Source organism: Schistocerca nitens, chromosome 11, assembly GCF_023898315.1.
Source record: "Schistocerca nitens isolate TAMUIC-IGC-003100 chromosome 11, iqSchNite1.1, whole genome shotgun sequence".
NCBI classification, from domain to species: Eukaryota; Metazoa; Arthropoda; class Insecta; order Orthoptera; family Acrididae; genus Schistocerca; species Schistocerca nitens.
In genome coordinates this window covers 179,469,608-179,757,965 of record NC_064624.1, presented here as the reverse complement: position 1 = coordinate 179,757,965, position 288,358 = coordinate 179,469,608, and the positions used below count along the sequence as shown (strand labels likewise).

General features: G+C 41.6%; 1 protein-coding gene and 1 pseudogene across 1 annotated transcript; both read right to left on the bottom strand.

Annotated features, from left to right (window-relative positions):
• Window positions 1-24,793: 24,793 nt before the first annotated feature.
• LOC126214087 (5S ribosomal RNA) lies at window positions 24,794-24,911 on the bottom strand (annotated as a pseudogene).
• A 66,340-nt stretch (window positions 24,912-91,251) lies between these two features.
• On the bottom strand, window positions 91,252-277,872 carry LOC126212757 (trypsin-4-like). Its single transcript, XM_049940164.1, has 7 exons — window positions 277,747-277,872; window positions 229,507-229,687; window positions 195,791-195,986; window positions 156,006-156,236; window positions 141,966-142,073; window positions 122,525-122,637; window positions 91,252-91,436 (listed from the first exon to the last, which is right to left on the bottom strand). The coding sequence occupies exons 1-7, from the start codon at window positions 277,819-277,821 to the stop codon at window positions 91,252-91,254; spliced, it is 1,089 nt and encodes a 362-aa protein (XP_049796121.1). The 5' UTR covers window positions 277,822-277,872.
• Window positions 277,873-288,358: the final 10,486 nt, after the last annotated feature.

Genomic DNA, 288,358 nt, shown 5'->3' with positions numbered 1-288,358 from the left:
ACACCCTTGAAAGCATTTCAGACTTCCTGACCCGCCTGTACAAATACACTGACGGAAAAAAAGATCGCAACACAAAGAAAGAGCTGCGCGACTTAAATGAAAGTTGGTAGGCGTGTTTCTACAACTGAAAGATAAAGTGGTCAAGGACAGCTTTCAAATTAAAGGTGGTTCTGCCTCGGTTCCAGTGAAAGTTTAGTTCACTTTCGTTTAGTTACGTCATGTTCCGTAGACCATTTCTACGACTATTTTTTCGACATGATGGTCGAAGTAGAGAGGATATAAAATGTAGACTGGCAATGGCAAGGAAAGCCTTTCTGAAGAAGAAAAATTTGTTAACATCGAGTGTTGATTTAAGTGTCAGGAAGTCGTTTCTCGCGGGTTCCCGGGTTCGATTCCTAGCGGGGTCAGGGATTTTCTCTGCCTCGTGATGCCTGGGTGTTGTGTGATGTCCTTAGGTTAGTTAGGTTTAAGTAGTTCTAAGTTCTAGGGGACTGATGACCATATATGTTAAGTCTCATAGTGCTCCGAGCCATTTGAACCAAGTCGTTTCTGAAAGTATCTGTATGGAGTGTAGCCATGTATGGAAGTGAAACATGGACGATAAATAGTTTAGACGAGAAGAGAATACAAGCTTTCGAAATGTCGTGCTACAGAAGAATGCTGAAGATTAGATAGGTAGATCACGTAACTAATGATGAGGTATTGAACAGAATTGGGGGAAAGAGGAGTTTGTGGCACAACTTGACTAGAAGAAGGGATCGGTTGGTAGGACATGTTCTGAGGCATCGAGGGATCACCAATTTAGTGCTGGAGGGCAGCGTGGAGGATAAAAATCGTAGAGGGAGACCAAAAGATGAATACACTAAGCAGATTCAGAAGGATGTAAGCTGCAGTAGCTACTGGGAGATGAAGAGGTTTGCACAGGATAGAGTAGCATGGAGAGCTGCATCAAACCAGTCTCAGGACTGAAGACCACAACAACAAAACAACATGATGTGGAACAAGTCAGATGATATACAGGGTGAGTCACCTAACATTACCGCTGGATATATTTCGTAAACCACATCAAATACTGACGAATCGATTCCACAGACCGAACGTGAGGAGAGGGGCTAGTGTAATTGGTTAATACAAACCATAAAAAAAATGCACGGAAGTATGTTTTTTAACACAAACCTACGTTCTTTTATATGGAACCCCGTTAGTTTTGTTAGCACATCTGAACATATAAACAAATACGTAATCAGTGCCGTTTGTTGCATTGTAAAATGTTAATTACGTCCGGAGATATTGTAACCTAAAGTTGACGCTTGAGTACCACTCCTCCGATGTTCGATCGTGTGTATCGCAGAGCACCGAATTACGTAGGGATCAAAAGGGAACGGTGATGGACCTTAGGCACAGAAGAGACTGGAACAGCACATTACGTCCACATGCTAACACCTTTTTATTGGTCTTTTTCACTGACGCACATGTACATTACCATGAGGGGTGAGGTACACGTGCACACGTGGTTTCCGTTTTCAATTACGGAGTGGAATAGACTGTGTCCCGACATGTCAGGTCAATAGATGTTCAATGTGGTGGCCATCATTTGCTGCACACAATTGCAATCTCTGGCGTAATGAATGTCGTACACGCCGCAGTACATCTGGTGTAATGTCGCCGCAGGCTGCCACAATACGTTGTTTCATATCCTCTGGGGTTGTAGGCACATCACGGTACACATTCTCCTTTAACGTGCCCCACAGAAAGAAGTCCAGAGGTGTAAGATCAGGAGAACGGGCTGGCCAATTTATGCGTCCTCCACGTCCTATGAAACGCCCGTCGAACATCCTGTCAAGGGTCAGCCTAGTGTTAATTGCGCAATGTGCAGGTGCACCATCATGCTGATACCACATACGTCGACGCGTTTCCAGTGGGACATTTTCGAGCAACGTTGGCAGATCATTCGGTAGAAACGCGATGTATGTTGCAGCTGTTTGGTCCCCTCCAATGAAGTGAGGACCAATGAGGTGGTCGCCAATGATTCCGCACCATACATTTACAGTCCCCGGTCGCTGCCGCTCTACCTGTCTGAGCCAGCGAGGATTGTCCACAGACCAGTAATGCATGTTCCGTAGATTGACTGCCCCGTGGTTTGTGAAACCCGCTTCATCGGTAAACAGGTAGAACTGCGACGCATTCTCTGATAATGCCCATTGACAGAATTGCACTCGATGATTAAAGTCATCACCATGTAATTGCTGATGTAGCGACACATGAAACGGGTGAAAGCGGTGACGATGCAGTATGCGTATGACGCTACTTTGACTCAGTCCACCGGCTCTCGCAATGTCCCGTGTACTCATGTGTGGGTTCATGGCAACAGCAGCTAACACACCAACTGCACCCGCTTCTCCTGTGACGGGCCTGTTACGGACCCGTTTGCGTGCTACGACCATACCTGTTGCATACAGTCGGCGGTAGATGTTTTGCAATGTGCGGCACGTTGGATGCTCTCTGTCCGGGTACCGTTCTGCATACACCCTGCAGGCTTCAGCTGCATTTCGTCGACACTCGCCATAGATGAGTATCATATCCGCCTTTTCAGAGTTCGAATACACCATGGTTACAGTTCCTACAACACTACACTATCACAGACGTCTGGTAACACGGTGTACTACAGTTGGTCTGCGTGCGGAGACGAATGCAGAATAACAATAGCAGCAAGCGCTACATGCGGACACTGCGACAGCTAGACCAAACCACAACAGTGCACTACAGCCACACGGTCGTCATCGTAAACATGTCCCTGCAGATGCTGCTCGCCGACCGTGGCCCGTGTTTGTTACAACACGCAACTGAACGTCGGAGGTTTCAAGCGTCAACTTTAGGTTACAATATCTCCGGATGTAATTAACATTTTACAGTGCAACAAACGGCACTGATTACGTATTTGTTTATATGTTCAGATGTGCTAACAAAACTAACGGAGTTCCATTTAAAAAAACGTAGGTTTGTGTTAAAAAACATACTTCCGTGCATTTTTTTATGGTTTGTATTAAACAATTACACTAGCCCCTCTCCTCACGTTCGGTCTGTGGAATCGGTTCGTCAGTGTTTGGTGTGGTTTACGAAATATATCCAGCGGTAACGTTAGGTGACTCACCCTGTATATACACACACATGAATAATGCTAATATTAATATTACTGAAATTTTCAGTTATACACAAGCAACTACATTTAGAGGTACAATTCTTTTTTACCAGTCCTGCAACAGAAACTCGTCCATGGAATAGAAGGAGTTGTCCAAAAGAAATGATTTTGAGCTAGATTTAAAACTTGATATGCTACCTGCCAGACACTTTGAGAGGTGGCATGAGCCCCCTCTCATATTTCTATCTTACGATTCTCCTCTCTAGTTGCATGCGGTGGAGGGTTGCTTTTCCTTAACACGCGTACTTCCCACGCAGCGTCTCTCGTCACCCGGGTGGGCCGGTGACAGGCGGGCCCTGTGGAACAGGAGAGAGTTAAGCCGACGTGTGTGAGGCAGTCGAGTGAATGCTTTTCAGACGCCGACATTGTCAAGAGACACGCCCGCTGGGGTGTGAAGTAGCGGCTGGGCTAGAGGTTCCGTTACTTCAGAGAAACTTTGCGAAAACACTTTCTGGCGGGCTACCAGCGAGGCGTGGGAATGACTTGTGTACCCACGCAGTTGTGGCGGGAAAATTCCCGCACTTTCTGCAAAATCAGCACAGAAATTGGCGCCAAGAATCTCCATTGGTGGAATGGTAGTGCTCCGGCAATGGAGTGGAATTTCCGCCGGTTTTCGAGTTGCTGATTGGAACGTAACCACGGCCACTGTCGTGGGGGCGGGAATGTTCGGTGTTCGGCCTGTGCGGGTGCTCTGGGTAGTCGGCAGTCGCCTTTCGGTCGAGGACGTCGGAGCAACCAGCCCTCGCCTGCGGTACGCCAGATCGTGTTCTGGGAGATAAGAAGACTGTTGGTAATGTACGTCCGCAGCACCGGCAGATAGGGATTTTCCTAGGTGATAATCAGAGCTCAGCAGAGCGCGCCTGTTCATCCGTTTCTAACTTTGTTCAGTTTCGAGTAGCAGCAATTACTATTGGGTTAGCTGTGTGTCTCTCTTGAGATTTGAGTGGAAAGGAATTGGCTCCACATACCACTTCGTCTTAAACCTCACGATCTAAGTTAGGGACAACTTCACCTTTACTGTGTTTGTATGAATCTCCAATTTTAGCCAATTTGATGTTTTATATTTCCTGTGTCTCTTTTACTATTCTGCGTTTAATCTTAATAAATCATATTGTTATTTTGGACAGAACTTTCTTTCTGTTAATCAATAGAGCAACCCTATCATTCCTCACTATGCTAATGTAACCTTTGTTTATTTAACTTATTTATCAAATTAAATTATTGCAGGTGCCAAACTCTCTTCTACTCCACTAGCAGGGTTGATTAGAGTCAGTTCGCGTATTTGTTTTATCCTTGTGCAACAGCAAAAGTCGGAGTTAGAATAGGGGGGGCTTAGAGCATGATTTACACATGTGGATTCTAGTAGAATTTAGTGATAAATACACTACTAGCCCCGGCACCTCGCATAATATGGCGACCCTTGGCCTCGGATCTTTCCTGTGAATCTCTGATAAACAAACAGGATTCTTAGTAGGAACATTCAATTTTTTTTTCTCTCTATTTTTTTAATGATTAATACCCAAGTTTTTTTTGGTAGTTCCGCGTTTAGTTTTAAGTAGCGGCGCATGACTACAGTTTTTGTTTTCAGTGTATATATTTTTTTGTTCATTGTTTTTTTTGTGTTTCGCTGATGTGGTGTCTGTACCGCATCGCACTTTGTCGGATTTGTGTGCGGTTTCTGTACCACATCAAATTGTGTTTGTGATTACAGCGTTGGAACAGCGTTGTTGAAATTTTATGTTTATGTGTAAAAAATATATGGAGTAGATTAATTTTATTGTGCATTTTAGATGAATTTGTTTTTATGAATGATAACGAGAAGTAAGGCACGACTATTATCGGGCGAAGCTAAAACAAAAGAGGATAGCATAATGGATAAGGGGCAGTTTACTGACGGGAATAGGTTCGGAGATGAGATGGGCACATTTTTAGCAGGACAGGACGCCAGGGGCATTGATGAGGAAGGTGATTTGGACGCGATCTCAGAGCAGCGTTGCGGCCGTGATTATGATAGTGAAGTAGAGGATGAAACAGAGACAGGCACACAGGTCGAGACGGTAGCAGAAGTTTATAGTCAAACGAACGAGTGCAGACAGAGGCCAGCTCGGTCACGTCAGAGCTCTAGCGCCCAGGTGTCCAGAGTTACATCGCCCATGTTTGAAGAGGATCAAGAAGATGACGTAAACCCAATACTGAGCTTCCTACGATCAATGAAAGAAGAAGCTGACGAACAGCGTAAGAAGCAGGAAGAAGCTGACGAACAGCGTAAGAGGGAGAAGGAAGAAGAGGAGAAACAACGTAAGAAGGAGAAGGAAGAAGCTGACGAACAGCGTAAGAGGGACACTGAGGCAATAATCTCGCATATAGGGGCAATTCGTGGGGAATTATTAACAATAAAGAAAGAATGTGGAGAAGCAAAACAAATGTCAATGGTAGCACAAAAAGTAGCAGGCCTAGCCAAAACTGCAGCAACAGGGGCAATGAAAATCGCAAGAGTAACTTCTAAACTCGCAGGGCGCTTGCGACGTGCGACACAAGTCCACTCGAAATCCCTAGCGGCCTTAAAGACTCAAGGTAATATTGCGGTTACGAACATCACGAAACGAATGAAAGAAGTAGAGAGTCGGATAGCAAAACTAGAGCGAAATGGGCACACGAGCACTGCGCGTTCGGATACCAATGATGGAGCACACAGGATTGTGTCTCCGAGGAAAAGCCCGCCGTGCTCTAGCCCAGTGACAGCGTGCGGAACAAACAATGCACACGCAGAAACAGCGAGTAATAGCTCCAATAATTGCAGCCCACTTAGAAGAGTGAATGCTGAATGCCACTTCCACTGTGATACAGACGTAGCACATCACAGTTATCAGCAAGATAGATCAGGACACTCCGCAGACGTGCAAGTATCGGAAACGTCTGACAACACCAGTGCGAGGATCGGACAGAATTTTGATCACAATCACTTCCTGTCGATACTCAAATTCCAGAAGTTCAAAGATAATGGAGGGTCGATGCATCCGAAGAGCTGGGTGATGCAATTCACTAATTCATTACCGTCGTCATGGCCAACCCAGGCCAAATTAGAATTCATGTGTGGACACATCGAAGGCCAAGCCGCGGAAAAGATGCGGGGCGTGGCAGCGACGTGTCGGACTTATCAGGAATTTGTTGGTGCATTCCTGCGGACCTACTGGTCAAAGGAAACGCAAGACAGGATTAAAGAGGAAATAATATTTTGTCCTGAACTGGAAGTGTCCGGGCATAAGAGCGCAACCAAATTTTTTGATGACTTACTCAAGAAGAATCAGTTTTTAGATAGTCCATACAGCAACGGAGAAATTATTAAATTTTGCTTTTCGAAATTGCCAGTTAGGTATCAACAGACACTTGTCGGGAAGTGTGGATCTGACATAGATGCATTCAAGAGTCTACTGCGCGAACTCGAAGTAGTCTTCGATAAACAAGACGCAAAGGACAGGAAGAAGGCGCAAAATAACAAATACCACGGGCCAGCAAGGGAAGACGACAACAGATCGCATAGTCGCACTGGTCAGTTAGGAAACCAGGGTTACCGAGATCAAGGTTACGCTATTCAAGGTTATGGAAACCAGAGACACGGAAACCAGAACGTCAGGGAACAGGGTCAATCCAGACAAGCAATCTGGGACAGGAGGAATGACGAACGGCAAAGCGACCGTAATTGGAGGGAGCGAAATCAAGGACAACAGGAGAACCAGGAGATTGAAATTAGACCTCCAAATCCTAATGCACGTCAGAGGAGGGGGAGTCTAAGAAGGGATTGACGCTAGTCCATAGGACTCCACCACTTCTCTCACATAAAGGAGTTCGTAGAATAGTAGTAGTGTAAGAAATGTACATAGTAGAATAGGCAAAGATATGAACCTTTTTTCGGGGAACAATAATCGTTACATTAATAGATTAAGATTGCTAAAGTATTAACACGCTGCGTTGTCTTGCATAAGAATTTACTGCTGCTATCCTCTTTTTGTTTATGTTTGCGATCTCCAATGTCGATGGAGTAGGAGACACTACCTTTTCATGAGCAATGTTTTTGTCCTTTCCTATCTGGTGTCCATGTTAAGGGATAAGGATGAGTGACGAGACGTCGCACAAACGGGCGCATACAAGAACGTGCTCTTAGAAGCGTTCTGAGAGGTCGTGATACGCTCCATAGCGGCCACAACCAGTTCGTGAGACGTTCATACCAATGCTTGCAGGCACGCGTCAGTGCACTGCACGATTGTGGTATATTGCGCGATTTCGAGGGTGAATATGGGCAGTATAGTTTTTGCAGAGCTGCGCCGGTATCGTTGTCTTGCAAGTCGGGGTGAACCTGTGAGCATTTGACTCTAATGGTGCCCTAGACGAGAGAAATGAGGGCATAAAAGCCTACCATGCTAATGTGCTGGTTGGGGATTTAGCGTGCTGCTCGTTTTTGTCACAGATGAATCACCAAGGAATTGTACTTGGATATTCGTGACATACTGTGTAGCTGGCGTGTGTTGGGTGTCTGAATCCTCAACAGGAACCAGTCCTGGCTTGGTCATATTACATTGCTTCTGGAAAGGTGTACTTCGATCGCGAAAACCGCTTCACATAGAGAAGGAAGTTGCAACTATAAATTTATTGTCGTGTATAGCCATGGCTAACCCAGTCTCTGGAGTTTCAGTGAGGCGTAATGAAAACTCGGAGGTCATGTCGTACGGCGCGCACATCACTGTCGTCAATAGCGGCGAGCAGCAAGACATCTCAGCGTAACAGGAACTATGTAAGGGTATTGTATAAGGTAAATAAAAAAAAATAAATAAATAAATAAATAAATAAATAAAATAAAATAAATAAATAAATAAATAAATAAAAGGGAAAGTACGATACTAGGATAAGTTAAACTGTAGGATTTAACAATAACTAGATTAATATTGTGGGGGTTTTCTACCACAAGTGTGGCGCGCGCCTGTTGAGTTGCTATTTTTCAGGTCACCAAACCACAGACCCGAGATGGAGGGACGACGGGCGAGCGAAAGTAGCGTAGTTGCATGTTCTTTATAGCACAGTAAAACTTAGACCTGCATAACAACATAATTTAATTAAAAGACGTAGAATGTAGATCGTTGGGATATGGTAGTTAATTCTTGAAGCATGTCTACTGTCGATCTATATAATTAATAGTAATATTAGTGCGGGCCCGCACATTTAGTTGTTCATCCATTACAAAGCATCAGTTATCACACACCATGTACATACTGAGATCGGTCTCTACACATATATCAAAATAAATTATTTCCATGTCTAGATTAGATGTTATAATGATTGCCATAGATTAATAACTATAAAAGTAAAATAAGAGTGTCTGAAATGACAGACCATCAATGTTTCATTAGGTAAATTTATTATAACATAGAAGGTCATGGGAAAAAGTTAGGCATAAGACTTTTGTAAGAATTGTACAGATGACGAGGAACGTGGCAATGCAGAGGCCAGCCAGCGCAAAAACAAGAGGTCTTCGGCTACCTGATAGAGGGCGAGCGTCCCGTCCTACACGCTGACAGTCACCCGGCTGCCTACCTGAGGGATTACACGGGACCCTTGCCCCGCCACAAGCGAAAGTGGGGCTGGCCGTTGACCCTGACACGCGACAGCCTGCTAGCTCTCCGGACGCGGCAGCCGCTTGGAGGGATTCCCTGCGGCAGACCACGTTGTCGTGAGTACACGAAGAAGATCACATATCGTGTCAGAACCTGCGCCTCATGTGCCTCAGGACAGAAAGGGACGCTCTATACTCACCTGTTTGGGTTTTTACAACTCACTAGCATTGGCCGATCTGCATACACAAAGCAGTATCGTGCCACACCAACAAATGTATGGTCTCATGTCTTACTTCTCCTCTCTATTAGAGAGCAGTTTTTAACAATAGTCGCTCCTAGTTCGATCCTGTATGGATGACCTCACACACTTGTGGAGTCACTCCACGTGCCATCATCCCTCGTCGAACTGCAATATTGGGAAACGTAAAGTTCTGTCCAGCGAGAGAAGAGACCTAGACTAGTGATGTATCCCAACAAGGAGATCTCAGAGACAATTAATCGACGTGAGGAGAACCTATCACTGTGTCTTCCTACCGTACTGCCGTGATCATATGCGTGGGTCTGACTACAATCTCAACAGCGTACTGCAGACACTCCAGAACTCCCTATTGCTGTTGCCACAACGTAGCTACTACAACCGACGTTTAGCCTTATGTGATGTCAGTACAGTGGAATCAGTGAAGTGCCACGGATATTTCTAACAATGTGATTTAGTGCCTCATTCTCAGCACAGTCGTGAACTTTGTGCAATGTGCACGCACAATTTGATGCCCCATGAACCTTGTTTTTTTTGTTTTTCTTAAATTTCTTTCTCTTATGTTGTTTCTGTAATGTATGTTATACCTTGTATGCGTTTGTGTTTTACACTGTAATTCTTATTACAGATTACTGTATTGTTCTCCACATCATGTTTTCTTTGTATTTTGTGTTTATTGTTGTGTGTATGCTAACAGTGTGCCTGAAGTCCCCAGAAACTGAAGCAGATACCACCACTGTCATTGTGAATGGACCATCAGTTCAGGGAACATTTTGTAAAGGTTATTCTTGCTGCAGGGAGACAGAATGAATCGGAGGTTGTAACTAGATTCTGAAAACTCACAAAGAGATTGTTAACTTAAATATTATCATGTGTGAATGAGGTCAGGTTAGTTTAATGATTAAAATTGTTGTAACATCTTGGGCATTTAATTGCGGAGCACTCCAACTCTGATTGTAAAGAATAAACTGCTCCATATTTGGCTCAGATGCCCGGGCCATGTTTAGAGCGTGAATGTCTGCGTGAATCGGTGTTTGGAAGGGGCTCCCTGGGTATGGATGTGTGATGTGAGTGTTAGTGTTCCATATTAAGAAGGTGAAGTTGGCTACATCATAAATAATCCTCCCTCTATGAGTTGCATTTTTCAGTTGCAATGATCTTTTTTATAGAGTGCGGTATGTGGAGTCACTTTGTAAGATTGTTCTTGGGCGATTGACTCACTACCTGGCTCCTAAGTGAGCCAACCGCTCACCAATTACAATCTAAAATGGCGTAGGGGCAATGAGAGGTGGCATGAGCCCCCTCTCATATTTCTATCTTACGATTCTCCTCTCTAGTTGCATGCGGTGGAGGGTTGCTTTTCCTTAACACGCGTACTTCCCACGCAGCGTCTCTCGTCACCCGGGTGGGCCGGTGACAGGCGGGCCCTGTGGAACAGGAGAGAGTTAAGCCGACGTGTGTGAGGCAGTCGAGTGAATGCTTTTCAGACGCCGACATTGTCAAGAGACACGCCCGCTGGGGTGTGAAGTAGCGGCTGGGCTAGAGGTTCCGTTACTTCAGAGAAACCTTGCGAAAACACTTTCTGGCGGGCTACCAGCGAGGCGTGGGAATGACTTGTGTACCCACGCAGTTGTGGCGGGAAAATTCCCGCACTTTCTGCAAAATCAGCACAGAAATTGGCGCCAAGAATCTCCATTGGTGGAATGGTAGTGCTCCGGCAATGGAGTGGAATTTCCGCCGGTTTTCGAGTTGCTGATTGGAACGTAACCACGGCCACTGTCGTGGGGGCGGGAATGTTCGGTGTTCGGCCTGTGCGGGTGCTCTGGGTAGTCGGCAGTCGCCTTTCGGTCGAGGACGTCTGAGCAACCAGCCCTCGCCTGCGGTACGCCAGATCGTGTTCTGGGAGATAAGAAGACTGTTGGTAATGTACGTCCGCAGCACCGGCAGATAGGGATTTTCCTAGGTGATAATCAGAGCTCAGCAGAGCGCGCCTGTTCATCCGTTTCTAACTTTGTTCAGTTTCGAGTAGCAGCAATTACTATTGGGTTAGCTGTGTGTCTCTCTTGAGATTTGAGTGGAAAGGAATTGGCTCCACATACCACTTCGTCTTAAACCTCACGATCTAAGTTAGGGACAACTTCACCTTTACTGTGTTTGTATGAATCTCCAATTTTAGCCAATTTGATGTTTTATATTTCCTGTGTCTCTTTTACTATTCTGCGTTTAATCTTAATAAATCATATTGTTATTTTGGACAGAACTTTCTTTCTGTTAATCAATAGAGCAACCCTATCATTCCTCACTATGCTAATGTAACCTTTGTTTATTTAACTTATTTATCAAATTAAATTATTGCAGGTGCCAAACTCTCTTCTACTCCACTAGCAGGGTTGATTAGAGTCAGTTCGCGTATTTGTTTTATCCTTGTGCAACAGCAAAAGTCGGAGTTAGAATAGGGGGGGCTTAGAGCATGATTTACACATGTGGATTCTAGTAGAATTTAGTGATAAATACACTACTAGCCCCGGCACCTCGCAACTTTATGTTGCCGAGCAATTGATCAAAGACTTTTGTTGCTGAGTAATGTACTCCTTTTTGAGCAACTGGCAGCTTCATTAACGGATAGCAAAAGTCACCTTTCCCTCCAGTGTTGTACGAATGAACATCACTGTTCTTCGCGAATTGAGATGGATTGTTCGTAACGAACTTCGTTAGCGAATATATGTACTCTGAAGGTGCAGTTAAAATACGTAACTCCTTGAATAGGTCCCTACATAAAGTCCTTGAGTAAACACCACTAATTATTCTCACTGCTCTCTTTTGTGCACTCAATACTTTATGTCTAAGTGGTCTATTCCATAAGACATTATTGAGTGGAAATATGCAAAGTACGTTAGGAGGCTGATCTGTTTATTACCAACACTAGAGATATACGAAGAGCAAAAGAAGCTCAATTAATTGTTGGAGAAGCTCGGTAATATCCTTCTTCCAGTTCAAGTTGTCATAAATGTGAGGACCCAAAAATTTCGAGAAATCTACCCTGTTAACTCAGCCCTGTTCATATGCTGCATCAATTGTCGGTGTACAGAACTGCATATAATGACTTTTTTCAGAATTAAGGGAGAGTCCATTTTCTGAGAATTCATTGAAAGACGTCATTAACAATATCTTCAGCTGATTTTTCTGGAATGGGATTTATTATAACACTCGTGTCATCCGCTAAAACTACTAGTTCCGTTAGCTGAACGTTAAGTGATAGGCTATACACATAAATAAGGAACAGTAGACGACCTAAAACTGAACCTTGTGGGACTCCCTTTGTGATAACTCCCCATTCAGTAGAATTTACCACTTTCCCAACATTATTTGTGCTATTCAGCACCACATTTTGCTTTCTGTTCGTTAAGTATGATTCAAACCAGCTGTGTGTATAGCCTTCAATTCCATAAAACCTGAGTTTTTCTAAGAGTGTGTTGTTTAGAAGGGGGCCACTTGCAGACCTGCAGGCCAGCTAGACGCACTCAACCTGCACCTGGAGATATTGTCTGGGGTGCGATTCCGTATAACAGAAGTAACACTCTCGCGGTTATTCTACGCATACTGACTGCAAATTTGTTCGTCAGTCTGATGATTCTGCTTGTTGTGTTGTTACTCCTGAACAGCAGTACAGGGGGTGTTTTCCAACAGGATAATGCAGGCCTACATACCGCTGTTGAAAGCATCATGCTCTATGGAATGTTTTGCTGCCTTTCATGAACAGCATTCCAGGGGGTGTTTTCCGACAAGATAACGCTCGCCTACATACAGTTGATGAAACCATCATGCTCTATAGAATGTGGCGCTGTCTTTCGTGAACAGCAGTCTAGGTTTTTTTTCCAACAGGATAACACTCGGCAGCATACAGCTGTAGTAACCAACTAGCTCTATAGAATGATGCGCTGCTTTTCATTAACAGCACTCCAGGGGGTGTTATCCAAAAGGATAACGCTCGCCAGCATACGACTGTTGTAACCGTCATGCTCTATGTAATGTTCCGGTGCCTTTCACGAACAGCACTCAGGGGGGTTTTCCAACAGGATAATGCTCACTTACATACCACTGTAGTAACCATCATGCTCTATAGAATGTTGTGCTGCCTTTTATGAATAGCATTCCAGGGGGTGTTTTCCAACAGGATAACGGTGGCCTACATACCGCTGTTGAAACCATCATGCTCTATAGAATGTTGTGGTGCCTTTCATGAACAGCACTCCAGGGGGTGTTTTCCAACAGGATAGTGCTCGACAGCATACCACTGTTGAAACCATCATGCTCTATAGATTGTTTCTCTGCCTTTCATGAACAGCACCCCAGGGGGGGTTTTCCAACAGGAAAACGCTCGGCAGCATACCACTGTTGAAACCATCACGTTCTATGGATTGTATCTCTGCCTTTCATGAAAAGCATTCCAGGGGGTGGTTTCCAACAGGATAACGCTCACCTACATAAAGCTGTTGAAACCATCATGTTCTATAGAATGTTGCGCTGCCTCTTGTGAACAGCACTCCAGGGGTTGGTTTCCAACAGGATAACGCTCGCCAACATACCACTGTTGTAACCGTCATGCTCTGTAGAATGTTCGCTACCTTTCATGAACAGTATTCCAGGGAGTGTTTTCCAACACAATAATGCTCACCTACATACCACTGTAGTAACCATCATCCTCTATAGAGTTTTGTGCTGCCTTTTATGAATAGCATTCCAGGGGGTAACAGGATAACGGTGGGCTACATACCGCTGTTGAAACCATCATGCTCAATAGAATGTTCCGCTGCCTTTCATGAACAGCACTCCAAGGGTATTTTCCAACAGGATAACGCTCGCCAGCAAACCGCTGTTGAAACCATCATGCTCTATGTAATGTTCCGGTGCCTTTCATGAACAGCACTCAGGGGGATTTTCCAAAAGGATAACGCTCCTCAGCAAACTGCTGTTGAAACCATCATGCTCTATAGAATGTTCGCTACCTTTCATCAACAGCATCCCAGGGAGTGTTTTTCAACAGGATAATGGTCACCTACATACCGCTGTAGTAACCATCATACTCGCAAAAAATGGTTCAAATGGCTCTGAGCACTATGGGACTTAACTTATAACGTCATCAGTCCCCTAGAACTTAGAACTAATTAAATCTAACTAACCTAAGGACATCACACACATCCATGCCCGAGGCAGGATTCGAACCTACCGTAGCGTTTGCGCGGTTACAGACTGTAGCGCCTAGAACCGCTCGGTCACCGCGGCCGGCCATCACGCTCTATAGAATGTAGTGCTGCCTTGAATAGCATTCCAGGGGTTTTTTTCCAACAGGATAACAGTGGCCTACATACCGCTGTTGAAACCATTATGCTTTATAGAGTGTTTCTCTGTCTTTCATGAAAAGCATTCCAGGGGGTGGTTTCCAACAGGATAATGCTCACCTACATAATGCTGTTGAAACTATCATGTTCTATAGAATGTTGCGCTGCCTTTTGTGAACAGCACTCCAGGGGTTGGTTTCCAACAGGATAACGCTCGCCAACATACCGCTGTTGAAACCATCATGCTCTATAGAATGTTGTGCTGCCTTTCATGAACAGTACTCGAGGAGGTGTTTTCCAACAGGATAACGCTCGCCAGCATCCCACTGTTGAAACCATCATGCTCTATAGAGTGTTTCTCTGCCTTTCATGAACGGCACTCAAGGGGGTGTTTTCTAACAGGATAACGCTAGCCTACATACCGCTGTTGAAACCATCATGCTCTATAGAATGTTGTGCTGCCTTTCATGAACAGCACTCCATGGGGTGTTTTCTAACACGGTAACACTCGCCTACATACCGCTGTTGAAACTATTATGCTCTATGTAATGTTCCGGTGCCTTTCATGAACAGCACTCAGGGGGTTTTTCCAACAGGATAACGCTCCCCAGCAAACTGCTGTTGAAACCATCATGCTCTATAGAGTGTTCGCTACCTTTCATCAACAGCATCCCAGGGAGTGTTTTCCAACGATAATACTCACCTACATACGGCTGTAGTAACCATCATACTCTCAAAAAATGGTTCAAATGGCTCTGAGCACTATGGGACTTAACTTTTAATGTCATCATTCCCTAGAACTTAGAACTAATTAAATCTAACTAACCTAAGGACATCACACACATCCCTGACCGAGGAGGATTCGAACCTGCGACCGTAGCGCTTGCGCGGTTACAGACTGTTGCGCCTAGAACTGCTCGGTCACCCGGCCAGCCATCACGCTCTATAGAATGTTGTGCTGCCTTGAATAGCATTCCAGGGTTTTTTTTTCCAACAGGATAACAGTGGCCTACATACCGCTGTTGAAACCATCATGCTTTATAGAATGTTGCGCTGTCGTTCATGAACAGCACTCCAGGGGTGTTTTCTAACAGGATAACGCTCGCCTACATACCGCTGTTGAAACCATCATGCTCTATAGAATGTTGTGGTGCCTTTCATGAACAGCACTCGAGCTGTTTTCCAACAGGATAACGCTCGCCAGCATACCAATGTTGAAACCATCATGCTCTATAGAGTGTTTCTCTGCCTTTCATGAACAGCACTCCAGGGGGTGTTTTCTAATAGGATAACGCTCACCTACATACCGCTGTTTAAACCATCATGCTCTATAGAATGTTGCGCTGCCGTTCATGGACAGCACTCCAGGGGGTGGCTTCCAACAGGATAACGCTCGCCTACATACCGCTGTTGAAACCATCATGCTCTATAGAATGTTGTGGTGCCTTTCATGAACAGCACTCGAGGTGTTTTCCAACAGGATAACGCTCGCCAGCATACCAATGTTGAAACCATCATGCTCTATAGAGTGTTTCTCTGCCTTTCATGAACAGCACTCCAGGGGGTGTTTTCTAACAGGATAACGCTCACCTACATACCGCTGTTTAAACCATCATGCTCTATAGAATGTTGCGCTGCCGTTCATGGCTTCCAACAGGATAACGCTCGCCTACATACCAATGTTGAGACTATCATGCTCTAAAGAGTGTTTCTCTGCCTTTCAGTAACAGCACTCCAGGGGGAATTTTCCAACAGGATAAAGCTCGCCAGCTTACCACTGTTGAAACCATCATGCTTTATAGTGTGTTTCTCTGCCTTTCATGAACATCACTCCAGGTGGCGTTTTCCAACAGGATAGCGCTCGCCTACATACCACTGTTGAAACTATCATGCTCTAAAGAGTGTTTCTCTGCCTTTCATGAACAGGGTTTTTTTGTAACAGGATAAATGTCACTGGCAGAATCACGTCAGACAAGTTGCAGAGTGTGTCGCAAGATATTGAATACTGTCTTGCTATTTTGCATATTACCAGTGGTCCACATGATGAAGTGATGTAAATGTTTGGCCGCGTGGTTCTAGGCGCTACAGTCTGGAGACGCGCGACCGCTACGGTCGCAGGTTCGAATGCTGCCTCGGGCATGGATGTGTGTGATGTCCTTAGGTTAGTTAGGTTTAAGTAGTTCTAAGTCTACGGGACATGATTTCAGATGTTAAGTCCCATAGTGCTTAGAGCCATTTGAACCATTTTTGATGTAAATGCTTAAGTGTATTACAGTACTTGTATTAAATATTTGTCTCAGGTTTCTTAACGAGCAGAGGCATGTGTGGTGTAACGCTTGTTTCATTAAATTAAACTGTTTTGTTGTAATGGAAAGATTTATGCATACCCTGTTCAAAAATGGTTCAAATGGTTCTTGAGCACTATAGGACTTAACATCTGAGGTCATCAGTCCCCTAGACCTAGAACTACTTAAACCTAATGACATCACCCACATCCATGCCAGAGACAGGATTCGAACCTGAGACCGTAGCAGCAGCGCGGTTCCGGACTGAATCGCCTAGAACCGCTCGGCCACTACGGCCGGCGAACACCCTGTACATTGTGTTTTGCACAAGGCGGAGATCGACAAGCCAAATTTAAAAACTGAACTGGTAGACATTTGGAGGATAGATGTCAAATGTCGCGAGGTAACCTGTTTCCAAATGTCGAGAATCAGCAATTATTGCTGATTCAACCAGTACACTTCCAGCCCCCTGAGTACCGATCTTAGGAGACAAATTATTTAAAGCGCGCACAGAGACATTTAAACACTCATTCCTCTCTCGCTCGATACGTGAGTGGAACGGTGAGAAGTCCTAATAAGTTGTGCAGTGGGAAGTACCTTTTGCCATGCACTTGCTTCTGGATTCCGGTGCTGAAGAAGAGTTGTACGCCTGCGAAGCATGCAGAATTGGTTCGCGGACAAGAGCGTCTATCTATTCGAGTGAGTGGGTACGTACCACGTGAAGAGCGCCTTTCCCGGGCCGACCTTCCCGCTGGATGGTGGCGACATAATTTCATTTCTTTTGCTCGGCAGTAAAGGCGGAAGCCTCGCGTCACAACTACGTTTCACAACAGCCGCTTCTGCGCAGGAATCGCGAAACAGGTCGCGGTGCGCAAGCGCCGTCCGACGGGCGCGCGCTCTGCCGGGGAAATACGGTAACTACTGTCGCTGCCCGTCAGCTGTGCGGCGTACAGTGTAGACAACATGCGGCTTAAATTCAAAGAAATAGTATCGGCAGCAATTGAGAGATTTATAGCAAATAAATTAACGAACGACGGAGCTGATCCTCGTTCGTACACAAAACGGGTTAGAACACAGTTGCAGAAACAACGAAACAAAAATGCCAAATTTAAACAGACGCAAAATCCCCAAGCTTGGCTATCTTTTACCGAAGCTTGAAATTTAGCGCAGACTTCAATGCGAGATGCTTATAACAGTTTCCACAACGAAACATGGCAGGAAATCCAGAGAGATTCTGGTCGTATGTGAAGTATGCTAGCGGCAAGAAACAATCAATGCCTTCTCTGCACGATAGCAATAGAGATACTACCGAAGACAGTGCTGCCAAAGCAGAGTTACTAAACACAGCCTTCCGAAATGTCTTTACAAAAGAAGACGAAGTAAATATTCCAGAATTCGAATCGAGAACAGCTGCCAACATTAGTAACGCAGAAGTAAATATCCTCGGAGTAGTGAAGTAACATAAATCACTTAATAAAAGCAAGTCTTTCGGTCCAGGTTGTATACCAATTAGGTTCCTTTCGGAGTATGCTGATGCATTAGCTCCATACTTAACAATCTCATACAACCGTTCGCTCGACGAAAGATCAGTACCCAAAAACTGGAAAGTTGCACAGGTCACACCAATATTTAAGTAAGTAGGAGTAATCCACTAAATTACAGGCCCATATCGTTAACGTCGATATGCAGCAGGATTTTAGAACATATTTTGTGTTCGAACATTGTGAATTACCTCGAAGAAAACGGTTTATTGGCACACAGTCAACATGGGTTTGGAAAACATCGTTCCTGTGAAACACAACTATATCTCTATTCACATGAAGTACTGTGTGCTATTGACAAGGGATTTCAGATCGATTCCGTATTTATGGATTTCCGGAAGGCTTTTGACACTGTCCCACACAAGCGGCTCGTAGTGAAATTGCGTGCTTATGGAATATCGTCTCAGCTTATGCGACTGGATTTATGATTTCCTCTCAGAGAGGTCACAGTTCGTAGTAATTGACGGAAAGTCATAGAGTAAAACAGAAGTGATTTCTGGCGTTCCCCAAGGTAGTGTTATAGGCGCTTTGCTGCTCCTTATCTATATAAACGATTTGGGAGACAATCTGAGCAGCCGTCTTCGGTTGTTTGCAGATGACGCTGTCGTTTATCGACTAATAAACTCATCAAAAGATCAAACTAAACTGCAAAACCATTTAGAAAAAAGTATCTGAATGGTGCGAAAAGTGGCAGTTGACCCTAAATAATGAAAAGTGTGAGGTCATCCACATGAGTGCTAAAAGGAACCCGTTAAACTTCTGTTACACGATAAATCAGTCTAAAAGCCGTAAATTCAACTAAATACCTAGGTATTACAATTACGAACAACTTAAATTGGAAGGAACACACAGAAAATGTTGTGTGGAAGGCTAACCAAAGACTGCGTTTTATTGGCAGGACGCTTGGAAAATGTAACAGACCTACTAAGGAGACTGCCTACACTACGCTTGTCCGTCCTCTTTTAGAATACTGCTGCGCTGTGTGGGATCCTTACCAGGTAGGACTGACGGAGTACATCGAAAAAGTTCAAAGAAGGGCAGCACGTTTTGTATTATCGCGAAATAAAGGAGAAAAGCAAAAGCAGACTAGCAATGGCAAAATGGGCATTCCTGGCGAAGAGAAGGGCTACTAGTATCAAACTTTGGGCTGAATTTGTGGAAGAAATTTCTGAGGATGTACGTTTGGATCGGAGCATTGTATGGTAGTCAAACATAGACCGTGGGAAAACCGGAACATCTACATCTACATTTATACTCCGCAAGCCACCCAACGGTGTGTGGCGGAGGGCACTTCACGTGCCACTGTCATTACCTCCCTTTCCTGTTCCAGTCGCGTACGGTTCGCGGGAAGAACGACTGTCTGAAACCCTCCGTGCGCGCTCGAATCTCTCTAATTTCACATTCGTGATCTCCTCGGGAAGTATAAGTAGGGGGAAGCAATATATTCGATACCTCATCCAGAAACGCACCCTCTCGAAACCTGGCGAGCAAGCTACACCGCGATGCAGAGCGCCTCTCTTGCAGAGTCTGCCACTTGAGTTTGTTAAACATCTCCGTAACGCTATCACGCTTACCAAATAGCCCTGTGACGAAAGGCGCCGCTTTTCTTTGGATCTTCTCTATCTCCTCAGTCAACCCGACCTGGTACGGAGCCCACACTGATGAGCAATACTCAAGTATAGGTCGAACGAGTGTTTTGTAAGCCACCTCGTTTGTTGATGGACTACATTCTCTAAGGACTCTCCCAATGAATCTCAACCTGGTACCCGCCTTACCAACAATTAATTTTATATGATCATTCCACTTCAAACTGCTCCGTACTCATACCCCCGGTTATTTTACAGAAGTAACTGCTACCAGTGTTTGTTCCGCTATCATATAATCATACAATAAAGGATCCTTCTTTCTATGTATTCGCAATACATTAAATTTGTCTATGTTAAGGGACAGTTGCCACTCCCTGCACCAAGTGCCTATCCGCTGCAGATCTTCCTGCATTTCGCTACAGTTTTCTAATGCTGCAACTTCTCTGTATACTACAGCATCATCCGCGAAAAGCCGCACGGAACTTCCGACACTATCTACTAGGTCATTTATATATATTGTGAAAAGCAATGGTCCCATAACACTCCCCTGTGGCACGGCAGAGGTTACTTTAACGTCTGTAGACGATTTAGAAAGAAATATCTGAATGGTGCGAAAAGTAGCTGTTGACCCTAAATAAAGGAAAGTGTGAGGTCATCCACATGAGTGCTAAAAGGAACCCGTTAAACTTCTGTTACACGATAAATCAGCCATCTGTAGACAGATGGGGATCGAAGCATTTGAGACGTGGTGCTACAGACGAATGTTGAAAATTAGGTGTACTGATCGAGTAATGAATGAGGAGGTTCAGTGGAGAATTGGAGAGGAAAGGAAGAGGTTGGCACAGGAGAGGATTTTGTGGCGGGCCGCATCAGACCAATCAGAACACTGATGACTCAAAAAATAAAAATAATAAACGTCCCCAATCTTTGTAACAATTAATGGAAAACCCTGTAGATTGGAGTTTGGTTCCTTAGAGAATCGGTGGGTGTGTTGTTGCTTTATACAAGGTGTACAACTTTGCTTCCGCCGTTTGCCGGTAGGTGGCGACAACGGTAAGTAGCGGTCGAAATAAACAGATCGCAGACGTCAGGCAGTTAGCTGGGACCTCGGTCGACATAACCTCACTCTAACATTAGTCGATTTGTGTCTGCATCGTGAAGTTGTTCTCGATTGAAAATTTCAGTTTACGAGCCTAATTCTCGTCATTTGCGAGAGGTGTTACTGTTTAGTTTCAATAGCAGCGGCTGAGTCTCATCGAATGCTCTCAAGTACGTACGGTAAGGACGCTGGTAGTGAAAGAACGTTATGAAACGTCCCCTTAGAAAAATTAATGAATTACTGTGCTGATAAACCTCTTACATTGTTTGATTTTCAAACAGCTGAGCAGAACTGAACGTACTCAGACATTTCGCATTTCGCTCTTTACCTTTTCTGATCAACACTAAACTGACACACAATATTTTTAGCGCAACGCAATCTGTCTTTCAATAATCCCTACAAAAGAATGGCTGTGACTAACATTAAACTATACCTTTCACAAATCACTTACCTCACAAAAATCATCGTTACTCGAACTACTGCAATACAGCGAGCGCCAATACTTCCAGCTAAATAAAAGATTCAAACTACTGAAGGCACTAACTACTGATAGGCATAGTTAGCAAATGAAAGATTTTGATAGAGAACAAACAATGTATTTACCTTAACAGTGTTCCAAAGTCATAATATACAGGGTGTTACAAAAAGGTGCGGCCAAACTTTCAGGAAACATTCCTCACACACAAAGAAAGAAAATGTTATGTGGACATGTGTCCGGAAACGCTTACTTTCCACGTTAGAGCTCATTTTATTACTTCTCTTCCAATCACATTAATCATGGAATGGAAACACACAGCAACAGAACGTACCAGCGTGACTTCAAACACTTTGTTACAGGAAATGTTCAAAATGTCCTCCGTTAGCGAGGATACGTGCATCCACCCTCCGTCGCACGGAATCCCTGATGCGCTGATGCAGCCCTGGAGAATGGCGTATTGTATCACAGCCGTCCACAATACGAGCACGAAGAGTCTCTACATTTGGTACCGGGGTTGCGTAGACGAGAGCTTTCAAATGCCCCCATAAATGAAAGTCAAGAGGGTTGAGGTCCGGAGAGCGTGGAGGCCACGGAATTGGTCCGCCTCTACCAATCCGTCGGTCACCGAATCTGTTGTTGAGAAGCGTACGAACACTTCGACTGAAGTGTGCAGGAGCTCCATCGTGCATGAACCACATGTTGTGTCGTACTTGTAAAGGCACATGTTCTAACAGCACAGGTAGAGTATCCCGTGTAAAATCACGATAACGTGCTCCATTGAGCGTAGGTGGAAGAACGTGGGGCCCAATCGAGACATCACCAACAATGCCTGCCCAAACGTTCACAGAAAATCTGTCGCATGTCAATACAAGCACCGAAGTCAACATTACCTTCCTTCAATTGGGCCAACTGGCGGTGAATCGAGGAAGTACAGTACATACTGACGAAACTAAAATGAGCTCTAACATGGAAATTAAGCGTTTCCGGGCACATGCCCACATAACACCTTTTCTTTATTTGTGTGTGAGGAATGTTTCCTGAAAGTGTGGCTGTACCTTTTTGTAACACCCTGTATATATCAGTTCATGACCTCCAGTCTTACAAATTTACTGTCTCTGAAGGACACACGTCCAGATCATCCGTTCTCAAAACTCCGCCATCTCTCTCCCCACATCCACCACTTCTGGCGGCTCACCTCCAACTGCGCAACGCTACGCGCTGTTAACATCCAGCTGCCCAACGCTACAATAGCGAATATTCCAACAATGCAAACCAGCCACAGACTGCACACAGCACAGCCAGTGATTTTCATACAGAGCGCTACGTGGCGTCACCAATAAAAAAACCTAAACAGCCTACTTACAACGGGTTGTGAGTGATTTCAACGCTTCAAGAACGATGATTTTAACGTCATTGACCCGCACAGTGGTGGAAGAGAGAATCGGAGACATTGCTGAGTGAAGACTCACGTCAAAATCTAGATGAATTGGCACGATTAGTGGGTGTGACACGGCAAGCCATTTCAAAACGTCTCAAGGCTATAGGCATGATTCAGAAAGAAGGAATTTGGTCCCGTGTGAGCTGAAACCAAGAGACGTTGAACGGCGTTTGTGTGTTTGTGAACAGTTGGTTCAAATGGCTCTGAGCACTATGGGACATAACTTCTGAGGTCATCAGTCCCGTAGATTTAGAACTACTTAAACCTAACTAACCTAAGGACATCACACACATCCATGCCCGAGGCAGGATTCGAACCTGCGACCGTAGCAGCCGCGTGGTTCTGGACTACAGCCACCGCGGCCGGCTTGTGAACAGTTGCTTCACAGCCAAAAACGGAAGGGATTTCTTCATCGGGGACGAAAAATGGGTTCATTACGATAACCCTAAACGCAAAAAATCATGGGGATATTCCGGCGACGCTACCACGTTGCCGGCCGCGGTGGTCTAGCGGTTCTAGGCGCTCGGTCCGGAACCGCGTGACTGCTACGGTCGCAGGTTCGAATCCTGCTTCGGGCATGGATGTGTGTGATGTCCTTAGGTTAGTTAGGTTTAAGTAGTTCTAAGTTCTAGGGGACTGATGACCTCAGAAGTTAAGTCCCATAGTACTCAGAGCCATTTTGAGAGCTACCACGTTGACGGCCAAACCGAATACTCACGGCTCCAAGAATACGCTCTGCATTTGGTGGGACCAGCTCGGCGTAGTGTACCATGAGGTGTTAAAACCGAGTGAAGCTATCACAGGTGCTCATTGGTTCAAATGGCTCTGAGCACTATGGGACTTAACTTCTGAGGTCATCAGTCCCCTAGAATTTAGAACTACTTAAACCTAACTAACCTAAGGACATCACACACATCCATGCGCGAGGCAGGCTTCGAACCTGCGACCGTAGCGGTCGCGCGGTTCCAGACTGTAGCGCCTAGAACCGCTCGGCCACCACGGCCGGCCACAGGTGGTCGTTATCGAACGCAATTAATGCGTTTCAGCAGAGCATTGAAAGACAAACGGCCGCAATACAGCGAGAGGCACGAGAAAGTGATTTTCCAGCACGACAACGCCAGGTTGCAAAAGAGGTCGAAACGTACTTGGAAACGTTAAAATGGGAAGTCCTACCCCACCCGCCGCATTCTCCAGACATTGCTCCCTCTGACTATCACCTGTTTAGATCAATGGCGCACGGCCTGTCTGACCAACACTTCCGATCTCATGAAGAAGTCACAACTTGGATCGATTCGTGGATCGCTTCAAAAGTTGAACAATTTTTTCGACGCAGGATTCGTACACTGCCAGAAAGATGGGAGAAAGTAGTGGCCAGCGACGGAAAATACTTTGAATGATACGTGTGTTACCAATTTGTTTCATTAAAGCCTCAGATGTTGCGGAAAAAACGGTGGAAGCAAAGTTGTACACCTTGTAGATAAAGCGCTTCTCAGGTACTGGCGATGTTGTTGCCGGCACATCAAAGACGCTTGCAGTGCCAACAGAGGAGATAAACAAGCTATGGCCTAATCCTTAGGCGCGGTCACTGCCCTCTATTGTCCGATAACCGGGACCCAAAACATACACAGTTCTTTCACAGCACCGCGAGGAGCGTTCGTCCACAGTTCAAACTTTTGTTCACGTCAGACTAGCACGTGCGCCGTACGCAGTGGAATACTAGCTCTACTTGCTGCGAAAGTCGAAACTCTCTATGTAAGAAGTTCGCACATTCTGTGTGGCTACTCCAAGTGGCCCATCGGAACCATCCGACCGCCGTGTCATCCTCAGTGGAGGATACGGGTAGGAGGGGCGTGGGGTCAGCACACCGCTCTTCCGGTCGTTACGATGGTTTTCTTTGACCGGAACCGCTACTATTCGGTCGAGTAGCTCCTCATATGGCATCACGAGGGTGAGTCACCCAGAAAAATGGCAACAGCACATGGCGGCCCGGATGGTCACCCATCCTAGTGCCGGCCACGCCCGACAGCGCTTAACTTCGGTCAGCTGACGGGAACCGGTGTATCCACTGCGGCAAGTCCGTTGCCGGCTAGTTCATAAAAGTAGCAAAAGGCTCATTAAAGAGTTATACACGGTGTTACAAAAAGGTACGGCCAAACTTACAGGAAACATTCCGTTGAGTAAACAGTGTGATTTACGAAGTAGAAACATCCCTCAACTGCCGCTGGAGTGCGTTGCGATTGCGTACACCACGTTGGGGCCCACGTACCGTGTGCACAAGTCGCATCGTTCCTGAGCGTTCAGCAGCACGTTCAACTCGGCACGCTCAACGTTGACGTTCGACAGCACGGTCCGTGTGCCGACGGCTTAAGGGGCTCCGGAACGCCCTATACTTGCAATGTTAAAATAACGCTTATAAATTACATCTTTCCTCACAAAGTATTTGAGGTAGGAAGTTGAACTTTTTACAGATTATTTATTGGAATATGGGCTACAACTTAACACAGGGATTTTACAAAATTTTAGTTCAGTTATTAAAACTGATTTTTTAAAAATTGTAATGAAAATTCACAACATTTTTTTGCAATTTTTTATTTATATATTGAAAAATATACAGTTTTTTGGAAAAGGGCTGTGTTAAATTATGAAGAAGGTACTGTGTAACATTTACTGAAAGTTTGAAACAAATATGTTTGGAAGATCCTTAGAAAACATGTAATTAGTATGAGAAAATAAAAGTTTTGGGAATCGAGCGACAAAGATTGGATTAACTTTTTAGTGCATTCCAGGTCCATAGGATGGATTATCTTCATCGTCTGCAAACTCCTCCTCCAGCTTCCTCTTGTTCCTCCTCCTGTTTACTCTTGCTTGTATTTCTAGACTCTTTACAGCCCTGTCTGCAGCCCGAAGGCGTTCCTTGTCTAAAGCAAGCATCGCTCGTTGTTGTGTTCGTAGATTTTGCTACCATTTTCTTCAGTTGCAGTTACTGCAACACTGTTCCAAAAGGTGGTCATGTATGAACACTTGTCACATTTCAGTTGTATTTCACTAGCAAGTCTTACGTGCTTTATTATGCAGAGTTCCAGACCAACTTCACTACAATGAATACATCTTACACAGTTTGAAAAAATTCCTTTGAGAACCGACTTATCAAATATTTCATTCACATCCGATTCGCTCATAAAACATTCATAGTTTTCACTCATTGAACCAAGCTTCTTCTGTGAAGTATTTTCTTTCCCACTTTGACTGCTATGGGCAGGTGTACTTGAGAGGTTAGGTTCACTCACTTGGTTATCGTCTTTATTGTTTATAGTAATAACACATACCTTTCGCTTTCCAACATTTCTCCTTTTCTTAAAAGCCTTCAGAGGATTTCTAATAACTTTACTTTTACTCATTATTATACTTCAACAAAACAGAGACTCAAGAAACAGAATTAATTACGAATATTTTCGGGATAACGACAGAGTAAATAAACATGAAACAATCGACAATCACACCAGCGATATATATTGAACCATCACAGGTTAGCCACAACACATACTTTATCTCACATCACTAAAATGTACCTGATGAACACGGACGTTAATAATAACACCATTTGACAGCAGTTTAACAGCGCCACAGTGGGTCACGCCCATGTAGAACACATTTCAAAAAAAATTTAAAAATAGTTGTAGTCTTCGGAATTGAATAAAAGGTAATAGTCTGCAGATTCAGAAAACGCAAAAAAGTAAAAATTGAACTTTTCATGCCGGCCGCGGTGGTCTCGCGGTTCTAGGCGCGCAGTCCGGAACCGTGCGACTGCTACGGTCGCAGGTTCGAATCCTGCCTCGGGCATGGATGTGTGTGATGTCCTTAGGTTAGTTAGGTTTAAGTAGTTCTAAGTTCTAGGGGACTGATAACCACAGCAGTTGAGTCCCATAGTGCTCAGAGCCATTTGAACTTTTCATGATTTTGAGCCTTGCCGGAGCCCCTTAAGGGTGGGCCAACGCCATATTGAATCCGAGGATTGCCGATGGAGGTCGCCACGAACTTGTAAGCCGTTTCCAGAGAGCTGTCCGGATACTTTTGGTCACGCAGTGTACGACCGCCAGCAGTAACGAGTGGGCCCGCGCCGACACCGCACCGTCACGGCGGTGGACCGAGGCGGAAATGCCGGCGGGTTTCGCAACGAGTGTGGGGGCGGCCTTGGAGGCGGTGCTGTGCTGTACACCTGGCTGCCCACTGTCCCACCCACACTGAGCAGCAGCGACGTGCACGTACAGCACAGGTGGGCAAACTCGTTCATACTCGGCAACTATAGTTCAATTCTTTTATCTTGGCGGTTCGCGCATGCCCGCCCAGACGCGGGAGATTGCTGCGTTGCCAGTTGTACGCGCCAAGAGAAGCAGCGCCATAGTATAGTATAGTTCGCAAACTTAGGTTTAGGGCGGAGCGCGCAGTTTATGAAGTAAAGCCACCACGGCCGCATTAACCCTTTCGCAGCTACAGAGACGTGCTCCCCGCATTTAGTCATCACTGCACTGCTCGCCTGTGCAGACACATGGTGTTTCGACCGCTTTGACACACTTTATCATTCGGTTTCACAAAAACTATTTGGCCCAAAAATTTGATTTTTACACATCTTCTTCACTGATACCTTCCCCCCATAAATGACTTAATTTTGTTTCGATGTTCAACGCAGTTATTGTGCAGCATTAGATGTAGTAAACCATTTGCACGAAATTTTGAAGAGTTTGCAGAGATAAAAGTCCATAGCGTATACTTTCCGTATGGTCGATTTTAGTTGCCACTAGAAATTTCAAAAAATTACATTCAAACGAATAAAATTCATGAAGTAAGACACTTCGATATCGTTTTCAAATAAAGAAAATATTAAGCACCAAACAAGTTTTGCACTCAGAACCTTTCGCTTAGCAGCCAAACACGTTAACCATTACACTACCGCAGCTCGTCATTCAATGCATCAACTGGAGGACTTGAGTCTCACGCAAATAACCGATAAACGCTGTTGGTATGACTATTAATTATTCACGTTTCGTCGAAGTACAATAGGAAATAAACAATTACCGCTGTTCTTTATTGCCAGAAAGCGGTTCGTGAGAATGATACAAACACCTTTCCTTGCTATCGCCTGAATTAGGAGGCTTATTGCTTGTTTCGTTTAATTAATTAATAGAATATGAAGCAATTGGTATAAACAATGCTTTTTTCCAAACTTTCTATAAAAGAAACTATGCTATCCAGGCATTGCTTTTCTTCAATTACTCTATTTATGACTGAACGTTTCTAAAACTGAAGACACTCGTCCGTGCTCTGCACTGCAGTCGAGCTCTGGCAACGTCGTTCTCTGTTCATTGGCTGACTGTGCTTTGTGACGTCAGATGCGCAGAACGAACCTAAACTCGGCCGCCGTCGTAAATGACGCGCACTTTAGTTCACTGCTGATCGTTCTTTTTTGGGAACCGTTCATTTTTACTCGTTCACCGTTCATTTGTGCTCGGTATATGGTTCTTATGAAAAACTGAGAACTAGTAGTGTAGGTGACTGAAGGCTGGAGGGCACCAAGAGGCTGGAGTATAGAGTTTTTATTCATTACAGAATTCTTACACACTTTTAGAAGTAATTTCTGTGATTTTGCAGAACCTCTCGTTTAGCCAACCGTAGCCTTGTGTGGCTGATCGCAGGGAAATCATATAGGGTGGCGCACGGAAAACCGGCCCCCAGTAGAAACTGCTCGCCAATTACGGACGATGTGTTGCCCGTTACGAGCAGATACAACAAACACGTAATAATTAGGCAGTGAAGAAATAACAAGCTAATGCAAGCAACAAAGGCGAAACAATCGATGACGATGTGTACAGAGCTGGAGAAGAGAACATGAAAATCTCACGCGACGCGCATGGGCTATAATAGCTCATGTAGTCTTGTAAACCTGTTGGTGGCTGTTTCCCAACTTAATAGACCACAAGTGTCTTGTATAAAATTCTTCATTTCGACTTCCCCTACATAGCTATGTTACGTTGTAAAAAATGATCGTTTGCACCCTATATATACTTCACGTTGTTTCTGAGTTCGTAGGCGAAGTAGAGTATGGAAGCATAAAATAAAAATGTGGTTTTCTCATACTTGCGTCACACGCTTAGTAAAAACTAGGTTTTTATGTTGCGTTATTAAAGTTAATGCAGCAACAGTAATAATAATAATTAAGTTCGCAGTAATAAAGTTTTTCGTTGCTAGTGCTGTCGGCATTTCGAATGAATGGGTACATAATATTTTGCATAAACATTTGGACACGAGAAAGCTATCCGAAGATGGCTTCTGCGATTGCTCGCGGTTGACCGAATACGGAATCGTTATGGAATACGCAAGGATGGTTTGCAGCTGTTCAGGAAGAATCCGCAGGTCTTTAAGCGTCGTGTCAGTCATTGTGGATGAAACATGGATACATTACTGTACTCCTGAGACCAAACAACAAGTAATGGGTTTGCAAGCGAGAATCTGCACCAAAAAAGGCGAAGACCATTCCTTCGGCCGAAAAGGTTTTGGCGACTGTGTTTTCAGATTCGCAAGGGATAATCCTCATCGACTATCTGAAAATGGGTAAAACTGTTACAGGTGCATATTATTTATCGTTATTGGACCGTTTGAAAACCGAGCTGGAAGAAAAACGATGGCGATTGGACCGCAAAAAAGTCCTTTTCCATCACGACAAAGCACCAGCACACACCTCAGTAGGTGTGGTCGCAAAATTAATGGAAATAGGATTCCAACTCGTTTCACATCCCACCTATTCTCCAGACTTGGCTCCCTCGGACTGCTATTTGTTCCCCAATTTGAAGAAATGGCTGGCGGTACAAAGATTTTATTCAAACGAGGAGGTGATTGCAGCAACTAATAGTTATTTTGCAGACTCGGACAATTCCTATTATTCGGAAGGGATCAACAAATTAGAACAGCGTTGGACGAAGTGTATAAGTCCAAAGAGGAGACTATGTCGAAAGAAAGGTTTACCCGAAACACGTAGGCCTAAGTAGTTTTTGTTTTTGCACGGACTTTTTTTTAAAACGCCCCTCGTGTTATCTTCAGGTTGCAGATCCGCTCTGTGCAGCATTGGTGTGGGCGAAAGCCTGCCTGATTTTCACCAATCGTATGCTCTGTCTGTTGTTCTAATCTGGTGAGACAAGCACGTGACAGCACTTTGTAATCGAGTGGTAGGAGTGAAATGTCTCGATAGTTGTTGGGATTGTCGCCCTTTTTGTGTAGAGGGCGAATCAAAGCAGTTTTCCAATCTGCCGGTATGGCTCGGTGACATGGCGCATTGTCACCCATAAAAACTCCATCTAGAGATGGGCAAACTCGTTCATCCGTGGGAACTAGTTCACTGCTGATCGTTCTTTTTTGGGAACCGTTCATTTTTACTCGTTCACCGTTCATTTGTGCCTGGTATATGGTTCTCATGAAAAACTGAAAACTGGTAGTGTAGGTGACTGAAGGATGGAGGGCACCAAGAGGGGGCACTTGCCTCCCCTTGGAGTATAGAGTTTTTATTCATTACAGAATTCTCACACACTTTTACAAGTAATTTCTGCGATTTTGCAGAACCTCTCGTTTAGCCAACGGTAGCCTTGTGTGGCTGATCGCAGGGAAATAATATAGGGTGGCGCACGGAAAACCGGCCCCCAGTACAGACTGCTCGCCAATTACGGACGATGTGTTGCCCGTTACGAGCAGATACAACAAACAGACAAACATGTAATAATTAGGCAGTGAAGAAATAACAAGCTAATGCAAGCAACAATTGCGAAACAATCGATGACGATGTGTACAGAGCTGGAGAAGAGAACATGAAAATCTCACGCGACGCGCATGGGCTAGAGCTCATGTAGTCTTGTAAACCTCTTGGTGACTGTTTCCCAACTTAATGGACCACAAGTGTCTTGTATAAAATTCTTCGTTTCGACTTCCACTGCATAGCTATACTACGTTGTAAACAATAATCGTTTACAACCTATATATACTTCACGTTGTCTCTGAGTTCGTAGGTGAAGTAGACTTTATGGAAGCATAAAATAAAATGTGGTTTCCTCATCATACTTGCGTCACACGCTTAGTAAAAACTAGGTTTTTATGTTGCATTATTAAAGTTAATGCAGCAATAATAATAATGATAATAAAGTTCGCAGTAATAAACTATTTGGTTTGAAAGCTCCTTCTGAACAAATGTTTTTGAGATAGTAAGTAAATACGATTTTGTGGCAATCTATGTCTTTTCAAATGGAGAGGCACCGCTTTTCCTACTGACCCAAAATGACCCACAACCCACTTCTTTTTTTTTCTTCAAAGAAACCAAACTAGCACGTAATGCAAATTGCAAGCTACCCTTGAATGACGTTTATTAAATTTCTTTCTTCATACTCAGAATCCATGTGCAAAGTAGTTTCATACAATAGCTGTGCCATGAGCGCATAATTATTCTTTGTCGTACTCTCTCTGGTGGTTGTTAGAAAAAAAGCTTCCGAGATTGTCTTCGTGCCGATTAGCCTAGCATTGTTTGAAGAATTGTAATCTGAATATTGAGATTTATGACAAAAGATAACTGATACGAAATTGTACGTTATATATATAGCTCCTTCATACAATTTACATTATTTGACATATGAGAATTAATGATATTCATCGATATATTGCGTATTTGATAATCAGAAGGGAACTTCCGAAAGACTGGATACGAACCTGCATTTAATAATCCAAGAGTTGCATTACTTCTTCGGAAGGTTAAACTTCATCAAAGCCAAATATCCGCTTGATCTGAGGTTTCCCGACTGATTATACAACGCTCCCAAAAATACGAGGCATTTTATTTGTACAGATTAGCAGACTGCCGCAAAGCACGAACCTGCAGAGAAGAAGGATCACCGCCTGATTTCATTCTGACAAGTACAATTTCTGAATAATTTTGAGTGACTGAGTTATGAATGTGTTTCCTATTATGAATGATTGATTGCTCGAACGAATTGAGAACTACATAATTACATAGATAGTAGGAAAAATTACAGTGTTCCAAGTAGTGGAACATACCTATCTCCATTCATCTACATCTACATCTACATTTATACTCCGCAAGCCACCCAACGGTGTGTGGCGGAGGGCACTTTACGTGCCACTGTCATTACCTCCCTTTCCTGTTCCAGTCGCGTATGGTTCGCGGGAAGAACGACTGTCTGAAAGTCTCCGTGCGCGCTCTAATCTCTCTAATTTTACATTCGTGATCTCCTCGGGAGGTATAAGTAGGGGGAAGCAATATATTCGATACCTCATCCAGAAACGCACCCTCTCGAAACCTGGCGAGCAAGCTACACCGCGATGCAGAGCGCCTCTCTTGCAGAGTCTGCCACTGGAGTTTATTAAACATCTCCGTAACGCTATCACGGTTACCAAATAACCCTGTGACGAAACGCGCCGCTCTTCTTTGGATCTTCTCTATCTCCTCCGTCAACCCGATCTGGTACGGATCCCACACTGATGAGCAATACTCGAGTATAGGTCGAACGAGTGTTTCGTAAGCCACCTCCTTTGTTGATGGACTACATTTTCTAAGGACTCTCCCAATGAATCTCAACGTGGCACCCGCCTTACCGACAATTAATTTTATATGATCATTCCACTTCAAATCGTTCCGCACGCATACTCCCAGATATTTTACTGAAGTAACTGCTACCAGTTCGGTCCAGTTCGATCCGAGGAGCCAGTCCGTTCCATGTAAACTCTGGCGCAAATCAAATGGACTGTGTCCTGGTTATGTTCCCCAACCTGGTGACCACTTTCAGCCATTCATGGACGTCACGTTCGCAAACAACGATGGATTTTTCTTTGATGACAACGCGCCATGTCACTGGCCCACAATTCTTCGCGCTTGGTTTGCTGAACATTCTGGACAATTGGAGCGAACGATTTGGCCATCCAGATCGCACGACACGAATCCTATCGAATATTTACGGGTCATAATCCGAGAGGTCGGTCCGCGCACAAAATGCCCCACCGGCAGAACTTCTGCAATTGTGGACAGCTATGGTGGGAGCGGGGCTCGGCTTTTCTACTGGGGACTTCTAACGACTTGTTGGGTTCACGCCCCGTCGAGTTACTGCACTACGTAGCGAAAAAGGATATTAGGAGGTATGCCATGACTTTGTCACCACAGTATCATCATAATGTGACACGCCTTTTGCGGGGTGTTCTACACTCCTGGAAATGGAAAAAAGAACACATTGACACCGGTGTGTCAGACCCACCACACTTGCTCCGGACACTGCGAGAGGGCTGACAAGCAATGATTACACGCACGGCACAGCGGACACACCAGGAACCGCGGTGTTCGCCGTCGAATGGCGCTAGCTGCGCAGCATTTGTGCACCGCCGCCGTCAGTGTCAGCCAGTTTGCCGTGGCATACGGAGCTCCATCGCAGTCTTTAACACTGGTAGCATGCCGCGACAGCGTGGACGTGAACCGTATGTGCAGTTGACGGACTTTGAGCGAGGGCGTATAGTGGGCATGCGGGAGGACGGGTGGACGTACCGCCGAATTGCTCAACACGTGGGGCGTGAGGTCTCCACAGTACATCGATGTTGTCGCCAGTGGTCGGCGGAAGGTGCACGTGCCCGTCGACCTGGGACCGGACCGCAGCGACGCACGGATGCACGCCAAGACCGTAGGATCCTACGCAGCAAATTAGGGACACTGTTGCTCCTGGGGTATCGGCGAGGACCATTCGCAACCGTCTCCATGAAGCTGGGCTACGGTCCCGCACACCGTTAGGCCGTCTTCCGCTCACGCCCCAACATCGTGCAGCCCGCCTCCAGTGGTGTCGCGACAGGCGTGAATGGAGGGACGAATGGAGACGTGTCGTCTTCAGCGATGAGAGTCGCTTCTGCCTCGGTGCCAATGATGGTCTCATGCGTGTTTGGCGCCGTGCAGGTGAGCGCCACAATCAGGACTGCATACGACCGAGGCACACAGGGCCAACACCCGGCATCATGGTGTGGGGAGCGATCTCCTACACTGGCCGTACACCACTGGTGATCGTCGAGGGGACACTGAATAGACCGGCAAGGGAACGTGCTGTTCCAACAGGACAATGCACGTCCGCATGTATCCCGTGCCACCCAACGTGCTCTAGAAGGTGTAAGTCAACTACCCTGGCCAGCAAGATCTCCGGATCTGTCCCCCATTTAGCATGTTTGGGACTGGATGAAGCGTCGTCTCACGCGGTCTGCACGTCCAGCACGAACGCTGGTCCAACTGAGGCGCCAGGTGGAAATGGCATGGCAAGCCGTTCCACAGGACTACATCCAGCATCTCTACGATCGTCTCCATGGGAGAATAGTAGCCTGCATTGCTGCGAAAGGTGGATATACACTGTACTAGTGCCGACATTGTGCATGCTCTGTTGCCTGTGTGTATGTGCCTGTGGTTCTGTCAGTGTGATCATGTGATGTATCTGACCCCAGGAATGTGTCAATAAAGTTTCCCCTTCCTGGGACAATGATTTCACGGTGTTCTTATTTCAATTTCCAGGAGTGTAGACGTCTCTCTGCAGTGCCGTATGACTGTTAGCCGCTCGTGCCGTATGATTGTCCGCCTGCCTGGGTTGCTTCCCTTCAAGTGGACTCTCCCAACATTCCACTGTTTCGTTCATCTCAGCCAGCGTCAGTAGCATCGTTGGTGTGTGTGTCGATGTGTGTTGACGTCAACGTTTAACTTTAGTTCCTTCGTTCGTTTCTTTCGTTTTTCTCCCTGTTAAAATGTTAACCATTGAAGAACGTGTGTTTTTAGTCGAACAACAGAGCTGGCGGTAAATACACAGTTTCAGTTCGTCAAACACTTAATTCAGTTTTCCTGGAGACAACACTCCCACATCGCGATACTGTGCGAGATTTGATTAACAAATTTCGAAGTACGGGTTCAGTGACAGATGCACCGAGAAGCGGTCGTCCCAGCGTTTTGTCTGAGGATAAACTACTCGATATTTCCGATAAAATGTCGACGAGTCCGAACAAGTCAGTAAGAAAACTCGCCCAGGAAATCGATATAAGTGTCGGAACGGCCCACACAGCTTTCAGGAAAAAATTATAGCTTTTCCCATACTAGGTGACAGTCGCGCAAGAACTGAAAAATACTGATCGTGGCAAGAGACTGCATTATTGTCAATGGTTCAAAAATTTCGTTTAACAAAATGGGAGGGATATTCTTAATGAAACGTTTTTCGCTGATGAGGCGTGGTTTCATTTATCCGGGTACATGAACTCGAAAAATTCTCGTATGTGGAGTACTGCAAATCCATTGTGTATTCATGTGGAACCACTTCATCCTATGTAATTGTAGTTTGGATTGCAATTTCTAGACTTCGCATTGTGGGTCCCGTATTTTTCAACGAAACAATAAACGCTCAACGCTACTGCAGTGATATTCTGTACCCATTCATAGGAGAACTTGTGTTTAATTGAAATACTGAACGGTTATTTTCAACAAGATGGCGCAACCGCGAGTACAGCTCGCGTTTCAATGCCACTGCTTGCTGATGTTTCTGGTGATCGCACAATTTCACACCGACTTTGGCCTCCACGATCGCCTGACCTAACACCACCTGACTTTTTCTTCTGGGTTGCAGCGAAAGCAACTGTCTATAAAAACCGTCCAAAATCCATCGATGAATTGAAAACTGCAATATCCATTTTCACCGCTTCCGTTACAGAAGAAATGTTACAGCTTGTGTTTGGAAACATGATTAGACAAATTGAATTGTGTCTTCAACAGCAGGCGGGACAATTTCAACATTTAATGTGAAAATTTGTAAGTAAAAATGAATATTCAGTAAATTAATAACTTATATTTCACTGAGTTTCATTTCGGTACATTCAATGCGGCACACGGTACGCGTGGCTAACAATCACACGGCACTGCGGAGAGACTTTTTGAACACCCTGTACATAACTTTTCTTGGGGTATGCCAATGAAAACATTTGTTAATAATCGTGTAATAATAAGTTCTAATAAACTAGTGTGAACAAACACCTTACATCGAACAATTAATTATTAATATCACGTATTTACAACATGCATTATCTATTTAGGAAGTCATCATTCCAATAGAACGAATTGTCAAGCTGAGTATATTTTAGAACTTGCAATACCTGGTGGTGCAATTAATTAAAGAGGCACATGTAACCATTTCACAGAAAATGAGGCGAGGAAAATCAACCAGATTTATGTTTTTTTGGACAGAATGCACAGAAAGTCTACTAAAGAGACTGTGTCTACACTACGCTTGTGCGTCCTCTGATAAAAAGTATTGCTGTGCGTTGTGGGATCCTTAGCAGACGGGATAGGCGGACGACATCAAACAAGTTCAAAGTTTTTGCTTCATTTCCAAAGAGGGGAGAGCGAGTATCACAGATTGACTAGCGAGTTGCGGTGACAATCGTTAACACAAAGGCGCTTTCCGTTGCGTCAAGATGTTTTCACGACGTTTCAGCCAAGAACTTTCTTCTCCGAATGGGAAAATACACTCCTGGAAATTGAAATAAGAAATCCGTGAATTCATTGTCCCAGGAAGGGGAAAATTTATTGACACATTCCTGGGGTCAGATACATCACATGATCACACTGACAGAACCACAGGCACATACACACAGGCAACAGAGCATGCACAATGTCGGCACTAGTACAGTGTATATCCACCTTTCGCAGCAATGCAGGCTGCTATTCTCCCATGGAGACGATCGTAGAGATGCTGGATGTAGTCCTGTGGAACGGCTTGCCATGCCATTTCCACCTGGCGCCTCAGTTGGACCAGCGTTCGTGCTGGACGTGCAGACCGCGTGAGACGACGCTTCATCCAGTCCCAAACATGCTCAATGGGGGACAGATCCGGAGATCTTGCTGGCCAGGGTAGTTGACTTACACCTTCTAGAGCACGTTGGGTGGCACGGGATACATGCGGACGTGCATTGTCCTGTTGGAACAGCAAGTTCCCTTGCCGGTCTAGGAATGGTAGAACGATGGGTTCGATGACGGTTTGGATGTACCGTGCACTATTCAGTGTCCCCTCGACGATCACCAGTGGTGTACGGCCAGTGTAGGAGATCGCTCCCCACACCATGATGCCGGGTGTTGGCCCTGTGTGCCTCGGTCGTATGCAGTCCTGATTGTGGCGCTCACCTGCACGGCGCCAAACACGCATACGACCATCATTGGCACCGAGGCAGAAGCGACTCTCATCGCTGAAGACGACACGTCTCCATTCGTCCCTCCATTCACGCCTGTCGCGACACCACTGGAGGCGGGCTGCACGATGTTGGGGCGTGAGCGGAAGACGGCCTAACGGTGTGCGGGACCGTAGCCCAGCTTCGTGGAGACGGTTGCGAATGGTCCTCGCCGATACCCCAGGAGCAACAGTGTCCCTAATTTGCTGGGAAGTGGCGGTGCGGTCCCCTACGGCACTGCGTAGGATCCTACGGTCTTGGCGTGCATCCGTGCGTCGCTGCGGTCCGGTCCCAGGTCGACGGGCACGTGCACCTTCCGCCGACCACTGGCGACAACATCGATGTACTGTGGAGACCTCACGCCCCACGTGTTGAGCAATTCGGCGGTACGTCCACCCGGCCTCCCGCATGCCCACTATACGCCCTCGCTCAAAGTCCGTCAACTGCACATACGGTTCACGTCCACGCTGTCGCGGCATGCTACCAGTGTTAAAGACTGCGATGGAGCTCCGTATGCCACGGCAAACTGGCTGACACTGACGGCGGCGGTGCACAAATGCTGCGCAGCTAGCGCCATTCGACGGCCAACACCGCGGTTCCTGGTGTGTCCGCTGTGCCGTGCGTGTGATCATTGCTTGTACAGCCCTCTCGCAGTGTCCGGAGCAAGTATGGTGGGTCTGACACACCGGTGTCAATGTGTTCTTTTTTCCATTTCCAGGAGTGTATTTTATCGGCGCTCACCTGCACAGGTAGGAATGATCATGGTTATAAAAGAACAGAAATCGGGAGGTCGCACGGAAAGGTTTAGTGGTTCACTTTTTACATTCTATTTGAGAGAGGATTTTTTTTTTTTTTTTCATCCTATTCCAAGCACTTTAGTGCTCATTGCAGACTAATAATTACACCGGAGATGAGGTGGTCAAATATTTTTACCTCTGCATACCTTTCCAGTGCAATCCTTAAGCTGGTGAAGCTGTGAATATTCGAGGCTGTTCTTCTTTTTTTGGTTCCTATTTTCATGTTTATGAATGCCACTGCTCCTTTCAAATTGCTTGTGACTCTTGACAACGAACTTCATAAGAGAATAAACATATTGCGAAGTTGCTGGTAGTATACACAGCTGTTTCAACAATTACCTACAGTAAGTTCGTGGACCGAACATCAAAATATTATCGTTACATGCGCAATGAATACATCGTGTCTATGAGTGGATCGCTCCAGAAAAGTATGTTGTTGTTGTGGTCTTCAGTCCTGAGACTGGTTTGATGCAGCTCTCCATGCTACTCTATCCTGTGCAAGCTTCTTCATCTCCCAGTACCTACTGCAGCCTACATCCTTCTGAATCTGCTTAGTGTATTCATCTCTTGGTCTCCCTCTACGATTTTTACCCTCCACGCTGCCCTCCAATACTAAATTGGTGATCCCTCGATATCTCAGAACATGTCCTACCAACCGATCCCTTCTTCTAGTCAAGTTGTGCCACAAGATCCTCTTCTCCCCAATTCTATTCAATACCTCCTCATTAGTTATGTCATCTACCCATCTAATCTTCAGCATTCTTCTGTTGCACCACATTTCGAAAGCTTCTATTCTCTTCTTGTCTAAGCTATTTATCGTCTACGTTTCACTCCCATACATGGCTACACTCCATACAAATACTTTCAGAAACGACTTCCTGACACTTAAATCAATACTCGATGTTAACAAATATCTCTTCTTCAGATACGATTTCCTTGCCATTGCCAGTCTACATTTTATATCCTCTCTACTTCGACCATCATCAGTTATTTTGCTCCCCAAATAGCAAAACTCCTTTACTACTTTAAGCGTCTCATTTCCTAATCTAATTCCCTCAGCATCACCCGACTTAATTCGACTACATTCCATTATTTTCGTTTTGCTTTTGATGATGTTCATCTTATACCCTCCTTTCAAGGCACTGTCCATTCCGTTCAGCTGCTCTTCCAAGTCCTTTGCTGTCTCTGACAGAATTACAATGTCATCGGCAAACCTCAAAGTTTTTATTTCTTCTCCATGGATTTTAATACCTTCTCCAAACTTTTCTTTTGTTTCCTTTATTGTTTGCTCAATATACAGATTGAATAACATCGGGGATAGGCTACAACCCTGTCTCACTTCCTTCCCAACCACTGCTTCCCTTTGAAACCTCTCGACTCTTATAACTGCCATCTGCTTTCTGTACAAATTGTAAACAGCCTTTCGCTCCCTGTGTTTGAACCCTGCCACCTTCAGAGTTTGAAAGAGAGTATTCCAATCAACACTGTCAAAAGCTTTCTCTAAGTCTACAAATGCTAGAAACATAGGTTTGCCTTTTCTTAATCTTTCTTCTAAGATAAATCGTAGGGTCAGTATTGCCTCACGTGTTCCAACATTTCTACGGAATCCAAACTGATCTTCCCCGAGGTCGCCTTCTATCAGTTTTTCCATTCGTCTGTAAAGAATTCGCGTTAGTATTTTGCAGCTGTGACTTATTAAACTGATAGTTCGGTAATTTTCACATCTGTCAACACCTGATTTCTTTGGGATTGGAATTATTATATTCTTCTTGAAGTCTGAGGGTATTTCGCCTGTCTCATACACCTTGCTCACCAGATGGTAGAGTTTTGTCAGGACTGGCTCTCCCAAGGCTGTCAGTAGTTCTAATGGAATGTTGTCTACTCCCGGGGCCTTGTTTCTACTCAGGCCTTTCAGTGCTCTGTCAAACTCTTCACGCAGTATCGTATCTCCCATTTCATCTTCATCTTCATCCTCTTCCATTTCCATAATATTGTCCTCAAGTACATCGCCATTGTATAGACCCTCTATATACTCTTTACACCTTTCTGATTTCCCTTCTTTGCTTAGAACTGGGTTTCCATCAAAGCTCTTGATATTCATGCAAGTGGTTCTCCTTTCTCCAGAGGTCTCTTTAATTTTCCTGTAGGCAGTATCTATCTTACCCCTAGTGAGATAAGCCTCTACATCCTTACATTTGTCCTCTAGCCATCCCTGCTTAGCCATTTTGCACTTCCTGTCGAAGTATGCGAGATCAAAAAATTTTTTGTTATTTATTTACGATATATGTATATGATACAGATCAAAATAGTAGAGACTTCATTACCTAATATAACTTTTCCGAATACACAAGGTAGGAGACGAGGTACTGGCCGAAGTGAAGCTGTGAGGAGGGGGCGTGAGTCGTATTTTGGTACCAAAAGTCACCGTGGCGTAGTGGTTATGATACTAGACTGTTGCACGGAGGGTCGTGAGTTCAAAACTCACCTGAAATGTAAAATTTCGGTAGCTCAGCGTCTTCGGTCACAGAGGCGGTTGACCTCTGTAATAAAAAACTGAGTGGAAGGACTAACAAACGGATTTTACTGGATGTCATGTGACGTTCGCAACGACCAAACACAAAGAACAAAATGGAAAAAAAAAAGAGATGGTAGAGCACTTGCCCGCGAAAGGCAAAGGTCCTGAGTTTGAGTCTCGGTCCGGCACACAGTTTTAATCTATCTACATCTACGTGATTACTCTGCTATTCACAATAAAGTGCCTGGCAGAGGGTTCAATGAACCACCTTCAAGCTGTCTCTCTATCGCTCCACTCTCGAACGGCATGCGGGAAAAACGAGCACTTCAATTTTTCTGTGCGAGGCCTGATTTCTCCTATTTTATCGTGATGATCATTTCTCCCTACGTAGGTGGGTGGCAACAGAATGTTTTCGTAATCGGAGGAGAAAATTGGTGATTGAAGTTTCATGAGAAGATCCCGTCGCAACGAAAAACGCCTTTGTTTTAATGATTGCCACTCTAATTCACGTATCATGTCTGTGACACTATCTCCCCTATTTCGCGATAATACAAAACGAGCTGCCCTTGTTTGTACTTTTTCGATGTCATCCGTCAGTCCCACCTGATGCAGATCCCACACCACACAGCAATACTCCAGAATAGGGCGGACAAGCGTGGTGTAAGCAGTCTCTTTAGTACACCTGTTGCACCTTCCAAGTGTTCTGCCAATGAATCGCAGTCTTTGGTTTGCTCTACCCACAACATTAGCTATGTGATAGTTCGAATTTAGGTTATTTCTAATTGTAGTCCCTAAGTAATTAGTCGAATTTACAGCCTTTAAATTTGTGTGACTTAACGCGTAATCGAAATTTAGCTGATTTCTTTTAGTACTCATGTGAATAACTTCGCACTTTTCTTTATTCAGGGTCAATTGCCACTTTTCACACCATACAGATATCTTGTCTAAATCATTCTGGAAGTCGTTTTGATCATCTGATGACTTTACAAGACGGTAAATGACAGCATCATCTGCAAACAATCTAAGACGGCTACTCAGTTTGTCTGCTATGTCGTTAATAGACATCAGGAACAATAGAGAGTCTATAACACTTCCTTGGGGAACGCCGGATATTACTTCTGTTTTACTCGATGAGTTTCCATCTGTTACTACGAACTGTGACCTTTCTGACAGGAAATCACGAATCCAGTCGCACAACTGAGGCGATACTCCGTAGGCACGCAGTTTGATTAGAAGACGCTTGTAAGGAACGATGCCGAAAGCCTTCTGGAAATCTAAAAATATGGAATCAATTTGGCATCCCCTGTCGATAGCACTTATTACTTCATGAGTATAAAGAGCTAGTTGCGTTTCACAATAACGATATTTTCTGAAACCATGTTGACTATGTGTCAATAAATCTGCAAGGAGGTTTCGTTTTTCTGAAAATACCTTGCAGTTTTAGTTAGTTAGTGAGTTACATATGGAACGAATATAAATATTAGCTTATCTAAAGTTAAATTCAGGGGAGAAATCTCTGAACCTTTTCTCATAAAAACTGGAGTACGTCAAGGTGACGGGCTATCTCCACTTTTGTTTAATATAGTCCTGGATAAAGTCATTAAGGAATGGGAAAAAGAATTAAAAAATCAATCCTACTGGAAACCAATCCATCTTGGTAGAACCAAATACAACGTGGAGATATCTTGTTTAGCATTCGCGGACGACTTGGCCATACTTGCAGATGATGAAGAAATCGCCACCAAACAAATAGAGATCCTCAAGGAATGCGCGGATAAAGTAGGTTTACAAATTTCGTTTCAAAAGACAGAATTTTTCTGTACGAAATTCCATATACACAGTTTGAACACAAAATATGGAAAAATAAATAGAGTAAAACATTTTAAATACCTAGGTGAAATTTTGCAGCCAACCGGAGGAGAGAAAGTTGCACAGAAGATCAGACAACAGAAAATGAAGAGAGCATATGGTATGACACATGAAATATACAATAAAAAATGCATCTCCTCGAACACAAAAATCAGACACTACTGCGCAGTAATTAAGCCAGCAGCACTATATGCTAGTGAAACGCTCACACTCCACACAAAATGTGATTTAGAAAAAATACTAAAAGAAGAACGAAAAATTATGAGAAAGATTTTAGGTCCAAAATTAACAGAAGAAGGATACCGGATACAATCAAGAAGAACCACAGAAACTATATCAAACCTGGCAGCAGACATTAAGAAGGCGAAGATTAAAATTTTATGGACATGTCACTAGACTTCCCCCCACACGACTCACCAACAGAATTCTCACTTACATAGAAAAAGTCAAATCAACAACACCATGGATTAGCCAAGTAAAATTAGATTTACAAAAAGCAAATATTGAACTTAAAGATGTCAAAGATAGAAAAACTTTTAGAAATAAGGTGGAAAAGTGGAATGTATTGTCGGAGAAGGAAGCACTAAAGAGACCAGGAACAAAATGGACAGAAGAAAGAAAAAGAAAACATGGAGAACGAATGAAAGAAGTATGGAAGAAACGACATCAGAAAACTTTGCGTGATCCTTCTGGGTCCATTCGCGATAAGTAAAGTAATATTAGCTTTTGCTAGAGGCCAATCTGTTACCATAATCTTTATTTGGCACTGACATTCCGTGGCTTCGCGAACTCACAACCAAATTATCACCTTCCGGCCTAGCCCGGACTTTGGGTTGCGCAACGGTTCAAACTGCCACCAGAACCAAGATTCCAGGCGAAGGGGTTCCAGCGTCGCACTCAGATTTTTAGGGTATTTGAAAGTGCGGGTGTACGACTGAATGAAGGAGACTCGACTTACCATTTTGTCGTAGCGCGGTCAGAGCCATCAGCGGCAGCGGGAAACCCGACACGAGCCTTGTCCCTTTGCGGAAGCAGCAGTCTCAGAAGCAGGAGCCGGCGCAAACTTATTCCCAGAGTTTCCGTCACTGGGCCACGATGACGCCGACGTCAGCTCACCAGTGCGCGGTGCCGGCTGCGTTGACGGCGACCCACACACAACACGCACTCACTTCACTCAAGCTGCCACAAGTTCCGACCGACACACGCGACGGCGAAATACTATATGTCGTGAACACGAAAAAAAAAAAAAAAAAAAAAAAAAAAAAAAAAAAAAAAGGACTCGGTAGCGGATCGAACTGATTCCCACGTATATCGGTGACCTGCTTCTTGTATTACCGGCAAGCTAAGCAGCAAAAGATACCAATTGTGCGACGACAGCGGGGGAAAAAAGTAATGCTACACCGACTCTTCGGAGAAACACGGCGCGGAGTGTTTGAGGAGAGGGCGGCAATATTTCAGCACTGTTTAGATACGCACCGGGGAAAGTACATGCAAACATGTACGTAACGGTGTCGCAGGCAGCACGGGGAACGGTGGATCACACCAGTGCCCGTAGCGTCCCTATAAAGCGGCGCTTTCGTAATAGCGATACACCTGATGAGGTGAGCACCGCTGCCGAATGACGTCACAGCACTCTCCACCGTTTGTTCGAGCAGCGCAGAAGCCAGACTGACCGAGTCTTAAAAGAGGGAAGCCGAGCCGGCAGAGCCGAAACCTGTTGCTCGCCGCGCCTCCCCTCCCAACACACTCGCTCGCGGCGCCTTCCGACCCCCCACCACCGCCGACAGTCACGTGTTTGTTGCAGCCAGCTCCGCGCGCCGTCTGTTCTTTCACATTTTTCTACTTCCCCTCGCCTCCGTCCACGCCACCTAGCGGTGCAATGCCATCGACAAAGCACTGTCGGTTCGGTGCGCGCACTTCGTTTGTCACGCCCTGCGGCAGGACGTAGTGCAGTGCGTTTGCCGCCAGATGGCAGACGCTGACAACGGCTCGCTGTTGGCGGTTGACGGCTACTACAGTCGTACAGGGAGTTAGTTGGTTACGTGTTCTAGAGATGGGCAAACTGAAACATGTAACTGTTTCGAAACAAATGAAACAGTACAATGTAATGTTTCGATACGCTGTTTCGAAACAGTGAAACAGTTTGTGTTTTGCAATTTTGTCACATGATGACATGTTGGAGACCGTGGCTGTTGTTTGAAGACAAATGTTGATGGTGTTGGGACAGCAACCAGCCACAAATTTACTTTGAGTTCCTTTATTCAAAGGAAACCGTTACCGGTTTCGAATCGTTGTGATTCATCATCAGACGGTTTACACGCTTTCTTTATGACATTTGGTGTGTTTTTATAGATTAGTTGTCCTAAAATATAAATAAAACGTAATTATAAACACGCCACACACAGATGGTTGCGTTACAGATTTTCGTTGCATGTGACTTACGTGAAAAGTCGGTTTCGAGTGTTTGTTTTCATAACGTTCGTCCAATCGATGTAAATGCATTCCCACTGCATCCTCGATTTGCCAAGCAAGCCAGTACACGTTCAAACAATGTTTGTCATTTTACCCTCACTTTGAGCAGGCGCTAATGGGGCCCACATTTCAGTCGAAGTTTTCGTACGCTTCTCAACAACAGATTCGGTGACCGATGGATTGGTAGAGGCGGACCAATTCCGTGGCCTCCACGCTCTCCTGACCTCACACACTTGACTTTTATTTATGGCGGCATTTGAAAGCTCTTGTCTACGCAACCCCGGTACCAAATGTAGAGACTCTTCGTGCTCGTATTGTGGACGGCTGTGATACAATACGACATTTTCCAGGGCTGCATCAGCGCATCAGGGATTCCGTGCGACGGAGGGTGGATGCACGTATCCTCGCTAACGGAGGACATTTTGAACATTTCCTGTAACAAAGTATTTGAAGTCACGCTGGTACGTCCTGTTGCTGTGTGTTTCCATTCCATGATTAATGTGATTTGAAGAGAAGTAATAAAACGAGCTCTAACATGGAAAGTAAGCGTTTCCGGACACATGTCCACATAACATATTTAATAAACCTACACATTTTATCATCTTGAATGTCTACTGTCTACGTATGTCCATATAAACACAAATGAGGTGCGAGAGCGCTAATCTTTTCGCAGAAAGTATGAGACTATCACTTGGGCGTCTTGGCAGTTTCGTATTTCCTGCAGCAAATGTGGTGCTTTCGTGTCGTGTGACTTTCATACTTTTCAACTGGCTGAGGACAGCCATAGCTGAAGACAGAAGAACCACCACGAACGGAACTGGAGGTGGGAGCAAACTGCAGAAACAACGGATATGCTACTGCGATTCCCACATTCCGTTAGTATGGGTAATATACCCATCTTGCTAATTTCCATGCACACAAAGGGAATCATTGTGGATAATAGGCGCACTGACTATAGACTCAGAAATAATGCCAATTAATTCGAATAAATAACAAAATATAACAGAAAAAAATTTTGTCTTTCAAGATGTTTCGAACCGTTACTACAAATTCACCATGCTCCCCAGCCCTTCCCGTTCATCATTACACTATCAGTGATATGTCAAACAGATTGCTTGCAGTTATACCTACATCAAATTTGTATATGTGTCCAATAACTGTCACTCTACGACTTTTTTTATTCAAAATGTTGTAGGCTTACTTGCGTTTCTTAATATGATTACTGTACATGAACAGAGAAACGTATTTTATAAAAAAAGTGTAATTTAACTGAATGATTTTCACATATTTATTATTTTGAATGAGAATAGTATGCGTTGTTTTATTGCTTGGTCAGTGTTTATAAAAGCAGATGTTACGCCATTTCGGAATAGGACAGTCAGCTAGAAACGAAGCTTTATTTTCGGATATCTTAAGCTTCATGCTATTGCTTGTCAAAAAGATTTCGACACTCTTGAAAGTGTTTCTTGAAGTGGTATGTTGTGTTTCAGTACCTGTGCCGAACCTGAACCTCGTCCGACACAGAGCGGAATGAAACATCACTGTTTCGATACAATTAGTCCGTTCCAAGCACAGGTGGACTGAAACAGCCTTATTTTGAAACAACGATACAGTTTCTGTGTCTGGCTCGAGATCGAATCTGGTCCGGTTATCCGAGACAGGGGCGGAATGAAACACCAGTGTTTCGAAACAGTGAACCACAGCCGTTCCGAAACACTGAAACAGTTCCACGTGTCGATGCACTGTATCCAAACATAGAAACAATGGCCAAGTCTAGTACAGAGAGTTAGTTACTTACGTGTTCCATTGATCAATAACACGGAAAAACCGTTATGATGTGGAATGTGTCAAATGCACAAGAAAAGCTCACAGGAAACAAGGTTTTTTTCTTTTTTTGTTTGCATTATAGTGTTATACCTAAATATTTGTATTACCTATCCCATTCCCTTAAAACGGCACAAAGTCCATATATTATATCTCCACATTTATTTACTCATATTCAAGAATTCATCTGTGGTACAGAACCCTACGACTTATCTTAGATTAAGGAAAGGTAAACCTACGTTTCTAGCATTTGTAGATTTAGAGAAAGCTATTGACAATGTTGATTGGAATACTCTCTTTCAAATTCTGAAGGTGGCAGGGGTAAAATACAGAGAGCGAAAGGCTATTTACAATTTGTACAGAAATCAGATGGCAGTTATAAGAGTCGAGGGGCATGAAAGGGAAGCAGTGGTTGGGAAGAGAGTGAGACAGGGTTGTAGCCTCTCCCCGATGTTATACAATCTGTATATTGAGCAAGCAGTGAAGGAAACAAAAGAAAAATTCGGAGTAGGCATTAAAATCCATGGAGAAGAAATAAAAACTTTAAAGTTCGCCAATGACATTGTAATTCTGTCAGTGACAGCAAAGGACTTGGAACAACAGTTGAACGGAATGGATAGTGTCTTGAAAGGAGGATATAAGATGAACATCAATAAAAGCAAAATGAGGATAATGGAATGTAGTCGAATTAAGTCGGGTGATGCTGAGGGAATTAGATTAGGAAATGAGACACTTAAAGTAGTAAAGGAGTTTTGCTATTTGGGGAGCAAAATAACTGATGATGGTCGAAGTAGAGAGGATATAAAATGTAGACTGGCAATGGCAAGGAAATCGTTTCTGAAGAAGAGAAATTTGTTAACATCGAGTATAGATTTAAGTGTCAGGAAGTCGTTTCTGAAAGTATTTGTATGGAGTGTAGCCGTGTATGGAAGTGAAACGTAGACGATAAATAGCTTAGACAAGAAGAGAATAAGAGCTTTCGAAATGTGGTGCTACAGAAGAATGCTGAAGATTAGATGGGTAGATCACATAACTAATGAGGAGGTATGGAATAGAATTGGGGAGAAGAGGAGTTTGTGGCACAACTTGACTAGAAGAAGGGACCGATTGGTGGGACATGTTCTGAGACATCGAGGGATCACCAATTTAGTATTGGAGGGCAGCGTGGAGGGTAAAAATCGTAGAGGGAGACCAAGAGATGAATACACTAAGCAGATTCAGAAGGATGTAGGCTGCAGTAGGTACTGGGAGATGAAGAAGCTTGCACAGGATTGAGTAGCATGGAGAGCTGCATCAAACCAGTGTTAGGACTGAAGACCACAACAACAACATAGAAGGAGTTGTCGTGGAGGTATGATTTCAATTTGTTTTTGAAACTATTACTGCTGTCTGTCAGACACTTTATTTCATTTGGTAATTTATCAAAAAGTTTTATAGCACCATATTTTACCCCTTCCTCTGCCAAAGATAGGTTAAGTAAAGGATAGTCTAGGCTCTTCTTTTTTCTGGTATTGTAATCATGAATGTCACTGTTAATTTTAAACTGGCACATGTTGAGAAAAAATTTCATTACTGAGTAAATGTACTGTGAAGCAGTGGTAAGACTTCCTAACCTTTTAAACAGGTGCCTACAAGATGTGCGACTATTAACCCCACACGTTATTCTAACTACTTTCTTTTGAGCAGTGAATACCTGTTGCCTAAGTGTTGAGTTGCCCCAGAATATTATTCCGTATGACATCAGAGAGTGGAAGTATGCAAAGTATGTCAGCTTACTAATTTCTACATCCTCAAAATTGGCAATTATTCTTATTGCAAAAGCTGCTGAACCTTGTCGTTTTAGGAGATCCAAAATATGAATTTTCCAATTAAGATTCTCGTCTATACGTACACCCAAAAACTTAGTATGCTCTGCCCTGGCTACTGACTTTTTGATGTGTTATGTTTATTGAAGGAAATATACTTTTTGGAGCAGAAAACTGGATGTACTGTGTTTTTTCAAAGTTCAGAGGAAGGCCATTCGCAGAAAACCAATTAATAACTTTTCCAAAGACCTTATTTGTATCATTTTCTATCGTACTTCCTTTTACTGGATTAATAATTATGCTTGCATCATTAGCATACAGTGTCAGTTCAGCAACTTGTTTCACATAAGAAGGGAGGTCATTCACATACATCAAGAACAGTAGGGGACCCATGATCGAACCTTGTGGAACATCTAAAGTAATTTCACCCCAGTTAGATGAAGTGGCAAACTACTTTGAATCACTTGAAGCATATAAAGAGACTTTTTGCTTCCTGTTCTGTAGATATGGCTTAAACCACCCATATGCTGTTCCATTTATACCGTAGAATTGTAATTTCTCCAACATAATGTCATGGTTCACACAATCAAATGCTTTGGATAAGTCACAGAATATTCCTACTGGTGACATTTTACTATTTAAAGACTCTACCTATTATTTGGACAAGATGTATGAAACAGGCGAAATACCCTCAGACTTCAAGAAGAATATAATAATTCCAATCCCAAAGAAAGCAGTTGTTGACAGATGTGAAAATTACCGAACAATCAGTTTAATAAGCCACAGCTGCAAAATACTAACACGAATTCTTTAGAGACGAATGGAAAAACTGGTAGAAGCCGACCTCGGGGAAGATCAGTTTGGATTCCGTAGAAATACTGGAACACGTGAGGCAATACTGACCTTACGACTTATCTTAGAAGAAAGATTAAGGAAAGGCAAACCTACGTTTCTAGCATTTGTAGACTTAGAGAAAGCTTTTGACAATGTTGACTGGAATACTCTCTTTCAAATTCTAAAGGTGGCAGGGGTAAAATACAGGGAGCGAAAGGCTATTTACAATTTGTACAGAAACCAGGTGGCAGTTATAAGAGTCGAGGGACATGAAAGGGAAGCAGTGGTTGGGAAGGGAGTAAGACAGGGTTGTAGCCTCTCCTCGATGTTATTCAATCTGTATATTGAGCAAGCAGTAAAGGAAACAAAAGAAAAAATCGGAGTAGGTATTAAAATCCATGGAGAAGAAATAAAAACATTGAGGTTAGCCGATGACATTGTAATTCTGTCAGAGACAGCAAAGGACTTGGAAGAGCAGTTGAACGGAATGGATGGTGTCTTGAAGGGAGGATATAAGATGAACATCAACAAAAACAAAACGAGGATAATGGAATGTAGTCGAATTAAGTCGGGTGATGTTGAGGGTATTAGATTAGGAAATGAGACACTTAAAGTAGTAAAGGAGTTTTGGTATTTGGGGAGCAAAATAACTGATAATGGTCGAAGTAGAGAGGATATAAAATGTAGACTGGCAATGGCAAGGAAAGCGTTTCTGAAGAAGAGAAATTTGTTAACATCGAGTATAGATTTAAGTGCCAGGAAGTCATTTCTGAAAGTATTTGTATGGAGTGTAGCCATGTATGGAAGTGAAACGTGGACGATAAATAGCTGAGACAAGAAGAGAATAGAAGCTTTTGAAATGTGGTGCTACAGAAGAATGCTGAAGATTAGATGGGTAGATCACATAACTAATGAGGAAGTATTGAATAGGATTGGGGAGAACAGAAGTTTGTGGCACAACTTGACTAGAAGAAGGGATCGGTTGGTAGGACATGTTCTGAGGCATCAAGGGATCACCAATTTAGTATTGGAGGGCAGCGTGGAGGGTAAAAATCGTAGGGGGAGACCAAGAGATGAATACAGTAAGCAGATTGAGAAGGATGTAGGTTGCAGTAGGTACTGGGAGATGAAGAAGCTTGCAGAGGATAGAGTAGCATGGAGAGCTGCATCAAACCAATCTCAGGACTGAAGACCACAACAACAACATAAAATATTATATTGCTGTCTCAGTGGAACAGCACTTCTGAAATCCGAACTGTGATTTACTAAGTATCCCATTACTGTTGAGATGGCTGACCACTCTTTAGTACATGCATTACATGTGTGACTCCAAACATCAGCTGTAATTGCTCCACATTGTTTTAATAACTTGTTGGAGATGTCATCTGCTCCAACAGAACATTTATTTTTCAAATATTTAAAATTTTCCTTATTTCACAAGAGGTTGTAAGATGAAACTTAATCTGACTAAAATTTTTCAAAACTGACTCTTCCATATAGCGCGGGTGTGAAAGTCCTGTAGGGACTTCTGGTAACAGGCCCTTGGTTCGCTGCCACGCCATTTCAAGATTATCAGCCCACCATACCACCTTCTTAAGGCTACTAAACGATCAAACTTTTTTTTTCAAACTTAACTAAGCTTACCAAATATTTGACAGTATTCGCTACTGCTTTACGTGCTTGTCAAGCAAGGGCGTGTTTGTGAGAAATTTTGATTCGCGGAAGGATTGACAAGATGGCGGACTTTATTTTTGTCGATGATTCGCTGCATATATTTCGTGAAAAATTGTTTTATCACTATTTATCACACTGTATCGTGCGTTTCCACAACTATGGAAACTAATATTAAGGATAACAACAAAATATCAGTGACAATTACCGAAATCGTAGACATATCACATCTTTCCCAGCCATATATTACGTAGAAAGAGGTTGTGAACAACATCACTACTTTACGCATAACATATAAGCGGGTAGCCAATGAAATAAAAGAAAACAAGACTCTCCAGCTCTTAAACGGACGATGTGGGCTATGTGTTCCCATGTTCTGATATTTTAATGAACTGTCATACATGTGTTTTTCTGTGTGAGGATGAAGTAACTCGGTTCAGTGTCCAGTCACAGGTAGTTGATGTAATTACGAGGCGCGTTTTTTTAAGGGGCTCCGGAAAGGCTCAAAATCGTGAAAAGTTCAATTTTTACTTTTTTGCGTTTTCTGAATCTGCAGACTATTACCTTTTAATAGATATATAATTTATTCAATTCCGAAGACTACAACTATTTTTAAATTTTTTTTTAAAATGTGTTCTACATGGGCGTGACCCACTGTGGCGCTGTTAAACTGTTGTCAAATGGTGTTATTATTAACGTCCGTGTTCATCAGGTACATTTTAGTGATGTGAGATAAAGTATGTGTTGTGGCTAACCTGTGATGGTTCAATATATATCGCTGGTGTGATTGTCGATTGTTTCATGTTTATTTACTCTGTCGTTATCTCGAAAATATTCGTAATTAATACTGTTTCTTGAGTCTCTGTTTTGTTGAAGTATAATAATGAGTAAAAGTAAAGTTATTAGAAATCCTCTGAAGGCTTTTAAGAAAAGGAGAAATGTTGGAAAGCCAAAGGTATGTGTTATTACTGTAAACAATAAAGACGATAACCAAGTGAGTGAACCTAACCTCTCAAGTACACCTGCCCATAGCAGTGAAAGTGGGAAAGAAAATACTTCACAGAAGCAGCTTGGTTCAATGAGTGAAAACTATGAATGGTTTGTGGGCGAATCGGATGTGAATGAAATATTTGATATGTCGGTTCTCAAAGGAATTTTTCAAACTGTGTAAGATGTATTCATTGTAGTGAAGTTGGTCTGGAACTCTCCATAATAAAGCACGTACGACTTGCTAGTGAAATACAACTGAAATGTGATAAGTGTTCATACATGACCACCTTTTGGAACAGTGTTGCAGTAACTGCAACTGAAGAAAATGGTAGCAAAATCTACGAACACAACAACGAGCGATGCTTGCTTTAGACAAGGAACGCCTTCGGGCTGCAGACAGGGCTGTAAAGAGTCTAGAAATACAAGCAAGAGTAAACAGGAGGAGGAACAAGAGGAAGCTGGAGGAGGAGTTTGCAGAGGATGAAGATAATCCATCCTATGGACCTGGAATGCACTAAAAAGTTAATCCAATCTTTGTCGCTCGATTCCCAAAACTTTTATTTTCTCATACTAATTACATGTTTTCTAAGGATCTTCCAAACATATTTGTTTCAAACTTTCAGTAAATGTTACACAGTACCTTCTGCATAATTTAACACAGCCTTTTTCCAAAAAACTGTATATTTTTGAATATATAAATAAAAAATTGCAAAAAAATGTTGTGAATTTTCATTACAATTGAAAAAAATCATCTTTAATAACTGAACTAAAATTTTGTAAAATCCCTGTGTTAAGTTGTAGCCCATATTGCAATAAATAATCTGTAAAAAGTTCAACTTCCTACCTCAAATACTTTGTGAGGAAAGATGTAATTTATAAGCGTTATTTTAACATTGCAAGTATAGGGCGTTCCGGAGCCCCTTAAGTAAGTACCGTTTTGAAATTAAAAAAGACGTGCTTATAGCTCAGTAACTTTATTTTTACATGAAAGCCTGTACCTTAATCTACTTTTGTACATAATTTCCGTCAGTATTGAGGCACTTGTCTTAACGTTGTACCAGTTTTTGAATACCCTCCTCATAGAAGTCTGCCGCCTGACTTGTTAACCACTGCATCACCACTGTTTTGACTTCGTCATCGTCTCGAAGACGCTGACCGCCCAGGTGTTTCTTCAAGTGCAGGAACAGACGGTAGTCACTCGGCGCAAGATCGGGGCTCTACGGAGGATGATATAGAGTTTCCCATCGAAAAGATGTGGTGAGATCTTTGGTCTGACTCGCCACATGCGGACGGGCATTGTCTTGCAGCAAAACGACGCCGTTGCTCAACTTGCACGGACTGTTGCTTTGATTTTGGTGTGACGTAGGCCACCCGGGTTTCATCGCCCGTAACAATTTAGCTTAAGAAATCATCACTGTCGTCATGGTACTGCTCAAGGAAAGTCAGTGCACTGTCTGAACGTTTGGTTTTGTGCACATCTTTCAACATTTTCGGTACCCAACGTGCGCACAATTTTCGGTAATTCAAGTGCTCGGTCACGATGCTATACTAAACACCACGAGAAACATTAGGAAAGTCATCCCGCAAGGAGGAAATCGTAAAGCGTCTGTTTCCTCTCACCTTATTGTCCGCTTCCTGCACCAAACTTTCATTAACGACCGAAGGACGCCCACTCCGTTTTTCATCGTGCACATTTGTGCGGCCATCTTTAATGCTCTCGCGCACTTTCTTACTATTCCATCACTCATAATGTTTTCTCCGTAAACTGCACAGATCTCACGATGAACGCTTTTAGGCCTTTAGCACTAAGAAATCTTATAACAGCCCGTGATTCACAGTCGGCGGGACACACAACGTAAACAAGGAAGAATCAGACCGTAATGGCGCCAGTGCCCAGATTAAGGTACAGGCTTTCATGTAAAAATTAAATTATCGTGATATCTTAGCACGTCTTTTTTAAATTTCAAAACGGTACTTACTTAAAAAACACGCCTCGTATATATTTCCCTCTCCTTTTAAATCATTCCATGGACCAGCGTCTTGTTTTCCTCTTTAAACACTGTACCAGAGTCAATGTTTTCAGAATGCTACTACAGGCCGGCCAGAGTGGCCGAGCGGTTCTAGGCGCTTCAGTCCGGAACCGCAGTGCTGCTACGGTCGCAGGTTCGAATCCTGCCTCGGCCATGGATGTGTGTGATGTCCTTAGGTTAGTTAGGTTTAAGTAGTTCTAAGTTCCAGGGGACTGATGACCTCAGAAATTAAGTCCCATAGTGCTCAGAGCCGTTTTTTGCTACTACGGATTCGATTAACGGCCAGGTTGGGAATTTTCTCTGCCCTGGGACTGAGTGTTTGTGTTGTCCTCATCATTTCATCATTCGTGACAGTGGCTCAATTGGACTGTGTAAAAACTGGGACTTTGTAAGGGCGTCCCACAAACCAAACATCATCATCATCATCTTCATCGTAATGCTTCACCTTCATTTGTAGCCGTTTCCACTGGGGCCAAAATACAGCGCGTCTGCTCCAGATGTAAGGTTTAATAGATAAGCGTTTTTGGTACGCGTACGGGTTTGTTTCAAACATAAGAGCGAACTTGACAAACAAGTTTCGTTTTTTACTAGGACCTTAACAAGTTTTTGAAAGTTTCATTATCTATTCAAAGAAAGTCGATGTAATCATCGAGTTCTGAGAGTAATATTTCCTTTAGCAAATTTTCGTGGTAAATTTCTCTCTCATTTTAAGCCATTTCTTGGACGAGCGTCCTGTTTTCTTCCTCTTCTTTACACGCAGTGACAAAGTGAGTGCCAGAACTGCGTTTGTGGCCCTTCTCACTACTGTCAAAATACATGAATAGCATCTGCTTCAGAATGAGCTTCTAACAACCCTACCTCAACAAAGGTCAAAAATTAATTATGATTGTAGTGTTGCTCACGCTGCTAAATATTGCATTTTCGGGCAACAACAAAGTTATATTATGTGGCAGGTGTCATCAGAGCACAGTTAATAAAGTCATTACTTGAAATAACGAATAAACTAGGCACTCATCTCTTCGTGTTTCCCACGCTGGTCTCGTTGTAAACTCATGGCTCAATCGTCGAAAATCTAGGTGGTGATGATTCCAAGCTCGGATGCAAAGAGGCCTAGGCCTCTACTGGCTCATTTTTAGTCTTCCATATTCGTTTTCGCTTTGGAGTTAGCAGCTGTCAGGGCCCACGCAGACGATCAAACGTGTTTGACAAATTCGCTCTTATCCAGCCACGGATTTGTCAAGCAAGCCAGTACACGTTCAAAGAATGTTTTGTCATTTTGCCCTCACTTTGAGCAGACGCTAATGGGGCCCACCGAAACTCTCGCTGACTTTTGCTAACTTAACTGCTTGTGGCATTTGCAAGGAAGAATGCTCGTCAGGAAGTGTGCAAAGCCTACTCATCTACAACGATACCCTGCGAACCAGTGTTAAATGCACGCCACTCAGTGGCAAGAAGTAAAACCATTCAAACGTACTAATTCCCAGCGAAGGTATACAAACATCAAAAAAAGTTAGTCATCACCTCGGTTCCTTGAGTTCCGGAACCTGTACAGAAAATTGGAATAGAGATCAACATAAATACACTCCTGGAAATGGAAAAAAGAACACATTGACACCGGTGTGTCAGACCCACCATACTTGCTCCGGACACTGCGAGAGGGCTGTACAAGCAATGATCACACGCACGGCACAGCGGACACACCAGGAACCGCGGTGTTGGCCGTCGAATGGCGCTAGCTGCGCAGCATTTGTGCACCGCCGCCGTCAGTGTCAGCCAGTTTGCCGTGGCATACGGAGCTCCATCGCAGTCTTTAACACTGGTAGCATGCCGCGACAGCGTGGACGTGAACCGTATGTGCAGTTGACGGACTTTGAGCGAGGGCGTATAGTGGGCATGCGGGAGGCCGGGTGGGCGTACCGCCGAATTGCTCAACACGTGGGGCGTGAGGTCTCCACAGTACATCGATGTTGTCGCCAGTGGTCGGCGGAAGGTGCACGTGCCCGTCGACCTGGGACCGGACCGCAGCGACGCACGGATGCACGCCGAGACCGTAGGATCCTACGCAGTGCCGTAGGGGACCGCACCGCCACTTCCCAGCAAATTAGGGACACTGTTGCTCCTGGGGTATCGGCGAGGACCATTCGCAACCGTCTCCATGAAGCTGGGCTACGGTCCCGCACACCGTTAGGCCGTCTTCCGCTCACGCCCCAACATCGTGCAGCCCGCCTCCAGTGGTGTCGCGACAGGCGTGAATGGAGGGACGAATGGAGACGTGTCGTCTTCAGCGATGAGACTCGCTCCTGCCTCGGTGCCAATGATGGTCATATGCGTGTTTGGCGCCGTGCAGGTGAGCGCCACAATCAGGACTGCATACGACCGAGGCACACAGGGCCAACACCCGGCATCACGGTGTGGGGAGCGATCTCCTACACTGGCCGTACACCACTGGTGATCGTCGAGGGGACACTGAATAGTGCACGGTACATCCAAACCGCCATCGAACCCATCGTTCTACCATTCCTAGACCGGCAAGGCAACTTGCTGTTCCAACAGGACAATGCACGTCCGCATGTATCCCGTGCCACCCAACGTGCTCTAGAAGGAGTAAGTCAACTACCCTGGCCAGCAAGATCTCCGGATCTGTCCCCCATTGAGCACGTTTGGGACTGGATGAAGCGTCGTCTCACGCGGTCTGCACGTCCAGCACGAACGCTGGTCCAACTGAGGCGCCAGGTGGAAATGGCATGGCAAGCCGTTCCACAGGACTACATCCAGCATCTCTACGATCGTCTCCATGGGAGAATAGCAGCCTGCATTGCTGCGAAAGGTGGATATACACTGTACTAGTGCCGACATTGTGCATGCTCTGTTGCCTGTGTCTATGTGCCTGTGGTTCTGTCAGTGTGATCATGTGATGTATCTGACCCCAGGAATGTGTCAATAAAGTTTCCCCTTCCTGGGACAATGAATTCACGGTGTTCTTATTTCAATTTCCAGGAGTGTATCATTTCCGCCCTTTTTACTGCTCATGAAAACCACACATTGCTTGCTGTACCACCATACAGCGAGACCTTCGGAGGTGGTGGTCCAGACTGCTGTACATACTGGTACCTCTAATAGCCAGCAGCGCGTCCTCTGCCAAAGATCAGCACAAAGAGCAAAGAATGTGTGATACTCGATAATTTTTGGGGCGCTATAGACAAAAGTAGATGATTTGTTTTCCCACGTTGTTACGGGCGATGAGACGTGGATATCGTATACCGACGCAGTATAGAAACAAAAGTCAAGCAAGTGGCGCCATCCAAGTTCACCCAAACCAAAAAAATGTAAGCACTCTCGGTTCTCGAACCGAAAAACGATGGCTACTATTTTTTTTGGGACAGAAAGGGCGTCCTTTTGATTGATTTCATTGACTCTGGGTCAACAATTAAACTGTCGTCTGGCACAATCCCCCTACATGACAACACACGCCTTCATCTACATCTACGTTTATACTCCGCAAGCCACCCAACGGTATGTGGCGGAGGGCACTTTACGTGCCACTGTCATTACCTCCCTTTCCTGTTCCAGTCGCGTATGGTTCGCGGGAAGAACGACTGCCGGAAAGCCTCCGTGCGCGCTCGAATCTCTCTAATTTTACATTCGTGATCTCCTCGGGAGGTATAAGCAGGGGGAAGCAATATATTCGACACCTCATCCAGAAACGCACCCTCTCGAAACCTGGACAGCATGCTACACCGCGATGCAGAGCGCCTCTCTTGCAGAATCTGCCACTCGAGTTTGCTAAACATCTCCGTAACGCTATCACGCTTACCAAATAACCCTGTGACGAAACGCGGCGCTCTTCTTTGGATCTCCTCTGTCAACCCGACCTGGTACGGATCCCACACTGATGAGCAATACTCGAGTATAGGCCGAACGAGCGTTTTGTAAGCCACCTGCTTTGTTGATGGACTACATTTTCTAAGGACTCTCCCAATGAATCTCAACCTGGCACCCGCCTTACCAACAATTAATTTTATATGATCATTCCACTTCAAATCGTTCCGTACGCATACTCCCAGATATTTAACAGAAGTAACTGCTACCAGTGTTTGTTCCGCTATCATATAATCATACAATAAAGGATCCTTCTTTCTAGGTATTCGCAATACATTACATTTGTCTATGTTAAGGGTCAGCTGCCACTCCCTGCACCAAGTGCCTATCCGCTGCAGATCTTCCTGCATTTAGCTGCAATTTTCTAATGCTGCAACTCCTCTGTATACTACAGCATCATCCGCGAAAAGCCGCATGGAGGAGGAGGAGATTAGTGTTTAACGTCCCGTCGACAACGAGGTCATTAGAGACGGAGCGCAAGCTCGGGTTAGGGAAGGATGGGGAAGGAAATCGGCCGTGCCCTTTCAAAGGAACCATCCCGGCATTTGCCTGAAGCGATTTAGGGAAATCACGGAAAACCTAAATCAGGATGGCCGGAGACGGGATTGAACCGTCGTCCTCCCGAATGCGAGTCCAGTGTGCTAACCACTGCGCCACCTCGCTCGGTAAAGCCGCATGGAACTTCCGACACTATCTACTAGGTCATTTATATATATTGCGAAAAGCTATGGCCCCATAACACTCCCCTGTGGTACGCCAGAGGTTACTTTAACGTCTGTAGACGTCTCTCCATTGAGAACACTACTGCCAAAACCAAGGAGAAGATACAAGATTTTCGTTTTTTTAATCACACTCCGTACAGTCCCGACCTTCCATCATGCAACTATTCCCTCTTCTTGCGTTTTGAAAAACGGCTGGGTGGACAAAGATTTCAAAATAGCGATGAACACAAGACTGGTGTTACCAACCGGTTCAGTTCCCAACGTTAGGGTTCTATGCAGGCGGGTTAAAGAAGCTGGTGCGACACTACAGAAAATGTATAGATGTGAATGGTGATTATGTGGAAAAGAAGATACGCAGTAAAATATTACTGTATAAAAATCTTTTTTCAAGAGCCTTTTTTTTAGCTATGAACCCTGTAAGCCCTCTTTCACTTCAATTACGAGATTAAAGGTTAATTTTATTTCATTACTAGCAAGAAGAGAAAGCAGAATTATCTTAATGACGTAAGGTGTCGGAGAAATGGGCATATCGCTGATTCGTTGCTGTATTTCAGTGCCTACATGGGCTTTACAATGCAATGATTCTTTGTAAGATATCAGACTTTGTGTAGTAAATTTAGGTTAAATTGCTGCTGTAATGGCGGTCAATCGATGGCATTACTGTATTAGTACTGTCCAGTTTAAATCGTTGCTCACCATCACAAGAGCTGCAAAAGTACTTAAAAATCAATGTTAGGACACGGAATAGTGACAGTGTTAAGCAAAAAAAGGATCTCTCTCAAGACTGCATATTAATCTAACAAGGGGAGGCCGCCAATTGTGAAATTCAGATTCGATTCATACTGCGCACAATAAAAGCTCATGGCCAGAGGTGTAATGTGGCAAAGCACCAAGACGCACTTCTCAGCCGTTGTCGAGAAAACCGAGTTAAAAGAAACCGTTGCGGTGAAATACTCTCTACGACTAACAATTTTCTACAGCGTCGTGGCGCAGCGGTAAGCGCTCGGGTTCGTAATCCGAAAATCACCGGATCGAATCTCGCGGCCTGCAACATTTTTTTATTATTAGTTTTTTTGTAATTCAAATATATATATATATATATATATATATATATATATATATATATAGCTTATGCATGTTGGTGAAGGCGGATCGCTCTCCAATTGTACCGCCTCCATTTCTCCGTTTGTTTAACAGGGTGTACCAAAGCTCTCACGTCCGCACCGATTCTCGACGATGTTATAAGTAGCGCTAGGGACCGCATCTACCTTCTTTCGAAGTTAGCAGGCAACTACACTGTTATGCGGCGGCTCGTTTCGGCCCATTCAACATCTGTCCGTCAAGTGTAACGAGCGAGTAACGGAGTTTATATTTCATACCCGCCACAGCAAATTTGTGTTCGTGGTGTTTCTATTCTAATTCGAACGTTTGACTTTCGCTATAAGTATTCGTTTCGGAATATCGTTTCTACGTCTTCCGTTAACTATACGCGGTTAACATTATGAAGACAATAACATTTGTGAAATACAACTTTGTTTGCGGAAAACATAATGATGTTCGAAGTCGCCAGTTTTTCCACGACAACCGACTTTCAACAACTTATTACATGCACACACACATATATATATATATATATATATATATATATATATATATATATATATATATATATATATATGTGTGTGTGTGTGTGTGTGTGTACACACATTTGAATTACAAAAAACAAATACTAAAAAAAAAGTTGCACGGCGCGAGATTCGATCCGGCGACCTTCGGATTACGAACCCGAGCGCTTACCGCTGCGCCACGACGCTGTAGGAAATCATTAATCGTAGAGAGTATTTCACCGCAACGGTTTCTTTTAACTGTCGATTTTCTAGACAACGGCTGAGAAGTGCATCTTGGTGCTTTGCCACACTACACCTCTGGCCGTGAGCTTTTATCATGCGCAGTATGAAATGAATCTGAATTTCTCAATTGGCGGCCTCCCCTTGTAAGTAGTAATGGGTGATCAAAAAGTCAGTATAAATTTGAAATCGTAATAAACCACGGAATAATGTAGATAGAGAGGTAAAAATTGACACACATGCTTAGAATGACATGAGGTTTTATTAGAACCACCCCATATTGCTAGACGCATGAAAGATCTCTTGCGCGCGTCGTTTGGTGATGATGGCGTGCTCAGCCGCCACTTTCGTCATGCTTGACTTCAGTCCGTGCGATTATTGGCTTTGGGGTTACCTGAATTCGCAAGTGTATCGTGATCGACCGACATCTCTAGGGATACTGAAAGACAACATCCGACGCCAATGCCTCACCGTAACTCCGGACATGCTTTTCAGTGCTGTTCACAACATTATTTCTCGACTACAGCTATTGTTGAGGAATGATGGACATATTGAGCATTTCCTGTAAAGAACATCATCTTTGTTTTGTCTTACTTTGTTATGCTAATTATTGCTATTCTGATCAGATGAAGCGCCATATGTCGGACATTTTTTGAACTTTTGTATTTTTTTGGTTCTAATAAAACCCCATATCATTCCAAGCATGTGTGTAAATTTGTACATCTGTATCTACATTATTCCGTGATTTATTTAGTTTTCAAATTTATACTGAATTTTTGATCGCCCGGTATTTATACTAGCCGTTGAGACAGGAAGTGTGCGAATAAGAGGGTGATTCAGTGAGCTAACTTTGATCCACATGCCTTAACAAAATCCCAACCCTCTTGACTTTCATTTATGGGGGCATATGAAAGCTCTTGTCTACGCAACCCCGGTACCAAATGTAGAGACTCTTCGTGCTCGTATTGTGGACGGCTGTGACACAATAAGCCATTCTCCAGGGCTGCATCAGCGCTTCAGGGATTCCATGCGACGGAGGGTAGATGCACGTATCCTCGCTAACGGAGGACATTTTGAACATTTCCTGTAACAAAGTGTTTGAAGTCACGCTGGTACGTTCTGTTGCTGTGTGTTTCCATTCCATGATTAATGTGATTTGAAGAGAAGTAATAAAATGAGCGCAATTTTTATCGATTTGGTAGAAAGCAGGTGTTGACAGATGTGAAAATTACCGAACTATCAGTTTAATAAATCACGGCTGCAAAATACTAACGCGAATTCTTTACAGACGAATGGAAAAACTGGTAGAAGCCGACCTCGGCGAAGATCAGTTTGGATTCCGCAGAAATGTTGGAACACGTGAGGCAATACTGACCCTACGACTTATCTTAGAAAATAGATTAAGGAAAGGCAAACCTACATTTCTAGTGTCTGTAGACTTAGAGAAAGCATTTACAATGTTGTCTGGAATATTCTCTTTCAAATTCTAAAGGTGGCAGGGGTAAAATACAGAGAACGAAAGACTATTTACAATTTGTACAGAAAGCAGATGGCAGTTGTAAGAGTCGAGGGACATGAAAGGGAAGCAGCGGTTGGGAAGGGAGCGAGACAGAGTTGTAGCCTGTCGCCGATGTTATTTAATCTGTATATTGAGCAAGCAGTAAAGGAAACAAAAGAAAAATTCGGAGTAGGTATTAAAGTCCATGGAAAAGAAATAAAAACTTTGAGGTTCGCCGATGACATTGTAATTCTGTCAGAGACAGCAAAGGACTTGGAAGAGCAGTTGAACGGAATGGACAGAGTATGAAAGGAGGATACAAGATGAACATCAACAGAATCAAAATGAGGATAATGGAATGTAGCCGAATTAAGTCAGGTGATGCTGAGGGAATTAGATTAGGAAATGAGACACTTAAAATAGTAAAGGAGTTTTCCTATTTGGGGAGCAAAATAACTGATGATGGTTGAAGTAGAGAGGATATAAAATATAGACTGGCAATGGCAAGGAAAGCGTTTCTGAAGAAGAGAAATTTGTTAACATCGAATATAGATTTAAGCGTCAGGAAGTCGTTTCTGAAAGTATTTGTATGGAGTGTAGTCATGTATGGAAGTGAAACATGGACGATAAATAGTTTGGACAAGAAGAGAATAGAAGCTTTCGAAATGTGGTGCTACAGAAGAATGCTGAAGATTAGATGGGTAGATCACATAAGTAATGAGGAGGTATTGAATAGAATTGGGGATAAGAGGAGTTTGTGGCACAACTTGACAAGAAGAAGGGACCGGCTGGTAGGACATGTTCTGGGGCATCAAGGGATCAAAAATTTAGCACTGGAGGGCAGCGTGGAGGGTAAAAATCGTAGAGGGAGACCGAGAGAGGAGTATACTAAGCAGATTCAGAAGGATGTAGGTTGCAGTAAGTACTGGGAGATGAAGAAGCTTGCACAGGATAGAGTAGCATGGAGAGCTGCATCAAACCAGTCTCAGGACTAAAGACAACAACAACAACAACAACATCGAGTATTGTGGGTCCAACAGTGAAACAAAATGTCGAAAACCAGTGTCCTCGACGATTGAAAGCGGTTGAAAATCGTGTTATCATGGCCACTAGTGCTTCATCTAGCTGTTGTTGCCGATTACTTCCATTTATGAAGAGAAACGTAAGATTAGATCAGTGCTCCTGCGAGGGGATACGTTTTGCTCGAAACCAGTCCAATAAAATTAGATATCGTATCGTGCAAAAGCTAGGATAGTATAGGTTTGATTGTGTGGTATGTTGTATGTTATCGGAGTAAGATTAAAAAATCAATGTTTTTTAAGCGTGGCGGACCGCTTCGGACACTATCCGAACGTTTGCACGGAATTCACCTTTTGTACCATATGTACCTGGATATTTTGTCTGCCTCGCACTGTTGGAAGAATGAGCCTCTGCATCCAAGGACGTCGCTGTTTTATTGCTCGATAAATTGTGCAGTTTAAGATGTGTAATCATGCCCGTTGTATTTTTTGATACGTTACGGAGATTTTTACGACAAATGTTGCAAGTAACGTTATCTCCATCCTCCGTAAAGCATTGCTAGCACCGTGACGTTCGTTTTCGAGTGTCCATATTGATTTGAATAACAACTTTACTCGAATGAAACCTGAGACATACTAGTTACGAGCACAGCGAGCGTGTTTGCTGCTGCTGCTCTCATCTATTACGAGGGCAGTTCAATAAGTAATGCAACACATTTTTTTTCTGAAACAGGGGTTGTTTTATTCAGCATTGAAATACACCAGGTTATTCCCCAATCTTTTAGCTACACAACACTGTTTTTCAACGTAATCTCCATTCAATGCTACAGCCTTACGCCACCTTGAAATGAGGGCCTGTATGCCTGCACGGTACCATTCCACTGGTCGATGTCGGAGCCAACGTCGTACTGTATCAATAACTTCATCATCCGCGTAGTGCCTCCCACGGATTGCGTCCTTCATTGGGCCAAACAAATGGAAATCCGACGGTGCGAGATCGGGGCTGTAGGGTGCATGAGGAAGAACAGTCCACTGAAGTTTTGTGAGCTCCTCTCGGGTGCGAAGACTTGTGTGAGGTCTTGCGTTGTCATGAAGAAGGAGAAGGAAGAAGGAGAAGTTCGTTCTGATTTTTGTGCCTACGAACACGCTGAAGTCGTTTCTTCAATTTCTGAAGAGTAGCACAATACACTTCAGAGTTGATCGTTTGACCGTGGGGAAGGACATCGAACAGAATAACCCCTTCAGCGTCCCAGAAGACTGTAACCGTGACTTTACCGGCTGAGGGTATGGCTTTAAACTTTTTCTTGGTAGGGGAGTGGGTGTGGCGCCACTCCATTGATTGCCGTTTTGTTTCAGGTTCGAAGTGATGAACCCACGTTTCATCGCCTGTAACAATCTTTGACAAGAAATTGTCACCCTCAGCCACACGACGAGCAAGCAATTCCGCACAGATGGTTCTCCTTTGCTCTTTATGGTGTTCGGTTAGACAACGAGGGACCCAGCGGGAACAAACCTTTGAATATCCCAACTGGTGAACAATTGTGACAGCACTACCGACAGAGATGTCAAGTTGAACACTGAGTTGTTTGATGGTGATCCGTCGATCATCTCGAACGAGTGTGTTCGCACGCTCCGCCATTGCAGGAGTCACAGCTGTGCACGGCCGGCCCGCACGCGGCAGATCAGACAGTCTCGCTTGACCTTGCGGCGATGATGACACACGCTTTACCCAACGACTCACCGTGCTTTTGTCCACTGCCAGATCACCGTAGACATTCTGCAAGCGCCTACGAATATCTGAGATGCCCTGGTTTTCCGCCAAAAGAAACTCGATCACTGCCCGTTGTTTGCAACGCACATCCGTTACAGACGCCATTTTAACAGCTCCGTACAGCGCTGCCACCTGTCGGAAGTCAATGAAACTATACAAGACGAAGGGGGAATGTTTGAAAATATTCCACAAGAAATTTCCGGTTTTTTCAACCAAAATTGGCCGAGAAAAAAAAGTGTTGCATTACTTATTGAACTGCCCTCGTACTTTCCCCTCTTTGGGGAAGTGTGAGGGGGAGTTTGTAGCCTTTCGGCTTTTACTCCCCTGTGTACATGTGTGTGTGATTTTTCTATATATTTTTGGTGTCTGTGATATGTGCTGAATTGTTGTGAATGTGTCTGGTACTTGCCTGAGGTAGGCGAGATGATTGGTGTTATACGGGAAGGAACTGGATTAGGGATTGGGATTTTCTCTTCGACTTAATCGTCGAAGATCGTCATAGGGCGCTTGTGCTTATCGCGGGACATGTCATACCGACCTAGGGAGTGGATGAGTGCATTTCCGGATCTGGAGGAACCTTCATAGAAGGCCCTTGCCAGATCCTGGAAACGCTCTCTCAGGATTGGGATTTCGGCTGCGGCGTGCAGGTCGTCTGTGGGGAATCCAAGAGATAGATGCAGTGCCCTTCTGAGGGCGCGGTTCTGCAGCCTCTGGAGTTTGTCCAGGTGCTGCTTTGCCGCGTATCCCCAGACAGGGCACGCATACTCCATTACCGGCCGGATCAGGGCCTGGTATACATTTACTGCTACTGGGCAGGGAAGGAAGCTGGTTGTGTTCAGGATAGGGTATAGGATGGACATTCTGGCGCAGACCTTCCTGTGGACCTCGTCTATGTGGGGTTTCCACGTAAGACGAGAGTCCAAGGTTACGCCAAGGTACTTGGCGGTTCTGCGCCAGGGGAGTTGGGTTCCATTTAGGTGGAGGTGGTGGGGGGGGACGTTGAGGAGGTTCGCGCCTTCCGAGCCTTTGGGTAATCAGCATTGCCTGCGTCTTCTCAGAATTGATGGTGATGCACCAGCGACGGGCCCAGGTTTCTGTGTCGTCTAAAACCCTTTGTAGCCTACGAATGACCAGGTCCTTGTTCGCATTTCTCGTGTAGAAGGCTGTATCGTCCGCGAACTGCGCGGTGTGCACCAGGGGGGCCGTTGGAGTGTCCGCAGTGTACAAACTGTACAATACGGGCCCCAGGACCGATCCCTGTGGCACCCCGGCACGAATACGCCTTCTGGTGGAGGTGGCAGTTTCTACTTTGACGGAGAAAGTCCTATCCGTGAGGTAGCTCTTGATCAGCTGAACTATGCTCCCGGGAAACCCTTGTGTGTACAACTTGTAAAGTAGCCCTCTATGCCAAACTGAATCAAAGGCTTTGGCTACGTCTAGTAGCACTATCCCACAGTAGTCTCTGTGGTTGAAGCCCTCTGTGGCTGCTTCAACCATTCTCATGACCCGTTGTGGGGCTGAGTGGTTCTGCCGGAATCCAAATTGGAAATCCGGCAGAATTTGCTCTCTGGTAATATGTTCTTGTATGGGTCTTAGCAGGAGGCGCTCATAGATCTTGCTGAGAGTTGGCAAGAGGCTAACCGGCCTGTAGTGCTGCGTGTTTGTCTAGCGGCGGCATTCGATTCATAAAAGAACGGCGCGGCATGTGTGTCGCAGCCAACTGGCGTGCAGCGGCACACGCCGCCGAGCCATTTCTCGTGAGCTTCTCGGGAATTGGTTGAGAACTAGAAGCTCGAGAAATTCTCGGTGCGGTCGAATCGCCATCCCATCACTGGGAGGGACAACATTGCGGTTACAGGTAATCTGCAAAAACCAGCTATAGATGTTGGCCTCTGATACATTGTGTATACGGATGATGTTGGCAACAGCTAAGGCCTGCATTGAAGCACCAAAACTGGTAGCCAAACAATAAACATTGTAAGGGTGGCTGTAGGTGTTTGATTTTCTTACACGTTGTAAGGTAGGTTGGGCTGAGAAATAATTCTTAAAAAAAAAAAAAAAAAAAAACGATTCAATATGTTGTGCTATTTACAAGTTAATTATCATTGAATTTGGTCAATTAGGCTGTTCCGCACGCAAATTTAAGCGGCCTGTGATGCCAAATGTGTTCATTTGGTTTCTCAAAACTCAACAAGAGAGCGATACAAAAATTTGATATGAGATAGTAGTAAGGATCAAGCCTGAACCCAATGCTGAGCTATAATCTGCTCTGCCCAATAAGAACAAGTGACACTAATTGTGGGCTTCTCGAATTTGCACGCACTATGGCGTGACTGGCCATCTTTGATGCCAATTAACTTTTTGAAACAGCCTAAGTATTGAATTTTTTCTCAATTATTTCTCAGCACAACCGACTCTGTGACACCTTGACACGCTATTCAGACTTTAGACTGGTTTTGACCATCATGTGTGTACACAGATAACACAATCATACTTTGCAATGTCATGTATGTATGGCGCACACGCACACACACACATTGTTTTAGATGAGTCATATATCTCTATGTTTTCATCAAAAGTATAGTGACCATAAAGTGCACATAGTTTATGATGTAATTAATGATATTGTAAACCTAGTACTTGTGTTACATGCGGTGTGGGTATTTGTGATGTGCTGACACTCAATTTAACGAGTTGTTGTTATATCTTTTCGAGTGATCTTGTAACTAATCTGTTCAGTGCGTGATAACAAGCCCACACATAATCATCTCTGAGGTCAATAGAGCTTACAGTTAATCACGATTTATTGATCCATCTTTAAGCATTTTTCATGCAATTGATGTCGTCATTTTACATACATTATATAATTACAAAATAAGTCATACATTTTTAACATTCTGAATGAGTAAATATGTTTTATACTGCACATGTTTAGTAGTCATTAAACATAAAAGTGCCGTGCAGAATGGCAAAAGGAGATACTGTATGTGTAACACAATACACATGCTAAGAAAAACATTTTAACAAATATAAATGAGACAGGTATAAAATAAATAAATTAAATAAAATAAAATATAAAATATTTCAATTATGAGTTAATTATTTATGATTGGTGATTTGGATGTAGTTTTTCTTATCTGGAGCGTGGACGTTTAATTATTCGGAATCAGACGCTTGACAATGGCTATTTGGTAAAGGCAATGTTACTCGTAGTTGACCGTGAAATAAATTGAAATAATCGGACTTCGTAATTAATAGTTTCCAAAGACTGCTGCGGTAGGTGCGGACTCACAATCTAAATTCAATATTACAATGATTTGCCAGCCATGCCAATACGTCGTACAGAGGTCATTGTCTACTGAACATAAAAAAGTTACACAGTTAGTTAATTCAGATATATTGAATGAAATAGCCTACAGTTCATAATCCTACTTACATTTACAAATATAAATTCTTTTCAGAATCGAGTGCCTACTATGGTTGCAACTCGGAGTAATCTTCTAGAAGATGAAAATATGGCGGTGTGCCAGACAATAAAAAAATACGTGCTTCTCGCACCACTTCTACCTCAGCTCTCCCCTCTCTCTATCCGACATATGAGTAACGTAATTGTGCATTTGTTTTATCAGCGACACAGCGCTGCAGTTGTGTGCCATAGGCTTTATTTATCAGTCACTGATTATATATTTAATTAATATCTCGCGTTTCCGCGGAAACCCACGCTCGGCATGCAAATGTGCCTTTATATTGCCCCCTGAATTGCGAGGCGAAAGGACACACCTGCAGGCGAGCAATTCACCTAAAGGCACAAGAAAATCTATATCTACAACTATTTACATGACTTACATTACACACATTATGTACAAAATTTGAATGGCGCGGGCGCGCCGTAAAAGTTCTTATGTTGGCAAATAGAGTGCGCGCATGCGCTGAAACGTCTGTGTGACTCCGGCGTTGCCGTTATATCGTACAGTTAGATCACGCGGCACAGTATTACAGTCCATATTGTTCGTGTGTGCGCGTATCTTAGTCGTTGCACAAGGAAAATATTCAACCAAGATTACATATGAAGACTACATTCTATGACAGGTAACTTAGTTTTAAATTTACAATATTTGTTATAACACAATACAACTTAGATTGTTGAATGTTTCTTAGTTACATAGTATTGTTTTGAAATACTTCAAAGAAAATTGTCCGTATGTTTCAGGTGCGTTGACCTATACACATCGCGTCGATATTTCAGTTCACAGTCATCAACTGCACAATCATTTTTTTTACAGGTTAGTGTTGTCGTGGTAAAGTTTTTTTTGATCACAGTAACATCGTTGTATAACAACGTGATTAATACATAAGCGTGTCCATTTCCCATTTCCATTATGGTCGTTGTGATGCAGTTCGTCGTGACAAAAAGCATTGTTTATTACAGATCTGACGTGACCCGTCGAGTAATTGGTCCACGTGCAGTTTGTTTTTTACTTTCCGTGGAAGCTTGGTTGCAGAACCTCGGACGGCACGTAGCTGGCGTCGATCCTTGGATAGTCCAGGTAAGAGTGTCCGTCACATTCCGAGAACATTTCATTCCCTGAAGTTCCAACCAAAATTCTTCCACCCGTCGTGTTGTTTTCTGGACAGGCACTTTGTGTCCCTTTAATCCAGTTAACATCTTGAAGTTAGGTACTGTAGTAATGTCACTAGACGATGCACTCACCTAAATGTTCGTAGTTATTAATCAAAGAAATCGTTCATCGCGTTTACATAGGTACGATCCATAATGAATGGCATTAACAGTTTCTTTCACATAGGTTTCTGCGTAGTTGCAGAGTTAGTAATGTTCATTAATGTCCGTGAACAGTGGTTCACTATGCAATGTCCCTTTGGCACTCGTTTTGTTCAAAAATTTTTTACATAGTAACAGTTACAATATACATCATTGAAAGAGAAAAATAACATAAGTAATTATACATACACACGTCACATATTTTCCTTAGCATAAACATAATACAGTTGTGCATAAACATGTTTACATCATTATTACATAGCTATGAGTTATTACATTGTGTCACCTTTGATTACATGAATTGCAGATATTTACGTCCTCTTTAACGGTTTTGCTGGGATTTTATCGATGTTTATTTTGTGTTGTCATCTGAAATTAAGATAGGTTAGACACAACATTCATTACATCAGTAGGCAAGACCAGGCATTTTCACTACTCAATAAATATTCAAAATAGTAAGAGAGAGAAATGTTTGATTCCTCGCGTTTTGTGCGTGTGTGTATAGTGTCTGTGTGGCCTTGACTACTGATAGATGCTTTTCGTGTTGAGAGATGTGCGTCTAATCTATTTTTCAAAGTAAAAGATCGCTTCACAGATGACGTCAGTCGGTTCGTCAGGTGTCATACCAAGTCAGTGATACCTACAGTCACAAATGTTCCGTGAGAAATTAATATATCATTCACTGCTACGTAAACATAAATTTTATTTTAATATTCCGTCTTCTCGGTGGTGCCGCGGCGTTGAAAGAAAAGTTCTTCTGTCTTCAACTGCGTCACTGGAATCGCTGAAATGAAAATTTCTATACTACTTACTATCTGTGTTGTAGCAACAGAGTTTTTCGAGTTGCTTAGCAATGTTTTGATGGATATGACTTCGACATTATTCAGCATGAAATGCTCTAAGATCTCGGTGTGCGTATAGCCCAATAATCTTGTTAGTTCTACGGTGTTGTAACAAATACGCACCAGGATGCGGTATGTTAACAATTATATAAGGTCCTTCATATAGCAGACGCCACTTAGCGTTGCGTCGTTTGAGTGCTACAGATTTATAATGAGTACGAAGTAGTACAAGCATTCCTACCTCGAATTTTTGTTTTCTTTTTATTATGTTTCTGTGATGTTTGTTTCGTATCTGTGCGTGATGTGTCAGCGTAGTCAAAACTTCTTTTATTTTCTGTTCAGGTGTGATTTCCTTGTCTGACAACCTAGGTAATGGTTCTATCCACTGATCGTTCTGTTTGCAATTGAACATGATCTCGTTAGGTGTGTAATTTGTATCGTAAATATTTAAGTTATTGTGTACGTCTTCGAAAAGACTTAGGTAGGACACCCAATTCGTATGTTTTGATGAAATATAGGTCCTCATGAATCGGTTTAATTCACGGAAAAGTCTCTCAGTTGCGTTACATTGTGGACTAAACCTCGAAATAAATATACTTTTAATGTTATTGTCCTTCAAGAAATTTCTCCATTTGTACCCAGAGTAGTATGCTGCATTATCTGACAGAATTGCTTTTGGTTTTCCCACGTGCATCAGGTAATCACTTGAGAATCTTCGTATTATAGCACTTGCAGTGGCGGATTTTAAAGCATAAAGTTTTACATGTTTAGAAAATATATCGTAAAAAGCCAAAATATATTTGACGCCTCCAGAGCTTGCTGGATGCGGTCCACTGATGTCAGTACACAGAATTTCCAGGGGTTTACTGGGTAACATAGAATGTAAATCTGTTTTTGTGGATAAATTCTGAGGTTTTGATTTTTGACATATGACACATGTTTTCAGTTCCCTGTAAATTTTTCTTCTCATATTGCTAAAATAACAGTATGTGCTGAGCTTTGCCAAACACCTTTTCGTCCCATAATGACCCCAAACTAAGTGCGTGTGCCAAATAAGATTACGTTCAGACTCTTTGGGAATGCATACACACCAGTTAGTAGCATTTGGATGTCGGCGATAAAATAACACATCATTGTGTAACTTGTAATGCTTAGTCAAAGGATGATTGTGTTTTTCTACCAGCAATGTTATTATCTTATACCAGTGAGGATCAGATTTTTGTAATTCAGCCATGTTTCTGCACATATCAATATAATATTGGTGATACTGCTTATCCTGCATTAAGAGAATCCTGTAGTCATTTACATTTTCTAAGTCACTGTTGGTATCATTCATACCTTGTGGAAGTCTAGACAAAGCGTCTGCAATGGTGTTGTCCTTACCTCTTATGTATTTAATTTCAAAAGAGTAGTTCTGAAGTGTAACTGCCCATCGTGATAGTCTAGGATGTACAAGTTTACAAGTTAACAAAAATGTCAGGGCCTGGTGGTCGGTGTAAATTACTGTGTGTTTTCCAAATAAATAGTAATTGAATTTCTTGAATGCCCATACTATGGAGAGTGTTTCTAATTCAGTAGTGGAGTATGTGCGCTCACATTCAGATAGAGTACGACTCGCAAACCCAATAATTCTTATCTGTTCCTTTTCTTTATTCTTTACAACTTGAAATAAGCAACATCCCAAGCCAGTGCGTGAAGCGTCACAAGTCATACAAAAATCGAAATCGAAATCTGGATGGCTCAATAAGTTTGCATTCACTAAGGCATGTTTAATTGTATTAAAGTCATTCTGGCACTGTTCCGACCAGATCCAAACTTGATTCTTTCTGAGTAGGTTTAGCAGATGTTTACTGTTCAGAAGTGGTTGTGGTAAAAAACGTCTGAAAAATGAACATAGCCCAAGAAATGATTTTAACTGCTTTTTAGTTCGAGGACTAGGAAAGTTTCTGATAGCATCTAATTTAGTGGGATCAGGACGTATGCCCTGTGAATTAATGATATGTCCTAAATATTTTATCTCACAGCAACCAAACTTTGATTTTCTAAGATTGGCTGTAACTCCAGCTTGTGCAAATTTCTCTAAAATTCTTTGAAGTGTGTCAACGTGTTCATTCCAAGACTGTGTAGCTATCAGTATATCATCAACATAGTGTGTGACTGTCTCAACTAAATCATCGCCAAGTACGGTATCCAGGGCTGTAATGAATACCCCAGAACTGACATTCAGTCCGAAAGGTAGAACACAAAACTGATATGTTCGCCCCCCGAACATAAATGCAGTATATTTACGAGAATCAGGAGTAATACCCACCTGCCAAAATGAATTAGCGAGATCTATTGTGGAAAAATACTTTGCATCTAGAAATTTCTGTAATTGCTCTTCTAAATTTTCGGGTTTTGTGTGAACTGGTAAAATTATTTCATTAATTGCTCGTGCGTCTAACACTAACCTAATGCTTCCATTTGATTTTTTGACAACAAGTAGAGGACTACAGTAAGGTGAGGTGGATGGTTCAATGACCTTCCAGTCTAACATTTGTTTTAATTCTTGCCACACAGCAGGTCGTTGAGATAACGGTACGTTATATGTCTTGTGGTAGAAGATCTTGTGAGGCTTAACTTCAATCTTGTACACATACGTGTTGATAACACCTATTCGTTTGGTAAAAACTTGGAAATATTTGGATAACACTTCCTGTAGTTTTATACGTTCATGTGCACTGAGAGCTGTAGCTTCATTTATCTTATGATCAAGCAATGTTTTCAAGTCGATTAGCTCTGTGTCAGATGAGTGTGTTTGCGTGTCTTGAATGTCATTGTCAAGTACTAACTGAACCTTGTACCCTGTACAGTGTTTGTCATGCTTTAGAGTTCTCCTGTCCAAATCAATAATAATTACACTGCCTTTATCATTTAAAATACATTTACCTTTGGAGAAGTCTATAATGCAGTCCTTCTCGCTCATAATATCTATTCCTAATATGCAATTTGTCACAAGGTTTTGTACAACCAGGAATGGCCATTGTACGGTTCCATTACCTATTTTAATGTTTACAAAAACTTGCTTCGTAACCCTACATGACTTATTACCTAGTGCAGTAGTTATTTTACAGTTTTGGGCAGGAAACTCAGGCACAGGTTCCAATTCACACATCTTTTTATAAAAGTTAAAAGACAAAACGCTCACAGCTGCACCTGTATCTAGGACAATAGTAGTTGGAATGCCACCTACTACCCCAGTAGTGGATGCTAAAACAATTTCATTTGTGTTTGAACGACATTGTGTACTGTCTTGTAAAAGTTCATCTGATATATTCTCATTGTGGTTGTATCTTATAAATAAAACAGGTAATTTTTGTTTAGAATTATTCGGCATATCATTATTCTGATGTTCAACTGTGGTGTCAAATAACTGATTAACATTGAAGTCGCCCCCCAAGAATTCCTCAGCCACGACCTGGGGCATAGAAGTGACTGTCTCTAGTTTGTCGGATTAGCATTTGTACTAGGTACTGACACAGATTGAGGTTGTGTATCAGGTGTCATTTCTATTATATTCACATTCGGATATTGCCTATTGTGATCTCCAAACTTTTGCGGTTGTTGTTGCTGTTGCGCATTATAACTTACCTGTTGGTCGTAAGGTATGCTCCAATTTTGTCCTGGTGGCTGCTGTGGTAAAGCAGTATTTGAATGAAAGTACTGATCGTTACGAGTCCAGCCTTGACGCTGTCTTGACTCGTAGTTATTATTATTTCTGTTTCTGTTTGTGTTTTTGTTGTTCGCTTTGTATCCGTTGTTACCGTTGTAGTTATTACCGCGGTGCCTTTTATATGGATTGCCGCACGAAGTGTTACTACTGTTGTAACTATTGTTTGTATTGGGATACGCGTGTTGATTTTGATTTCCGTATTGAGACGGCATGTGAGTTTGCTGTTTTTGCTGTACCGCGTATCCAACTGTGGGCGCGCCAGAATTGAGTTGGCAAGCCTGCATGTTTTGCATACCACTAGTGTAAACATTGTGGCTGCTGTTTTGCCGCGCGAAGCGCTGATCTTCAAGTAACATGTGAACCGAATCTAAAGCTGTTAAAAAATAATCTGAATCATCATCCGGGATATGTAGGAGTTTTTCTTTAATATTGAAAGGCAATTTGGCCTTCAACGCACGGAGTATATCGCGTGTTGCGACTGGTTCATCTAAAAAGTGTCCCATGTTCAAGTATTTTTCAAAATATCTGCGTAAGTTGCCATTTTTACTGTTAAATGTTTCAGGTTCTAGAATTTGTCTTCTGAGTCGCTCCTGGACGGATTGCGACCAGAATTTGTTCAGAAAAGCACGCTCAAACTCACTGTACGTGGTACATACGTCAGCTTGACTGTATGCCCAGACAGCTGCGTCGCCTTGGATGTAACCGACAATATATGAAATCTTTTTCCGGTCACTCCAAGTGCGTGGAAATGCGTTACTAAAAGATTTAAGAAAAATCACCGGATGAATGGTTCGTTTTTCTGGGATAAAAATCTGAAATTGCCTGTGTTTCATTAAGCTTTCTTCTTCCTTCGCATTGTGATATGGATTTATTCCACCGTAATTACTGCTATGTTCAGCTGGCGAGTAATTACGATAATGTTGCTGTGGTTTACCATGGTAATAGCTTGTATTTGTGTTTGCACATCGTGGTATGTGTTGTAGTCGTGGTGTGTTTTGTTCTTGTGTGTTTGTCGTGTGCGGTATGTGTGTGTCATACTCGAATGTATATTGGTTCCTGAACTGTGCTTTTTGACTGATATTCTCGTTACATTCAGACTGTGGTCGATCGGTGAATTGCGTCACTGGTGCAGTGACAGACTGTACTGCGTCACTAATCAGCTGTTTGTTATTAGTGATGTATTCCGCTACGGAGTCGTGCACAATTGTTGGTAAATTTTCACGTAAGCATCTATCAAAATGTTTGTCCTTGTTCACTACCCAATCATGAAATTCTTTATTAATGTTTTGTAAATGAGCTGTGGCATCCGATTGTAAGATGTCAGTCAGGTGTTGTTCAACATTGTCAAATTTATTCTGTACGTCAGTAATTCGTTTTTCAAGGTTGTCGTGTACTGAAGGATATGTTTGAATGTGTTCAGTAAGAACTTCACACGTGACATTGAGGTTTTTTACTTGTGTCTGTAAAAGTGCTACGTCAGTTGTAGTCTTTTCTTGTGTCGTACTAAGCTGGGAAAATTTAGTACTGAGTTCATTCATCTGTTTGGTCAGTGTGGCGTCTATAAGTTCCACACGTTTACATAAAGTGTCATTACCTGTCTTGAGTGCTATGAGGTCTGATTTAATTTCGTCGTTTTGTGTCTTTAACTGTTCATTTTGTGTCTGTAAGATTGCCATGTTTTCGGCGTTCTGTTTCATTAGCATTTGTAACATTTCGGCAATGTTTACCGTTTGCAAGGTCTGTGCCCCCGCCGCGTCATTAGACGTGACGTCATGCATTAACATGGGCTCTGACTGAGACTTAGACATTTTTGTAGTGGACGGCCTATTGTCAAAATTTCCGTCAACACTTGCGTCAATATTTAATGAATGGTCACTACCGGTTACTGTTGTAAAGTCATTTTCTAACATTTGTCTCTCGTCCGAGTCGGATTGCGTCTGAATAGTACGTCTTTGCTGTTCCATTTTTGCGTATTGATTTCTAGTTATTACCATGCCACACGTGATATATGTTTCAAGAAAAATATTTGACACTGATTTTTAAAATAAAATGCAGTTGAGCATGAATCGCTCGTAGCAACAATGGCTGTCTGTTAATTTAAAAATATAAATTGAATTTGAAATTATTGGTAATGGCTGCTGGCCATGTTACATCATATCGTACAGAAGTCGGCCATATTGTACACTCGTGTATTGGTATTGTTGCATACGTTATTGTTTAGGGAAAAGTACTGAGAATGAAATTTATGACTGAAAACTGTTATGCGCGAAAGAAACACTACCGAATCTACTGAAAAGCTAATACACTGAATTTATATGTCTGGTCAAGCCTGCTAATGCAAAGATGCTGCGTCTTACCTTATTTTGCTGGAAGCTTCATTGCGTCTTCCGGCAAAACTTTATAATTGGCAAATATCTTCAGATTTTTGTTATCTCTCATATATTCACGTCCAGGTCCAGAAAGTTGATTTTTGACATGAAACAAAAAGAACAATGTAACAATTGACAAAATAACAAGTCCGACACGCAGTCGCCAATATAAAATAAATAAATTAAATAAAATAAAATATAAAATATAAAATATTTCAATTATGAGTTAATTATTTATGATTGGTGATTTGGATGTAGTTTTTCTTATCTGGAGCGTGGACGTTTAATTATTCGGAATCAGACGCTTGACAATGGCTATTTGGTAAAGGCAATGTTACTCGTAGTTGACCGTGAAATAAATTGAAATAATCGGACTTCGTAATTAATAGTTTCCAAAGACTGCTGCGGTAGGTGCGGACTCACAATCTAAATTCAATATTACAATGATTTGCCAGCCATGCCAATACGTCGTACAGAGGTCATTGTCTACTGAACATAAAAAAGTTACACAGTTAGTTAATTCAGATATATTGAATGAAATAGCCTACAGTTCATAATCCTACTTACATTTACAAATATAAATTCTTTTCAGAATCGAGTGCCTACTATGGTTGCAACTCGGAGTAATCTTCTAGAAGATGAAAATATGGCGGTGTGCCAGACAATAAAAAAATACGTGCTTCTCGCACCACTTCTACCTCAGCTCTCCCCTCTCTCTATCCGACATATGAGTAACGTAATTGTGCATTTGTTTTATCAGCGACACAGCGCTGCAGTTGTGTGCCATAGGCTTTATTTATCAGTCACTGATTATATATTTAATTAATATCTCGCGTTTCCGCGGAAACCCACGCTCGGCATGCAAATGTGCCTTTATACAGGCTTGATACATGTTAACCATTGGGGAAAATGCGTTATGTAAATAAAGCACAACAGCATGGTACAATAACAGTTTCAGAAGAACTTATGTAATAGGGTGGTCATGTCATATAGCAGTTAACTAGTGAGTCAAAATACATTATGTAAATAAAGCACAACCGCATGATACAATAACATTTTCAGAGGTGCTCATGCAATATGGTGGTCATGTCATACAGTACTTTTAATAGATTAGATCATTTTTATTACATAATTTAAATTCTTCGATTGAATAGAATACTTTTTGTCCAAGCCACCTTTTTGTAATATTTTTGAAGACATTCAGTGATACACTGTGTGCTGTAGGTGGTAGCATGTTAAATAATTGTATCCCAGTGTATGTGTAACTGTTTTGGTTTTTTTTAAGCCTAGTAACTTGTAATTTTTCCTCCTTTCTATATACTTCTGTAGCTCTCAATTCGTTCGAGCAATCAATCATTAATGATAGGAAACACAGTCATAGCTTAGTCACTCGAAATGATTCTGAAATTTTACTTGTCAGAATGAAATCAGGCGATGATTCTTCTTCACTGCTGGCTCGTGCTTTGCAGCAGTCTGCTCATCTGTACAAATAAAATGCCTCGTAATTTTGGGAGCGTTGTATAATCAGACGGGAAACCTCAGATCAAGCGGATATTTGGCTTTGATGAAGTTTAACCTTCCGAAGAAATAATGGAGCTCTTGGATTATTCATTGCAGGTTCGGATCCAGTCTTTCGGAAGTTCCCTTCTGATTAACAACTACGCAATATATCGATGAATATCATTAATTCTCAAATGTCAGATACAGACCTTTTTCATGAAGGAGCCATATATATATATTTTACTTTTAATCGTACAATTTCGTATCCGTTATCTTCTGTCATAAATATCAATAATCAGATTACAGTTCTTCCAAACCAAGCTCAGGCTAATCGGCACGAAGACAATTTCGGAAACTCTCTTTCTTTTTTTTCTAACAACCATCAGAGAGAGTACTACAAAGAATACATATGCGCTCATGGCATAGCTATTGTATGAACTACTTTTCGCATGGATTCTGCGAGTATGAAGATAGAAAATTAGTAAACGTCATTAAAGGGTAGAATTGTTTCCGAATAATTCATCGAATGTAAAGAGATATTACAATTGCCCCTCGCAGCGAGCAAAGTTAATGATAATACACTTTGCGAGCTAACAGAAAAAATTTTTTGGGTTGTTTATTTAAAAGAGGAATATTTTGAATTAGTAGAATTTTGCTATAGAGAGTATGGGTAACATGTTAAGACAATAAGTTACGAGAATACCTAAGCTGTAGCTTTTACGTGTACCGGGGTATATCCGCATCCCGAGTACATAACCAGGGAAGATGTAGATTGGTGTAATTACATAAAAGCTCTACCCATTTGGGAACTGGCCTTCACAGGGAAACTCTGGAAAACCCGGAAGAATAGACCCCAGCTCAGGTATTAAAGAAGATAGGAAAGCCTAAATCCAGTAATTTTGAAATATATAGAAGCTCCATAGATTAGATCGAAGGAAAAGTGCCTCATAGCCAAAAAAAAAAAATTTTACAATATTGTTAAAAAAATTTTTTTCATAATTCTTCTTTCGACGATGTAACCGGCGATCTCGTTGCGAAGTCGATGGAACAGGAACACTGGGTACGGACACCGGGTAGGCGACGTACAGCGTTTGGTGGAGGCGGCACGGAGCACAGGCGATGGCTTATGGTACAGGGTAGAAGCTGGTAATGTGCCGTAGAAACAGGAAGACGATCTCAGGAACAGATGGTCAGGGACGTGAACATGAAACAGGTTTAAAGTGGAATAAGAAAAGGTTCTGACTGAATAAATCCCTGGAAGAGAGTGGATTAAGGTAACGAAGTCCATATTTCATCGGTGAACTCAAAATCGGAGTGGATTCTTATATTCTTCCGTTTGTACTAGACTGGAACATCCATCAGTCCTGACAATCGCGAATTTTTTTTTTTTGTAGTCCTCAATACCAAAGTTGTTTTGCATTACAACTGCTGATTGTCCAAAACATTGCCAAATAGACTGTGGGCATTTAAATTTTGTTGTAGCTCATATCGAATGTATTCCTCTCAAAAAATTTTTTAAATCTAATCTTCGTTTTGTTATAGTGCAGGTGGAAGTAGAGCATTGAATCTGTCCGAGGTCTGCTTCCAATTACGAAATTATGGATAAAATTTAGGTTTACACCTGATGAAAAATTTTAAACATAGGCATATGACACTGACTCCACAAAAGGAATAATTTGAAAAATTTTCATTATTCTTATAATTAATTGATTTATAGATCCACTTGCAAATAAATATCATTAATGATGACGTATGTTCATTTAACTCGCAGAGTCTTCTTCATTCTCTCATGAACATTTATGGAAATATATTTCAACAATTATGTCCATAATATGAAACACACAGACTGCTATTCTTAAAATGTTAATTAATATTCTTAAATTAATTCTCCTGGTAGAGAAGGCATAATGAACAATCTAAAAATTATAATAATTTTCTCTCGCGCAACCAGAGAGTTTCTTCAATTGTCTGCAACAGTGACATTATCGACTGTTGCTTCATTTCACAGTTCATTTGTTTTCTTGCGCGAACAGCGCACATCATACACACAGCGTATTTACCTACATATCCCACACTGTTCAAGTTTCACACGCAATTCTCACATAAGTGCCGTGTCTTGAGGAAATGTAGATGCACTTTCATTGTATATCACTGTGGCTAGTAATTAACATATTCTTCTACCTATCTTAAAATTTTTGTGCTAAACTATCACAGGAGTAATCTCACTGTCTCTTAACCTATGACAGGAGTAATCTCACTGTCTCTTAACCTATCACAGGAGTAATCTCACTGTCTCTTAACCTCTAGACAACATAAACTTCTTGATTTTTATATACACATTCGAATCATAGTCAAATTCCACTCTAAATTCTTCTCCATATTTGGTATCACAGATCTACAATCCTTCAAAAAATTTCTTAATATCATTATGCGGGAATAATCCCTTTATTCTTTTCGATTCGGGATATGCCAACAAGTATGATCCCGGATTTGGTATATTTACAATAACATATGGTCCAGTATAAATAAGATTCCATTTCTTTATGTTCTTCATCAGTTTCGAGGAATGGATGTGTCGTCTCAATAAAACCTTTTCTCCAAGATGAAACGTCTGAATCCGGTGAATCCGTTTGTCATATGTCAATTTCCGTTGTATTGCCTTTTTAGTTAAATTGACAAGTGCGAGTCGAATCTTTTCCTCCCATTTTAAATTCTGGTCTTCATACTTTTCTTACGTTGCCTCCAGGTTTTGGAACGACTAAGAGCGGAGAACAATATGGACTAGTTGATGGCTCAATCAAGTTCCATTCTAACATTCTATTTATCTCCCTTTGAACAGATTGTTTTAAACGCCAGGGGATCGGATAGTGCGTGTAACAGTAAGTCTGATGTGGCTTCCCTTGTAGGTGACAAATATACCCTTTAATAATTCCTGGTTTCTCATCAAAAATCTCTTCATATGCCTCTAACAAATAATGAAGCTGCTGCCTTTGTTCTCAGGTAAGCTGATTTGATTCACTAGCTTTTATCATTGTTGTTTGGTTAAAGTCCTCCTGTTGTATCAAATCCTTTGAAAGCTCCTTCCAACGACCGTTTGTAGTGTCAATTAATTGAATTATGGCACCGCGACAATATTTCTCATGCACCGTTTCCTTTCTATTTAAATCCAGTTCTATCTCTTCTCCATTTAATCTAAATTTAACTATTCCTTCCAAAAAATCAATCTGACAATCGTACTCCTGCATACTCCCAATACCAAGATTACAGTCCACTAATAACTTCTCCACTACAAGGAACGTGCATTTCATTGCTACATTTCCCATTTTCATCTCTAATTGTGTTTGTATTTTGACATTGGGAGAGCGTGCTCAAACAGCTCCGATGATTTTGCATTTCTGTACTGGCAAAATTGGTACCTTCTTCTTCCTAATAATTCTCCGAAAAAGAGCGCCTGAGATGACATTGGCGGAAGCGGCGGTGTCCAATATCACATTCGTTGGAACTTCCTCTATTTCAACAAATACTTCCGATACCGGAACACTCGATCTGTCATTATGACACGTTATTAAATCCTTTGTTAACTCTTCAGTCAACAGCTCACCATCATTATATCTTAACAATTGTAATTTTACTGTTTCGCCCCTAACAGATCCCCTGACCGCTCCTCCGGGGCACGATGCGGTCATGTTTAGTTTGACTGATTGTTGGTCCGATTGGTATTTATCTCTTCAGCTACTTCCGTGATTATCGGTTGTTGTGGTGAATTCGGTCTATGCTGTCTTGCTTGATTTGTGTAATTATTGTTGTTGTTCTGCTGGTGTTGGTAGAACTGTCTTGTGTTGCCATACATTGGATTATATCGATTAAAATTCCTACTGTTCCTAAAATAGCCCCTCGCTGCACCATTACCAAAGTTTCCATTATGGTAATAATTATTGTTTGCATTTTGTCCATTTCTAAGTCTCCTCGGAGAGTGTAGTTGGTTATGATTATTGTTACCACTACCATTACTGCCATTCCCATTCGAGTTGCAGCTCGAATTCGCTTCTATTACACTTCTTTGATATGACATTTCTCTTGCCCTTTTATTGTCCTCCTCAATTATATCAATACGATCAAGCGTAGTCATAAATGAGTCTATATCCTTGTCATTTATATATAACAGCTGATTCCTTATACTGGTGGGTAGTCTGGACTTGAGAATTCTAAGTATATCTGGCAAAGGAATCGGTACATCCCAATACAAAGATTTATTGATGTATTTCTCAAAATATCTCTTGAGAGATCCTCTAGAAAATGAGAAAGGCTCAGGATATAATACTTCCTGCCTACGTCTTTCTTGTATTCCAGCAGACCAATATTTTGCTAGAAAAGCCCGCTCAAATTCTTAGTAACATTTACAAGAAGATGTTTGTTCGGATGCCCACAATGCTCCTGATCCTTGTATATATCCTGATACAAAACTAATCTTTTGCCATTCTGTCCAAGATCGTGGAAATAGACCTCTGAAACTTCGAATGAAGACTACAGGATGGACATTCTTTTTGTCAGGGTTAAAGATTTGAAATTGTCTCTGTTTAATCATCTTCTCCTCAACGGTACTACGATTCCAAAAATCCTCCTGTTCGTACGTTTCCCTGTGGTTATCCGTTATATCGAATCTAACTTGTGACGTTCCAGTTCTGTTTACATCGGATCTTGACGTGGACGGAATGTGACGCGCAGATTGAGAATTTTGTTTCCTACTTCTCGCTGTTTCTAAATCCTCCTGCGAGAGATTTAGTGATCTTTCGATATTTTCTTTCCAACGCGAGAATTCTTCGCCAAGTTGTTCTCGAACTTCCTTTAACCCTTTGTTGAAAAAATTCTCCTCCGAACTCTCTGAAATTGACTGTAAAGCTACTTTCACAGTTTCTTCTATGGTTTCCGAAGGAAAATTTTGCCGCTGTAATGTCATTTCCGAAAACTTTCCCGCAAGTACATTCATTCTATGTTCCACTGTCTCCTGTTTTTCCTTCACTTCGTCAAATTGCTTCTTTACATTATCTTGGGATTCTATAATTTCTGGTATCATAGCTACGGAACACTGTATGTCCTCTTGAGCTTGTATTACTTGAGGAAACAGTTCTGCTTGTTTTTGTATCGTGTCAATTTTGACGGATACATATTCGGTTAGTTCCGCTTTTAATTTACTATTGTTTTCTTGGCATTGTTGGCGGACCTGCTCAATTTGAGCAATAAGATTCTGTTCGGTCCTTACTGCCTGTTCTTTTATTTCCTGTGTCTGGGTATTTAACCTCTGATCTAATTCGGTAAAGGTTGCTCTTAACTGATTTTGTAATTCTGTTTGATTTTCGGCTAATTGATTTTGAAGTTCATTTTGTATAACGGATAAGTCTCGTTTTACCTCCGCTTGGCCTTCGGCTAATAGAGACAACTGTTGCATAATAACAACTAACGTGTTAACAACAGTCTGATCAGCTGTTGTATGAATGTTTTCTGAACCAGCGGGATTATTTATATTGCTACCGCTAGCCACAACAGTCTCAGAATTGCTATCCGTGGCCTCTGCTCCTGTGCAAACAGCTGAAAGCTGTTGCACGTCTCGTTGCTGATTCAATGACATTTTAAATACCGCTCTAGTCAGTACCATTAAATAACTGTCAATATCAGGTTCTAATCACTAAATACAGTTTCAAATTTACTGTCGTAGACACACTTAACTTTCAAATTACTTCACAGATGGTATAAAGTTCAATGTCCAGATACGAAAATCACACAATATACAGTTCTACAATCTTAACTACTATCTGGGAAAAAGTTCTTTCTAAATTGATTTCAAACTATTTTAACTACAGGATACAAAAATTAGATTTCTCTGGCCTTGTTCTGTAGTCTCGGTGTTGTCCAATAGTTGAAATCGTTTCTTGGTATCAGCAATCTTTTACTATGGGCACCGACCGTATCTCACTTCAAGTTCGTTACCTTTCGTTCTCGTTGGTTTTCATGAAACAAAAAATACATATATTATATAACAATCCAAGAGAGTCCTGTCACACTGGCGCCACTGTAATTTTTCCTCCTTTCTATATACTTCTGTAGCTCTCAATTCGTTCGAGCAATCAATCATTAATGATAGGAAACACAGTCATAGCTTAGTCACTCAAAATGATTCTGAAATTTTACTTGTCAGAATGAAATCAGGCGATGATTCTTCTTCACTGCAGGCTCGTGCTTTGCAGCAGTCTGCTCATCTGTACAAATAAAATGCCTCGTAATTTTGGGAGCGTTGTATAATCAGTCGGGAAACCTCAGATCAAGCGGATATTTGGCTTTGATGAAGTTTAACCTTCCGAAGAAATAATGGAGCTCTTGGATTATTAATTGCAGGTTCGGATCCAGTCTTTCGGAAGTTCCCTTCTGATTAACAACTACGCAATATATCGATGAATATCATTAATTCTCAAATGTCAGATACAGACCTTTTTCATGAAGGAGCCATATATATATATATTTCACTTTTAATCGTACAATTTCGTATCCGTTATCTTCTGTCATAAATATCAATAATCAGATTACAGTTCTTCCAAACCAAGCTCAGGCTAATCGGCACGAAGACAATTTCGGAAACTCTCTTTCTTTTTTTTCTAACAACCACCAGAGAGAGTACTACAAAGAATACATATGCGCTCATGGCATAGCTATTGTATGAACTACTTTTCGCATGGATTCTGCGAGTATGAAGATAGAAAATTAGTAAACGTCATTAAAGGGTAGAATTGTTTCCGAATAATTCATCGAATGTAAAGAGATATTACAAACTGGGATGTCCGTCATCTGCCTTTGGTGTGTGTCATGGCTATGTACAGACTCCACAGCTTATAGCTTTCTTGGTTTTCCTTTATGTGCACTAAGCAAATGGGAAAAAACAGTGATGTGTCAGTATTTTTAACTCTTTGAAATAGTCTCTACATGATACATGGTTTCTAACTCTAGCAATACACCTAATGGCCTTTTTCTGGCAAAGAAAAATTCTTTTTGCCCCAGAGGTGTTGCCCCATAACAGCACTGCATAATAAGGCATAATAGGCATTTAACAGTAGCTCTTCCGTCACACAAGTCCTGAGTTTAGTTAGCAGATAGGCGACTCGGGATAACTTTTTGCATACATAATTGGTATGAGTTTCCCAGGTTAATTTTAGGTCCAGATGAATGCCAAGAAGCTTAACTGAGGAACTACAGTTGTCATTGTTACATAGGCTGAATAGAATGTTTACAGTTTTATAGTGGTTGATTTGTAATTCATTTGCTCCGAACCATACACCGGATATTCTGAGTTGTTCTGCACTTTTGTGCTTGAGTATGTCCAAGGCCGTATCTACTGTCAGAAAGGTGGTGTTATCTGCATATATTATGGACTTACAAAGCATCATATTGGACAAATCATTTACATAAATTATGAAAAGCAAGGGTCCAAGCACGGACCCTTGTGGCACACCTTGTATTACACTCAGTGTGTTTGATTTGTTTCAGTTAAAATGTACTATTTGTTTTCTCTCACTCAGATAAGACGTAATCAGAGATAGTACTTTGCCTTCAAAACCATACGAGCAGAGCTTATTTAATAGAATTCTGTGGTTGACAGAATCTAAAGCTTTACTTAGATCTACAAGTTTGGCATTTACAGAAAGTTTGGATTCGAATGCAGAAGAAGTGAAAGAAAGAATATCTCCCACTGCCTTCACAGTTGATAACATAGGTCTGAATCCATATTGAGAATCACTAAGGAGCTTGTTGGCAGATAGATGCTTATGGGTTTGGAGTTGCATGCAATGCTCTATTACTTTCGATAAATGTGTATAAGAGAAATTGGTCGATAATTACTTGGACATGACTTGTCTCCTTTTACGTGTAGTGGGGTGACCAGTCATTTTTAAACATATTGGGAAACAACCACTAGTAAACATCCAATTTACAAGTACACAGAGTGGAAATGGTATTGTATCTCCTATTTTTTTAATTACAAAATTAGAAAGACCAAGAATGTCTTCTGCTCTTGAACTTCTTAGTTTTGCAATTGATCTCATCACTTAACTGGACCTCTTTCCATTCCCATGTAGGAGAAATGTATTCCAAATGTTGTAGGAAAGATACAGCTTCCTTTAGGTCCTGTTGACGTTTATTATTTGACTCAGCTGCAGCAGAGGAACTTATGTCACAAGCATTAATGAAATAGGCATTGAATTCATCTGGTGTGATATTCACATTACAGTTATCACTTTTACAGTTATTACTTCTCCCCAGTTCAGTCTTTACAACATTCCATGCAGCTTTACAGTTGTTGTCAGAATTATTAATGTAATTGTCATTTGCCTCACACTTTGCTAACCTGATTTCTGATCTGTATTTACTCTTCAACTTAATATAACTAGCTTTGTCTGCATCATGATTTTTATATTTATCATAATAAATCATAACCAATGCTCTAAGCCTCTGCAGAGTGGGTGTGAACCACTTGGGTGTAGAGTCATGTTTTCTAGTTGTTGCTGTATTTCTTTCCAGAACTTTTGGACAACAGGTCTTAAAAGTGTGTGTGAGTAAATTGGTAAAAACTGTAAATGCATCCTCAACACTTTCACTATCAAGTAGGATATCATTCATTCTAATCATTTGCAACTGTGTCCGGTAGTTGTCAATATTTTGATCATACAATAGCCTGATATGCTTTGCTTTGGGGCAGTTAGATATAGGTTTATTGATTTTTAATTTTAACCATATCCCCTCATGGTCTGAAAGAAATTAAGTACTGAACAATCCTAGCTCATACAGGTCTTATTCAACATTGGTGATAACATTATCAAGACAGGATCACTGCCTTGTTGGATTGTTATTAATGCAATATAGATCATGTGATCTTAACATATTCTGTAGGTAAAGCTGCTTTGATGTCTTTAGCCTTATATCAATGTTTATGTCTCCAAATATCAATATTCTACATCTGCTTAACTTTTCAAAGTGTAAGATCATTTTTTCTAAGACCTGTGTACACAATTCACTGTCACTATCTGAAATATGGTATACTGACACTATTATGAGTTTTAGTGTTGGAAGTAGCATTGCAGCAGCTTCAAGCACATTCTCTATACAGTATTCAGCAATGTTAAAGACACTATATAGCAAATCTAGATCACTACTAATATATATTGAAAGTCCACCACGCTGTTGTGTTTTTCTACAGAATCCTGTAAGTAAATCAAAGCTCAGTGGTACATACAAACCCAACTGACCTTCACTTAGCCAATGTTCATTAACACATAGTATGGTGGTTTTGTTCTCTCCTAAGAGGATACTCAAGTCATCAATTTTATTTCTTAAAGACATGATATTTATATGCATGAATAAAAGGGATTCGTTGTTACATGATGGTAGGTCTAAATTGTTCTGCAATTTGTAACGTCTATTAGCAAAAGACATATTACGTAGTAAAGAGAAAACATTGTGTATCATGTTTTGGTCTTGTATGGAATTATGTACTTTTTTTTATTATTTATTTTAGATAATATCTGTGTCGGCGAGTACTGAAACCGCCACAGACGATAAATATCAAACAAAGATGAGAATGTGTGACTAGTATAAATAATACAGAACGAACATTAATTTCTCTGTCTTCTTCTTGGAGTTACGTGAGTAGGATAGCCTGTGACGTTGTGTTGTACGCTATCGTAGCCTTCTTTTGTCAAGATTAAGAGATGTACGCCATTACGTACTCATTTTAAAGGTGTGTAATAATTAACATATTTAAATGTTTTGAATATAGTTACTTAAGTGAAACCTTGCATTATTATTTGTAGTAGCTTGCTTGGCATATTATCCCATCCTTTTGAGACATTTTCAGTTATTTAAATATTATCCGTGGTGCAGAGCTGCGCTACGAACGAACGAGCCGCTGCCGCGGCGTATTCAAACTGCATTAAATGAAATCTATCATACCGCAAAGAAGCGGGAAGGTAATAGTGAAATAAAATTATTTCTTTCAGCTTCCGGACTTGCAGAGCAGAGCAGCAGATTTTATGATGTGTTTTGCAGGTTGACGCGGGCTGCTGATAATATATTACTAACAGTACAAAAAAGATAATTTACCTTCGTAATATAATAGGAATCTTGCTGTGCTTAGTTCTGGTCTGGCTAACCTTATAGTAAAAAACGTATTTTTCTCCGATAATAGTCTCATGTTCTTGTGCTAGTCGTGGTACTTATTGGTGTTTTACTGATAACAAAAATCCACTGCAAAATTTTGATGTTGAACAATCATTGCGAACTGTAACATCAGTATTCATAACAAAGTAATTTTCATTTTCAATAACTATAAAGTAGGGAAGATATGTTGACTTTTATAGTGAGTTACAGTAACAAAAATGTTCCTTTAATAGAAAGCCAGATACAGAACAATAAGAACACAATATATATCCTGTTTTGTTGAAAATTAATGATTATAAAGAACTTCATGGCACAGCATTACTTAAAGGTATTTCGCGGCTCTTTTCGTATAGGCGTTGTTACGCAAGTAATAATAATAGTAAAACAAAACAAAATAAATAATAGAAAAGAGACACGAAGCGAAAAATTGTAAATCAGTTTGTGAACTTGCCTTGTGAAGCTGATATTAGTGATGGAACAGTCTTAAAATGATAACTGTTATTCCAGTTGTGTAAATGCATGGCTGAGACTTTTTTGGATGTATTCTTTTATATTAATGCGTGACATGATACATTAATGTCCATTCACATAATAGTTAATGTATTTTAATGTTACACAACTGTTATACGTGTGTTTTTTTTCTTCTATTGCGTCCCCAGTGAAATAATAAGAAAACACTTAAAATTATAAAGAAGAGACATTTAAAAATTGAATAATAAGTGGACACCAGCCGCTCAGGCGAACATACATTTTTCTCGTGTGTCCGTATTATAATAATTTCTCTGTGTAAGTTTCGAGGACAAAGAAATATAACAAAATGATCTAAAGAGACGATGAGATACGCTCTTTTGTTAATTTTTTAGTCGTCCCACTTCTCGTCTTGGTTGCGTGTAGACAGAAATCTTGCGATTGCTGGCAAATGTAAGCATATTTGTACTAATTAAGCAGATAATATATTGATTTAATATTGTCACTTTTAATTTGTAAGAGGAGATTCCGATTTCATGTCCGCCTTCCTTGAATTAACCTACATTCGAGTAATTTACAGTGCAACAATCGCAGCGGCCGATGCAGCCAAATACGGCATTACGTGGAGATATTAATTTATAAAAATCAGCGGAAGAGAAAACTCGCTCGCTATTAGCATAATATACATTTTTCTCCACAGCCATCCGATGTTGCAGAAAATACGTAGCTTTAAGATTCTTATTTTCAGTACCACAGCCGAGAGCCAGAGCCAGGACTTCGACTGCAATGCAATGGTTAACGGAGGTAAGAAGAAATACTCTCGCGCGTGTGTGAGCCGCAATTGTAATTAACAACTAAAGATTTTTTGCTTTAAAGTGAACTGACTAGCCGAGGATATCAATACGAAAAGTTTATTCCAGTGTTCAACTTAATGTGCTCATGTTTTAAGATTCAGCGAGTGTAACGTTCATTAACGTAAGAAATAATTTCCACTGAAGATTCATATTATTAAAAAAGAGAACTTCACAAAAGCATTTAATTGTAAATCAAAATTGAATGAAATATCATTTTGATTAAGGCCCGCCACGTAAGTCGGCAACAATCACCATTAGCAATCAATTTCTGTAGTAAATAATAAATTAAATTACGACGTCCGACGGACGCGAGACTTCTTTGGCACGGTGGACCTGATGATAGTGTGATCCTAGACCGAAGTCAATGGTCTTTTGTACAACATAGTGTAAAAGCTGTGTATTTCATAAACAATAAACATATGTTTGCATTTTTTGTCGGTCTTGTAAGATAGGTAGTAAGTTCAGAACAGCAATACATGTTCCAGCATTTCTCCAGAACCCAAACAGATCTTCAAGGTCGACTTGCACCAGTTTTTTTTCATTCTTCTGTCACTAGCATCAGTATTCTGCAACGGTGAATTATTAAACTGGTGTTTCATTAGTATTCACGCCAGTCGCGCACCCGTCATGCTAGGTCAAACGTTTTTGAGTGGAGCAAAGGCTAGGCTCCTTTCGATTGGCACCTCATCTGCTGTACACGATTTTGAGCACCAGTCAAACGCGTGTCCAATGTTTCTCTAATCTACTTCATTTGTTACTTGTAAACTCATCACTTCACAAAAAATTTGACGATCTTCCTTCCGAAAAAAAAAAAGAGTATATATACAGGGTGTTACAAAAAGGTACGGCCAAACTTTCAGGAAACATTCCTCACACACAAATAAAGAAAAGATGTTATGTGGACATGTGTCCGGAAACAATTTCCATGTTAGAGCTCATTTTAGTTTTGTCAGTATGTACTGTACTTCCTCGATTCACCGCCACATGTGTGGGCTGACGAGAATCCGCAGACAATTGTGCAATCACGTCATCAACACAGATTTTCTGCGAGCTTTTGGGCAGGCATTGTTGGCGATATCTTGATTGGGCCCCATGTTCTTCCAGCTACGCTCAATGGAGCACGTTATCACGATTTCATACGGGATACTCTACCTGTGCTGCTAGAACATGTGCCTTTACAAGTACGACACAAGATGTGGTTCATGCACGATGGAGCTCCTGCACATTTCAGTCGAAGTGTTCGTACGCTTCTCGACAACAGATTCGGTGACCGATGGATTGGTAGAGGCGGACCAATTCCGTGGCCTCCACGCTCTCCTGACCTCAACCCTCTTGACTTTCATTTATGGGGGCATTCGAAAGCTCTCGTCTACGCAACCCCGGTACCAAATGTAGAGACTCTTCGTGCTCGTATTGTGGACGGCTGTGATACAATACGCCATTCTCCAGGGCTGCATCAGCGCATCAGGGATTCCGTGCGACGGAGGTTGGATGCACGTATCCTCGCTAACGGAGGACATTTTGAACATTTCCTGTAACAAAGTGTTTGAAGTCACGCTGGTACGTTCTGTTGGTGTGTGTTTCCATTCCATGTGATTTGAAGAGAAGTAATAAAATGAGCTCTAACATGGAACGTAAGCGTTTCCGGACACATGTCCACATAACATATTTTCTTTCTTTGTGTGTGAGGAATGTTTCCTGAAAGTTTGGCCGTGCCTTTTTGTAACACCCTGTATATCTGCGTAGCAATTTCTACACTCTTTCGGAAATTCGAGTGTATTTTGCCTGTCTTAAAATGTCGAAAAGAAAGAAAGGGTCAGTACTGTTTGTATGCTCTATATTTCACAGTAAGAGACACGACAAGAATTTGACATGTGCACACACAGGAGGCAGCTCAGTAGACCACCCCTGCAGCCCCGACTGCCAGCAGCACGAGCAGTGGCAGACCACGCCGGGACACCAGCTGTGACTCTGCTCCATCGCCCTCCGTAGTTGTCTCTGCGGCACCTCCTCCCCCCGCCGCACCACCACCATCAGCACCGGGGTCATCAGAAACTTGAGGGGCCCTCCTCTCCCTCACTAAATATAACGAGAAACACTTCTACAGTAAGCAGAGAATATTCTCACTCGTATCTGGACACACAATTTTAGTTATTTTTGATGTTATACAAGTCATACTTTTTCGAAGTAATAACTGCTTTAATAACACTATCGCAGGTGTTTGTCACATTCGAACTGACTAAATAGTTAATCCCCAAAAAACGGTACTCATGAATTTCCACACTGATCAAAATAAAAATCCGGCACAACCTGTAGTATGTATAGATAACCAAAACATTAGTTCTGTCAATGAAACTAAATTTCTTCGGATTCATATCCAGGAAAATCTTAAATGGAACACTCATATCACAGCCCTAAATTCAAAACTATCAAAAATGAGCTATGTGGTAAGAATTCTCTGCAACATTACTAGTGCAGAAACAGTTAGGGCTGTATGCTTTGCTCGTGTACATTCAATACTGAAGTACGGTATCATTTTCTGGGGAATTGTACATCAGGCCATAACAGTTTTCAGGAAACAAAAGGCAATTATAAGAATAATGAAACAAGTGAGCAGCAGAATATCATGCAAACCTTTCTTTAAAGATCTAAATATCCTACCTCTTCCCTGCATTTATATACTGGAAGTAGTCACGCATGTTAAAAAAAGCATACTGAGAAAAGAAAACCTTTTTACTCAAAACAAAAGTGTCCATGATTACAGTACAAGGTCAGACAGTGACATACATGTCAATCATTGTAACACCACATTATGCCAAAAAGGTGTATATCATGCAGGAACAAAACTTTACAACAGATTACCAAGACATATAAAATCTCTTACTGAACAACAAAGCTTTAAAAAGTCTGTGACAGCCTACCTTCTGAAAAACTGCTACTATTCAATCTCACAGTATCTTATGCAAGAAAAAATGTAAATTGTATCTTTAATTGTAGAAATAAGTTATAAATATACAGTATTTCAAAAATTTGTAATTATTAACTGTATAGATCCAATTTGTCATAAAAATTTATAAAATTTATGTTTGACATTTGAAAATCCAATAGCTGAAAAGGTTTTCTGTCCAATATCCTGTGTACAATATATGTAGTTAAAAAGAGATTTATACGGACAAATAAATAAATAGACTACATAATCGTCTAGCCATTCAAAAAACCGTCTCAATGTGGGCTATGTTACAGTATACTGAACGATGTTAGAATGATGAACCAGAACTAGCACCCAGGCAAATTGCGGTAATCAATTAATTCCTTTTGCAAAAGATTTTAATTGGGCTGAAATTAACGCGCATCTGAAGGCACCATTTGTATGTGCACTGTTCAGAATTTGCATGCAAATGCACGTTTTTCTGGGAAGTTACGAAGTGCACCATCTCTATACTTTATATTTGTGTGAATCGTTTCAAATTTTGTAAGAAGGTAGTCAAATGCGCGGAATTAATATTCATCTTGTTGTTGTGCGAAAGCTTTATCTGTTGCCACAATATAAACACAATCGTTTGAAGGACCAAAAAACCGCACACAGAATCAATCATCACCTGAGTCAACAAAAATTTGCATCAGTTACCAAACGATGGCAGTCTAATGTCAAAATTACGGGTACCAGAATAAAACGTGCTTCTACCACACCGTACAAAATGTCGTGGGAAGAGTTATCGATGTAACAGAAGACGACTGGCTTCTTGACTTGTCCACAGAAGACAACTAGCTTCTCGAGTTGTCTTCAAAGACATTTAAATCAAAAAATCTTTACGTATTCCCGCTCTTCTACGGGTTAGCCCTACATTATCAAGTGCAGTGAGCTCTCTTAGCTGCAAGGTGTTGGCACACCTGCATCTTGGAATTTATAAGGAGCAGTCCCTGGACCCTGTGTCCAAAATCCAGAAGATTTCCTAGCTATAGTAAATATACACAGTGTCCCACATAAAACCAGTACGCACCAAGTAACGGTGGATCGTGTCTTGTCGAAAGGCTTGTGAAGTGGCAAAAAAGTTGGCTGCAATGTGTTTTATCAGAACGTTGAATGCGCCTGTGTGTTCGTGCATCGGTTGTTGTGAGAACCTCATATTATTGAGTTGTTACAGAAATCTTAGAAGAAAGATTAAGGAAAGGCAAACCTACGTTTCTAGCATTTGTAGACTTAGAGAAAGCTTTTGACAACGTTAACTGGAATACTCTCTTTCAAATTCTGAAGGTGGCAGGGGTAAAATACAGGGAGCGAAAGGCTAGTTACGATTTGTACAGAAACCAGATGTCAGTTATAAGAGTCGAGGGGCATGAAAGGGAAGCAGTGGTTGGGAAGGGAGTGAGACAAGGTTGTAGCCTATCCCCGATGTTATTCAATCTGTATATTGAGCAAGCAATAAAGGAAACAAAAGAAAAGTTCGGAGTAGGTATTAACACCCATGGAGAAGAAATAAAAACTTTGAGGTTCGCCGATGGCATTGTAATTCTGCCAGAGACAGCAAAGGACTTGGAAGAGCAGTTGAACGGAATGGACAGTGTCTTGAAAGGAGGGTATAAGATGAACAGCAACAAAATCAAAATGAGGATAATGGAATGTAGTCGAATTAAGTCGGGTGATGCTGAGGGAATTACACTCCTGGAAATGGAAAAAAGAACACATTGACACCGGTGTGTCAGACCCACCATACTTGCTCCGGACACTGCGAGAGGGCTGTACAAGCAATGATCACACGCACGGCACAGCGGACACACCAGGAACCGCGGTGTTGGCCGTCGAATGGCGCTAGCTGCGCAGCATTTGTGCACCGCCGCCGTCAGTGTCAGCCAGTTTGCCGTGGCATACGGAGCTCCATCGCAGTCTTTAACACTGGTAGCATGCCGCGACAGCGTGGACGTGAACCGTATGTGCAGTTGACGGACTTTGAGCGAGGGCGTATAGTGGGCATGCGGGAGGCCGGGTGGGCGTACCGCCGAATTGCTCAACACGTGGGGCGTGAGGTCTCCACAGTACATCGATGTTGTCGCCAGTGGTCGGCAGAAGGTGCACGTGCCCGTCGACCTGGGACCGGACCGCAGCGACGCACGGATGCACGCCGAGACCGTAGGATCCTACGCAGTGCCGTAGGGGACCGCACCGCCACTTCCCAGCAAATTAGGGACACTGTTGCTCCTGGGGTATCGGCGAGGACCATTCGCAACCGTCTCCATGAAGCTGGGCTACGGTCCCGCACACCGTTAGGCCGTCTTCCGCTCACGCCCCAACATCGTGCAGCCCGCCTCCAGTGGTGTCGCAACAGGCGTGAATGGAGGGACGAATGGAGACGTGTCGTCTTTAGCGATGAGAGTCGCTTCTGCCTTGGTGCCAATGATGGTCGTATGCGTGTTTGGCGCCGTGCAGGTGAGCGCCACAATCAGGACTGCATACGACCGAGGCACACAGGGCCAACACCCGGCATCATGGTGTGGGGAGCGATCTCCTACACTGGCCGTACACCACTGGTGATCGTCGAGGGGACACTGAATAGTGCACGGTACATCCAAACCGTCATCGAACCCATCGTTCTACCATTCCTAGACCGGCAAGGGAACTTGCTGTTCCAACAGGACAATGCACGTCCGCATGTATCCCGTGCCACCCAACGTGCTCTAGAAGGTGTAAGTCAACTACCCTGGCCAGCAAGATCTCCGGATCTGTCCCCCATTGAGCATGTTTGGGACTGGATGAAGCGTCGTCTCACGCGGTCTGCACGTCCAGCACGAATGCTGGTCCAACTGAGGCGCCAGGTGGAAATGGCATGGCAAGCCGTTCCACAGGACTACATCCAGCATCTCTACGATCGTCTCCATGGGAGAATAGTGGCCTGCATTGCTGCGAAAGGTGGATATACACTGTACTAGTGCCGACATTGTGCATGCTCTGTTGCCTGTGTCTATGTGCCTGTGGTTCTGTCAGTGTGATCATGTGATGTATCTGACCCCAGGAATGTGTCAATAAAGTTTCCCCTTCCTGGGACAATGAATTCACGGTGTTCTTATTTCAATTTCCAGGAGTGTAGATTAGGAAATGAGACACTTAAAGTAGTAAAGGAGTTTTCCTATTTGGGGAGCAAAATAACTGATGATGGTCGAAGTAGAGAGGATATAAAATATAGACTGGCAATGGCAAGGAAAGCGTTTCTGAAGAAGAGAAATTTGTTAACATCGAGTATAGATTTAAGTGTCAGGAAGTCGTTTCTGAAAGTATTTGTATGGAGTGTAGCCATGTATGGAAGTGAAACATGGACGATAAATAGTTTGGACAAGAAGAGAATAGAAGCTTTCGAAATGTGGTGCTACAGAAGAATGCTGAAGATTAGATGGGTAGATCACATAACTAATGAGGAAGTATTGAATAGAATTGGGGAGAAGAGAAGCTTGTGGCACAACTTGACCAGTAGAAGGGATCGGTTGGTAGGACATGTTCTGAGACATCGAGGGATCACCAATTTAGTTTTGGAGGGTAGCGTGGAGGGTAAAAATCGTAGAGGGAGACCAAGAGATGAATACACTAAGCAGATTCAGAAGGATGTAGGTTGCAGTAATTACTGGGAGATGAAGAAGCTTGCACAGGATAGAGTAGCATGGAGAGCTGCATCAAACCAGTCTCAGGACTGAAGACCACAATAACAACAACAGAAATGGGGCAGTTTGTATTAGAACAGTGAAGTGATATTGTGGAGCATTACATAAAGACAGATTTCATCCAGGAATGTAAAGAAATGTTTAAAAAATTCTGGTCAGAACCTCCCCGTGACCGACAACTATTCAAGATTTCTACAAGAAATGGAGGGCTCTGTGATCCACTCAAAATGTGCAGAGGAATAGGTTACTGACAGTCAGGATCCCTGAAACTATAGACAGATTTTGCACGGACATTATGAGAAGCTCCTGCAGGTTGGTCTGTCTCATATGTTGTGTTATTGTGTACAAAGAGATATGAAATTAAAAGCCTACTGTGTGAATGTGGTGCAAGAGTTGAAATTTGAGGACCAGAGAAAAAAGCTCATTGTTTTAACTGTCTGTTAACATAAATTACTAATAGTTACTTGGACCCCTTGCTTTACTTCAAGTCAGATGAAGTCAGGTTCTGTAAACTCCAAGAACTGATGATAATGGTTGCAGGACAACCCACGTGTTCTGCACAAAGAATCTCTCCACTCGGAGAAGATAGGTATTTGGTGTACACTGTCCGGCACGTGCATTATTGGTCGCATATTTTTCAACTGCACTTCAAACAGTGCCAGATATCTAGCGTTCTTTGACTCTTGCTGTGCATCATTGACAGATGCAGAGAATTGTGTGTAGTATTCCAACAAGGTGGAGCAATTGCTCACACGTCCAACCAAAGTACGTGCTACATCACCGATGTTCGCTGAAGGCAGACTTGTCAGTAGAGTCCTCCGGCTGCCGAGGTCTCCGAACTTGGCATAATGTGAGTTTTATTTATGGGCACACAAAAAAGCAAAGTGTGTGCTGACAATCCTCGCACAATAGATGATCTTAAATGAAACATTACTAGAGAAATTTACATTACACCTGCAGAATTACAGTGTATTGCTGGTAACGTCATCAAATGAAATCGACGATACCCCGACTGCCGGAAGCCACAACTTCCCGCGTCTCTTATAAACAGGTAATTACATGTTCTTTAACATCAGTATTATCAACTCTTTTTAGTTACCTCATTGTTACTCGAATCTTGGATGTAAGGTGTATCAGTTTTAAGTGGGACACATACTGTATGTCATATGGCTGAAGAGAATACATATGTAATAGCTAAAAACGTTTTGCAGGAGGGAAGGATAAAATTTCTTGGAGTAGATTTGTTCCCGGGTGGACACTAATTTTTTGTTGTCGAGTGCACTGAATTTTTTCCATGCGAGGGCATCATTTCTCCGCCGACCCCGTCTGTCACAAGTACGGTGAGGGATACGAGAACAAATACACACATTTATATGCATCTAAGAGAGTGGAATGCATCTAAGAGAGTGGAATGCATCTACAGTAGAAGGTATCAGAGTGGGTGTGCCCATATAATAGGAAGTATCTCTCAGTGGAGATGCTTTCACAGGTGCCTCAGTCTGTGATCGGGAAGGATAAGCCGGTGACAGGACTGGAGTAGTGGATAGGTGGATTGGGCAGGTCTTGCACCTGGGTATTCCACAAGGGTACGATCGCTGTGGCAGGGGATTGGGGGTGGGAGTGGCATAGGGACGGACTAGGATGTCGTGAAGGTTGGCCGGGTGGTGGAGCACCACTTTGGGAGGGATCAAAGTATCTCAGGTATGACGTCCTTCACTTCGGGCCACGATGATAGATAATCGAAGCCCTGACGGAGGATGTGGTTCCGTCGTTCCAGTCCCGGGTGGTATTGGGTGAACGAGGGGGGTGCTCCTATGTGGTTGGTTCTTGTGACAGATGTGAGGATTAGGGTGTGTGGCGATATGGCACAGGACATTTGTTCGCGTATCAGGTCAGGAGGGTATCGGCTGCCTGCGATGGCCTCTGTGAGGCCTTCATCGTACTGGGCGTGGGAGTTCAAATCACTGCAGACGTGTCTGCCTCTTGCCTCTCTCCAACCCTCACCCCACCCCAGTACATTCACCCTGGGCCACAAAAGAGCTGGCAGTAGACTGAGCACAATGTACGGAGACAGGCATGTGTGTGTGTATTTTCCCACATTTTGAAAAAGTATTTTCCTACAGTCTCAAAAAGGAAGTTCATTCCGAAAGCTAACAGAGCTTTATACCTTTTGTTTGTGTACCTACCGCCGACGAAGCGCTTCTACCTTTTGGTGAGTCATCTCCTTTATTCCTAAATAATTTGTAATTCTCAACAAGAACTTTCCGCAAATTAAGAAAATATTTCATTACGTACAAAATTTTAAAGCTAATTTTATGAAAATTGGTATTTCACTTCCCAGTTAGATATAAAGAAATATTTGTTACAGGATGTAAGCTGCTATGGAGATATCTCCACAAGAACACAAAAGGCACAATTGCCAGAAAGTTTGGACCCCAGCTACCAGAATCGCTGTTCGGTCAGAAGTACATTCGGAAAACACCGTGCTTATATGTGTGAAAAGCTTAGGAGATGTTGCAATTTGTGAACATACAAATTCGATTAAAAAAATCTCTGCAGTCCGTGCAGTATACGCGAGCAAAGCAGCGGATGTTAAGCTAGTTATTTATTATATTGGAAGAAGTGCTTTAGTCGTACTAGTACAGTGATAACTGATTTCTTTAAAAGTAACAGACAGGGATCAATTCAGTTAATGACTCAAATTAGAATCTTAAACTAGTTGTACACAAACCGATCGATCTTAGAATATTGTGTGTGTATTCACTTTGCAACAAACTGTAACACCTATGGATGGCTACCGATTGTTTTTATTTAATGTTCAAAGGTGCCCTGGAACCTATTAACTAGGAAGAACTGCGAAGACTATCACATTTTAGATTCTACAGTGAAACTTCGAAGAACTTTTGCCAGTAAAACTATTTGAAATAATACACTGAAATATTACAGAGCAGTTCAGTTGAACAGAAGCTGTGCATTATCATTTGCTGATTGGATGTGCCACAGTTAAGTGAACGTTCACATTTTTGTGCTTCAGTGGTAACATACATTAACTTTCCAAAACAGTCCATTGTCTTCTATGCAGACTAATGGGCCTGCTTCCTATTTTAAGAATTATTTCACATATTCACAGTTGCTTCATATTTTAAGAATTATTTAATCTACTCACAGTTAATAGGGAGACAAGAATATAATAGAAAACCCACAACATATGGTGAACATATAAAAAATTTAGCATGGTCAAACTACTACTACTTCAAGAGAGCCTTTCTATGCTTTACTAGCAAGAAGCTGAAAGCAAATAAGAGAAGATTTTGCACAATATTAGGGTCAGCCTTATAAAGAACCAGCAGTGGAGAGGTGTAGACTGGGTCAGAGAAGCATCACAGGAAATATAAGTGGACACTTTCTTGAAGAATATAGATGAGTACCGCACGTGGCACGGCCCGTAATATAAAACTGACGGCTTCTAAAAACCAAAAGTGTGCTGTGTCACCACAAAGAGAACAAAAAGCCACCAGTTTCACTTACAGGATACACAACATCCTCAAACTCAGTACCATTGTTGACAGTTGCAATCAACTTCCATGGAGGTGAACAAGAGATAATACAATTTAAAATACATGCTGCACATACATTTTATATCTGGACGTAACACAAAAATATGTATTGAGCCACCACATAATATGCAACAATGTGAAGAGGAACAACCATTTATTTTCTTTCTACAAATTTTAAATTCCATGCAAAAGTAAAGAGTATAATCATTCTAATGCTTCCAGATTAAAGGTCATCACAGTGATCGTTTGATGTAAACATTTTTAGTGTAATGACAAAAATAGCCAGGTAAGTGATTCAATGTAAAAGTGCAAAATGCAATAATGTAAGCAGCCACAGGGAAAGCCAATTTTGTATTTGCCTCGAGCACAGCAATAGAATGCAGAGTATGGCATACGGAGTATGCTTTTTGAGGGAGACTTGGCAACAGGCGAAAACAGACATCTCACAAGCTCACTGAGGGACTGTGAAAATTATGCACAGGTTGTTCAGTTCACACATACTGCAAATAAATACAAAGACAGTAACTTGTTCTCGAGAGCACAGTTACTGTTGATGACTGTGCAGCTTTTCCCTGGAATAAATTATGACTAACTGACAACCTCAGCTGCCGACAGGTGTTGTCGATATACCGCGATGTGGACAGCTGAAAATGTGTGCCCCGACCGGGACTCGAACCCGGGATCTCCCACTTACACGGCAAACTCTCTATCCATCTGAGCCACCGAGGACACAGATGAATAGCGCGACTGCAGGGACTTATCCCTTGCACGCTTCCCGTGAGACTCACATTCCCAACCGTCCACAATTCTACATATGTATTGTACCTTACAGACATTTGCCCCCCCCACTCATTACTCGCGCACGCTTTGGCGATTCCCGTAAGAGTTTGGGCAACCTGTGCGCATTCGCACAGACGAAGGTCAATGGCTGGGTAGCCTTTAACTATAAATACGAAGACAGTGACTTGTTCTCGAATTATAGAATTGTGGATAGTTGGGAATGTGAGTCTCACGGGAATCGTGCAAGGGATAAGTCCCTGCAGTCGCGCTATTCATCTGTGTCCTCAGTGGCTCAGATGGATAGAGCATCTGCCACGTAAGCAGGAGATCCCGGGTTCGAGTCGGTGTGCCGCAGACGCTGGACCCGCATTACTCTGCCCCCAGGGTAAGTGCACGATTGCACAATGTAGTCAATGTGTAGGATTTGACAGTAGTTTCTTACCGTACTTTCTTGTCGAGTCTCAGTCATCTATCGGAGTTTCTCATCCTTTTCCCAATGAGTTTCCTTATCTGCAAATATTTCAACTGGTATTCTCAGACAATTGGGCTACGACTCGAATGAGCCACTTCGTAAATGGAGATAGTGTCAGCTTCCTTACTGACCCTCTCACAGGACACTACAGATGAAAAAATTTTTGGTGTCAGGTGAGTGGTTGGCTAAAATAGGTAACCCTATTGTCAGGTGTCGGCTATCAGATAGCCACAAGCCTTACTGCGTCTCTACACAATACCGGCATCGGCCAGGCCTCGAATTTGAGAAATAAATGTAGGGCGTTGTCGATTTCTGACGGTAGTCGGCACGAAGTCGGAAAAGGACTGACAGCTTTGAGAGCTGAGACTGAGACGAGGACATTTCCCGGTTAAAAATACACACTTCCCTGGGTGGAAGTACATTTTTTCCATGTTAGCTGACAATATACTTTCCACCGGAGTTGTAAAACTCGTCAATATTTTGAACGGTAATGTTTTTCTCGTGGACATAGAACTTCCCGGCAAAAAAGCACGTTTTAGAAATACCTTAGGTGTTTGGTAACGTGTAACTGCATATTTTTGTATTACAAAAGTATAAATACGAATTCCACCACAAACAGCACAGTAGCTTCCGAAGCACAAACTGAGATTGCATTGTGCGAAGCACTTTTGTCGGCCCGTCGTAGCTCGTGTCGTGTTATCTTGCCAGCCGATGACAGGCGATATTCTGAGCGTAGGACACTATGTAGTAAGCCAAAATTGAGATCACTGTTAAGGAGAACAAACATACAAATACAGATAGTTAATGGTTTAAATTAATAAACATACATTAAAGCCACAGGAAAGGTTAAGCTTTCATATATAATGAATTGGATCAAAGTTCTTTTTTTCTCTTTCTTACGAGGGTGTGGTTAGGCAGGATCCTATGACACAGCTCAGATTGCAGCAACGGAATACTTCTGACAAGCACTATTATAAATTTCACTGCTGTGCAATGAACATTTCACGGGTTAACTGGATCAATACACGTCCTGTCCCGCACTTCGACAATTCCACATAAAAACCAATTAAGTGTGAAACTGCCAAAGAACCTTGTACTTTTTTTTAAAAGGATCATTATACTTTGTCATTCCTACTGTATAATTTGTAATCTATGAAATAACTAAACAAATAAGAAAAACTAATCTTAAAGCTCAGTTTTCTTTAAGCACGTGATACCCTTCAAGACATTACACACAAATGTACGAGTACAATTTTAATTAATGACACAAATGGCTGGTCTTTCGGGCCTGAAATTTTTCTGAGTGGTTGCTCCTCAAAGTATTAAGTTTTGAGTGAGAGTCATACGCTCTGTGATTTAAGAAACATTATCATATGCAATGCAATTCACCTTGCGCAAAAGAAAATTAGTTTTGAAAGTAATACTTTGAAAATCACAGATCGTGGTATTTTCCTGAGACGTGTTAGATATGTAAACAGTTCCAAAGTCACGCTCATCGAAAGCAATTTGCTGTTACGAAGTATTGCCTGGTTTTCAGCCTAATGCCTTTGACACACTTTGCTGTCAGTAGAATCTTGAGTGTGTGCACTGTGTTTTGCTGTTGTAAATGGAGTATTTTCTTTGCAACTAAAGTTTTGTGTCAGTGTTATTCTTTGATTTACGTTTTACAGCTGAAATATTATTCTGCAGTAGTGGGCTGCAGTAAAGTTCTTTATTAGATTAACAGTTCTTTCCAGGCACAATTACAAAAATTTATTTATTTATTTATTGATTTATTTAACCTGGCAAGATTAGGGCCATCAGGCCCTCTGTTACATCTAACCAGGCATTCTACTTATTTTACATTAATATGTTTAAGTAGGCATGTTAAATGACATCTAGTACAAAAAGTGAAATAAACAATTAGAAAGGTACACCTGGAAAAATACATACATATAGAGTTTATATTCATAGATCATAAGTACTGTGATAATAAGACATTATTGAAGAGACAGATTTTAGATAGGAGTGCTGGCAATATTGAGGAATGTCCTCGCAGTGGCAGGCCCCGTACTGCACACTCTCCAGACAATGTGTAGAGAGTTAACGAATTGGTGACTGCTGGCAGACACATCACAGTGAACGAATTGTCACGCTACGTTGGGATAGGGGAAGGAAGTGTTTGCAGAATACTGAAAGTGTTGGCGTTAAAAAAGGTCTGTGCCAGGTGGGTTCCCAGGATGTAGACAGTGGCTCACAAAGAAACAAGAAAAACAGTATGCAGCGAACTTTTGGAACAGTACGAGAATGGTGGAGGTGAATTTCTTGGAAGATATGTGACAGGTGATGAAACATGGCTCCATCATTTTTCACCAGAGATGAAGAGGCAATCAATGGAGTGGCATCATGCAAATTCACCCAAGGGGGGGGTGGGGGGGTGGGAATTCAAAACCACACCTTCTGCTGGTAAAGTTATGGCTACGGTGTTTTTCGATTCTGAAGGACTCTTGCTTGTGGACATCGTGCCAAGTGGAACCACCACAAATTCTGATGCATATGTGACGACACTGAAGAAACTTCGAGCTTGACTGAGTCGTGTTCGACCACATCGGCGAAAGCAGGAAGTCTTGCTGCTGCACAACAATGCACGACCACATGTCAGTCAAAAAACCGTGGAAGCGGTCACAAAACTTGGATGGATAACACTGAAACACCCGCCTTACAGTCCTGACCTGGCTCCCTGTGACTATCATATCTTTGGGAAACTGACTCTCTTCGTGGAACAAGGTTTGAAGATGATGACTCCTCTGTGCACGTTGCCAAACAGTGGCTCCAACAGGTTGGTCCAGAATTTTATTGTGCGGGTATACAGGCGCTGGTTCCAAGATGGTGTAGGGCAGTTGAGAGGGATTGAAATTATGTGGAGAAATGAAAATATTGTTCCTAAAGGATGCATCTACACACTGTGTAACTTTCGAACATGTAGAATAAAAGACGGATTTAAAAAAAAAATAGTGTGCATTTCTTTTGGAGTGACCCTCTTATATTGATAACCATTAATGAGCAACTGATGACTACCTTCAGTGAGCTTGAATGGGAATATGATAAAAGAAGGTTGTATACATGGAAGAACCCTGGAGATACTAAAAGGTATCAGATAGATTATATAATGGTAAGACAGAGATTTAGGAACCAGGTTTTAAATTGTAAGACATTTCCAGGGTCAGATGTGGACTCTGACCACAATCTATTGGTTATGACCTGTAGATTAAAACTGAAGAAACTGCAAAAAGGTGGGAATTTAAGGAGATGGGACCTGGATAAGCTGAAAGAACCAGAGGTTGTACAGAGTTTCAGGGAGAGCATAAGGGAACAATTGACAGGAACGGGGGAAAGAAATACAATAGAAGAAGAATGGGTAGCTTTGAGGGATGAAATAGTGAAGGCAGCAGAGGATCAAGTAGGTAAAAAGACGAGGGCTAGTAGAAATCCTTGGGTAACAGAAGAAATATTGAATTTAATTGATGAAAGGAGAATGAAGCAGGCAAAAAGGAATACAAACGTCTCAAAAACGAGATCGACAGGAAGTGCAAAATGGCTAAGCCGGGGTTCCTAGAGGACAAATGTAAGGATGGATGGTTGATTGTTTCGGGGAAGGAGACCAGACAGCGAGGTCATCGGTCTCATCGGATTAGGGAAGAACGGGGAAGGAAGTCGGCCGTGCCCTTTGAAAGGAACCATCCCGGCATTTGCCTGGAGCGATTTAGGGAAATCACGGAAAACCTAAATCAGGATGGCCGGACGCGGGATTGAACTGTCGTCCTCCCGAATGCGAGTCCAGTGTCTAACCACTGCGCCACCTCGCTCGGTCAAATGTAACGATGTAGAGGCTTATCTCACTAGGGGTAAGATAGATACTGCCTACAGGAAAATTAAAGAGACCTTTGGAGATAAGAGAACCACTTGTATGAACATCAAGAGTTCAGATGGAAACCGAGTTCTAAGCAAAGAAGGGAAAGCAGAAAGGTGGAAGGAGTATATAGAGGATCTATACAAGGGCGATGTACTTGAGGACAATATTATGGAAATGGAAGAGGATGTAGATGAAGATGAAATGGGAGATACGATACTGCGTGAAGAGTTTGACAGAGCACTGAAAGACCTGAGTCATTAGAACTACTGACGGCCTTGGGAGAGCCAGTCCTGACAAAACTCTACATCTGGTGAGCAAGATGTATGAAACAGGCGAAATACCCTCAGACTTCAAGAAGAATATAATAATACCAATCCCAAAGAAAGCAGGTGTTGACAGATGTGAAAATTACCGAACAATCAGTTTATTAAGCCACAGCTGCAAAATACTAACACGTATTCTTTACAGACGAATGGAAAAACTAGTAGAAGCCGACCTCGGGGAAGATCAGTTTGGATTACGTAGAAATACTGGAACACGTGAGGCAATACTGACCTTACGACTTATCTTAGAAGAAAGATTAAGGAAAGGCAAACCTACGTTTCTAGCATTTGTATACTTAGAGAAAGCTTTTGACAATGTTGATTGGGATACTTTCTTTCAAATTCTAAAGGTGGCAGGGGTAAAATACAGGGAGCGAAAGGCTATTTACAATTTGTACAGAAACGAGATGGCAGTTATAAGAGTCGAGGGACATGAAAGGGAAGCAGTGGTTGGAAAGGGAGTAAGACAGGGTTGTAGCCTCTCCCCGGAGTTATTCAATCTGTATATTGAGCAAGCAGTAAAGGAAACAAAAGAAAAATTCGGAGTAGGTATTAAAATCCATGGAGAAGAAATAAAAACTTTGATGTTCGCCGATGACATTGTAATTCTGTCAGAGACAGCAAAGGACTTGGAAGAGCAGTTGAACGGAATGGATGGTGTCTTGAAGGGAGGATATAAGATGAACATCAACAAAAGCAAAACGAGGATAATGGAATGTAGTCGAATTAAGTTGGGTGATGTTGAGGGTATTAGATTAGGAAATGAGACACTTAAAATAGTAAAGGAGTTTTGCTATTTGGGGAGCAAAATAACTGATGATGGTCGAAGTAGAGAGGATATAAAATGTAGACTGGCAATGGCAAGGAAAGCGTTTCTGAAGAAGAGAAATTTGTTAACATCGAGTATAGATTTAAGTGTCAGGAAGTCGTTTCTGAAAGTATTTGTATGGAGTGTAGCCATGTATGGAAGTGAAACATGGACGATAAATAGTTTAGACAAGAAGAGAATAGAAGCTTTCGAAATGTGGTGCAACAGAAGAATGCTGAAGATTAGATGGGTAGATCACATAACTAATGAGGAAGTATTGAATAGAATTGGGGAGAAGAGAAGCTTGTGGCACAACTTGACCAGTAGAAGTGACCGGTTGCTAGGACATGTGAGGCATTATCAAGGGATCACCAATTTAGTATTGGAGGGCAGTGTGGAGGGTAAAAATCGTAGGGGGAGACCAAGAGATGAATACACTAAGCAGATTCAGAAGGATGTAGGTTGCAGTAGGTACTGGGAGATGAAGAAGCTTGCACAGGATAGAGTAGCATGGAGAGCTGCATCAAACCAGTCTCAGGACTGAAGACCACAACAACAACAACAATTACAGCAATTGTAAATGCACAAAAAGGTATTTTGGAACCACACTTAATTAATCCTGTGCAAATAGCAAAATAGCTACATTTGATAAAAGATGGCAAGAGATTCCCAATAGCACTTACAGGGCACAATGGTTATCAACTTCTTAAAGTAATCGATCTAGATTCTAGATGTATGCACTGCTGGAAATATCTTGTTATGTATTAAATATTCCCTTGGTAGATAGTAGAATGTTTTGACATGCACAAAATTTGGCCACTTCCTGTAAAAGTTAATGGAAGGAAACTTATTTATGTATATAGCCCCAGAGAAATAAATACTGTTAACAGATGATGCTAAAAGGCAGTATGTGAAGCTGAGTAATGATCAGTTATTGTGTAAAAAGGTAGATCAAAGTCACAGAGTGTGTAAACGGACATTTGTCCTCTTGTCAACATTTGATCATGAGATGTGGGAAGCAAGAATGTTACAGGGAAATGCAAATATTGTCTTCAAAATTATATTGTAGTAAATGAAAGTGTTTGGACACAAGTAAGGGGTAATGAATAGTTATTTGTAGCACCAAAAGATTAGGGTCTTACAGTGCTATACAGTGACAATGAACCCACTGATGTAGTTATTCATGGTGCAGGTAAATTGAAATTCCTGGGCAAATGCACAGAATATGGTGCTCAAATAGATTACATTAGAACAAGCGTGACAAATAATGATTTAGTTGCAAACTTGAATATGGACAAAGAGTGTTGCGTTGTTAACCAAGAAAAAGGAATATAATGGAACTTGCTCTGAGTTTACCTGTTGAGCATGTGGTTACACAGATAATTTGAATGCTGCAGGTCATAAAGTGGATGAGATAGAGAGTGAAATTTTATGCCAGCACAGAACTGCTTTCAGTGGGCTTTCATTAAGTAGCACACCCATTTGGAGTTATATTGGTCAAGTATAGTGATTATAATTGAATTCTGCTTATTTTTCAACAATGTAAATGTTGTTGTAGAGACTATTTTCAGTTCATGTTTAGAACTATGGGTGATAACTGCTGTATTTTGAACCTATATACGAAAGATGGTATATGGTAACATAGGGCTTGGCCTTAATGCTGATATTACGGTTACCAAAATCCCTTACACGAAAACAACCAAGAGCCATACTGGCACATTTGAGGCGATACTGTATTCCAGCATATATGCATTTGCTGAAAGATGGCTGCCAAGGTACAGAAAGTGTTCTATGTTCTGAAGGACTTTGCCTTGGACTGTGATTCTTGTGGGTATGGCAACAGAGACGGGTGCAGGTCAACATACAATTTGCGTCTTCTGGATCTTAAGGCTTAGACCTACAATGCTTCAACAGATGCATTTAGGATAGCTTGTAGATCTGCTTCTGAATTGGCAAGAACAACTTCATCATCTGCATATGAAGTTCAATGATGATTGTAGTGGATACTTTAGTCTTGGCCCATGATCTGTTGAGACTGGACAAATCACAACCAGTAATGTATTCTATTTCTATGCCCTATGGCAGCTTCCTGTGGACAGTATGGAGTATAGGTCCAACAAATATTGAAAACAAAGTGGGAACTATCACACAAACTTAATTCACATCCGTTGTGACTTCAAAATTCTCTCTGGGGCTATTGCTGGCAAGAACCATACCATTTGCGTTATCATGTGTGGTGTCACAAGGCTTAGGCCTGTCCCACCCCTCATTAAATCGACCGAGACTTATACAAATAATTGTAAGAACAGTTATTATTATTATGTTCTTTAAGTTTGTTTTTGGGTTTTCAGAAATACTGTGGGAAGAAAGTTTATTTATGTTGCAGATAACGTGGAAGACGTTGCCCGACGATCACCACGAAAGTTTGACGTAACGGCAAGTGGGCAAGAAATAAAACAAATGCTGCAAACTACTGCGAGCCGTGGAAGAGCCTGAGCTGCGAGGGCGTCGAGCTTCCTAGGTCGTTGTCGGACAACGTCAAAGGAAGAGATATTCTGCTTTCTCTTTGTAAACAGATCGATCGAGTCGCGAAAGGTTCATGTAAAACGAATAGGCGGGTGACACAGTAGGTAGGACCGAATGCCTGTAATACTTTCACAGTTATTAAAAAGTTGTTAAACAGCAAAACCAATAGTTCATCATTTATATAGATAAAAAGTAGTAAAGATATAAGAAAGGAAGAGTTACGGTGTCAGAACGAAAAGTGATACATCGCTCAGCAACGAAGGAGGACGTAAACAGCGGGTGTTACGTGGTGAAAACAAATCAACTGATAAAATAGTAAGTCTGTAATTAAGCATAAAGCCACGTAACACTGCACATGCAGTAGTCTTAAGAATGCTAATGTACTTCACAGGACAACCTATTTTAGCTAAGAACTTCCTCAAGGCATCACTCCTGACTGAACTGAAAGCCTTTTCAAGATCTATGAATATCATGTATAGAGGACATAGTCATTCTTTACACTTCTCCCACATTTGTCTGGCACAGAAAAATCACATCTGTGGTACTGCAATTAGGTCGAAATCCACAATGTGTTTCAAGTAAACAAACTCCAGTTAGAGGTACCAGGAGGTCTGATAGAATTCGAACAAGTATTTTTCCAGCAGCAGACAGAAGGGATGTTCCATAGTAGTTATCACAGTTCTGTCACCTTTTTTAAAGATAGTGCCTAGGTACCTAACAGCACATCTCTGAAATATCAAGAAGAATGGTTTCAGTGTTTCAGTATTTAAACATATTGAAGGTATAAATCCAAGTATGTATTTTAAGTGACACACATTATGAACAGTTATAAGAACAACATGTCATGGTGATAAAATATTTTGCATGCCTTTAGTTTTATCAAGGAAAAATAGGGATCAGAGAGGGATGTATATTGTCATATTCTTTACCTAAAATGCAGTACATACAAGGTGTGACTGAAAAATAAGGGAATTTTGGGGGCTTCATGCATTCGTTTTTCAAATTTGTTTTATTTTATTGGTACACATATTCCTGATGTATATTTGCAGTAGCTGCGCCGGCTTAGCTGAGCGCTGCAGTCGTGAACTGTGCGGCTGGTCCCGGCGGAGGTTCGAGCCCTCCCTCGGGCATGGGTGTGTGTGTGTTTGTCCTTAGCATAATTTAGGTTAAGCAGTGTGTACACTTAGGGGCTGATGACCTTAGCAGTTAAGTCACAAACATTTGAACATTTTTGTGTATTTGCAATCTCACTTGTTTTGAATATTTAGTTTATTGTTAACAGCTGAAAAGGTTACAGGTGTTTTCAAGTGCTCAGTGAATTTTTACTTTTGAAAAAGATGGATGAAGGTTTGTATTAAATTTTGCTTGAAAAATAGAATAAAGTGCAGTGCAGCATTTGAAATGTAGACTGTGGCTTCTGGCAAATCTATTATTAGATTAAATTAGATTTACTTTCATTCCAATTGATCCATAGTGAGGTGGTCCTCCAGGATGCAGAACATGTCAGAAAAACAACAATACATGACAAATATTTACGACTAAAATAAGCTAATGTACCATTCCACAGGTCCCAAGTGGAATGATTGTCATTTTCTTAATGAACACTATATGAAAGGGTCATTTTACAAATACTAATGCACTGAGTTTAAAATAAAAAAGTTTATTTATTTATTTATAAGTTAATAAACGCGTAATACAACTACTATAATACTTATTTACAATAAACACATTACTGCACTGAAATGTGCAGAAGTTATATTGTGCTTATCAGTTGGTTTTACTGAGAAATTCATCATCAATGGAGTAGGAGGAGTTGGCCACCAATAAATCCTTTAGGCTTCTCTTAAACTGAATTTCATTGGTTTTTAAGCTTTTTATGGCTGCTGGCAAGTTATTCAAAATGTGTGTTCCTGAATAATGCACACCTTTTTGTACAAGACTAAGTGACTTTAAATCCTTGTGAAGATTATTCTTATTTCTGGTATTGATTCCATGAATTGAGCTGTTGGTTTGAAAAAGTGATATATTTTTAATGACAAATTTCATTAAAGAATAAATATATTGGGAAGCAGTAGTTAGTATCCCTAGTTCCCTAAACAGGCTTCTGCAGGATGTTCTTCAGTTCACACCACATATAACTCTTACTGCACGTTTTTGTACCCGGAAAACTTCAGCTTGGCTTGATGAATTGCCCCCAAAAAATAATCCCATATGACATTATGGAATGAAAGTAAGCATAGTATGCCAGCTTTTTCATTTTTATGTCCCCTATGTCTGACACATTTCGCATTTCAAATAGAGATTTGTTAAGACGCTTCAGCAGTTCTGTGGTGTGCTCCTCTCAGTTGAATTTATTATCAAGCTGTAATCCCAAGAATTTAACACTGTCCACTTCTTCTATCTTCTTGTCATCGTATGTTAGACATATACTCTTGGGACACCCCTTACAAGTTCTGAACTGCATGTAGTGTGTTTTTTCAAAGTTTAGTGACAAAGAATTGGCTAGGAACCAGTGATTAATGTCCACAAATATTTTATTGGCTGATCTTTCTAAGACTACACTTGATTTGCTATTTATTGCAATGTTCGTATCATCGGCAAACAAAACGAACTTGACATCCAGTAATGTTACTGATGAAAGGTCATTGATATACACAAGAAAAATGGAACCTTGTGGGACCCCACATGTAATTAGTACCCGGTTGGATGATGCCTGATAGCTTGATACATCTCTCTTTCTTACTGCCAGAGATTTAAGAGCTGAAGCATTTCCTGTTACACCATAATATTCTAATTTACTTAAAAGGATATTGTGATTTACACAGTCAAATGCCTTTGACAGATCACAAAATGTACCAGTTGCTTGCTATTTTTTGTCTAATGAATTAAGCACATTTTCACTGTAAATATAGATAGCCTTCTCAATATGAGAACCCTTTAGAAATCCGAACTGCGACTTTGACAGTATGTTATTTGAGATAAGATGGTTATGAAGCCGATTGTACATTACTTTTTCTAACATTTTTGAGAATGCTGGCAAAATTGAAATTGGACGGAAATTTGATGCTATTTCTTTATCTCCCTTCTTAAACAGTGGCTTAACTTCAGCATATTTCAACCATTGAGGAAATATTCCACTGATAAACGACTGGTTACACAGATAGCTTAATATGTTACTTAACTCGGAATCATATTCTTTAATTAACTTTGTTGATATTTCATTATACCCACAAGATGGTTTTGATTTTAAAGATTTTATGAGGGACATTATTTCTGCTGGGGTAGTTAGGGTCAAATTCATATTATGAAAGTCACTTGAAATGTCTGGTCTGAGGTATTCCATAGCAGCATCCACAGAACCTGACAAACCCATCTTTTCAGTAACAGTTATAAAATGTTTGTTAAAAAGTTCTGCAACGCTACACACATCTGTCACCAATGTATCATTTATTCTTAATGCTATTTGTCCCTCTTCATGTCTGGTTCTACCAGTCTCCTCCTTCACTATATCCCATATTGTCTTTATTTTGTTATTTAATATGACTATTTTTTCCTTGTAATATATTTGCTTTGATGTCGGTATTACAGTCTTTAATATTTTGCAGTATTTCTTGTAATGTGCTATAGCATCAACATCGGAACTGTTTCGGATTGACAGATACAGTTTTCTTTTTTTTTTTTTACAAGATACCCCTATTCCTTGAGTAATCCATGGCTTCTCTGTAGACTTTGCCCTAACCTTTGTCAAGTTTTGGAGTAAAACAGTGTTCGAATAAGGTAAGCACTTTATTAGCAAAAGTGTTATATTTTTCATTCATGCCATGAGCACTGTAAACATCAGTCCAGTGAATGTCTCTGAGGAGTGTCCTAAAATAATCAATTTTTGGCTTATTGATTACCCTCTTGAGCTCAGATTTAACAGATTTTATATGCTGTTCAGTATTAACATTTAACAGAAGGAACTGCATGTCATGGTCTGAGAGGCCATTGACTATTGGTTTTGTGATATAATTTTGTTCATTGGACTTTTCTATAAAGATATTATCAATGGCTGTTTGTGAGCAATTGGCTACCCTCGTGGGGAACTTTACAGTGGGTTCAAAATGGTTCAAACGGCTCTGAGCACTATGGGACTTAACAGCGGAGGTCATCAGTCCCCTAGAACTTAGAACTACTTAAACCTAACTAACCTAAGGACATCACACACATCCATGCCCGAGGCAGGATTTGAACCTGCGACCGTAGCAGTCGCGCGGTTCCGGAATGAAGTGCCTAGAACCACTCGGCCACCGCGGCCGGCTTTACAGTGGGAATTAAGTTGAATGATAGTGTTACTAACTCAAATAAGTTCTTATTGGGAGAGTCTTTACGGAAAGCTACATTGAAATCACCAGCAACCACTATTTCTTTGTTTTTGGTTGTTAAATGGGCCAGTACAGCTTCAAGGTGGTTTACAAACAGATGAAAGTTACCTGCAGGTGCTCGATATATACTTAATATTATGAAGGATTTTTTGTGAAATTCTACTTCTGTTGCACATGCTTCCATATGCTGTTCTAGGCAAAATTTATGAATGTCTACGTTCTTAAATTTATGACTGTTCCTGATGAATGTGGCAACTCCTCCTTTCTCCATTTCTGATCTACAAAAGTGAGATGCTAACCTAAACCCTGTAACACTTAAAAGTTCTATACCAGTGGTCACATGATGTTCAGAGAGGCAGATTATGTCAGCTGGGTGTGAAGACTCTAATTCATCTATGTAGATAGTTAATTCATTAATTTTATTTCCCAGTCCTCGAATATTTTGATGCAATAAATATAGCCGACAATTCACATTGACAGAGTTAAAATTGGGTAGAGTTAAAATATCTGTTGACTGTTAAAAATTCTTAACCAATAGCTGTTTATGTTGATGTAATAAGCTAGAATTATGTTTTTTGGTTTCTTTCTCAAACTGAAGGTTTTTCTCTGTTCGAACCGCTCTTAAAATTTGGTTTCTTTCTGTCCTCCCTACCCTAAAAAAGGGTCTTTTCTGAACCCTATAACCACTGGTATTTTACCACTCATGACAGTGTTTCTCCCCTTTAACTTTCCTGCTATTTTCCCAGCCAATTTACCCTTCCCCTTCCTGTTGAGGTGAAGGCCATGCCTAGTATAATCCCACCTATTGAGACAATCAACAGGAACCACACCAATGTGTGACCCTGCACCCGACATAAGCAGCCGTTCCAGCTCCAAATTAACTCTCTTGACAGAAGAGTTCAAATGTGGTCAGTCATTGCATCCAAGAACAGATACAAATTCAACAGTAGTATGCTTCGACGCTGATGCAATCTTTGCCAGGTCACACTCTATACTGTACCCAGGATCTCTGTCAATACTGTTACCTGCCCCACCCACTATAACCACAGTGTCTTCCTTAGTGAAATCTTTGCAAAGTGATCCTAAATCCTCTGTCACCTGCTCCAGACCAGCACTAGGTTTAAAAAAAAAAAAAAAAAAAAAAAAAAAAAAAAAAAAAAAAAAAAAAAAAATAAATAAATAAATTTGTGACCTCGTATTCTGATCCTAGATCATCCTGCAAAGTAAGTCAGAGTTTACGAGTGGTATAAACGTTTCAAAGAGAGTCAAGAAGACATTGAAGATGACGACCAGCCTGGACATCGAATCGCTGTCAGAGAGGTTGCTGATGATGTTGGCATGTCCTTTGATTCATGCCAAGAAATTTTTTTGAGTGTGCGAAATGTAACGTGTTAATAACAGAAATAAATTTCCACTGTAAGCAAAAACTCATTATAAAAAGAGTGTAGGCAACTGGGGAATGAAATGTGTAGCAGCAAAGTTTGCTCCAAAATTGTTGAATTCTGACCAAAGACGACATTGTGTAATCATTCAGAAACTGCTGAATGAAGTCGACAACAGTTCAGAACTTCTAAAGAAGGTTATAACAGGTGACAAAACAGGGGTATACAGGTATGACATTGAAACTAAAAACCCAGTCGTGCCAATGGAAACTGCCTGAAGAGCAAAGACCAAAAAAAGTTGATAAGTCTGATCACATGTGAAGGTTCTTCTCGCTGTTTTTTCAATTATAATGGGATAGTGCATCATTAGCTCCTGCTTTATGGTCATATGATCAATAATAAATACTACCTGTTTAAAGTTAGGTGTCATTTGTATGAAGCAATCCGAAGAAAACAACCACAACTGTCGCAAAAACACTTGTGGAAATTGCATCGTGATTATGTTCCATCTCATATCTCAATGCTCATTCATGATTTTTTGGCAAAAAACAAAACCATTATGCTGTCTCAATGGACACGAATCCCTGAGACTTCTCTCTATTCCCAAGTCTGAAGACAACCATGAAAAATCGTTATTTTACCACTGTTGTTGAGATAAATACAGAATCGCTGAAGGAGCTGAACATCATAACGAAAAGTGAGCTGCAGAAGATCTTCCAAGATTGGAAACGGTGCTGGCACTGAAGAAGATTACTTTGGAGGGTACAAAAGTGATGTTGTTGATGATGATGAATAAATGAAGATTCTTTAAGAATAAGAAAAATTCCCGTTACTTTTTGATCACCCATGATACAGAAATGCACCACCTCAGTAAGATGCAATAAATGTATTCAAGTGTCTCCTTTATACTTATACATAATCCCATTATTTCTGTGTAGTATTTCTGTAAGAGGAACCTACAACAAACTAAAATAATGTACATTTCATTATTTATGAAGAATGTGAAAGACGTAACTGTGGAAGGAAAGTTAGATGTGAATTACTTCTGTATTTCTTTTTCATAGTGAGCACAGGTTATTTACAACTTATACAGAAACAGACTGCAGTTATGAAGAGTTGAAGGACATGAAATGCAAGCAGTAATTGAAAAGCAAATGAGCCAGCATTGTAACCTATTCCCAATGTTATGAAATCTGCATACTGAGAAGCAGTAATGCAAACCAAGGAGTTACGTGGAATGGGAATTAAAAGTACAGGGACTAGGCACAAAAACTATGACATTTGCTGATGACATTGTACTTCTGTCAGAGGTGGCAAAGTACTTGAAAGAGGAATTCAATAGAATGGATCATACATTGAAAACAGGTTATAATATGAGGTTCAAATGAAACCTGGTCAGTGTGTCTACCTTTGCCTTACACGTAAGGTGGAACCACGTAACTGCGGGTACAGTGATACCATCTATTGGTGGAGAGACCGATAGATGTGCACCATTTGACGCTGCACAGTGCCAATGTGGCATTACGGCAAAGAGAAGGTGGTTACACTAGTTATTGTCCACTACCAAAACCGCAGACGATTAAGCAGGAACAACGAGGGGCGATTCGATTTTTTGGCGACGGCGGGAGTTGGAGGCCGTGAAATGTACTTACGGATGAAGGCTGTGTACAGTGAGTACGGTCTGAGTCGTTCCAGTGTTGTGGAATGGCGCAAACGATTCCTTGAGGGGTGCGAGTCACTGGAAGACGATGCTCTTCCTGGACAGGCTCATCGTGCCATTGCACCGGAAATGGTTGTAAAAGTGAATGCTTTAATCTCGGGCGACCGCAGATCCGTCGGTTACTGGGAATTAGCACAGGCACCGCCCACACCGTAATGCATCGACACTTGATTTTTCGAAAAATCTGTGGGCAGTGGGTTCCCCACCAACTGACCACCGAACAGCGCAATACTCGAATGGCGCCGTCTTTGAGTCATCTGCAGCGGTATCGTGAGGAGGAATACTGATTTCTGTTGCATACTGTCACAGGTGATGAAACGTGGTGTCACCATTTTGAACCGGAAACTGTCAGAGCAAGCAGTGGAGACATGCGACTTCACCACCTCCACAGAAATTAAAGGCCATGTACAACAGTTCTGGTAAGGTCACGAGGTCCATCTTTTTTGACCACAAGCGCCCACTGCTCGTCGAGTTCTGGAATGGGGAACCATTACCGATGCCGAGCATTATCGAGCTACTTTACAGAACCTTAGATGAGCCATCAAAGTCGAAACACTGAGGCACGTTGTCCAATGGCGTTATCCCCCTGCACGATAATGCCAGCCCACGCACGGCCAATGCAGTGAAGGTGCAGTGGGAAATGCTGGAACATCCACTGTACAACCCCGACCTTTCACCGTGTGACTTTTCATGTGTTTGGACCTCTAAAACAAGCTATTCGAGGACCGATTCACAACGGATGACCAAGTGTGTGGCTGGGTCGAGGGCTGGATCTGACAGCAGCCTACTAGGTTCTTCAAGGATGGAATCGACTGGCTAGTGTCACAGTGGGATAAATGTGCCAACAGTTTTGGCGACTATTTGTGAGTATGTGTACTGTGTATAAGTACATTTTTGAGTTAATAAAATTGTTACCATTACTTTACACTAGTGATCGGGTTTAATTTGAATGCCCCTTATATGAATGTCAACAAAAGTATAATAATAATAGTGGAGTTCAGTCAAATAAAACTAGGTGACAGTGAGCAAATTAAGTTAAGAAATGAGACACCAAAAGTGGTAAATGAGTTTTGCTATTTGGGCAGCAAAATAATTGATGATGTCCAAAAGTACAGAGGATAAAAAATGTAGACTGACGAAAAAAGCAGAAATTTGTTAATGTTGAATATAAACATAAATACAAATGAAATTACACAATTTCAGAGACTAGTGGTCTCATACAGGTATGATTTTATGTATACAGACTGAGGAAGCAAGTAAAAATTTGTATCAAGTCTGAGAAGCAAGAAACCCAGGTCAACTGCTGGCCTTGGTACAAATTACAATATTTTCTGGGTCTCATGAACAGATAAAGCGAGTTGGGTCTCATACGATCGCTGTTTCCGGAATCCATGTTGATACCTACAGAGGAGATTCTGGGTTTCCAGAAATGACATGATACGCGAGCAAAAAACATGCTCTAAAATTCTACAACAGATTGATGTCAGATATATAGGCCTACAGTTTTGCGCATCTGCTCGACGACCCTTCTTGAAGACTGGGACTACCTGTGCTCTTTTCCAATCATTTGGAACTTTCCATTCCTCTAGAGACTTGCGGTACACGGCTGTTAGAAGCGGGCAAGTTCTTTTGCGTACTCTGTGTAGAATCGAATTGGTATCCCGTCAGGTCCAGTGGACTTTCCTCTGTTGTGTGATTCCAGTTGCTTTTCTATTCCTTGGACACTTATTTTGATGTCATCCATTTTTTCATTTGTGCGAGGGTTTAGAGAAGGAACTGCCGTGCGGTCTTCCTCTGTGAAACACCTTTGGAAAAACGTGTTTAGTCTATATCTGGTAAATTGAAATCTCCACCTAAGACTATAACATGCTGAGAAAATTTATGTGAAATGTATTCCAGATTTTCTCTCAGTTGTTCTGCCACTAATGCTGCTGAGTCGGGAGGTCGGTAAAAGAAGCCAATTATTAACCTAGATCAGTTGTCGAGTGTAACCTCCACCCATAATAATTCACAGGAACTATCCACTTCTATTTCACTACAGGATAAACTACTACTAACAGTGACAAACACGCCACCACCGGTTGCATGCAATCTATCCTTTCTAAACACCGTCTGTGCCTTTGTGAAAATTTCGGCAGTATTTATCTCTGGATTTAGCCAGCTTTCCGTACCTATAACGATTTCAGCTTCAGTGCTTTCTATCAGCACTTGAAGTTCAGGTACTTTACCGATGCAGCTTCGACAGTTTACAATTACAATACCGACTGCTGCTTGGTCCCCGCGCGTCCTGACTTTGCCCCGCACCCTTTGAGGCTGTTGCCCTTTCTGTATTTGACCGAGGCCATCTAACCTAAAAAACCGTCTAGTCCACGCCACGCAACCCCTGCTACTCATGTAGCCGCCTGGTGGGTGTGGTGGCCTCCTGACCTATCCAGCAGAACCCGAAACCCCACCACCATATGGCGCAAGTCGAGGAATCTGCAGCCCACACGGTCGCAGAACCGTCTCAGCCTCTGATTCAGACCCTCGACTCTGCTCTGTACCAAAGGTCCGCAGTCAGTCCTGTCGACGATGCTGCAGATGGTGAGCTCTGCTTTCATCCCACTAGCGAGACTGGCAGTCTTCACCAAATCAGATAGCCGCCGGAAGCCAGAGAGGATTTCCTCCGATCCATAGCGACACACATCACTGGTGCCGACATGAGCGACCACCTGCAGATGGGTGCACCCCGTACCCTTCATGGCATCTGGAAGGACCCTTTCCACATCTGGAATGACTCCCCCCAGTATGTACACGTAGTGCACATTGGTTTTCTTCCCCTCTCTTGCAGCCATATCACTAAGGGGCCCCATTACACGCCTGACGTTGGAGCTCCCGACTACCAGTAAGCCCACCCTTTGCGACCGCCCGGATCTTGCAGACAGAGGGGCAACCTCTGGAACAGGACAAGCAGCCGTGTCCGGCCGAAGATCAGTATCAGCCGGAGACAGAGCCTGAAACCGGTTCGTCAGACAAACTGGAGAGGTCTTCCGTTCAGCCTTCTGGAATGTCTTTCGCCCCCTGCCACACCTCGAGATGACTTCGCACTCTACCACGGGTGAGGGGTCAGCCTCAATGTGGGCAGCATCCCAGGCAGCCACACCCGTAGTCCGATCGAGGGATGCCAACTCGGCCCGCATCCAAACACAGCAGTCGCAGTCCCTATCCGTGCTAAATGCTGTTGTCCAAAGAACGTCTGAACTAATCTATAGAGAGCACAAACACTTCGACACAAAATTTAAACAGTTATTAAAATACAAGACTGCCTAGTAAATGCAGTAATGCTGCTACTTGCGCACTGCTGACACACTGCTCTGTGGCAGAAGGCTAACTGTGCCGTCAGTAATGTACAAAGACTATTTGAAAAAAATAAACAAATGACAAGACGACTACGCGACTTTACACGTCACGGATATTAAAATGCAAATTTGCCCCTGCTAAATATGAAACTACACAATGATTTGGCGGATTTAACTAAACAAGTGCGCTAAGAACATTCAAACAAGTTTTCAACTTGACTACAACACTTATATGAACGTTAAATAAGCCACTTGCTGCTACTTGCGCACTGCTGACACACTGCTTGGTGGCAAAAGGCTGACTCGTGGGCAACACTCACAAAACGGTTAAACTTGTCTTCCGTAACCTGTCTCTTTTGTGGGTGGACTGCACCTGGAGACTCTCCGGACGACAATTGGTCTGTTATTTACTTTTCTTATAATTTGTTTTATGCAGTCATTTGGCTTTGGATGGTTACTCCTACATATTAATTAACTGTCCATATATTTTCTCTTCTCCTTACATAGGTGTATCTTATTTAACCAGACATGATCTCATCTCCTGCTACGAGGCAAGTACCATTGTGCCACACTGCGGCCGCAGCACTGCGGTCGGTGTTCTGCACATGCGCACTGGGTACCTACATCTGTTGTCTACGCACTGACGTCATTACAGTCTGATTCTTCGTTTTCGTTGTGTACTGAGTGTTTAAGATGCCTCCGATAATCTCGAGTCCCGCCGACTGTGAAGTACGGGCTGTTATAAGATTTCTTAGTGATAAAGGCCATAAAGCGATCGATATTCATCGTGAGGTCTGTTCAGTTTATGGAGAAAACATTATGAGTGATGGAATGGTAAGAAAATGGGAGAGAGCATTTAAAATTGTCCGCACAAATGTGCACGATGGACAACGGAGTGGGTGTCCTTCTGTCGTCAATGAAAGTTTGGTGCAGGAAGTGGACAATAAGGTGAGAGAAAATAGACGGTTTACGATTTCCTCCTTGCTGGATGACTTTCCTAATGTTTCTCATAGTGTTTTGTACGGCATTGTGACCGAGCACTTGAATTACCGAAAACTGTGCGCACGTTGGGTACCGAAAATGTTGAAAGATGTGCACAAAACCAAACTTTTAGACAGGGCACTGACTTCCCCTGAGCGGTACCACGACCACGGTGACGATTTCTTAAGCCAAATTGTTACGGGCGATGAAACGTGGGTGTCCTATATCACACCAGAATCAAAGCAACAGTCCACGGAAGTTGAGCAAGGGCATCGTTTTGCCGCAAGACAATGCCCGTCCACATGTGGCGAATCAGACCAAAGATCTCATCACATCTTTGCAATGGGAAACTCTAGATCATCCTCCGTACAGCCCCGATCTTGCGCCCAGTGACTACCACCTGTTCCTGCACTCGAAGAAACACCTGGGCGGCCAGAGCGTTCGAGACGATGACGAAGTCAAAACAGTGGTGATGCAGTGGTTAACAAGTCAGGCGGCGGACTTCTATGAGGAGGGTATCCAAAAACTGGTACAACGTTAGGGCAAGTGCCTCAATATTGGCGGAACAGTAGATTAAGGTACAGGCTTTCATGTAAAAATAAAATTGAGATATCTTATCGTGTCTTTTTTTAATTTAAAAACGGTACTTACTTAAAAAACATGTCTCGTATATGATTCATTAGTAACAGAATAAAATAATTTCCTCTGCTTTTATAACTTTGCCGATAATTGACGGCTAGTATTCTACAGCCATAGCACATCTCTGGGCTGCACGTTCTGAGAACAGGTGGTCGCCTTCTCAGCAAGTGGTGCCATCCTGTCCGCCATTCTGCCTAGCCGACATGCTGCGCCAACAAAGCCCGGCACATCCGGCACATAATAATGTACCATTCCCTACACAACGGAGTGTTCCTGCTATAATTCTAAAATAAAATGATGACTTCACTCCACGATCACATTTCCTCACCTAGAAGGACACAGGTGTCACCTACAATTTCCCCTGAAATGGCCGAAATCATTAGCTTACATGGCAATGCACTAGGTGGCAGTGATGTTACAAGCAGTAGCATGGGTATTAAGAACAGAAGCAGCTACCAAGTGATAAGTCACCATTTGAAAGTGACCGAGGAGCTCTCATCCAAACACTCAGGGATATGTAACCACTTGAAACGGCTGGAAGCTTGAGAAAATGTTATTAGTTTGTTATCACTGTTGGATTGTGCATTCGTACATTGTTATCTGTTACCCTAAGCTGGTAGGGTCTGCAAAGCAGTCAACACAAGTCAACTTCATTTGATATATATACCCTAAGACATTACACTCAAAAGCCTTCCTAGGGTGCACGTGTAGTACTTTAACAGGTGCTTTTGTAAAGTTTGAAGGCACTGTGTGTGTTTGGAAGATGTATCCCCTTTTTGTTATGTTGCTTGTTATTGTTGGTTGTTGTTGTTGTGGTCTTCAGTCCTGAGACTGGTTTGATGCAGCTCTCCATGCTACTCTATCCTGTGCAAGTTTCTTCATCTCCCAGGACCTACTGCAACCTACATCCTTCTGAATCTGTTAAGTGTATTCATCTCTTGGTCTCCCTCTACGATTTTTACCCTTCACGCTGCCCTCTAATTCTAAATTGGTGATCCGTTCATGCCTCAGAATATGTCCTACCAAGCAGTCCCTTCTCTTCTCTCCAGTTCTATTCAATACCTCCCCATTAGTTTGATCTACCCATCTAATCTTCAGCATTATTCTGTAGCACCACATTTCGAAAGCTTCTAGTCTCTTCTTGTCCAAACTATTTATCGTCCACGTTTCACTTCCATACATGGCTACACTCCATACAAATACTTCCAGAAACGACTTCCTGACACTTAAATTTATACTCGATGTTAACAAATCTCTCTTCTTCAGAAACGCTTTCCTTGCCATTCCCAGTCTACATTTTATATCCTCTCTACTTCGACCCTCCTCATCAGTTATTTTGCTCCCCAAATAGCAAAACTCCTTTACTACTTTAAGCGTCTCATTTCCTAATCTAATTCCTTCAGCATCACCCGATTTAATTTGACTACATTCCATTTTCCTCGTTTTGCTTTTGTTGATGTTCATCTTATATCCTCATTTCAAGACACTGTCCATTCCCTTCTGTTGCTTATTACAGAATAAATACATTGTTAGTAGTTTACCTTCCCTTTCTAAATCCACTCAGTTTTTCAACAAAAAGAATTTCTGAAATTATTTTATGTCCTCTATTGTCAGTGCATATAAGTTATACAGTGAGTTGGGAAGACTTATACATCAATAATTCTTGTAGTCCTTACGATTACACCTCTTAATAAGACACTACTCCCACAGTGTATACAAGCAGGCACGATTACTTACATTGAATTCTGAACGGAGAGAGGGTGGGCAGAAAGTCTTCCTCGTGCTGTTCTCTTATGGCTTTCACTTCTTCCGCACTTGGCAGGTCTCCCGCCGTTTTCTTTATCCAAAGCCTGTTGAGGATACCGTAAGGTTTTAAACAATGTTGTAAAAGTCTAAATTTTCCTGAATCAAATGTTATTGTACAAGTGTGAGTCAAATGAAAACCTTAAATTTGTAATAACAAATCGAAATTTCATGCCGTTATCCTGCAAGTTGGTAAGCGTGCTACAAACAGCGTGCAAAATGGCCTGTAGGTGGCAGCATAGTGCAGATGCACACATATCATCGCAGTATCAGTAAAAATATTTTGGCCGCTCCACTTGAGACTTGCACCAGGGAAGAACAGCGTTCTGTTATTCGGTTTTTGCGTAGTGAAGGTGTGAAACCTACTGAAATTCATTGACGAATGAAGGTTCAGTACAATGATGCATGTTTGTCACAGCAGCAAGTCTACAAGTGGAGTAGGAAGTTCGCAAATGGTGTGACTTTGGTGGAAGATGCCCCTCGTCCAGGTCAGGCACAACGAGTTGTGATTCCACAGAACATTGCAGCAGTTGAAGCCATAGTGAAGGAAAACCGCCGAGTGACACTGAATGACATTGCAGCATGTTTACAGATTAGTCACGGGTCACCACACCACACTGTGCACGATGTGCTCCAGTTTCACAAAGTGTCTGCAAGATGGGTGCCACGGCAGCTGACTCCCGAAATGAGAGAACGACGTGTCGATGCTTGTGAAGAACTTCTTTGGCGCTTTGAACGAGAAGGTGATGGCTTCCTTGCAAGAATCATTACTAGGGACGAAACCTGGGTTCACTTCCACCAACCAGAAACAAAGAGAGTGAGCGAGGAATGGCGCCATTCTTCATCACCAAAACCGAAGAAGTTTCAAACAGAACCATCAGCAGGGAAGGTTTTGCTGACTCTCTTTTGGGACGAAAAAGGCGTCATTTTGGAGCATTATGTGCCTAGAGGGACCACTGTCACCAGTGCATCATACACAGATCTCCTAAAGAATCATCTGCGGCCTGCAATCAAATCAAAGCGACGTGGATTGCTGTCAGCAGGTGTCCTTTTGCAACATGACAATGCAAGGCCCCACACTGCCCTTACAACAGTTGCAACGACCACAGACCTGCATTTTGAGTGTCTTCCTCATCCACCATACTCACCAGACCTTGCCCCAAGTGATTTCCATATGTTTGGACCACTGAAAGACGCAATGGGAGGAAAGAAGTTCCGTTCTGATGAAGAGGTACGCCAAGCGGTGCATAAGTGGTTGCGCGGACTACTTAAAGAAATTTTTTTCTAAAGGAATTATGCACTTTGTAAGTGCTGGAGGACTTGCATTGAGCATGGGGGAGATTATGTTGAAAAGGGATACAGCTTTGTACCACTTCTGCACAATAAATAATATTTAAAAAAAAAATTTAAGATTTTCATTTGACTCACCCTCGTATGTGAGAGCAAGTTCCACTTTACTAGTTTTTATGGCTGCAAATGGAATAATCACCAAAGAGTAACATGGCAATTCAAAATATTTCTAGTTCTGCTAGTACTGAAACCAATATACACTGATGAGCCACAACAATATCACTACCCGCCTAACATTTTTTCTTCCTTTATTATTTCTTTTTGTTCAGATTTTTGACTGTTATTATTTTTGTTTTACTTCAGTTTATTTTCCCTCTTCTCATTATTTTATATTTTCACCATGTTATTGCAATCTTTATTTATATTAATCATTTTGCTTGAACTTCATTAATAAAACCTTCCACATCTGCGTTACTTTGTCTATTGTGTGAGACAAATTTACATTTTAAAAGTTTGTTTAATGATTGTGTAACATCACTTTGTATCACATACAAAAATGATGGACTGAATCAACAGAATACAATACCATCTTAAAAAACATGTATCTTGTAAAAAAATGAATTTTTGATACCGCTGTTTAGTCAATATAAATACATTATTTTGTCTTTATTCTTTAACAGTTGTATTGGTATTTTAATACGTAAAAATAATTAAAACATACTGACAAAAACTCCAAATGAAAAAGAAATAAAAGGAAGTGAAAAGTGAGAAAAATAAAAGGTTAACATGATGATTAAAAAGATGCAACAAAATGTTAGAAATTAAAAATTATATTTTTACTAATTAGTTGTATAAAATCATCACAGTAATCTTTAAAGTAAAATAATAATAATAATAACAATGCTTGGACCCACCAAGATTTGAACCCACAATCTTCAATATATCAGCTGTACATCCCATCTGCTAGGCTACAGTGTCATAGCAAATATTTGTGAGTCAGTGAATAATGCAACCAGCCACAAATACTTTTTATTTCAAGGTCATAACTGGTTTAAGGCTGTCATGCCCTTCCCCACACGGCTAACGTTACTGATTCTATTGATATTTTGGTCAGCAGCTCATCATTCATGCCTGAAATATGGTCCACTGGGTGGTGTTTTGTATTGGTAATGTCTTATTTTCCAGGTCTGTTAGAAAATTATCTGACCTTTGGCTGGGGAAAAGAACTGGCTTGCCTGGAGCATTGGACTGCTAATCATCCTCAAAATAGTTTACTTGGACTCCGCACACTTCTTCTAGTGGTTCAGCCATTGTTGGAAGCATGCCGAAAAAGGCTTTTTGGGAATGGAATTTACCTCGGCTATCATTGCTGCCACAATGTCCTCTTGTCTGAAATCGTATTCCTTTCTGGGGAACAGCCAGAAGTCACTGGGAGCTGTATCAATCAGGAGAGTAAGGAGCCCACTGAAGCACAGGAAACTGTTTTCTTGCCACAAATGTCTGAATCAAATGTGAGGAATATGCTAGAGTGTTATTGTGATGGAGGCGCCAATTTCCAGTTGACTTGCGCAACACAGCATCACGTAGGCAACGGAGGACAACCTTGTAGTACTCTTTGGTGACTGTTTGGCCCTATGGTGCTTCCTCACGGTACACTACACTGCAGAGTCAAAGAAAGAAAGCAATCAGCATCATTTGACGTTGCTGCACACTTGGTGAGCCTTCTTTTGTTTTCACGACCACTGAGATCACTGGTATTAGGTTTCTGGGTTGTACCCGTACACCCAGGACCTGATTATGGTGTTAACGGTTTGTAGAGTCCAGCATGTCCTGTGACACTTCAATGCAAAGTTGCTTTTACTCTGACATCAGCAGCTTTGGTACAAATTTTGCCGACTCTCTTTTTGTGGCCAAATCTTCAGTCACAATGGAATCTGCTGAAAAACTGCTGATGCCCAACTCTTCCGCAATTTCTCTGATAATCACATGATGGCCCCGCATCACAAAAGTGTTCAGTTTGGCACTGACCTGGTCATTTTGGCATGTTGATGGCCAAACAGTGTGTGACTCACTCTCCATCGATGTGCAGCTGTCTTTAAATTGGTTGTACTACTTCTTAATCTATGTGTTGCTCCTAGCATCCTCACTGAAGACATCTCAATCTCTCGAATAATTTCCACCTGGCTGTTACCCAGTTTCTGAAAAAATTTGATCCAGAAGTGCTGCTCCATTAATTCTATTTCCCTTGCAATGAAAACCCAATGCGACCACTACACACTACCTTACTCAACTGCTACTTGCCAGCACAGGGTGTATGCATGGAGAGAGAGAGAGAGAGAGAGAGAGAGAGAGAGAGAGAGAGAGAGAGAGAGAGAGAGAGGGAAAAAAAAAAAAAAAAAAAAAAAAAAAACAGTCCCAGATCTTTCCCAGATTCCCCGGTTAAAAATACAGTTTCTCCTGGATGAAAATACACTTTTTCCGAGTTAAGTGATAGTATAATCTTCCTTGCCACTGTAACACTCATCAATCCTTTGATTGTTTATGGTTTCATATACCGATGTAGAATTTCCTGGCACTTTAGAAAACGAAACTCGGGAGGGGGGGGGGAGTTTTGAAAGACCTTTGATGTGCAGCAACATGTAAACATGGTAAACATGTACACTGCATGTGTTTGTATTACGAAGGTATAAATTCGAAATTCTGATTCCACCAAACACCGCAAGTTACTTTCCGAAGCATTGAAATCCAGACTGCGATGCGTTTTTGTAAGCCAGTCATAGCTCATGTCACGTGATCTCGCCAGCTGATGACAGCACACGACATGTGATTTAGTCAGCAATAGCAACATCACACTTAAGTAGTGTGAACACACAAATAAGAAAAGTTAATGGCTTAAATTAATATACATAGCATTCACATGTTGGTCTCTAAGATTAATAAGCTGCAAGAGAAGCTAAGCTTGCACATATAATGTTGATCTTCTTTGTGCGTGTTACACTTTAAGACACATCACATCACAGAAATGTGCCAGTAAAATTTTTAATAACGACCTAAATGTCCGATTTTCTGGGCTCGAAATTCTTTTAAACAGTAGTCCTCGAAGAGTTGATTTTTAAATGAGAGTCAAACGCTTTGCAATTTAAGAGATTCATCATACATTCTCGCACATAGTTCATCTTGCGTAAAAGGAAATTTGCTTTGAGTGTAATACTTTTCAAACCACCATTCACAATATTTTCCCACGACCGGTTAGAAATTGGTTTGTTTCAGCAGCTGCCAGAGAGTTCCAGATAAAAGGTGTCACTGCACTTGCGCAGCTACGATGACGCAGGAAGCCCAATGTTCCTATGCGTAAAACATTAAAAGATCTTACATTATGTCATAAAAGAAGCAAGACATCAGAGGATACTTCAAGAGCATCGGAATTTCATGCACCACACTAAAATGCATAATTTGGCTTAAAGTGCACATTCATTTGTCCAGATTCGGATGTAAATTTTTTTGGAGCATCAGTACTGTATTACCTCATGTTCAGTTCTTTATTACGGCATAATGCCAAAAGTGTACTTGAAATACAGCGTACAGTTGAAACTATCCAATAGTGTGAAACTAAACATTTCGTTTCAAATAAATTGACTGCCTCAGCAGAAAAGACCAATGAAAGCCAAATCTCTTTAGCAAACCGTCAAAAATAACTTCACTGTTCTGCAAGGCGATTAATGCTTGACTATCAGAAAGGTATAAATAAAATATGAAACTAATAACATATTTTAGCCTTCCGTAATTATACCAATGTATTAATTAATATGAAAGCTCCCGGTCACAAAAATCTGTTTTGTTTTCATTTAACGTGAGAGCAATAAATGAAGAGAAAACAATAAAATCACTGAATGTTTACACACGTCACATCGAGACGACACACCTCTCCACCACAACTCAGACCGCTCTATGCATCAGCCCCGGATTTACTGTATTTCAAAACTGGGGCAATATTATACAGTGGCGCCCGGCCACACTTCTGTAACCAGAAACGGGAGAAAGTAATACTCATACACGACTCAACAGCGCTTTCACAAGTGCCCACCCGCAACTGCTCAAACGACTCAAATTTAAACAGTTGTCACATCATCAGGCTCATCGGAGGCAATTTGTTGTTATGAAACATTGCATAGTTTTCCTAAAGCCTTTGACAAACTTTGCTGTTGGCACACGCTTATATGAACACTGTGTTTCGTTGCTGTATGTGGCGCATTTCCTTTGCGACTTAAGTTTTATTTTTGTTTTTTCTCATTCATGTTTTGTTACTGCAGTAGCGGGCTACAGTAACATCCTTTGTTAGAGTATTGGTTCTTACCAATCAACATCACAAAAATTTAATTGAAAACTAAAACAATGAAAAATTCCTGGGATTCTAAACAATTCCCGGGTTTTTTCCAGTTTTCTCCCAGATCAAAAAATTCTCGGTTTTTTCCCAGATCTCCCGGATGTCCCGGGTCGTATACACCCTGCTGAGCAACTGATGCTGTCGACAGGTAGGAAAAAATTCACACATACATGCACTAGATTCAAGTCCACCTGGTGTTAAAAACAAAAATAGAAGGAGAGAGATAGAGAGGGGCGTTGGATACTTTTCTGACAGGTTTTATATAAGCTGCTGCAGTACAGATGTCACACGAACACTAAACAAACATTTGTGGCACACAAGCTCTTCATAATATTCTTCAGGTCAGTTTGAGCTTCACATGTTTGCTTTGAAGCTCAAACTGACATGAAGAATATCATGAAGCGTTTGAGTATTGCTGACCAAAACATCATTGTAATCAGGAACATTAGCCAACTGGAAAGAGGCATCATAACCTGGAACTTGTTACTGCATTGAAATAAAGCATTTTAGAAGCAGGTGTGGTTAGCTGTACAGGGCTATTACAAATGATTGAAGCGATTTCATAAATTCACTGTAGCTCCATTCATTGACATATGGTCACGACACACTACAGATATGCAGAAAAACTCAAAGTTTTGTTCGGCTGAAGCCGCACTTCAGGTTTCTGCCGCCAGAGCGCTCGAGAGCGCAGTGAGACAAAATGGCGGCAGGAGCCGAGAAAGCGTATGTCATGTTTGAAATGCACTCACATCAGTCAGTCATAACAGTGCAATGACACTTCAGGGCGAAGTTCAACAAAGATCCACCAACTGCTAACTCCATTCGGCGATGGTATGCGCAGTTTAAAGCTTCTGGATGCCTCTGTAAGGGGAAATCAATGGGTCGGCCTGCAGTGAGCGAAGAAACGGTTGAATGCGTGCGGGCAAGTTTCACGCGTAGCCCGCGGAAGTCGACAAATAAAGCAAGCAGGGAGCTAAACGTACCACAGCCGACGGTTTGGAAAATCTTACGGAAAAGGCTAAAGCAGAAGCCTTACAGTTTACAATTGCTACAAGCCCTGACACCCGATGACAAAGTCAAACGCTTTGAATTTTCGGCGCGGTTGCAACAGCTCGTGGAAGAGGATGCGTTCAGTGCGAAACTTGTTTTCAGTGATGAAGCAACATTTTTTCTTAAAGGTGAAGTGAACAGACACAATGTGCGAATCTGGGTGGTAGAGAATCCTCACGCATTCTTGCAGCAAATTCGCAATTCACCAAAAGTTAACGTGTTTTGTGCACTCTCACGGTTTAAAGTTTACGGCCCCTTTTTCTTCTGCGAAAAAAACGTTACAGGACACGTGTATGTGGACATGCTGGAAAATTGGTTCATGCCACAACTGGAGACCGACAGCGCCGACTTCATCTTTCAACAGGATGGTGCTCCACCGCACTTCCATCATGATGTTCGGCATTTCTTAAACAGGAGATTGGAAAACCGATGGATCGGTCGTGGTGGAGATCACGATCAGCAATTCCTGTCATGGCCTCCACGCTCTCCCAACTTAACCCCATGCGATTTGTTTCTGTGGGGTATGTGAAAGATTCAGTGTTTAAACCTCCTCTACCAAGAAACGTGCCAGAACTGCGAGCTCGCATCAACGATGCTTTCGAACTCATTGATGGGGACATGCTGTGCCGAGTGTGGGAGGAATTTGATTATCGGCTTGATGTCTGCCAAATCACTAAAGGGGCACATATCGAACATTTGTGAATGCCTAAAAAAACTTTTTGAGTTTTTGTATGTGTGTGCAAAGCATTGTGAAAATATCTCAAATAATAAAGTTATTGTAGAGCTGTGAAATCGCTTCAATTATTTGTAATAACCCTGTATTATTCATCAACAATCTTTAATGGATGTAGAGGTCACAGAATCCATTTTTGACACAATAAAATGTTTGTGTTATTTTTAAAGCTGTACTGGTTACAGAGAAAATCTTTTGTCAGTTACTCACAAACAAGAGTCTCCTGTGGTGAATGCTGCAAGCTGCAATACCTAACGTAAGTAAACTATTCCATTTCCCTGGATTTTGTGAGTTCATCCTATTTCACCATCCTGTACAGTATTATCATAAATACTTGTACAGTGTAACATGCTCTTTGTTGTTTAAAAAATGTTACTAAGATTAAAACATTTAAATCACATCAGTTCTAATAGCTGCATATAGCATGAGCCTCCTTGCGTCTTATAAATAATTGAAAAAAATTTTTACTCATCTGACATTACCCAAGTGTTTAAAGAATAAAACAACTGACTCACAAGGAGTGAACCTGGAAATTTTCTTATATTTTCTATGTTTACTGGCAAATGTGAAATAAGTCGGACATGTCATACAACCAATCGATGTGTTCTCCACACAGCCTACCTTCTTTATACAGTAAAGTGCGCGTCATTTACAACTGCGGCTGAGTTTAGGTTCTTTCTGTGCATCTGACGTCACAAAACACAGTCAGCCAATGAAGAGAGAACGACGTTGCCAGAGCTCGACTGCAGAGAGAGCACGGACGAGTGTCTTCAGTTTTAGAAACGTTCCGTCATAAATAAATAAAGTAATTGAACAAAAGCAACGTCTTGATAGCAGAATTTCTCTTATAGAAAGTTTGGAAAAAGCATTCTTTATACCAATTACTTCATATTCTATTAAGTAATTAAACCAAACAAGCAATAAGCCTTCTAATTCAGGCGATAGCAAGGAAAGGTGTTTGTATCATTCTCACTAACCGCTTTTTCGCAATAAAGAACAGCGGTAATTGTTTATTTCCTATTGTATTTCGATGAAACATGAGTAATTCATAATCATACCAACAGTGTTTGTCGGTATATTGCGTGATATTTTAAAGTCCTTCAGAAAAACTATTGACTGACAAGCTGCGTTAGCGTTATGGTTAAAGTGTCAGGCCGCTAAGCGAAAGGTTCAGAGTTCGAACCTTGTTCGGTGCTTAATATTTTCTTTGTTTAAAAACAATATTGAAGTGTCTTACTTCATGAATTTTATTCGTTTGAATGAAATTTTTTGAAATTTCTAGTGGCAACTAAAATGGACCATACGGAAAGTATACACTATGGACTTTTACCTCTGCAAACTCTTCAAAATTTCATGCAATGGATTATTACATTTAATGCAGCACAATAACTGCGTTGAACATCGAAACAAAATTAAGTCATTTACGGAGGGAAGGTATCAGTCAAGAAGATATGTAAAAATCAAATTTTTGGGCCAAATAGTTTTTGTGAAATCGAATGATAAAGTGTGTCAAAGCAGTCGAAACACCATGTGTCTGCACAGGCGAGCACTGCAGTGATGACAAAATCGCGCACAGCGCGGAATGCGGGGAGCACGTCTCTGTAGCAGTGAAAGGGTTAATGCGGCCGTGGTGGCTTTACTTCATAAACTGCACGCTCCCCCCTAAACGTAAGTTTGCGAACTATACTATACTATACTATATTATGGCGCTGCTTCTCTTGGTGCGTGCAACTGGCAACGCAGCAATTTCCTGCGTCTGGGTGGGCATGCGCAAACCGCCAAGGTAAAAGAATTGAACTATAGTATTCAAAGAACTGTGACTGACACGCCCAAACAACAGGGAACTAACATGCATCAAGATTAAAAAATAGTGGTACGTAATCTAATACATAAGCCATATTGGTTATGCCATGAGCTGTAACTTTTTATTGTATCACCTGACCATATACTTCTTGTATTTTTAAAATTGATAACCCGCAAAAAAAGAACAACTGATAGCTGCGCTCTATCGTTTATAAATTACATAACAGTCGCAGAGTGCACCCACTTTCCTGATGGAAGATACCCTGATAGTGAAATATTGTTTATCGTTATGACATGATTGTTTATCTTTTATAATGATTATGGTTGGCCCCCCAGTTGTAATGATGTTTCATTGCACGTTTTGCAACAAATGGATCCATATACTTCTGGGCTACCAGTAACGAGGAAATGAAGATGCAGTACACCATTAGATGAAGAGGGACTACACTACTATTCGAACTACTATCTAAATTAAAGTGACTCCAGTGGCTGGAGCATCTCTCCTGAATCTGACGATGATCCAGATAACAATCCCCAAGTTTCTGTAGCCTCTTCAGATTTAAATGTAAGTGATGACTCCTGTTCTGATGAGGTTCAAGATACCATGTAACTCTCTGATAACAGTAATGAAAATGATATCCCAATTTGGAAACCAATTAGACTAAATGTAACAAGAATAATTTTTAATCAGGATTCAGAAATTAGTATTTCCACCTATTTTGACTTCAGATGTTTACAAAATGCTGGTAATGCAAGACATATTTAATAATATGGACTTTGAAACAAACTGATATGTTGCACAGGAACTGTCCAAAATGCCTTGCAAAAAAGATCTCAACTAGCCAACTGGATTGACCCTTCTGAAGAAGAAATAAGGAAGTTTATTGGCATAATGCTATTTTTTTGTCACCAGTCTACTGACTGGTTTGATGTGGCCTACCACGAATTCCTCTCCTGTGATAACCTCTTCATCTCAGAGTAGCACTTGCAACCTACGTCCTCAATTATTTGCTGGATGTATTCCAATCTCTGTCTTCCTCTACAGTTTTTGCCCTCTACATCTCCCTCTAGTACCATGGAAGTCATTCCCTCATGTCTTAACAGATGTCGTATCATCCTGTCCATTCTCCTTATCAGCGTTTTCCACATATTCCTTTCCTCTCCAATTCTGCGCAGAACGTACTCGCTCCTTACTTTATCAGTCCACCTAATTTTCAACATTCGTCTGTAGCACCACATCTCAAATGCTTTGATGCTCTTCTGTTCCATTTTTCCAACAGTCCATGTTTCACTACCATAGAATGTTGTACTCCAGACGTAAATTCTCAGCAATTTCTTCCTCAAATTAAGGCTGATATTTGATATTAGTAGACTTCTCTTGGCCAGGAATGCCCTTTTTGCCATTGCTTAGTCTGGCTCTTGATGTCCTCATTGCTCTGTGTGTCATTGGTTATTTTACTGCCCTAGATAGCAGAATTCCTTAACTCCACCGACTTTGTGATCATCAATCCTGATGTTAAGTTTCTCGCTGTTCTCATTTCTACTACTTGTCATTACCTTCGTCTTTCTCCGATTTACTCTCAATTTATACTCTGTACTCATTAGACTGTTCATTCCGTCCAGCAGATCATTTAATTCTTCTTCACGTTCACTCAGGATAGCAATGTCATCAGCGAATCGTATCACTGATATCCTTTCACCTTGAATTTTAATTCCACTCCTGAACCTTTTATTTCCATCATTGCTTCCTTGATGTACAGACTGAACAGTACAGGCGAAAGGCTACATCCGTGTCTTACACCCTTTTTTAATGAGCACTTCATTCTTGGTCATAAACTCTTCTTATTCCCTCTTGGCTGTTGTACATATTGTATTTGACCCGTCTCTCCCTATAGCTTACCCATATTTTTCTCAGAATTTCGAACATCTTGCACCATTTTACATTGTTGAATGCTTTTTCCAGATCAACAAATCCTATGAATGTGTCTTGATTTTTCTGTAGTGTTGCTTCCATTATTAACTGCAGAGTCAGAATTGCCTCTCTTGTGCCTTTGCCTTTCACAAAGCCAAACTGATCGTCACCTAGCGCATTCTCTTCTGTATATTATTCTTGTAAGCAGCTTCGATGCATGAGCTGTTAAGCTGATTGTGCGATAATTCTCGCACTTGTCAGCTCTTGCCGTCTTCGGAATTGTGTGGATGATGCTTTTCCGAAAGTCAGATGGTATGTCGCCAGACTCATACATTCTACGTGAATAGTCATTTTGTTGCCACTTCCCCCAATGATTTTAGAAATTCTGATGGATTATCTATCCCTACTGCTTTATTTGATCTAAAGTCCACCAAATCTTTGTTGAATTCTGATGGTAATATTGGATCCCCTGTCTCTTCTAAATAGACTCCTGTTTCTTCTTCTATCACATCAGACAAATCGTCCCCATCATAAAGGCTTTGAGTGTATTCTCTCCACCTATCCGCTCTCTCCTCTTCATTTAACATTGGAATTCGCATTGCACTCTTAAATTTATCACCCTTGCTTTTAATGTCACCGAAGGCTGTTTTGACTTTTCTGTACGCTGAGTTTGTCCTTCTGACAATCATATATATCTTTTTCAATGTCTTCACATTTTTCCTGCAGCCATTTCATCTTTGCTTCCCTGCACTTCCTTTTTATTTCATTCCTCAGTGAGTTGTATTTCTCTATTCCTGAGTTTCCTGGAACATTTTTGTACTTCCTCCTTTCATCAATCAATCTAAGTATTTCTTCTGTCACCCATGGTTTCTTTGCAATTACCTTCTTTGTACCTATATTTTCCTTGCCAACTTCTGTAATGGCCCTTTTTAGAGATGTCTATTCCTCTTCAACCGTACCACCTACTGAGCTATTCCTTATCCCACTTCTTCGCATATTGATTCTTCGTGACTAGTATTTTAAACTTCAGCCTACTCTTCATCACTACTATATTGTGATCTGAGTCTATGTCTGGTCCTGGGTACGTCTTACAATCCGGTGTCTCATTTCGGAGTCTGTCTGACCATGATTTAATCTAACTGAAATGTTCCTGTATCACCCAGTCTTTTCCAAGTATACCACCTCCTCTTGTGATTCTTGAACAGAATATTCGCTATTACTAACTGAAACTTGTTACAGAACTCAATTAGTCTTTCTCTTCTCTCATTACTTTCCCCAGGCCCATATTCTCCTGTAACCTTCTCTTCTGCTCCTTCCCCTACAACTGCATTCCAGTCTCCCGTGACTATTAGATTTTCATATCCCTTTACATACCGTATTATCCTTTCAATATCCTCATACACTTTCTCTATCTCTTCATCTTCAGCTTGCGACATCGGCATGTATACCTGAACTATCGTTGTCGGTGTTGGTTTGCTGTCCATTCTGATAAGAACAACCCTATCGCTGAACCGTTCACAGAAACACTCTCTGCTCTACCTCCAATTCATAACGAATCCTGCTCCCGTTATACCATTTCCTGCTGCTGTTGATATTACCCTATACTCATCTGACCAGAAATCCTTGACTTATTTTCACTTCACTTCATTGAACCCTACTAGATCTAGACTGAGGCTTTGCATTTCCCTTTCCAGATTTTCTAGTTTCCCTACCTCATTCAAGCTTCTGACATTCCATGCTCCGACTTGTAGAACGTTATACTTCTGTTGATTATTCAATATTTTTCTCATGGTAACCTCCCCCTTGGCAATCCACTCCTGGAGATCTGAATGCGGGACTATTCCGGAATCTTTTGCCAATAGAGAGATCATCATGACACTTCTTCAATTACGGGCCACATGTCCTGTGGATACACGTTACGTGTCTTTAATGCAGTGGTTTCCATTGCCTTCTGCATCCTCATGTCGTTGATCATTGCCGATTCTTCCGCCTTTAGGGGCTATTTCCCACCCCTAGGACAAGAGAGTGCCCTGAACCTCTATCCGCTCCTCCGCCCTCTTTGTCAAGGCTGTTGGCAGAATGAGGGGTGACTTCTTATGCTGGAAGTCTTCAGCCGCCAATGCTGATTATTAATCAAAATTTAAGCAGCGGCAGGATTCGAACCCGGGTCCAAAGACATTTTGATTATGAATCAAAGATGCTACCCCTAGACCGCAGGTGCAAACTAATTATGGGGTTAAATGAGGTTCTAGAAATTTCACTTTATTATTCAAAGAATCCGCTGTATTAAAATAAAGTTATAAAAGCCACTAAGTCTTGTGATCAATTTCTGGCATGGTTACCTGGCTGGCCTTCTGCTGATAATAATGCCTCTAAAAACATAAACAGCAGGACTTACAAAGTACAGTCTTCAGATGAACATTTGCAGACTAACTTTAAAAACGCTCGGACTCCTGGAAAATATGGAGTAATTGATGAATCTATGTTTCCTTGGAGAGGAAGATTGATTTTTGGGGTAATTGATGAATCTATGACTCCTTGGAGAGGAAGACTGATTTTTGGGCAGAACATCCCTAACAAGTCTCACAAGTATGCTCTAAAGCTGTACAAGGTTTGTGCAGAGGAAGGTTGCACTTTTGCCTTGCGTATCTATCAAGGGAAAGATGACGAACTGAAAGGCACAGGTCACACTGAGGTTATTGCTATGAAAATGTGAAAGCCTCTTTTTGGAAAAGGTCACATTCTTTATGCTAGCAATTTCCATACAATCATTTCTCTAGTACGTAAGTTAGATAAAAATATGCATCTCTGTGGACCAATTTGTACAAACAGAGCAGGGCTTCCCAAGGATATTGATCTCAATGGCTGGATGTCTTCATATTATTCACCATTGAGAAAGGGGGTGAAATGGTGCAGAAGAGTTGCAACAGAACTTCTATTAGGTACCTCTATTGTAAATGCTTGGATTCTGCAGTGTAAATAGAGCACCTCAAGGACAAGAACATCATTTTGAATTTTCAGAGTTTGTTGCCTTGCATTTCTGTGGGTATGCTGCCTGTGCCAATCCTCAATCAAGAAAGTAAGTTCATGTTGTTGTCATTGTTGTGGTCTTCAGTCCTGAGACTGGTTTGATGCAGCTCTCCATGCTACTCTATCCTGTGCAAGCTTCTTCATCTCCCAGTACCTACTGCAACCTACATCCTTCTGAATCTGCTTAGTGTATTCATCTTTTTGGTCTCCCTCTACGATTTTTACCCTCCACACTGCCCTCCAGTACCAAATTTGTGATCCCTTGATGCCTCAGAACATGACCTACCAACCGATCCCTTCTCCTAGTCAAGTTGTGCCACAAACTCCTCTTCTCCCCTATTCTATTCAATACCTCCACATTAGTTATGTGATCTACCCATCTAATCTTCAGCATTCTTCTGTGGCACCACATTTCCAAAGCCTCTATTCTCTTCTTGCCTAAACTATTTATCATCCATGTTTCACTTCCTTACATGGCTACTCTCCATACAAATACTTTCATAAATGACTTCCTGACACTTAAATCAACACTCGATGTTGACACATTTCTCTTCTTCAGAAACACTTTCCTTGCCATTGCCAGTCTACATTTTATATCCTCTCTACTTCGACAATCATCAGTTATTTTGCTCCCCAAATAGCAAAACTCCTTTACTACTTTAAGCTTCTCATTTCCTAATCTAATTCCCTCAGCATCACCCGACTTAATTCGACTACATTCCATTATCCTCGTTTTGCTTTTGTTGATGTTCATCTTATATCCTCCTTTCAAGACACTGTCCATTCCGTTCAACTGCTCTTCCAAGTCCTTTGCTGTCTTTGAATTACAATGTCATCAGGGAACGACAGTTTTTATTTCTTCTCCGTGGATTTTAATACCTACTCCGAACTTTTCTTTTGTTTCCTTTACTGCTTGCTCAATATACAGATTGAATAGCATCGGGGAGAGGCTACAACCCTGTCTCACTCCCTTCCCAACCACTGCTTCCCTTTCATGTCCCTCGACTCTCATACCTGCCATCTGGTTTCTGTACAAACTGTAAATAGCCTTTCGCTCTGTGTATTTTACACATGCCACCTTCAGAGTTTGAAAGAGTTTTCCAGTCAACATTGTCAAAAGCTTTCTCTAAGTCTACAAATGCTAGAAACGTAGGTTTGCCTTTCCTTAATCTTTCTTCTAACATAAGTCATAGGGTCAGTATTGCCTCACGTGTTCCAACATTTTTACGGGACCCAAACTGATCTTACCCGAGGTTGGCTTCTACCAGTTTTTCCATTCGTCTGTAAAGAATTCGTGTCAGCATTTTGCAGCTGAGACTTATTAAACTCATAGTTCGGTAATTCTCATATCTGTCAACACCTACTTTCTTTGGGATTGGAATTATTATATTCTTCTTGAAGTCTGAGGGTATTTCGCCTGTCTCATACATCTCGCTCACCAGATGGTAGAGTTTTGTCATGACTGGCTCTCCCAAGGCCATCAGTAGTTCTAATGGAATGTCGTCTACTCCCGGGGCCTTGTTTCGACTCAGGCCTTTCAGTGCTCTGTCAAACTCTTCACGCAGTATCGTATCTCCCATTTCATCTTCATCTACATCCTCTTCCATTTCCATAATATCTTCCTCAAGTACATCACCCTTGTATAGACCCTCTATATACTCCTTCCACCTTTCTGCTTTCCCTTCTTTGCTTAGAACTGGGTTTCCATCAAAGCTCTTGATATTCATACAAGTGGTTATCTTTTCTCCAAAGGTCTCTTTAATTTTCTTGTAGGCACTATCTAGTCTACCCCTCATGAGATAAGCCTCTACATCCTTACATTTGTCCTCTAGCCACCCCTGCTTAGCCATTTTGCAATTACTGTCGATCTAATTTTTGAGACCTTTGTATTCCTTTTTGCCTGCTTCACCTCGCTGCATTTTTGTATTTTCTCCTTTCATCAATTAAATTCAGTATCTTTTCTGTTATCCAAGGATTTCTACTAGCCCTCGTCTTTTTACCTACTTGATCCTCTGCTGCCTTCACTATTTCATTCCTCAAAGCTACCCATTCTTCTACTGTATTTCTTTCCCCCATTCCTGTCAATTGTTCCCTTATGCTCTCCATGAAACTCTGTACAACCTCTGGTTCTTCCAGTTTATCCAGGTCCCATCTCCTTAAATTCCCACCTTTTTGCAGTTTCTTCTGTTTTAATCTACAGCTCATAACCAATAGATTTTGGTCAGAGTCCACATCTGCCCCTGGAAATGTCTTACAATTTAAAACCTGGTTCCTAAATCTCTGTCTTACCATTATATAATCTATCTGATACCTTTTAGTATCTCCAGGGTTCTTTCATGTATACAACCTTCTTTCATGATTCTTGAACCAAGTGTTAGCTATGATTAAGTTATGCTCTGTGCAAAATTCTACCAGGCGCATTCCTCTTTCATTTCTTAGCCCCAATCCATATTCACCTACTATGTTTCCTTCTCTTCCTTTTCCTACTGTCGAATTCCAGTCACCCATGACTATTATATTTTTGTCTCCCTTTCACTACCTGGTTAATTTCTTATATCTCATCATACATTTCTTCAATTTCTTCATCATCTGCAGAGCTAGTTGGCATACAAACTTGTACTACTGAAGTAGGCGCGGGCTTTGTGTCTATCTTGGCCACAATAATGCGTTCACTATGCTGTTTGTAGTAGCTTACCCACATTCCTATTCATTATTAAAGCTACTCCTGCATTACCCCTATTTGATTTTGTGTTTATAACCCTGTATTCACCTGACCAAAAGTCTTCTTCCTTCTGCCACCGAACTTCACTAATTCCCACTATATCTAACTTTAACCTATCCATTTCCCTTTTTAAATTTTCTAACCTACCTGCCCGATTAAGGGATCTGACATTCCACGCTCCGATCCGTAGAACGCCAGTTTTCTTTTTTCTGATAACGACGTCCTCTTGAGTAGTCCCCACCCGGAGATCCAAATGGGGGACTATTTTACCTCCGGAATACTTTACCCAAGAGGACGCCATCATCATTTAACCATACAGTAAATCTGCATGCCCTCAGGAAAAATTACGGCCATAGTTTCCCCTTGCTTTCAGCCGTTCGCAGTACTAGCACAGCGAGGCCGTTTTGGTTAGTGTTGCAAGGGCAGACCAGTCAATCATCCAGACTGTTGCCCCTGCAACTACTGAAAAGGCTGCTGCCCCTCTTCAGGAACCACACGTTTGTCTGGCCTCTCAACAGATACCCCTCCGTTGTGGTTGCACCTACGGCACGGCTATCTGTATCGCTGAGGCACGCAAGCGTCCCCACCAGCGGCAAGGTCCATAGTTCATGGGGGAGTGGGGGGAAGTTTATACTTCGGGAAAAATCGAGGGGCCACCAGGAAATTTTGGCAACACTGCACATTGTGCTACAAAAGGATTTTCGCTCAGGAAGGCAAAAAAGCAGAAGACAAAAAAAAACAGAAAGTTACAACCTTCTGCAACGACTACCCAGGAGACAAACTAAAATGTGCATCAGTCATTTCAGTGAAAACCACATACAGGAATGACTTTTTAGGTTTGCAGTGTTTAAACGGAGTGAAAAATCACTCGTCTTCAGGCCACAAGTGGCCTACCTGGACCATCCGACCGCTGTGTCACCCTCAGTGGAGGATGCGGATAGGAGGGGCGTGAGGTCTGCACACCGCTCTCCCGGTCGTTACGATGGTATTCTTGACCAAAGCCACTACTATTCGGTCGAGTAGCTCCTCAATTGGCATCATGAGGCTGAGTGCACCCCGAAAAATGGCAACAGTTCACGGCCGCTGGATGGTCACCCATCCGAAGGCCGACCACACCCAACAGCGCTTATCTTCGGTGACCTCACGGGAACCAGTGTATCCACTGCAGTAAGGCCGTTGCCTCCTTAAACGGTGTGAAGGTTATGTTAATAATTTTTTTGTATGTTTCAGTTGTTTATGTGTTTTCCATATAAATTAGTAGGACAAAATATCCTTCAAAAATCAAAAAGACCAAGAGATAATAAAATCAAGAGTGACTTTTTAAGATCACAATTGTTAAAGAGTCCAAAGTTTACATGAAAATGATTATTTTTTATTGTTTCTGAAAGGTATGTATTTACCAAATAAAGCAGTATGGAAAAAAAGTAGTTTTCGGTCTAGCTGTCCACTACTGCAGCAGTTTACGCAGCAATAAGCCCCCTTTGTTACAGACAGGCCAGCTAGCACCTATATAGTGAAGTGATGTCTGTCACAGGTATAATTACACTCACGGCATTCGGGACACTGGTGACCCGAGCTACATTTCAGTGGAGTTTCGTCAGGTCACCAGTGGGCCGATATGCAATACAGGCGAGACAATCTTCTTTTGCAGGGAACACATTAACTCCTGTCTTGCAGCCATAATCACGTCGGAAACCTTTTCACGAGCCACCTGAGTACAAATGACAGCTCCATCAATACACTGCCCTTTTATATTTTGTGTATGAAATACTACCACCATCTGTATACATGCATATTGCTATCCAATGATTTTTTTCACCTCAGTGTATTTCAATCACTTGTCACCTGTAGAAGTTAAGACAGTCTAGGTCTATTTGTCTGAAAGGAATATTTTAATCGCATGAAAAATACTTATTAGTTACAAACTACTTCAATGTTGTTTCCTATTAAATGTTTTAAGTGTTTTGGAAGTTTGTTACACTTGTTATTCCAACACAGCCTGCTGTATGCACCAGTAGTATCACGCCTTGTCAGGTGATGATCACAGTCTCTCCTAGTGTGGTAAATGCAAAGACATTTCTTTATATTACTGCTCCGCTCATACTTGAAAATTAGTTGTACAGTTTTTGGTATATATAATAATGACAATGCAAGTAATTTCGTAATCTTGGAACACCCCTTTACATAAATCATAATTGAGATTGTAACAGAGCCCTTACTAACTTTTTTAAGCATTTACATTAAATGCTTACTCAGATTCCATGTGTGAGCTAAGGACAGTCTAGTGAAAACTACACCACACAAATTTACTCATAATAAAGTTTTATCATTCAATTTTGCCAAATAAGCCAAGGCAAGTATGATGGCCACAGGTTTCTCAACATAATGCTTGTCACTGCAGTCTGTTTGCCAAACTGTTTTCAGCATAATTAAAATTATAGGTGTACTCACGCATAAAATCCAACAAACTGAAAACCACTGGCACGACCCGGAATTTTGCAATGATCTGGCTGCTCCTCAAGTCCGCTGTACCCAACCTCTGATATTATACCATACAATCTGCAAAAAGATACAAAAATACAAATAAATTACAATATGGCAACACAATTTTTCTATGTATTACTCACTTAGTCACACAGAATCAGAATGTGTGTGTGTGTGTGTGTGTGTGTGGGGGGGGGGGGGGGGGAGTGGAATTTTGGCCAACTACTGATTTTTCCTTTTAGTATATGATAAATACTGCATTGCAGAAACAATTTCCTTTTTTTAACGCGTTTTTCTGCTGAACTCTGCTCAAATTAATACATTAAAACTGTGGTAATGCATTTGTGTATTGGGCTAATTGGTGTTACCTTGCAACACGTTTAGGCCACGTGATGTCAACGTGTCATCACACGATGTTTTTGGCACATCTGTCTTCAGCTCTGCACTGGAGCGAAATATTAAGAGTTTGTTGGATTAGTGAACACTGGACATAAAAATGATCTGCACTTGGATAACACTTGTTTAAACATTGGTGTGCACTGATCTCACAGTTCTATTTTTAAGAGGCTACCAAAGAATTGGAAAATGAGAATTGCAAATCCCACATTTCTAATTCTCAGTTGAAAGATTCCCTTTCCGGATGTTCATTTAATTACATACACAAGTTCCTAGCATTTGTTAAGGGTCTTTTGACAGCACTTATAGAAGCAAAGAAGGCCAGTGCTGATAGGTCTGAATATTACTGAACCATCAACCACAGGTCACAGTACATGTCATTGTACAGAATGATCAAAGGACAAATAATTATTATTATTGGAATTAAAATACTAACACGAATTAGTTTCAGAAGACTAGAAAACTGGTAGAAGCAAATCAATCTCGGTTCTGGAAAAATGCACGAACATGTAAGGTAATTCTGACCCTACAACTTACAATATGTGGTCAAAAGTATCCGGACACCCTCAAAAACATATGTTTTTCATGTTAGGTGCATTGTGCTGCCACCTACTGTCAGGTACTCCATATCACCGACCTCAGTAGTCATTAGACATCATGAGACAGCAGAATGGGGCAGTCCACAGAGCTTACAGGCTTCGAACGTGGTCAAGATTGGGTGTCACTTGTATCATATGTCTGTATGCAAGAGTTCCACACTCGTAAACATTCCTAGGTCTATTACTCTCAATGTGATAGTGAAGTGGAAATGTGAAGGGACACGTACAGCACAAAAGCATACAGGTCAACCTCGTCTATTGACTGACAAGAGACTGCTGCCGACAGTTTAAGAGGGTCACAATGTGTAATAGGCAGACATCTATCCAGACCGTCGCACAGGAATTCCAAGCTGCATCAGGATTCAAAGCAAGTACTATGACAGTTAGGCGGAAGGTGAGAAAACTTGGATTTCTTGGTCGAGCAGCTGCTCGTAAGCCACACATCATGCTGGTAAATGCCAAATGATGCCCTGCTTGGTGTAATGTGGTGATCCAATGGCAGGGTGTGGTATGGCGAATGCCCGGTGAACATAATCTGCCAGCGTGTGTAGTGTCAACAGTAAAATTCGGAGGTGGTGGTGTAAAGGTGTGGTCATGTTTTTCATAGAGGAGGCTTGCATCCCTTATTGTTTTGCATAGCACTATCACAGCACAGTCCTACATTGATGTTTTAAGCACCTTCTTGCTTCCCACTGTTGAAGAGTAATACGGGGTTGGCGATTGCATCTTTCAACACGATCGAGCACCTGTTCATTAATGCACGGCCTGTGGCGGAGTGCTACATGACAATAACATTCCTGTAATGGACTGGCCTGCACAGAGTCCTGACCTGAACTGTTTTGGAACGCCGGCTTCATACCAGGCCTTACCGACCGACACCAATACCTTTCCTCACTGCAGCACTCCGTGAATAATGGGCTGCCGTTCCCCGAGAAACCTTCCGGCACCTGATTGAACGTATACCTGCGAGAGGAAGCTGTAATCAAGGCTAAGGGTGGGCCAGCACCATATTGAATTCCAGCATTACCAATGGAGGGGGCCACAAACTTAAGTCATTTTCAGCCAAGTGTCCGGATACTTTTGATCACATAGTGTACCTTAGACAGGTTAAAGAACGACAGACCTACATTTTTAACATTTGTAGATACAAAGTTTTTGACACTTGATTGTGATACACTTTTTGTTATTCAAAACAATGTTTCCACCTCTGTGGAAAATAATGCACACTCTAGTTCAGAAACAGCAACATACACTAAGCTACTGTGGCGATTTTTCTATACAGGGCTATTACAAATGATAGAAGCAATTTCATAAATTCACTGTAGCTCCATTCATTGACATATGGTCACGACAAACTACAGATACGTAGAAAAACTCATGAAGTTTTGTTCGGCTGAAGCCGCACTTTAGGTTTCTGCCGCCAGAGCGCTCGAGAGCGCAGAGAGACAAAATGGCGACAGGAGCCGAGAAAGCGTATGTCGTGCTTGAAATGCACTCACATCAGTCAGTCATAACAGTGCAACGACACTTCAGGACGAAGTTCGACAAAGATCCACCAACTGCTAACGCCATTCGGCGACGATATGCGCAGTTTAAAGCTTCTGGATGCCTCTGTAAGGGGAAATCGACGGGTCGGCCTGCAGTGAGCGAAGAAACGGTTGAACGCGTGTGGGCAAGTTTCACGCGTAGCCCGCGGAAGTCGACGAATGAAGCGAGCAGGGAGCTAAACGTACCACAGCCGACGGTTTGCAAAATCTTACGGAAAAGGCTAAAGCAGAAGCCTTACCGTTTACAATCGCTACAAGCCCTGACACCCGATGACAAAGTCAAACGCTTTGAATTTTTGGCTCGGTTGCAACAGCTCATGGAAGAGGATGCGTTCAGTGCGAAACTTGTTTTCAGTGATGAAGCAACATTTTTTCTTAATGGTGAAGTGAACAGACACAATGTGCGAATCTGGGCGGTAGAGAATCCTCATGCATTCGTGCAGCAAATTCGCAATTCACCAAAAGTTAACGTGTTTTGTGCAATCTCACGATTTATAGTATTACGGTCCCTTTTTCTTCTGCGAAAAAAACGTTACAGGACACGTAAATCTGGACATGCTGGAAAATTGACTCGTGCCACAACTGGAGACCGACAGCGCCGACTTCATCTTTCAACAGGATGGTGCTCCACCGCACTTCCATCATGATGTTCGGTATTTCTTAAACAGGAGATTGGAAAACCGACGGATCGGTCGTGGCGGAGATCATGATCAGCAATTCGTGTCATGGCCTCCACGCTCTCCCGACTTAACCCCATGCAATTTCTTTCTGTGGGGTTATGTCAAAGATTCAGTGTTTAAACCTCCTCTACCAAGAAACGGTGCCAGAACTGCGAGCTCGCATCAACGATGCTTTCGAACTCATTGATGGGGACATGCTGTGCCGAGTGTGGGAGGAACTTGATTATCGGCTCGATGTCTGCCGAATCACTAAAGGGGCACATACCGAACATTTGTGAATGCCTAAAAAAACTTTTTGAGTTTTTGTATGTGTGTGCAAAGCATTGTGAAAATATCTCAAATAATAAAGTTATTGTAGAGCTGTGAAATCGCTTCAATCATTTGTAATAACCCTGTACAAAATAAAAGGACTACTCTGTAAGGAAGTATTTACACTACTGGCCATTAAAATTGCTACACCAAGAAGATGACGTGCTACAGACGCAAAATTTAAACGACAGGAAAAGATGCTGTGATATGCAAATGATTAGCTTTTCAGAGCATTCACACAAGGTTGGCAACGGTGGTGACACCTACAACGTGCTGACATGAGGAAAGTTTCCAACTGATTTCTCATACCCAAACAGCAGTTGACCAGCTTTGCCTGATGAAACGTTGTTGTGATACCTCTTGTAAGGAGGAGAAATGCATACCATCACGTTTCTGACATTGATAAAGGTCATATTGTAGCCCATCGCAATTGCAGTTTATCGTATCGCGACATTGCTGCTCGCGTTGGTTGAGATCCAATGATTGTTAGCAGAATATGGAATCGGTGGGTTCAGGAGGGTAATACAGAATGCTGTGCTGGATCCCAACAGCCTCGTATCACTAGCTGTTGAGATGACAGGCATCTTATCCGCATGGCTGTAACGGATCGTGCAGCCACGTCTCGATCCCTGAGTCCACAGATGGGGACGTTTGCAAGACAACAACCATCTGCACGAACAGTTTGACAACGTTTGCAGCAGCATGGACTATCAGCTCTGAGACCATGGCTGCAGTTACCCTTGATGCTGCATCACAGACAGAAGCGCCTGTGATGGTGTACTCGACGACAAACCTGGGTGCACGAATGGCAAAACGTCATTTTTTCGGATGAATCCAGGTTCCGTTTACAGCATCGTGACTGTCGCATCTGTGTTTGCCGACATTGCGGTGAACGCACATTGGAAGCGTGTATTCGTCATCGCCATACTGGCGTATCACCTGGCGTGATGGTATGCGGTGCCATTAGTTACACATCTCGGTCATCTCTTGTTTGCATTGACGGCACTTTGAACAGTGGACGTTACATTTCAGATGTGTTACGGCCCGTGGCTCTACCCTTTATTCAATCCCAGCGAAACCCTACATTTCAGCAGGATAATGCACGACCGCATGTTGGAGGTCCTGTATGGGCCTTTCTGGATACAGAAAACGTTTGGCTGCTGCCCTGGCCAGTACATTCTCCAGATCTCTCACCAACTGAAAACGTCTGATCAATGGTGGCCGAGCAACTGGCTCGTCACAATATGCCAGTCACTACTCTTGATGAACTGTGGTACCGTGTTGAAGCTACATGGGCAGCTGTACCTGTACACGTCTTCCAAACTCTGTTTTACTCAATGCCCAGGCGTATCAAGGCTGTTATTATGGCCAGAGGTGGTTGTTCTGGGTACTGATTTCTCAGGATCTATGCACCCAAATTGAGTAAATGTAATCACATGTCAATTCTAATCAGTTTATCATCTGCATTTCTTCTTGGTGCAGCAATTTTAATGGCCAGTAGTGTATACAGATGTAAAAGATTGCTTCAAGAAAGCCAGACCAGATGTATAAATAAAAATGTAAATGTTTGTTTGTTCAAAATTTTAAGTCCTTGAAAGTTTTTCACCAGTTGCTTTGAAATTTTGACACAGGTTGCACTTGTAGACAAACCTGTTTCTACTTACTTTTTTTAAATACAAAAATTATATGCAAGAATATGTAATATTTAAAGGAGGAATGTTATTGTCAAAAATCTTGAAATGTTTTTGATCAATTTTCTTAAAAATTTTAATTGTTACTTTAATGAACATTATATATATATATAATAGAGGGAAACATTCCACACGGGAAAAATATATTTAAAAACAAAGATGATGTGATTTACCATACGAAAGCGCTGGCAGGTCGATAGAAACACAAACAGACACATACATACACACAAAATTCAAGCTTTCGCAACAAACTGTTGCCTCATCAGGAAACAGGGAAGGAGAGGGAAAGACGAAAGGAAGTGGGTTTTAAGGGCGAGGGTAAGGAGTCATTCCAATCCCGGGAGCGGAAAGACTTACCTTAGGGGGAAAAAAAGGACGGGTATACACTCGCACACACACACATATCCATCCACACATATAGACACAAGCAGACATATACCTTCGCTCTTTCCTGACGAAGCAACCGTTGGTTGCGAAAGCTAGAATTTTGTGTGTATGTTTGTGTGTCTATTGACGTACCAACACTTTCGTTTGGTAAGTTACAGAATCAAGATGATGTGACTTACCAAACGAAAGCGCTGGCAGATTGATAGACACACGAACAAACACAAACATACACACAAAATTCAAGCTTTCGCAACCCACGGTTGCTTCATCAGGAAAGAGGGAAGGAGAGGGAAAGAGGAAAGGATGTGGGTTTTAAGGGAGAGGGCAAGGAGTAATTCCAATCCCGGGCGCGGAAAGACTTACCTTAGGGGAAAAAAGGACAGGTATACATTCTCACACACACAGATTCACCTGGTCCTACTCCAAATCCCATGCCACTTTCCTTGACGTTGACCTCCATCTGTCCAATGGCCAGCTTCACACGTCCGTCCACATCAAACCCACCAACAAGCAACAGTACCTCCATTATGACAGCTGCCACCCATTCCACATCAAACAGTTCCTTCCCTACAGCCTAGGTTTTTGTGGCAAACGAATCAGCTCTAGTCCGGAATCCTTGCACCATTACACCAACAACCTGAAAACAGCTTTCGCATCCCGCAACTACCCTCCCGACCTGGTACAGAAGCAAATAACCAGAGCCACTTCCTCATCCCCTCAAACCCAGAACCTCCCACAGAAGAACCCCAAAAGTGCCCCACTTGTGACAGGATACTTTCCGGGACTGGATCAGACTCTGAATGTGGCTCTCCAGCAGGGATACGACTTCCTCAAATTCTGTCCCAAAATGAGATCCATCCTTCACGAAATCCTCCCCACTCCACCAAGAGTGTCTTTCCGCCGTCCGCCTAACCTTCGTAACATCTCGGTACATCCCTATGAAATCCCCAAACCACCTTCCCTACCCTCTGGTTCCTACCCTTGTAACCGCCCCCGGTGTAAAACCTGTCCCGTGCACCCTACCACCACCACCTACTCCAGTCCTGTAACCCGGAAGGTGTACACGATCAAAGGCAGAGCCACGTGTGAAAGCACCCACGTGATTTACCAACTGACCTGCCTACACTGTGAAGCTTTTTATGTGGGGAATGACCAGCAACAAACTGTCCATTCGCATGAACGGACACTGGCAGACAGTATTTGTCGGTAATGAGGATCACCCCTGTGGCTAAACATGCCTCGGTGCACGGCCAGCACATCTTGGCACAGTGTTACACTGTCCGGGTTATCTGGATACTTCCCACTGACACCAACCTGTCAGAACTCCAGAGATGGGAACTTGCCCTTCAGTATATCCTCTCTTCTCGTTACCCACCAGGCTTCAACTTCCGCTAATTTCAAGTTGCCGCCGCTCATATCTCACCTGTCTTTCAACAACATCTTTGCCTCTGTACTTCCGCCTCGACTGACATCTCTGCCCAAACTCTTTGCCTTTACAAATGTCTGCTTGTGTCTGTGTATGTGCGGATGGATATGTGTGTGTGCGCGCGCGCGAGTGACGAAGCAACTGGGGGTTGCGAAAGCTAGAAATTTTGTGTGTGTGTTTGTGCGTTTTTTATTGTGCCTATCTACCAGCGCTTTCCCGTCTTGTTCTGCTTGTGTCTGTGTATATGCGGATGGATATGTGTGTGTGTGTGTGTGTGTGTGCATGCGCGAGTGTATACCTGTCCTTTTTTCCCCCTAAGGTAAGTCTTTCCGCTCCCGGGATTGGAATGACTCCTTACCCTCTCCCTTAAAACCCACATCCTTTCGTCTTTCCCTCTCCTTCCCTCTTTCCTGACGAAGCAACCCTTTGTAGCGAAAGCTTGATTTTTGTGTGTATGTTTGTGAGTCTATCGACCTGCCAGCGCTTTTGTTTGGTAAGTCTCATCATCTTTCTTTATATATAAAACAAAGATGATGTGACTTACCAAACGAAAGTGCTGGCACGTCGATAGACACACAAACAAACACAAACATACACACAAAATTCTAGCTTTCGCAACCAACGGTTGCCTCGTCAGGAAAGAGGGAAGGAGAGGGAAAGACGAAAAGGATTTGGGTTTTAAGAGAGAGGGTAAGGAGTCATTCCATTCCCGGGAGTGGAAAGACTTACCTTAGGGGGAAAAAAGGACGGGTATACACTCGCACACACGCACACACACACACACACACACACACACACACACACACACACACACACACACACACACACACACACACACACATATCCATCCACACATATACAGACACAAGCATATCTCACCTACTGACAGACACTGTAGAGCACTGCAGAGAGTGTTTGTAAGAAAATCACAAGAAATTGCTGGAATGAATCATCTGTGAGTTCCAAAATGCCACCAGCAGTCCAGGTAAAACTCTGACTGTGCACAGGGGGTTCAAAATAATGGCATACAATGATCGAGCAGTGCCTTGGGAGCTACACATTTTTGTAATAGATGCTAAGCGACGTTCGAGATGGTATAAAGAGATGTAACTGGACGGGAGATGATGGAGTAAATGATTTGGAGTTATGGGTCACGTTATACCCTGTGGCGATCTGATGGGAGAGCTCAGGTATGACAAATGTCTTGAGAATATTACCTGCCATAATGTGTAGTGCCAACAGTGAAGTACAGAGGAGGTGGTGTTACTGTATGGGGGTGTTTTCCACGGTTAGGGTGTGGTCCCCTTATTGAGGTTAAGAAAACGCTAAATGGAGATGGCTATAAACACATTTTGCAGCACTGTGTGCTGCATACAGTAGAGGAATGTTTTGGAGATGAAGATCATATAACATCAGCATGAAAATATGGCCTCCCTGCCATAAAGCAAGATATGTGAGGCACAGTTTATGGACAATAACATTCTGAAATGGACTAGTCTGCCCAGAGTCCTGATCTGAACCTAACAGAACATGTTTCGAGCGAGTTAGAATGTCAAGGTAGGTTCAGACCCCAGCGGACAACATCACTGCCTTCTCTGGTTTCAGATCTTGAGAAGAACTGGTTGCCATTCCTTCACAGACACATCACTGAAAGTGGAGCAGAGTCCAAGCGATCAAAGGTGAAGGCTGGACACGTCCTGTATTAACATCCACCAGTAGATGTCTAGATATTTTTTATCAGGGTGTATTGAACCGGGGACCTAGAAACGACAGAGAGGCTTCGTCTCATCGTAGCCCTCAGTGGTCCACAACAGCCCACAGCAGTCCACCCACCCCACTGCCGCCCCACTCCGAACCCAGGGTTATTGTGTGGTTTGGCCCCCAGTGGACCCCCCCTCTCCGGGAACGTCTCATACCAGACGAGTGTATGACAAATGTTTGCGTGGTAGTGTGATTATGACGTATACGTGTGTGGACACAGTGTTTGCGCAGCAATTGCCGACACACTATAACTGAGGCGGAATAAGGGGAACCAGCCCGCATTCGCCGAGGTACGCGGAAAACAGCCTTAAAAATCATCCACAGGCTGGCCGGCACACTGGACATCGACACAAATCCGCCGGGCGGATTCGTGCCGGGGACTGCTAGACTGCATGGCTAGCCGATAGGGTGGCCTTTTATCAGGGTACACTACATTTGTAGATTTGGAAATTTTTATCATGTGGAACAGAATAAAATATTTTACTTTTTGAAACAGTGTGGCGTGAACTATAGAACGAGAGTCCACTCACTCTTTATGCGAAGCATACAAGCAGTCAGCATTGACAGAATAATGCCAAAGACTAAAGTCAGGAAAGGTGTGGGGCAGGGTTGTACAGGGTTATTGTAAATGATGGGCCCATTTTCAGAACTTTGCATTTATTCCAGTACAAATCTAAAATGAACAAGCTTTATACCAATGAAAAGAGGAAGTTTCAAATTTTTTTAACATAATGTTTGATATCCATTTAATAAATTTAATAATTTGCAATAATTTGTAATTAATTCGTTTTTTTATAATTATTTAACAATTATAAATGTGATAAATGTTCAATGTGGTCACCATCGGCTGCACGGCAAACGTCGATGCAGTAGCCAAACTCGTCCCACACACGCGAAAACATACCTGCTGTTATCGAGTGTGTGGCAGCAGTGATCCGGTTCCGCAGATCATTCAGAGCGGTTGGAAGAGGTGGGATGTGAACAGCTTCCTTCACATAACCCTGTAAGAAATAGTCGCAGGGTGTGAGAGTGGGAGAGCTCGGTGGCCAGACGTGCGGAGCCGTGTCCTCGAGTGCTCTGTAACCAATGCAGTGCTGAGGAAGAGTCATTCAAAAATTCTTGTACATCACGGTGCCAATGGGGTGGAGCTCCATCCTGTTGGAAAATGAAGTCCTGCGGATCTTCCATAACTTGAGGGGACAGCCATTGTTCCAACATGTCCAGGTACACGATTCCCATTACAACTCTTTCCACAAAGAAAAATGGCCCATAAACCTTTGTACAGGGTACGCCACAGAACACGTCGATCTTCGGTCAATCTATTTTGTGTTGCAGTGGTGAATGTGGATTTTCCAAACCTCATATGCGAACACTGTGTCCGTCGACTTTTCCACTCAGTTGGAACGTCGCTTGATCGCTAAAAATTACGTGCTGCAGAAATGCATTGTCCTCCATCTTTGCTGGCACATAATCACAAAATGCGAGATGCTTCTGTTTGTCATTGGGGTCGAGAGCCTGCACAAGTTGTAATCGGAAGAGCTTGTACAGCAAACGCCATCTCAGAACTTTCCATACAGCTGGTTGGGGTATCCCAAGTTCTCAACTCGCTCTATTGGTATACTTACTGGGACTGTGCACAAAACTTACTCGAATCCGTCAGACATTGTCCTGTGACGCACGCAGTCGGCCTGTGCTTTTTTCCTTTGCACACACTCCCAGTCTGTTTAAACTGCATAAACTGATGGCTAATGCTTTTGCGAGTTGGTAGTCGAATACTGAATTTGGTACGAAATGCTTGCTGCACTGCAATTTGCAACTCACTTTTCATGAACTCGAGAATGCAGAAAACCTTGTACTCCACGGTCACCATCTCACTCACAAGTCACAACTGACAGTGAAATAGAATGACATCCCTATAGCCGCGCGAACTCTACCGGCCGCTTCAGAAACTGTCACCGCCCGCCGGCTGCTGTCTGCCAAAAACTTTAAAATTTCCTCTTTTCATTGGTATAAAGCTTGTTCGTTTTAGATGTGTACTTGAATACAGACGAATTTTTGAAAATGGGTCCATCATTTAGAACAACCCTGTATATTGAAGAGGCAGTGAAGGAAGTAAAGGACAAGCTTGATGTGGCAGTTGTTTGCCACAAAAGAAAATTTGCACAATAGGGCAAATTCTGGTAGCACAGAAAGATTCATGAAAAGTTAAACATTCACGTTCTGAGCTCAGCTCTCTACAGATACAAACTGTGGACAATTGAGAAGATGACATGAGCTTTTAGAATGTGGTAACTGTTTAAGATCAAGTGGTTTGCTCATTTAAGTAACATATGTCTCATGCAATGAGTCACTGAAAAACAAATAGTCTAATGAAGAATATAAAAATTTGAAAAGACGAGATGGTTGGGCACACATTATGATACGAGTTGTTGCTGATAACTTTAGCTGAATGGATGGCATATAGAAATAACTGCAGGAGCTGTACGAGGGGTGTTTGAAAAGTCCAAGAGATGGCACCACCAGCGCATATCCAGGCCATGTTTAGTTAGTAGTATCTTTGGAAAGAATGCATGCTTAGTTTCAGCCATATTGTCAAAAAATGGACGAAAAAGAATTTTGTGTGGTGATTAAACATTAGTTTAAGAAAGGCAAAACGCATCAGGAAACTAAAGAGAAGCTTGATGAACATTCTGGTGACTCTGCACCTTCGATTAGAACAGTTTATAAGTCGTTTCAAAATTTTCAGTGTGGCCATATGGGCACAAGTGATGCCGAACATTCTGGACGCCCTGTGGAGGTTACGACTCCAGAAATCATTGATAAAATCCATGATACGGTGATGGATGACAGAAGAGTTAAGGTGCGGGAGATAGCTGGTGCTGTGGACATCTTGAATGAATGGGTACATAATATTTTTCATAAACATTTGGACATGAGAAAGATATCCGCAATATGGGTTCCACGATTGCTCGCGCTTGACCAAAAACGGAATCGTGTGAAGTGTTGCAAGGATGGTTTGCAGCTGTTCAGGAAGAAGCCGCAGGACTTCAAGCATCGTTTCATCACTGTGTATGAAAGATGGTTGCATTACTATACTCCTGAGACCAAACAACAATCTAAGCAATGGGTTACCAAGGGAGAATCTGCACCAAAAAAGGCGAAGACCATTCCTTCAGCCAGAAAGGTTATAGTGACTGTCTTTTTGGGATTTGCAAGGGATAATCCTCATCGACTATCTGGAAAAGGGTAATACTATTACAGGTGAATATTATTCATTGTTATTGGACCATTTGAAAACCGAGCATCAAGAAAAATGCCAGCAATTGGACCGTAAAAAAGCCCTTTTCCATCACAAAAATGCACCAGCACACTCCTCAGCAGTTGTGGTCACAAAATTAATGGAAATAGGAGAAGAGGAGGAGATTACGTTTAATGTGCCGTCGACAACGAGGTCATTAGAGACAGAGCACAAGCTCAGATTAGGGAAGGATGGGGAAGGAAATCGGCCGTGCCCTTTCTAAGGAACCATCCCGGAATTTGCCTGAAGCGATTTAGGGAAATCACGGAAAACCTAAATCAGGACGGCCGGACGCAGGATTGAACCGTCGTCCTCCCGAATGCGAGTCCAGTGTGCTAACCACTGCGCCACCTCGCTCGGTAAACCCAACTCGTTTCACATCCCCCTGGCTCCCTCGGACTGCTATTTGTTCCCCAATTCGAAGAAATGGCTGGGGGGGACAAAGATTTTATTCAAACGAGGAAGTGATTGTAGCAACTAATCGCTATTTTGCAGACTTTGACAATTCCTATTATTCGGAAGGGATCAACAAATTAGAACAGCGTCGGACGAAGTGTATATGTCTAAACAGAGACTACCGTATTTACTCTAATCCAAGCCGCACTTTTTTCTGGTTTTTATAATCCAAAAAACCGCCTGCGGCTTAGAATCGAGTGCAAAGTAAGCGGAAGTTCTGAAAAATGTTGGTAGGTGCCGCCACAATTAACTTACGCCGTCAAATATATGTAGTGCTACATAGGCATGCTTTGCAGGCACAAAGATAAATACTGGCGCCAAAACCTCTGCGTCAGTAAATAAATTAAAAGAAAAGGTAGAGATTTAAATCCTATCTGCCTAATATACTACGAAACTAGAGTGAGACAACAGCAGAAGAATATACATATCATATCATGTTTATATTCGTATTATTCTTATGCTGAATAGTGATACAGTCAGAAATGAAGCACGGCAACTGAATAGATTTTTAAATCTTAGGTGACTAATTTCTGTGCAGAATGTAATGTACTAAAGAGGCGTCTGGAAAGATTTTCAAACGGAGAAAATTTTTCGCTAAACTCTGGTTCAGAACATCTTCTATCATACACAGTCTATTATTTGGTTCTTGTTGATCATTATCAAAGAAAGCAGCCATGCAAGTAAAACAAATAGCAGTCTCTTGCCATTGTTTCACTTATGAGACAATTCCTCTCCTTTTTTTTATTGTAAGCCGCGATAGTGCGCACAAAAGCAAGCCATGCCGCGAGCGGTGATAGGTCGTAAACACTCATTATCAGAATGCGACAAACAGTGCATGACACAGTACAATAATGCATTTTCAGCTTAAAGTGGTGTAAACACCGGTAACAAAGAGAACGGCACTTATCAGATCAAAGCAAAATAAGCAATCGATTCAAACTAGACGAAGCACGTGAAAAAGGAACGGTACTCGTATAAATACGGATGGAGCGCCTGACACATAGCAATGGCTACTCGGTAAAGCTTAACTGTTAAGCTTACGACTCGAACCAAACTTCTGAAGCTGTATCTTCATCCATTCGACCTAAATTGTGTCTCACGTTACAATGGACCTACTTTGTTTCGATTTGGAGGTGCGGTCTACAACTTTTCTTTCATCTCGATTTCGAGTATCAATTTTCAGGTGCGGCTTAGATTCGAGTGCGGTTTAGATTTGAGTAAATACGGTATGTCGAAAAATAAAAAGGTTTACCCCAAAGATGTAAGTAGTTTTTATTTTTGGGCGGACTTTTCAGATGCCTCCCGTATGTTGGTCGGTTTTATGGAGGATAAGGGACAAACCTACCTCTCATCCAGAAAACGTGCCTCGAAAGGACAGTGTCACTCGAGCGACTCGCAGCTCATCTCGGCCACAGAGGGAGGGAGACGTGACTGTGGCAACGAGCAGCAGCACTTACTTGTCCTCGGGCTCGGTGTCGCAGAGTACGGAGCCACCGAGGTCGCCGACGCAAGGTGCGCGCAAGTCCTGGTCGAATGTGCACATGCGGTGCTCCTGGGCCGAGCTCGAGCACACTCGCCAGTTGCCCATCCACATGTCGGTCGAGCGCACCACCTTGCTGTCCTCCTCCAGGTTGCTGCCGTACCCCAGGCCCGACACGTTGCAGTACGGTGTGAAATACATTGGCAGCCTGCAGAGGGGCACAGTTTTATAATCACATGAAGGCAGAATCACAAGCAAAACTGATTAAACTTATTTTGGAAATTAGTAAGCCACTACAAACACAGAGAAAAAAAATTTAAAACAGTACTATGGCCCTGAAAAAATAAACACGTTTTTAAAAGATTTTTCTAAAATTAAAAGATTTTGTTTTCTGCAGTTTTAAATTTGTCCAGATGTTTTGGTTTATGTTTTTATTAGACGGAACAACATAAGCTGCTTACTACTTCTGTTATTCTGCAGCTTCTCTTTGGGTATTGTTACTGTCAATACTCTTCAATCTGTTTTTGAATTATAATGTTTTGCATTATAATCTTTCCATGTTTATTGTTTTTAAATGTAGATACAGCATTTTCAAGTACAGTGTTAGAGTAAGTCAATAAAAAACAAACTAGTATTTTTCTTCAAATGTCAATGGAATTGTTTGTGGCAGCTGATGAGCAACTGAAATCAAAAACAAGAACTCCAAGAAGCTTGATATTACCTTCTGTGCATTATACAGGGTGTTACAAAAAGGTACGGCCAAACTTTCAGGGAACATTCCTCACACACAAAGAAATAAAATATGTCATGTGGACATGTGTCCGGAAACGTTTACTTTCCATGTTAGAGCTCATTTTATTACTTCTCTTCAAATCACATTAATCATGGAATGGAAACACACAGCAACAGAACATACCAGCGTGACTTCAAACACTTTGTTACAGGAAATGTTCAAAATGTCCTCCGTTAGCGAGGATATGTGCATCCACCCTCCGTCGCACGGAATCCCTGATGCACTGATGCAACCCTGGAGAATGGCGTATTGTATCACACCCGTCCACAATACGAGCACGAAGAGTCTCTACATTTGGTACCGGCGTAGACAAGAGCTTTCAAATGCCCCCATAAATGAAAGTCAAGAGGGTTGAGGTCAGGAGAGTGTGGAGGCCACGGAATTGGTCCACCTCTACCAATCCGTCGGTCACCGAATCTGTTGTTGAGAAGCGTACGAACACTTGGACTGAAATGTGCAGGAGCTCCATCGTGCATGAACCACAAGTTGTGTCGTACTTGTAAAGGCACATGTTCTAGCAGCACAGGTAGAGTATCCCGTATGAAATCGTGATAACGTGCTCCATTGAGTGTAGGAGGAAGAACATGGGGCCCAATCGAGACATCACCAACAATGCCTGCCCAAACGTTCACGGAAAATCTGTGTCAATGACGTGATTGCACAATTGCGTGCGGGTTCTCGTCAGCCCACACGTGTCGATTGTGAAAATTTACAATTTGATCACGTCGGAATGAAGCCTCATCCGTAAAGAGAACATTTGCACTGAAATGAGGATTGACACATTGTCGGATGAACCGTTCGCAGAAGTGTACCCGTGGAGGCCAATCAACTGCCGATAGTGCCTGCACACGCTGTACACGGTACAGAAACAACTAACTGGTTCTCCCGTAGCACTCTCCATACAGTGACATGGTCAACATTACCTTGTACGGTAGCAACTTCTCTGACGCCGACATTAGGGTTATCGTCAACTGCACGAAAAATTGCCTCATCTGTTGCAGGTGTCCTCGTCGTTCTAGGTCTTCCCCAGTCGCGAGTCATAGGCTGGAATGTTCCGAGCTCCCTAAGACGCCGACCAAATGCTTCGAACGTCTTCCTGTCGGGACACCTTCGTTCTGGAAATCTGTCTCGATACAAACGTACCGCGCCACGGCTATTGACCTGTGCTAATACACTGGACTCGCATTCAGGAGGACGATGGTTCAATCCCGTCTCCAGCCATCCGGATTTAGGTTTTCCGTGATTTCCCTAAATCGCTTCAGGCAAATGCCGGGATGGTTCCTTTGAAAGGGCACGGCCGATTTCCTTCCCCATCGTTCTCTCACCCGAGCTTGTGCTCCATCTCTAATGACCTCGTCGTCTACGGGACGTTAAACACTAATCTCCTCCTCCTCCCGTGCTAATCCGTACATCAAATGGGCATCTGCCAACTCCGCATTTGTAAACATTGCGCTGACTGCAAAACCACGTTCGTGATGAACACTAACCTGTTGATGCTACGTACTGATGTGCTCGATGCTAGTACTGTAGAGCAATGAGTCGCATGTCAACACAAGCATCGAAGTCAACATTACCTTCCTTCAATTGGGCCAACTGGCAGTGAATCGAGGAAGTACAGTACATACTGACGAAACTAAAATGAGCTCTCCCCGGGCGGGGACTACTCAAGAGGATGTCGTTATCAGGAGAAAGAAAACTGGCGTTCTACGGATCGGAGCATGGAATGTCAGGTCCCTTAATCGGGCAGGTAGGTTAGAAAATTTGAAAAGGGAAATGGATAGGTTTAAGTTAGATATAGTGGGAATTAGTGAAGTTCGGTGGCAGGAGGAACAAGACTTCTGGTCAGGTGACTACAGGGTTATAAACACAAAGTCAAATAGGGGTAATGCAGGAGTAGGTTTAATAATGAATAGGAAAATAGGAACGCGGGTAAGCTACTACAAACAGCTTAGTGAACGCATTATTGTGGCCAAGATAGATACGAAGCCCACACCTACTACAGTAGTACAAGTTTATATGCCAACTAGCTCTGCAGATGACGAAGAAATTGAAGAAATGATGAAATAAAAGAAATTATTCAGATAGTGAAGGGAGACGAAAATTTAATAGTCATGGGTGACTGGAATTCGAGTGTAGGAAAAGGGAGAGAAGGAAACATAGTAGGTGAATATGGACTGGGGCTAAGAAATGAAAGAGGAAGCCGCCTGGTAGAATTTTACACAGAGCAAACTTAATCATAGCTAACACTTGGTTTAAGAATCATGATAGAAGGTTGTATACATGGAAGAACCCTGGAGATACTAAAAGGTATCAGATAGATTATATAATGGTGTTAAGACAGAGATTTAGGAACCAGGTTTTAAATTGTAAGACATTTCCAGGGGCAGATGTGGACTCTGACCACAATCTATTGGTTATGACCTGTAGATTAAAACTGAAGAAACTGCAAAAAGGTGGGAATTTAAGGAGATGGGACCTGGATAAACTGAAAGAACCAGAGGTTGTTCAGAGTTTCAGGGAGAGCATAAGGGAACAATTAACAGGAATGGGGGAAAGAAATACAGTAGAAGAAGAATGGGTAGCTTTGAGGGATGAAGTAGTGAAGGCAGCAGAGGATCAAGTAGGTAAAAAGACGAGGGCTAGTAGAAATCCTTGGGTAACAGAAGAAATATTGAATTTAATTGATGAAAGGAGAAAATATAAAAATGCAGTAAATGAAGCAGGCAAAAAGAGATACAAACGTCTCAAAAGTGAGATCGACAGGAAGTGCAAAATGGCTAAGCAGGGATGGATAGAGGACAAATGTAAGGATGTAGAGGCTTATCTCACTAGGGGTAAGATAGATACTGCCTACAGGAAAATTAAAGAGACCTTTGGAGATAAGAGAACCACTTGTATGAACATCAAGAGCTCAGATGGAAACACAGTTCTAAGCAAAGAAGGGAAGGCAGAAAGGTGGAAGGAGAATATAGAGGGTCTATACAAGGGCGATGTACTTGAGGACAATATTATGGAAATGGAAGAGGATGTAGATGAAGATGAAATGGGAGATACGATACTGCGTGAAGAGTTTGACAGAGCACTGAAAGACCTGAGTCGAAACAAAGCCCCCGGAGTAGACAACATTCCATTGGAACTACTGACGGCCTTGGGAGAGCCAGTCCTGACAAAACTCTACCATCTGGTGAGCAAGATGTACGAAACAGGCGAAATACCCACAGACGTCAAGGAGAGAAGAATATAATAATTCCAATCCCGAAGAAAGCAGGTGTTGACAGATGTGAGAATTACCGAACAATCAGTTTAATAAGCCACAGCTGCAAAATACTAACACTAATTCTTTACAGACGAATGGAAAAACTAGTAGAAGCTGACCTCGGGGAAGATCAGTTTGGATTCCGTAGAAACACTGGAACACGTGAGGCAATACTGACCTTACGACTTATCTTAGAAGAAAGATTAAGGAAAGGCAAACCTACGTTTCTAGCATTTGTAGACTTAGAGAAAGCTTTTGACAATGTTGACTGGAATACTCTCTTTCAAATTCTAAAGGTGGCAGGGGTAAAATACAGGGAACGAAAGGCTATTTACAATTTGTACAGAAACCAGATGGCAGTTATAAGAGTCGAGGGACATGAAAGGGAAGCAGTGGTTGGGAAGGGAGTAAGACAGGGTTGTAGCCTCTCCCCGATGTTATTCAATATGTATATTGAGCAAGCAGTAAAGGAAACAAAACAAAAAAATTCGGAGTAGGTATTAAAACCTTGGAGAAGAAATAAAAACTTTGAGGTTCGCCGATGACATTGTAATTCTGTCAGAGACAGCAAAGGACTTGGAAGAGCAGTTGAACGGAATGGATGGTGTCTTGAAGGGAGGATATAAGATGAATATCAACAAAAGCAAAACGAGGATAATGGAATGTAGTCGAATTAAGTCGGGTGATGTTGAGGGTATTAGATTAGGAAATGAGACACTTAAAGTAGTAAAGGAGTTTTGCTATTTGGGGAGCAAAATAACTGATGATGGTTGAAGTAGAGAGGATATAAAATGTAGACTGGCAATGGCAAGGAAAGCGTTTCTGAAGAAGAGAAATTTGTTAACATCGAGTATAGATTTAAGTGTCAGGAAGTCATTTCTGAAAGTATTTGTATGGAGTGTAGCCATGTATGGAAGTGAAACATGGACGGTAAATACTTTGGACAAGAAGAGAATAGAAGCTTTCGAAATGTGGTGCTACAGAAGAATGCTGAAGATTAGATGGGTAGATCACATAACTAATGAGGAGGTACTGAATAGGATTGGGGAGGAGTTTGTGGCACAACTTGACCAGAAGAAGGGATCGGTTGGTAGGACATGTTCTGAGGCATCAAGGGATCACCAATTTAGTATTGGAGGGCAGCGTGGAGGGTAAAAATCGTAGGGGGAGACCAAGAGAAGAATACACTAAGCAGATTCAGAAGGATGTAGGTTGCAGTAGGTACTGGGAGATGAAGAAGCTTGCACAGGATAGAGTAGCATGGAGAGCTGCATCAAACCAGTCTCAGGACTGAAGACCACAACAACAACAACTTGGAAAGTAAGCGTTTCCGGACACATGTCCACATAACATCTTTTCTTTATTTGTGTGTGAGGAATGTTTCCTGAAAGTCTGCCTGTATCTTTTTGTAACACCCCGTATATGATGATTCAAAACACACACACACACCACTGTCCCCAGGCACTGGAGCCCGACTGAATCTGCATCCAATGTGGGTAACAAGTGGAGCTGGAGAGCTAGCAGAGTAGGGGTGGGGAGCTGCGGTGCAGTCTGTGGGTGCACGCAACTCCCCCAGCGCTACCCTGCTATCCCTCCCCTCCCCATCCCACCTCTTACTTAACCCAACCACCCACCCCAGCAGACTGCTGCCCACATCAGATGCATACACAGTCAGGCTCCGACACCCAGAAATAGTGGCCACATGGGAGCTGCATTCGTGTGTATTTCGGAAGAAGGGCTCTGTCTGAAAGCTCGAGGGGGGCAGGACGTCAAACGGGCCGACTTGGAGCGGGAGAGGCACCACGGGACATTTTATTTTCTATTGTACGTACTTTTACAAAAAAATTCGTAAAACTTTGTCAGCGTGACCAGGAAGGATTCAGGATTCACACTCATAGCAGTGGAAGTGCAAAAACATAACAAAATAATTTTTTTTAGATATGAAATTTCATCATTTTTTCACTTACTGTTGGCTGCATTTGTTGCTATAGGTACATTTTTCTTCACAAGTAAGAGAGATTCTTTGATGAATTTTGCACAGCATACAAACCATACTTACAGGTGTATGAGACTCTAGAATTTTCCAACTCTAGTAAAAACTGTGGTAAAAATTGAGGTAATTAACTACAAAATTTGATTTTTTTCTAAACGTAAAGTTTAAAATGCAACAGCTCATTAATTTTTTCATAAATTAAATAGATTATAGAGTTTCAGACACCTGTAAGTACGGTTTGTATGCTGTGAAAAAATTCATCGAACAGTCTCTCTTACTCATGAAGAAAAGTGTACCGATAGCAACAAATGCAGCCAATAGTAAGTAAAAAAATCATAAAATTTCACATGTAAAAAAAATTATTTTGTTACGTTTTTGAACTTCCGCTGCTACGAGTGTGAATCCTGAATCCTTCCTGGTCATGCTGACAAAGTTTTATGGATTTACTTGTAAAAGTATAGACAGTAGAAATTAAAATGTCCTCTGGTGCCTCTCCTGCTCCAAATCAGCTCGTTTGATGTCCTACCCCCCTTAAGTATTTTCACGGTCTTTTCAATGTGCCTGTCTGCAATGTAACACCTCAATTTGCTGAGCGACAATCCTTCCCATATGGCTACAATTCAAATTACAGATTTTAAAGAAATTCCTGAGGGTAGTAAATTTGAGACTGAGAGGAAACTTCTCAGCATGTACAAACATGCAATTGAAGAGTCTGTATTACTCATTGGTTCAAACAAATCATGTCTCAGAATGCTGCACATCAGAACCTTTAGTGCTGGGAAGAGCTGATGAGCTTGAAAAACAAATGGCTACTCAATTTTTACACATGAAAGTTGGGTGGAACATATTGAGAAATGGTAGGGAATAATGTCGGACGATTGTTTGCCATCGAGCTAACCAAGAATTACCAACACTGACTACAAACTGGTTGCAGTCTATGCTGCTTTCAATTTTCTAACAATGTGACATGAAAGATGCTTTCCAACACTGATGAAACTGACATTTTACTGCTGCATATCCAATAATACTATATTTTAAGGAACAATCATGTTCAGAGGGGAAAATCTAGGAACAGTTTAAAACAGCAGTATTTTAAGAATGCAAGAATATTACTAGTCGAGTATGTGGCGAAGAGAAAAGCATGGATGATGGCCACTATGTTCACTGACTGGATTCTCAATTTAAACAAGCAATAATTGATTCCACCCCCTTAAAACAATAATATACAACATACAGACTTTAGGTATACGATATGTACCTAGAAGAGTAAATTTTAGTATTGTATTGTATCGTACTCTAACAAAATATGATAAGATTAAAAATACAGTAGTTTTCTTTTCTTTATTCTTTTCTTTTTGCTTCTTTTGGAACAAAGTTCTTTGACATAACATATTTTGGCCTCTTCAGTTTTGTTGTTATTTCTGTAGATCCATTTGTGTGTGTGTGTGTGTGTGTGTGTGTGTGTGTGTGTGCGCGCGTGTCAATACAAAAATGTGTAACGATTTGACACAATATTAGATACATAATTTATATTCAGATACAGAGATACAAGGAAACGTAATTCAGACATTTTCCAGTGATAAAATGAACACTGTTTTGGTCGTTACAAGTTCAAAGAAACTTCCTTATGAATTGTACAACATAGAAAAATATTATTAATCTTGTACAAATAAAATGGAAACACAAATTAAAACTCAAACAGCAAAATTAGAGAATGTCGGGGAAAAGCCTCTTGTCTGTTCCTGAGGGTAGTAAGTCTGAGGCTGAGACAAAACTTCTCAGCATGTATAAACATGCAATTGGAGAGCCTGTATCGCTCATTGGTTCAAACAGGTCATATCTCCAAATGCTCTGATATTAGAACCTTTAGTGCTGGGAAGAGCTGATAAACTTGAAAAACAAATGGCTACTCAATTGTTACTAACGCAGGTTGGGTGGAACATATTGAGAAATGGTATGGAATTGTGTTGGAAGACTGTTTGAAAAAAAAAAAAAAAAAAAAATTCCTTTAGCTTACTTTTCAATAATTTTTTATTACCTAGTAGGGATAAATGTTATTTGGAAATGTGATTCAGATTTTGATGCTATTGAGTCTTTGTGCAAGACACAAATTTTTCAGGTCACAGTGTATGTCACTTCCTTTTCTATTATGTTTAATTTGTTCCACAGTGAGTAGGATTGTGAATTATCAGTCACACAGGGTGTGTGTGTGTGTGTGTGTGTGTGTGTGTGTGTGTGTGTGTGTGTGTGTGTGAGAGAGAGAGAGAGAGAGAGAGAGAGAGAGAGGGATATAGGGGAAAGGGAGGAGGAAAATTAGCAACCTTCCAGTAACATTTAAAACTTTTCAGTAAAAATAGGGAGAAATAGAACCCAAAATCCTTTATAATCCATACTAATATTATAAATACAAAAGTAACTGTCTGTTATGCTTTCATGACTAAACTGCTGAACTGATTGTAATAAAATCTGGTGTGGAGATAGCTTGAATGCTGCGGAAGAACAAATGCTATTTTAAAAAGTGTGTAGTACTACATATTTATTTATTTATTTATTTATTTGAGAAATATAATTTGAAATATGGAACAATAATTACTCTTCCATGGAGAAGAAATAGAAGAAATAAAAACCTTGAGGTTTGCCGATGACATTGTAATTCTGTCAGAGACAGCAAAGGACTTGGAAGAGCAGTTGAACGGAATGGATAGCGTCTTGAAAGCAGGATATAAGATGAACATCAACAAAAGCAAAACGAGGATAATGGAATGTAGTCGAACTAAGTCGGGAGATGCTGAAGGTATTAGATTAGGAAATGAGACACTTAAAGTAGTAAAGGAGTTTTGCTATTTGGGGAGCAACATAACTGATGATGGTCGAAGTAGAGGATATTAAAATGTAGACTGGCAATAGCAAGAAAAGCGTTTCTGAAGAAGAGAAATTTGTTAATATCGAGTATAGATTTAAGTGTCAGGAAGTCATTTCTGAAAGTATTTGTATGGAGTGTAGCCATGTATGGAAGTGAAATATGGACGATAAATAGTTTGGACAAGAAGAGAATAGAAGCTTTAGAAATGTGGTGCTACAGAAGAATGCTGAAGATTAGATGGGTAGATCACATAACTAATGAGGAGGTATTGAATAGAATTGGGGAGAAGAGGAGCTTGTGGCACAACTTGACTAGAAGAAGGGATTGATTGGTAGGACACGTTCTGAGGCATCAAGGGATCACCAATTTAGCATTAGAGGGCAGCGTGGAGGGTAAAAATGGTAGAGGGAGACCAAGAGATGAATACACTAAGCAGATTCAGGAGGATGTAGGTTGCAGTAGGTACTGGGAGATGATGAAGCTTGCACAGGATAGAGAAGCATGGAGAGCTGCAGCAAACCAGTCTCAGGACTGAAGACAACAACAACAACAACAATTACTCTTCAAAATAGCTACTTACTCTTTGACTTTTGAACTTTTATCATATTTACGAAAATGTTTTTATTGTTTGATATGTTCTACATAATGCAACAAATACAATGTTTATACAATTCTCTGTGTGTTTAATCCATATTTTCAAACTAATATCAGTCCCAAACCCATCACATTTTAGTCCTGAGTTTCATGCATCTCTTGTAACTTCTTTATTGTATTTAAATTTGCATGGACAGCTTGTCGTCATGTGGTTAGCACTGCTGTTACACGATCATGAGTTCTTAGTTCAATTCCCACCCGCGTTGCTTTACTTTCGTGCTCAAGTCTGGCCTGTGTGCATTGTCCTGACCATTATTTTACAATCATTAACATGCAAGTCACCAAAGTGGTGTCAAGTAACAAGACTTGCATCAAGCTCTTAAACATCACAGCTGGGTTCTCTTGGTCAATAAAGCCATACACATTTCACTTCAGTGATATGTGAGTGCAGTCATAGATAACAGCTAGAATACAATGCTTATACATCCTCAATGTGTTTAATCCATGCCAATCCATACTCCCACACTAATATTATGAATGTGAAAGTAGCTGTTACATTTTTACGACTAAATAGCTGAATCGATATCATGGAATTTTGTGTGAGATATTTCAGACCTGAGAAGAACCATAGACTACTTTAGAAAATTGAATCTTTTTGAGTTCACATTTTTCATCATGGTATTTGTGAGTGGCATGCAGACGATGCTGGTGCAATAGTTGGCGACTTTGAAGTGTCTATAGACTATTCCGTGACCGTTTTGGTCGGCTGGTTGGTTTGGGGGATTAAAGGGACCAGACTGCTACGGTCATCGGTCCCTTTCTCCAAAACTTAAGAACACCCACACAGAATAAAAGCGAACAAGGAAAAGATGACAGGCAACACAGGACAAGAGAAACTTAGACAAAGACCAGACAAAATGAACTAAAATCACACAAGAGTGTGACGGTGGTTGGCCGACCGTAGAGAAAAAAAAGGAAAAGCCAACCACTGAGAAACACATTAAAAACTCAATCTAAAATCGTAGACCAAAGGCCAGACTCAACATAAAAAAACATAACACTCAGATTAAGTAATAAAAACCCCCTGCCCGAATAAAAGGCAAAACTAAGCCTGACATGGCAGTGTCATTTGTTAAAAGGGCAGGGAGCGTGTCAGGCAGTGCGAACGACTGCCCGAGCACAGCTAAAAGTGGACACTCCAACAAAATGTGGACCACAATCAAAACGGATCCGCAGCGACATAAAGGTGGGTCCTCACGTCGCAATAAGTGGCCGTGCGTTATCCGCGTATGCCCGATGCGCAGCCGGCAGAGGACAACAGACTCCTCGCGAGAGACCTGCAAGGAGGAGCACCACACACCGGTATCCTCCTCGATGGCCCGAAGTTTGTTTGGTGAAGGCAGGGCGTGCCATTCAGTGTCCCAAAGTTCGGAAACTTTGCGGCGTAAGACAGCTCGCAAATCAGTCTCCGGGAAGCCAATGTCCAAAGTCGGTTCACTGGTGGCCTGTTTGGCCCGGCGGTCAACACGTTCATTGCCCGGGATGCCCACACGACCAGGGGTCCACACAAAGACCACAGAGCGGCCGCAACGGGCAAGAGTACGGAGGGACTCCTGGACAGCCGTCACCAGACGAGAGCGAGGGAAGCACTGGTGGACAGCTCGTAAACTGCTCAGGGAGTCGCTACAGATAACGGAGGACTCACCTAAGCAGGAGCGAATATACTCTAGGGCACGAAAGATGGCGACTAGCTCAGCAGTGAAAACGCTGCAGCCAGCCGGCAAGGAATGTCATTCGTAGTGGTCCCCTAGCGTCAGAGCATAACCGACATGACCGGCAACCGTCGAACCGTCAGTATAAACAACGCCAGAGTCCCAATACGTGGCAAGGATCGATAGAAAGCGGCGGCGGAAGGTCTTCGGAGGGACCGAGTCCTTCCGTCCGTGTGCCAATCCGAACCGAAGGCAAGGGCGGGGCACGCACTACGGGGGTGTACGCAGAGGGGCCCGGAAAGGAGGTGGAAGAGGGAAAAACCCAAGCCCGGAGAGAAGCTCTCTGACTCGGACTGCGATCGGACAACCCGACCGGGGTCGACGTTCTGGTAGATGGACGACCGACTGTGGGAACAGAAGACGATAATTTGGATGCCCAGGCAAGCTAAAAATGTGGGCAGCATAAGTGGCCAGTAAACTGTGCCACCGTAACTGCAGTGGAGGGACACCTGCCTCCACAAGTAAACTGTTCACAGGGCTGGTCCGGAAAGCACCAGTGGCGAGGCGTATCCCGCTGTGAAGGACTGGGTCCAGCACCCGCAATGCAGATGGGGATGCCGATCCGTAAGCCAGGCTCCCATAATCCAGACGCGACTGGATTAACGCCCGGTAGAGCCGTAAGAGGGTAGATCGGTCGGCACCCCAGCCGGTGTGGCTCGAGCGTAGCAGAGCATTTAGATGCCGCCAACACATCTGTTTAAGCTGCCGAACATGAGGCAGCAGAGTCAACCGGGCATAAAAATCCACACCCAAAAACCTACGTGTCTCCACCACAGCAAGAAGTTCGTCGTCGAGATAAAGCCGCGGCTCCGGGTGAACAGTGCATCGCCGGCAGAAGTGCATAACGCAGGTCTCGGCAGCCGAAAACTGGAAGCCGTCGCTACAGCCCAAGACTGTGCCTTGCGGATAGCGCCCTGCAGCTGACGCTCAGCAGCGGCAATGATAATGGAGCTATAGTAGAGGCAGAAGTCGTCAGCATACAACGAATCGGAGACAGACGTTCCCACCGCTGCAGCGAGCCCATTAATTGCAATTAAAAACAGACAGACAGTTAAGACTGATCCCTGTGGTACCCTGTTCTCCTGAACTTGGGAGGAGCTACGGGAGGCCGCGACTTGCACGCAGAAGGTACGATGCGACAGAAAATTGCGTACGAAAATCGGCAGCGGACCCCGAAGACCCCAATCGTGAAGTGTAGAGAGGATGTGATGGCGCCACGTCGTATCGTACACCTTCCGCATGTCAAAAAAGACAGCGACGAGGTGCTGATGGCGGGCAAAGGCCGTACGGATGGCGGACTCCGGGCCCACCAGATTGTCGGCGCCAGAGCGACCTTGACGGAACCCACCCTGAGACGGGGCCAGGAGGCCCCGAGACTCTAGTACCCAACTCAATCGCCGGCTCACCATCCGTTCGAGCAACTTGCAAAGAGTGCTGGCGAGGCTAATGGGGCGGTAGCTGTCCAACTCCAAAGGGTTCTTGCCAGGTTTCAAAACGGGGAGGACAATGCTTTCCCGCCATTGCGACGGAGACTCACCCTCGACCCAGAGACGGTTGTAAAGGTCGAGGAGGTGTCGCTGGCAGTCCACTGAAAGGTGTTTCAGCATCTGACAGTGGATGCGATCTGGCCCGGGAGCGGTATCAGGGCAAGCAGCTAGGGCACTGCGAAATTCCCACTCACTGAATGGAACATTGTACGATTCTGGATGGTGGATGCGAAACGAAAGGCTCCGACGTTCCATCCGCTCTTTAATGGAGCGGAAGGCCAGTGGGTAATTCGCAGAAGTGGAACTCAGAGCAAAATGCTCTGCCAAGCGGTTGTCAATTACGTCGGAGTCAGTACAAACTGCTCCATTCAGTGAGAGCGCAGGGATGCTGACAGGGGTCCGATAGCCATAGAGGCGTCGGATCTCGGCCCAGACCTGCGATGGAGAGACACGGAGGCCAACGGTGGACACATACCGCTCCCAGCACTCCTGCTCATGTTGGCGAACGATGCGGCGGGTCTGCGCACGGAGCCGTTTAAAGGCGACGAGGTTTTCTAAAGATGGATGCCGCTTGTCATGCTGGAGCGCCCGCCGGCGATCTTTAATCGCCTCGGCGATCGCATGTGACCACCAAGGCACAGTCCTCCGCCGAGGGGACCCAGAAGAACGGGGAACGGCAGATTCTGCGGCAGTAACGACGCCGGTGGTGACCGAGTGAACCACCGCATCAATGGCGTCATTAGAGAGAGGCTCAATAGCGGCAATGGAGGAGAACAAGTCCCAGTCAGCCTTATTCATAGTCCACCTGCTAGGGCGCCCAGAAGAGTGACGCTGTGGCAGTGACAGAAATATCGGAAAGTGGTCACTACCGCACAGGTCGTCATGCACACTCCATTGGACAGAAGGTAAGAGTCTAGGGCTGCAGATGGAAAGGTCGATGGCAGAGTACGTGCCGTGCGCCACACTGAAGTGTGTGAAGGCACCATCATTTAAAATCGAGAGATCGAGCTGCGACAAGAAACCCTCAACGGTGGCGCCTCGACCTGTTGCCACTGACCCACCCCACAGAGGGTTATGGGCGTTGAAGTCGCCCAGTAATAAGAAAGGTGGCGGCAATTGGGCTATCAGTGCAGCCAGGACATGCTGCGAGACATCACCATCCGGTGGAAGGTAAAGACTGCAGACGGTAACAGCCTGTGGCGTCCACACCCGAACAGCGACAGCCTCTAAAGGTGTTTGGAGAGGGACAGACTCGCTGTGCAGAGTGTGAAGGACATAGAGGCAGACGCCACCAGACACCCTTTCATATGCTGCCCGGTTCTTATAATAACCCCGATAGCCACGGAGGGCGGGGGTTCGCATTGCTGGAAACCAAGTTTCCTGAAGTGCAATGCAAAAGAAAGGGTGAAGGCTGATAAGTTGTCGGAGCTCAGCTAGATGGTGGAAGAAACCGCTGCAGTTCCACTGGAGGATGGTGCTGTCCATGGCTGAGAAAGGCGTGACGGGACGGGGAAGGCAGATTACGCCGTTGGGTCACCTGCTGCCTCCGATTGAGCACCTGTGCTAGTGCTATCCACGGTGTCTGAGGGACTGGCGAGATCGAGGTCCTCAGCAGACGCCAGAATCTCCACCTCGTCCTCAGACACAGAGCTGGAAGGTTGCGGTGTGATGGGTGCCACCGCGAGTTCCTTGGGCTTAGAGCTCCTCCTCTTGGATTTCTCACGCTGCTCCTTGGGTTTCACTAGCTGGGAGGGCTTCACCGATTCAATCTCCGGGACGGAGGAGGATTGCGAAGCCCTACGACCAGCTGATTGTGGGCACTTACGCTGCTGTCGGTTGTCAGCCTTCCCGCTTGTGGAAACCTGGGAAGGGAGGGACCCGAGGGACCTCTTGCAAGCGTGAGAAGCCGAAGAAGTTGGACACTTCTCCGGCTTAGAAGCGGGGACGGATGTCCCCGATGTGTGTGTGTGTGTGTGGGGGGGGGGGGGTGTTGCTCCCGAGGTAGATGGCACAGGAGCAACAGGGGGGATAGTGCCCCCCACGGGCAAAGGGGCATGCTGAGTTGTACGGCTCTGTGATTTGGCTGGAATATGCTGAACTGATGGGGCTAACACGGTTGTCATTGCAGCGGCATAGGAGGAAGTCATTCGTACCGGATGTAGTCGTTCATATTTCCGCTTGGCCTCAGTATAGGTCAGTCGGTCCAGGGTCTTATATTCCACGATTTTGCACTCTTTCTGTAAGATTCTGCAGTCTGGCAAGCAAGGTGAATGGTGCTCTCCGCAGTTGACACAGATGGGAGGCGGGGCACACGGAGTATCGGGATGTGATGGGCGTCCGCAATCGCGACGTGAGGCTGGAAGTGCAGTGGGAAGACGTGTGGCCGAACTTCCAGCACTTAAAGCACCGCATCAGGGGAGGGATATAGGGCTTGACGTCACATCGGTAGACCGTCACCTTGACCTTCTCCAGTAATGTATCACCCTCGACGGCCAAGATGAAAACACCGGTAGCTACCTGATTGTCCCTCCAACCCCGACGAATGCGCCGGACGAAATGGACACCTCGACGCTCGAAGTTGGCGTGCAGCTCATCATCAGACTGCAAAAGTAGGTCCCTGTGGAAAATAATACCCTGGACCATATTTAAACTCTTTATGTGGTGTGATGGTAACGTTAACATCCCCCAACTTGTCACAAGCAAGTAACCTGCGTGACTGGGCGGAGGATGCCGTTTTTATCAAAACGGACCCATAGCGCATTTTGGACAAGCCCTCCACCTCCCCGAACTTGTCCTCTAAATGCTCTACAAAGAACTGTGGCTTCACGGATACAAAGGATTCCCCATCAGCTCTGGTACAGACGAGATACCTGGGCGAATACATCTCACTTTCACTCATTGCCTTTCGTTCCTCCTATGGTGTGTCCAGGGAGGGGAACGATTTGGGGTAGCTTTAAAATGAGCCCTCGAACGCTTAAGAGACTGCTGGTGGCTGGCCACCAGCAAGAGATGATGTGCCACGCTTCATTGCGTGTCATCCGCCCTGATGCCACCCACTCAGACCGAGGGCCCTCCCCACGGGTGCCACCCAGCCACAGTAAAGGCCACCAGGCAGGATGGCCGTTGCCGGGAGTCCTGATGCCCCAGGGAGATGGGCATCTACTCCTCGGCATACGTGGGGAGTTAATGGCGCAAGCATCAGTAGAGCAATCCCTGTGTTGTCAGGGGGCTACAACCAACAGGGTACATGGCGGCCCCATCACAACGGACTGGCAACCGTGCTGGATTTTAGGTGACATGTAGTCCACGGTCACCGTCAGTGCAGAAAGTGGCACTGCACATTGCATGGCGGAAAGTGCACGCAGGAACGTATCCGTGCCCAAGAGATGGAGAGCAGGCAGGACTGCAATGCAGCGACGAGTAATCTGACGAAAGTTCTCAATGCGAGATGGACACAATGCACCAAGGCGCCCTTCCCCAGTCGGCTCGCTCTTTGGAAAAATTTTGAGATACGGAGGTCGAATGCGACAGGGGACCATCACATAAGGCCGAAACGGTTGAGACTCCTTTTAGTCGCCTATTATGACAGGCAGGAATACCGCGGGCCTATTATTACCCCCGAACACACAGGGGGTTTCCGTGACCGTGTAAATCCAAAGTTAATGTGTGCGTGGTTTATGACACTGAGTTCCTACACCACCTGGCATAGCTGGAGAGTTTTGGTGGAGATGCAACAATAAAATCGGCTGGTAAGCCGAGAACAATATTTCAAACTATTACTGTAAGCCTCGCGTATGTTAAGTCTGACTTACTGCGTAGTTCTAAAAGAGCTCAAGCTGCAGAAGTAACTCACACCCAACAAACCTCAGACCAATCTCGTATCTGCCAGAACTTGGATGTGGAATGTCAGGTGGCCTTAAGAGCTACAGAGACATTAGAACAGTCACAAGCTCGCGCATTTTCAATGCTGAGCATCACGCATACCTTGTAGCTGCCAAGATCCTTGAAGACTCATGACAGAAAGTCATACCTTTACGCGTAGAACTTGCGAGGCTTTCGGTGAGGCTGCATTTGATTATTATCTACGAGGGCAGTTCAATAAGTAATGCAACACATTTTTTTTCTCGGCCAATTTTCGTTGAAAAAACCGGAAATTTCTTGTGGAATATTTTCAAACATTCCCGCTTCGTCTCGTATAGTTTCATTGACTTCCGACAGGTGGCAGCGCTGTACGGAGCTGTTAAAATGGCGTCTGTAACGGATGTGCGTTGCAAACAACGGGCAGTGATCGAGTTTCTTTTGGCGGAAAACCAGGGCATCTCAGATATTCATAGGCGCTTGCAGAATGTCTACGGTGATCTGGCAGTGGACAAAAGCATGGTGAGTCGTTGGGCAAAGCGTGTGTCATCATCGCCGCAAGGTCAAGTAAGACTGTCTGATCTCCCGCGTGCGGGCTGGCCGTGCACAGCTGTGACTCCTGCAATAGCGGAGCGTGCGAACACACTCGTTCGAGATGATCGGCGGATCACCGTCAAACAACTCAGTGCTCAACTTGACATCTCTGTTGGTAGTGCTGTCACAATTGTTCACCAGTTGGGATATTCAAAGGTTTGTTCCCGCTGGGTCCCTCGTTGTCTAACCGAACACCATAAAGAGCAAAGGAGAACCATCTGTGCGGAATTGCTTGCTCGTCGTGTGGCTGAGGGTGACAATTTCTTGTCAAAGATTGTTACAGGCGATGAAACATGGGTTCACTTCGAACCTGAAACAAAACGGCAATCGATGGAGTGGCGCCACACCCACTCCCCTACCGAGAAAAAGTTTAAAGCCATACCCTCAGCCGGTAAAGTCACGGTTACAGTCTTCTGGGACGCTGAAGTGGTTATTCTGTTCGATGTCCTTCCCCGTGGTCAAACGATCAACTCTGAAGTGTATTGTGCTACTCTTCAGAAATTGAAGAAACGACTTCAGCGTGCTCGTAGGCACAAAAATCAGAATGAACTTCTCCTCCTTCATGACAACGCAAGACCTCACACAAGTCTTCGCACCCGAGAGGAGCTCACAAAACTTCAGTGGACTATTCTTCCTCGTGCACCCTACAGCCCCGATCTCGCACCGTCGGATTTCCATATGTTTGGCCCAATGAAGGACGCAATCCGTGGGACGCACTACGCGGATGACGAAGAAGTTATTGATGCAGTACGACGTTGACTCTGACATCGACCAGTGGAATGGTACCGTGCAGGCATACAGGCCCTCATTTCAAGGTGGCGTAAGGCCGTAGCATTGAATGGAGATTATGTTGAAAAATAGTGTTGTGTAGCTAAAAGATTGGGGAATAACCTGGTGTATTTCAATGCTGAATAAAACAACCCGTTTCAGAAAAAAAAATGTATTGCATTACTTATTGAACTGCCCTCGTATTAATCGACTACATTAATCATAAATTAGTCATCACAGAATAAGGGATCAAAAACGCAGGCATCGTAATGCATTAAAATGGTAGGGAGAAATGGTTGGTATGTGTTGCTATAGTGGCAAAATCTCACATACAGTATTAGATGAGCCAGAGAACCCACTAAAATCTCTACTTCTGCATGGATTTAATGAACTGAGGCATTTTTTAAGATAATTAGAAAATATAATGTATGGCTTTCAGATTCGACATACAGCAAAATAATAGAAACACATTCATTATGTATATACATACTGGCACTGAATGCATTTTTATACACACATCTCTACACCACTATATCCACAGCCATCTCATAAATTTACTTACTTACATGCCATCATTCACCATAACAAAACTGCTAATATGTGAGAGAAGCAGCGGGTAACAGCCAGTAAGTAATACAGTAGTGACGCAAAGTGATGGTTTATCTACCTTCCAATTATTTTCTACTGTGTTCTGGAAAAAATCTCAGCAATATGGAATACAAAATTGCTGGAACGTATTTGATCAATGATGCTGGGGAGAAGGAGTAGAAGTGTTCAAGTAAATGTTATAGCAAATGACGAGTTTGCTCTATTTTCACTGTCTGAAAAATATCAATTGGATGGAGGAAGTAGCCAAGAAAAGCTGCTTACTAATCCTTGTAGGGGAAGGGGGCTACTTTCCACGTATACGAAATAGATGTTGGTCATATGGACAGAAAAGTCAAGTACTTGAGAGAAATAATCCAAGAGAATGGTTTACAATAATATGCTATGAAGGAAAGAATACACAAGATGGAAACATCTAATGATATCAAGAATGTTTACAATGGATGCTGCTTACCTAAGGATCTTAAAGTGAAGCACTGCAACGCAATGCTGAAACTAACATGCCTATATGCCAAGTGAAAGGTTAATATGTGAGTCCCCTAGGTCTGACAGTGTACCTTTCCTTTGGACAAAAATCAATGCATGAGAATAGAAGTAACAAGGTTAAGACACAAATGTTTATTAAAACATTCAATACAAAGATAGGGATCAATATTCAATACAAAGATAGGGTTTCGATTTGAACATATTACAAAAGGTAACCATCTATTTAGGGAATTTTCTAGCTGCACTGAATCTGTGTTTTTAATGATGACTAACTGAAAATCTCAGCTGCTGACAGGCGTTGATATACCTCGATGTGGACAGCTGAAAATGTGTACCCCGACCGGGACTCGAACCCGGGATCTCCTGCTTACATGGCAGACGCTCTACCCATGTGAGCCACCGAGGACACAGATGAATAGCGTGACTGCAGGGACTTATCCTTTGCACGCTTCCCGTGAGACTCACATTCTCAACTGTCCACAATTCTACATATGTATTGTACCTTATAGACATTTGCCCAACCACTCTTTACTCGCGCACGCTTTGGCAATTCCCGTAAGAGTTTTCAGTTAGTCATCATTTATTCCAGGGAAAAGCTGCACGGTCATCAACAGTAACTGTTCTTTCGAGAACAAGTTACTGTCTTCGTATATATAGTTAAAGGCTACCCAGCCATTGACCTTCGTCTGTGTGAATGCGTACAGGTTGCCCAAACTCTTACGGGAATCGCCAAAGCGTGCGCGAGTAAGGAGTGGTTGGGCAAATGTCTATAAGGTACAATACATAGGTAGAATTATGGACAGTTGAGAATGTGAGTCTCACGGGAAGCGTGCAAGGGATAAGTCCCTGCAGTTGCGCTATTCATCTGTGTCTTCGGTGGCTCAGATGGATAGAGCGTCTGCCATGTAAGCAGGAGATCCCGGGTTCGAGTCCCGGTCGGGGCACACATTTTCAGCTGTCCACATCGAGGTATATCAACAACGCCTGTCAGCAGCTGAGGTTTTCAGTTAGTCAATTTATTCCAGGGAAAAGCTGCACGGTCATCAACAGTAACTGTTCTTTCGAGAACAAGTTACTGTCTTCATATATGTGTTTTTAATTGTGTTTGTCTTTTGACAGTTAGAACAATATCTATGCACTTTTTGCATCTTTCCTTCCTTTTTGTCCAGCTGGTATTTGCATCTTCTTCTGTTGAGACCGACTGAATTTTCTTCACGAATGCCATGTGGGAGCATCTGCCAACTGTTCCCAAAATACTACGACTGACACTTTCTGTTCTGACTCATCTCGGAGTACTTACAACAACACACACAACTGTGCCATTGAAAAGGAAATTGAATGCTAACTTTTGATACCATTTTACTGTCTTTCTCAATGGACTTCTATATGCTCTCATCTGATGAGAAAGTCAGTACCAGTCTTTCCGTTATAGTATTCAGTAACAAATTTTGGTTTTTGACAAACCCCTCTTCCGGTTGTCGCATTTTCCATTTCACTCGAATGCACATGTCAGTTGGTTGCTGGCACATGGGACTGCTGCATTTGTGGAAAGCCCAGTAAAATCAGCTTCATGCTCAATGTGTTAATAATACTGCATTACAAGTGGGAGAAACTAGAAACATTTCGGAGAAGAATTATATTGAGTCCACTAAAAATGAAAATATTCTGGAAAATTATGAGGTAATGCTGCAATGTATCACTGTAGGAAATGTAATGAATAATAAGAAATAGGAGACTGATATTTTTTGGTGATTTATATGGAATGGATGCTAGCACATTAACTAAAAATATCCTCAAATACCTCTGGCAAGAGAAATTATATTCAAGAAGTCTAAGATTTACAAAGAAATATACAAGTAGAAGGAACAACAGATAGTAATTTTAGAACAAATATGTTAAAAGGAAGGACGGTTCTTTTTTTTCCCTCTTTTTGTTTTTGTATGGATAAGGAACAAACAAAATGGCAAAAGTCAGTTCTTCATTCCTTAGTGCACAAGCTGACCATGTCTCTTTCATATAGTCACTGGGAGCACTGTTTTAGGTAACCAACGAGAGACAACATGAAGAGAGGTAATGCATTTCAAAAAAACAAATCTGAAGTCACTGGCTGTACTTAGTTTATTCGTGACCCCAACAGGACATGGTATGTTGCCTTCAACAACTGACACCACAGCTTCCATAAATGAATGAAGGTAGTGTGGATACACCAATTTTCATTGTAACTCGAAGTCTAGTTAGACTGGAAGATGAGAGTTTGGTTGTAACTTGGAGAAGCCAAGTAATCAATGACCTTACAAAAAGTTTGAACACAGTGATCTCTTGAAACAAGTAATTTTCTCCATCATTGCAGCATAACTGAAAGCAAGGGGAAAATAACTTCATTTACTTCTCAAGGAAGTACCGTTGTACCATATGGTTTTTTGATTATGACATCCACTGTGGTAAAATTTCCGAGATACATTAATAGTCCCCTCTTGCCGGATGAAGGATGATGCTGTTATACAGAAAAAGCAAATCTGGTGTATGCTGATGTGTGGTATATTAGACCCCTTAATTGGGTAAGTAGGTTAGAGAATTTAAAACAAGAAATGGCTATGATGAAGTTATATAAGGTGGGAATTAAGACAAATGCAGTGGCGGAAGAATAGGACTTTTGGTGATGTGAGAACACAGATAGCAACACAAAATGAATGAAAATGGTAATGCTGGTGAACTACAATGAGCAACATGACAAATGCATTACTGTAGCCAAGATGGGACACGAGGTCAACACTCATCACAGTGGTACAAGTGTATGTAACTCTGCAGATGAATGGACTGAAACAACGTATGATGGGGCAACAGAAATTATTCTGATTTAACAGTAGGAAAAGGAAGAAATGGAAAAATAGTGGCACATGGACTGGGAGAAATAAATGAAAATGAAGGCAGCAGAGGAACATCTAGGCAGAAAAAAGAATATGCAATAGAACCTCTGAATGACAAATGGAGTATAGAATTTAACTGATGGAAGGAGAAAATGTAGACATGCAGCAAATGAAGAAGATAAAAAGAAATACCAACTTATAAAAAAAATGGCTTATAGAGTGCAAAATGACAAAGGAGGAATGGCCAGTGCATAAATGCAAAACTGTAGAAGCATGCATATTTATGGGAAAGATGGATTACACGTATAAGAACATGCAGATGAGATGGGAGATGTGCTACCAGGAAAACATGTTAACAGAACACTGAAACTTGTAAGTCAAAACAAAGCATCTGGAGCAAAGGATATTCCCTTGGAATTATTAACATATTTATGAGAAACAAACATGACAAAAAGTATTCCACCTGGTATGCAAATGGTGGGCAAAATACCAAAAGACAGGTAAAATATTGTCAAATTTCAAGAATGTAACAATTCCATCTCTAACAAAGGCATGTCTGACAATTATGAAACAAACTGCTTTATACGTCATGCTTGCAAAACACTGACAGGAACTATTTAGAGAAGAATGGAAAAATAACTGGTAAAGCAGATCTCAAGGAAGTTTAGAAGAAATGCAGAATATGTGAGGTAATTAACTGACCTGCTAAATTAGATCAATCTCTAACACTAGTTTGCTGCAGAATTTTTGAACATATTCTCAGTTTGAATACAATAAATTTCCTTGAGACAAGCTTCCACCCACAAAAATATGTGAGTGTCTTGAAGAGTTCTAACAAGGGAACCTCCCCATCGCACCCCTCTCAGATTTAGTTATAAGTCTGCACAGCGGCCTTGAAAAACTGAACACAGATCAATCGAGAAAACAGGAAGAAGTTGTGTGGAACTATGAAAAAAATAAGCAAAATATACAAACTGAGTAGTCCATGCGCAAGATAGGCAACATCAAGGACAGTCTGAACTCGGCAGTACCGTGGTCCTGTGGTTAGCGTGAGCAGCTGCGGAACAAGAGGTCCTCGGTTCAAGTCTTCCCTTGAGTGAAAACTTTAGTTTCTTATTTTCAGACAATTATCAAAGTTCAGGCACTCACACATAATCAACTTCACTCTCCAAAATTCCATGACATGTTCAGATTTGCTTGGACATACGCAGGATTTGACGGTCTACACATGGAAAAATTTGAAAACGTTAAAAACATATGTTTTGACAGGGCACAGGGAAAACTGTGCGACTGTGAAACTTTTGCATTCATTTGTTGCAGTTTGTGACAAACTCTTATGTTTTCATCACTTTTTTGGGAGTGATTATCACATCCACAAGAAAACCTAAATCGGGCAAGGTAGAAGAATCTTTTTACCCATTCGCCAAGTGTACAAGTTAGGTGGGTCGACAACATACTCGTGTCCCGTGACGCACATGCCGTCACCAGTGTCGTACAGAATATATCAGATGTGTTTTCCTGTGGAGGACTCGGTTGACCTATGACCTTGCGATCAAATGTTATCGGTTCCCATTGGAGAGGCACGTCCTTTCGTCTACTAATCGCACGGTTTTGCGGTGCGGTCACAAAACACAGACACTAAACTTATTACAGTGAACAGAGACGTCAATGAACGAACGGACAGATCATAACTTTGAAAAAATAAAGAAAGTAAACTTTTCACTCAAGGGAAGACTTGAACCAAGGACCTCTCATTCTGCAGCTGCTCACGCTAACCACGAGATCACGGCACTCCTGACCTCACACTGTCCTTGTTACCTATCTTGTTAATGGACTATTCAGTTTGTATATTTTGCTTATTTTTTTCATAGTTCCATACAACTTCTTCCTGTTTTCTCGATTGATCTGTGTTCAGTTTTTCAAGGCCTATCCACTGTGCCAACTTATAAGTAAATCTGAGGGAGGTGCGATGGGGACGTTCCCTTGTAAGTGATACGACCCAGTGCGTTCATCAGAGACAAAGTTAGCATCAGGACTGCACCAGGGAAGTGTAATAGGACTGCTATTATTCTCAATATACATAAATGATATGACTGACAGGGTGAGCAGCAAACTGCAGCTGTTTGCTGCTGATGCTGTGTTGTACGAGAAGGTGTCACTCTTGGGTGACTGTAAGGGAATGTGATGAATGACAGCCATTAGTAATGTGCTACTTGACACAGTCAGGTCAATTAAGTATCCAGGGGTAATGCTGCAAACTGAAATGGAACGAGTGTGTAAGGACTGTAGTGGGAAAGGCAAACAGTCACGGTTTATTGGGAAGAGTTGTAGGAAAGTGTCGTTCATCAGTAAAGTAGTTGTTGTTGTTCTGGTCTTCAGTCCTGAGACTGGTTTGATGCAGCTCTACATGCTACTCTATCCTGTGCAAGCTTCTTCATCTCCCAGTACCTACTGCAGCCTACATCCTTCTGAATCTGCTTAGTGTATTCATCTCTTGGTCTCCCTCTACGATTTTTACCCTCCACACTGCCCTCCAATACTAAATTGGTAATCCCTTGATGCTGCAGAATATGTCCTACCAACCGATCCCTTCTAGTCAAGTTGTGCCACAAACTCCTCTTCTCCCCAATTCTATTCAATACCACCTCATTAGTTATGTGATCTACCCATCTAATCTTCAGCATTCTTCTGCAGCACCACATTTCAAAAGCTTCTATTCTCTTCTTGTCCAAACTATTTATCGTCCATGTGGCTACACTCCATACATATACTTTCAGAAATGACTTCCTCACACTTAAATCAATACTCGATGTTAACAAATTTCTCTTCTTCAGAAACGCTTTCCTTGCCATTGCCAGTCTACATTTTATATCCTCTCTACTTCAACCATCATCAGTTATTTTGCTCCCCAAATAGCAAAACTCATTTACTACTTTAAGCGTCTCATTTCCTAATCTAATTCCCTCGGTATCACCCGACTTAATTCGACTACATTCCATTATCTTCGTTTTGTTTTTGATGATGTTCATCTTATATCCTCCTTTCAAGACACTGTCCATTCTGTTCAACTGCTCTTCCGAGTCCTTTGCTGTCTCTGACAGAATTACAATGTCATCGGCAAACCTCAAGGTTTTTATTTCTTCTCCATGGATTTTAATACCTACTTCTTTTGTTTCCTTCACTGCTTGCTCAATATAGAGATTGAATAACATCAGGGAGAGGCTACAACCCTGTCTCACTCCCTCCCCAACCACTCCTTCCCTTTCGTGCCCCTCAACTCATAACTGCCATCTGGTTTCTGTAGAAACTGTAAATAGCTTTTTGCTCCCTGTATCTTACCCCTGCCACCTTCAGAATTTGAAAGAGAGTATTCCAGTCAACATTGTCAAAATCTTTCTCTAAGTCTACAAATGCTAGAAAAGTAGGTTTGCCTTTCCTTAATCTAGCTTCTAAGATAAGTCGTAGGGTCAGTATTGCCTCACGTGTTCCGATATTTCTATGGAATCCAAACTGATCTTCCCCGAGGTCAGCTTCTACCAGTTTTTCCATTCGTCTGTAAGGAATTCGCGTTAGTATTTTGCAGCCGTGACTTATTAAACTGATAGTTCGGTAATTTTCACATCTGTCGACACCAGCTTTCTGTACGATTGGAATTATTATATTCTTCTTCAAGTCTGAGGGTATTTCGCCTGTCTCATACATCTTGCTCACCAGATGGTAGAGTTTTGTCAGGACTGGCTCTCCCAAGGATGTCAGTAGTTCTAATGGATGTTGTCTACTCCCGGAGCTTTGTTTTGACTCAGGTCTTTCAGTGCTCTGTCAAACTCTTCACGCAGTATCATATCTCCCATTTCATCTTCATCTACATCCTCTTCCATTTCCATAATATTGTCCTCAAGTACATCGCCCTTGTATAGACCGTCTATATACTCCTTCCACCTTTCTGATTTCCCTTCTTTGCTTAGAACTGGGTTTCCATCTGAGCTCTTGATATTCATACAAGTGGTTCTCTTTTCTCCAAAGGTCTCTTTAATTTTCCTGTAGGCAGTATCTATCTTACCCCTAGTGAGATAAGCCTCTACATCCTTACATTTGTCCTCTAGCCATCCCTGCTTAGCCATTTTGCACTTCTGTCGGTATAATTTTTGAGACGTTTGTATTTCTTTTTGCCTGCTTCATTTGCTGCATTTTTATATTTTCTCCTTTCATCAATTAAATTTAATATTTCTTCTGTTACCCAAGGATTTCTACTAGCCCTCGTCTTTTTACCTACTTGATCGTCTGCTGCCTTCACTACTTCATTCCTCAAAGCTACCCATTCTTCTTCTACTGTATCTCTTTCCCCCATTCTTGTCAATTGTTCCCCTATTCTCTCCCTGAAACTCTGTACAACCTCTGGTTTAGTCAGTTTATCCAGGCCCCATCTCCTTAAATTCCCACCTTTTTGCAGTTTCTTCAGTTTTAATCTACAGTTCATAACCAACAGATTGTGAGAAAACACCATATATGGGACACTAGGGCGAGCCATTCTTGGTCAGTACTGAAGTGTTTGCGATCTCCTCCTGTTCGTATTAAATGGTTCAAATGGCTCTGAGGTCATCAGTCCCCCAGAACTTAGAACTACTTAAACCTAACCAACCTAAGGACATCACACACATCGGTGCTCGCGGCAGGATTCGAACCTGCGACCGTAGTAGTCAGTTCGGATTAACGGAAGACATTGAAGCAATCCAGAGGCAGGCTCTAGGGCTTGTTACCAATAGATTCAATCAACATACAAGTATTACAGCAAAGCTTAGGGAAGTAACTGGGAATCCCTGAAGGTCAGGTGACATTCTTTTCGAGGAACGCTATTGAGAAAATTAAGAAAACCAGTATTTGAAGCTGACTCCGAACAATTCTACTTTCACCAACATACATTTCATGTAGAGTCCACGAAAATAAGATAAAAGAAATTATGGCCCAAACAGAAACGAATAGCTGAGTGGAATGGGAAGGGAAATCATTAGTAGTGGTTCAAGGTACCCTCCACCATGCACCGTACGGTGGCTTGCGGAGTTAAGTATATAGATGTAAATGTAATACTGGGCTTACAACTTACGTTAGAAGATTAACTGAAAAGACCCGAACCTATACTCGTGGAATTTGTAGATTCAGAAAAAGCTTCTGACAATGCTGACTTGAAATTTTGTATTTATCAGGGATGAAATGCAGGGAGCAATTAACGTGTGCAGAAACCAGGCTGCATCTAAAAAGTCAGAGGACCAGGACCCACAAATGAGGCAGTATTTGAGAAGGGAATGATTAGTTGTAGCCTAGCCCATCATGTTATTCAATCTGTACATAGAGCAAGCAGTGAAGGAATCCTAAGAGAAATTTGGAAAAGGAACTGAAGTTCAGGGAGAAATAATAAAAACTAATGAAATTATGATTAAATCAAGACCCTAAACTGCCAACGGGCGTCTAAGGTTTGTTGATGACTTCATCTCTGACAGAATTACAAACAACAGACAGCGTCTTGAGAAGAGGTTGTAAGATGAACATCAATGAATATACAAGATCGGTGACAGAATACGGTTCAAAGCCACTTCAGTTGTCTATAAGAAGGTAGTAATGCCTGAAGACAGAAGTGAATTGCAGGAAGAACTGCAGAATGTCGATGTTTGGTACAGGGAGAGGCAGTTGGCCTGAACGTACTTGAATATAATGAATTGCCCATAAACAGACAATGAAATACACTACCGCACAGCTCCTCTATTGACGACAAATTACTGTAAACAGTAACTACCATAAAATGCCTAGGAGTAACAAAATGGAGCGACCTAAAATGGAATGACCACATACAATGAACTGTAAGCAAAGCAGATGTCAGGCTGCCATTCGTTATAAGAATACTAAGAAAGAGTAATTCATGCATGATAGTGTCTTGCAAAATATTCTTTCAATCACTTCTTGAGTATTAGCTATTTAGGAGACAATCTGAGCAGTTCTCTCAAATTGTTTGCAGATGATGCCATCACTTACTCTCCTGTAATGCCATCAGATGATCAGTACGAATTACAAAATGGTTTAGATAAGATATCTGTATGGTGCAAAAAGTGAATCGACTCTTAATTCATGAAAAGTATGAAGTCATCCACATGAGTGCTAAAAAAGAATTAACTAAATTTCAATCACACCATAGATCATACAAAACTAAAGGCTGTAAACTCAACTAAATACTTAAGGATTACAATTATGAGTAACTTACATAGGAATGATCACATCTGTAAACTCAACTAAATACTTAGGGATTACAATTATGAATAACTTAAATTGGAACAATCACTTATGTAATTTTGTGGGAAAGCAAATCAATCACAATCTTTGGTTTGCTCTACCCACAATATTATCTATGTGATTGTTCCAATTTAGGTTTTTTGTAACTGTAATCCCCAAGTATTTAGTTGAATTTACAGCCTTCAGATTTGTGTGACTTATCGCATAATCGAAATTTAGTTTATTTCTTTTAGTACTCGTGTGAATAACTTCACACTTTTCCTTGTTCAGGGTCAATTGCCACTTTTCACACCATAGATATATTTTATCTAAATCATTTTGCAAGTCGTTTCGATCATCTGATGACCTTACACAAGATGGTAAATGACAGCATCGCCTGCAAACAATCTAAGACGGCTACTCAGATTGTTTCCTATGTCGTTAATATAGATCAGGAACAATAGGGGGGCTATAACACTTCCTTGGGGAACGCCAGATATTACTTCTGTTTTACTCGATGACTTTCAGTCTATTACTACGAACTGTGACCTTTCCGACAGGAAATTACAAACCCAGTCACACAACTGAGGCGATACTGCATAGGCACGCAGTTTGATCAGAAGACGCTTGTGAGGAACGGTGTCGAAAGCCTTCTGGAAATCTAAAAATATGGAATCAATTTGACATCCCCTGTCAATAGCACTTATTACTTCATGAGTATAAACAGCTAGTTGTGTTTCACAAGAATGATTATTTTCTCAACCCGTACTGACTATGTGTCAATAAATTGTTTTCTGCGAGGTACTTCATAATGTTCGAATACAGTATATGTTCCGAACCCTACTGCAAATCGACTTTAGTGATATAGGCCTGTAATTCAGCGGATTACTCCTACTTCCCTTTTTGGGTATTGGTGTGACTTGAGCAATTTTCCAGTCTTTAGGTACGGATCTGTCTGTGAGCGAGTGGTTGTATATAATTGCTAAATATGGAGCTATTTTATCAGCATACTCTGAGAGGAACCTGACTGGTATACAATCTGGACCAGAGGCCTTGCTTTTATTAAGTGATTTAAGGTGCTTAATTACTCTGAGGATATCCCTTAACTTCCTGACAGATTAAAACTGTGTGCAGGACTGAGACTCGAACTCGGGACCTTTGCCTTTCGCGGGCAAGTGCTCTACCAACCGAGCTACCCAAGCACGACTCACGCCCCGTCCTCACAGCTTTACTTCTGTCAGTACCTCATCTCCTACCTTCCAAACTTTACAGAAGCTCTCCTGCGAACCAGGCTGTGGCTAAGCCATGTCTCCGCAATATCCTTTCTTTCAGGAGTGCTAGTTCTGCAAGGTTCGCAGGAGAGCTTCTGTAAAGTTTGGATGGTAGGAGACGAGGTACTGGCAGGAGTAAAGCTGTGAGGACGGGGCGTGAGTCGTGCTTGGGTAGCTCAGTTGGTAGAGCACTCGCCCGCGAAAGGCAAAGGTCCCGAGATCGAGTCTCGGTCCGGCACACAGTTTTAATCTGCCAGGAAGTTTCATATCAGCGCACACTCCACTGCAGAGTGAAAATCTCATTCTGGATCCCTTTTCTATGTTTGTCATCTTGGCAGTTGTTCTTGATTGGAATTATGGAATATTTACTTCATCTTCTTTGGTGAAGGAGTTTGGGCAAAGTGTATCAAGTGAAATTTTGACTGGACTGAGGAGGAGGAGGAGGAGGAGGAGGAGATGGAGATTAGTGTTTACCGTTCCGTCAACAATTAGGTCATCAGAGGTGCAGCACAAGCTCAGAGTTGGGAAGGACAGAGAAGAAAATCGGCTCTGCCTTTTCAAAGGAGCCACCCCGGCATTAGCCGAAGGCAGTTTAGGAAAGTCACAGAAAACCTAAATCTGATGTGGACGGATGGAGAGGGTTTTAAGGGCGCACGACGGCAAGGTCTTTAGCGCCCGCTCGGTAACAGATTGAGATGAGTGTCAAGAAAAGACTCGGAACAATAAGGTAAAACAGAACGTAAGACACAGGAAACTAGCTCGGAAAAATATGTGCCTGCCCACACCGAAGTGTGGGACGAAGCATGCCGCCAGCAGTAAAACGGGGGCAACCCGGGAAGAAAGTGGTAGAGGGAGCTAAAACAATATAGCAGATGGCAGTGGCTGGCTGACCACAAGGAAAAAGGGAGGAGCCAGTCACTTTGCAATACACTAAAACCTCCAGCCTAAAAGTTTAGGCCAGAGTCCAGACACATCACAAAACCCTAGACACACACGTCTCATCATTAGCTAAAACATAGGGCAGATCCCCACCACCTTGCGTTTTTCTGCCCTTGCATCTCAGTATAAAATGCAATCTGTTAAAATGTGGCGGACAGAGATGTTCACACCACAAGCATCACAAATCAGGGGATCCGCCGTAATAGAAAGCTGTGTGTGAGAGGACAGTGCCCGATCCGAAGAAGCGTGAGGGTCACTTCCTCCCGCCTGAGCACCCGGCAGGAGGAACGCCACGGCCGAGTTGTTGGCTTCACCGACTGCAGTTTATTGGCCGTCACTGCCAGCCATTCTTCCTCCCACGACTCCCTGCACTTCTTGTGGAGTGCAGAAATGACAGACTGCTAGGGAATAGGACACTGGACCACATCCTGCTCTCTGCAGGCCTCCTCGGCAGCCCGATCGGCCTGTTCATTGCCCCATATTCCGACATGGCCGGGCACCCAGCAGAAGGACACCTCTTCACCCCGCCGTTGGAGCAAGTACAGTTGGTCATATATCAGCTGGACCATCTCCTCAGTCGGGTACAGATTCTGCAATGATTGTAAGGCACTAAGAGAATCGGAGCAGAGGAGAAATCGATTGCCCCGAACACGATTCATCCGATCAGTGCCTTCAGGATCGCGTGGAGCTCCGCTGCGAAAATGGTATATTCGTCAGGGAGGCGAATCCGGGTAACGTGATCAGGGAACACTACAGAACAGCCAAGGAAATTCTCCTGTTTGGAGCCATCAGTGTAAACAACGGTAAAACTGTGATGCACATCTAAAATGTTAAAAAACTGAGATTGGAATGTAAAATCTGGTATACTATCTTTCTTAAAATTAGTCAAATCTAAAATAATTCTGGGTCTCCAGAGGAGCCAAGGTGGAAATCTGCTCAAACCGCGACGGAAAACATGAAGACCAGCCATATCCATCGCAGAAAGGCAATCCTGTGTGCAAATCCCATAGGGCCGCGTCGTTCATTGCCGGTTATGAAATAGCTGTGCCAGAGGAAGCTGAGCAACGGTATAGTAGGCAGGTGTGTACAAAGTTTTATACATCTGGCGCACCGTAAGTAGCCATCGGCGCATATGAAGTGGCGGTTCACCAGCCTCTGCACAGAGGCTCGGTATGGGGCTAGTTCTGAATGCCCCAGTGGCCAACCGAAGCCCTTCACGGTGCATAACGTCCAACATCTTTAAGTAAGAAGGCCTCGCAGACCCATATACCGTGCACCTATAATCGAGCCGAGATCGCACAAACGCCCTCTAAAACTGGAGCAGACAAGCCCTGTCGGCTCCTTGTGTACTGCGGCTAAGACACTTTAATACTTAAAGCCTTAAGTGACCATCATTTCAGGTCTCTAAGATGAGGTAACCACGTAAGCTTCGAATAAAAAATGAGCCCCAGAGATCTCACCATGTCTTTAAAAGCGAGGACAGTGTCCCTCATCATCAACTCTGGAAATGTTAAAATCGAATGAGAACGGTGAAAAAGAACACACACGGACTTCTCGGTGGAAAACTTAAAACCACTCTTCTGTGCCCAGTCATCCAAACGTCTAAGAGTAAGTTGCAACTGACGCATTGTCATTGCAAGACTTGAAGAAAAGCAAAACGAAGAGAAATCATCCACAAACAAGGAACACTGGACAGGACTTTTCACTATGGAGGTAACGCTATTAATAGTGATGGCAAAGACCGTCACACTTCAAATGCTACCCTGAGGGACACCGTTCTCCTGCTCAAAGCGGTCAGACATGTCGTCACCAATTCGGTATCTAAAATATCGTGGCGAGAGGAAAGACTGAATAAAAAGAGGAAGACAACCACGAGAACCTCATTTGTGAAGCTGCTCCAGGATGAGACGCCTCCAAGTGGTATCGTGGGCTTTCTCGATGTCAAAAAATACACCTAGAAGGTGATGACGGCGTAGGAAAGCTTGTTGTATAGCCGCCTCCAAGATTATCGAAGGTGGAGCGAGACCTCCTGAACCCACACTGAAAGCAACTAAGGAGTTGCCGGGATTCTAACATCCAGACAAGGCGGCGGTTGACCATCCGCTCCAAGGTCTTTCCCACGCAACTAGTGAGGGCAACACTACGGTAGTTACTTGGGCTCGTCAGGTCTTTAACAGGTTTTAAAAAAGGAATTAAAACTGCCTCACGTCACGAGTCAGGAAAGTGACCTGACGCCCAAATGGCATTAAAAAGTGCGAGGAGGATTTCTGTGTTGGGCCTTGTTAGGTGTCGTAGCACACTGTAATGGATCCTGTCGTGACCACGGGATGTGCCACAAGCTGCAGACAATGCAGAATCCATCTCCCACATAGAAAATGGGCAGTTGTAAACTTCATGAGAGGTGGACTGGAAGTCCAGACTACACCTCTCAACAACCGCTCTATGGTGCTGGAAACCCGGATCCTGACTGGTTGTTGCAGTAATCGTGGCAAAATACGCTGCCACAGTCCGGGCAATGTCTCGCGGATCCGTGTGGCGAGTGCCGTTAGCCATTACAGAAGCCGTGGGGCACCTCCCTCCTCTCCCAGAAATTCTCCTAATGGTCTCCCACACAATGGAACTTTTGGTGGAATGATTAATGGTGTTCAGAAACTGTTGCCACGACCTCTTCTTGCTCTCTCGAATAATGCGGCAACATTTCGCCCTCGCCACCGTAAAGGCTGCAAGATTCTCAGCAGTTGGCCGACACTGGAACCGACTCGGAGCTGCACGCCTGGTCCTGATTGCAGAGCGGCATTCGGCACTCCACCAAGGGACAGGCTGCCTCTTCCGGTGGCCTGTGGAATGGATGCTTCAGCGGCGTGGTGGACTGTTTTGGTAATATGATCCACCCATGCCTCAACTGGCAATACATTGTCCAGTCGGCCCCACTGAGCACCCACCTTGGTGGTCTCCTTTCGGGGCCCACGCCATCTGGCAGGTGAATCCAGATTGGGAAGCGATCACTGCCAGGCAAGTCGGCAACCACTTCCCATTGAGCACTGGCGGCAAGGGCTGGAGAGCGAGGTGAGAGATCAATGGCTGGATGCGGGTTCTAACTGTTGTCCTCCCGAGAGCGAATCCAGTACACTAACCACTGTGCTACTCTACTTGCTGTGCTGGATTGAGGGCTTTTTTCCATCTTGGATGGAGAGTCATCACCAGATGTAGAAGTAACTTCGAGTAAGCCCCAGGAAAGCGTGTCGGGACCTTTGCAGTTATTGTTGTATATTAATGACCTTCCTGACAATATTAACAATAACCCTCAACTTTTTGCACATGATGCAGTTATCTATAATAAAGTACTGTCTGAAAGAAGCTTCGTAAATATTCAGTCAGATCTTGATAAGGTTTCAAAGTGGTGCAGAGATTGGCAACTTGATTTAAATGTTCAAAAATGTAAAATTGTGCACTTCACAAAATGATAAAACATAGCAACCTATGACTATAACACCGATGTGAGACATCTGGAACTGGCCCACTCATGCAAATACCTGGGTGCAACACTTTGTAGGGATACAAAATGGAATGATCATACAGGCTGTAGGAATACAAAATGGAATGATCTTACTGACTCAGTCATGGGTAAAGCAGGTGGTGGACTTTGTTTTATTGGTAGAATACTGGGGAAGTGCAATCAGTCTACAACAGAGATTGCTTACAAGTCACTTATGAGACCGGTTCTAGACTATTGCTCAAGTGTGTGGGACCTGTACCATATAGGGCTGACAGGGGATATTGAACATATATAGAGAAGGACATTGTAATTCTGTCAGAAGCAGCAGAGGACTTGGAAGAGCAGTTGAACGGAATGGACAGTGTCTTGAAAGGAGGGTATAAGATGAACATCAACAAAAGCAAAACGAGGATAATGAAATGTGGCCGAATTAAGTCAGGTGATGCTGAGGGAATTAGATTAGGAAATGAGACACTTAAAGTAGTAAAGGAGTTTTGCTATTTGGGGAGCAAAATAACTGATGATGGTCAAAGTAGAGAGGATAATAAATGTAGACTGACAATGGCAAGGAGAGCATTTCTGAAGAAGAAAAATTTGTTAACATCGAATATAGATTTAAATGTCAGGAAGTCGTTTCTGAAAGTATTTGTATGGAGTGTAGCCATGTATGGAAGTGAAACGTGGACGATAAATAGTTTGGACAAGAAGAGAATAGAAACTTTCGAAATGTGGTGCTACAGAAGAATGCTGAAGATTAGATGGGTGGATCACGTAACTAATGAGGAGATATCGAATAGAATTGGGGAGAAGAGGAGTTTGTGGCACAACTTGACCAGAAGAAGGGACCGGTTGGTAGGACATGTTCTGAGGCATCAAGGGATCACCAATTTAGCATTGGAGGGCAGCGTGGAGGGTAAAAATCGTAGAGGGAGACAAAGAGATGAATACACTAAGCAGATTCAGAAGGATGTAGGCTGCAGTAGGTACTGGGAGATGAAGAAGCTTGCACAGGATAGAGTAGCGTGGAGAGCTGCATCAAACCAGTCTCAGGACTGAAGACCACCACAACAACAACAACAACAGAGAAAGGCAGCGTGAGTGGTTACAGGTTTGTTTGATCTGTGGGAGGGTGTCACACAGATACTGATCTGGAAGACAGATGTAAACTATCCCGAGGAAGTCTATTAACAAAGCTTCAAGAACCGGCTTTAAATGAGGAATATATTACAACCCCTATGTATCGCACACATAGGGATTGCGAGGAAAAGATTAGAATACTTATAGCACGCACAGAGGCATTCAAACAATCATTATTACTGCACTTCATGTGTGAATGAAACAGGAAGAACCCTAATAACTGGTACAATGGGATGTACTTTCTGCCCTTCACAGTGATTTTGCAGAGTATGGCTGTAGACGTACCTGTAAGTGAGAAAAAGTTTAGGAAAGTTTTTATGCTTAAAGTTTGTTGGAAGACAATAAGTGCTCTCATTATGAAAGAACGGAAGAATATCGTGTGGGTAATTTGCGCCCAATTTTAAGCATAAGCAAGTTTTTCACGCGAATGTCTATGATGCCATATATTCTGAACTGGGTGTCATACAATGATATAATTGTGTAGGTACATTCAGTGGTGAACGTGGATACTGTCTGCAAACTGTGCTGTGAATAGAAATGGTAGTAAAAAGTAATAAATTAAAACATCATGCCTCATGCTGAAATTTGACTGCATGGGCAGCAAAAATGAAGTAAATAACAATCCTTTTCCTTCCATCATTTTGTGCTGGATGACAGCAAGAAAAATTTATTAAAGATTTGAAATTGCATGGAACATTTGTTTGAAGCCACTAAGTGCTCCCATTCTCATATACTGGCCAAACAAAATTCAGGTTTATGCTCAGCGTTAGTTACACTGCCCCGAGACACAAAGTTTCTCACTCAAATACACTACTGCCCATTAAAATTGCTACACCACGAAGGTGACGTGCTACAGACACGAAATTGAACTGACAGGAAGAAGATGCTGTGATATGCAAATGATTAGCTTTTCAGAGCATTCACACAAGGTTGGCGCCGGTGGCGACACCTACAACGTGCTGACATGAAGAAAGTTTCCAACCGATTTCTCATACACTAACAGCAACTAACCGGCATTGCCTGATGAAACATTGTTGTGATGCCTCGTGTAAGGAGGAGAAATGTGTACTATCACGTTTCAGACTTTGATAAAAGTCGGATTGTAGCCTATCGCGATTGCCGTTTATCATATCATGACATTGCTGCTCGCGTTGGTCGAGATCCAATGACTGTTAGCAGAATATGGAATCGCTGGGTTCAGGAGGGTAATACGGAACACCGTGCTGGATCCCAACGGCCTCGTATCACTAGCAGTCGAGATAACAGGCATCTTATCCGCACGGCTGTAACGGATCGTGCAGCCACATCTCGATCCTGGAGTGAACAGATGGGGACATTTGCAACACAACAACCATCTGCACGAACAGTTCGACAACGTTTGCTGAACAGATGGGGACATTTGCAACACAACAACCATCTGCACGAACAGTTCGACGACGTTTGCAGCAGCATGGACTATCAGCTCGGAGACCATGGCTGTGGTTACATTTGACGCTGCATCAGACAGGAGCGCCTGCGATGGTGTACTCGACGATGAACCTTGGTGCTCGAATGGCAAAACGTAATTTTTTTGGATGAATCCAGGTTCTGTTTATAGCATCATGATGGTCGCATCCATGTTTCGCAACATCGCGGTGAACGCAAATTGGATGCATGTATTTGTCATCGCCATACTGGCGTTATCACCTAGCGTGATGGTATGGGGTGCCATTGGTTACACGTCTCAGTCACCTCTTGTTCGCATTGATGGCACTTTCAACAGTGGACATTACATTTCAGATGTGTTATGACCCGTGGCTCTACCCCTTCATTCGATCCCAGCGAAACCCTACATTTCAGCAGGATAATGCACGACCACATGTTGCAGGTCCTGTACGGGCCTTTCTGGATACAGAAAATTTTTGGCTGCTGCCCTGGCAGCACATTCTCCAGATCTCTCACCAACTGAAAATGTCTGGTCAATGGTGGCCGAGCAACAGGCTCGTCACAATACGCCAGTCACTACTCTTGATGAACTGTGGTATCGTGTTGAAGCTGCATGGACAGCTCTACCTGTACACGCCAACCAAGCTGTGTTTGACTCAATGCCCAGTCGTATCAAGGGCAGAGGTGGTTGTTCTGGGTACTGATTTCTCAAGATCTATGCAGCCAAATTGTGTGAAAATGTAATCACATGTCAGTTCTAGTTTATATTTGTCCAATGAATACCCGTTTATCGTCTGCATTTCTTCTTGGTGCAGCAATTTTAATGGCCAGTAGTGTACTTGTCTTAAAAGTGTCAAACCTTCAAAATAAGATAACTCTTAATGAGTAATTATGACAGAATTTAAAATTTTTAAATTCAGTCAATAATCATGCAAAATATTTATTATCAAATTTTTATTGCCCCTGGAGGCCGTTACATAGGCAATCTGCAGTCATTACAGAGTTTCCAGAAAGTTGTTTAGTAATCTGGATTTTTGTAAACAAAGGTGTGAAATGGTCTTGAAACTGGAGTTCATTTCTGAAATGGATTAGCACTGAGTCTGGCCATCACTAGGAACAGTTACTACGAGCTTAAGCAATTGTTAAAAAGTGTAGATAATGTATGTCAATAAATAAATTATGGTTTCCAGTAGTTAGTACCTTGTGCCAAACTACTAAGTTTAGGATAGGGACACTCAATACATAAGCTAACAACTACAGTGAAATGAGGTCACATCATCAAACTGTTCAGTAGCAACCCTGACAAGTTTTTCATGCAAAATATATGAATATATATAAGCACCTTATTTTAGATAACTCAGGTGTCCTAGCTAAGACATGGATGGATTACAAATATGTTTCTTCACTTCAAAAATACCCAACAGTAAATAATATTATGAATTAACTTGCACTGTTATCATAATTATGAAGTATTGAAATAACACTATGTTACTCTTTTGCAGACTACAATTGTCATTTCCTGAATAAAAAACCTTTTTTAATAAGTATGGTAATAAAAGCAAAATGAAATAATAAAATCTTAAATCTTCACAAGATAAGAAGGCAAGCTTCTTAGGCAATCCTCAAAGCAATCTCCAATTAGTCAACATAATTTTATCGAAAGGAAAGTTCTCTTTAACAATCTAAACAATTATGAGACAGTACTCCTGGTCAATACTTACCTTCATGAGAAATGTCAGGATTGCTAGTAGACACATGTACATACACTATCCTAGCTTTTAAAACTAATAGTTTCTTCTTGGGGAAGCGACAGAGAGATTCGTTTGTATTGCTATCTGGTGTCCAGCTGGGTGTAGTCGTTTACAAAAACATGATATTTTGACGATGTACCATCTTCTTGATACTGTCACCCCCACTACACCTGACATGGCATGTATGAAAGAGATGTACTTTAGCAAGGACGGTCATTCTACAGGTATGAGCTGAAGATGACAGCAAGCTAAGCTATCGAAATATTGTATTTCGTAAATGACCACACCTAGCTGAGCACCCAAGAGAAAACAAAGAGGTCATTTGCTGGGAAAGATCAAGATCACACAAAGAGGGATATGTTAGGGAGCGTTAAAAAGGAAGTGGAGGCAACTCACAGCCTACAATACGAGAGACGCAGCTGTAGTGGGGACGAGGGGAGATCATTCCTGCCTGGAATTTTAAGGATGGATTGGCAGAAGAACGGGTTGCAACCAGAGATTGGAAAGCTCTAATGCAAGGACTTCAGGACAACACTGAAGGCATGTTTGCAGAAATAACGTAGATATTGATGTACAGGTTAGCAAACTGTGGTAAGATTGGTGGAAAAATGACTGACTCTCTCAAAGAGAGAGAGAGAGAGAGAGAGAGAGAGGTGGGGGGCGACGACACAGTAGAGCAAGCTGAAGGGATCCTACTAAGGTACAGAGAATGCTTAAATGATGTAAAAAATCATGTGAAAGTCATCAAATATACTGCAAAGTTTGCTCAAAAGAAAATAAGATGGCAAGAAAATTAGTGAAAACCTACAGACAGAAAATCAGTAGTGAAATAAGAAAACAGAGCACGAACAATTGCCAAACAGGGAAGAAAGATCGCAAAACAAAAATAAAATATTACTGGAAAAAAACTGTCACCATCTAGTTTAAAAAGTCATTAAAATAATAAAAGGAAAAATGTTACCAAACAAAAACAGAGGACATTGCCAATTAAAGAGAGTATCTTCCGTCATCGTCGCTACAGGCGGGTCCCTCTCATCTTGGGCTCTGGGTGACCTGGTTTCTTTTTTAACCTTCCCAACCTAGTTTCAAAAACTAGGTTTGTGTACTAACTTTTGCGTTTGTCTATCAGCAGTACTGAGTCGGACATAGTGGTTTACTGGTAAAGCATGTGTGACTGGAAAACAGATATCATGGGATCGAATCCCGGCCAGACCACAGAAATTTTCTATCTGCCTTTAATCTAACCTTCACCTCTCAAAGGTATGAGAAGTCTCCAAGAACAATACATTGTACTGTAGGTCCTCTTTCCCCAGGTGGTTAACAGGGGTAGATTAGGGGAACACAGGTTGCCTAAGTGACATGCAATTGAGCCACAATGCTTTATTATTATTTTTGTTATTATTAAGTACTAGCAGTTTTCCCGAAGTACTGGCCAGAAATTCTGCCTCATAATTTTACAGTCAGTGTTATTTACATTATAATCTACAGTAAGTTCCATGCACAGAAACTGTGAGTTTTAAGAAGATGAATAAATGAATGCAAACATACCTTTCCTGTTCAATGATGCCTATCGGTTGAACACTTCGTGACCAAGTCCACTTCGGATCAATTTTCACCAACATAAAATTGTAGATTAAGGGATTATTCTCATCATACAAGTGATACTCCACTATGGACCGCTTTTGCGTTGGAGGTTCAAAATCCACAGGCGTCGTGTACTCGACATTACCAGCATATGCCACTCCTGTCAGGTCAAAGGTCAATTTAAGCTCTGTGTCAGTAATAAACCTGTATTAATTGAAGATAAGTATTGTACTGGTTCTAATTTAAAACTTAACACACTTCAGATGAAATGTTCAAAATTCCATGAAGTTAAAATAGATAATAAAGTCGCGGAAGAAGTTGATGTAATCAAATTCCATGGATTAAATTTGACATAGACAATAATTTAAGCTGGAACACAGTTATATCGCTAACAAATAAACTGAACGGTTATGCATTTGCAATGCAAATACTGGGAAACGCTACTTACATCAACACATGAAAAGTAGACATAAGTGATTCTGCATCTGTCAGTATATGGATGTGGGGAATTTAAAATGGCATACCACAAATACTGAAGTTCCAGAAGAAAACTGTTCTATACATGGTTTAGAAAAACTGACATTTTCTTGTCAGAGAATGTGACTGATTTATTTGTTAACACCTATTTTTATTTGCACAATTACAAAGAACTTCAGAACATTTACTGGAATCAGCGTACACTGGCCATCATAATACCCGTAACATGAAAGTAGTAAAAAAATAAACAGTGACAGTGTCAACTTTTGGTACTTTCCTTTTATGATTAATGCGACTGCCTGAATGGTGTTCCACCCAGAAGTTTGCACTGCTTGTGGGGTGCGGTTTAATTATTACTTTTGTTATTTTTGTTCTAATGTTTACAAATGTCTCAGTTAGCATGCAACCACCCCATAAGCATGTGATATATTCTGCCTAACAAACGACAATGGCATAGGCAGAAATGGTGAAACAATACCCCTAACCAGAAAATCCATGCTTGTATTAAAATTAGTAGATCAGGATGTGGGTAATTGTGTATGATTGTAATTGGAAAGTTTATTTATAATCTTTAGCTGAGACTGTTGTAGTAAAACATTCAGTTCTTACTCAGAATAACTCAATACAAAGCTATCAAAACGCCCATCAGCTGAATGGAGAATGGTAAAAGCTCATAAAATGTTTGCTCAACGACCATACCTGAAATACAAAATTGTTAAGGCTTTCGTGGCCACTTGTTGACAAATTGCCTATTGGCTTCTGTCTCAGGTTCTTCGGCCGACGTTCGTCTAATGATTTTTCTGACGTTCGCCACCGGCAATGGAGGATGAAGCTTTGACAATGCCAGCCACTCATGCTGGCGAAACGTCAGTAAAATCATCAGATGAACGTCAGCCGAAGAACCTGAGACAGAAGCCAATAGACAGTCTGTCACACCTGAAATGCTGTCATACAGTGTTAAATGGAATATAATTCATATGAAAATGGCCTGAGTGCCACACATAAATACACCTATTAAAATTATTTAATATCAAGACTATGTGACTGTAGAAAAATAAATCGAAAGTCCAGTGAGCTTATGAAAGTTTAAATTTACTGCCACAGTTTGCGTGACAAATTACTGAATGTCCATAATGTGCAATTTTACAAAAATAGTCTGAAATTAAATTTATTCCATTCATTCAGTCTTTGTGGCACATATGGCAACCGGTGTAAGATTTGAAATAAAAGTTCAATCTTTGTTGCAGAAGTTTTCGTTTTCAAGTTTCAGTGAAGCATTTCACCTGTGGTAGGCATTTTTAGATTATCTGCAATACAAAAATTACAGAAGTAGGGATAAGGAAATATCTATGGGGAAAGGTTTTATGCAATTTACAGAAAGTGGTCACGGTGCACACCGTCCATAAAAATGATTACACAATATGAATATATTGGCAAAATGCAATTAGTGTATCAAAAAGTTGAAAATCCCCAATGCTTATCACATAAGTTCCTGAAAAGAACTGGAGCGATAAAAGATTGCAGAGAAAAAAAATTAAGGTTTGATAAACTGGAATTAATTAGATTTGAAAAGAGAGGCTAAGTAGACTGCGAAAATAAATAATGAAAAATACTTTAATTACCTTACTTGTTACCATGCACACAAATTAGGAACAGATGCACAGTGGAGTTTCATAGAATGGAGGTAAAGTATGTATAAGTGGCCTGGTGACAAACATAGAATGCAGAAAGTTATGGTAATCCACACAATTCCGAAGACGGCAAGAGCTGACAAGTGCGAGAATTATCGCACAATCAGCTTAACAGCTCATGCATCGAAGCTGCTTACAAGAACAATATACAGAAGAATGGAAAAGAAAATTGAGAATGCACTAGGTGACGATCAGTTTGGCTTTAGGAAAAGTAAAGGGACGAGAGAGGCAATTCTGACGTTATGGCTAATAATGGAAACAAGGCTAAAGAAAAATCAAGACACTTTCATAGGATTTGTCGACCTGGAAAAAGCGCTCGACAATATAAAATGGTGCAAGCTGTTCGAGATTCTGAAAAAAGTAGGGATAAGCTATAGGGAGGGACGGGTCCTATACAATATGTACAACAACCAAGAGGGAATAATAAGAGTGGACGATCAAGAATGAAGTGCTCATATTAAGAAGGGTGTAAGACAAGGCTACTCTTCAATCTATACATCGAGGAAGCAATGATGGAAATAAAAGAAAGGTTCAGGAGTGGAATTAAAATAAAAGGTGAAAGGATATCAACGATACGATTCGCTGATGACATTGCTATCCTGAGTGAAAGTGAAGAAGAATTAAATGCTCTGCTGAACGGAATGAACAGTCTAATGAGTACACAGTATGGTTTGAGAGTACATCGGAGAAAGACGAAGGTAATGAGAAGCAGTATAAATGAGAACAGTGAGAAACTTAAAATCAGGATTGATGGTCACGAAGTCAATGAAGTTAAGGAATTCTGCTACCTAGGCAGTAAAATAACCAATGACGGACGGAGCAAGGAGGACATCAAAAGCAGACTCGCTGTGGCAAAAAAGGCATTTCTGGCCAAGAGAAGTCTACTAATATCAAATACCGGCCATAATTTGAGGAAGAACTTTCTGAGTATGTACGTCTGGAGTACAGCATTGTATGGTAGTGAAACGTGGACTGTGGGAAAACCGGAACAGAAGAGAATCGAAGCATTTGAGATTTGGTGCTATAGACAAATGTTGAAAATTAGGTGGAGTGATAAGGTAAGGAATGAGGAGGTTCTACGCAGAATCGGAGAGGAAAGGAATATGTGGAAAACACTGATAAGGAGAAGGACATCTGCTAAGACATGAGGGAATGACTTCCATGGTACTAGAGGGAGCTGTAGAGGGCAAAAACTGTAGAGGAAGACAGAGATTGGAATACGTCAAGCAAATAATAGAGGACATAGGTTGCAAGTGCTACTCTGAGATGAAGAGGTTAGCACAGGAAAGGAATTCGTGGCGGGCCGCATCAAACCAGTCAGTAGACTGATGGAAAAAAAAACTGGTAATTGGGCCTTGAGTGCAAATAGGCAGTAGAATCAGGCATATGGTGGTTGGCTAGTCTATACATTATCCACTGCACAGGACCATGTTCATATACAGAACATGAAGTAACCTGGACATGAAGTCTCATGCTTCTTGGCAGAGCATAGGGGGATGATGCGGGAGACCCACACCGTCATACTAGGCAAGGCCCTAGTGGAGGTGGTTTGCCGTTGCCTTCCTCCGAATGAAGTAACCTCATAAATCAAAATGTATCTTAATTCTAAAATGACAGCTCTAAAAGTTAGAGAAAAGTTAAATGGTATCTACCAAATAAGAAAAGATTGTCATAAATACAAAATAACAAGAATTAAATTATGCCTTAAAAATAAGGGAGTTAAACAAATAACAAAAGATATACCAGCATCCTTTACAGCGTTAACCCACTTACTAATGTTTTTCCTCATATTCAACACTACGTTTACAGGGTGTATACAGGGACAAGGAAAAAAAATTCCCGGATTTCCCGGTTGAAAACACACTTTCTCCCGGGTGAACATACACTTTTCCTGTGTTAAGTTATAGTATACTTTTCCTCGGCACTGTAAAACTTATCAGTCCTTTGAATGTTGAATGTTTATGGTTTTATATGCCGACATAGAATTTCCCGACACTTTAGAAAAAGAAACTAAGGGGGGGAAACAACACATTTTGGAAAGATCTTTGATGTAACATGTACAGTGTACATTTTCGTGTTATGAAGGTATAAATTCGAATCCCACCATACACCGCATGTTACTTTCCAAAGCATTGAAATCGAGATTGCGACGTGCTTTTGTAAGCCAGTCATAGCTCATGTCACGTGACCTCGCCAGCCAAAGACAGCATAGGACACTTGAGGTAGTCAGCCAATAGCAAAATCACTCTCAAGTAGCGCGAAAACACAAACAGGAAAAGTTAATGGTTTAAATTAATATACGTAGTGTTGCTACAAGAAAAACAAAGCTTTCACATATAATCGTGGTCTCAAAGATTAATAAGCTTCCACATATAATGTTGATCTTTCTGCGCGTGTTACACTTTCAGATATATCACACAAATGTGCCAGTAAAATTTTTAATAACGACGTAAATTTCTGATTTTTTGGGGTCAAAACTCTTCTAGATGGTCGTCGTCAAAGAGTTTATTTTTAATTGAGAGTCAAACACTCTGTGATTTAAGAAATTCATCGTACATTCTCGAACATTGTTCCATCTTGTGTACAAGTAAATTTACTTTGAAAGTAATGCTTTTCAAACCACCATCCGCAATGTTTTCTTGTGACCTGTTAGACCTGATTCGTTTCAGCAGTTCCCAGAGAGCGCCAGATAACAGGCGCCACTGCTCATGCGCAGCTACAATGACGCAGGAAGCTTGTGTGTTCGTACGTGTAAAACGTTAAAAGATCTTGCACTATGTAACAAAAGAAACAAGACATCAGAGGATACTTCATGAATATCGGACTTTCGTGAACCATACTAAAATGCATAATTCGGCTTAAAGTGCATATTCGTATGACCACATTTGGATGTAAATTTTCTTGAGTACCAGTACTGTCAGTCACGTCACGCTCATCGGAGGCAATTTGTTGTTAGGAAGCATTGCATAGTCTTCCTAAAGCATTTGACACACTTTGCTGTTGGCAGACGCTTGTATGAGCACTATGTTTTGCTGTTGTTAAGACTTAAGTTTTATTTTCGTTTTTTTCCCCTCTCGTTCATGTTTTGTTGCTACAGTATTATTCCGCAGAAGCGGGATACAGTGATATCCTTTGCTGGAGTATTGCTTCTTACCACTCAAAATCACAAAAAATTAACTGACAACTAAAACAATAATAGACTCCTGGAACTCTAAAAAATTCCCGGGTTTTTCCCGGTTTTCTCCCGGATGAAAAAATTCCCGGGTTTTTCCCAGATCTCCCGGTTGTCCCGGGTCGTAGACACCCTGGTTTACTATTTAAATTTATGAAAAATCAGCATATTTTGTCTTATGCACTCTTCTCAAAATTATCTATATACAAATATATTTTGATAGGAATGCTAACAAAACCTTGTAACTCTCAAAATATTGAAAGAAATAAAGTTTGCTGTACACCACTAAATAGATCAATTTCTCACCTTTCTAATTGGATACAACATGTCATACCATCTGTTAACAGAGATGAAGAAACACTAAGCTGCTATACTAGTAGCTGCTTGGCCCATCCCGCAGCTGGCGATGTAATAACGGACTTGAAATCTGTGACCATCTGCGAGTCTGTTGTATAAACCACTGGTTTAAAAAGGGACATCATTACATCAAAAAATGATTGATTTTTGCTGACAATCTGATCACTGAGGCGGCCATCAACACCAAAAAAACACGTGTTTAGCAATCTCAAATTCCTCAAGTAAATAGAGTTTCTGTCCCTTAAGGCCGAAATGCAAGATATACATACCATTGATAGTAGGTGGGCAATGGCAGGATGCTTATAGATGTTACGCAAATGGCAAGTGCTATTTTATCTGCCCTCTTCTCGGGAGCAGGTGCTCCTGAAACCTGCTTCTAAACATTCTTCCTGTTTGTCCAATGTACTGAGCACTGAGTTGGGTACATTGTAATCTGCAAACCCCTGACTTATTATAAATACAGCAACATGTCAATGAATTTAATGAACTGTACCAAAAATGTCATTTACATATGAAGTCATGGATGGTCCATGCAAACTAAATTAGATTACAATTACAGTTGATTAATAATCAGTTTTTTTTACATCTACAGAAAGCCAACCACTAGCCATTCATACACGCTTCGTCCTGCCACCTACACTGCTACAAATTTAGTTTTTTTCTGCTCTACGATTGATCGCATCCTTGGATTACCACTCAGTGAAGATGCTGTCAGTAAAGAACTGAATAACTTAGAATTTATAGCAAGTAGAAATGGCTACAATACTTCTTTAGTTCAAAAGCTGTGTAAGGAACAGAAATTGAAATTAAATGCTTAGTCTATAATCAAAAACCCTAAAACAGAAGTAAAGATGTCCCTCTCCCTTTCCTAGGCAATTTGTCTTGTGACCTAGCCAAGCATTTTCAGCATATAAACACACTTATAACCTCCACTAGTGGTACCAATATATGACAAATTTCTTCTTAATGAACAGGCACAGAGAAGTGTTTATGATAAGCCAGGGGTTTACAGATTAAAACATATCAAATGCAATGGTGAATATGTTAGAAGATGTTTAAAACCACACCTGCTCCCGAAAAGAGAGCAGATGAAAGAACACTCACCGTTAACAAAACATCTAAAGGCATCTGGCCATTGCCCACCTACTATTAATAATATTCAAATTTTGCATTTTGTCCATAAGGGATGAAAACTCAATTTACTTGGGGTATTTCAGATCATTAAATGCACATTTTGTGGTGTTGATGGCGTCGTCAATGATCAGCTTAACAGAAAAAATCCCTCATTTTTTCGATGTAATGGTGTTCCTTTTTAAAGAAGTTTAGTCTTGTTGCTGTGAAGTATGCTAGTACCTCTTTTTTTATTTGTTTGACTCCCTCATCTTTAATGTATAATTTAATTTTTGTTCTTTTATATTTATGACGACCTTTTCATAAGGTATATTTATCTTATTGGATAGATGCAAGTTAACTTTTATTTATAGGCTGTCATTTTAGAAATTATGTACATTTTCATTTATAAGGCTACTTCATGTTCTGTGCATGAATACAGTCCTGCACAATGGGTAACATATAGACTATCCAACACCATCAGACTGATTCTATTGCATTACTGTCGCTAGAGGCCTGATTCAGTATTCTAGGTTTGTCAATGTTGTTTGTTCTGGTCTTCAGTCCTGAGACTGGTTTGATGCAGCTCTCCATGCTACTCTATCCTGTGCAAGCTTCTTCATCTCCCAGTACTTACTGCAACTTACATCCTTCTGAATCTGCTTAGTGTATTCATTTCTTGGTCTCCCTCTACGATTTTTACCCTCCACGCTGCCCTCCAATGCTAAATTTGTGATCCCTTGATGCCTCAAAACATGTCCTACCAACCGATCCCTTCTTCTAGTCAAGTTGTGCCACAAACTTCTCTTCTCCCCAATCCTATTCAATACCTCCTCATTAGTTACGTGATCTACCCACCTTATCTTCAGCATTCTTCTGTAGCACCACATTTCGAAAGCTTCTATTCTCTTCTTGTCCAAACTGGTTATCGTCCATGTTTCACTTCCATACATGGCTACACTCCATACAAATACTTTCAGAAACGACTTCCTGACACTTAAATTTATACTCGATGTTAACAAATTTCTCTTCTTCAGAAACGCTTTCCTTGCCATTGCCAGTCTACATTTTATATCCTCTCTACTTCGACGATCATCAGTTATTTTACTCCCTAAATAGCAAAACTCCTTTACTACTTTAAGTGTCTCATTTCCTAATCTAATACCCTCAGCATCACCCGACTTAATTCGACTACATTCCATTATCCTCGTTTTGCTTTTGTTGATGTTCATCTTATATCATCCTTTCAAGACACTGTCCAGTCCGTTCAACTGCTCTTCCAAGTCCTTTGCTGTCTCTGACAGAATTACAATGTCATCGGCGAACTTCAAAGTTTTTATTTCTTCTCCATGGATTTTAATACCTACTCCGAACTTTTCTTTTGTTTCCTTTATTGCTTGCTCAATATACAGATTGAATAACATCGGGGAGAGGCTACAACCCTGTCTCACTCCTTTCCCAACCACTCCTTCCCTTTCATGCCCCTCGACTCTTATAACTGCCATCTGGTTTCTGTACAAATTGTAAATAGCCTTTCGCTCCCTGTATTTTACCCCTGCCACCTTTAGAATTTGAAAGAGAGTATTCCAGTCAACATTGTCAAAAGCTTTCTCTGTCTACAAATGCTAGAAATGTACGTTTGCCTTTCCTTAATCTTTCTTCTAAGATAAGTCGTAAGGTCAGTATTGCCTCACGTGTTCCAGTATTTCTAAGAAATCCAAACTGATCTTCCCCGAGGTTGGCTTCTACTAGTTTTTCCATTTGTCTGTAAAGAATTTGTGTTAGTATTTTGCAGCTGTGGCTTATTAAACTGATTGTTCGGTAATTTTCACATCTGTCAACACCTTCTTTCTTTGGGATTGGAATTATTATATTCTTCTTGAAGTCTGAGGGTATTTCGCCTGTTTCATACATCTTGCTCACCAGATGGTAGAGGTTTGTCAGGACTGGCTCTCCCAAGGATGTCAGTAGTTCCAATGGAATGTTGTCTACTCCGGGGGCCTTGTTTCGACTCAGGTCTTTCAGTGCTCTTTCAAACTCTTCACGCAGTATCGTATCTCCCATTTCATCTTCATCTACATCCTCTTCCATTTCCATAATATTGTCCTCAAGTACATAGCCCTTGTAAAGATCCTCTATATACTCCTTCCACCTTTCTGCTTTCCCTTCTTTGCTTAAAACTGGGTTTCCATCTGAGCTCTTTATATTCATACAAGTGGTTCTCTTTTCTCCAAAGGTCTCTTTAATTTTCCTGTAGGCAGTATCTATCTTACCCCTAGTGAGACAAGCCTCTACATCCTTACTTTTGTCCTCTAGCCATCCCTGCTTAGCATTTTGCACTTCCTGTTGATATCATTTTTGAGACGTTTGTAATCCTTTTTGCCTGCTTCATTGACTGCATTTTTATATTTTCTCCTTTCATCAATTAAATTCAATATTTCTTCTGTTACCCAAGGATTTCTACTAGCCCTCGTCTTTTTACCTACTTGATCGTCTGCTGCCTTCACCACTTCATCCCTCGGAGCTACCCATTCTTCTTCTACTGTTATTTCTTTCCCCCATTCCTGTCAATTGTTCCCTTATGCTCTCCCTGAAACTTTCTACAACCTCTGGTTTAGTCAGTTTATCCAGGTCCCATCTCCTTAAATTCCCACCTTTTTGCAGTTTCTTCAGTTTTAATCTACAGTTCATAACTAACAGATTGTGGTCAGAGTCCACATCTGCCTCTGGAAATGTCTTACAATTTAAAACCTGGTTTCTAAATCTCTGTCTTACCATTATATAATCTATCTGAAACCTGTCAGTATCTCCAGGCTTCTTCCATGTATACAACCTTCTTTTATGATTCTTGTACCAAGTGTTAGCTATGATTAAGTTGTGCTCTGTGCAAAATTCTACCAGGCAGCTTCCTCTTTCATTTCTTAGCCCCAATCCATATCCACCTACTACGTTTCCTTCTCTCCCTTTTCCTACACTCGAATTCCAGTCACCCATGACTATTAAATTTTCATCTCCCTTCACTATCTGAATAATTTCTTTTATTTCATCACACATTTCTTCAATTTCTTCGTCATCTGCAGAGCTAGTTGGCGTATAAACTTGTACTACTGTAGTAGGTGTGGGCTTCGTATCTATCTTGGCCACAATAATACGTTCACTATGCTGTTTGTAGTAGCTTACCCGCATTCCTATTTTCCTATTCATTATTAAACCTACTCCTGCATTACCCCTATTTGATTTTGTGTTTATAACCCTGTAGTCACCTGCCTATGTGGCCGATTTAAAAGACCGCAGTTTGTTTTCATTCACCTGCAATCACTGACAGATGATGTGCCTGTCGCAAAATGAGATGACGGTGCACAACAGGATGGGACATTGGCAGACAACACCATCCTGACATGCTTCCTAGGCTTCCTTGTCAGCCATGTCATTTTCCTGTGTCCCAATGTGGCCGGGTACCCAGCAAATGACTACCTCCTTGCCACGGCGTTGGAGGCACTGTAAGAAGTCACGGATGAGCTGAATCAACTGGTCTAATGGATACATTTGGTGAAGTACTTGTAGTGCAGTAAGTGAATCGGAACACAATAAACCGGGTGATGTATGTGAATTCTCTCCAGTACCATCGTAATGCCATATAACTCTGCATCATAATTTATAAATTGTTCCTAAAGACACACGTTGAAAACCCTACCACAGAAAACTGCAGAACTGAGAACATTCTCTTGCTGAAAGTCATCTGTATAAATAGCAATAAAACTGTGGAATATACTTAAAATGGAAGCAAAGTTGTAAAAATGTAATCTAACAAAGAGATAGAGGGGCTGGCCAGTAATTACCTCAGCTCAGTACAGCCGACAGATACACAAAACATAAGAGAAAATTTACATTCCTATCTTTCGGAACTTTGTTCCTTCATCAGGGAGGAGAGAGGGGTAAAAAGGGAAGAAGATATAGATGACATCTTTGTGGTCTGGACTCATGGTGAAGAAACACTCCTTAATTTCCTCCATATCCTCAACTCCTTTTCGAATCTGAATTTCACCTGGTCCTTCTCCTAAACCCGAGCCACCTTCCTGGATGTTGACCATCTTGTTGAAGCTCACATCCACACCTCTGTCCACATCAAACCCACAAACAAACAACAGTACCTTCACTTTGATAGCTGCCATCCATTCTACATCAAACGCTCCCTTCCCTACAGCCTAGGTATTCGTGGCAAACTTATCTGCTCCAGTGATGAATCCCTCAACAGTTACACCAATAACCTGACCAGTGCTTTCCTGTCCCGCAACTATCCTGCAGACCTTGTCCACAAACAGATCTCCCGAGCAATACATTCCTCCCCGTCCAACAACGATGTTCCTACACCCAGACCACACAGAAGCATCCCCCTCGTCACCCAATATTATCCTGGCCTCAAATACGTCAACAAATTACTCTGCCAGGGATATGACTTTCTCAAGTCAAGCCCTGAAATGAGATCATCCCTTGACAATATTCTCCCCATACCACCCAGAGTTTCCTTTCGTCACCCACCTAACCTCCGTAACATCCTTGTCAAACCCTACAATTTTCCCAGACCACCTTCTCTACCCAGCGGTTCCTACCCCTGTAACCGACCCCGCTGCAAAACCTGCCCCACGCATCCCCCACAACCACCTACTCCAGCCCCACTACTGGTAAAACATACACAATTCGAGGCAGGGTAACATGTGAAACAACACGTCATTTATCAGCTGAAATGCCTGCACTGCACAGCCTTTTACATCGGTATGATGACAACTAAACTGGCTGAGTACACGAACGGGCACAGACGAACTGTCCGCCTAGGACATGTCCAGTACCCAGTAGCAGAACATGCCCTCCAGCATAATTCGAGGGACCTAGGAACCTGCTACACAGTACATGCCATTTGGCTTCTCCCACCCAACACCAGTCCCTCACAACTGCGGAGATGGGAACTTGCACTCCAACACATCCTTTCATCCCGCCATCCCCCTGGACTGAACCTACGTTAACCAACCTCACTCCCATTTACTCTTCTGTCTTCTCCTTTTTCCCTCTCCTCTTTAGCCATTCACGCATCTTTTCTTCCTACAGAGTTGTGTTTATCTTTATACTATATACCTCTTTACTTCTGTATGCATCCTCTTTGGTTTGAAGCTGGCACAGTACTTACAGTAGAATATCTTTGGCTTCCCTCTGACGACCGTGCCTCCATCCTTACTACCCTCCCTGTTCACCTTTCCCTGTTGCTTCATAACCAGGGTTGTGAGTAACTGAATCCACTTTCCCGTCTTCCCTTTTTTCCTCCTCTCTCCTCCCTGACGAAGGAACAAATTTCTGAAAGCTAGGAACGTAAATTTTCTGTTCTGTTTTGTGTATCTATCGGCTGTACTGAGCTGAGGTAAGTACTGGTCAGCCCCTCTATCTCTTTGTTAGTATTTGTTCACATCTTTATATGAGATTTTCCATTAATCATTTAAAAATGTAATCTGGAGTACAAGTTTTCTTTACCACATCAAGCTTAAAATCACTTTGGGCCTCTGAAGACACCAAGGTGGCAACACGTTCCATCCCTGGCTGTGTATTCAAGAGTCTGATAGATCCAGATCCTTGAGACAGTCAAATACCACATATCCCAAATGGCTCAGTTGCATGGGGTCAATTTCTGAACAGCCATTAAAAGTTGGTTTGGACCACTGCACTAAATGACATTGATTAAGGTGACACTGATCTTTTCAGTGACTGTTGACCCAAAAGGAGTGTGTGTGTGTGTGTGTGTGTGTGTGTGTGTGTGTGTGTGTGTGTGTTTGTTGGGGCTTATGGGCGCTCAACGTCGAGGTCGTCCGCGCTCTGACACACATTAAAGGGAACGAATGTGGACAGACCTAATAAAACTGAAACACACATGCAAAGAAAGCAGGAAAAGAAGGAAAATGCGACATAAGAAAGTAGAACGTAAGGAAAGGGAAAACGTAGCAACAAGAATGCCACAGTAAATTGTCATTGGCTGGCCACTTACATAAAATATGGGCGAGTTTGTCACACAGTGAGCAAATTAAGATCCTCTCCCTAAAATCTTTGTAAAAACATTTGACATGGCACAGAACTTTAAAACTTTAACCATAAGTCGCTGGTTCCAGAGTGGTGGTTCACCAGCCTCTGCACACAGGCTGGTCCGAAAGGCTCCAGTCAATATCTGAATGCCCTCATGGGACAACATCTAACATCTTGAGGTAAGAAATATGGGCCGATCCATAGACCAAGCTGCCATAATCTAAACATGATAGAGCAAATGACCAATGAAACTGCAGGAAGTGGGACCTGTCAGCTCCCTATGCTTTTTCGCTATGGCATTCCGAAATATTCGACGACTGGGAGCCCTCGTTTTGTAGGTCTTTGAAGTGTGGGAGCCAAGTTAATTTTGAGTCAAATAATAAACCCAAAAAGTGCACATTTTCCGGAAAATGTAGAATACTGTCCTCCACTGTGAGCAGTGCTCAGTTAAAACTTTGACGAGCACTGTTAAAATTGACACACAGTCGTGAGAACTGAAAACCAGTTGTCTTGGCCCAGGTTTCCAGCCTCCTAATGGTCAGCTCTAGCTGCCTTGTCATTATTGGAAGATCAGATGAAGAGTAGAAGGTTGCAAAGTCATCCACAAATGAAGAACATTTGAGAGGGCACTTGACTGTAGAGGAAATGTCAATGATAGTAATGGCAATGACGCTGGATGTAGGGTACTCAACAGCAGCACATTTGAGGTCTGTTCTCACACGCAAAGTAATTTTGCTGAATCAGTTTCTGAAGGACCCATATTAGCAGTTTTCCCAATGTACAAAAAAGGAGAAACAAATGTTATAATTATAGACCTATCTGCAGTCTCTCTGGCATGTCAAAAATATTGGAAAAAAGATGTACAACCATGTAACAGCAGTCTCTGATAAAAATACCTTGCTCACAAAGTGCCAGCTCGGGTTTCGCAAAAACGAGTCCCTCAGAAAAGCACTTTTTCCATTTATTGAGCAAATCCTTAGGACTTTTAATAATAAATATCATCTTTCTCGTCTGTTCACTGATCTTACCAAGTTTTTTGAGTCAATCACCCATGTCCACTACAAAAAAGGAGCCATTTCGTATTACAGGTACCCGGAATCAGTTTCGGTCTTCTCACAAATATGACGGAGGTGCTCGAAATTTCTAGTAAAGATACTGATAAAGTTCAGTCCCTCGAAACTGTGATTAGGTCTGGTGTACATCAAGGCTCAGCTCTGAAGTCCCTTCTTTTCCTTTTCTGTTTATCAATGATCTGCCTCTGAATTTACCTAAAGCCTTACTTGTACGGTTTGCAGATGTCACAAACTTGTTTCAAAATCTGTTGATTTAAATAATGAGGGATGAATTGACTGATTCCATTAATTTTTGCATTGTACACTAAAAGACTGTTATTAAATACAAGCAAAACTGCGCGTATGCTATTCAGTACATCAAAAAGTCACACAAGTGGACAGTACCAACACATTTGAAAAAGTCACACACAGAAATGCAATTTTTCAGGGAGTCATATCTCAGGTTCTACTTATCAGAGATTAGAGGTCAAGTATTTTGAATAGCCCTCGACCTAGTGACCATTCACATACCTATTGGAAGAACATGCCTACTATAACAATCCTACGGTACAGTTTAAAATTTTAATGATTACACACTTCCTGCAGACCAGGCAAAATGAGCAAATTGGTTGCTTCTTTCGCACTAGGTGTGGTCTAGGTTGGACCTTAGGTGGCTTTCAAACAACTATTTGTCCATGTGTGGTTAGTGAGAAAACTCAAAGCCATGATTTTTGACTACGAAAAGTACCAATTGCGGCTATAGCCAAGTCTATAATATCTGTTCATGCCAAACTGTCAATATTTTTACCACATATTTCTAAGATAATGATCTCAGTGAACTTCAAAACTTTTTCTGATAGCATTATCCGTTACCGAGATCCAGACGTCCAAAGTTACCATATTTAGGAATATAATATTCAGTGTGAAGTGTAACTGTAGTTTTAATTGACTTGAACACATGGCAAGGGTTCTAGGGGTCCTCACAAGGGTTCTATGGCCACCAAACTACATTTTAGGCAGCATTTGTTCACCAATAAAACTCTATGATGCTCACACAAATATACCTAAAGTATTACTACAGTGAGAAAAAATAGGCTAAAAAGTGTCTTTAACACTCCTGAAAAGATCATAAAATGACTGTCAAAATTTATTTAAAACTAGAAAGACTGCAAACTCAATAAAATACAGCGAGTAACATTTTTACTCTTAGAGACACAGATTATAAGCTGGGCATTCTGGATGAATTGTGACTCACGAGCAAAGCATTAGAAACATGTAAAGCAAACAATTTTGTGTTAACCTTATATTAAGCATACTTATTTTTTGTTTGTATGTGTCAAAGTATACAAACAAACTGTCAAAACGTTACTGGCCTGTAGAATTTGTTTTATATAAGCAGCAGACCCTGCTGTGCCATGTTAAAGACGGGAACTACAGGAAAAATGCTCCTGTCAGAGCACAAAAATGTCAAATATGTTTCACTTTAAAAGACACTGATAGAAAAGTGGTGAACTGGCTGTCTCAATCCTCAAACTGCCTTCCTCAACAAAAATTTTGTCATGCAAACTTATTTGTGTGTTTTTGTACTGAAAGAGTGTAGCAGAGAGACAGGGAGAGTGGGAGAGAAAGAAAGAGGAGACAGTGATGGTATCAGAGAGAAAGTGGCAGTGAAAGAGAAAGAGAAACGGATTAAGACAATAGCAGTGAGAGCTAAATGAGGAGGTGGTGATGGTGGTCAGTGAGAGACAGTGACAGTAAAACATGGAGACAGAAGCAGTGGGAGCAAAAGAGAGAGGAGGAAGTGGAAATGAAAAGTAGAGGTGAGTGGAGACTAAATATGCTTGTGTGGTCTGGACCATCCCATTCTGGCAAAATTTAACATGTTAGGTATAAGGGAGGGCAAATAATGGACTGAAAATTTAGAGTCCCGAGTGTAGGCGAAAGAATTAAGTGGGATCCCTGGAATTTTTGAGCTGCCAAGACATGGTGGAAGCAGTGGCAGCGGGAAAGGACAAAAGGAGACAGTGTGATTGAGAGGACACAGTGGCACTGGGATACACTGTAAATCAATGGAGAAAAAGGAGACAGAGGGAGAGACGTACATAGACAGTAGCAGTGAGAAGATGCTGAATATGTAGGCTCAACTACAGAGAGAGTGGGTAAAAGGATTTACAATGTTGAAAGAGCACAAATGTTTGCAAGCCAAAATTCTTGATGAGGAAAGCAGAATGAGGCATCTGGTTCCTCACTTTTCTATCGGAGTCTTAGGAGAAACATATTTTGTCTTTTTGTGCTGCAACAGCAACATTTTTCTACTGACAAGTTACGAGGGTGGTTCGAAAAGTTCTCAGAACGGAGAAAAAAAAGTTACATCACTGAAACTTTTTTATTTTTCAATATAGTCTCCTTATAGATTAATGCACTTGGTCCGACAATATTCCAGTGCCTTGATCCCATCTCAAAAATGAGTTTCCTCCAGGCCTACAAAATAGTTAAATTCGGCTATAAATTCTTTGTTTGAAGTGAATCTTCATCAACCGTGAAAAATTTTCAGTTTCGGTAAGAGACGGAAGTTTGAAGGAGCCATACCAACTGAATAAGGCAGTTGTGGCAACAATTCATACCTTAGTTGGTGTAATTTTGCCACGGGGACAGCACATGTATGTGGGCGCGCATTGTTTTGATGGAAGATAACTTTCTTCCTTGCTATACCTGGCCTTTTCCACATATCTTTTGTTGCAATTTGTCCAGGAGGTTAGCATAGTATTCTCCAGTAATTGTTTGTCCAGTGGGGAGATAATCTACAAACAGAACCCATTCGCACCCAGACCACTGATGCCATGACCTTCCCAGCCACAGGAATTGTCTTTGCTTTCTTTGGTGGCAGAGAATCAGCATGTTTCCACTGTTTTGACTGTTGTTTTGTCTCTGGGGTGCAGTAGTGCACACTAGTTTCATCTATGGTCATAAACTAGCACAGAAAATCGTGTTCATTTCTCCTAAAATGGGCCCAACATTGTCCCCACTGGACAAACAATTACTGGTGAATACTATGCTAACCTCCTGGACAAATTGCAACAAAAGATATGTGAAAAAGGCTAGGTATAGCAAGGAAGAAAGCCATCTTCCATCAAGACAATGCGCACCTGCATGCATGTGCTGTCCCCATGGCAAAATTACACCAACTAAGGTATGAACTGGCACAGAAAATCATGTTCATTTCTCCTAAAATGGGCCCAACATTGTTCCGATATATCCACTCTCATACATTTTTGATCCAACATCAAGAGTTGCAGCACCCATCTTGCAGATAATTTTTTTCATTTCTACTTTTTCAGTTAAAATGTGATATGCCCTTTCAGATGACATCTGGCAAGCGTGAGCAACTTCACGCACATTCAATTGGCAATCCTCCGTGACCATTTTGTGCACTTTTGCAATGATTTCGAGTAGTGACACGTCTTGGCCGACCACTGCACGGATTGTCATCTGAACTCTCCCGACAAAATTTAAATTCATTTGCCCACTTGGCAACAGGTGAATATGAAGGAGCAGAGCCCCCAGTGTATTCTGGAAATCGGCACGAAACTCCTTTGCTTTCATACCTTTCTTTACGAAGTACTAAATCACTGCTCGAATCTCATTTTTTTTCATCTTCGCAAATCACTATGCGGGAACAACAGAGCCATGTCACCACCACAGCTCTCTTCCAAGAGCACTGACGTGGCACATATTTACATCCAACAGTCCAATGCATATCACGTGAACTTCTCGTTGCACTAGCAGTGATCTCTCGTGGTGATTCTGAGAACTTTTCAAACCACCCTCGTATGAAGCAATAAAGCAAAGTCAAGTAAATAAAATTTATTGGGGCATGAATAGAAATAACTTACAATAGAATATTCACAGAGTAAAGCTGATGAAAGATTGAATAGTCTATGCTATGCTTTTCAAGTCCTTAGTGAGCTCTCTGATACAAAAATACTAAAGACAGTTTATTTTGTTTTAGTATACTGAATTAGTATGGAATGTAGTCGAATTAAGTCGGGTGATGCTGAGGGTATCAGATTAGGAAATGAGACACAAAGTAGTAAAGGAGTTTTGCTATTTGGGGAGCAAAATAACTGATGATGGTCGAAGTAGAGAGGATATAAAATGTAGACTGGTAAAGGGAAGGAAAGCGTTTCTGAAGAAGAGAAATTTGTTAACATCGAGTATAGATTTAAGTGTCAGGAATTTGTATGGAGTGTAGCCATGTATGGAAGTGAAACGTGGACGATAAATAGTTTAGACAAGAAGAGAATAGAAGCTTTCGAAATGTGGTGCTACAGAAGGATGCTGAAGATTAGATGGGTAGATCACTTAACCAATGAGGAGGTATTGAATAGAATTGGGGAGAAGAGGAGTTTGTGACACAACTTGACTAGAAGAAGGGATCAGTCAGTAGGACACGTTCTGAAGCATCAAGCGATCACCAATTTAGCACTAGAGGGCAGCGTGGAGGGAAAAAATCGTAGAGGGAGACCAAGAAATGAATACAGTAAGCAGATTCAAAAGGATGTAGGCTGCAGTAGGTACTGGGAGACGAAGAAGCTTGCACAGGATAGAGTTGCATGGAGAGCTGCATCAAACCAGTCTCAGGACTGAAGACCACAACAATAACATATTGAACTAGTTTCCTCTTATGGCATCCCATTCTGAGGTCATACATAGGAAAATTTGTGATGCCAAAGAGGTTCATAACGGTAATAAAACAAGAGCCTCCTAGAACATTCACTGAGCCAATATTCAGAGCATTAAAATTGTTGCCTGTTCCCTGCATTTATATATTAGAGATTGTGGCCTTTGTTAAGAAGAACCTGATTTTTGACTGAGACATTAGGCCTCTTCACAACTACATGATTACTCTGTAATTCACAATTATGTCTTGTCAAAAGGTTCATAAAACCTGTTTCATGTTACTTCTCTACTGTTCCACTCTCAAATGGCATGCGGGGAAAATCAAACACTTAAACCTTTCTGTGTGAGTTCTGATTTCTTTTATCGCATCATTTGGCAACTAATATGATCTCCTCCGGAAGGTCGGCCAAGCCACTGGGAGATGTTTAATTTCCTGGAGCTTGTTCCTGCAAAGAGAAGCCCAGTGGTGATGCAAAGTGGAAGTGACACCGCCAACAGATGGCAACAAGGGGAGAATCCGAAGAAATGGAAGAGCTAGCAGGATGAGGTAGGAGGACTGCAGCCTTCACTGCAGTGTCGGCAGCCTAATTTCCCGTCACACTCACGTGACCAGGAACTCTCATGAAAATCACAGCAGCTCCCTCAGCAGCGAGCAAGTGGAAGCTTTCTTGGACCTGTTGCACTGAGGGATGAACTGTGTATTGCACACAGATCCTCTGAAGGCCACAAAAAATCTGAGCATATGGCACAATTGGAAAGCTTGTGTTGCCAGATGCACTGGTTGGGCTGATAGTGTGAAGAGCTCTACTGTGAATATTGAGCAATGTTCTGAAAGCCGATACTGAAAATAGTCGGTGCCAATGACGACGGCACACCCCGTACCATGGTCAGTCTTAGAGCCATCAGCATACATGTAGTACTATAGCTAAGGTGCGTGTGAAGATCGAAAAATTTACAGCGATAGATCGAATCTGGAGTAGTGTCCTTGGGAAGAGAATAAGTAAAAGACGAACACGGGCCGTCTGTAATGTGGCAGGTAGCGCGAAGTTAAGCTGCTGGAGTAGTAGCTGAAAGCCAACTCCATGAGATAACAGATAAGAAGGATGGTTCAAATGGCTCTGAGCACTATGGGACTTAACTTCTGAGGTCATCAGTCCCCTAGAACTTAGAACTACTTGAACCTAACTAACCTAAGGACATCACACACATCCGTGCCCGAGGCAGGATTCGAACCTGTGACCGTACTGGCAGTCAAGGGAGTCATCAAAAAAAGAAGGCATAGGATGGGTGGCCAACCATGGCAGACAAACAATATGCGCATCTGCTAAGGAGGGCATCACTTCAGTATGACTCTCAACCGGGTTAGTGTAAAAGGCGCCAGCAGACAAATGTATTCCATGATATTGGATTGTGTTAAAATGGTGAGAGATGACATGTAGAGCAACTTAAAAAAAAAAAAAAAAAAAAAAAAAAAAAAAAAAAAAATCCATAGTCTAGTTTCAGATGGACTGAGATGGTCGTGGGCATATTGTGAAAAAATCCCCCACAATTGGCAAGGGTTTCCAGGGCGTGCTTCTTCCAACTGCCCCCCCCCCCCCCTTTCCCTTCAGAGAAGGGCTCACCTGCTTTAGGTGATTGTTCATACCTCAGGTCACAGCTCCCGAACACCTGACAGAGGGACCAACTGGCGGTATGGGAAGGTAACAGGCTCAGGGATTCCCCCCTCCCTGGGCCTGGCCTGTACCAGGTGTACGTGCGAATCCTACCTGTCACCGTGGGGTTGGAAATTACACATTACCCCGTCACCTCTTCACATCAAACGCGTGGGCCAGCCTTCAGGAGCACACAGGGAGGAAGAAGAAACAGAGAAACCTCAAATGTTGAAGCGAAGGAAGGGTAGGAGATGGAGAAAGAAGAAAGGAAGGAGGAAAGAAAAATCAGACAAGGGGCTGCTCTGGTGCCAGGCTATCGAAACTTCAGAACCCATTTCCAAAAATAGCCTAGACATGTTCCTCAGGGAGGGGAAAAATAATAGCAGGAGGATAGCTGCAGCACAGAAAGGGAAGGATCGGGCCCCATGATAGACAAGCAGGAACTCATCAATGGGTGGTGAGCCACCTAGGGGGGTTGGGTTGTTTGGGGGAAGAGACCAAACAGCAAGGTCATCGGTCTCATCGGATTAGGGAAGGACGGGGAAGGAAGTCGGCCGTGCCCTTTCAAAGAAACCGTCCCAGCATTTGCCAGGAGCGATTTAGGGAAATCACGGAACACCTAAATCAGGATGGCCGGACGCGGGATTGAACCGTCGTCCTCCCGAAGAGCCACCTAGGGGGACACATTTTAGTGAGGTTTTGCTTCCTTGTTTGTCTCTTCTGACAGAAATTTAATGGCCATGCATATAATTACATGTGCCTGACTATAAAGACATTTCTGTGCACCTACTGTGAACAATAGTTGTGGTGCCACACTTTTGTATCCAAGAAATAGCAATGAGAAAACTGGAAGAACACGAGTCAAGTGACGCGGTTGTCTCTTCAGAATAACAAATGGAATCACCCAGTGCTCAGGACAAGAGTGCATTTCTGCACCACCACCACTTTATTATGTGTGAGTTCTATTTGACAATGAGTGGGTTGGACCATTCCAACCAGTAGCAGACCAGTAGAAGCTGTACTGGTACGGTCTGTGACACTTCCATTGCGCAAAACAGTACATGAGTAGGAAACATTTTCAGGTGCAAGAAATTAATCTATTTAAAGAAGAAATGTAACCCTGACTACAGTAAAAACCAAGAACAGAACAGAGATTTCTACCCCATGTGATTTTTGTAGGAAAAACAGATTCTACATTTCACTTCATACTTATTAAAAGTTAAAATATTAATAAAACTGAAATAGAACAATGACTTCTTGAAAGCTTATACATGGCAAATGCAATGTGATACAGAAGTTTGGAAAGATCCTTTGCAGAATTGAGGAATTTTGGAGATTGACAGAACAAAAGGCATTTCAATGAGTTAGATATGACATATCAGTTTCAAGCTTTTTCCTGAACTAGAAAGTTTCAACCATTTCAAAAAATTAACATAACTCTGGCACTAATTAAAATTAACAACTTATTTTTGAGATGTTTTGTGACACTACACAGGGCGAGGCAAAAAGACGTTAACAATAAACGCGTGTTCTTTTCTTGTTTTTTTTTGTAGATTAAACCATGATGTCCAAATATTCTATTGAGAAATGAAGGAAAACAGCTGCCTAGTGGACATCTTTCAGTCCCCAAGCATTTGGTAGGACCTATAACAAATTTGTCAGGACATGGTCTGTTCAAGACAGTTGGAAAGGAAACAGCAGTAGAAAGAGATCTGTCCAAACTGAAGAGAATATCATCCTCGTCCAATCAGTGATGGTAGCCAGGCCACCCAAGTCCTCACACAGACTTTCTCTAGAGACTAAGATTTCCCAAATGTCAATGGTTACAATTTTAGCACCATAATTTAAGAATGAAGCCATACTATTTGCAGATTGTGCAGTGGCTCAAAAATGTGGACAAACAGGCACATGTGAGAGCTACACAAATTATGTTGGACATGGTGCACATAGAGACTGACATTCTGTTCATGTTTTCTGACAGAGCAGCATTCCATGTCAGCAGTCATGTGAACAAGCACAACTGTGTCATCTGTGTGACTGAGCATCTCCTGAGAGTTTGAGAGCAGGTGCAGAATTCCCCCTGAGGTGAATGTTTGATGTGCCGTGAGCAAATCTCGAATGACTGGACCCTTTTTTTGAAGAGCAGGCTCTCAGGGGGGAGAATTACCTTGCCATACTCAGCATGTTCATAGAGGAGAACGCGCCACTCGCCATTCTCCAGTGAGAATACTTTCAGCGAGATAGTGCCACTGCCTATTACAGTCAGACAGTTCAGTATTACTTAACGGATGTGTTCGGTAAATGTCGGATTGGCAGAGGTGATACTGTCCCACGGCCAGTATGTTAACCCAACCTGATGTGCAGTTTCTGGCATTGGGACATAGTCAAGATCGTGTCTGTGCCAGCAAACCTAGCAACTTCGATGACCTGAAGCACTGCATCACTAAGGTCATCACTTCTATCCCTGCCCAAATTGCCCAGTGGGACTTACAATCAACAATGGACAGATTCTATGAGTCACCAAATCCCTGCCTTGTAATTTCACATTATTAAAGACTCGTTCAATGTTACAATCTTTTTGCCTCACCCTGTAAAGGTGTGTGAACGCAGAATTTCCCATTCCATACTGATGGATTTCCAGTCAGCAGGCAGTGTACAGATATTGTGATGTTTTTTTAACCAGTTTCATATGCATCTCCTGGAGAATGTCAAGATATTGTGGACTTCGCTAGAGGTGCACCCCCTCCACCTGGCAACTGGGTCCTGTGTAGCTGGCTTTCAAGAAGCATTTGACCCCGAGGCTATGCTCTAATCTCTGTGCAGGCACTTCAGATCCATCTCATATACTGTACAGTCTTGGGCACACACTCATCAGATTGCCGTTAACGCGAGATTCTGTGACAAAATAAGTTGTATGTATGACTGGGACACAGAGAAATCAGCAGTGGCAGAGCATAGCATAAAACTAGGGACTGGTAATCCAGTAGTTTAGTCCTTTTTCGACACATAATCATTGTCATCATCATCATCATCATCATCATCATAATCAGCAGCAGCAAAGCATAAATGAAGATTGCACTTGGCACTTTGAGAACAGCAGTTGCTATGCTGAGTAATGGCCTATTGGGACAGCATTATAAAGGAAACCATAGAAATACGGATCCAAAAGAATCTTGTCATTAGGGACAAAGGTCACCAGCTAACTTCAGTTTGGAATCCCCTGTTAGCAGAAACATGGTGAGAGTGTGCTGTGGTGTTACATATCACTCCTGAGGAGTGACATGTATCCCTACATATCCATGCTGTTGAATGATATTCGGAATGAAAACTATAAAATAAGTTGTCATAAAGGAGAGACAAATATAATGTGTGTTTGTTATTTTATTTGCATATGAAGACCCCTGCTAAAGGGCAGTGCATGTCTTCAAGATGGGTCGGTGACTGTAGTAACTTCACAAGGGGAAGTAGCTACATGGAAGGGGAAATAGAAGCTCCTAGCTTCATCGACCTACTTTGGAGAAGTGCGAAGTTATCAGAGAAGACTAACTCTGATGACAATAGTTATGTGGTTCACTCAGACAAATGAAATGTAATTCAGGTTCATTTGTTGCTTGGAAAGATTTTTACATAGAGGTTTTGTGTTTGACATTCTGATATGACAGATGAGTGTTTGCTTGGCCATCCTCTGCAGCAAGCACAGAAATATTTGTTTTGTAAATAAAAACTGCCTTCTCTTGCTGCACTGTATTTTATTCTCTCAGATGCGTTTCGCTATTTTTCACTTTAAGGCACCATCAGTGGTATCTATAATAATAAAGTTATGATACACTTTTGTTTTGATATGTATTATTCATAGATTATAAAACAGTTCGCTTCTCAGTTTTTACGTAAATAAGTAATTATTTACAATTCTTCACCTGCACCTTTTTAGTTGGCATCTGCATTTTCTTTTATCTGGTCTCCTGCTGGTTGTTGCACTACCTCTATATTTACGAAACAAGCATGTTTTTATGTTTCAAACATTTTTCTGTCCACTTTTCATTGTGTTTTCCCTTTTTGTTGTGATATGCTATCAGTCTTCTGTCATGAATGTAGATATTTGATAAAAAACTGTGACTTCAAGACAACTGCTTTGAGTTCACTGTTGCTAACCTAATGAGGTGTATGATGTAACATCTGTTCACTTCTGTTGTGTTTATATCTGTGTGTGTGTGTGTGTGTGTGTGTGTGTGTGTGTGTGTGTGTGTGTGTGTGAGAGAGAGAGAGAGAGAGAGAGAGAGAGAGAGAGAGAGAGAGATTTTATTTATTTACTGCAATACGTATTCCGTAGATCCATTTCTCCGTGTTAATGCATGGGTGTGAAATGAGTCAAAACATTTAGTTCGTTATTACATTAGTTTCCATAAGGATCACAAACAAAGATTAATAATGCAAGTTGGAAACACAATCGTTAGGATAAAATTACACTCACAAGCAGAGTTCCAGATACAACATTCTGATTTTGTCCAAATAATTTTTTACTGATCACCAATTAATCTGATTAACACAGCAAGATATATTTAGGCAGGAATATACAATAGTATTTGGGAAATAAAATTAGCTATCTCTGCTATATAATTCTTCTAGTGAATAGAAACTTTTTTTCAAGCAAGAACTCCTTTAGCTTATTTAAACAGTACTTTTTTTTATCTCATGGACACTTTATATTACTTGGAAGTGCATTGAAGATTTTTGTGCTTGTATTTCACACCTTTTTGCACCAGGGACAGATTTTTCAGGTCACAGTGTAGGTCACATTTTCTCCTTGTGTTATGGTGCTGCTACATTTCATTTGTTTCATATTGAGAAGGATTGTGAAGCATGAATATCATGGTTGAAAAGATATATTGTGAAGTAGTGGTTAGGATACATATTTGCTTAAAAATATTGTGACACGAGTTTCTTGGAGGCACTCCACACAAAATTCGGACAACCTTTTTCTGACTTGTAAAAACCTTTTTCAACAGTGATGAATTGCTCCAGAAGAGTATTCCTAACACATAAGTGAGTGAAAGTAGCCAAAGTAAGCAGATTTTGAGACACTGATGTCTCCAACTTTGGCGATTATCTGAATGGCAAATGTTGATGAGCTGAGCCATTTGAGGTTTTGGTGGATGTGCTGTTCCCAGTTAAGCCAGCAATCTATATACGTGGGGGAGATGAAAAATAAGTTTCCCCTGAGGAAATTTTTTTGAGTGCTTTATCTAAAAACTACCTTGAGCAGTTAAACAGAGAACCGACTAGTGGCGATAACATATTAGACCTTCTGGTGACAAACAGACCCGAACTATTTGCAACAGTTAACGCAGAACAGGGAATCAGCGATCATAAAGCGGTTACGGCATCGATGATTTCAGCCGTAAATAGAAATATTAAAAAAGGTAGGAAGATTTTTCTGTTTAGCAAAAGTGACAAAAAGCAGATTACAAAGTACCTGACGGCTCAACAGAAACGTTTTGTCTCAAGTATAGATAGTGTTGAGGATCAGTGGACAAAGTTCAAAACCATCGTACAATATGCGTTAGATGAGTATGTGCCAAGCAAGATCGTAAGAGATGGAAAAGAGCAACCATGGTACAACAATCGAGTTAGAAAACTGTTGCGGAAGCAAAGGGAACTTCACAGCAAACATAAACATAGCCAACGCCTTGCAGACAAACAAAAATTACGCAAAGCGAAATGTAATGTGAGGAGGGAGATGCGAGAGGTGTTCAATGAATTCGAAAGTAAAGTTCTATGTACTGACTTGGCAGAAAATCCTAAGAAATTTTGGTCTTATGTCAAAGCGGTAGGTGGATCAAAACAAAATGTCCAGACACTGTGACCAAAATGGTACTGAAACAGAGGATGACAGACTAAAGGCCGAAATACTAAATGTCTTTTTCCAAAGCTGTTTCACAGAGGAAGAGTGCACTGTAGTTCCTTCTCTAGATTGTCGCACAGATGACAAAATGGTAGATATCGAAATAGACAACAGAGGGATAGAGAAACAATTAAAATCGCTCAAAAGAGGAAAGGCCACTGGACCTGATGGGATACCAGTTCGATTTTACACAGAGTACGCGAAGGAACTTGCCCCCCTTCTTGCAGCGGTGTACCGTAGGTCTCTAGAAGAGCGTAGCGTTCCAAAGGATTGGAAAAGGGCACAGGTCATCCCCGTTTTCTAGAAGGGACGTCGAACAGATGTGCAGATCTATAGACCTATATCTCTAACGTCGATCAGTTGCAGAATTTTGGAACACGTATTATGTTCGAGTATAATGACTTTTCTGGAGACTAGAAATCTACTCTGTAGGAATCAGCACGGGTTTCGAAAAAGACGGTCATGCGAAACCCAGCTCGCGCTATTCGTCCACGAGACTCAGAGGGCCATAGACACGGGTTCCCAGGTAGATGCCGTGTTTCTCGACTTCCGGAAGGCGTTCGATACAGTTCCCCACAGTCGTTTAATGAACAAAGTAAGAGCATATGGACTATCAGACCAATTGTGTGATTGGATTGAAGAGTTCCTAGATAACAGAACGCAACATGTCATTCTCAATGGAGAGAAGTCTTCTGATATAAGAGTGATTTCAGGTGTGCCGCAGGGGAGTGTCGTACGACCGTTGCTATTCACAATATACATATATGACCTGGTGGATGACATCAGAAGTTCACTGAGGCTTTTTGCAGATGATGCTGTGGTGTATCGAGAGGTTGTAACAATGGAAAATTGTACTGAAATTCAGGAGGATCTGCAGTGAATTGACACATGGTGCAGGGACTGGCAATTGAATCTCAATGTAGACAAGTGTAATGTGCTGCGAATACATAGAAAGATAGATCCCTTATCATTTAACTACAAAATAGCAGGTCAGCAACTGGAAGCAGTTAATTCCATAAATTATCTGGGAGTACGCATTAGGAGTGATTTAAAATGGAATGATCATATAAAGTTGATCGTTGGTAAAGCAGATGCCAGACTGAGATTCATTGGAAGAATCCTAAGGAAATGCAGTCCGAAAACAAAGGAAGTAGGTTACAGTACACTTGTTCGCCCACTGGTCGAATACTGCTCAGCAGTGTGGGATCCGTACCAGATAGGGTTGACAGAAGACATAGAGAAGATCCAACGGAGAGCAGCGCGCTTCGTTACAGGATCATTTAGTAATCGCGAAAGCGTTACGGAGATGATAGATAAACTCCAGTGGAAGACTCTGCAGGAGAGACGCTCAGTAGCTTTGTTAAAGTTTCGAGAACATACCTTCACCGAAGAGTGAAGCAGTATATTGCTCCCTCCTACGTATATGTCGCGAAGAGACCATGACGATAAAATCAGAGAGATTAGAGCCCACACAGAAGCATACCGACAATCCTTCTTTCCACGAACGATACGAGACTGGAATAGAAGGGAGAACCGATAGAGGTACTCAGGGTACCCTCCGCCACACACCGTGAGGTGGCTTGCGGAGTATGGATGTAGATGTAGACTGTGGTCAGGGTTGTGTGTGGAATGAGACATTAAAGATGAGAATGAGACATTAAAGATAAGACGTATCTTTATTTTTCTACATAATTTCCAAGTACATTGAGACATTTGTCATTCCGCTTTACAAGCTTCAAAAAGACTTCCAGGAAAAAATCAGGGTGTTGCATACGGAAGAAGCGTTGAATGCCGGTTTCCTTTTATCATGACATCCATCTTCCTGACATTTTCATCTGTAGTGGCCGTGTGTGTCCGTCCAGGTCTCGGTATGTCCTGCACTTGCTGACGTCCATCACTGAAATTCTGGCACCGTCTCCGCAACATTTGCCTCGACATCACACCTGACCCATACACCTCAACAAGGCGGATATGAACTTCTGTGCCTGATACTCCAAGTGCCCATTCATAGCGGATAACAGCCTGTGAACACGACTCCAAAACGCACCTTCTCTCCATAACTCCGGGAAAAGACAGAGCGGCTGGCCTCCGCTTTGCGCAGGCACTGCGACAGTGCCGTCTGCTCCATCACAGTCGACCTCAACCTAATGGTGTATCAGTGTCTTGCACTTGCGCATTCACCTGCCGTGTCGTCTTTCACCCATATCACACAACTCTGCCCACAGTCGACAAGAGAAAACTATTTTCCAACTCCCCCTCGTATATGCCCCAGATTTCAAGCAACGTGCTCTCCCTATCTGCTGGCTCTCATGTATAATGTTTATTTCCTGTGAACTTTTGTGACCAGAATGAAAATGAATATAATTAGTTTTGCTGATGTTTATTGATAAAGATTTTACTGTGAACCAGTTCAGAACATCGTCAAGTAAATTGTTCACATTTAATTCTAGATCAGAGGGTATCTTACTGCCTATCACAATACTTGTGTCATCTGCAAACGTTGTAAACTTGTGACTTCTGAAATTTTCCCGGCGTATTTCTTCTTCCAATAATTTCCGGGTATGCAGCCGGATCCCGTCGACATTCTGCCACGATATTTCGGCCTGGAGATGTCTGGCCATCATCAGGTGAGTACACAACTACTGAAGAGCCCGGGTGCAGTCGCAGTATTTGTGACAAATCTCGCGCATGTGAACTGTACTGGCATCCTACACCACATGCGTCAGGTGTTGACATGCACGACATAGCCGAGTTGTACGTGCTGCCCTTGGTGGTGAAAGTAAAAGATCATCTTGTCATCGAGCATCGAATGACGCCGTTGATTCCGCTGTGACTGTATAATTTTAATAACAGGATTCCAATTTTTATCCAGCTGAAAGCCATTGTCACGATTTATAAGATTATTGGCAAGACGTATTTCCACTGATTCTTTGATTACAGAATCCCAAAATCTGGAAACAGGAGCTAAAATTTTTGTTCCATTGAATGTCCCAAAGAAATACAGTGCTCTGCTACTGCCGATTTTGACGGTTGCCGTCTTTCATGTTCTGTACATCGTTCATGGACAGTTCTTGTCGTCTGGCCAATATGTGCAGAGTCACATTCACAGGGAATTTTGTAGACGCCTGCTTTCTTCAGTTGTAAATTGTCTTTAACGGATCCAACCAGGGCCCGGTTTTTTGCTGGTGGACGGAAGATAACCTCGATTTTATTTTTCTTCAGTAATCTGCCTATTTTCGACGACACATTCCCGGCGTATGGAAGGAACACAGTTTATTTACAGTCATCATCAGCATCCTCAGTGCGTTGCTTCTTATGACAGTTGCGAATGGCGTTCCTTATTTCTCCAGTTCCTTCATCATTTAAACTCATTACATGAGAACATCAAATTCATGATGGAGATTGAAAAAGATGGCACTTTACCACTTCTAGACGTGCTAGTACACCGTAAAAATGATGGGTCATTAGGACATTCTGTGTACAGGAAACCGACTCGCACAGATCTGTATCTCCAGGCGTCAAGCTGCCATCTCCCAGCACAAACAGCTGGTGTTCTCGGTACCTTAATACATCGAGCGCATGTAATATCGGATGGTGAAAACCTCAGATCACAAAATATGCCCACAGGCAATGTGTTTTTGTTGAGGCATTCCAAAGCATTATTCATAAACGAAAAAATTGCTTTGGTTGTGGAGATACCTCCTCTGAATCCAAACTGGTTTTTACTAATTATTGCATGTTTTTCTAGGTGACTGACTATTCTGGCATATATTAGCTTTTTGAGAACTTTAGAAAATGTAGTCAAAAGAGAGACAGGCTGATAGTTTGTAACATCTGAGGCATTGCCTCATTTGTAGAGGGGCTTTACAATAGCATATTTCATCCTTTCAGGGAAGATACCTTGTTTGAGAGAGGCATTGAATATATGAGCTAGGACTTCACTGAACTCATTGCAGTAGGCTTTTAGTAATTTGCTAGAGATTTTTTCAACACCAGTTGAATTTTTTGCTTTTAAAGAAATAATGGTGATTCTTACTTCCTGTACTGTCATAAGGGCTATAACCTATCTGCTCTATGGAGTTTGGGAAATGACCTTCCAGTACTTTTAATGCTTCTTCTAAGGGGCCATTGTGTCCTGCTTTCTCAGCAACACTTAGAAAATGCTCTTTAAAAATTTGGAGAGAGAGAGAGAGAGAGAGAGAGAGAGAGAGAGAGAGAGATAATGCAAGGATTTTTCTTCTTCTTAAAAGAAAATAAACAAATAAATAAATAAAAAAGGCTGCAGAATATTGGATACAAATGTAATAGCTGTCAGAAAATGGTTGAAAGTTTTTGTGTTCAGTTGATTTGAGTTTTAGGGCTATAACCTATCTGCTCTATGGAGTTTGGGAAATGACCTTCCAGTACTTTTAATGCTTCTTCTAAGGGGCCATTGTGTCCTGCTTTCTCAGCAACACTTAGAAAATGCTCTTTAAAAATTTGGAGAGAGAGAGAGAGAGAGAGAGAGAGAGAGATAATGCAAGGATTTTTCTTCTTCTTAAAAGAAAATAAACAAATAAATAAATAAAAAAGGCTGCAGAATATTGGATACAAATGTAATAGCTGTCAGAAAATGGTTGAAAGTTTTTGTGTTCAGTTGATTTGAGTTTTGGTTTTAACCTTTTGTGGGATTGATGAACAAATGAGTGGAAAAGGGCATTGGATGGTATTATTGTTATTATTATGATAAAAGTCCTCTGTTGCAGTGTTACTCTATTATTTTATCTGTTAGTGTAAACAATGAGTTTTTTTGTGTATGTACTTCATCATTCAACAGGGTTTTCTTTTCTGCTTTGATTTCCTGTATGCGGTGACATAAAATGTTCTGCCTGTTCGTCCTACATATCTGCTATCACAAGTGTTACACTGTAATAGATATATACCTGCTTTCTTTTATACATGTTTTTTGTCAGTTTTGTAGTGTATTTTCGGATAGAATTATCTGTTGCGTATGCCATGTTTATTCCCTGTGTTTTGAAAAAGTCGGTGATTTTATGTGAGTTTTTGTTTGCATGTCATTGTGTGCCATCTTCTATTTCCTCTTATATTTTACTGATTATTCTGTGTAGTTGTTATGGTACTGAGTGTTTATGTTTGGTTCTGTTGTGATGGTGTCAATGGTTTTGAGTTTTCTGCTTTTATTTTACTTTTAATTTTGTTGTTTAGTTTTGTGACTGTTACTATTGTACCCAATGTATTGGGCTATCTGGATTATTATGTCCAGTTCTTTTCGGTAGTTTCCCTCATTGGGTGAGGCTGTATTGACTCTACAGAGAATGTGTCGAAGTGCTGCTCTCTTTTGTTACTTGTGGGTGATTCAAGGATTAGGGGTTGGTAATGTCAGTTGCTGTGAATTTACAGTAAATTTCAAACATATGTTTACTGTTTTTCATTTTGATTGTTATATCCAGAAAGCTAATTTGGTTATTCTGTTCTCTTTCCATTGTAAATATTATTATTTTTATGTATCTTGTTGATGTCAGTATGCAATTTTTCAATTTGAATCAATATATACACATCAAAAAAAGTTTTGCATCTCCTCAGTTCTGAGAGTTCCAGAACCTGTACAGAAAATTGGAATAGAGATCATCATGAACATCATTTCAGCCCTTTTTATTGCTGATGAAAACCACACGTTGCATGTTGTACCACCATACAGTGTGACCTTCAGATGTGGTGGTCCAGATTGCTGTACACAACGGTACCTGTAATACCCAGTAGCACATTCTCTTGCACTGATGCATGCCTGTATTCTTCGTGTCATATGGTTCACAAGTTCATCAAGGCACTGTTGGTCCAGTGGTCTGCCAGGAAGTTCCGTGACCAACCAAACTGAAACCCTACAATGTCCAGCTTGCAAGGCATGTCCATAATGTTCACACAGAGATTCGAATGCAGTCCCTGGCCCCTCCACCACTGCACTCCCACACCCTCTCTGCCTGCCAGCCACATAGGACCAGTCCCCCACAGCCAAGTGGAGACAGTGCACCACTAGCGAAAATACTGGGACATCCAGAATATGTCAACACTTCACCAGAAGATGACAAGTAAAGTGTGTTTCAAAAGTCTGGGAAAACATTCAAAAATTTATTGCAGCTGAACAAATAGCATTACAAAATAACAATATACATAATTGAAAGAGCGAACTTGTAAATTTTTTCCTCATTGCAGGTGTAACACACAATTTCAGGTACGGTCACTAGTAGGTATTGTAATCAAGATGGCGCTTTCTGGAGCTCAGAAGACTTTCTGCATGCTAGAATTTGACAAAACAAAGACTGCAATGGGTGTCTAACAAAAATATAGGATGAAGTATGAGAAAAAAATCATCAACCAGAAAGGCAATCTACAATTGGGATTGAAACTGGGTGATTGTGTGTCAAGAAGAGAAGTGGTCAGCCAGGTGTGAATGCACAAGGAGTCCAGCAAAATCTCTATGCAGAACTCCAAATGAATCAGAAACAGTGACTGTGTGGCATGTTTTTCAGTTAGTGCAAAAGTTATATCCCAAAACAAAGACAAGCGATTCGAGCTTTGCTGTGCACTGCAGGTCGAAGACGATTGTTTAGTGGATTCGATAGTTTTTTTTTTTTTTGGGCGGGGCAACATTTTGTATAAATGGGAAAGTAAACAGGCACAATTGTAGGATTTGTGGAACAGAAAACCAACATAATATTGTCGAACAAGAGCAAGATTTTCTGAAGATGAATGATTATTGTGCCCGTACCTTGCAAGAAATTTCATGGGCCGTTCTATGAAGAACATACTGTTACTGGCGTCCTTCATTCAGATGTTGCAGAACTGGTTAATGCCAACTCAGAGAACTTTGTCCTTCAGTTAGTTGATGCACTCCCATATTTTCACCAAGATGTTAGGGCATATCTGAACACCGTGCTACCCAATCGCTCGGTCACGGTGGAGCAACAGACCGATGGGAGCTCAAGTGGTCTCTTAGGTCCTCAGACATTACTCCTCGTGATTTCTTTTTACGGAGTTATATAAAGGACCTTGTTTAAGTTCTTCCTCTCTCAGGTGGTGATGTGTGATTGAAAAGGCGAATTGAACAAGCAACAGCCAGTCTGGGAAGATATGTCGGTCTGCTTGTGGCCCGAGTTCACTTATCACACTGACGTCTGTAGACTCGCAAAAGTTCCCATATGGAAAAAAGTGTTCCCAAACTTTTGAAAAACACTGCACGATGTTTGCTGAAACTTCGCGCTATCTTAACACTGTCACTTGGACGGAAACCTCAGAGCTTCTTACGATTAGAGGTATAATCGTACAAAAACAGTTTTAAGTAATCTTTGTAGGAAATAGATTTTAAAGAGATTTTCTATCACACAGAGAGAGGTGTCCCTCGGTGGATGCCTGCAGACACAATTCGTGGCAACCTCGTCGCAGCTTTTGACTTCAAACGTCAGATGACACCCTACGGTGTCAGTTACAGTTCTTAATTACAGAGTCACAGGATGTACTTTAACTCACCGTGCCCCGGATTTCTGGCACCATTCAGGCAAAGTGCAGCTGACAGAATGGCCGTGGGTGACACGATGGTGCCAGTGCAGTACTCTCGATCCGGGATCTCGAGCAATGCGAGCCAGGGCAACTGGCCCGGATCCGCCTCGACAGCTGGGCTGCGCTCCATATGCTCCTTTGCGATGATTGCCTGTCGAATGGGAAGACTTAAGTTAATTATACTTATTTCCTTACCGAGCTAGTTAAAGTATAAAAGATAATCGATCGCAGTAAAAATAAATAATGTAAAAGTGAGACACTGAAAAGAAAATTGTGCACACTAACAATGAAGCCATAAAATCAGTTAATGGGGTTTTGTATTTAGAATACAACTGAATGTACAGCAAAGGAAGAAATAGAAGGGAAAAAATTGATTTTGGTAAATTATAAGTACATATACAAAGTGTTACAGGAGGAAAAGTAAATATTTTAGGAAGTTGTAATGCAGACTAATCCAAATAAAAGGCTTCATATAAGGTGTATAACTTTTATGAGGGCACGGCTTTCCGTAGCCCTAACGATCAAATTCATTGTTTATTTTTGTTTGTGGACTTGACCTTTCGACAATTGCCACAGGCAAAATTAAATCTTCTGGTGAATATTACACTTAGATAATGTACCACCTGATGATAGGATGTGTAGGTGCCTGTCATGCTGTTAGAACTTGCTCATCATTATAGCCTCTTCGAATAAGCTTGTTTTCAAGAAAGCCTAGATAAAGGCTCCCCTGTAAGATGTCCACGACTGTTACGCCAAAACGTATCAAGTATTTTTTGTCTCCAAAAAGGCATCTGAGTTTTCATCAACTGCCGATGTGAGTTGTGGGTGTTGTTGCTACCCTCACGAGTGAAAGTGACTTGATCAGCAAATTGTATTGACGAGATAAACAAAAATGATCATATTTCTTGGTCATCTAGATCCCTGGAACTGCCCCCTTCAGATTTTTGACTGCGTGTATGAAAGGAAAAGTCTACAAATAACAGGTAAACACAGAGATGAATTGATTCCTCAAACTATTAATACTGCTGCCATCATAAACGAAAACCAAGAAGAGCTCAAAAGGGCTACATGTGGTTTAGTCATGAGAATTTGCACTGAAGTAAGAGATTGAATTTATGAAACTTCGCTTCTGACTTAATTTCCATTTTGTGACATCTGCAACTATTTGTCTGTCTTGCGGGCTGACAGCCATACTTTTGTAAAAAATAAATTAAAAAGATATTATATGGAATATTTTATTTGAATTAATCTCTACCACCACCTCTGAAAATATAGCCTGTTGTTGTTGTTGTTGTCTTCAGTCCAGAGACTGATTTGATGCAGCTCTCCTTGCTACTCTATCCTGTGCAAGCTTCTTCACCTGCCAGTACCTACTGCAGCCTACATCCTTCTGAATCTGCTTACTGTATTCATTTCTTGGTCTCCCTCTACGATTTTTTCCCTCCACGCTGCCCTCTAGTGCTAAATTGGTGATCGCTTGATGCTTCAGAACTTGTCCTACTGACCGATCCCTTCTTCTAGTCAAGTTGTCACAAACTCCTCTTCTCCCCAATTCTATTCAATACCTCCTCATTAGTTATGTGATCTACCCATCTACTCTTCAGCATTCTTCTGTAGCACCACATTTCAAAGGCTTCTATTCTCTTCTTGTCTAAACTATTTATTGTCCATGTTTCACTTCCATACATGGCTACACTCCATACAAATACTTTCAGAAATGACTTCCTGACACTAAAATCAGTACTCAATGTTAAATTTCTCTTCTTCGGAAACGCTTTCCTTGCCATTGCCAGTCTACATTTTATATCCTCTCTACTTCGACCATCATCAGTTATTTTGCTCCCCAAATAGCAAAACTCCTTTACTACTTTAAGTGTCTCATTTCCTAATCTAATTCCCTCAGCATCACCCGATTTAATTCGACTACATTCCATTATCCTTGTTTTGCTTTTGTTGATGTTCATCTTATATCCTCCTTTCAAGACACTGTCCATTCCGTTCAACTGCTCTATTAAGCCCTTTGCTGTCTCTGACAGAATTACAATGTCATCGGCGAACCTAAAATTTTTTGTTTCTTCTCCATGGATTTTAATACCTAGTCCGAATTTTTCTTTGTTTACTTTACTGCTTGCTCAATGTACAGATTGAATAACATCGGGAAGAGGCTACAACCCTGTCTCACTCCCTTCCCAACCCCTGCTTCCCTTTCATACCCCTCGACTCTTATTACTGCCATCTGGTTTCTGTACAAATTGTAAATAGCATTTTGCTCCCTGTATTTTACCCCTGTCACCTTCAGGATTTGAAAGAGAGTGTTCCAGTCCACATTGTCAAAAGCTATCTCTAAGTCTACAAATGCTAGAAACGTAGGTTTGCTTTTCCTTACTCTTCTTCTAAGATAAGTCTTAGGGTCAGTATTGCCTCATGTGTTCCAACATTTCTAAGAATTCTTTACAGATGAATGGAAAAACTGGTAGAAGCCGACCTCGGGGAAGATGAGTCTGGATTCTGTAGAAATGTTGAAACACGTGAGGCAATACTGACTCTACGATTGAGGACATGAAAGGGAAGCAGTGGATGGGAAGGGAGTGAGACAAGGTTGTAGCCTCTTCCCGATGTTATTCAACCTGTATATTGAGCAAGCAATCCATGGAGAGGAAATAAAAGGTTAAGGTTTGCCGATGACATTGTAATTCTGTCAGAGACAGCAAAGGACCTGGAAGAGCAGTTGAACGGAATGAATAGTGTCTTGAAAGGTTACAAGATGTACATCAACAAAAGCAAAACGAGGATAATGGAATGTAGTCGATTAAATCAGGTGATGCTGAGGATATCAGATTAGAAAATGAGAAGCTTAAAGTAGTAAATGAGTTTGGTATTTGGGGAGCAAAATAACTGATGATGGTTGAAGTAGAGAGGATATAAAATGAGAATGGCAATGGCAAGGAAAGTGTTTCTGAAGAAGAGAAATTTCTTAACATCGAGTATAGATGTAAGTGTCAGGAAGTCTTTTCTGAAAGTATTTGTATGGAGTGTAGCTATGTATGGAAGCGAAACGTGGACGATAAATAGTTTAGACAAAAAAAGAATAGAAGCTTTTGAAATGTGGTGGTACAGAAGAATGCTGAAGATTAGATGGGTAGATCACTTAACTAATGAGGAGGTACTGAATAGAATTGGGAGGAAGAGAAGTTTGTGGCACAACTTGACTAGAAGAGGGGATCGGTTGGTAGGACATGTTCTGAGGCATCTAGGGATCACCAATTTAGTATTTGAGGGCAGCGCGATGGGTACAAATCGTAGAGGGAGACCAAGAGATGAATACACTAAACAATTTCAGATGGATGTAGGTTGCAGTAGGTGCGGGGAGACGAAGAAGCTTGCACAGGATAGAGTATCACAGAGAGCTGCATCAAACCAGTCTCTGGACTGAAGACCACAACAACAACATGTGTTAGGGGATGAAAGTTTCTATGGAGTATCACTAAAAGAATGCAAAAGGCTTGATTAACAAAAACCTTGGACTCCAGCTACCACAATTGCTTTTTGGTCAGAAGTACATTCAGAAGAGACAATGCTTTTGTGGCCTAATTGTCATGAAAAGCTTAGAAGTTGTTGCAGTCTGTGAACAATATAAAATTCGTTTAAAGAGAAACAAAAAAATCTACGCAGAGTATACAGTCTGCACAAGTGAAGCAGCGAGCACTTACAATGTGGGGTACTATAATCTGCATGCCACAAGCATCACTCATTGGAGGGTTCTCTCACAGTAGCTACAGGCCACATGTCATAAGATTGTGCTGTATTTTCAGAAGAGTGAGAAGGACTTCTTTATACCTGAGCGGCCAGAAAGAGGCACGTCACTGCCTCATAATAGGTTTCACCAATGACAACTTATCTATCGCTTTCAGTGACTCATCTTTTCACCGCTGCATGACCTTGAACCTCAAAAGTGAGGACACAGCACATAGGGAGACATGCTTATACAACTGCTATAACCAATAATTCATTTGCCTAATTCCCTCGATTGTTTCAAGTGCAGAAGAAGTCGGTGGCCTACGCCAAAAAAATAAAGTGCCAAAACTGAAACCCTTTTACAACAGAGGAGAGAAATGAAAATCCAAGCCGATCGTGACACGGTAGCGTATTCCGAACTATGTATGGCAGTGCGAAGAGAAATGAAAACTGATGTTGTTGTCGTTGTGGTCTTCAGTCCTGAGACTGGTTTGATGCAGCTCTCCATGCTACTCTATCCTGTGCAAGCTTTTTCATCTCCCAGTACCTACTGCAACCTACATCCTTCTGAATCTGCTTGGTGTATTCATCTCTTGGTCTCCCTCTACGATTTTCACCCTCCACGCTGCCCTCCAATACTAAATTGGCGATCCCTTGATGCCTCAGAACATGTCCTACCAACCGATCCCTTCTTCTGGTCAAGTTGTGCCACAAACTTCTCTTCTCCCCAATCCTATTCAATACTTCCTCATTAGTTATGTGATCTACCCATCTAATCTTCAGCATTCTTCTGTAGCACCACATTTCGAAAGCTTCTATTCTCTTCTTGTCCAAACTATTTACCGTCCATGTTTCACTTCCATACATGGCTACACTCCATACAAATACTTTGAGAAATGACTTCCTGACACTTAAATCAATACTGGATGTTAACAAATTTCTCTTCTTCAGAAACGCTTTCCTTGCCATTGCCAGCCTACATTTTATATCCTCTCTACTTCGACCATCATCAGTTATTTTGCTCCCCAAATAGCAAAACTCCTTTACTACTTTAAGTGCCTCATTTCCTAATCTAATTCCCTCAGCATCACCCGACTTAATTAGACTACATTCCATTATCCTTGTTTTGCTTTTGTTGATGTTCATCTTATATCCTCCTTTCAAGACACTGTCCATTCCATTCAACTGCTCTTCCAAGTCCTTTGCTGTCTCTGACAGAATTACAATGTCATCGGCGAACCTCAAAGTTTTTATTTCTTCTCCATGAATTTTAATACCTACTCCGAATTGTTCTTTTGTTTCCTTTACTGCTTGCTCAATATACAGATTGAACAACATCGGGGAGAGGCTACAGCCCTGTCTTACTCCCTTCCAAACCACTGCTTCCCTTTCATGTCCCCTCTTATAACTGCCATCTGGTTTCTGTACAAATTGTAAATAGCCTTTCGCTCCCTGTATTTTACCCCTGCCACCTTTAGAAATGAAAACTGACATACAGAAATTCACTGAAGACACCTTACGAGCAAGCTTGGAGAACAAGACAAGTTTAAAGTCAGCCAAAAGCAAACTCACAGCCGGTAAAAAGCAGGTTATCGCACTCAATGGAAATGCCAGTCGAATCACTGAAAAGGAGGAGGTTTTGAAGTTCATCAGAGACTTTTATAGCAATTTGTATAGCAATCCACGGGAAAATTTGAGTGTATCTAAATTAAATGATGTACCTAGTGTTCCAGATATACTCCCATCAGAAGTCGTGTGTGCTCTAGATAGCATGAAGAAGGGAACAGTGCCGGGTGGTGATGAGCTCAGCGTTGACATCCTCAAACTGGCAGGAGAGGTAACAATAAATCACTTGGAAAAAGTATTTACTTCCTGCTTGCACTATGCTTCAGTCCCACTATTGTGGAACAAGGCTAAGATTATTTTGATACACAAGAAAGGAAGTATTCACAATATTAAAAACTACCGTCCTATCAGCTTGCTCTCAATTTTGTATAAAATTTTCACAAAGGTCTTGTTAAACCAAATTAGTTCCACCCTAGACTCAGCCCAACCTATAGAACAAGCAGGATTCCGGAGCAATTTTAGCACTATTGACCACATTCTGACCATTAGTGAAGTGATAAGCAGAGCGAATGAATACCAACTGCCTCCTTGTATTGCCTTTGTTGACTTTGAAAAGGCATTTGACTCCGTTAGCCATGTAGCTGTCCTCCAAGCTTTGAGTGAGCAAGGAGTGGGAGCAGCATACATTGAAGTGCTCAGGAAAATCTACGAGAATTCTTCAGCTTATGTTAACATCGGCGAATCAACTCGAGAGTTCTGCATCGTGAGGGGTGTCGAGCAAGGCGATCCCATCTCCCCAAAACTGTTCTCTGCTGTATTGGAAATGGCTATGTCAAAGCTGAGCTGGGAAGGTAAGGGAATTAGGATTAATGGAAGAAGGCTTACCAACTTGAGATTTGCTGATGATATTGCCTTACTGGCCAAAGGCTTCGCAGAGCTCCAAAACTTAGTTACAGATCTTGCATCGGAATGTCAGCTGGTTGGCTTGAAATGAACGTTACCAAAACAAAAGTAATGTCCAAGATATGGGTCCCAGCTGGAGATATGAAAGTCAAGGACAGTCTATTAGAAGAGGTCAGTGAATATATCTACCTTGGCCAGATTATAAATATGAAGGGAAACATAAGGCCAGAAATATATCGACGCATCAAGCTTGGCTGGCAAGCCATTTGGGAATAATTCAACAGTATTCAGATCAAAAATGCCAGAAAATCTGAAGAAAGCAGTTTTTGATCAATGCATTCTTCCTGTGATAACGTATGGCTGTGAGACATGGACACTGAACTCATTTACTAAAGGGAAACTTAGGACAGCACAGAGAGCCATGGAGAGATCAATGCTGGGCTATACAAGAAAGGATAGGAAAAGGGCAGATGACATCCGGTCTGTGACAAAGGTTAACGACATCTTAGACAGTAGGTTCCTTGAAATAGCAGTGGGCTGGCCACGTCACAAGAAGAAAAGACAACAGATGGACGAAGCTAGTACTGGAGTGGAGTCCGAGAGAGCACCGGAGGCCTAGAGGAAGACAACCAGACAGATGGGACAAAGACATCAAGGAGATCGCTGGTAGCACCTGGCAGAGAACTGCCCAAGACCGTCCCACTTGGAGAAGACTGCTGAAAGCCTACCTGAATCCATGACTCGAAGAGGCCACATAATTTAATGAAAGAATTGGCTGATGATGATGATGAATTCCCTTGAGCTTTGTGTGTGTTATGGTTGACACAAACACAGACAGACTGACCAATAAATGAGCATAATGCCTAGATCAATAAAGTAATCTTAAGATTACTACAATTAAAGAGAATTTTACACCAGATGCATTTTGCATTTAATTATAAAGCATTTTCTGTGGTTATTCTGCAGGTTGGGTATATATGTTTATACACTTTTGCTAGTTTTAAATTTAAAACAGTGTTTTGTTTATATATATATATATATATATATATATATATATATATATATATATATATATATATATATATATATATATATATATATATATATATATAACAGAGGGAAACATTCCACGTGGAAAAAATATATCTAAAAAGAAAGATGATGAGACTTACCAAACAAAAGCGCTGGCAGGTCGATAGACACACAAACAAACACAAATATACACACAAAATTCAAGCTTTCGCAACAAACTGTTGCCTCATCAGGAAAGAGGGAAGGAGAGGGAAAGACGAAAGGATGTGGGTTTTAAGGGAGAGGGTAAGGAGTCATTCCAATCCCGGGAGCGGAAAGACTTACCTTAGGGGGAAAAAAGGACAGGTATACAATCGCACACACACACATATCCATCCACACATACAGACACAAGCAGACATATGTCTGCTTGTGTCTGTATGTGTGGATGGATATGTGTGTGTGTGCGATTGTATACCTGTCCTTTTTTCCCCCTAAGGTAAGTCTTTCCGCTCCCGGGATTGGAATGACTCCTTACCCTCTCCCTTAAAACCCACATCCTTTCGTCTTTCCCTCTCCTTCCCTCTTTCCTGATGAGGCAACAGTTTGTTGCGAAAGCTTGAATTTTGTGTGTATATTTGTGTTTGTTTGTGTGTCTATCGACCTGCCAGCGCTTTTGTTTGGTAAGTCTCATCATCTTTCTTTTTAGATATATATATATATATATATATATAACAGAGGGAAACATTCCACGTGGAAAAATATATCTAAAAAGAAAGATGATGAGACTTACCAAACAAAAGCGCTGGCAGGTCGATAGACACACAAACAAACACAAATATACACACAAAATTCAAGCTTTCGCAACAAACTGTTGCCTCATCAGGAAATGATGAGGCAACAGTTTGTTGCGAAAGCTTGAATTTTGTGTGTATATTTGTGTTTGTTTGTGTGTCTATCGACCTGCCAGCGCTTTTGTTTGGTAAGTCTCATCATCTTTCTTTTTATATATATATATATATATATATATATATATATATATATATATATATATATATATATATATATATATATATGTGTGTGTGTGTGTGTGTGTGTGGGGGGGGGGGGTGTTTTTTTACATTGTCTAATTCAGAAGAAGTCCTTTTGGTCAAAAGCTTTTGTCTTTTTGTTGTGCCTGTCTGCGACTCAACAACACCACTATATAGTGAGTAGTTATATTTTCTTTTTCATAATACCGTTATTATTCCAGCCTGGATTTTGCATTGTTTGTTTTTGTATATAAAGTTGGAGTACATATTACTTACTGTGTTTCTGTCTTATTTAAATATTCTCCAAACCACTGCTTCTTCCCTCTTTTTTAGCAGCGGTTAATATCGAAAGACTTCGTTTCCCATATGCACGTGGCACTTTAATCCTTTCTGCGCTTTTTCTTGTGCTGCATTTGTATTATTTACACTTCATCTCACATTTGCAAATCTAACTGAAGATGTGTATTCTCACCCAGCACAGTATTACAGTGTTTGTGTCTGTTCGTTTGTTTTTGTGTAGGTTGTGAGCATTGCCAACCTGTGAAATGACACTTTTTTAAAAATTAATTCGTGTGTGTGTGTGTGTGTGTGTGTGTGTGTGTGTGTGTGTGTGTGTGTGTAGGTAGGAGGGGCCACACACACAGCCCTCTTTCATTTTCTTCACATTTATGCCTGAAGGCCACTGCCGAACATTAATGTCCATAACACAGTGCAGTGCAACTTTTAAAAATTAATTATAAGCCTTTAGAAAATCCTTTTGAAGATTATATTTCCAAATGCTGTTTAAGTACCAAAGCATTTTTGGCTTAACATATTCACTGGTAGGTGAATGTGCAGTTGGTCATGAAGTCGTTAGTTCTGAGTTCGCTAGTATTATATGCATATTTATTTCATTCCATGTTTATCAAAAATATTTGACACAATCATCAAATTTCAATAAAAATAACATTACAATTACTATTTGCATGAAAATGCAAGTACACACAATAAACTAAAATTTGGTATAAAATGCAAAACATCAACCAGGGAATAAAATACTTTATTAGTTTTAGAGATAGAACAGCATTATGGACCTACATAGAACTTTTTACATTTAACAAAAAGGCATTCAGCACATCTGCATTAAATTTTAATTTATTTTCATGCTAACAGTAATTAAACAGATGTTATTTTTATTAAAAAAAAAAAAATTAAGAGGATGCTACTCGTGAGATTTTATCCAAGGATATCACAATTACAAACATACTGCACTCTGCACACAGCTACCAATGAATATGTTAATGACCCAGACATTTTTTGCACTTAACACCAGTTAGAAACCCTCTCATCAAGAAGGGACACTGGAGACATGGTCAACATTTTGATTCAGGTAAGTGTGCTGGTCTGATCACTGACTACAAATTGATGAACCAGCCAATCTGGCATACATTAACATAACTTTTTCACATGTATTTCATTGATATAACAGTGGGAGAATCATTATTAAGAATAACTGCTGGCTTCTTATCACAATAAACAGGGTGTTACAAAAAGGTACGGCCAAACTTACAGGAAACATTCCTCACACACAAATAAAGAAAAGATGTTATGTGGACATGTGTCCGGAAACGCTTAATTTCCATGTTAGAGCTCATTTTAGTTTCGTCAGTATGTACTGTACTTCCTCGATTCACCACCAGTTGGCCCAATTGAAGGAAGGTAATGTTGACTTCGGTGCTTGTGTTGACATGCGACTCATTGCTCTACAGTACTAGCATCGAGCACATCAGTACGTAGCAACAACAGGTTAGTGTTCGTCACGAACGTGGTTTTGCAGTCAGTGCAATGTTTACAAATGCGGAGTTGGCAGATGCCCATTTGATGTACGGATTAGCACGGGGAAATAGCCGTGGCGCGGTACGTTTGTATCGAGACAGATTTCCAGAACGAAGGTGTCCCAACAGGAAGATGTTCGAAGCAATTGATCGGCGGCATCTTAGGGAGCACGGAACATTCCAGCCTATGACTCGCGACTGGGGAAGACCTAGAAGGACGAGGACAACTGCAATGGACGAGGCAATTCTTCGTGCAGTTGACGATAACCCTAATGTCAGCGTCAGAGAAGTTGCTGCTGTGCAAGGTAACGTTGACCACGTCACTGTATGGAGAGTGCTACGGGAGAACCAGTTGTTTCCGTACCGTGTACAGCGTGTGCAGGCACTATCGGCAGCTGATTGGCCTCCACGGGTACACTTCTGTGAATGGTTCATCCGACAATGTGTCAATCCTCATTTCAGTGCAAATGTTCTCTTTACGGATGAGGCTTCATTCTGATGTGATCAAATTGTAAATCTTCACAATCGACATGTGTGGGCTGACGAGAATCCGCACTCAATTGTGCAATCACGTCATCGACACAGATTTTCTGTGAACGTTTGGGCAGGCATTGTTGGTGACGTCTCGATTGAGCCCCATGTTCTTCCACCTACGCTCAATGGAGCACGTTATCACGATTTCATACGGGATACTCTACCTGTGCTCCTAGAACATGTGCCCTTACAAGTACGACACAACATGTGATTCATTCACGATGGAGCTCCTGCACATTTCAGTCGAAGTGTTCGTACGCTTCTCAACAACAGATTCGGTGACCGATGGATTGGTAGAGGCGGACCAATTCCGTGGCCGTGCTCTCCTGACCACAACCCTCTTGACTTTCATTTATGGGGGCATTCGAAAGCTCTCGTCTACGCAACCCCAATACCAAATGTAGAGACTCTTCGTGCTCGTATTGTGGACGGCTGTGATACAATACGCCATTCTCCAGGGCTGCATCAGCGCATCAGGGATTCCGTGCGACGGAGGGTGGATGCACGTATCCTCACTAACGGAGGACATTTTGAACATTTCCTGTAACAAAGTGTTTGAAGTCACGGTGGTACGTTCTGTTGCTGTGTGTTTCCATTCCACAATTAATGTGATTTGAATAGAAGTAATAAAATGAGCTCTAACATGGAAAGTAAGCGTGGACACATGTCCACATAACATATTTTCTTTCTTTGTGTGTGAGGAATGTTTCCTGAAAGTTACCTTTTTGTAATACCCTGTAAATGCAATGAACTGAAATGTGGGACACCGACATCCTTACATCACTCACTGGTGGGTGGCAGTGCCTGTGTGCAACAGGCAGGGGTGCTGACCTATAAAAAATATTGGGGCGGGGTGGGGGGCATACTGGGGGTCTTGCCCCAGGAAATTTTCAAAATTTTAGATCAACATTAGAACCCCAAAAACTGGACTCTTTGATAACTCGACACTCTGGGAAACTCGACAAGCCTGACATTTTTTGGGTTTGAAAAAAGAAAACAAAACAAACACGCACAGAATTTTTGTAAAAAGCTAATTTAATTTACAGTAATAATCATGTTTATAGACTATTCTGGAGCAGTGAATGTATAGCCCTGCAAAGACTGAACTTAAATTTAAATAAATCCTAACTATCATTAGAAGAATAAAACAAAATATTGCTATCGTACAGTAATAGCACTTTGATTAACAAGTGAAATAGTTAATTTAAGCTTACTTTGAATAAGGCTCAGAGTTCATTAAATAAAATCAATATCTCAAAGCTAATGCTTTAATACAGTTAATAAAGTTAACACAGTACGCCTAATACTTTCAGTCAAAAAGTATGTAAATAGCAGGTTTTAACTGAGTCATACACCCTACAAATATTTAAGTATTTGATAATAACTAATACATTACTATAGTAATATAGTAGTACAGTACTAAACTAGTACTAATATTCTGAAACTGAAAATTTAACATTACTTATGTATTTAATTCTCTATTTTATAAAGATTTTTAATATTGCTCAAGAGTGTCTTTAGGAAGGTGCAAATGCCGACCGTCTGACTGGATTACTGAATATGAAGTCGATGATTCATCCAAAACATCTCGAAGAGCATGAAGAATGGCCAAGTTGTTGAATAACTTCTGTCTCATTGATGATCGGAGATATGGCTTCAGACATCTAAGGGCACTAAATGACCGTTCTGCTGTTGCTGTCGTGATGGAACTACTTGGAGAAGCTTAATGCACTTCATTACTTCACATGACATTTCTCCAACTGCAGGCTCTTGTGTAATGTACTTTCTTACATCACGCATCATTTTTAAGACCAGTTATTTTTTATTAGCGATATTGGCTAACATATTCAAGTGTAAGCACAGTCTCTCAATGTCTAGGTCATTTTTGAAAAACTCAGTTGATTTTTCCAAATTTGTTTCACCTCTGTTTACTAAAAGCAAGCACTCTGGTTCAACTGCAATGACCTGTGAGTCCAGTTGAAGCAAACCACCCAGTAATGCAAGATTGGACTGTTTCACAAACTTCAATGTAAATAGCTTTGTAGTATACCTTTGGGGTTTTGAAAGTGTGTGGTGAGCTGGCTTCATTGTTTTCATACTTCTTCGGTAAACTTCAATTCTGAGGAAGTGAAGGATCATCAACTTGTCAAGGTTTTTCTTTTAAACACAACTCCCAAAAGCGTGCAAAACTATAGCGCCTTCCGTTCGATATACAAATCTGGCCCTCATATATTTTTTCCAGATCAGCAACACTTAAGATGAGGGTATTGAATTTTTTCATTGACATCCTCTACTGGATTCATTGCATGGCAATAAAGATGTAAAAAGAAATAAGTCTTGAATTGTAACATTGACTCAAGATAGCCTGAACATTTGTAACCTGCCTCTGTTTTATCCTCTGGAGAAAATGTTTCAAAAAACTCTAGTCTAGAAGTTCTTCAAAAGTTTTTGAATATTCTCAAGATACTAGAAGCTTGCATAGTCCATTGAGTTGGGCAAAGGGGTCGTAGACCAGCTTAGTCGTTGATGCTCTCACAGCATACACTTCTGAAAAGTCCCATCCTTTTGTCGGATTCCCTTATGGTGTTTATTAAGTCGCTGGCTAAAGCCATAATATCCCTCATAGATGTAAGATGGCAGAGACTGTCTACAACTGCCAAGTCTAAACTGTGAGCAGTGCAGTGTACATAACATGCTTTTGGTTGTATGTCCAAAACTAACTTTTTTAGTCCTTTGAACGTACCTCTCATATTTGAGGCACCATCATAGCACTGTCCACTTAAGTCATCCAGTGACAAATCAAGATGAGCAAAAACGTCTTTTAAAAGACTAAACAGAGTTTGTGATTCAGTGTTGGGGGTCTCGTATAAGCCAATAAAGTATTTGTTGATGATTAAGGAATCACTGACAGTACGTATACAAAATGAGACTTGTTCGTGAATCGAAGAATCACTTGTTTCATCAACCATAATAGAAAAATGTTCAGTCTTCTTGACTGAAGCCAATACCTTACTCAACACAGACTTTCCTAGTAGATCAATGATCTCGTTTTGAATAATGTGGAATGTCCACTTACACCCCGAACGCCCTAATCAATCTTTAAACTCAGGTATGTCATTCTTTCTGAGTTCCAACAATTGAAAAAAATTTGAGTTTACATCTTTGTGGCCTCTAATTGCTAGTCCTTGTTGGCATAGAAATTGCATGATAGTAAAAAGAGCTTAATGGCCTTTCTTCATATCAGTATCTAACTGTTCATTCAATTATTCAATTGGGATGCCACACTTCAGTCAGTGATATTTTCATGAAGACAGAATTTTTCCAAAGCTTTTTTCCAGTTAGAAAACCCTACGGAAGTAAATGCATCTTCTGGTATGTATATTTGATCAACCAAGACTTCTGAAATGATCTTCCCTTATTGTATTGTCCAGGTTTTGGCTGTGAACAGTTTTCGCATGAAGACGACGAAGCAATTGACGACATAATAATTGTTGGAGGATGACTTGTGTATCATCAACTTCCAAGCGCGCCTTTTTGGTAACAAATTTATCCATTGCAAACTAATTCACAATACACTAAGAGACTATAGTAAACGAATAAAATATAGTCATATAAAATAGTCCACTAAAGTAGGAACAGTAAACACGTCTGCAGCATGCACTGAATGGCAACAACAGCAGGGTGGGCTTTATATAGCCGCAGTGTCGTAATGTCTCTAAGCATCAGATGACACGAGGCGGATGGTTCCAGGTGCTTCTGCTCCAGTCCTACTGATGTCGCCGTGGCCGCATCGCTGGCCAGCCGGCGCATGACTTTACCCAGAGGTTCGCGCACCGGGACAAATTCTAAGTGTGCCCGCAGCACCGTAACACTATCACGATTCACACCACTTTCAGTTAATCTGCTTACTACCATAATAATTATTTGTTTTAACTCATTACTGAATGTATTTTAAAAGGTATCCATCATCGAACAAGGAAAATAAAAAATTCCAACTTAATTTTGTGGTTTTACAAAGCATAATATAACTAATAATTTTCTTAAATTATTGGTGTGTGTGTGTGTGTGGGGGGGGGTAGCGCTCGCCCACCCCCTCCCCAAACGAATTTTTGAGGGAGTTCGGGGACCCCTAAGGTCCCACGAAGTCGGCGCCTGTGACAACAGGATGTGGGAGGTACGTCATATTTATTAAGTTATGGGACAGCCACCTGCACTGCCAAGAACATTTTACTCAAAGTGTTTACATTCAAGCAGTTTAAAAATAGCAAGGCATTCTATAAAATAACCAGCTATGTTTAATGCAGGATACTTTTCAGTTGCTCACTTGAGGACCTGTTCACGAAGATGCAATTGCTGACTGATCGGCTGCAGTGAACATTCAAGCCATACCGAAAACTGGCTAATATCTCCAGCCAAGAATAAATCTGACCACCACATGTGCGACCTCCTCCCCCCATTCTCCTCTCTGTCTCTTCTTTTTCTGCCCCTCCGTGCACGTGATCAGACATTCCTGACCACAGGTGGAAACAACTGAAAGAAACTTCACCCACACTCATTTAAGTGCTCACGAAGCCATAGTTTACAAAATAGTGTTCACAGTCACAGTGCTAAGTGAAATAGTGCGTGCATATTATGATTTCCTGTCATGTAAACTATTATTCTTTTGCTTTATGCTAAAGTGATGTGCGAAACATTAATGCAAGGAAAATTATTATTATTATTATTATTGTTGTTGTTAAATTCTAGGCATAGGGATTTATTTAAAATTTAAAGTTACAACATATTTTATTTGGGGCAAGGTGGGAAGGGGACATAGACAATAAGAAACCATCCATCATCTCAAAAACCCAGTCTTGGATGTGTGCCTGTGCCTGATGTCAAGAAGACCATGTCTTATTTTGTACCTCCAGCCACATATTCTCCAAACACCCAATAAATCCCTTTCTGCAATGTGTTTCAGTAAATAGACAATAATAGGTTCCAAAGTTCAGTTATTGGGAGTTGAAAGAGGAAACAAACAACATTCAACAGTTAGAAATGTAGTTATGGGGGAAAAATCTGAGATTTGCTACAGATGAACGTAGCACGTAGCAGTCTTCCCCTGCAGTTCCCTATAGCACCAAGGAAGTTATTTCCTGATGTCTTTAATCCATTTTATCATCCTGTCCTTTCTTTTATTCAGTGTTTCATTCATATTCCTTCCCTGACCAATGCTGCAAAGAACCTCATTTCTTACCTATCCAACCCACTTAATTCTTACCTTTCCAATCCACTTAATTCTTACAATCTCTCAGTAGCACATCACAAATGTTTTGATTCTTTTCTTTCCCAGTTCTTCCATAGCCCACAACTCATTCCAAACAATGCCATGCTCTACAACACATTCTCAGAAATCTCTTCCCCCAATTAAGCTCTACATCTGATACTAGTCTGATTAAAATTACTTGATACTTGACACTTAATGCATTGAAGCTGGTTTCCTCCAATCTCAGAGCTCAGTTCATACCTGAACCGTTTGCTATTGCCGAACTGCTTTAACAGTTAGTCATTTCACTTCCAATTTCTTGTCTGGTTTTATCTGTTAATGTGTATGGATCCCGAATCCTGAATCTGGTCTTTTTATTTCCTGTTCCATCACATGATAACTACACCAAAACACACACACACACACACACACACACACACACACACAAAATGCGAACAAAATGCACTCATTTCATACAAGGCACTAACCAAACACTACTGGATTCTTCCACAAGACGTGGTTCAGGGTGATATGTAGTTCTCAGAGACCGGCTTACATTAGATAAGCTTTGCACAATATTGTATGAAGCCAAATTTCAGAAGGCTACAACTAATCATTACATCTAGGTAATTATATATAAATATAACAGAGGGAAACATTCCACGTGGAAAAAATATATCTAAAAAGAAAGATGATGAGACTTACCAAACAAAAGCGCTGGCAGGTCGATAGACACACAAAAAAAACACAAACACACACACAAAATTCTAGCTTTCGCAACCAACGGTTGCTTCGTCAGGAAAGAGGGAAGGAGAGGGAAAGATGAAAGGATGTGGGTTTTAAGGGAGAGGGTAAGGAGTCATTCCAATCCCGGGAGCGGAAAGACTTACCTTAGGGGGAAAAAAGGACAGGTATACACTCGCACACACACACATATCCATCCACTGTATGTGTGGATGGATATGTGTGTGTGTGCGAGTGTATACCTGTCCTTTTTTCCCCCTAAGGTAAGTCTTTCCGCTCCCGGGATTGGAATGACTCCTTACCCTCTCCCTTAAAACCCACATCCTTTCATCTTTCCCTCTCCTTCCCTCTTTCCTGACGAAGCAACCGTTGGTTGCGAAAGCTAGAATTTTGTGTGTGTGTTTGTGTTTTTTTTTGTGTGTCTATCGACCTGCCAGCGCTTTTGTTTGGTAAGTCTCATCATCTTTCTTTTTAGATATAATTATATATAAAAACAAAGATGATGTGACTTAGCGAACGAAAGTGCTGGCAGGTCGATAGACACACAAACATACACACGAATTCTAGCTTTCGCAACCAACGGTTGCTTCGTCAGGAAAGAGGGAAGGAGAGGGAAAGACGAAAGGATGTGGGTTTTAAGGGAGAGCGTAAGGAGTCATTCCAATCCCGGGAGCGGAAAGACTTACCTTAGGGGGAAAAAGGACGGGTATACACTCGCACACACACACATATCCATCCACACATACACAGACACAAGGAGACATGACTGAACTGCAACAGATGATGTGTTTTGTAGCCTTCAATTTAAACTTGTGTCCTAACCTAACCACCGCCTTGTGATGTGCACACAGAAAATGTCTGCTTGTGTCTGTGTATGTGTGGATGGATATGTGTATGTGTGCGCAAGTGTATACCCGTCCTTTTTCCCTCTAGGGTAAGTCTTTCCGCTCCCGGGATTGGAATGACTCCTTACCCGCTCCCTTAAAACCCACATCCTTTCGTCTTTCCCTCTCCTTCCCTCTTTCCTGACGAAGCAACCGTTGGTTGCGAAAGCTAGAATTTCGTGCGTATGTTTGTGTGTCTATCGACCTGCCAGCACTTTCGTTCGGTAAGTCACATCATCTTTGTTTTTATATATATTTTTCCCACTTGGAATGTTTCCCTCTATTACATTCATCTAGGTAATTAGATTCGTAAATATAACACCTGTGCCACAATGTGATGGTTTAAGGCGGCGGTTAGTGTATAAACCTGATGTATGGAAGATTGTAGGAGCGAATCTCGTAAAATGCACCAATATTTTTTATTTTTTTTATTTTTCTAGAACTAATCAAAAACTTTGACATTATTTTTATTCAAATAACTGGTTTAAATGTAATTTTTGTTATTTCTAATACTTCTCTTTATTATTTTCATAATTGTATTGACTGTTTTATTTCCTCTTTATTTTTCTCCCTATATTCTTTTTTGTTAAGAATCCGCTTGTGTAACCTATAACCCGCAACCAAGTGCCAACCAGGACTGCTCATCAGTTGGTAACGTGGCAGACCATATAGCCAGTGTGAGGATAGTTGGAGGTAACTAACAGGGAGGAATTACAGTTTGCTTTTATTGTTGAAACTGAAGTTTTGCTGTCTTGAGTTTGCTCATAGAGGTTAGCCTTAAACACAATGAACAAAGTGATCACGATTTTAGTTCTGCCACAGATTGCCAATTGCAGTTTTCTCAGATACGTTGCACATCACAAGGCGGTGGTTAGGTTAGGACACAAGTTTAAATTGAAGGCTACAAAACACGTCATCTGTTGCAGTTCAATCACTGGTCACTTAAAATCAGCTACTAACAGTGCGCCTCCCATTTCCATCATACCTCACAGCAGCTGCTTCTAACATTGTTCTGCATTACACATTAACAGCATTTGTGAAGTGACCCACTGTGTTTGTGTGTTGCCTAGAACAGGGTGGTAGCCGGCAGCAGATGTGGCAATCAGATCTCAACAATCAAATAATTTTAATCAGACTATAGTAGCTTTTTTTCTTTTAACTAAGTAATGTCCTCTTTGCTTCTACTAGTTTACTTCTTTACAGGCTCCTTGCTTTGATCATTGTGCATTATTTTGCTTCTCAAATAGCAATATCTTCACTTCAGCCACTAATGTGATCCCCAGTTTTGACGTTAAGCTTGTTGTGTGACTCATTTCTGTTACCTCTCCTCATTATTTTTAATCTTTCTTTGGATTACTCTATGTTCACTGTATTGTTCATTCCATTCAACAGGTCTTGTAATCTTCTGCACTTTTATGTTTCAGCAGAAATTATTAAAGCTGGAGGGAAAAGTGATACAATATGAACATGCAAGAACGTTTACAGATGGCCTGCAGAGAAAGGCAATCCCCCAAAAGCTCTAAAATACACTTTAGATTTTCCTTCATAAAAGTGGGGACATGACAAATTATATACTTACCAGTCTCCTTAAAATACTGTACAAATATTGGAGAAAAAAGATAAATTTCAATGGGGCAAAACAATGAGCTGGTTATCAGAAGTTTATATAAACAATGGCTCATTTGAAGGTTTTGAATGGAGCACTTTATCTGAAACTGATGGAGTTCCATAAAGCTTCTGACTCCATTTCAACAATATCTGCAATGACAGTCTTTGAAAACAAGGGACTGACTCAGCAACATTAATATACTGCTGCTGATCAGTCAAAATACTGGTCACCGTGAGACCGAGTGCCGCCTTGCGGGATTGTGAGCACACAACACAGTAATGAAAGTATACAAACGGAAAAGAAACAAATGGAGAATCTGTCTAGTAATGATACGAGCTCCAAAGGGGAACCACAATGACATAAGCAATTCTGACAAAGGGCAGGTCCTTGCATCCCCAAGACAGGGGATGATCATCTTGGAAACAGCAAACAGTAGAATTTGAAGGGACCGTTACAGTTGTGGAGTTTGTCAACATTACACTGGAAACCACCTGCATTCCTCGATGGCTTCCCTGACAGTGAAGGCATCTTCCAGCAAGACAATTTGGCAAAACTAGAATCATGCTACAGCTGCTTGATAAGCATGACAGTGAACTCAAGTTGATGTCTTGGCAACCAAATTCAACTGGTCTGATCTCAATCTGGGACACAAACAGGCCCACAATTTGCAGGACTGGTGTGACCTGCCTGTTGATATCTGATGCCACATACCTCCAAAAACCTACCAATGGCTTGTCAAATACATGCTATGTAGAATCACTGCTATACTGCATTCTAAAAGTGAACGAATATGCTATTAAGAAGTTGGACACAATGTACTGGCTAATTAATGTGTAAGCACATCAGATTTCACCAAGACAGTGAGAAATTAAGAATGGAAACAAATTTGAAACAAGGAGATTCCATATTGTGAAAAATATTCTCAGCAATTCTATAAAAAAGTTTCAGATTTTCAAACTGGGAAAATTAAGAAGGAATGTGTACTAGGGTAAGTCAATTATTGTCCACAACTGAGTTATTGTTTTTCGTTCATTTTGGTAGTACTGTTGTTTTACATTGATGACACATGCTTTGTTTATTTGTTGTTATATCTCTGCAATTTTCAAGCTGCTAGGTTAGTTGTGTTATTGCTGTCGTGCTGTTAACCATGGCTGCTCTGCTGCCTATTTGCACCAAAGAAGAGCAGCGTTCAGTGATCCGTTTTTGTGGTCGGAAGGCATATCAGGGGCTGAAATTCATCGAAGACTTTTGGTACAGTATGGGAACAGTGTTTTGGCACAACAGAGTGGCTACAAATGGATTGAAAAATTCCAAAATGGTTGCACAAGTGTTAAGCATGAAGGAGCCAGACTACCATTTACCACAACAAATGAAGAAACCATTGAGCATTCACATGAAATGATTCTCTTAGACAATTAACTATTGATGAAGTGGCACATCATCTCCAAATTAGTCACAGTTCTGCCTACAAAATCATCCACAACAGGCTTGGGTTTCATAAACTTTGTGTAAGATGGGTCCCAAAACAACTCACACAGTTGCATAAACAAACGCGCTTGGATATCTGCAAAAAAACATTTGGATCACTATGGTAACAAAGGGAACAACTTCTTGGACAGGATCATTACTAGTGACAAAATATGGATCCATCATTACGAGCCGGAGAGAAACAGCAGAGTATGGAATTGAAACATCCAAATTCGCAGCGCAAGAAAAAGTTCAAGATCCAATCATCCGCAGGAAAACTGATACTTACGGCTTTTGGGGTGCACAAGGTCCAGTACTGGAACATTATGGGGAAAAGGGTGCAACAATAAACATTGTATGTTACAGTGAGATGCTTACTGCCAGGCTAAAGCCTGTAATTTGGAGCAAACACTGAGGATTGCTGTCAAAAGGTGTGTTGTTGCACGACAATGCCAATCCACATACTGCTGCCCACACTGCTGAAACGCTCCAGAAACTGAAATTTGAAGTACTGGATCATCCTCCATGTAGTCCCAAACTTGCCCCTTCTGACTATCACTTGTTTGGTCCACTCAAAGAGGTATTAATGGGGCCGTCAATTTGCCTCAAACGAAGCAGTGAAGAAGTGATGCTTTCCTGGCTTGCGGCTCAACTGACATCCTTCGTTTATGAGGGCATCAGAGAACTTGTACGATGGACCAAGTGCATTGAAACGCAAGCAATGTCAAAAAATGATGTTCTTGTAAGTTTCCTATTTGATTACAATTAAATTTTATAAGTACTTTGTGGATAATAATTGACTTACCCTCATATTAATGGAACATATTTAAAAGTTTGTTGGTGATATTCAACAACAAGTTGTTGTTGTTGTTGTGGTCTTCAGTCCTGAGACTGGTTTGATGCAGCTCTCCATGCTACTCTATCCTGTGCAAGCTTCTTCATCTCCCAGTACCTACTGCAACCTACATCCTTCTGAATCTGCTTAGTGTATTCATCTCTTGGTCTCCCTCTACGATTTTTACCCTCCACGCAGCCCCCCAATGCTAAATTTGTGATCCCTTGATGCCTCAGAACATGTCCTACTAACCAGTCCCTTCTTTTTGTCAAGTTGTGCCACAAACTCCTCTTCTCCCCAATTCTATTCAACACTTCCTCATTAGTTATGTGATCGACCCATCTAATCTTCAGCATTCTTCTGTAGTACCACATTTCGAAAGCTTCTATTCTCTTCTCGTCCAAATAATTTATAGTCCACGTTTCACTTCCATACATGGCTATACTCCATACAAATACTTTCAGAAACGACATCCTGACACTTAAATCAATACTCGATGTTAACAAATTTCTCTTCTTCAGAAACTCTTTCCTTGCCATTGCCAGTCTAGATTTTATATCCTCTCTACTTCGACCATCATCAGTTATTTTGCTCCCCAAATAGCAAAACTCCTTTACTACTTTAAGTGTATCATCATTTCCTAATCTCATTCCCTCAGCATCACCCGACTTATTTCGACTACATTCCATTATCCTCGTTTTGCTTTTGTTGATGTTCATCTTATGTCCTCCTTTCAAGACACTGTCCATTCCGTTCAACTGCTCTTCCAAGTCCTTTGCTGTCTCTGACAGAATTCCAATGTCATCGGCGAACCTCAAAGTTTTTATTTCTTCTCAATGGATTTTAATACCTGCTACGAATTTTTCTTTTGTTTCCTTTACTGCTTGCTCAATATACAGATTGAATAACATCGGGGAGAGGCTACAACCATGTCTCACTCCCTTCCCTACCACTGCTTCCCTTTCATACCCCTCAACTCTTATAACTGCCATCTCGTTTCTGTACAAATTGTAAATAGCCTTTCGCTCCCTGTATTTTACCCCTGCCACCTTTAGAATTTGAAAGAGAGTATTCCAATCAACATTGTCAAAAGCTTTCTCTAAGTATACAAATGCTAGAAATGTAGGTTTGCCTTTCCTTAATCTTTCTTCTAAGACAAGTCGTAAGGTCAGTATTGCCTCACGTGTTCCAATATTTCTACGGAATCCAAACTGATCTTGCCCGAGGTCGGCTTCTACCAGTTTTTCCATTCGCCTGCAAAGAATTTGCGTTAGTATTTTGCAGCTGTGACTTATTAAACTGATAGTTCGGTAATTTTCACATCTGTCAACACCTGCTTTCTTTGGGATTGGAATTATTATATTCTTCTTGAAGTCTGAGGGTATTTCGCCTGTCTCATACATCTTGCTCACCAGATGGTAGAGTTTTTTCAGGACTGGCTCTCCCAAGGCTGTCAGTAGTTCTAATGGAATGTTGTCTACTCCCAGGGCCTCGTTTCTACTCAGGTCTTTCAGTGCTCTGTCAAACTCTTCATGCAGTATCATATGTCCCATTTCATTTTCATCTACATCTTCTTCCATATCTATAATACTGTCCTCAAGTACATCACCCTTGTATAGACCCTCTATAAACTCCTTCCACCTTTCTGCTTTCCCTTCTTTGCTTAGAACTGGGTTTCCATCTGAGCTCTTGATATTCATACAGGTGGCTATCTTTTCTCCAAAGGTCTCTTTAATTTTCCTGTAGGCAATATCTATCTTACTGCTAGTGAGATAAGCCTGTACAGCCTTACATTTGTCCTCTAGCCATACCTGCTTAGCCATTTTGCACTTCCTGTCAATCTCATTTTTGAGACGTCTGGATTCCTTTTTGCCTGCTTCAATTTCCGCATTTTTATATTTTCTCCTTTCGTCAATTAAGTTCAATATTTCTTCTGTTACCCAAGGAGTTCTACTAGCCCTCGGTCTTTTTACCTACTTGATCCTCTGCTGCCTTCACTACTTCATCCCTCAGAGCTACCCATTCTTCTTCTACTGTACTACTTTCTCCCATTCCTGTCAATTGTTGCCTTATGCTCTGCCTGAAACTTTGCACAGCCTCTGGTTTAGTCAGTTTATCCAGGCCCCATCTCCTTAAATTCCCACCTTTTTGCAGTTTCTTCAGTTTTAATCTACAGTTCAACAACCAGTAGATGAACATAACAAAAGTAGGCCTGAAAATCAGTTATTGTGAGACTAAAACACTGGTTAAGCGACACAATGAAAGGAATATTGCAGAAATAAACAATGAAGTCACATAAGTTGTTGATGAGCTTTTATACTGAGGACAGTTGAAATCAATGACTTGAAGAGAGCAAAGGAAGGAAACAGAAGGGTGGAAACAGGCTAACACTTTAGACTGAGCAGTTTTCCAAAGTTTAGACTCACATGTGATTGAAAAAGAAAACTTACGATCAGTTTGTATTAATACATTTTACTCGTGCCAGTAAGAGACAAATGTGACGAAAACATCACATAACTGGGATTGCCAGATGAACAACAAAGACAGAGAGAGAGATCCATGCTGGTAATTACCGCGAGAGACAGGAAGATAAACAGATGGGTCAGGGAATAGACTGGAATCAGAGATGTATTGCAAATTAAAAGGTTGTGGACGGTCATTTTGCCAGGAGAATGGATGGTAGTTGGAGTGAAGGAGTTCTCTGCTAGATTCTAAGAGGTGAGGAAACCCCAAGATGATGGTTGATTGGAGGTGGGGCAGCGATATCACGAAACACGCAAGACAGACGGGTACGTGCGTATCTAGAGGTTGAAATGCATGGAGAAGTCTGGAGGGCGCCTTTATCCAACAGTGTAGGTCAGATGACTAATGATGATGAATATTTTAGGTGTTGCTTTTCATAACCATCATATAGGTACAATAACTACTCCAGATGTGCAGGATGCGAGCACAAAAGTTGATTCATAGACTGGAAACTTTAATAATTAAGCAACAAAATTGGAATCCATACCAATTCAAAAGAAAATTAATAACTTACTGTATTAATAATTCATCCCACAAATTATCTCTATTTCTTCATTTAAGGGGTGAAACTTTCTGTTAATTGCATGGCAAGGAGCATCTTAACAAATAGTCATGTTCTGTAAGTAACTCATTATTTACTAATAAAAGACAATATTTTCCTTGAAAAATATTGTAATCAAGTATAAGCTAGTAATAATAGTTAACCTGCAGCTACATAGTATTATTAGTAACACAGTATGCAGATTATGTTTACATGATGTCCCCGTCTTACATTAATGTATACCTTGACTACTTCAACATCCCCGAAAATTCTTCTTATTGGTGGGATCTATGGAAGACGGTGAATGAATGAATAAAAATCACTGTATACAAAAAATGAGTGGCATGTAGAATATACAAGACTTAACATACCAGAGTTGCAATGTATCATCACACAAATTTTAAATATTTTTTCAATAGTTCATAGATTCACAGAATGTGACCAGAAATCCCAGCCACTGCCAGTATAGTACTACTACACTTACACTGATCACTTTTAAATTACTTTTTGTTCAGGGTGCTCAATCTCATGATTACTTGCACCCTTACACACATTACGTGTTCGTTTGTTAGGGCTTTAGTGCACAAAACATCCAAGGTCATGAGCATCCAACTCGTGACCTAAAATGGGACATTTTCTAGGGAGTACGCTTTGTGGTCCTTGAAGTTAGTTGACAAATTAGAGCATAGTCAGCATTTAGATGGATAAAACTACACTGAATAATGACAGTGAACGTGGAACGCGGGCTACAAAGCAAAGTAACAAAGTTGAAAGTTAAAATGAACTATTACAACAAATCTCCCTTTTAAAAGTGGATATCTGGAAGAGTTTCTAGGACAACTAGTGTGTACATATGATAAGTAGATCTCCTTCATTATGTTTCTACAGAGATTAGAAAGAAAAACTAATTCTACAAGCTGTGCTGTAGCTGCTAAAATCTTTGCTAGTTTAGTGGATAAATACACGTTGCAGTATAAGCTGTTAAAAACTGACACTGGGTTAGAGAGTGGCACACAATTCATTACAGAGCCACTCCATGCAAAGTGATCTAATTTCCACAAAGCTCCCACAAAATCATCACGAATTTTGCTGAAACTTGATGCAAACCATTTGCCCAAGTCCCAGTGAACAATGGCAAAGTTTTACTTTCACAAATTTATTACTACCAAGGACATGGTCATCTGTATGGCATGTTGCAACTTTCAACAATGCATCCCAGAGTTTTCAGCAGTTTTGAGACATAGCATCTACAGCAATGTTTTCTTGAAAGAAACAAACCTATGCCATCTCATTTTGCGCTCTTAAGTAAAATAATTTTTAAAAAAGATACGAGCAGCTATCATATAGATAATCTGAAACAAAGTTGCCCAAGAAAATAAAAGCTTGGGAGGGGGGGGGGGGGGGGGAGAAGAAGAACCATGTGAAGTGAAGTTTAGCTTTTTTACCTCCGGAAGTAAGTGAGGCAAACCTGAAACTTTGCACGTAGTAACTTACCAGTACACGTTTTAATATTTAAAATTTTATTCAACTGCTTTTCAACAGTTTACAGATTGAGGCCACAGTTGATTACTTCTGTAAAAACACAGAAAATGGTATTTTAGTCCACTTTTACAAAAAAAGAGATTACTACACACATTTTTAAAGAGTTTTCATTAGACATGACCAAGTTCCAAACCACACAAAAAACTAGATTTTGTTTGGCAATACGAGCATGTAAGGCCCTAAGAAATGGCAGGATAGAGCTGCATTAAAAATAAACCTATATACCACTTGCTCAAATTAAATTTCGTGTTTTATTGTGGTCTGCAATTGTTTAGGGCTCTCCAGGGGAGGTAATATAAGTCCTGATGATTAGGAAGCGAGATCCAGTCAGAAAAATGTGAAAACTTCTTTTATATAGAAAAGGAAAGAGGAGGGGCTCTTGACATGTTTCCTCACAATATATTTCAGACTGTTTTTCTCCTATAATAACTACAGAATCAAACTGGTTATAAACTTCAAAATTTTCTTGCGCATTACCAAGACACTGGAGATCACGGTAGCAAAACAGTCATGTAACAGCTACAACAGACATTGTATAAACTGCCTTCACGTTTTACACCACTGTTATAAAGTGTAAATTTTTGTGACATTCATAGCACTCTGCGTCATATTTATTTTTGGAAAGGATTCATTCTAGAGAATTTTGAGTTTGTCTTTTTTGTGCAATGATATAGACATATCAGCTTAATTTCAGTTTAAAGTATAGCATATTTTGCATTTACACAGTGTGCAGTCTGTGTGGAACATTAGTGTACTGATAAAAAGATTGTATAGATGTGTTGCAAGGAGGAAAGACAAAAATGCAGTAAATGAAGCAGGCAAAAAGGAATACAAACGTCTCAAAAATGAGATCGATAGGAAGTGCAAAATGAGTAAGCAGGGATGGCTAGAGGACAAATGTAAGGATGTAGAGACGTATATCACTAGGGGTAAGATAGATACTGCCTACAGGAAAATTAAAGAGACCTTTGGAGAAAAGAGAACCACTTGCATGAATATCAAGAGCTCAGATGGAAACCCAGTTCTAATCAAAGAAGGGAAATTGGAAAGGTGGAAGGAGTATATAGAGGGTCTATACAAGGGCGATGTTCTTGAGGACAAAATAATGGAAATGGAAGAGGATGTAGATGAAGATGAAATGGGAGATACGATACTGTGTGAAGAGTTGGACAGAGCACTGAAAGACCTAAGTCAAAACAAGCTCCCGGGAGTAGACAACATTCCATTGGAACTACTGATAGCCTTGGGAGAGCCAGCCCTGACAAAACTCTACCATCTGGTGAGCAAGGCGAAATACCCTCAGACTTCAAGAAGAATATAATAATTTCAATCCCAAAGAAAGCAAGTGTGCACAGGTGTGAAAATTACCGAACTATCAGTTTAATAAGCCACGGCTGCAAAATACTAACACAAATTCTTTACAGACAAATGGAAAAACTGATAGAAGCCGACCTCGGGGAAGATCAGTTTGGATTCCGTAGAAATGTGAGGCAATACTGACCCTACGACTTATCTTAGAAAATAGTGTTGACTGGAATACTCTCTTTCAAATCCTGAAGGTGGCAGGGGTAAAATACAGGGAGCGAAAGGCTATTTACAATTTGTACAGAAACCAGATGGCAGTTATAAGAGTCGAGGGGCATGAAAGGGAAGCAGTGGTTGGGAAGGGAGTGAGACAGGGTTGTAGCCTCTTCCCGATGTTATTCAATCTGTATATTGAGCAAGCAGTAAAGGAAACAAAAGAAAAATTCGGAGTAGGAATTAAAACCGTGGAGAAGAAATAACAACTTTGAGGTTCGCCAATGACATTGAAATTCTGTCACAGACAGCAAAGGATCTGGAAGAACAGCTGAACGGAATGGACAGTGTCTTGAAAGGAGGATATAAGATGAACATCAACAAAAGCAAAATGAGGATAATGGAAGGTAGTTGAATTAAGTTGGGTAATGCTGTGGGAATTAGATTAGGAAATGAGACGCTTAAAGTAGTAAATGAGTTTTGCTATTTGGGAAGTAAAATAACTGATGATGGTCGAAGTAGAGAGGATATAAAATGTAGACTGGCAATGGCAAGAAAAGCGTTTCTGAAGAAGAGAAATTTGTTAACATCGAGTATAGATGTGTCAGGAAGTCGTTTCTGAAAGTATTTGTATGGAGTGTAGCCATGTATGGAAGTGAAACGTGGATGATAAATAGTTTAAGACAAAAAGAGAATAGAAGCTTTTGAAATGTGGTGCTACAGAAGGATGCTGAAGATTACTTGGGTAGATCACATAACTAATGAGGAGGTATTGAGTAGAATTGGGGAGAAGAGAAATTTGTGGCACAACTTGACTAGAAGAAGGGATCGGTTGGTAGGACATTTTGAGGCATAAAGGGATCACCAATTTAGTATTGAAGGGCAGAACGGAGGGTAAAAATTGTAGAGGGAGACCAAGAGATGAATACACTACACAGATCAGAAGGATAGGTTGCAGTAGGTACTGGGAGATGAAGAAGCTTGCACAGGATATTGTAGCATGGAGAGCTACATCAAACCAGTCTCTGGATTGAAGACCACAACAGATGTGTTGCGATGGTGCATGGTGGTTTAATCACTGCTGTTACTTTAAAAGTGAAAAAATTGGAATCCCTTCATAGAGGCCACACCCAATAGCTGTTCAACTGCAGCCATGGGTGACAGTTTCTTTACCACATGCTACCAAGCCTGATGATACATTTTTTAAGTGTCAGAAGCTAAAGCTAGAAAAGATCTCTTTTAGGATCTTATACTTATGTTTACTTTTAGCCACTTGAATTTTTTTATTACTTTGCTGTTGAATGCCATGAAGAAGACTAGTGGATTGGAAATACCTTTTGCCCTCCACTGGCCAAGAGCCTTTCAGAAGCTTTGTATCTCCACTTAGTCCAGCAAATTAATTTTATCAGCCATGAAGGAGTGACAAGTGCTGAGTTCCAGATAAGCATATTACTGCTGCTATTCTAGCACCATCAGTGACATTGTGTGGCAAGCATTATAATTTCCCTCATAACACTGAACAGGAAATTAATAATATTTGTAAAAATTCAAGTAACTTTAAGAAAACATAAGCTTAAGATACTAAAAGAGACCTCTTCAAGCTTTGGCATTTGACAGTTAAAGGAACGCATTATCACACTTGTGATCCTATGTAAAGAAAAGCTTACCAGGCTTGGTAACCTGAGGTAAAGAAACCCACCAGCAGCTACTGTTGAGCAGTTATTGGACACTGATCGGGATGCTGCTTTTCTCACTTGAGAAGAAACCAGTTGTGGTTAAACCACTGTGGACCACAGCACCACTTTTGTACAATTTTTCATCTGTACACTGATGGTCCACATAGACTGCAAAATATACAAACAAAAAACCTGCTATATCTTAAAGTGAAATCAAATAGCACATCAATACCACTGCACAATAAAAAGACACACTCAAAATTCTCTATAACATGAATCCTTTCCACAAAAAAGTTGGGAAGACTGCTATAATGTCATCAAAATATACACAGTGACAATGGTGTAAAACTTGAAGGCAGTTTATATGACGTGTGTTGCAGATGCAACAGTTTTACTACCATCATCTTCACACAGTTAACTTTTGAAGTTCATAACCAATTTTATTCTGTAGTTACTACAGCAGAAAAGCAGGCTGAAATATGTTATGCGGAGTCATGTCAAAAGACCTCTTTCCACTCCTAGTTGTCAGAACTTTTGAGATTACCTTCCCCAGAGAGTACTAAACAAGTTATAGAACCTTATAAAAGATGATAGATTTAATTTGAGCACCAGCAAGTGGAATATGGGTTTTCAGTGCACCTCAACCCTGTCATTGTTTTTAGGGTCTTATATGCTCGCACTGACTAACCAAATCTAGTTTTTTCGGGTGGTTAAGAAAATGGTCTTTCTAATGAAAACAAGTTAAAAGAATTTGTAGAAAACTCTTTTTTGTAGAACTGTGCTAAAAATACCCATTTTTGACATTTTCACAAAAATCACTAATTTTGCCCTTCATTTGCAAGCTGTTGGGAAGCAGTAGGAGGATGAAATTTTAAATTCTATGATTTGTATTGGTAAGTTATTTTCTGAAAAGTTTCAGGTTCATCCTGATATTACTTCTGGAGATATAAAAAACTAAATCTCAAATTTTTTTTTTCAAGTGCCTGTTTTACACCAACTTTGCTTCAAATTATCCACATGAAGTTGCTCATACAATCTTTAGAGTGCAAAAAGCTGTACAAGATAGCAAATTTTTTTTTCCTTCAAGAAAACATTGCTGGAGAGGATACATCTCAAAACTGTCAAAAACACAGGTGTGCATTGTGAGAGAAAAGTGGTGCAGCATCGTCACATAGTAAATGACAATGGCTGGAAAGACAGTGCCCAGTACATAGCCTAGTTAAAATTATCTCCTCGTGATGAGATGGGTGAAGATACGTCAACCTGAGGGGTTTTAATCACCCTGAGCAATTCCTGTAGAGGGAGAATCAATGTTTGTGATAGAGATACAATGTTCCAACTTATAGCAAATCTGTTCTCGCCTGAGGGGTAGAATTGTTAAAAGCTCTGGAATGTAGAGTTACAATAGCATCAGCAGTCTCATTCCCTGAGACACCCAATGTGTCCAGGAACCCATATGAATGACAGGTTAGTGACAGGATTTAGTGAGTAATGGCATTCCTGGAGCCGTTGTGCTGAAGCGTGGTTCATGTCCACTGCACAGAGACTCTGGAGAGCACTAAGGGAATCAGAGCATGCAACTGATTTAGAGACGTCATGTTGCTGGGTGTACAAGGTGGCCCGATACAAGCCGAACAGCTCTGTAGTAAAAATCGAGCTCCTATAAGGCGATATCTGAATACCGATGAAAATTATAAGAGATAAATGTGGTTAAATAGATAAAATGTAGATATACAAAAAGCTAGATAAGTTCACAAGTTTTTCTCTCGCATTAGCACACACAGTCACTTAATGGTACAAAATTGAAAACTTAACACAGTTACTTTAAGAGATAGTATTTCACTGGTCTAGGAAAGCCACAAATAGTGATAATGAAAATGGTGGTTGGATGAGCACTTAATATAACTGCATGAGCCAACCATCCTTTGAACACACTAAATATCCTGGATAAAGTTTAGGTAGGTGAGAACAACAAGATTTTAAACATGTGCCATATTTGTCTCTTAGTCACTTAATGAGGGGAGATCTGCTAATAACCCAGCTTCTGGCCTCTCTTGATGAACAGTACATTCAGTTAAAAAGCGGCAAACAGTAGATTAAACCCAGGCATCACAAACTGGCAGGTCTTGTTCATTATATGTAACTGGCCAGAAGGGGGTGTTTCACGAACTTACTGTCCCTTTTATCGACCGAAACTTTTTATCCCTTGAGCCCAACCACTCTTCCTACCATAGGCACATTACGGACCTTCTCAGCAATGATATGATATGCAGTGGCATAGAACAATGGATCACATTTGGCACGATGTGTGCCTACTCAACTGCAGCATCGGCTAACCCATCCCCGTAGATTCCTAAGTGGCCCAGTACCTCCTTACTCTGTCTATCAAACTTGAGACAGGCATCCTGGATGTTTTGGACTGTTTTATCTGCTGTGTACGTACGTTGGATGGTCCGCAGACCTCTGAGTGAAATAGAGCAGATCAGGAATTCCAAGCCCTGATCATGTCTCATCTGATCCATAGCTTTCAGAATTATATACAGGACAGTCAGAAACTGTATGAAAAGCTTGTAAGAATGTTGGAGGTAAGGTTGTGCTGAGAAGTAATAGTTATGGGGGGGGGGGGGGGGGAATTGAGTCTTTTCAAAGTTATTTGGCATTGAAGTTAGCCAATCAAGTGCGCATATTGAAGTTTCAACTAACCAAAGGCAGAATACGTTGGGTAACACAAGCTCAGGCAGGCTGCTTGAATTTGTGCACATAATGACCTGATTGGCTAACTTCAATGCTAATTAAATAACTTGGAAACAGTACAATGTATAGAAATTTTTTCTGAGCAACTGCTTCTCAGCACAACCTCCCCCTGCAACAACCTTACAAACTTTGCAGACTGTTCCTGATCACCCTACATAATTCAGTGTGAAATAAACTAGATTAATATGAACATTAGTGTCCAGAGTCCAAATAATCTGATTGCAAACCAAGCAGAACGAGGCTCTTTGGTTAATTTATCCACATGCTGATGGCAACTCAGTTTAACTTTCTATTACTGGGATTCACAGTCATGTGAAATTTCTTGAAAGACATCACGTTTATGCCAGTGTCTGTTAAACTTTTTATTTCCATTATTGCGATTTCGCCCATAGGCCATTATCGAGTGCAGATGTTTTGGCTTTAAGCCATGTCTACTTCATACAAGCTGACACATTTATATGTCGTCGTCACTTGTTGTTATACACATTCGTAACGCTGCTAAGTAGTGGGAGTACACATGTCAATGGGCATGTGTGCTGGTACTACTTAGCAGTGTTACAATGTATATAAAAGCAAATCATCATCATCATCATTTAAGACTGATTATGCCTTTCAGTGTTCAGTCTGGAGCATAGTCCCCCTTATAAAATTCCTCCATGATCCCCTATTCAGTGCTAACATTGGTGCCTCTTCTGATGTTAAGCCTATTACTTCAAAATCATTCTTAACCGAATCCAGGTACCTTCTCCTTGGTCTACCCCAACTCCTCCTACCCTCTACTGCTGAACCCATGAGTCTCTTGGGTAACCTTGCTTCTCCCATGCGTGTAACATGACCCCACCCCACCATCTAAGCCTGTTCGCCCTGACTGCTACATCTATAGAGTTCATTCCCAGTTTTTCTTTGATTTCCTCAATGTGGACACCCTCCTGCCATTGTTCCCATCTACTAGTACCTGCAATCATCCTACCTACTTTCATATCCGTAACCTCAACCTTACTGATAAGGTAACCTGAATCCACCCAGCTTTCGCTCCCATATAACAAAGTTGGTCGAAAGATTGAACAGTGCACAGATAACTTAGTCTCGGTACTGACTTCCTTCTTGCAGAAGAGAGTAAATCGTAGCTGAGTGCTCACTGCATTAGCTTTGCTACACTTCGCTTCCAGTTCATTCACTATGTTGCCAACCTGTGAGAATATGCATCCTAAGTACTTGAAACCGTCCACCTGTTCTAACTTTGTTCCTCCTATTTGGCACTCAATCCGTTTATATCTCTTTCCCACTGACATTACTTTCGTTTTGGAGATGCTAATCTTCATACCATAGTCCTTACATTTCTGATCTAGCTCTGAAACATTACTTTGCAAACTTTCAATCGAATCTGCCATCACAACTAAGTCATCCGCATATGCAAGACTGCTTATTTTGTGTTCACATATCTTAATCTCACCCAGCCAGCCTATTGTTTTCAACATATGATCCATAAATGATATGAACAACAGTGGAGACAGGTTGCAGCCTTGTCTTACCCCTGAAACTACTTTGAACCATGAACTCAATTTACCGTCAACTCTAACTGCTGCCTGACTATCTATGTAAAGACCTTTAATTGCTTGCAAAAGTTTGCCTCCTATCCATAATCTCGTAGAACAGACAATAACTTCCTCCTAGGAACCCGGTCGTATGCCTTTTCTAGATCTATAAAGCATAGATACAATTCCCTGTTCCACTCGTTAACACTTCTCCATTATTTGCCGTATTCTAAAGATCTGGTCCTGACAACCTCTAAGAGCCCTAAACCTACACTGATTTTCATGCAATTTGTCCTCAACTAATACTCGCACTTTCCTTTCAACAATACCTGAGAAGATTTTACCCGCAACGCTGATTAAAGAGATACCCCTGTAGTTGTTGCAATCTTTTCTGTTTCCATGTTTTAAGATTGGTGTGATTACTGCTTTCGTCCAGTCTGACGGAATTTGTCCCGACTCCCAGGCCATTTCAATTATCCTGTGTAGCCATTTAAGACCTGACATTCCACTGTATTTGATGAGTTCCGACTTAATTTCATCCACCCCAGTTGCTTTATTGCACTGCAATCTATTGGCCATTTTCTCCACTTCCTCAAATGTGATCCTATTTCCATCATCATTCCTATCCCATTGTACATCGAAATCTGAAACATTACTGACAACAACATATAAATGTGCCAGTTTGTATAAAGTTGTATAAAGCAGACATGACTTAAGCCAAATTATCTGCACTTGATAATGGCCTAAGGCCGAAATCGCAATAATGGAAATAAAAAGTTTAACAGTCACTGGCGTAAACGTGATGTCTTTCAAGAAACCAACTCAGTTTGTTATCCATTCAGATGCACAGGAATTTCACATATGGAGTTTCATTTCTGTTTCCACAGATTGGTCCATTGAGACTGTAAAAGCAAAATTGGACTTATAGTGCAAATAAAGGCATCTAAGAAAACTTTCTTCCCATGCCCAGTGCACAAATTGAACGTGAAGAAAGCATAATATGTGGTACAATAGGAAGTGACCCCTGCCATGCTCTTCACAGTTTATTGCAGAGTAAAGATGTAGATATATACTTTCGGTACCTGTGCCATTATAATTAGTTTGGAATTGCATAATATGTGTTTTTGTTAAAATTAAAGAGCTAAGCAGCTTGCTGTGGATCAGCTGAAAACATGTACCACTACTCTACTGGCCATATCTAGTGTGGCCATGTTAGGACACTGTCAGTGTACTTGTGTCATCACAGATTTTGAAATTCTCGTGTCCCAGGTAAACCATTTGTGTAGGTTAAGATGAAAAAGTTCTGTCAAATGCTTGCTTTAATGGTTAAAAGGCACAGTTCCATTCTGTACACACAACACTGACATTGATAATCATCATACACTGATAGGACGCAGTATTTGGAGTGTCACAGATGAGAATTTAAAACTGAAAACATTGTAGTGGCCAACGGCCTTGCCGCAGTGGTAACACCAGTTCCTATCAGATCACCGAAGTTAAGTTGGTTGCTCGGACGGTTTAGAGGCGGGAGAAGGGACCAAACTACGAGGTCATCGGTCCCTTCGAAGTTAAGTGCTGTTGAGCTCGGCTAGCATTTGGACAGGTCGCCAACCGGATCTATCGAGTGCTGTCGACAAGCGGGGTGCCCCGGCCTTTGTGAGGCCAACTGGGGAGCTACTTGACTGAGAAGTACAGGGCTATTACAAATGATTGAAGCAATTTCTTAAATTCACTGTAGCTCCATTCATTGACATATGGTCACGACACACTACGGATGCGTAGAAAAATTCATAAAGTTTTGTTCGGCTGAAGCCGCACTTCAGGTTTCTGCCGCCAGAGCGCTCGAGATTGCAGTGAGACAAAATGGCGACAGGAGCCGAGAAAGCGTATGTCGTGCTTGAAATGCACTCACATCAGTCAGTCATAACAGTGCAACGACACTTCAGGACGAAGTTCAACAAAGATCCACCAACTGCTAACTCCATTCGGCGACAGTATGCGCAGTTTAAAGCTTCTGGATGCCTCTGTAAGGGGAAATCGACGGGTCGGCCTGCAGTGAGCGAAGAAACGGTCGAACGCGTGCGGGCAAGTTTCACGCGTAGCCCGCGGAAGTCGACAAATAAAGCAAGCAGGGAGCTAAATGTACCACAGCCTATGGTTTGGAAAATCTTACGGAAAAGGCTAAAGCAGAAGCCTTACCGTTTACAATTGCTACAAGCCCTGACACCCGATGACAAAGTCAAACGCTTTGAATTTTCGGCGCGGTTGCAACAGCTCACGGAAGAGGATGCGTTCAGTGCGAAACTTGTTTTCAGTGATGAAGCAACATTTTTTCTTAATGGTGAAGTGAACAGACACAATGTGCGAATCTGGGCGGTAGAGAATCCTCACGCATTCGCGCAGCAAATTCGCAATTCACCAAAAGTTAATGTGTTTTGTGCAATCTCAATCTCACGGTTTAAAGTTTACGGCCCCTTTTTCTTCTGCGAAAAAAAGCGTTACAGGACACGTGTATCTGGACAAGCTGGAAAATTGGCTCATGCCACAACTGGAGACCGACAGCGCCGACTTCATCTTTCAACAGGATGGTGCTCCACCGCACTTCCATCATGATGTTCGGCATATCTTAAACAGGAGATTGGAAAACCGATGGATCGGTCGTGGTGGAGATCACGATCAGCAATTCGTGTCATGGCCTCCACGCTCTCCCGACTTATCCCCGTGCGATTTCTTTCTGTGGGGTTACGTGAAAGATTCAGTGTTTAAACCTCCTCTACCAAGAAACGTGCCAGAACTGCGAGCTCGCATCAACGACGCTTTCGAACTCGTCGACGGGGATATGCTGCGCCGAGTGTGGGAGGAACTCGATTATCGGCCTGATGTCTGCCGAATCACTAAAGGGGCACATATCGAACATTTGTGAATGCCTAAAAAAACTTTTTGAGTTTTTGTACATGTGTGCAAAGCATTGTGAAAATATCTCAAATAATAAAGTTATTATAGAGCTGTGAAATCACTTCAATCATTTGTAATAACCCTGTAGTGGCACCGGCCACAAAAACTGACAGTGGCCGGGGGAGCAGTGTGCTGACCACATGCTCCTCCGTATGCGCATCCAGTGATGGTTTAGGGCTGAGGATAACACTGCTGCTGGATGGTACAATTGGGCCTTCAAGGCTTGTTTGCATGGTGTTTGGTTTTTAAATAGCGTATTAATGACTCTTAGAAAGATTTAATCTGGCTACTGGAAACACATCTGCAAGTAGGAGACCCGGGTTCAAGCCCGGGTGTGGCATAAACTTTAATTCATTTCTTCAGTTTATATCATGACAGATGCAATTGTTTCCCCTTAACAAAAGTTTCTGTACCATAGAATGTCTGAGGAGGAGCAACCAACAAACATTTGTAAATAGATAAAATGAATATATGGATTTCAAAAATAAATTGTAGTAGTGTGCTTTGTAACATGTAGCATGAATACAATCTAATTACCTCAATATGATACAGAATTTAAAGCATAAAAGTTGTATCTAGGGTTGCACATATAAAGGGGGTTGGGTTGTTTGGGTAAGGAGACCAGACAGTGAGGTTGTCGGTCTCATCAGATGAGGGAAGGACGGGGAAGGAAGTCGGCCATGCCCTTTCAAAGGAACCATCCCGGCATTTGCCTGGAGCGATTTAGGGAAATCACAGAAAACCTAAATCAGGATGGCAGGACGCGGGATTGAACCGTCGTCCTCCCGAATGCGAGTCCAGTGTCTTCCCACCGGCCACCTCACTCAGTGCACATATAAAGAATGTGTAGCCAACAATCGAGTGTTCCTTGTGTAAACATGGAAAACAGTATTGACAAATATTTATAGTTTGTTTTGGATGTATGTTGGAAGCAAAGAAACAATGAAAGCTGTGTTCACCACCATCAATCAAGAATTAACTGAAGGGACCAACAATTCGAAGACAACACACAAAAGAACTGTCTGCTTTCAACCTAGCCTAGACTATGTTACATTTAAAATTTTGTATTCAATTTCGTTGGCTTCGGTAACTCACAACCGACCTGTCATCTTTCAACCTAATCTGCAGCCCAATAGGCATAATCCTACTTGTGGTGTCACCGCCAGACACCACACTTGCTAGGTGGTACTTTAAATCGGCCGCGGTCCATTAGTACACGTCGGACCCGCGTGTCGCCACTGTCAGTGATCGCAGACCGAGCGCCACCACACGGCAGGTCTCGAGAGACTTACGAGCACTCGCCCCAGTTGTACGGACGACGTAGCTAGCGATGCACACTGTCGAAGCCTCGCTCATTTGCAGAGCAGATAGTTAGAATAGCCTTCAGCTAAGTCTATGGCTACGACCTAGCAAGGCGCCATTAGTAACATTGCATGTATCTAAAGAGTCTCACTTGTATCGCCACAATTTCCAGATGTACCACAAGGATGGATTAAAGTTAAGTATCACAGCAGCTACGTACTTTTCTTTATAGCATTCATTACGTATCCTGTTTCAGACCTCACGCCATCCTGCTTTAGCTTAGCGCGTGCCTTTCGGCTTCCTCTCATTGTGTCTAGGCTGTCTTGTCTAGACACAACACTACTCTCTAACCCACCTGTTATTTATTCAGCTGCAGCACTTTTTCTTATATGAAGTTAATGAATGTTGATCGACAGTCTTTACTTTCAGAGACAGTTTATAGTTAATTGTTAACACTGTGGTAGTTCCTATATGTTTACCACAAACAATACTACTATAGAATACTGTAGAAAAGAATGAGAAACCCAAAGATATTCTTAGTCTGGAAACACTTCACTTCATATATCATTTGATCAAAAACAGTGCCCTTCAGATGATACTTCTTGAGCCCAAATTAATCAGCAACAAGTATGCCATACAATTCCAGAATCATAGCTGGTAAATAAGCCAAAGATACTATGTTTGAGCACTGTACCCTTGTTTTGTACCGTATGTAGAACAACCAAATTCTGGCCTGTGTAAGAGCTTGACACTATGCCATTGAAAGGTGATGCATTACCACTTCATCCTATTTGTAGATGACGAGCAATATGTTTGACTAAGTACCCAACCACAGTCGAGAGCACTGGCATCACTATATGAAAGGTGCTCTAGACGAAAGGTTGAATTAAGCAGCATTTGCCGTTCACTCGACTGCATCTATTTCTCTTAGAAACAATCAAACCTGCACACCCTGAATATTTTCTTTAAATTTTGACATATGGTATCTTACTCTGGGAAAACTAGCCACAAGCAAATAAAATCTTTGTGGAACAGAAGACGGTCATCAGAACTATGAGAGGAATCCATCCTACTGCAGATTGAAACTGAAGAAATTGCAAAAAGGTGGGAATTTAAGGAGATGGGACCTGGATAAACTGAAAGAACCAGAGGTTGTAGAGAGTTTCAGGGAGAGCATAAGGGAACAATTGACAGGAATGGGGGAAAGAAATACAGTAGAAGAAGAATGGGTAGCTCTGAGGGATGAAGTAGTGAAGGCAGCAGAGGATCAAGTAGGTAAAAAGACGAGGGCTAATAGAAATCCTTGGGTAACAGAAGAAATATTGAATTTAATTGATGAAAGGAGAAAACATAAAAATGCAGTAAATGAAGCCGGCAAAAGGGAATACAAACGTCTCAAAAATGAGATCGACAGGAAGTGCAAAATGGCTAAGCAGGGATGGCTAGAGGACAAATGTAAGGATGTAGAGGCTTGTCTCACTAGGGGTAAGATAGATACTGCCTACAGGAAAATTAAAGAGACCTTTGGAGAGAAGAGAACCACTTGTATGAATATCAAGAGCTCAGATGGCAACCCAGTTCTAAGCAAAGAAGGGAAGGCAGAAAGGTGGAAGGAGTATATAGAGAGTTTATACAAGGGCGATGTACTTGAGGACAGTATTATGGAAATGAAAGAGGATGTAGATGAAGATGAAATGGGAGATGAGATACTGCGTGAAGAGTTTGACAGAGCACTGAAAGACCTGAGTCGAAACAAGGCCCCGGGAGTGGACAACATTCCATTAGAACTACTGATAGCCTTGGGAGAGCCAGTGATGACAAAACTCTACCATGTGGTGAGCAAGATGTATGAGACAGGTGAAATACCCACAGACTTCAAGAAGAATATAATAATTCCAATCCCAAAGAAAGCAGGTGTTGACAGATGTGAAAATTACCGAACTATCAGTTTAATAAGTCACAGCTGCAAAATACTAACGCGAATTCTTTTCAGACGAATGGAAAAACTGGTAGAAGCGGACCTCGGGGAAGATCAGTTTGGATTCCGTAGAAATGTTGGAACACGTGAGGCAATACTAACCTTACGACTTATCTTAGAAGAAAGATTAAGAAAAGGCAAACCTACGTTTCTAGCATTTGTAGACTTAGAGAAAGCTTTTGACAATGTTAACTGGAATACTCTCTTTCAAATTCTGAAGGTGGCAGGGGTAAAATACAGGGAGCGAAAGGCTATTTACAATTTGTACAGAAACCAGATGGCAGTTATAAGAGTCGAGGGGCATGAAAGGGAAGCAGTAGTTGGGAAAGGAGTGAGACAGGGTTGTAGCCTCTCTCCGATGTTATTCAATCTGTATATTGAGCAAGCAGTAAAGGAAACAAAAGAAAAATTCGTAGTAGGTATTAAAATTCATGGAGAAGAAGTAAAAACTTTGAGGTTCGCCGATGACATTGTAATTCTGTCAGAGACAGCAAAGGACTTGGAAGAGCAGTTGAACGGAATGGACAGTGTCTTGAAAGGAGGATATAAGATGAACATCAACAAAAGCAAAACGAGGATAATGGAATGTAGTCAAATTAAATCGGGTGATGCTGAGGGGATTAGATTAGGAAATGAGACACTTAAAGTAGTAAAGGAGTTTTGCTATTTAGGGAGTAAAATAACTGATGATGGTCGAAGTAGAGAGGATATAAAATGTAGACTGGAAATGGCAAGGAAATCGTTTCTGAAGAAGAGAAATTTGTTAACATCGAGTATAGATTTAAGTGTCAGGAAGTCGTTTCTGAAAGTATTTGTATGGAGTGTAGCCATGTATGGAAGTGAAACATGGACGATAACCAGTTTGGACAAGAAGAGAATAGAAGCTTTCGAAATGTGGTGCTACAGAAGAATGCTGAAGATAAGGTGGGTAGATCACGTAACTAATGAGGAGGTATTGAATAGGATTGGGGAGAAGAGAAGTTTGTGGCACAACTTGACTAGAAGAAGGGATCGGTTGGTAGGACATGTTTTGAGGCATCAAGGGATCACAAATTTAGCATTGGAGGGCAGCGTGGAGGGTAAAAATCGTAGAGGGAGACCAAGAGATGAATACACTAAGCAGATTCAGAAGGATGTAGGTTGCAGTAGGTACTGGGAGATGAAGAAGCTTGCACAGGATAGAGTAGCATGGAGAGCTGCATCAAACCAGTCTCAGGACTGAAGACCACAACAACAACAAGGGTATAACTGCAACAAACTTACAGTTCATCAAGTTAGTGAATACCTTACTGAATTCACACACACACACACACACACACAAAAACCACATGTATCTCGTGGAGAGCTCTTTCTATTCTTTACAGGAACTTTCTGACATTGTGCAATTCTTTGTGAACCATGTTAATATTAAGTATTACTGCATTACTATACAAGCTTATTACATAGTACTGGTATTCCCTCTTTAATAGAACACTTTATATTGAATTAGTAACACTCAAAATCTCACTACATAAGCTCTAGGCTCTCACTTTTCATGTAGCTGCTTAACATATGATACGAAAAACTGCAAACGATACCAAAACACCAACGCCCACAGCAAAAACTACGGAAATTGGAACCAGACATTTCCCTTCACCACTGCTGACGATACCAAAACACCAATACTTACATATAAAACTACGAAAATTGGGGTCAACAGAAAGGTCCGATCTTACTCGTCGGCTTTGACCCGTGACGTAAGCGTGTTGTGGTGTGTGACGTCATTACGGCGCGGAAAACCTAATACATGGTTTGATGTACTCTTGTTTAAAGAACATGTATACGTAATATGAAGCAATTTGATGAACATATTGATCTGTAGCGTAGCCCACTTGAGGTTAGGTTGGGAGTTTATTTTTTGGAATGCGGCCGCGGCAGCGGCCGCCTATGACTCGAAAATATTGATTTGACACTAATGAAGCCTGTGGGGGGACGGGGGGGCACTGCAGACTCCCCCCACCGCATAACGACATATTTAGTTTCTCCCCACCCAAAAACCCCCAATTTCCCACGCTTGTCCCGTAACAGTCATTAGGCTTTTTGTGAAACTTGTGTATTTCAGTGTTTACAATACATATTCGATGTTTTTATATCCGCCATATTGGAATTGTTGTTTATGGTCGTTTCCGCGGTATTTGTGACGTCATGGGTCAAAGCCGACGGGTAAGATCGGACGCTTCTGTATTTCCGAAAATTGTAATAGATAATTTCCCTTTACCTTTATAGGTCAACCACAACTATTGATACGAAAAAACCAACATCTACAACTACGAAAACCAAAACCAAAATCACAACACCTCAAAAATTCAGAAGTCAAACATCCCTAAGTAAATTAAAAGACATTCAATACACAATATATACACAGAACATTACAATAAACAGTCCCAAAAAAACAATTAACACAAGACAACATCTACGACCAACTCAAACTCCGCGCCATAATGACGTCATACACAACACCCTTACGTCATGGGTCAAAGCAGACGGGTGGAATCGGACGCTTCCATTGACCCCTGATAGTGAATTCTTTTTGGGTGGGTAGTGTATGCAGGTTCAGTTTGTGTAGTTGTGTTCGAGGAGGGTGGGGAGCAACTGTCCTCTACGTGTCATTGAGTACGCCCTTGATCTCAACGAGAAAACAAATACCCACTTATGTAAGAGGCATTCAAATGAAACCCGGTCACTAGTGTAAAGTAACAGTAACGATTTTATAAACTCAAAAATGTAATTATATGCAGTACACATAAAAAATAATCACCAAAACTGTTGGCACATTTATCCCGTTGCGACCCTAGCTGGTCGATTCCATCCTCGAAGAAGCTAGTAGGCTGCTGTCGGATCCAGGCCTGGACCGAGTCACAAACTTCATCGTCCACTGCGAATTGATATCTGCAAATAGCTTGTTTTAGAGGTCCAAACACTGACGTATCTCGGCCACGGTGATTCTGCGGTTGTCCGAGACTAAAGCATTCACTTCAACAACCATTTCTGGTGTAATGACACGATGAGCCTGTCCAGGATGAGCATCATCTTCCAGTGACTCGCACCCCTCAAGGAATCGTTTGTGCCATTCCACAACACTTTAATGACTCAGGCTGTACTCACCGTACACACACTTCATCCGTCGATACATTTCACAGCCGCTAACTCCCTCCACTGCCAAAAATCGAATCACTCCTCGTTGTTTCTGCTTACTCGCTTGCACGTTCGGTAGTGAGCAATAACTTGTGTGACTGCCTTCTCTTTGGCATTAAACCAGACTGGCGCTATGCAAGATCAAAAGGTGCACACACGTCAGTCTCTCTACCAATAGATAGATGGTGCCACCATATCTGCAGTTATGTGGTGCCACCATAAGTGTAAGGCAAAGGTAGATGGACTGAGCAGGTTTCATTTGAATGAATCTCATATAAAAAACTTTTATGCTTTGATGAAGCCAACTATATGAAAAATACTGAAAAGTGAATAAACATTCTTATTCTGACATAGGTGGTGAGCAACTCTGGTAGGTATTGAAATATAAATAATCACAGAACAAATAATGATAATGATTTTTGTTGACCGACAACAATGCGTCTTACTTTGAAAGGGAAAACAATGCACAAATTCTGCAATGGTAATTACCAACAAAGAGGCCAATTTTTTCCCATTCCTCCCCAAATTGGTAAAACTTGCATAGAGCCCCTCCCTCTCCTAACCACCTCCAACCATTGTTTATTTTGTAGTTGATATTCCATTTGTGAACATATGTACCAGAATTCCTGTTGGAGATTTATTTCGATGTTATAACTTCTTAACCTATGTTTTTATAGGTTAGGATCCAAAATTCTTAGTACAATGCTTGCTGATGCCTATAAACTTCTAAATAATAGGGGAAATTTATAAGGAATGATGGGCATGATAAACAGCATTTCAAAGTAAAAACACCAAAAAGCTACCAACGAAAGAGCATGCCTTAAAAGCCAGGAATAAGAAAGGCTGTCTCCATTCAATGTACGAGGGCATAAATCATCTAAAGGTTGGTATTTCAGAGAAAAGTCATAAAGTTCACGAGTTACAAATTATTCTCTGTGAATGTAAAAATGTTAAAGCTGTTTGCCGCAATGAACATCAGCTTACTTATGACAATATTAAAATTATTAATAAAATAAAAAAAAATTCAAAATAGTCAACATAAAAGGCAGTGTGGTCCACAGACAAATCACAGTTAGGTGTTAAGAGTTAGCAGTGATGAAACATTTAAGATTAAAGTAGATGATAGCCTTGTAGTAAACTCAGCTCAAATATCAGAGTTTTGAAATGAATTCTTTATAAACGTGATGAAGTCAGACGTTGACAGAAGAGTATCAGAGGGGGAAGTAAATCCCTTTGGACTCCAAGAAACAAAGTATTTCATATGTTTTTTTAAGAAAAAGTCTCAAAGTATGTGGAAACTGTCATATCATTAAGGATTAAAACCATGCTGGAATGGGACACCCAGAAATGTGATTAAAGCAGTTTATCACATAACAGCTGCTATATTATCTCAAATAACCAAGCTATCTTTTGAATTGTGATGCTTTACTAATGTGTTAAAGTATGCCAGAATCAGACCTCTGATTCAGAATGGATGGAAGAAAGACATATGAAACTGTTGCCCTATTTCTATTCTTGCACTCCTGTAGAATGTAGCCTCAAAACATATCCAAAACTTTATTGTAAAAATTGATAATCAATTTGGATTTCAACAACAAAAAAACAAATTGGATGCAGTGATTAGCTCTACTGAAAATATATGCAAAGCATTGGATCAGAGGAGTAAAGTTGGAGGTATCTTCTTCTATCTAACAAAAGCCTTCGACTCTGTAAACCATGCCATGCATCTCTACAAATTAGATAAATATCAGATTAAGGACAATGCTCTGAAATATCTTACATTGTACCTGTAGAACAGAAAAGAAAGGTAACTGTTAGTTCAAATACAGTGAAATATTGTAAAGAAAGTACAGTATCACTAGGCGTGCCTCACGGCAGTTTTTAGAGCGCATCCTGTTCTCATTCTACATAAATGACTTAACCATAAACATAAATTTTTCATCAGTTCTGTCTACACATCTGTAGATTGAAAATGATGAAGAAGAAAACATTCTGAACTCTTATCATGAGTGCACTGGATACCCTACACAACTGGTATCAGTTGAATGGGTTTAAACTAAACATTGGTAAAACCTCTACGGTACATTTCAAAACCAAACATTTGAAATGTGGGGAACCTAAAATACAACTTAAAAATCAGCTTATGGGGGAAGTTGTCATGATCAGATTCCTTAAACTAAAGGTGAATAAGAATTTAAGCTGGAACGTACATATTAATTTCCTATCAAATTAAACAGTTTTGCATTTGCAATGCAAATTCAACAGAAACAAGTACTCTAAAAATAGCATACCACAGTTTTTTTGATTATATCATTTGGTATGGCATAATTTTCTGGGAGAAGCTCAAATAGTGTATCTCAAATACTAAAACTGCATAGATGTGTACTGCACAGAAAAAAGAATCTTGTCACAAAACTATTCCCTCTATATAGATTTATGAAATTATACTACTACACAGACAAAAATTATTTAAGGAGAACCACTTTACCCACACGTTTAACATGTGAAATAAGAATTTAATGCTACTCACACACCCATTTAAATTATACACATGGATTCCCGAGTCTATTGGGATGGCAATATATGATAAATGGGCAAAATATTTGATATCAAGCCAGAGATTCTAAAAATAGGGCTGCACCCGATTTTGGGGGAGAAATACTATTCAGCAGATGAATATAGAGGATCAAATGATAATTTTAGCAAGGGGTAATAAAAATTGTGTTGCTATTACTATTCTTATTATTAGGAGTCTGTTATTAGCACAAGTTTTTCTACTTTTATGGTGAAGCTACACCACAATTTTGACACATCTCCTGTACCTGAATCAACTGATTTAGATTATGCGTGTTATTAAACCAGTAAACCACAATTCTCAATTTAACCTATAGTTATACATAACAAGTAGTGAGTAACATATGGCATGATCGTATACATCGGGCTATCGATACTTAGCAGATCCTAAACTCAATTCCTGTCATTTAGACTATTTGTGGTGTACTCCAAGATAAACAGTAAATTGCGATACTAGCCGTCAGCTTTGACCGGGGACGAAGTGCACATGGGTCAAACGATTTAACAATTGCTATTATAAAGTTGTTTCCTTGGCCATGTTTAAGATGTAAATAAATGCCGGCAAATTTTGATGATAAAACTTAGGCAAAGGCCCAGAACCTAACGAAAGGCATGGAAATATAGAACATACAGTTGTATGACACAAGAAGTGGATCTATTGCCGTAACTTACAAAATTTGCTGCACCGTAAGAGAAAAATTATATTTTACGAAAAAAATTACAAATACGAATCGGAGACCGTATTAAACGTACAAACAAAGTTGACACTCGGCGCGGTGTCTGTTGGGAGCGACTGTATATGGCAAATGCCTTTACGGTCGCTCCCACCAGCCACAGCGCCGAGTGTCAACTTTTGGTTGCGCGTTTAATAGTTGGCAACGAGACATGTTGACTGATTACAGAAGATGGCAGAATCAATGACAAAATTGCCTTCATTCGTGCAAAGCTACGCCGCAGCACAATGGAGGATAAGTGTCAGCATGTTTGACATCATTCAAGATGGAATATGTAAACAAATTTATGCTCTGTTCTTAGGTCCTATACCTAGGAAAACGCGGCATACACAGGAAATAGCGACCAACACGTGAGACAATGATTCTGAAAGTCAATGCTTCTCGTTTCACTCGCAGTACCATAGTTTACACTAACTTCATATATACAGGCAGACAAGGCACAGGGTCAACCTTCAAGAAGAATGAAATCAAATCCCCAAAAGGTATCATCAAATAGTACAGTAACGAATTTTCTTGGGAGAAAAAAAGTGACTGCACTTTCATAAAACCTGGCACTCATTTCTGAAAAGGCAGAAATAAAATTAAAAATGTGGCCAATACCTAATATAAACCCAAACAGGAAAAAACAGAGCGAAACAAAATTAGTTTTGTGTTCCATCACTATTGGTGTTTGAATATCGCTCGCAACCATCGCATTGTGACAAGAACACATCGTAAATAATGCAACTGTCAGTAGTTCCTACCTGGTCCGTCAGAGGCGCTACCGTTCCTCACAGATGACGAAACTTCTCATCTGGTTTAGACAACTTCTATAATTTAGCAACTTCCGATTATGATAATTTATTGCATCAGATAAAGAATATAATTAGAGTTACAACTGCAGTGCTCAATCGCTCATTACGAAGAGAAGCATTTATCGAAAAAACCTGAGTATTGCAAAGTAATCCAAAGCTGTAGCAGATCACATGCCACATAGTAAATACTAAAAAACAGTAAACTCATTAACATTTTGTGTAATGTAATATCTTGTATAGACACCTTTTATTAACCTGACACGTTCCACGTCATTACGAAGTGTCGTATTCATGATCTATGAAACCAGTACTAATCTAATCTAATTGGAACTTGTACCGCAAAATACACTTCCACTATAGCTCAAGAACAGATTGCGAATATACGAGTAAATCGAGACGGTTATCCCAAGAAAGGCTTTAACTCCGTCGGGAAGTAACGAAGAGAATATCGGGAAAACTATACAGCTGTAGTGATGGCAACGATACACAGTACGATTTTTTTAAAATTATCGCAAAGAAAAAAAAAACTGGTTAACAACGGAATATTAGAATTGTCACCGAAACTGGTGAAAGTTATTTTTTCTCGTTCACAGCAGGCATTTTAAAAAATTTTCTGAAATCAAACGAAAATATGACGACGAATAATCCACTTGGATTCAAGGAACTGCTTCACACATGCCATTGACATTACAGCGGCGAATCCTATGAAACCTATATTATAAGACATATATTTCACACCGAGTATCTAGATTCATATATTAGGGAGATGGAGAGCACAACTGAAAGTACAAGATGCATTTAAAAATTGAAGAAAAACCCCTTAATTCTGTACAATATTGCAGTGAAAATATATGTTTAATGAAGAAGTAAGGTATTTACAATAACCAGCTGCGAATTACAATAACAAGAAAAGAACTATAAAGAAGCACATAGTTTATATGATATTTAACCACAGTATCTCCGTAGTAACAAGCTTTGAATTAAAATTCGACGATATGCACAGAGGAAGTTCAAACAGAAGTTAACCGAATTCCCTGTATAAGCTGGATGCATCAAGTCACGAAATACATTTCGGTACTGATACGTAAATATAACCTTTCCTTTTTTGTAATATTTTCGCTACTGATAAATATAATTTACCACATTCTGACTGTTTCTAATGCCAAATGCAACCAAAGCATTAGCGCCCTCCATCCCCACCATCACCTACAGATGCAGTTACACAACCTTACCTGGGCATTTCGAGCGAAGAGAGCCGTTATCAAAATGAGCGGTGTTAGAAACGACAGCGAAAACGCTGCAGCCATATTTTTTCGGACTTTCTCTTGATTGCTCGAAATTCTTCCTGATAGCCGGAAAATGTGACCTCCCACGGCAAAAGACAAAAGCTGTTTAAATTGAACAATGGCGATTCAAGGAAATGTTATGTTTCAAAACGAATAAAATACCAACAATAGAAGACCGAGGCTTAGCAAAGATACAACTGGCATCTGGCCCAAAGTCTGTGTTACGGTAATATTTATTATTATTTATTCGACCTACACGGTGAGACCACTATTTAGCCGTTAACACTTGGAAACAAAATTGAATTTTTTAAACTTAGACATGGATATATCTCTTTAAAATAACTATATATCGTTTCATCACTATTAGACATACAAAGACAAGCTCAATGCCTAACCACGGAAGTATCAGTTAAATTTTTCTGTAAAAGAATGCTTATTTCAGCTTGTCTATGGGTTTGTGGGCAGCTTTTTAAAATTGTTCACTAAAATAAATTTTGTCAAACATTTCTCACTCTTTGTTAGAAAACTAATGACGCTTGTTTGGAGTGGCTCTCTAAGTCGTAAGAGGAGTTGTTGTCTGTGTTGATGGAACTTCGGGTGGGCGAAAATTAAATGATTGATGTTCACACCATCTGTGTTGTTGCAATAACAGGTGTCTGAATTTCTAAATTGCAGACGAAACAAATGAGAAGGGAACCTGCTGTGATTATCATCGTCGTGATTATACAAATAGCTCTGCAGTGCACACACATGGTCGCCATATGATTAAGTCTCATCCTGCTGACTGTAGAAATTGCTGTGCAGAGCACAGATATATTGGTCGACTGGTTTACAGTTTCGTTACACAAAATATCCGCGTAAGCTTTTATTCAAAGCAAATAAATACATTTAGTGTTTCGAGAGCATACCGTTATTTCATGAGCTATGTCGACAACAAGTATACTGCTGTGTTCAGCCCAGTTTCTGCTCTCTATGGCACTGAGAATGCTTTTTGAATCAGAAATAATCAAAATCGTTCCTTCGTTCTGTGTTAAAGACTACATGATGGTTTTCATGATGTCTGCCACTGTAACAAGGGGACCCTCCATACTGTAAATCACGGATTTTGATGCGATTCAAAATGTGTTGTAGAGGCATTTACCCTGAGAACCTGGCTATCCGGTTTTTTAACGACGGGCCTTGATTTTTGAGAAAATCGAATTTGAAGTTCATTCCGCACTTTATATATCCTTATCATTGATTTTGTCTGAGAGTAGCCATTATTCGGTGTCTAATATTAGCTGGCACGGTAGCTCAGCACGTTCGTCGCCGGCACGATAGCTCAGCGTGTTCGGTCAGAGGGTTATCAGCCCTCTGTAATAAAAGAACTGAGTTAATCGATCAACAACGAACCTAAACGGCTGACTTACGACGTCCGCCCCGACCAGATGCAACGAACAAATGCGAACAAAGTGAGATTAAAAAAAAAAAGGGTTTAGCCACCCTCTGTAATAAAATACTGAGTAAGCGGATCAACGAACAACCCGAACGAATGTCATCGGACGTCCGCTACGAACAAATTCAACGAACAATATAGAACAAAATGAAATTAAAAAAAAAAAAGCGTAGTGGTAAAGGTTCACGTCTACCGCGTGGGGGGTACTGTTTTCGAATCCTGGTCATGTACTTTTTTTTCGAAATCGACCGAATTTTTCAATTTTATTTCAAAGAATACCAACAAACAGTGTAGGGTGTGCGAAATTATAAAGATATATTCAGTTATTAATTTTCTCAAATGTTCATTCCGTTTGTAGTTCGCATCATATTCTTCCAATTCATCTTCTTCGTTGAAATCTATCAATTCATCATTAATAATAATCTGTCTTTCGACCAAGAGATCCTGTATTGCGATACATATCTCATCCCCAATTGCAACGGAATTGGCAGAGATCACGCTAGGCGGTGTATCCGTTACGAAATTCAAATCGCGTTGTAGATTTTCGGCGTATTTAATGGCATTTGTGATTTCGCCTTAGGCTTCTTCGTTCAACTCCTCTACTTGTGGATCTTCTTCTGGCTGCACTACTGCAGAAACACTCGGTTCTTCCATTTCACAGAATTTTTCTAACACACGGCACTAGAGACGCTTTGCGAGCAATTGACGTTGTAGTTAGATGCGAACGTAAAGGAATGCAACTCGCATCCTCATTGGCCTAGGAGCTGGGGCTCCCCATTACAGCTAACGGTATTCACGGGAGAGGGGACAATAATGGGCGGAGATCGATTTCAGGTCATACAAGAAGCGACCGTTGTACGAACATTTCGAACTCCAACTGCGAACCACAAACGGAATGAACATCTGATAAAATTAATAACTGAATACATCTTTATAATTTCGCACACCTTACACTGTTCGTTGATATTCTTTGAAATAAAATTGAAAAATTCGGTCGATTTTGAAAAAACAAGTACATGAACAGGATTCGAACACAGTAGGTCCAGCGCGGTAGCCACTAACGTTTACCACTGGGCTACGCTGCGAGGGGAGTAATATCCGAATCGATGGATTGGAAGGAACGGTCCAACACCCTTGCCACCCCGCTCTGCAAACATTACGCCTCTTGACTTTTTTTTCTGAAGGAGCAAAGTAAAGATTTTTTCAGATTATCCAATATGTGGTTCGAAGCCAATGAGTTAGCTATTAACTATGAAAAGACTGTAAATATATACTTCAGCTAATCCAATGCTGATACTGACAAAGGAACATCCCCATCGCACCCCCCTCAGATTTAGTTATAAGTTGGCACAGTGGATTGGCCTTGATAAACTGAACACAGATCAATTGAGAAAACAGGAAGAAGTTGTGTGGAACTGTGAAAAAATAAGCAAAATATACAAACTGGGTAGTCCATGGGCCACATAGACAACATTATGGACACTGGCAGCTCAGGAGCGCCGTGGTCCCGTGGTAGCGTGAGCATCTGCAGAACGAGAGGTTCTTGGTTCAAGTCTTCCCTCGAGTGAAATTTTTACTTTCTTTATTTTTGCATAGTTATTATCTGTCCGTTCGTTCATTGACGTCTCTGTTCACTGTAATATGTTTAGTGTCTGTGTTTTGCGACCGCATCGCAAAACCGTGCGATTAGTAGACGAAAGGACGTGCCTCTCCAATGGGAACCGAAAACATTTGATCGCAAGGTCATAGGTCAACCGATTCCTCCACAGGAAAACACATCTGATATATTCTATACGACACTGGTGACGGCATGTGCGTCACATGAGAGGAATATGTTGTCGACCCACCTAACTTGTACACTTGGCAAATGGGTAAAAAGATTCTTCTACCTTGCCCGATTTAGTTTTTCTTGTGGATGTGATAATCATTCCCAAAAAAGTGATGAAAACATAAGAGTTTGTCACATAAAATGAAAATAAAAAAGTAAATTTTCACTCGATGGACGATTTGAACCAAGGACCTTTCGTTCCGCAGGTGCTCACGTTACCACCAGACCACGGCGCTCCTACCTTTTCATTATCCTTGATGTTGCATATGTTGCGCATTGACTACTCAGTTTGTATATTTTGCTTATTTTTTCACGGTTCCACACAACTTCTTCCTGTTTTCTCAATTGATCTGTGTTCAGTTTTTCAAGGCCTATCCACTGTGACAACTTATAACTAAATCTGAGGGGGGTGCGATGGGGAGGTTCCCTTGTGAGTACACTTCTACCAAACTTCTTGGCATATACTTAGATACGAAATTAACCTGGCAGAGTCACATAGACAACATATCTCGAAAAGTTTCGCGAGTTATCTATCTACTGAAAAAATTACACACCTGTGTTTCTGAAAGCCTACTGATTAATTCCTATTATGCATTCTTTCATTGCCATATTAGCTATGGAATTCTTCTATGGGGTAATTCTCCATGGTCCAGGAAAATTTTTATTTGGCAGAGGAAAGCCATCATGAGAATCTCTGGGATTACCAAAAATAACGTATCATGTAGGTCATACTTCAAAGAATTACAGATAATGACAGTCCCTTCTCTTTTTATATACAGCTGCCTTTTGTACATAAAAGAAAACTTTAACAGTTACAACCTTAGGCAGTCCGTTGATAATCATAACACTCGTCTAACATTTAAGATAGACCTACCAACAACTCGACTCATGAATATGAATACATGGGAATAAGGCTTTTCAACACATTACCTGTGCAGGCACGTTGTGTCTCTCTTAATACAGGGTGATTCAAAAAGAATACCACAACTTTAGGAATTTAAAACTCTGCAACGACAAAAGGCAGAGCTAAGCACTATCTGTCGGCAAATTAAGGGAGCTATAAAGTTTCATTTAGTTGTACATTTGTTCGTTTGAGGCGCTGTTGACTAGGCGTCAGCGTCAGTTGATGCTAAGATGACGACCGCTCAACAGAAAGCTTTTTGTGTTATTGAGTACGGCAGAAGTGAATCGACGACAGTTGTTCAGCGTGCATTTCGAACGAAGTATGGTGTTAAACCTCCTGATACGTGGTGTATTAAACGTTGGTATAAACAGAGAATGGGTGTTTGTGCAAAGGGAAAAGTTCTGGACGGCCGAGAACGAGTGACAGAGCACTTCATCACTGGCCTCCAAGAAGCCCTGATCTTACCCCCTGAGATTTTTTCTTATGGGGGTATGTTAAGGATATGGTGTTTCGGCCACCTCTCTCAGCCACCATTGATGATTTGAAACGAGAAATAACAGCAGCTATCCAAACTGTTACGCCTAATATGCTACAGAGAGTGTGGAACGAGTTGGAGTATCGGGTTGATATTGCTCGTGTGTCTGGAGGGGGCCATATTGAACATCTCTGAACTTGTTTTTGAGTGAAAAAAAACCTTTTTAAATACTCTTTGTAATGATGTATAACAGAAGGTTATATTATGTTTCTTTCATTAAATACACATTTTTAAAGTTGTGGTATTCTTTTTGAATCACCCTGTATATTTAAAAGTAAGACTAAAAAATGGCTGAAAGACAAAGCTTTTTACAGTGTTAAAGAATTTGAAAACTCTTCAAAAGTAGACCTGACTTACGAAACAACTTGCAACTATGTTTGTACCTCTTCCTAAGCTTTTTTTTGTCTCTGTAGTTCTACATTTAATTGTTAAACATGTGGTGAAATCCTTATGTATGAAATGTATTCTTTTATTCTGCACATTCTTTAAAATGCACACTTTAGTTATGTGGGATATCTTTATGTATCAAATGTATTCCTTTATTATGTATGTTCTTTTAAAATGTATACTTCAGCTTTGTGTGATACCTCACAATAGTTATATGTCTCAATATGTAAATTGTACTTTACTCATGACGACATCGATTGCATGTAAATGCTTAAAGATGGATAAATAAATAAATAAATAAATAAAAATAAATAAATATCAAGGACAGAGTCTTCGTCACACCAGTTGCTGACGTCGACGAACTGAATGCTAGGATACAAGCTGCTGAGGGTACTGTGACAAAACACATGTTACGAAAAACCTGGCGGGAACTGGAATAGCCGGCCGGAATGGCCGTGCGGTTCTGGGCGCTACAGTCTGGAACCGGGCGACCGCTACGGTCGCAGGTTCGAATCCTGCCTCGGGCATGGATGTGTGTGATGTTCTTAGGTTAGTTAGGTTTAAGTAGTTCTAAGTTCTGGGCGACTCATGACCTCCGGAGTTAAGTCGCATAGTGCTCAGAGCCATTTGAACTGGAATAGCGCCTCGACATCCTCCGAGCTATCAAGGGAGCACACGCTGAGGTTTACTAATGTAAGTGGTTTTAAAAAAAACTAGTAACACTAATCTATGTAATGGCATCAAATGTAAGTTATTATGTCAAACTGTTATTCTGTAATAAATTGTTATAATCAGGGCAAGACTTTGTGCTCATCCTGTACATTGGCAGAAAAAAATCACAACACAAAGAAGGAGCTGCGCGTCATAAATGAAAATTGGTAAGTGTGTTTCTACATCTAAAAGATGCTGTCTATTCAAGTGTCGCGCCAGTGTATATCTACATCTACATCCATACTCCGCAAACCCCCTGACGGTGTGTGGCGGAGGGTACCTTGAGTACCTCTATCGGTTCTGCTATTCCAGTCTCGTATTGTTCGTGGAAAGAAGGATTGTCGGTATGCATCTGTGTGCGCTCTAATCTCTCTGATTTTATCCTCACGGTCCCTTCGCGAGATATACGTAGGAGGGAGCAATATACTGCTTGACTCTTCGGTGACGGTATGTTCTCGAAACTTTAACAAAAGCCCGTACCGAGCTACTGAGCGTCTCTCCTGCAGAGTCTTCCACTGGAGTTTATCTATCATCTCCGTAACGCTTTCGCGATTACTAAATGATCCTGTAACGAAGCGCGCTCCTCTCCGTTGGATCTTCTCTATCTCTTTTATCAACCCTATCTGGTACGGATCCCACACTGCTGAGCAGTATTCAAGCAGTGGGCGAACAAGCGTACTGTAACCTACTTCCTTTGTTTTCGGATTGCATTTGCTTAGGATTCTTCCAATGAATCTCAGTCTGGCATCTGCTTTACCGACGATCAACTTTATGTGATCATTGCATTTTAAATCACTCCTAATGCGTACTCCCAGATAATTTATGGAATTAACTGCTTCCAGTTGCTGACCTGCTATTTTGTAGCTAAATGATAAGGGATCTATCTTTCTATGTATTCGAAGCACATTACACTTGCCTACATTGAGATTCAATTGCCATTCCCTGCACCATGCGTCAATTCGTTGCAGATCCTCCTGCATTTCAGTACAATTTTCCATTGTTACAACCTATCGATACACCACAGCATCATCTGCAAAAAGCCTCAGTGAACTTCCGATGTCATCCACAAGATCATTTATGTATATTGTGAATAGCAACGGTCCTACGACACTCCCCTGCGGCACACCCGAAATCACTCTTACTTCAGAAGACTTCTCTCCATTGAGAATGACATGCTGCGTTCTGTTATCTAGTAACTCTTCAATCCAATCACACAATTGGTCTGATAGTCCATATGCTCTTACTTTGTTCATTAAAGATAAGAATGGCGCTAGAGGCGCCACTATTAGGGCGCAAATCGGATTTGCTTTAAATACACGCCTGCAACGCCCGTGAGCGTCAGTTACCTTTGAGATTGGACGCAATGGGGTGATATTAGTCAAGAATGCCTTTAAGGTGACAAAGGCGCCATTATCAACACCTCACTGAATTTGAATAAGGTCGTGTAATTAGGCTACGAGAAGCTGGATGTTCCTTCTGCGATATTGCAGAAAGATTTGCCACGAATGTAGCCACGGCACATGGTTGCTACCAGCATTGGTCACGAGAAAGTACGGTGGCAAAAGGATTGAGTCCAGACGGCTACGTGGCACTATCGAGACGGAAGACCATCGTGTTCAGCAAAGAGAGCTTCACTCCAAGTTTAAACGCAGCCAAAACCTCTCAGACAAACAGAAGCTAAACGATGTCAAAGTTAGCGTAAGGAGGGCTATGCGTGAAGCGTCCAGTGAATTCGAAAGTAAAATTCTATGTACCGACTTGACAGAAAATCCTAGGAAGTTCTGGTCTTACGTTAAATCAGTAAGTGGCTCGAAACAGCATATCCAGACACTCCGGGATGATGATGGCATTGAAACAGAGGATGACACGCGTAAAGCTGGAATACTAAACACCTTTTTCCAAAGCTGTTTCACAGAGGAAGACCGCACTGCAGTTCCTTCTCTAAATCCTCGCACAAACGAAAAAATGGCTGACATCGAAATAAGTGTCCAAGGAATAGAAAAGCAACTGGAATCACTCAACAGAGGAAAGTCCACTGGACCTGACGGGATACCAATTCGATTCTACACAGAGCACGCGAAAGAACTTGCCCCCCTTCTAACAGCCGTGTACCGCAAGTCTCTAGAGGAACGGAGGGTTCCAAATGATTGGAAAAGAGCACAGGTAGTCCCAGTCTTCAAGAAGGGTCGTCGAGCAGATGCGCAAAACTATAGACCTATATCTCTGACGTCGATCTGTTGTAGAATTTTAGAACATGTTTTTTGCTCGCGTATCATGTCGTTTTTGGAAACCCAGAATCTACTATGTGGGAATCAACAGGGATTCCGGAAACAGCGATCGTGTGAGACCCAACTCGCTTTATTTGTTCATGAGACCCAGAAAATATTAGATACAGGCTCCCAGGTAGATGCCATTTTCCTTGACTTCCGGAAGGCGTTCGATACAGTTCCGCACTGTCGCCTGATAAACAAGGTAAGAGCCTACGGAATATCAGACCAGCTGTGTGGCTGGATTGAAGAGTTTTTAGCAAACAGAACACAGCATGTTGTTATCAATGGAGAGACCTCTACAGACAAAGTAACCTCTGGCGTGCCACAGGGGAGTGTCATGGGACCATTGCTTTTCACAATATATATAAATGACCTAGTAGATAGTGTCGGAAGTTCCATGCGGCTTTTCGCGGATGATGCTGTAGTATACAGAGAAGATGCAGCATTAGGAAATTGTAACGAAATGCAGGAAGATCTGCAGCGGATAGGCACTTGGTGCAGGGAGTGGCAACTGCCCCTTAACATAGACAAATGTAATGTATTGCGAATACATAGAAAGAAGGATCCTTTATTGTATGATTATATGATAGCGGAACAAACATTGGTAGCAGTTACTTCTGTAAAATATCTGGGAGTTTGCGTGCGGAACGATTTGAAGTGGAATGATCACATAAAATTAATTGTTGGTAAGGCGGGTACCAGGTTGAGATTCATTGGGAGAGTGCTCAGAAAATGTAGTCCATCAACAAAGGAGGTGGCTTACAAAACACTCGTTCGACCTATACTTGAGTATTGCTCATCAGTGTAGGATCCGTACCAGATCGGGTTGACGGAGGAGGTAGAGAAGATCCAAAGAAGAGCGGCGCGTTTCGTCACAGGGTTATTTGGTAACCGTGAAAGCATTACGGAGATGTTTAGCAAACTCAAGTGGCAGACTCTGCAACAGAGGCGCTCTGCATCGCGGTGTAGCTTGCTCGCCAGGTTTCGAGAGGGTGCGTTTCTGGATGAGGTATCGAATATATTGCTTCCCCCTACTTATACCTCCCGAGGAGATCACGAATGTAAAATTAGAGAGATTAGAGCGCGCACGGAGGCTTTCAGACAGTCGTTCTTCCCGCGATCCATACGCGATTGGAACAGGAAAGGGAGGTAATGACAGTGGCACGTAAAGTGCCCTGCACCACACACCGTTGGGTGGCTTGCGGAGTATAAATGTAGATGTAGATGTAGATGGCTGTGGCGCATCGTACTGCATCTGCAGCAGCAATCTGAGCAGCAGTTGTCACCACAGGGACAGACCGAACTGCCACAAATCCGTTACCTTAAGGGGCTCCGGAACGCCCTATACTTGCAATGTTAAAATAATGCTTATAAATTACATCTTTCCTCACAAAGTATTTGAGGTAGGAAGTTGAACTTTTTACAGATTATTTATTGGAATATGGGCTACAACTTAACACAGGGATTTTACAAAATTTTAGTTCAGTTATTAAAGATGATTTTTTTTCAATTGTAATGAAAATTCACAACATTTTTTTCAATTTTTTATTTATATATTCAAAAATATACAGTTTTTTGGAAAAAGGCTGTGTTAAATTATGCAGAAGGTACTGTGTAACATTTACTGAAAGTTTGAAACAAATATGTTTGGAAGATCCTTAGAAAACATGTAATTAGTATGAGAAAATAAAAGTTTGGGAATCGAGCGACAAAGATTGGATTAACTTTTTAGTGCATTCCAGGTCCATAGGATGGATTATCTTCATCCTCTGCAAACTCTTCCTCCAGCTTCCTCTTGTTCCTCCTCCTGTTTACTCTTGCTTGTATTTCTAGACTCTTTACAGCCCTGTCTGCAGCCCGAAGGCGTTCCTTGTCTAAAGCAAGCATCGCTCGTTGTTGTGTTCGTAGATTTTGCTACCATTTTCTTCAGTTGCAGTTACTGCAACACTGTTCCAAAAGGTGGTCATGTATGAACACTTGTCACATTTCAGTTGTATTTCACTAGCAAGTCCTACGTGCTTTATTATGGAGAGTTCCACACCAACTTCACTACAATGAATACATCTTACACAGTTTGAAAAAATTCCTTTGAGAACCGACATATCAAATATTTCATTCACATCCGATTCGCCCATAAAACATTCATAGTTTTCACTCATTGAACCGAGCTTCTTCTGTGAAGTATTTTCTTTCCCACTTTGACTGCTATGGGCAGGTGTACTTGAGAGGTTAGGTGCACTCACTTGGTTATCGTCTTTATTGTTTACAGTAATAACACATACCTTTGGCTTTCCAACGTTTCTCCTTTTCTTAAAAGCCTTCAGAGGATTTCTAATAACTTTACTTTTACTCATTATTATACTTCAACAAAACAGAGACTCAAGAAACAGAATTAATTACGAATATTTTCGAGATAACGACAGAGTAAATAAACATGAAACAATCGACAATCACACCAGCGATATATATTGAACCATCACAGATTAGC

Bases quoted from the DNA above. Each gene is read 5' to 3' on its own strand.
- LOC126212757 (XM_049940164.1), bottom strand. From the start codon at position 277,821: ATGGCTGCAGCGTTTTCGCTGTCGTTTCTAACACCGCTCATTTTGATA. The intron at 156,237-195,790 runs GTATGTTTGCAT...GCCCCTCTGCAG, and splicing joins GGCATCATTGAACAGGAAAG to GCTGCCAATGTATTTCACAC. The intron at 91,437-122,524 runs GTAAGTAATCGT...CGTTATATTTAG, and splicing joins CTCTCCGTTCAGAATTCAAT to TGAGGGAGAGGAGGGCCCCT.